Source organism: Strix uralensis, chromosome 4 (assembly GCF_047716275.1).
Source record: "Strix uralensis isolate ZFMK-TIS-50842 chromosome 4, bStrUra1, whole genome shotgun sequence".
In the NCBI taxonomy this organism is placed as follows: domain Eukaryota; kingdom Metazoa; phylum Chordata; class Aves; order Strigiformes; family Strigidae; genus Strix; species Strix uralensis.
Window position 1 is genome coordinate 36257030 of NC_133975.1, and position 285158 is coordinate 36542187.

A 285158-nucleotide genomic window follows, 5' to 3' on the forward strand; every position below is an offset into this window, starting at 1 on the left:
CTTATGAGCTATGAAAGCTCACATAGCTACTCTAGTTGAACAGAGATTGCACTTAACAGTACTCTTGGAACACAAATCCTGATGCCTTAGGAAAACATGCATAAGGTCTTAACCTTTATATACAAATCACATATGGCTATGAATGTAACTTCTGTCTTTATCCCTTCACCTATTTCTGCTACCAGCTGTCACTAATAAAGGTATATAAAATGTAAAACAAAATATAAAAAAAACGGAGAAGAATCCTGAAGACTGTGGCTTCTACATCACTTAAAGTTTTTCATATATCACTTCAGTGAGACATGTATGTTCACCTGTTCATTTACTAACTGTAGCTACTTTGGAAAATAAATGTCTGAAGTAGTAAAAGGATTTACTGTTTAAAATTTAGCTATGTGATTACTGAATGTTGTCCTGATGTTTCTTGGCACTTAAATTAATTTTCAATTAATTTTCAAATTAGTTTTTCAAGGGCAAATTGTGCTTGACAAACCCGATTGCCTTCTATGACAAAGTAACCTGCTAGGTTGATGTGGGGTGAGCGGTGGACGTTGTCTACCTGGGTTTCTCCAGGGCTTTCAGTGCAATTTCTGACAGCTGCCTCCTAAAGGAACTGACGTGTTATGATCTAGACAAGTGGTCTGTGTGATGGGTGAGGAACTGGCTGACAGGCCGCACCCAGAGGGTGGTGGTAAATAGCTCCTTTTCAAACTGGGGTCTCCCAGGGATCGATATTGTGCCCAATGTTGTTTAATATCTTCATAAGTGATCTGGATGATGGGATCAAGTGTACCCTGATGAAGTTTGCTGACGATACCAAACTGAGTGGGGAAGCAGACACTTTGGAAGGAGGACCAACCTTCAGGAAGACCTGGATAGTCTGGAAGAGTGGGCTAACAAGAACCTTATGAATTTCAGCAAAGACAAGTGTAAGGTCCTGCACCTAGGAAAACATAATCCAGGAGTGAAGCACAGGCTGGGATCTATGTGGCTGGAGAGCAGCTCTGTGGAAAGGGGCTGCTGCAGCACAGAAAGCCAATGGGATGCTGGGTTGCATCAACAAGGGCATCACCAGCAGAGATAAAGAAGTCATTATCCCACTCTGCTCAGCTCTTGTCAGGCCACACCTGGAATACTGTGTTTAGTTTTGGTCCCCACTATACAAAAAAAGATGTGGACAGGCTGGAGAGGGTCCAGAGGAGGGCCACAGAGATGATCAGAGGACTGGGAAGCCTGCAACATGAGGAAAGGCTGAGAGAATTGGGTTGGTTCAGCCTTGAGAAGAGAAGGCTTAGGAGAGACCTTATCACCATGTTCCAGTATTTAAAGGGTGGCTACAAAGATGATGCAGACTCCCTTTTTACAAGGAGTCACATGGAAAAGAGGGGTAATGGGTGCAAGTAACTCCTGGGGAGATTATGACTAGACAGTAGAGGAAAATTTTTCACAATGAAAACAATCAGCCATTGGAATGATCTCCCCAGGGAAGTGGTGGATTCCCCAATACTGGATACTTTTAAGATTCAGCTGGATGGGGTGCTGGGCCATCTTGTCTAGACCGTGCTTTTGCCAAGAATGGTAACACCAGCTGATCCTTGAGATCCCTTGTAGCCTGGTATTCTATGATTCTTTGATTCTATGATTTATTTTTATTCAGATCAAATGACTAGAATTTAAGGGAGTTAACTAAAGGTTTTGGAAAACAAAGAGAACCCAAAATTAAAAAAGCCAAAACCAAGCCTGTCTGATTATTTAACAAGGTACCCTTTAAACCTTTGCTGCTTTAAATTTTACTTCAGTAGGAACATTTACTTAAATTAAGGACCTGATAAAAGTGCACAGCTTTGGAGTGATTGTTTTTCCCCTCAAATTTCTAACTGCTGCCTAAATTCTAAATCTGAAAGATGGAAATTTTCAGCTTTATACAATGATCCTCTACCTCCCCCAGGCTCTTGGAAAATGCTTTTCTCATAGGGAAAAAAACCCATCACCTTGCTATCACTTTTAAGATTCTTCTCTGTGCCATGAATCATGCTTTTCATAATCTTTTCCTTTTAATAAAAATTAATTTCAATTAAAAAATTTATTTACCTGCATTTACTTTGTGGATCCCATGATTACAATGAGAACAAAACCGTTAAGTGTGCCTCAGGGTATACCTCATACTTGTTAAAAATAAACTCTATTAGTAATTAGCTGTAAGTGAACTTCTAGAGTAGAAGCATTGAAAATAAATGCTCATGGAATGTGTTTTCATTGCAATCTACAAAAAATATACTGCACAGTGAATGAAACTCAAATTCTTTTCTGTGCTTTCTTAAGACTGATTCACTGCCACTTATTTTCTTGATATCACAGTTCTTAGAAGTGAATTGACAAGAAACAGTGTGTAAACAGGCAACTGAGCTTTGTCTTAATTCAAAGCCTGTGAGTCAGTCCATAGGCAATAACACTTTCATTCTCTTTGAATTTTATTTTCATCCCTCATTCTTCATAGCACTAATTATGAAGTCTCACTTTTCCAATTGTGTATTAGATTATTCTAGTTGGGAAATCTAGATGTTGGGGAAAGTTCAGCTTCTGCCACTATGTGTTTTATTCTGACAAAGCTGTAGCCACTCTGCACCAGCAAGGCTACAGAATGGGTTTTTTTTAAAAGCAGAAGAGTATTTTAGTTTTTCTGAACTGTTATAGCTTGTTTCACATGGTTGTAACTAGTCCTTTTAATCTGCAAATAAATTCTGGATGAACTCAGAGAAATAAGATAAGCTTACATACCTTATGTAGCAGCATTACTGTTCTGTAAATGCACATATATCAGATAATCCAGCCTGGCATGGACCAATTTGATAGAGCAGCATTTACTAAATGGGAAGAAATGAATAAATCTGGGTGCAACATGTACATCCTGAATGCTAGGCTGCATTCTTCAAGAGTGTCTGTGGTCCCCAACCTTTAGGGCCTTCACAGCATAACAGTAAATGATCTAGAACCCTACAGCTGTGGTTCAAGTCCTAAAGCTGTAATATGGCTGACCTACTTGGTAATTACTTGTGCCTTTGCAGTGAAAAAGTGGCAGTGTAACAGTACTGTCATGTGCTTTGTTGCTTCCGTTAAAAGAGGAGTCAGTATTTGGGTTTGTACCCAGCTGCCAAATTCAAGGTGAGCATTAACTGTACACCACCATTCTCCTTCCCCCTTCTGGAATGTTGAAAGTGGGTGGAAAAAATAAGTGGTTTCTGTTTTCTGTGCATGGGAAAAGGACTTGTACAAGTTAGAGGTGGAGAGAGATAATCTGCCCTATGTTTTCCTTCTGTATCCTTGAATTTAGCATCAGAATGCAGTAGTTTGAGGATCTGCACTTTGGAATGGGAACTGGGAGTGCAGCCTACAGTTAACTGTGTAAATGCAAACTGGCTATGTGCTCCTAACTGGGACACCGAGTTCTGTTTCAGTTTGGACTGGTTTACTGAAAAATGCTATAGTTCTATCTTCTCACACATTTTCAAAGCTCTAAGGTCTTGTTTCATTTAGAAGCTTGAATATTTTTTCAGTTTTGACCTTGGCCAATGAAAAAAAACCTTTGGTACTTGCAAAAGTGACAGTGTAGTTGGAGTTTCTCTTTTTTAAAAAATATACCACTGGGAGAAGACGGGAGAGGTAAGTCATCAAGCTTTCTGATAATTCAATAATTAAAAGGGAGGAAAATACTTGGAATTCTCCTCCAGACTAAAATGTAATAAGATTTCTCCTTGCTGTTGCGTATTTTAGTCATGTTGACTATAAAGTCAGGTTTATTGATTGTACATCAGCATTTTCAGGTGGGAAGTTAAAATGCAATGCAAAGAGCTGCCACTGGAAGCAGTGATGGTTTTAGAGACAAGCAACTGGGACTGTTGCTTAAGGTCTTGGCCAAGATGGAGAGGTCTGCTGACTAAAAAAGGTAATAGTGCAAGTCATGTATCTCACCATGTAGACTGATGGAGGGACCTGAGGTTGGTACTGGTGTAATGTCAAATTGCAGGGACACTGGGGAGGTGGACAGAAAAATGGTGAAAGATGCAGGAAGCTGAGATTTCTCAGTGTGTCAGTCATTGACCCATAAGATGATCTGGGGCAAATTGCTCTTCTATACTTGCTTACCTGCCTCAAATGTGGCAGTATTTGTTGTCTTTGAAGTTCTTTTACATTGTGCTAATATTGTTCAAATTTTTTTCAGCTTCAGGTATTTTGAAGTTACTGAAAATCTCTAGCTCTAGGAACCTTGAGCTGTATTAATGCTAGCTAGCTACAAAAACAGGCTGAATGCATGTTAAAATTTAGTCCCAGACACTGATAGCTAGTCTGAAAATGATACCTTTAAGGTATAAATATGTTGTAGATATATTTATACAGCATATATTTTCACATCTAGTGAAACCCTTACATAGGATTGGTAAATTGAGTACTACTAAGTTTAGCTCGGGTCTGGTGAATTGTCACTTAAGAAATGTTATAGCAACCTTGTACCTTCATCCTGATTGTCATCTCTTGCTGTAAAATTTAAAGTCGAGCTTTTCTGTTCATTTTTTGGCACTGAGACATATCTTTCTCTCTGTTCTTAAGTGAAAGATAAACTATTCAGAAAGGCTACCAAGATTTTTCATCTTCCTTGTCCTGTTTTGTGACTGCCCGTGAAAAGGAGATGTAATAAGTTCCTCCTTCAGATACATTGAATAGAAATCGGGTAACTCATTGCCAATTTCATGTTTTTATGGGTGAAGTCACAGCCTCTCACATAACAGTAGCGTATGCTGTGCCATTGTCCTATAGTCAGAGAGGCTTGTTTTTGCCTTTTAACCTTTAATGTTGTTATACTGGAATTAAAAGTAGTTACTCTAATAAGCATGAGTGCTGCAGCTTCCAATACGCAACAAAAATAATGTAGCCAAAGGTGGTCAGTTATAAATTAAGAGTAACATGGGGGTTTTTTTCCAGGTTGCTTGTTGTGGTTATTGAAATTTGCACTTAAAAATGCTTGTGGACTGATTCACAAATATCTTTGAACCTTTGCTGAGAAGAACTAAGAGAAGATGTAGTGTTTACTTTCAGGAATATCATTTTGCAAACTGCTGCTTACTAACTTCAGCAAAAACAGGAGCCAGAGTTCACTGTGCTTTGTGAAGCTTGAACAGTGCAATTATGCAGTGTACTTGGGCAAGAAAGAAAGCTGACAACTCTTATTCACCAGGACTAGTAGTCTGTATAATTATTTTTCTCCTTGTTTTGCTAGCCTAAAGTCTTACTAATGAAAACCATCTTTACTGCTTGGAGGGCCCAAGCTTTTGATTTTTCCCTAGCAAAATACATTTTTAGAAATATAAAACATTTGAGGAAACCAGAAAATTTCCCCAGATCTGCTGCTCTGCCATTAAACTTTTGTGGCATTACTTAAATAATTTCAGGGAATGGAAGTGCCTGGATGGCTGTTGTATGTCCAGGGGATTATCACTCCTCAGCATCAAGAATAGTGGAGGTGTCAGAATTCTCCACTGCAGTCTCTCAGTATTGTTTGGGTACTGAATGTATGTGTAGGTAAAGACGGGTGCTGATAGCATTTAAACTGCTGCAGAACTGCCTAGCATGACTGCAAATTAACTGTTTATGCCCCAAAACAAAATTAAGTCTATACATAATCTTTCTGCAGTACCTTAATTGACTAGAAAACTGCAAAAAACCCCACCTTGTTTTACAGTGATTATAATGTGTGTTCAAAATTATGTAAAGAGAAATCCCACTTAATTTTTTTTTTTATACTGTTTCATGTAAGGATTTTTGTTAGAAAAAGCTGACTTGTCAAATAGGGGTACATGGGCATATAGATTTCTTCCATTCTCATGGTTCTGAGATTAAAATTTAAGTCAATGCTGTTTAGAATTGAATTGCCTCATCCCTGTAAATTCCACTTCCTGGAAAGCCAGTAAGTGGATCTCAGGGGTGGAATTTTTCCTTTCACTTAATGCACAGCAAACTTCTCAAGGGACATACTTAATAACAAACAGTTTTTTTCTTGGAACACATGAGTATCCTGGTAACAAATCAGTTATCAAACAAGATGTATCAGATCTCAGTTTGAGATTTTCAACAACAATAATAATTATAATGTGGTATGACAGTTTTCATCTTTTAAAGGGATATTTCCCGAGACTCTGGCAAGCAAATTCCCAAGTATTTGAGGTACTGTAGTTTTTAAAACTACACAATCTGCTCTCTGTTTTCCAGATATTTTGATGCAGCTGTAAAACTTCCTTTATGCAGTTTTTTTTCAAAATGAAATTTCTTGTCGGAAAAAAAATACATGTCCTGTAGAAACTGAAGACTTTCTGAGGGATTTCAAAACTGAGTTGGAATTTTGTGATGTAGGTGTTCTTTTTAGCTCTTCAACTGCAGAGATGATCATACTATCAAATCACCTATTAGATACTTAAACAGTAGTCTTTGTTGAAGTTTTTTCAGCATTGCAGATATCTAGTGTTACACTATCTAATGTCTTACAATTTACGTAATTTAAATAGACATCTGCTGTGCTGTGTTGTTGAATGTTGCCAAGTTTGATTGTTAGACAAGGCCAGCTTGTCCTTTAATCACTGGTGGTTTCGTGACTATGCTCCAGAGATGTGACAGATAATCAGCTGCCTTGTATAATTCGTAAAAGGTAACCCTGACCTTTCCCACAAATAATTAGTGTCAATTATACTGCCCACCTGCATCCTTTTTCCACCACTGGGGGGGAAAAACATCATCATGTTTTTCATTATTTTGTTCTGTTGACAAAAGTAAAATTAGCAGTCCAGTGCCAGAATTCTGTTCATAATTCGAGTACTGAATTATATCATCTGGGAAACTACTGTTTTTTAGGTATGCTACCTCTTGCATGAATGTTAGGGTACTGATTTCCAAAAGGAAAAGGTACTTGAAAGAAATTCCAGGTGAGGAATGAAATCAACTGAAGTGGTCTTGGGTAGGTGTTGACTTTCCCTGTTGATTATTGGCACAACGCTTGAAAATTACTATTACACCAAACCAAATAATTGAAAATAGTATACAGAACTTATTTCACTTCATTGACATTAACTGTGTAGCTCTGAAGATCCCAAGAGTATTGTTAACACCCTTCTGAAACTTAGCTTCAGACTGATCTTTCCATGATGATTCTTTTTCATGATAATCAAGAGAGTCTTTGTGATCTCATTCTTGAAAAAGTCAGTTGCAAATGGTAGAAGTCTGGCACTTGTGATACGAAGTTCTATTGACGATGTCCCTTGCCATGTGTGCTGATGAAACTGAATGCATACAGCTGTACTAAGTGGCTAAATAACTTGAATTTGGATTTTGCCTCCCAAGTAACTTTTATGCAGTTGAAAACTCTGAAGTTGTACTATGCGTCAGATGTAGCCTGATGTGATGTAGAAATCTACAGTTCATAATGTTCTTCTGCCTTTGGTGCAAAAGACAGTACTTAAATTACAAGCTTATGTTGTTTCATCTCTCGAAATGGTGATAAATGGGCAAGTTGTATACAGGGGTTCAGTTTTTCAGGAGGAACTGGATATTAAAACAGTTGGGGTCATATGGCTATTGCTTACTGTTTACTGTGAAAGAGACTGATTAAGGCCTTGATCTAGCAGAATTGTAGTTTTGTCTTCTCTGTACCAAGCATTTTTCCAATGCTAAATATTATTTCTAGAACTGATACTGCTTTTCTTTGTCTCCCTTAAGCTCAATAAGTATAAATTCTCTCCTTTGCCTGTATTTTTTTATGGAAAAGCCAATTATATCAACTCAGCTGCATGGACAAGGAAGTTATAAAAGGTAAGCACTGCAAACCAATTGGATAATCTGATTCAGCTTAGTGCAATGCATGCTGCTTATCTACCATATCCTGTCTTTCCCTGGGGTCACGTAGGTCGTTTATTCTGACCAAGGAGGGAGATACCATTGGACACCACCTTTGATAGTGAGTGGTGAGTGCACAAGGCACAACTGCATCAACTGGCAGTGTACTGTTCATCTTGGGTTTAACGGGCTAAAGGGTTGTGAGACAGGCTGTCAAGTACCAGGGGTGTTGTACTGTGCTTTTTACTCTTTCACTCTTATTTTGTTAGTAGGGTAGTTTTATTGGATCTTGACTCCTTAACAAGTGATACTTCTTGTGATAAACTGTGTAAGTTCATCAGTCAAAACCTCAGATCATCAGCTGGTAGGCAGTATCTGCTTTTAAGCTGTACATGGTGCTGTCCTTTAAAATCCTCACCCTGTTTTTACCCTGCTTTGAAGTATGTTAGTTACTATGGAAACAACATCAGTGTTATGAGCTTCTAAATCTTGAATACATTTGAGTTGTCTTGTTTTCTTTTCTCTTGTGTGTGAATACAGTTGTTCTTTTCCTCCCACACTATATCTGCAGCTCATTTCAGAAAGTGATGCTGAGCAAATTCTTCACTGCTGCTTCCTTAAAGTTAAATGCTAGGAGATTGTAGTATTTGAACATTCTCATACTGGAGATTCTGATACTGCCTTTTGTGTTTCTGCTGATCGGAGTCTGATTCTATTTGGAGAAATCAAAGGTCTAAGTTTTTGTGCCAGAGAGGAATAAATACCAATATTAATTGAAAAGCAATAACTTGGGCAGTTGGTTTTCATTGTATTGCAGAATGGTTGAGGTTAGAAGGGACCTCTGAAGATAGTCTGGTCAAACCCCCCTGATCAGGCGGGCCATCTAGAGCCAATTGTCCAGGATGATGTCCAGAAGGCTTTTGAATATCTCCTATGACAGACTCCACAACCTCTCCAGGCAACCTGTAGCAGTGCTCAGACACCCTCACATTAAAAAAGTGTTTTCTGATGTTCAGACTCTCCTGGGGTTCACTTTGTGCCCGTTGTCTCTAGTCCTGTCACTGGGCACCACTGGAAGTAACCTGGCTCAGTCTTCTTTATACCCTCCCTTCTGGTACGTGTACACATCGATGAGATTCCCCCTGCCCCTGAGCTTTCACTGGGCTAAACTGTCCAAGCTCTCTCAGCTGTTCCTCGTAGGAGAGAAGCTCTAGTCCCTTGGTCACCTTTGTGCCCCTTCGCTGGACTCTAGTATGTCAGTGCCTCTCTTGTACAGGGAAGCCCGGAACTGGACACAGTACTGCAGCACTGCAGGTGTGGCTTCACCAGCACTGCATAGAGGGGAAGCATCACATCTGTATTTGAATGTTTCAGCTTTCTCCTCCTTAGTGCTAAGTCTAGTTTGTTTCTGTAATAAATAATCTTCTTAAATGTAAGTGGGGTACTTGATGGAAAACTGGCAGCAGACTTTTAAAAATAGTCCTGTTCCATAATTTTATACCTACTACATGAACACTGTTCAACACCAAAAATTAAGACAGAGTCGAAAAACCACTTCAGGAAAAAGGGAAGTGAATGTGGAGTTTAAGAAGTCCAGTCATAGGTTCAGGCTAGAATGCATTTGGAATCTTGTCTTGTCACAAAAAGCTGATTCACTTCCTAGGATAAAGGATATATTTGGCAGGTGATCTGCTTAAGTTCCTAGTGTGTTATGTTACACTCTAAAGAAAATAAGCTACCAAAAAGTACAAACTGTTAACCTTTAAGCTGAGGTAGATGCTGCTGTTTGTTTAAGCAGTTCTGGAATGCTTTGGCATTGTTTCGCTTCCTAGCACAAAAGAAAAAATGACCTCTTCATGAAAAGAATGCTGTGGATAAGCTGGTTGGTACCTTATCAACTTTGCTATTGTAGTTATGCCAGCCAGACATGTTAGTGTGACTTAGACATACTCTGCTATGGTATTTATATTTTGTCAGAGGTGTTTTGAGATTGATTTATGACCTCATCTGGCACAAAGAGGTGCTGCCAAGTTCTCAGAACTGATAAAATGTAAGCCCACTTTACAAGGAGTTTATTTAAAACTTCCTGGCCTCAAAGAACTTTGGAAAATATGATGGTTTACTTGATTTATCATACCTATTTGTTACCGATGCTCTTAGTCACCTGCTCTTCCCAAATCTTGCTGCTTTTAACAAATGATGGTCTGAAGTATCACAGTTGATGGCATTTCTTTGAGATGCTTTTGAGCTTAGGTTTTGAATAGTTATTTTTCCAGGAGGACTCTGCAGGAGAGCATAATCCTGCACACAAGGTGTGTGAATTCTAATCTGGAAGGAAGGGCAAACTTTTAAATGTCCTATGGTTAGCTCTGAGGGGTGTCAGAGGCGGATAGGACTAGCCCAACAAGCTCTTTATCACTAAAGAAGCCAATCTAATCAGGCAAGAACAACCTTTTTGAGTTGAGCGCCACAAATATGGTTGTGTGTTTAGGGAAACATTCTCTATTTTTAGTAAGCTGGTTATCATCTGGCTCTCAGCATCATGCAATGTTGAAAGTATGGGGTAGGGGAGCTGAAAAGCGATCAGTTGGGGCTGATTTTGTTACTTATTTTCTTCTTTGTTTTTCCTATGCCAGATTGAACAAAATTAGATTTGTCAAATAGGCATATTGAGAAACAGACTTAGTTTGTGGGGTGGTATTACATGGGATAGAAAAATACCACATGCAGGTAACTGAAAGAGATTGAAGCTACAGGGGGAAAAAGGAATATAGATATGGACAAATGGAATTAAAAAAAAAAAAAACCCAACAACACAAAACCAAACCAAACAACAACAAAAAACCCCATGCCCTAATTATTAGTAATGACTCAGCTATCTGTATATATTTCAAGTTGCATGGAAATAGAACAGTTTGAATTGATTCTTGTTTATTTGGGCCTTTGTTGCAAGCAGGCCTGAGGTAGGATTGATGAGGAGCTCCAGGTGGGTTGTAAAAGCATTTGTGCCAAGAATTTTGGGCAACAGTTGAAAATCCATGTTTCTGCTCTACTTCCCCATCAGCAAACTCTTCTTATCAATTTTTTCCCATTTCTCACAGTTGATATTCTATAAATGTAGTGATTAGAAGTTAAGAACTGTCTCTCAAATTGGAGAAAAGGAATGCATGTCCCCATTAGCATGAAAGAGTAGTCTATATATCTAGTGGTAATGAGGTGCATGCAAAGAAATTACAAGAAGCAGGCTCTGGAAATAAAGGGACAGCAGTAGATATTGCCAAATAAGGGATATACATGGACCTGAGCCTTTCTGGCAGCTGCTCTCAAAGCAGTGGTTTAAGGAAGAGAAAGTGCTGCAAGTGAGAAGCTGCAGTTTGGCAGAACACTGGCAAGTAGATCAGGGATATGGCTTTATGTTATAGGTAAGGACAAGGTGATGAAAGATAAAAATAGGAGGTGTAAGTTTTGGATTTACATATTATAAATGGAGGAAAGAGGAGGCTGAGTGACAGCTCATCTTCCTAAATATGTAACAGTGATGTCTGAGAAATACGTACTTTCAGCCTAGAGGAGTTGACTGTTGGTGTCTAAGCAGTGGGAAGAACTTTTTATCCTGGGTATCTGTCTATTTGCTTACTCTATAAATTGCAATATGTGAGGAACCTGTTACTGAGAATTTAATAAAATTTTCACTTTAGAATTCTAATTACCCTACTCTTGTAGACAAGATGGGAAAACATTTCCTTTTCATTGTGTAGCTACCAGTCTCTCATTGTGTTTTATACACAAGTGTAGAATATACCATAAGACTTCATAACATATGCTGCCGAGATTGTTTTTTCAATAAATTGGAAAGCAGAAAATTTCTTGTGAAATTCCAAATTTCTTGCTGTAGGTTCTTAAAATTCTGGCACTGTTAGCCCGAGTTCAGGCCTCTGTGCATTTCGACAGAGCATTACTGCCGAGACTGACATTTGATGTTCACAGGAAATCAGGCTTGTAGGGATCTCCAGTTCAGAATGGAGACAAAACTTGGTTTTGTATAAGGTATATAGGTGTTATAATACATGAATGAATCCAGTTGGCAACTGAGCAAATAGAAATAAAATAATGAGTCTGTTTCAGGCTCTCTTTCATCATTACTTAAAATGCAGCTAAAATTAATCTGAAGCTGTATGTACAAACAGCTAAAAAGGAGCTTGATTTAACTTTAGTAATATTTCATATTTGAGATTAGGCAGTGATACCTCCACTACTGCTTTTCATATTGAATTATATCAGAAAGTAAAATACTAAATATGGGATGGGAAATAGTGTGGAAATTGCTCCAGGAATTCAGTAGCATCTCGAACACTGCTGTGAAACATGAGGGAACTAGTCTTATTAGGTTAAGACACTTTCATCTGTAATTATAAAAGGGCTTCAGGGTTTCCTTTTAAAATTTTTAAATATTTGCTTTTAAGAAAATCAGAGTTACTTTTCTCATCTTTTCTATTCCATTTATGGCTGTACTACTTGGGATGAATAACATGTCTCAAAGGGCAACTGCAAAAGAAGGATATACTGCCTGTGATAAAACTTTCCCAAATATACCTTGGAAAATGTTTCTAAAATGCTTTTGTGATTGTTTTATTTAAATGCATGCCACATCTTAAATACTTAAATCAACTCATTACTCTGTACAGTCTAGATAGATTTCTCTGCCAGCATCTTTGGCAAGTACCTGATTGACTCCACAGTACAGAAAATTGATCAGAGTTGTTATTAGTGAGAACCTGAAAACGCAAAACCAATAGCTGGAGTTGTACTTAGTGTTCAGTAGCTGGAGTAGCTACAAACAAGTTTGACCTGGGATAAAATTAACTCTTTATGTTTGAATTTCAGTTCACTTTTCTGCAGGTTGTGTCTCAGGTAGTTAGTGGTAGTGGTGTCTTGGGAATTAGACTTAGGGGTTTTTTCCAGGCTTGTGATCACCTGGAACATTGGAAAAATTATGTTAACTAGCCTATACTTCAGCATACCTATAAATATTCATTCTGTTTACCTACTGCTTTGCATTTAAGCAGGTTGACCAACCAATATGAAAAAAACATTTGGTCTTTTTAAATTGGAGACCTTATAGTGGTTTTTATTGATAGATTACGCTTTGTTTATGATTAGAGCAGTCTAACTTGCCCTCATAAAAGAGCCTTTTTCATTTAAATATACCATCAAGTGATTACAGAAATTGAGGATCAGAAAGATCTGTAATCGATGATATTCAGGATGGCTGAACAGTAGGTGTTTTCCTATTTGGATAGTCAAATATATCTAGGAACAATGCAGGAAAAAAAATGCTGATTTTAATACAGTAATTGCTTCTTAACTAGGATCTCGTCTTTTGACATTTCCTGTCCACAGATGCAAATATCTTTTAATATTTGTTATAGTTCATGCTTTTAAAGCAGTTTTAGAATGCAAATTTATTTTTCAAAAAACAATGGATTTTAATGAAATGTATGCAAATAACAGTTCTTGAGTTGATTGAAGAAGTCATAAGAATGAAATGCTGCTTTAATGGAGGTATATGTTTTATATTCGGTGGAGCTGGTTAGAGACAGCTGGAAACTAGTTTCTGAAGGAAAATAGCAGAAAGGGCTAAATTACAATGGTGAATGATATGTTGATACAGTATCTATCTATAGATAAGGCTGAGAATAATGCTTGTTATTTCTGTTTCAAAACAAGATTGTTAGCAATGTTCTGGTGAAGGATTGGTGAGTACTAGCTTTCTTTCAGCTCTGGTTTTTGATGTGAGCAACTGTCCTCCAGGTACTACAGTGAGATCAGGAAGCTCATTTGAATTAATGTGGGAGTAGGATTTGTGCGAAGATACCAAATGATGTGTTCTGTTTTCAGCTCTCTTCTAACACAGCAGGCAAGTGGTTATCTTTAAGCACTTAAATACTCATTGTAGGGTCAGTATGACTCTATGCCTTGTACTTAAGTTTTTACATAAGGGGAGTAGGCTAGCAGTCACCATTTCAGCTGCCTGATTCTGAGCCTTTTCTAGACATGCAGACATACCACTGTAACTGAGCCTTGGGGGCCTGTCAGAGGTTATTCAGTCTCTGGTAGTTGCACTGTGCGTCCAGTTCACATCCTTGATGATGTGATTTCAGTGGGTTTTGCCAGGAGAAATTTTATGGGTGTGCAGAGCATGCAGCAGAAACTGTTCCTAGGACTTCTGTGGAGCTTTTAGGTAGTCCCAGACAGGTTAGGTTCTCACACTTTGTGCTTTAATTGTTTGCTGAATTGGAACCATAATCTGCACTTGGATTAAACCCCTTCTAACTTCTACCTCATTGCTTATGTCACTGCAGAGAAGGAAAGGTCGCATGTACATGTATATTGTTGAGTCTTATGTGCATACAGCAGGCAAAAGCTCCATCACTCTTAACTGGATGGAAGTGTGCCTGCATTACAAACATAGTTCTAGATCCCTAAAGACTGAATTATGAAGTTGTAGTCTTTAAAAAAAAAATAATAACTTTAAAAATACCATGCCTACACAGTGTGTTAAGATACCTGTATATGTATAGATATCGATGGACAAACATCTTGAAACTTTTCCAAGTTTTAACCTATTGTTTAAAAACTCAGGGCCTCTACTTTTTCAAAAGCCTGTCTGTAGAGAGTATTATGACAGTAACCATAGTAGGTTAGTGTGATAAAGTGATAGAAAACCTGCTTGTGTCTTCACTTACTGAATAAGATTGTTTTGTAGAGTCAGTGATGGTATCAATGCATTAAAAAGCAAGGGGCTGGATGAGCAGTCTGTTCCATGTTGCTTATTAACAAAAAAGTTAGTAAACTAATCATGGTGAAATGGTATTCTTGTAATGCAGACTGTTTTAATACTTACTTTCTGTGTAAATCATTACTTCAGTAGTTTAATGTTTTCCAGCAAAAAGCTTCAGAACCAGGTTGCCAAATGAGCAGACATCATTTTTTGACCAAAAAGTGCTGTTGGACAGTAATCATGGCACAAAGTGTGTGTTTGAGTCATGGGAGCTGGGGTACTTTTGCCTGATGCTAGCACAGTCTCTTAGCCCCAGCTACAGTTTAAGAGATGTAGACATCCATCCATCTTTTTAAAGAAGGCTAAGAGAGGAAGAAAGAAGGCTAAATTAGTGTTACTGTTGAAGCACCTATTGAAATGTACCGGAATGTTTCAGCTCTGACACATCAGAAATCTAAACAGCATTTAGCTACTTGTTTCCTGGTGAGCTGCCCCAGGCCACTTTCCTGTTTTAATACTAACTTTCAGAGAAACTAGTGCTTACGCGAGGGAAGCAGGGTGAAGATGCTGAGGGGAGAAGTGTGTACAATTCACTGCAGTGGACTTAGTTCTCTGCCTGGGACTCCACTGAGACACCATTGTCCTTGGAGCCCAAGAGCAGAAATGCCATTTGGAGTGGTGGAGCAGTGGAGCTTTGTCTGCAAGCTGTACGCAGAGGTGAAAAACCTGCTGTAGCCCTAGGCAGTACGATACTGACCAAGGAAATGCCATGATTTGCTATATGGACTAAGCCAATCCCTGCTAATGACTGGGAAGGGACGGAAAAACCTTCCTCAAACCAACACGCAGAATTTTTATGTATGAAAGGCAGCATGCTCAGTTAGATGCATTTAATGTTTCTAAATGATTTTCAAAGAACTTCAGGTTGAAGAGTGCTGCATGTGCTTTCTAGCTGTTATTCCTGACTCCTTAGGCAGTTGAGCTGTGAGATAATGACAGCTCTTGAAGAGTGGGAATTTTTATAAGCAGTTTTAAATTGTTCACAAATGTCGCCTTTTCTTCCTACACCTGAAATGAAAAACTGTGTTATTCTAAATAGGATAAAATTGGTTTACATGGTGATTGCAATGTACAATCTTTGAAACTAGTCTAATAAACAGCAACCTTTAACCCATTAAGAGCAAGGAATGTGTTTATAAACACTGGGAGTAATTGTGATAACGTTAGGCTTAGCTTTTTGTAAATGCGTTGGGGGTTTGGGCTTCAGTGTTGGAAAACTAGCTGACCGTTGCATAATGGTTATCCCTGTTTTCCTAAATAAAGGATATTTGCCCCGAGTGCTTAGAGTGCGCCCTGTCAAATAATTTCTGCACGTAAGGCATCAAAAGAGCGTTTTCCTGTCCGTGTTCATACGGCAACTTGCAACCTGTGGGCCTGGGCCGCTTGCAGCGGGTGCTCCGGCCGTTCAGCTGCGCTCAGCCCCAGCGGGGAGCCCGGCCCGGGGGGAGCCGAGCCCAGCCCAGATGGCGCTGGGAAGGGGCGAGCGGCGGGGCCGGCCCAGTCGCCGCGGCGGCCAGGCGGCCCGGCTGTTGGCTGTTGCCATGGCTCCGGAAAGCCGGGGGAGCCCAATGAGCGCTCTGCGGCAGTGCTGAAAGGACCAGCCATTTTGCTTATGGGAAACAATGTGACATATTATGCTGTGCTTTACCGGGGAATAAACAAAAAATCTCGCCGGGGGAAACAGAAGAAACGAGCATATTAGTGAGTAACTGCAGTGGCTTAGCGTGCTTCCGAGCTGCCATTTTGACAAGCCGGTGACTGCCGTTCCTGCTCGCTGATCGGAGGAGGTGGAATGCAGGGTGATAATGCTGCCTATCTGCCGCTGTCAGGCAGCGGAGCGGGGTTTTGTCTTGTAAAGGCAAGGTTTCCCTGCAGTGTTATCTCAGCAGCTCGCTAGCAGCTCCCAGTGAAAAGCCTGTGAGCCAGGAGCGGGGTGTTGCCGCTCTCGTGGGGGGCTGGCGGCGGGGACCAGGCGCTGCTGAGAAGGCAGGTGTGCGGCTGGGCTCGGCGGGGCGAGGCTCGGCGGGGCTCGGCTGGGCTGGGCTGGGCTCGGCTCGGCTCGGCTCGGCGGGGCGCGGCGCGGCGCGGCCGGGCCCCTCGGCGGGTTTACGCGCTGCCGCGGCGGCTTAGCGGCCGGGCTTAGGAGCTTCTGCCGCCGGACTCCGCCACAAAGGGAAGCTGCTGTGAGGGCCGGCTTGTGTGAGAGAGGTACGGCTTTGCACGGACTATTCCCATTTCGCGAAACAAGACTGAGCAAAACTTCATGCAGGAAATAAGCTGCTTTAAGGCTCTCTGCGTTTAAAGGTTGACTTCGGTCCGTGGCTTGTTTAGAGCGCTTGCTGAATTAATTGACCTTTTTGCGTTTTCGTTAAACATTTCAGTGCCATGTTCCATATGGTTGCTGATTCAGAAGGATGTTTCCAACAGTTGATCAAACGTTATGCTTGCATTTTCTACCAAGAGCAAAGGGGGTTTTGTTTTGCAGTGTGCTTTTCACTACCACGATAGCATGGGTGAAATAAATCGTTACAGAATTTGTGAACGTATTTGAAAAGCCTTACATCATGGAGTTCATCAGTAGTGCAATTCGTGCATTGTGTTCAGCCTCAATGTAACTAGATTTAAATTGTCCAACTGCTGCTGTGCAGTATGTAGGTCATAATAAAAAGCAGCTTTTTCACCAGCTTTCAATAGACTGCATGCCCCAGTGCTGTGGTTGATTAGTTTGTCGTACTTGTACTGGTAAGCGTAGTGGCATTACAGCCAGCTCACACCTCCTTTTTAAAGATATCGCACGTACCGTGCTAGACAGAGCACAACACACCCATTGTGTCCCTCCGTTTGGCGTTCAATAAAAGGAAGGAAACGAGCACTCCACATGGAGCACAAGCACGTTAATAGCACAAGACGGTTAAACTTTTATTGAACAATCTCAGTGATTCTGAGATAAGCTAGAGAAGGCAGTGAAAATAAAAACATGACAAATGTAAGGGAATAATTGAAATGGGAGAGGTCTTCTAATTGGACTATATGTTAATGCTGTAGATTTTCAGTGCAGAATGAACTGTTCTGAATAGTTACTAATCACGACACATCTGATTTAGAGATGAAAACTATCGTTAGACCTAGGTCAATAGAACCGCAGTCCCTCGGTACAGATAACGTTTGTACTAAAAGTAGCATTTTATGAACTACCAACTGTATTCTCACTGAGTAATACAATTTCTGATTTAGCTAATACTGAAATGCGTTAAAGTATTCTGACAACTGAACCAAATATTCTGATTCACCTTGCATCTATAGAAAATGAAATTATATTTTGGTCTTAGCTCTTATTTAATAATTATGTGGATATAAATCACACTGAGCCATTTGTTTGGACAGTTGAGTGGGCATGAAATCAAGAATTTGGGGTCTGATATCTTTATAGTTAAATTAGTAACCAGTGCTCTGTAATTAGGAGCCAAATTCCAATGTGTTACTTCTGTATATATATATATTCTGCAGAGGTATTTGGACAAGCATGTTAAGCAGCTATCCCCCAAATGAGACGTTGCATTTGGAAACAGCAGTATATAGATGGATTGCTACTATGCATTTTCTCCATTAGAAAAGCTCCATCTTACTTGAATCATTCCAGGATTTTGTTGTTCGGTGAATGCACAGCCCAACTTCTTTTTCTATACCTCTATGTAGGGGTCACATAATAAGTTGCTTAGAGAACTGCTTTCATGTGTGTTCTATAAAGTGGAATGTGCATTTACAGCGTGGTACTACATGAATATTTATGATTGAGTCTGTGTAATTATGATGAAAATTATAAACAAGCAGAGCTGGTATTTCCTTTAAGGTGTTTGTAAGCCTTTAACAAAGAGACAGATAGCTTTTGTTATAAGAAATATGGATATGTCAGTATGCAAAAAGTGAAGGATCTTGTAGTTCAAGGTGGACATAATCTCACCATGAAGAATTTACGGTGTAAGAAAACAACTGAAGACTAGCTATGACTAATCACTAACCTGTGTGCACTCATTAGGTGCTGATAGATGCACCTTATTAGTCTCTATTATTTAAAGCAATATTCTGTACTTTCTATTCTGCTTTTCTCCCTTTGTCTTTTTCTCATATCAATTCCCAGCTTCCTTCTGTTTCCTTATTGTCTCTTTGGCAACATCTGATCCCCTCAGAGCTATTTGTAAATCAAATCAGTGACTGTCATTAATGGCCATGGAGGTGCTGCAATAGAATCTGGTGTGGAGGAAGAATTTAAATGAGTTAGAGGTAAGAAACCACAACTAAGTAGAGTGTATCCAGTATGAACTAATTCCACATAGTGTAAGGTATAAAGGTGTAGAATTGGGTCTCTGATGTAGAAATCAAATGGGCATGAAGGGAGAGTGACATTTTTCAGTTTATGATAAACTGAAGTGTATTTATGAACAGAAGGTTTACAAGAAGACCTCGACAATAATATGACACAAGACAAATTGGGTGGTTTTGGATTGGAAGGTGTGACATCAAGTTCTAATTTGAAGTCTAGAAGTTTTTCAGGTTTCAGTGGAGCCACAGTTTCTATCCAAGAGATTATTATATATGATTTGAAAGTCTAGGTTATGCAAAGTCAGGCTCTCTCTTGGTCAGCAGTGATGTAAATAACATCAGCTGTCTTGCTTTAACACTACAGTCGCTTCAAACATTTTTTTTAGACAGATGACCTTCAAAGGTGACTCTCGGCCTATGTGTTGTGCTCAAACAGGGTACCAACAAAGCAAAAGCAGGCAAATGAATCCTGAAATGCAGTATCATAGTAGCAGGTGCAAATAGTAATAGAAATAAGGGAACAGAATGACCAAAGGTAGAGTCAAGTGGTGTAACAGTGTTTTGGTATGTTGTTTGTTTAAAATAATCAGCTTTGAGCAAACAGTGATAAGCATGAAACAACTATGCCGTCTGTGGAGCACAATAACCTTATGAGAGAGCTAGTGTGGGAATGTGTTATCTACCCTCAGCCTATGGACTAGTCTCTGTATACTTACCTGTATGACCAACCTGTGAGTAACAATACAGATGGCATGTACCCAGGGAACACACTCAGATATCGAATTAGGGTACATTGTATAATGTTACACTGTGGAACGGCTGAATGTCACTTCTGTATCGGGAGGATCAGGTATTGAATGTAATACACCAATGAAGAGGTTGCATCTGGAGCAGGCAAATTGCAGCATATGTGACCTTGGAACAATATTTCTGCTCCAGCAAGGCTGTCTGCACAAACATGGAAATAAAAGTTGACAATTCCTGCTTGTTTGTAAACTAGAATTTTGCAAATGTATGCTTTGGTATTTATTGTGTCCTACTATGATATTGATCCTTTTCCATGTCATCATTTCAGTACTGCATTAAGCATGTTACTCATTGCCAGTTTTTATTATTTCTTTACTGTTGGATGTAGTGTATAGCTTCCTATTTGAGAGATGACTGTACCATAGATATTCTGTCTTTGTTCATTTTTCTTCAAATAGTGTAGTGTCTTTTCATGAAAGTGTTTTAACAAAGGTTGACCTTTCTGAAATTATGAAGCATCTTAACATTCTAGGGCTAAAACAAAACCAAAAAGACTTTCAAAGGCACTGAGGTAATGAAAAACTTCATGTGTTGGAGGGAGAAGGGAGAGAAGTAAATACTTAAAAGAGCAGCATGTACCTTCGCGTAAAGGCATGCTGGATGACCACACTCTAGATCTACTCCTGCTTTCAGTTTTTTTGAAGCATGAAATGTATTTTTCTGTTCAGATGTGTTGTTCCATACCAGTGATACATCATAGCTAATGCTGATGTAAAGCAGGAGATTCCAAAGACGGAGCCTTTTCTTCTGTTATTTCTAACTTCTTTCCCTAAATAGATTGATTTTTTTCATCTTTCTGTACTGAATAAAGATAGTGTTCTGATTCATCCACCCTTAAAAACCTCACCAACCACCACCAGGGGCTTGAATAGCACAGATGTCGTTCTGTGTTCTCAAGTAACCTGAGTAACATAGTACACTTTTTTAAGAGTTGATTCTGAAGATCCCAAGACTCAAATGATGGGGGAAAAGCAACCCTTCATCCTCTCAATCTTTACTATGCTCAAACTATACAGTAAACTTTTTCCTTAGCTTTTTCAGAAAGTAACTGTTAAATAACTCTGAGGCATAGAATAATGAAAGCTTTACTTATTTTTAGGGCACTTGTCTTGCATTTTATACACAGGTATTAAAGCAGTATATAGCTGAACTGTTTGATTGGTGACTAAAGCTATCCCTAATTTAGCAGCAGTTGCTGATTAGCTAAATTTGTCCATGAGCATACTGATTTTACCCTTTTGCTTCTTCAGGACCCAAAAGAAAAGGTAAGGATACTTGAGGAAATCCGAGGGAAATGTAACTACAGTAACTGTAGTTCTCATAGCTGAAAATTGAATTCATCAAGGCTTAAAAACAGTAAAATGCAGGGCTCCAATACGCGTAGTGGTTGCCTCGGAGGACCAAGGGTGACCCCCCCGTCCCCTTCCTCCTTTTTCCCAGCTTTATACTTGAGCAGACGTCATATGGTATGGAATATCCCTTTGGTCAGTTCAGATCAGCTGTCCTGGTTGTGTCCCCTCCCAAGATCTTGCCCACCCCGTCCCACTAGGGGGGAAAAATGTCGGAAAGAGCCTTGGTGCTGTGTAAGCACTACTCAGCAGTAGCCACAACACCAGTGTGTGATATCAACACCCTTCCAGCTCCCAACATAAAACACAGCACCATGAGGGCTGCTACAGGGGAAAACCAATTCTGGCTCAGCCAGACCCAGTACACATCAATAGGTAAGGTCCTAGCTAAACTGCAGCAAGACTGAAAGGTAGTTGTAATGCTTCCTAAGAGGCTTAGGGTCGGATGGTGTAGCCCGTGATGAGAAGGAGTAGGGACTGTGTCAAGAGCAGGACAGCCGTGGTGTTCTTTTTGGCACGTTGCCATATTGTCTGGGGACTCCTTAACTGGAGCCTGAATGTAAAGCTTCATCACCATAGTGGACCTTGAGTGTTACCATGTTTGATAAAGCCACGTATTTCTCAGTGGGATAGACACGAGTGTGTGAACCCACAGAAAGCACAGTGTGCCACCTTACAAAAAGGCATAGATATTACTTAAAGATCATGTCAGTAGTGATGAAGGTGCAGAAGATGTAACAAGTTTTCCTGTGTCAACAAGTTATAAATATTTGTTCCTGATGTAAGAATTTGCAAGACAAATTAGCTAATTCGGAGATCTGATGGGTGTTCTAGATGAAATAGTGAACGGTCTCTAGATTTAGTAATAAGGAATGCCAATAAAAGAATAGAAATAGGGATTTCTGAAATGTAAATTGTAGAAGAGATATTAATGCTTGAGTTTATTATATATAGAAAAGTCAGACTCAGTTATGAAAGCAGAGTGGTCAGACTTGCATTTTCACTATGATTAATGAAATTAAGTGCAAAAGCAGAGTAGCCTAGACCACAAAACCTGTAAAAGTACAAATTTCAGTTCATAACAGTTAGGATTAAGACTGCTTTTGGTCTTTTGGAATAAAATGCAAATATAAATAAAACATCTCATGGTTGTTTACACCTGATCTCATAAACTGTTCTGAATCTGACTAGAACAAGGATATCCAGTAGGACTGACTTCCCAAGAGCTAACACTTTGCCAAAGTTTAGTTTTAGTAAATGAGAGGAGGGCAGCTGTCCATGATTCAGTTATCTGGGTGAATTCCAATGTCTGAAAAATGCATGCAGTAGAAATCACATGTTACTACAGTGGTCTCTGGTTATACGAACAGTATTTTGACTATTTGAAGTGACCACAAGGGAAAAGTAGTGATTCAGGGCAATAGAACAAAGTGTGGGGTAGGCAGTTAAATTGAATGCTTGAATGTTGTTTGTCTTTGTTCATTTTCTCTTAATATTGAAAAATTAGACACAATTATGAAGCCAAAAATAATTCCGTTTTTGTAAGCATACACATAATCTGAAATCAAGATAATATTGGCACCAAGTTTTCAAGCAGGTGCAAAATGACATTTGTAAGGTACTAAATGGCTATTTCTCACTGAATTTCATGTTCATTTGAGAACCTCAGATTCTCTATTCTGTTACACAAACAATGAGAGCTTTTGTAGTTCCTTGAACTATGATAAATAAGGACAAATAAGTAATTGGTATGAGGTGACTATTGATAGGTGGGAATTACAAAGTATTTTAGGAAGGTTATTTAGTAAATCTCTACCACAGAAGTTTTGCTCCCTCCAATGAAACAGCCAGCATGGGCCATCTTAAGTGGTGGGTTAATGGATTAGATGGCCCCACTTTTGGCTTGGTATTTCAGCTGCTGTTTTTAAACATCATGAGACATCTGTGGAAGTTTTGAATATCAAAAAGACACTAACTTTCAAGGCAATCTGAAACTGCAGTGATTGGCCTAGATAAAGTATATAACAAATAATTAGCTTCTGAACATAGAGGTCACACTACTGACTTCTGTGTGTTTTGTGCTTTACACTTTTTAATCTTAAGCAGCTATTGTCTTGATTTAGGCATCAACCCTGTATTTTTTTCCTACTAATAGTAAAGGTTTTAAACAAGCAAGCAGTAGCAACCCAAAGAGGTGCTGGTGCAGAACAGTATGTATCAAAGTCATATACCGATCATGTACATCACACTGCTTCTTCTAGCCAGTTATGCATTTTGCACATTTTAATAACCAAGTTCTGACAGAAGCCAGCAGTTGCCAGCACAATTTTTATTTAATTTAATTTCTAGTGAATTTCTAGTGAACAGGGAACTCTAAGCAGTGACATTCTCCCAGATAATCAAATTCATAGTAATTGCACTGTTTTTCTTCTGACAAAATCTGTATTTTTTTAGGAATCTTGAAGAAATAATAATTTCAGTGTGACTGATGCAATCAAATGGTTTACTTTGAATAAGTAAAATATAAAAGAGGCTAATCAAATCGAGTGCTGCTGTATGAGACCTAAGTGAGATGCTGACAGTTTTGACAGTGGAATAAAGACGAAACCAAAGACTTTGTTTTGACATACGTGCAGATAATCAGGCAAATTCAAGTCTTTTAACAGACCTCTTCTATAAGGGTCACTTTACAGATACAGATCATGTAATTTGAGCCTTGCAGATTATCATTCTACTTTTAAACAAGTACAAGAGAGGTCTTTAATTCCTTATTTGCATAGCTGTAGATTTTCACGTTCACATGCTTTGCCAGTGGCATTTGATTCACAGATGACTGATTTATGGTCTTGAGCAAAGGCCAGATTCAGGACACACTTTGTCAGGACTGCAAACTCTACAAAAATTTTTGGAAGTCTGCACCTGTTCTGGTTAACATACTATAGCGAAGCATTCGGAGGATGCCTTCCAGCTTGAGGCAATAGTTTTCTTATGAGCAAGGCAAAAATAATTGCAGAGATGTTATGCTAAATTAATCCAGGTGTGAATTTGTTTTCTTCTTGTAATATTTATTGGTGTAATTATCTTAAACATAATTCTCTAAAATCAGTCACTGCTTAGCTAAAAACCACAAATGAAAATCAGCATGTCAATATGACTAAGAGCTACAAAAAGTACAACAGCAAATAGATGTTACACTATTTGTATGTAGATGCATTCCACTTTCACTTCTGGCATTCGCTCTCTGTATCATTAGCCATCAGGAGAGGAAGGGCAGATGAATTATTTCCTGAGGAATGGATAAAAAGACTGTCATCTGAGTTGCTATTTGAAAGGAAACTCTTGTGTTTAAGTAATTGTTTCTATCAATATTAAACCATCACCATGCAAAGAAAGGATTGAGGTCAAGTTCTCTTTGCAATAGGTGATGAGCATAAAAGATGGAACGCGCTTGATTGCAAAGGTAAACTGAAGAGCAGGTTTATTAACAGGTGGCTTTGACCACTACCTGACCATGATACCTGACCATGTGGTTTCATGACTTCCTATAGCAGAAATGAAAATTTAAAAGGAATTTGAGGAAAAAGCAAATGGTGGCTTTGTAGATACACTTGGGAAGCGTTCTTATGATAAAAGGCTACTCCTTCTTGTGAATGGGTGAAATGTATGTGGGAAAATCTGACTAGATACTGTCCAAAATTGTGATGAAAGTTTTGGGAGTTGGAAGAGGAGACGGGAGGAGGATTTTGAAGTTCTTGAAAAGGAAGAGGAGAAAGTTATAATTGCTGCAGTGAGAAGACAAGGAGCCAGTAGTATGTGCCCACTGTTCTGGGGCAGGGGTGGGTACGATGGCTTCAAAGCAAAAAACCAGACTGGTCTCATGGGGTGCATTTTGCATAGATCAGAAAGCGTTACCTGAAATGGCGGACCCAGGTACTGTAGTTAAATTGTGTGATGACAGAGACCTAAACAGTAGTGTTCCTGATGAGGGACCAAAAAAACCCAATTTAAGACCAGACTTCAAAAATGCTGTGGAGAAATCAGTCCTCAGGGGAAAAGCTACAACACAGTGTTTAGGAGAGCAAAGGGGAAGCATGTATGGGGAAAAATGAGCCAGGTCCTTGAGGAATTCATATGCTTGAATATCCAAGGTGTTTTGCATTTAAAAAAAGTCATTATATTTGCATTCTAGTCAAATTTCTAACCTATACACAGTGTGCCAGGGCATCCCACATTTTTTAAATCTTCATACGTACACTTAGGAATTCCAATCCCAATTTAGATTTGCAAACAAATTGATCCCCTTCTGTGGTTTTATTCTGTGTGTTGCATTTTATTCTTGGAAAACCCAAATGGTCAAGTCTTGACTGTTCATAAGCACTTTAGATGAAGCATTAGAAGTTTGGCCCACGTTTTCAAATAGATAGTTTTGTGGATATCCATTATGGAAATGGGATTCTCTTCAGCTGTCCTCCACCAGCAATGGAATAATGCGATACTGAGGATAGGGGTCAGGCAGTAGATAGTTTGGAGGCAAGCATAACACTTCATAAAAGAAGATGCTGTGGTGCTCAGTTTGGCTGACTATTGTAAAAGAGGAAAGTTGATTTTCTGATTCTGAAGTCAGTACCCCAAACCATCTATGAAACAGCTATTTACACTCTGAGCTATCTGTTCCTTCTGCTATGTCTGTATATTTGCTGACAATTCTGCACTCCAATTCCTGTCCATTGGTTTTGTACCAAATTATTTTAACAGGGGCAAATTGTGTTGGAATGTTAGTGGGATATCTTTTGTGTTTTGGTTTATATACACCTGTGTATTAGGATTGCAGATTCTTTCTGGAAGGTGTCCTCAGTGACTCAGTGCATGTACTTGGTTTTCAAATTATCAGCTAAGATGGTAGTTTAAAGGTGGCTTGAGTTCAAACATGGCTTAAAATAATGATTATATTGCAAGCTTTCTTGTGTGTTAGTCCTCTTGGAAATCTATAACTCTACTGTCATCTTCAGTATTGTATAAATTTTAGTTATACTTCTATGGATTTTATGTTCCAGTATGTTTAGGAGCAGCTTCTCTATGTTCATTAAAAGTGTGGGTTTTTTTCTGAACCAATTGCAGATAATACTGTTAAATTTCACATTCAATACCTGAAATTTTTAAAAGATTCTGATTATATAGGTATATTAAATCTTCCTAAAAGAAGCCACTCCTTTTGTTATTGAATTTGTTTTCTCTAGTGTTGACATGTGGATAGTTTTTACTGAGGAGCTTTCTAAACAGCTAAAAGGATTTTTAGCTCTTTGGTGCCCAAAAGCAAATAGTTTCGTTAACAAACTTTTTTAGGGATAAGTTTGAAACTATACTCTGAGACCCCTACTCCCTTTCGGTGGGTACAGTATATGACTAAAATTTCTACACTTAGATTTGCAAAATTCTGAAACCTAATTTCTTCTTTCTCATAATCCTAAATTAGTATCTCCTGCTGCAAGTGCTGAAATTAAGAATTGAGTTTAGGCTTGTAAGAATCTAGTCTGAATAAGACTCTTAAAAGCAAAGTCATGACTTCAAGGTAGTTGTTCTTCTGTGATTTACCTCAAACCTGGGTGTATATAATATTCTTTCCAAAGACACATCCTAAACAAGGAACTTAGACTTTATTTAAATGTTTAAGAGGACAGAGATTAGTTTAGCAAAATGAAGCTTTCAGATGAAATTACTATAGACTATGGTATTTTCAGAAGCTCTTGTTGGTCTGTGTTCTCCCTTTGGAGGCAATGATAGAAGTCCTTCATTAAAAATAGTTTTAGGAAATGAGTGCTTTTACAGCACCACTGAAAAGGCCTTAGTATCCAGCTTTTTAGTATTCTAGTTTTAGGTTCAGCCCAAAATGCCTAGTAAATGCCTTTCAGAGAATACTGGAAAGATTTAAATAAAAGATTAAAAAAAAGTGTTGCAGTTGTGTTTATTTCTGTCTCTTGAAATAATGGTTATTTTTTTAATTCACATAGGCATTTAAGTCTTATTAGTAGGATCTGTGCTGAAAAGGTTGGCACCATCTGAATTAATCTGCTGTTTTTATTTATGGTATATTTATTACTGGAAATGCCTTTACATGTGTATATAGACACATATTATATTTTTTTTTTGATGTCTTGGTAGATACGTAATTAGTTCTGCCTCCTAAAACTTGATGAACATCAAGTTACTTTCAAATTATGCTGTGCATTTCAAGCTGGGATCCTATAAATGCTACCCAGACTTGAAAAATGGGGTCAGTGTGGTTTTGGTGTTTTATCATGCTTAACTTCCTGTGCTATGTGTATCATATGCACCTGGAAGTTTAAAATTTCACCATCTGAATCAAGGTAAGGGGTCACCTTCATTTCATGAAGAGGATGAATCAGATATTGTGTTGTCATTACAAAGGCAGTAATGTTTCAATATTGTAGCATAAAAAGATTTCGTATGTTGACTTCTTTAGGTATGGATCACATGACAGCACAGAGTTTTGTTTATATTTTAATGCTATTTCTATTTTTAAAAGTACTATAAAAATGGTTTGAAGTACTCAACTTAAGGACAGTTTAGACTTTGATCTTGACTTACATGTTTCTAGTTCATGCACCAGTCTATTGTAGGGTGATTTTGTTATAAATAACAAAAAGCTGTGCACATATTATGTAAAACTATTAGTGATTTCCCCCACTCTCTTGTTGTACTCTGGTTTCAAACTCTGGTCTTCAGATAACTGTCAATCATATATCATTTCTTTTCACCCTGCTGATCAGAATGCAAAGGCTAAAAAATTAACATTAAATGTTTTTCTAACGTTTTCCTTACGAGCAATTTGTTTAACTGCTGTAAGAATCAAATGTGTGTGAGCTTAAACTGCATGTCAGTAGATTTGTAGCAGAAGGCAATGCAAGGAGCTTAATGTGTTTTGGATACTAAATTTGTAACAATTAAACTTCTGCTAAGATATGTCTAATATGTTTGCGTTTGATGTTTTTATGTACAATACTGTAATTTGACAACATTTTTATCTCTACGTTCTCTTTCAGGAGGTAAGATAGAAAACTGGGATGGTGAACTATCCTGTATAAACTTACTAGAGAAAATTTACCTTTCAACTTCTCAATTTTGCTTTTCCATATATGTAAAACTTTCAAGCCGTTTAGGAAGCAGAGGGTACCAGAAGTCATTGACTTCATCCTTTAGTTTTCTTAAGTGTAAACGTTCATTTGTCCATTGTTGCTTGTAGTGATCTTTGTCTAAGGGTTGGAATTGAGAATTTCTGTTTTGAACTGGACCAAGCTGATAAAAAATTAAAAAGCCTTGAGGTAAAAAAGGGTCTTTTGAGCTTTTATTGTTAATAAGTGGATGGCTTTGAAAAACAGAGGATGTTAAAGTTCTGAGGAAGTAAACAATTTCTAGGAAGGGAAATCCGCCTTTTCATATGTTTATTTTTCAAAGAGAGGAAATTACCTAATAAGTGTAAAACTTCAGGGATGCAGAATGGAATATCTACTTCAAATTATATTACCTTTGACTTCCAGTTCTCACATATCTTAAGATCTGCCTGAACGTGATTGTGATGTTTTCATTTCTGCTTTTCAAGCTGCCTTCTATGTGACTTCAACTGCCATGAATTTAGGTTTATGATATGGACACAGGTGCTGCTTCCTTTATCCAATGTGCAAAATACATAGTCGTATTGTTCCAACTGTCAGCTTGTTGCTGTTTGAGAGTATTTTCGAGGACTTTTCTCTCCACCTTCCTAGTTGGCATTGGCCTTTGTTATATGAATAAGGATCTCTAAAAGGCCTGACTTTCATAAGTGTACACTGCATCTCTTGCAAAGTGTGTGTAGCCCTTCATCATTGTGTCATACTGGCTACCAAAAATGGAGATAGCAAGGAAGTCTTATTTTAGAATTGTGTCTGTAGACTACCTTGTGGAAGAATTTTTCTATGCAGGGAGAAAACCTTTGGTGGAAAACATGACTGCAGTTTTGGATTTGTTATTAATTAATGATGTTCACTGATAAGCAGTGGAAGTGTGTTGATGGAGGAGAATTGGGAAATTGCTAAAAATCCTTTAAGTAATGTCACCCACAATGACTTCTGTCTTGTTGTCACTGCACTTGCCACTGAAAGGGGGCTCTAGTTCTGTTAGCTGGAAAATTATTTCCGGCCTGCAAAGAAGTCAATATAGGGCAATTAAATGGCAGTACAGCTGTAACATCCCGCGTTGCCTTAAACACAGCAAGCATCAAGTGGGCTAGGGTATAGAGAACCCACTGGGGTCTGTTGGTGTTGTGCTATAACTTCACCTTTGGAAACTGAAGCACTTCCTAGAAGCAAAGTCCTCCTTTCCCTCCAAGCTACTAGCGTGAGGAACTGTCAAATCTGTGGGGAAATTATGATCTTCAGGAGTATAGAGATTTGAACAGGAAGGAACCAGTTTTCTGCTTTAGGGACTTCCTGTTAATCATGATACATCATATTGCAGAAGAGGAGATTGCCCGGGTGACTTGCCATGACCAAAGCAAGAAGCATCATTTAGCAGCTTCCTGCTGCTATATAATTCCATTTTTTTACTGTACTTAGGTAACTTACCTGTCCTCAAAGTTACAACAGTCTGTATTTGGATTATCTGGAAAGCAGCAGTTTCAATAATACTGCAATTGGGGTGTTAAGATTTTCAAATCCAACAAATCAGTTGCAAGTTTCTCCAGGGCATAAAACTTTCTTGTACAATTCTGAGCCAAATGTATGCAGTTAACAAGATACTGTAGCTTTGGCCTTTCAAGGCAGTATGAGCATGCTGCTATGTAATAACATCCAGTTGTATACCTCCAGTGACAATACTGCTCTGGCCAGTTGCAGGTGAACTTACATGTTGAGTCCTTATAATTATCTACTGATACATAAGTGGGAAGGAAAACATGAGGCATCTACTGTCTGTATCTGTCTGGAAGTTACCAACACTTTGGTATGTGTTAAGGCTATTTTTGAGGTCATGCTCAATTTCATAAAGCCTTGAGAGCCTTGATGTTTCTAGCTAAGATAAAACATTGATGCTGATCACACTCTGATGCCCTGGGTTTTCCATTCTGGCTCTTGCAGCCCTAGAGCTTTTGAACTTCTCTGCAGGAATCATAGTTTGTGCTGCATATCATTTATCTGTTGTCTTTATTGTGTAGCTCTAACTTTATAAATTAAGTCTGTGTCTGCTAATACTATGAAGCCACAAGCTTGACATGCCAGTTCTAGTTTGTTAGAAGTGAAAGGGTGAGAAGCAGCTTTACTGTGCCCACTGAGCTGATTTATAGAGAGTGGGTCCATGGAACCTTTAAAGAAAGCAGTGATTCAGCTCTACTCTTGGTGATTTCTAAGTTTGTAAAAGATTTTGAACAGAGTTCCAATCTAATGTAGTGTTTTCTTTAAGTCATATTACTTCCTTTAGTGTCATCTTTTGGCTAAGCCTCACTGATACCTGTGACTGCTCTGCAGGCTCTGAAACTTGCTGTGCTGTCTGTGTGCCATGCAGTAAAAAGAAGCTGTAGGCTGGCACTTGGGCGGCTCTGTTCCTGCTTTGACTTGCTGTTTATGTTTGGAATTTGAGCTTGATTTGGTATATCTAAATCACCTGCACTGCTATCTTTCAGTCTTAAATTACACAAAAGGAGATTTTGGTTAGAGCTAGGAAAATAATGCTAAGGATAACTAAGTGCTGGAGTGTCTAAAGAAGTTGGGATATCTTTCTTGATGGATGCCTTCTGTAACAGACTGATCAAATGTTGATTTTGTTGTTATGAAGCAGATGAACAAGATGACCTGGAGAACCCTTCTCTTTGATATGAGGGATCGTAGAAGAACTGACTCACATTCAGTCTGCTGCTTCTGGTATTGCCCAAAGTCAGAATGGTTTGTGAATTCCTACAAGCTGACATGGTTTGGTCTGAAGCCAGATGTCTTTTCACACCCTTCATGAATAACCAGCCTGTCACTGCTATCCCATCAAAAATCCCTTCAGAATCAGTCTATAGAAACAACTTGTGCAAAGGCATAAGAATATGTGGTTTGGTGTTAAAGCATGTGGTCATAAGGAGAGTTCAAGTTGACTTCAAGTTCTGCGAGAAAATGATGCAGGTAAAATCATAGACTAATAGAATGGTTTGAGTTGGAAAGGACCTTTAAAGGTCATCTAGTCCAACCCCCCTTCAATGAGCAGGCACTTCTTCCACTAGATCAGGTTGCTCAAAGCCCCATCCAACCTGACCTTGAATGTTTCCAGGGAGGGGGCATCTACCACCTCTCTGGGCAACCTGTTCCAGTGTTTTACCACCCTCATTGTAAAAAATTTCTTCTTTCTTTCTAATCTAAGTCTACCTTGGTTTAGTTTAAAACCATTACTCCTTGTCCTTTCACAACTGGCACTGCTAAAAAGTTTGTCCCCATATTTCTCATAAGCCCCCTTTAAGTACTGAAAGGCTGCGATATGGTCTCCCTGGAACTTTCTCTTCTCCAGGCTGAACAACCCCAATTCTCTCAGCCTGTCCTCATAAGAACACCTGTTCCATCCCTCTGATCATTTTCATGGCCTTTCTCTGGACCCACTCCAAACAGGTCCATGTCTTTCCTGTGCTGAGGACTCCAGAGCTGGACACAGTACTCCAGGTGGGGTCTCACCAGAGCAGAGGGGGAAAATCACCTCCCTTGACCTGCTGGCCACACTTCTTTTTGTTCAGCCCAGGATATGGTTGACTTTCTGGGCTGCAAGTGCACATTGCTGGCTCCTGTCCAGCTTTTCACCCACCAGTACCCCCAAGCCCTTGGGCAAAAATACACTTTTAAGTCTTGGAGCTGCTGTATTTGCCAAGTAGCTTTGGTGCCCTCGGGCACGGCACACTTGGCCAGCTCTCTTGAGCAGCCCCTAGTGCATGGCAGACTCCACCTCTTGGGAACTGATGGTCAAGCATTCCTTATGATGTGTCAGATGACATGTTTTTCCAGTGATATATTCAGTAATGTCATTGTTGAAGGGGTTTGTGATACCCATGGTCTTGGTTAGGATAGTGGTCTCACGCTGGATCTGCATCAGCACCTTGCACTGATGGACGCAGTAACTCCTTTTCTGCTATTCTTACTGTGCTTGTAGCCCCTCTCAGGTTATCTGAAAAATATCAGACTCTGCCAGTATTAGCTTGTATTCTAAAATGCTGAAGTGTTACCTGCCCGTAGCTGGAAGCCTTCAAAGCTTTGCACAGCTGCTTATGTCTCTAGGTTGTGTTTTCAGTTAAGTGGATTATAGTAGCAAAATGGATAAACTGACAAAAGGAACATTTAAGGGAGGATGGTTCTCTAGGCTGCTTTTACCTGTTGTTTGACTTCTAGTGAGAGGTTTTGTACTCAGTTGAGGTGACAAGCATCATTCCCTTCACCCTGGGGTTCAGTGCCTGAAAGCTTCAGCTGCAGTAGGTTTCTGTCCCCTACCTTCTATGCTATGAGTAGCAGAAAGTGTTAAAATTACTTGATTGGTAAAGCTAACAACTGTGTTTCATATAGGTCCCTTATTTTTTCTTTACTAAATTGACAGCTTAGCAAATTGGCTGAACACCACTGTGTTAATTATTGAGAAGCCTAAATTCCTTTGTGGATTTAGTCATGGTAATTGGAATAGAAACTCAATACAGAGTGTGGAGGTGTAAAGCTGGCCTGGCCATAACCTGGTGGTTTAAGAAAGAACAGGATGGCATTAGGCCTTGTGTACTCTGTAACACAAATCTTTGTGAAGGGAAAGGAGGGAACTGGGATTTGTGTTTCTTCTGTGAATGTCTTTTGCTTTGCATGGACCAGCTAGCTTGAGACTGAGCGCAGCATTTGTGCACAGGAGAATGCATGGCCTCACAGCCTAGTGATGGCAATTCTCCCTTGAGAAGTGGGCAGAGACTTATCCATGACTAACTCTTAGAAGGTGTTAATATTTCAGAGTATATTGTTCCGGTGTTAATATTTCAGAGTAACTGGAGAAGAGGCAGTCACTCAAATTTTCCTTTCTCCCAGGTAAATTCTCTTTATTAAGCTCTTGCTCTGTGAGCCACATGAAGTCTGTCATTACTCTATGAAAGATGGGCCAGTGTCCTCAGAAGACCAGACAGTAGCTTGATGCTTAGTATTCTGTATCAGATAAGTGGGAGGTGTGACTGTAAATCCTTCTGGAAATTGAATCCAGGTTTTCAATATCTGTGGCAGATGTTTTAATGACCATCAGTAGAGTGTTTTTTAAAAAAAATAAAATCTGGTGGGGTACCATCTTCCACAGTTCTTATGAAGAGTGAAAATAACCTGAGAACATCTTATGGATGCTTGTGCCCCAGACACAAGGTTGATAAAACACGAGTTTATACATGACAGCTGTCACCAAAGTGATTTCGTCAATGTGAGACACTGCTTGCTTGGTCCAGCAGGAGAATTTTAGGTAACTGAGAACTTTACTGTTAAAAGGTACATAGATGCCTAGTAGTTTGGGTAAATGTAAAATGGGTATTTTAGAGATCGTCACTTTGGATTTGGGCTCAAAAATCCTTTTGAGCAGCTAGTTAAACACACGCATTTGAGTTGGTAAGTCACAATGAGCATTGCAGGTTTAGAGTCCTAGCTTGTTTACATGTCTGAGGTATTAGGCTGTTAGGGAAACCCTGCTCCCTAATGCCCCCAGCACCCTCCCAAAAAAACCCCACAATCTTACACAGTGGTTGAACACATTCTAGCAGAAAATTAGTCTGAAAGACAAATAACCTTGTACAAAGTTCTTGAAACAATGGACTAGTAGTGTGTATCAAGAGCGAGATAAACAATAAGCTTCTGTTGTCCATTTCCTGAAAAGCCCTTTTCATACTGATTTCCCCATATGTTTTTAGCTGTTTACTCTTGGAATAGACAAAGTTAGTTTTACTAGCAAAATAGTGCTCTTAGAAGGCATATCATTCTCTTGGTCCAGTTTCATAGTGATAGCTGCGGTGACTGTAGTCACTTTTCACATCATTAGGAGGGCAGGTGTATGGTTTGCTGCCAGTTAAATGCAATTTGCGTAAGTATTGGAATTGCTTACAACAGATTACCAAGAGGCTCTACATATTTAGATAATATGCTTTTAATAGTTGGGGGTTTTTATATGCATGTGATTTCACTTCAGGCTTCAGAGTCTCCTTATGTTTTAATGTATTTATCTGGTGCTCAGTTAAAAATATTGTAATTTTTAAAGGTTTCTATATTATATAATCCTGTTATTAAACATATTAAAATATGTTCTTAAACATATTAAGAATTATAACCATTTCAGTGACTGACAAAATATTGGGTTTGAGTCCTCAGATATCAAACTGAACCTGCAGCAATGAAATTCAGTCCAGTTTTGCCAAAGGTGATTGGCAGAAAATCTGGTACTAGCCGTCTTTCCAGCTTCTATTTAGAAAACAGATTAATTTTCCAGAGATGTGTTGTCTTGATAAGGATCTTATGTTGTTTATGTTGGTTTGGGTTTAGTATATTAGATCCCAAAAAAGCATAAAGAAGGTCACAAATTCGTAGATGCTGACTCTATATGAAAGCCTTTTACATCTTCAGAAACACTTAACCATAACGACAGTCAGTGACACTTTGTAGCTTTTGTCAAAGTTCTCAGATATATCAAGATTCCCGAAAAGCAAATTTTAAGTTCTATGGTAAACTCAGTTTACTGTGATGGCAGAGCTGCTTATTTACAAAGCATCTTTCACGACAAATCTGGCTAGGGGTTTCAGTCTTATATAATTATTTTTCTATCACTAGACAAAATTTTATTATAATGGGGGGGCGGAGAGCAGACATATTCCAAAGTCAAAAATGAGAACTGGAATATAGCTAAAGACAGATGGTGTCTTTTAAAGAGAACACAGATCTGCTGTTCTGGAGAACAACAGCAGAGGCAACTCTTCATCAAACATCTGCCATTTTGCACAAACATCAGTTGGTGTTAATGAAGTGAGAGCATGATTCTTCATACTTGATATCTTGATCCATGTCTTTCAAATGTGTGAGTTATCAGTAAAACACTTCTGTAAAATTCAGAAGGCTTCTTGGATACTCTGCTGGATCAGAGATTGCCTGATAACTCTTGGCTGGCTCTAGAGCGCTTTCTGAGGAACACAAGCCAAAAAAAAACAACCCACAATTCCAAGCTTCTTTTTGGTCTTCCTTCCCAGTTTCCATTTTTTTCTAATGAGATCTATAGGGATGAAACATTCTTGCACCAAACCTGGAGAGAAAAGTTTAATAACTTCATTATTACCTAATGATATGAGTGAGGTGGGCCATCTACCATTGTTTGAAGGAAATTATGGAAAAAACCTCTTTAGGCAGGGTGGAGCACTCTGCTTTTTTAATGTGGAGAGCTACTTTGGGGTATACTGAGGTACTGGAGAACAGAATTACTTATGTGGGAAATCAGTGTGCTAATAGAGCAATAAAGAAAAGATAATACCATTGTATGGACTTCAACAAACTTCACTCTCCTTTGAAAGTTTTGTTAAAAATGAGCGTTCCCTAACCAGAGCTTCACTATGGGAATTACAAAGCCACAGATCAGTGTTAAATGCTGTGCGTGTCACTTCTGTACTGTTCACGCAGGGTGCTATTCATTGTCCCTGAGAGATTTAGATAATTTCCCACTTCTTGAAATGTCTCGACCAAAGATTCTGTTGCCATGTGTGCTGGGACAGATGTGTACGTAAAAGCAAGACTGCTTTGTAGCCACTCTGGGAGAATTTTTGAAGTATTTTAACATAATCACTGTGGGTAGTTCATTCAGGTAAGTTATTTTCTTTAGGTTTAGGAAAAAGTGTCAGATGTAACTATCACAGTAACTTGGCTGCCTGCTTTCTTGCAGTGTGGAATCCTATGTTCTGAAAGCTTGAGTCTATTTTTCGATAGATAATCCACCTTTTTCAATGTATAACTCTAATGAAACTGTAGTAGAGACTGAAATTCAGAATTTGTTGTTTATGTGGGTTTTTTAATGTTGAAGGTTTTTTCAGGAGTTCTTTTACATATGATGGTCTAGAAAATTTCCAAAGTACCTTTTTATACATATCCAACTAAGGAAAGCTGCATGTGTATTTGTAGTCATTGTTATATGTGCTGCCATTCTAATACAACAATTCTTAAGCTACTGCCACTACATGAAGCTGAGGCATGCATGGTGACATAGGACATCAAGATGTATTTAGAAGTAACCTGGCTAGAATGCCAGGTTCATTTAATGACAGTGGGGAGGGCAAGAACTCTTAATATAGAAGAAGAAAGCAGTGCTTTCCTACCTGTTAATCCTCAGTCAAGTCTTCATTATTGTACTTAAGTTTATCATGACTTTTGATCAGTGCATAGATTTGCCCTTGTGAGAATTTAGAAGCCTTTATGATTAACAAGGCCCTAGAAATTTTGGAGTAGGAGAAAGGAGCTGACATTTTTTTTTATTCTTGTCTAAAGCAGTTTATATATATAAATTAAGCTCTCATTAGTGGGAAATTTATACCAGGTTTCTTATGGTAGCACATAGTGATTTATCCTAGTATATTAAGTAGGAGAAAAAGTATAAACTGACCATCAGTAAATAACTTCTTAGTAGATTTGTGGTAACTGTAAATATCTTGTGTCAGGTATGAGTGAAACAGAGAAGAAATGTTCTAAGTGAAGTGTTGACTATTTCTATTGAAGAAATGAAGGTCAAACCAATTCTCAAAAAACAGACTGGTCGGGTATGTGTTCTGATCAACCTGTGACCATTGTCACCCTTTCATTCCTGAGCATGTTCATACTGAACATAGGTGAAGGTCGATTACAACTCATCTGATGATGCCAAACCTAAAATACTAACATCTAGCTGAACTTCAGAAATTAAACTAATGTCACTGGAGATTAATCTTCTTCCATCTATTTTCATCCTTTGGCTTTATAGGCATATGAAGCATTTGTCTGAGGACAGACGTTCCTGGCAGTAGGTTCAGTTAATGCATGTGTCCATGTGTTTTTCACATATTTTACCTTATGTAGGAACAACCACAAGTAGTGGTTTATATCAGGGGTTCTCAACCTTTTCTTCACCACGGATCCCCTTTAAATACCTTTTGTGGCCATGGACCACCAAGACAATTCAAGATTTAAAGCACTAGACTGCATCAAATATTTATTTCAGTTTTCTCATGAAGGGTCTTCAGATTTGAAGAGAAAGGGGAAATAAATTAATCTGCTAACACACGCATTCCTATTATAATACCTTTATTGCAATCATTCCATATGAATTTAAAATAATAGCATCAACACTCTTCTTGCTCAAATGGCCCATGTTATGGTATTTGCATGTGCTAATTCCAAATTTGATGCAATTTTTACATTAAAATTTGATGGAAAGTTTTTAGAATTCTCACGTCCCCCTTTGTTTGTCTGTGTTCAGTCACTATATATTTGTGTTTACGGGTCTAGGGCCACCACTAGAAGAAACAGACTTCGGCCCCTTGTGGCCCTAAAGAGGGCCATTGGGTTAAGAAAATGTCTTTAAGAGAAAAACGGCCTGGTTAAAGTGGGTCCCACCAACCATACTAGCACCGAATATACTAGTCTGTCAGGGCAGGTGAGGGGTGGGGGTGGGCAGGGGGGCTTGAGTATGAGAGGAGCATTGAGGGGAGGGGGCTGTAGGAAAAGGAGGTGCAGTTCTTGCCACGGGCCAGACCAAATGCTTCCAGTCTGGACGTTCCCCACCCCTGCTTTAAGCCTTTGCAGACCCTCTGTGACAACATCACGGCCCCCCAGGGGTCCATGGACCACGGGCTGAGAACCACTGGTTTATATGATCTGTGTGTAACTATGTAATCCGTCCTCTCCAGGAGAATGGCCACACTTCTTCATAGCTCCATTGCTTTTCAGCAGTGGAAGCTACTGAAAGCACATGAGACATTGAAAAAAGATTCATTCTTATTTGAAAGATCCTTCAGGATCATATGTGTCTACAACAGTTGCAAGACCAACTGAAGTCCAGGAAAAAGCATGGGATTGATATCTTACCTCCTGTCCTTCTGTAGATTTTTTATTTTTTGTAATCTGGGAAATAAGCATTTTGGAGACTGAAATGGTCAGTTCTATAAATGAACTCTGAGACTTCTGCAAATGCACAGCGCATGCATTGTGCTTACATTGTCTAATGTTAAGTGCATTTAATGTCATCTGTCATAGTTCAGTTCAAATTCAAGAAACATGCTTATTTGGAAAAAAATAAAAAATGAAAAAAAATCTTATCCATACTTGTTTCTTCCTGGAGCAGGTAATGTTTGAATTGCTTAATACCAACTATTGATTAAATTGCACTACAGTGTGCCACTAAAGAAATTATATGCTTGATTTTAGTGTTGCTGATAGCCACAAAATGGGAGATACAATTATCTGTCTCTGAAAAGCCTAAAATGGTAATCTTGGTAGTACTAACATATTTGTTTTACTAATAAACATATAGATATATTCTTTGATACCTAGATGGTATATATAATGTTTATGGCATCTAATGTTTCCTATAGATACAGATCATCTGATTTATATCTGGTAGTTAAAGCACATCTCGTTATATACCGCAACAATGCTTTTGTCATATTTAGTAAATGCTATAAATACTAATAGGTAAATTATTTACACAAAAGCAGTTGCAGAGGGTGTATGAAGAAACAAAATACTAAAATGTGTTAAGCACTGGTGGTAAATCAGCTAATGGTATATCTGCCTTCTGAGAAGATGCTTCAGAAAAGAAATGCTGTGCTGTAAAGCATTGTGTATTGTATTACTTCAGTAGTAAATTGATACTGCTAATAATGGTTTTAACACATTCTTCTGGTTTCCTATTTGTGTAGTATTAGTATTTGGCATTCAGATTTTTGTTGATTTTAGCTTGTAACCACCAGATGAAAGCATTATGGATAGCAAGGTAATGTAGCCTCTAACTCTATGTACATACCGTCTTGTATTTATTTACAAACTATACTGTATGTTCCACCTGACCATTGCAGCTCTCAAGCCAGCTATAATTTACATGTTTCTTGAAATTTAAGCTATTTGAGCCCTTAAATCTCTTTGTTCAATGAATCTCAAGTAAAATATAAACTGAGCTTCTTAACTTCTCTGAACTAGCCTTGTGGTAAAATAATAGTCCTAAACTAGCTGTTTCGAGTGAAGCAGTGATAATGATGAATTTAACAGGTTGATATTTAGAGTTTGTGGGGTTGTAGTGTTTGTTGTAGCTGCTTTTAACTGCAGTAACACTGTAGTTCTGGGATCAAATGGGAAGGATGCTTTTGAGCTAATCCAGAAAGAATTTGCACTATGTTTTCACACTCAGCAGTTTTTTCATTATTGTTATAAGTGTATTATAGCTGATGATTTTTGAGTCATCAGGAACAAATATGCTTTTTGTGTTTGATCTTTAACAATGATCATTGCTTTACTATTTTAATAGTTTACTAAATAGCCTGTGTGTCTGGCATCCTGTTTCATGTGTCAGTGTAGCTTTCAAATAGTTACTGTTCACAAACAAATCAGAAATTAAGGTGACCCATGGTGTATTGAAATACTTTCAAATGACTGTGCTTAAGTAGGCTTGATTGGAAATTTAATAGATATTGAAACATTTTGTAGTTTTACCGCACCAGCCTGTTCTAGATTTTGAGTAGAGAGTAACTTCAAATCTCATAATTTTTCCTTGAACAAAAGTAACAAGTTTTTCAGTGGCAGTGCCTAACAGTGTGGACATGTATGAAAAGTTGTTGTCGTAAAGCAAAGTTGTGTTTGTCAGAATTGCTGAGATATACAGAAGGACATCTTGGAAGCTCCCTCCTGTACCAGAAGAAGCTGCAAAAAGTTAAATAACAATGGTGGTCTTCCACTGATGTAGTCTATCTATTTTCTGAAACTTCAAAGTAGTTAGCTTTTATGGACCCATCAAGATGTTTTTGAGTTTCTTCCTATAGTTGTTAATTTGTACTGATACTTTAAGTTTCCCAGTACTTTTTACATCATAGGAGGGTAAGGTGGCTGATTGGGAATATGGCAGAAGAAGGTAGGGAGATCTTTATCATGTCACAGAAAAGCCCTGTTAGAAAAAATGGAGTGCCAGTGGCTTCAGGACACTAAGCTTCCAAAGTAGCACTGGTGCTGAAACTGGAAACTTAAGATGCAAACTACTGGTTTCAATCTTGGTAAACTGATTTGTCCTGTCCTTGGATGTGTATGCCAGCCAGATACAATGCTCTTAAATGCAAATAGAAGTACTTCCATCTCAGATGAGCCCTTGTGTAAGGAAGGCAAGGCATCTTCATAGATGACCAAACTCAAAACATGTTTTTCACATAGAATATCCATGGTGGTTCATTTCCTGAGCTACAGGTAATAGTCTTCAAGGTCCCAGATTTCCTTTTAACAGTATTATTGTTCATCATCCGCAGTGACTGTTCCTTGCTCTTTCTGTTTCTTTAAATAAAAATTTGGACAATGAACAAAGTTTTTTGCTGTGGATTTCCTGATTTTTTTTTTTTTTTTTTTTTTTTTTTAGCTTGGGTTGGGAGGCTGGTTGTTCTGTATTGCATTTTCATTTTGATTGTAGGCAAGCCCATTGCTGCTGAAAATAGCTCAAATGTTCTTAGAACAAAAACATCAGCCAGCAGCTCAGATTATTTCTCTCTTTCTTTTGCAGGCTCTTGCATGTGAGTTAAATTAATTTCTTGAGAGAAACCTTCATAAAGGGCTAAATAAACAAGATCTACATATACAGACATTTCTTACTTCCTCTGCATTTGAGACACAGCTAAACTCGTCTGGCTGGTAAGTCATAATTTTCTTAAGGATTTGTCTTTCTTCCTGCCCTTATGACTTGCATTTTTGAGTTTCTAATTAGTGTTCAGAGAAAACCAGCTTCTGTTTGCTAGTGGTTCTGCTGCATGCTCTGTATGAAGTATGAAGACTAATCTGCAAATCATTACTGTGCTGCTTTTACAAACTTCGCAATAGTACCTATGATTCTGTTAGGTACTCTGGTGTAAGTGAGGTTTTAATTGTTCATCTAGTAGTTTTAAATGTTTTAAAGCAAAACATTAAATGTTTTAAAGCAAAACTAGTGATTGTTCTCTCTTGAAATTATTTTTCTGTTTGAATGTTCTGGATTTAATGAATTAACTTTAATGAATTTGTATTGCAAAGTATATTCTGTGTCCAGTCAGAGTTTAAAAATAAACTTTCCCAGCAATTCATTCATGTTTCAGTTTGCTGGCTTCATCTTGTGTAGATAAAATAGGTTCATGTTATGGATGCAATGGTATATTTTTCTTGGTGATGTGCCTATTTCATAGGACAGCAGGCATGCTTGTCAGTAGTCTTTAATTTGATAATATAATTCTGTAACAGTACTATTAAAGATATTTGTGGCTTACGGAGTTTATTTGCGTTTTGATTGTGCTGCTTGAAACAATTTTTTTTCTTAGATTATGAAGTGTTAACTGCGTACAACCCAAACAAAAAGAAGTTTTGTCCTTTACCTTCTATTTTTATTCTTTATTGTAATTAAAATGAAGAAAATCTCAGAAGAACAAAAAATTCCTGCTCAGTGCTGTGGCTTTTCTAAGCAATTGGCTAGCATTAAATGGCAGTCTATATATACCTAGTCCATCTGATCACATATGCTGTGTCGCTTTGGCTTACCACAATTACCGTGTACTTACGTACTGCATAGTTCATTTTGCAGGCTTTGTTATAGCCCCAACATTAGTTTATTGCAAAAATATATTGGAAAACCCATGTCCTATTTAAAAGTAGCTGTACGGTTAATGTAAAGCAGTAGTTATGCATTATATTTTCTTAGGAAAAAAGATCAGTGGTTTTATATAAAACCTGTTGGGGACTTTCCAATTCATTTAAGTTTTGGTAAGAGGCTTTCCAGCTTATTTTTGGATAAAAAGAGAAAATCTGAAGTCTATGTATACATTTCAAATATCATACCTTTTTGTTAAAAATACAGAATTTTGTGTAAAAAATCAGGAATTTTCTTTAACAGTTTTTCAGGAAAAGTAAAACGAAGTCTGGTTCCATTGTAATGTTTGCAGTAATGTTTTATTCTGATATTTGAGAATCTGCTTGTTCTCCCTTACAGTAGCAGATATTGATAATGTAATGTAGGTATCCACTTGAAACCGTGGGAATTTCACTACTAGGCATACTTTGTTTCAAATGAGACAGTTTCTATTGGTTTTCCCCTTTCATTTTTAATTAAATTATATTCCTCTTGGTTTAAGATCTTCCCTATTCCTGTCTTACTGGCACATATAAAGCTGCTTCCCTGGTCCTGTAGGTCCGTCACACTGTCCTTGTACTTCCTAAGTTCTTTTGACCACACTCTAGTTAATACTTGTCTTACACTGATTTTCATATAAAAATAATTTGTCACCTGAGACTTACTACAGAAGAAGCCGAAGCTTCTGAAGAAACTTGAGACACTTAAGAGGCAATACTGTAGTTACTGTTTGAGCAATGTAGAAATTTGTGATCCCTTTACATGTCCAAAAGACATAGCTGGAGGAGAAATTACACAAAAATAGGCTGCAAAATAGACAAAATATTTACCAAGTATTTTAAGTTAAAAGCAGTGGTTGAATTGTGTGAAGTAAGGGCCAAGAATGGTCTATTAATGGTCATTTTTTAATTCCTGTAACTCTGAAGTTACTATATAAGACCAAGTTTTTGCTTGGCACTTAATTTTTGACTGAGTAACAGACCTGACTTACAGGAACTTGTATCTGGCATGCTAACACAACCCAAACTTTATCTGAGTGAACTTGGCACTAAATTCAACTAAAGAGAGGAAATCTCAGGAGAGCAGTGGAATTTCTTTCGTTGAGTAAGTATACCTCTGCATTCATGGGGAACAAACGGTAACATTTTGTGCAGATTTCTGCTTTTGACAGTATGTCTTTGTTCACTTCCCAAAGGTGGTATCAAATACATTGAAAAAATAAACTTTCCTATTTGGATTTTTCATTTTACTTTATGGTATGGTCCTGGGGAACCCAATGAGTCTGAAATGGCCTAACACCATTGCTTGTAATTCTTCGTGTGTGAAGGATAAAGGCTTGCTCAGAACAACTTTGGTTACATAATCATGCTCTGTCCTTATTGTCTTTGTGAGCTCAACTAGAGGAGTTGGAGGCGAATGTATCTATAAGCATTTTATGATTGAATTATTTGATCAGAGTGTCTCAGAAAATATTGCCTTCTTGCCAGTAAAAGTGTTTTCCAAACAATGTAGGATATTACCAAACTGTTACTTTGAGAAACCAGAGATTGTGATAGCTTGGATTTCTTGTCAAAACCTTCATGCTGATAAAGATCTTAAATTAATACACTGTTTAGTCAGTGTGTCAATGTTGCTTCCACTATGTGGTCTAAGTTCAATTCACTTATTGGTGGCAACAGGGTTTTATGGTCTGTTCTGTATGGGATTCTGTATGGGATTCTGGTCCACGAGCAGAATTCCAAAGTGACAGGATTACATCAGGAGAACACAGTAATATGTTGAAACTGCATGGGTTTAATATGCTGGAAAAGCAAAAGTTGCTTTGAAAACAGGAGAGCAAGACCTGGTGATATGGGAAATTAATCTGCGTGAAAGACCATCATGCTGGCACCTCTTCCTTGCATTATCCTCAGGTTGGGGATAGACCAAATTGGAGGTGCTGAGAGCATGTGTATTCTTAGGTGAGACCTATGAGTGTTGTCTGCACTGGACTTACCTGACCATGTGCTATTCTCAGATGGCAATAGGTAGCTCTGGAAAAAGTTTGTGATGGGTTTCTGAATGTAACTAGCTGCTTTAGAGGGGTGCAATTTTTATGGCATCCTGGTTAGCTTCTGTCTGCACTAATGAAACATGGCAATGCCTCTTTATTGGCTCTGAGGCTTAGGCTGTGCTTGACCTTTTGGTAGATCTAAATGAGCTAGGAACTGGCAGGATTCCCAGTTTCTCACAATAGCCTCTGCTCATCATCATTAACCAGTGGTTTGGGGGGGAAAGGGTAAAATTAATCACTTTATTAATAATCAGGTATGGCAATGAGATAAACATTTTTCAGATTGTGCAACCTCAAAAGTATTCATTTTCCATCTTTAAAAGAGACAACATAAGTTGACAGTCAAAAGCAGATATTTTATGCATCTGGGACATACAGGAGTAGTTTAATTTTCAATTCTGCCTCGAGCTTTGAGTTACATTTGACTCTAACTTGTGTTAGAGTTTGAAAAATACTTATTTGGTAATAAAGCTGTGTGATATGTAGTAGAGAATTTTCCTGTTTAGCCACCTATGTGCTTGTACTTTTAAGAGAAAAGCATGCTTATGCATCGTCTCTTCCTAAGTAAGCACTTAACCATACATCTAATAAGTATGCTTTAATCTGTTTTCAAGGTGGCTCACGTAAGGCATTACCTGCTTATGTTTGTATGTAAGACTGCATTTGTCTCTGTATATTAGTGGCTTAAGAATTAGTATGTTTCATTAGTGGCTTATGTCCCTAAATGTTTAATGCTGTTTAGAAGGCTGTGTTGTCTTTACTGCTGGAGGCAACTTGAGCACTTAGGCTGCTTCTACACTTGAGGCTGCTAATGACTTGTTCCACAGGAAGGGGTTTTTTTGTTCCCTAGGAAAAAATCATTTAGTCTCAATGCATTTTAAAAGGAACTAACCTAGTGCAAAGGAGACTCTTAACATCATATCTTCCCTAGTCTGTTCAAAAGCAACAGGTGACAAAGGTAGTAGCAGCTCCATCCTTTTGAAGCTAAAAGTGTGAGCGTCAAGTTCCTGTGTGCAAGAAGCCTCTCAACTTTGGAAGTGCTCCATAAGGCACCTCTATACGATTCACTCACTTGTGTGGTTCATCTCAGCAGATCTAAGTGAACTAAGAGGTGAGGTGCAACTGGATGCAGCAAAACTGTACATGTGACCCTGAATCTCTCAGGTGTCTGGATCTTCTGGAAAGCAGCGGATTTCTTCTCCCAGGTCAAAGGAAGTAGAAGTGAGAATGGTGGAGATAAATAGTATGCATCTAATAAGATACTATTCTCTTATTTCCTGGGAGGGAAGGAAGCAGAGGAGGCAAGAATGGGAAGATAAGCAATGCTGCTTATCTGAAGGGACAGTTGATTTGGAGAGCCAGTTCTGCAGTCTTGATAACACTTAGTTGAGTTCTTATCAGTAGAAGGAATTTTTCAGTAGTTTTCATAGCCTTCAATGTATAGAATAGCCAGTTGATCTTTCCACAGTGATGGTTAACCAAGTAAAGGCAGTTGGAACTTGCTGTCAGAGGTCCATTGGATCTCCAAGTGGTGTAAAATTACCCTTTTTCCACCTATTTCCTCTCTGGATCCTGCACAAACCTTTCCAGTGCTGAAAAGGGAAGTTGATGGCTGATTTTTGGAATGTTACAGCTCAGACCCAAAGTAACAGTTTAAAAGTGAGAAGAAAATTGATGTTAAGACATTGTTAAAAATGAGGATATGAAATGTGTGTGTTAAAAAAACCCCAAAACTTAGATGTTATGGCTTAAAGTCTGAGGACATTCTGATGTACTGAAAGGCACAGAAACAGTGATTTAAAATGACCTTAGACTTCTGGAAGCAGAATTAAGCTAATATTGAAAGCTTTTGAAAGATCTTCCTTAAAGTACATTCCAACTGCATCTGCAGGCAGGTTTCCAGAAGCCTACCTACAATGTAAGAACTGAGTGTTTAAAGCTAGATTACCACTTCATACTGATACCTGTTGGAGTAGTTAATAGTAATACATTCACATAAAGCATTTTAAAGTAATGGCTTTGCATGAACTGAAAGATGCTTTATTAAAATTGAGTAGATGTACAGTTTAATCTACTGTTTGAACTGGAATTCAATTTGTCTTAAGGGTGATGCTTCTGAAAAGAGCCATCATCAACTGCCCATTTAAAAAAAAACAGCTTGGAGTTCAAAGGCTCAAAAAATGTAACTAGGCAAGCATGTCTGAAATCCTAAAGGGTGTATAGATGTACTGCAAATGGGCTGTACTGAGTTACTCTGAACTCCTGAATTTGGTGTCCTGTGAAGTATGTATATGCTGGTGGCAAAGGTTGCTGTATGCTGGCCTCCCCATCCCTATCTGGATTTCCCTCCTTTATGTAAATAGGATAAACATAAATCCACTGACTTGGAAATAATTCTGTGGTTTCTTGCTTTGTAGCAGCTGACTGTGTGATGGTTTTCTAGCAAAACACTTAAGTGACAGGTGGCAGGTCAGCATGGTGTTGATCTGTCTTCCTGTGATCTTGGAAGTCTCATCCAAATGACTTAAAATGCCTGGATTTCTGAAGTGAGATGTGCCAAATATTTGCTTGTAAAACCAAATGACTGGTCAAGAAACATTTGTGTCTCTCTCAATATGTATTAAAATATATATAATAGAAATAAGGAATGGGTTGAACAGCTGAAATGAACCAAGTGGTGGATTCTAATCAGGATTTGAACAAAACCTGTCAACTTATTTCAGATTGAAAATTCTGTTACTACGTGACATTGGTAAGGAGCATGCTTTTGTTAAATTTTCTTTGTATTCCTTGGGTCTAGGTAGATGAAAAGCAGTAGTGTCAAAATAAAGCTCCAAATTTTGAACTCTGTTCCACTCTTCGCAATAGTATACACTTGACCAAAACTTTTTATAGAGAGTTGGAGAACTGTTTCCAGTGGAAATCTGGGCTCCTTTGAGGAAGTCCTTTACAGGCAAGCAAACACAACAGTGCAAGTTTGAAAGACCTTTGAGTCAGCTGGTTGAACTACTTATTTCAAAATGTTTATTCACTGAATTTAATAACTTGTCTGTCAATTATCTGGCAAAATAGAGTGACCTGGACAAAGGTTGTTCTTATTCTTAAGGCTTTAAAAGATTCATGTAACATGTCTGGGCCTATTGAACTATCACAAAGAGCTGCTACTATGCACTTGCAGAATACTTGAGTATTCAGTGTTACAAACTCTGTCTACCTATCTGGTCACATTATGACCCAATATTAAGTCTGATCTTTGAGGATGAATAAACACTGATGAAATCAATAGGATATGGACAAAATGATTGTTGGGAAAGAATCACACTGGGTGATAGGTAGTGTGTTTTAAGTTATTTTAATTGTTATTCCCTTGTTTTGTATGAACTCAAAATATACTATAGTTAGACCTTTGCATAAATTGCCACATTTAGATTGAGAAAAAAAGTTTAGACTGATTAAGAAATTCTAAAATTGTTTTTATTTTGAGATTTCAGGATTATTTTTGTTTCTGTAAAGATGCACTTTCCTGGATCACATGTTCCTCATCAAATAGAAATGAGGCAGGTTTTAAAATTAGTACGTCTTTCTGCAAAGAGAACATCTTTCCCATCTGTTATACAACTGTAATGAAATTAGAATGAGCCACTTAGTAAATTTTAAAACCTGGGACCTTCATAAGTAACACCTCTGATTCTGGCACTGAATGATAGTTCATGTTTTGTTGAACTGATGGAGTTCTTATACTCAGTTTTTGTTCATTTCCTCCCACTTTGTTTTGTGCTTGGTGCTCTCATGCATCCATTTGAATTACATGAAAGTTCTATCCAAGTGCATTATCATGCACAGTAGTGGTAGGCTGTGTTCTACAGCTAACAGAAGAGGAAATCTCAGCAATTAAAAATGCAACATCCTGCATGAAGTGCATGCACCTCATCTATTAATTGATTTTTCTGTCAATAATCTTTCTCTGTATAAACCTTCCTGTTTTTCCTTTGCAACTACAGTAACTTAAGCAGATGTGTTTGATGTATAGTTCTTTGTCTGTTACCAAGGTGTATTTTCACAATTGTTGTGAATAACTTTCATGTTCCGTTTTGAGTTACACACTGTAACACCTAACACTTGTAAATTCCTTTCTGAAAATTCACAGCAGTAACTCTCTTCATCAAGTGAGAATAAAAAATGATTGCATGGATTAACTTTTCATTAAATTGTGTAATAAGCGATCGTGATAATATCGCATAAATGCACTTCTAAGTTAATGGAAATGCATTGATTCTGGCATAGTTTTTCAAGTGATACAGAAATTTTCATATCACTTATATGAAACTGACAGAAACTATTCCTGGAAATTTGCAGTAATACACAATTAATAAAAAGTCCATCCTATCTGTCACTGCAGTAAAGGTGATGAACAAAAACTGGTATGCTCTTGTTTGGACGGTACCAAGTGTAATGAATCAGTGATTGTAGCCCTGGCACTGAGAGCTACTAGTGCTGATGATACGAAGATTGCTAGCATAACCAAGCAAGTCACTGTCCTGCTCAGGGCAAGAGGACAAATAAAGAAAGCAAGCTCAAAGTTCAGTGTAAGACCATTCAGTTTAGATCATAGTCAGTGGCTTGGCCCTTCAGATATAACTGTCATACAGCTATACATAGCTTCAGATACAGCTTCTTCCGTCTTACGCTGTTATTGGCTAAGTGTCATTGCCTTTCATGCTGACACTGATAAAAGTCACTATGTGATTATTTTCTGTATAACGTTTGCATGTATAGTAGAATTGTTCTATTCCACATAGAAGCAAGGAATGACAAATCATGTTACTCTGAATTAGAGACTATAGATTGCTGCATTTTATTTAATGGATGTTTTGAATGTGAACAATGTGTGGGGCAGCGATCAGGCCCAAAAATAGATAATAGCATATATAGGCCTAGATTGCTAGTTTCAGTCTAATCCAGGCAAGTAATGATCACACACAGTTTACGATAGTGCAGCAATTTGGTCTATGTGAAGTCAGTTAAATGCTTTGGTCCATTTGACACAGGCACTTCTCTGCTGGAAAAGCAGTATCTCCTGAGATGAGACCTCATGTTGTTCCAGTCTGGCTGTAGCCTCTTATGTGTCTGGAATAAGCAAGGAATTTAAAGTACTCTATTGCTCTGTTCCTACAGGGTCAGCCCAAGGTATATTTATCAAGTGAAGCTAGGATGGTTTTGTTTTTACTATTCATTCCAAATGTTTTATGTGGAATAAATACAGCACTTAATTTTTTTCTAGGCAATGTATGAGGCATAATTTGATTTGAAAATCCAAGTGCATATTTACAAGACACATGTTGGACTAACTGTGATTGAGTAAAGCTTTGCACTGGATTTGTACACCATTGGAAGAGGTGTAGGTACAGTCAGAGTATGGAAATTAAACTGATGTGTCATACCTCAAAATCTATAATGTAAAGGTCTCCTTTTGAACCATGTCTTTGGATTTTTGTGAATAGGCTTATTTATGACCATAATGACCTGCATGAGAATTATCTGATTTCTGAATTGGGGCATAGATTTAGCTATGGATATGGATTTACAGGAAGAGAAGAGAACAACAAGCTACAACAACAACAACAAAAATCTATTTCTCCATAAGGATGGACTTATCTTGACACTTCAGGCAGCTCATCAAATATCTCTTTAGAATAATTGCAACAGCTGCAATAGATATAAAACTGACAAATGCTGGGATTTTTTGTTTTTCTTGCTTTCTGATGGACTCCAGAACTTGATGACCTTTGCTGGAAATAACTTGACTAGCTGGAGCCATAACAAGACAACTATTTGAGGGCATGTGGCGAAGGCTCAGCTGTTTGGACGATGTTTATCATTCCATGGATATGATAGCTAGACAAATAGAGGAAATAGAAAACCAGTCATGAGGGTGAACTATAAAAGCAAAAATATTTTCCCTAGTTCATTATTTTTTCTAACTACTGATGAACTTGAGGAATATTTCCACTATTAAAATATTTTTACTCAAATGCATGCTGCGTTTTCTCATCTATATTGCTGGTGCGTATTGCAATGTTGATACTTTGTGTTCGTGCTGACGGCTGTGAGAGGTCAAGCTAGGTCTCTAGATTTTCCAGGCTAGAGGCAAGTTAGTGCCCTAACTTTAGTGCTTACTTCATCATTTTCTCTCAACATTACCATTATTGGTCAGTGTTCAGTGACAGTTTCAGTCCTTGCATTACAAGTACATTACCTGCTGAGAAAGCCTTCTATAGTTTTTTGCCTGTTAATAACTGGCTTTTTGCAATTCAGCTGCCAGTAAGAACATATTTAGCATTCTTTTGATAATGTAAAGGGTTTCCTTCACTTTAATATTTGCTGTGCCTGCCTACTAAGATTCTAGTGAAAACCAGTATTCTTGTAACCAAGAAAAATATACTGGTCTAATGAAGAATTTTACCAGAGATGTTACTGCTAGCTGCTTTATTTAAAGGTGGTAGAATGCTGCAGAACCAGGTGAGTAGGGAGCTGGATCCCAAATATTTCGTTTGGCAGTGGTATACTTAGCTAATACTTCATTTCTACTAGTGTTGGATTATCACTGGAGAGGTGGTAGGAAGGACAATAAACTCAACCTGTTGTAGGTCAAGTTGTCTAAATATGTGTTATCTCTAATGCTTAAACTGGCTAATGAAGAGATCTGACAATGATACTGCTTATTAACAGATAAGTTTTTAGGAGCTGTCTTTGATCTTTTTGTTCATCTGATACATGGATTTTGTTCTGTTTGAAAGAAAATGCACACGTGCAAAATCTGCTTTTTGCTTAAACATGCTAAAAATTATGCGTACTTATCAAAACAAAGGTGAATTAAGACTCTTGAAATATACATACTTGTAACAAGAGGGTTCTCTTAAGAACTGTTAAATCTTTAGTAAAAATTGAGTCAATCTTGAAAAACTGTGTCCTGTACTTCAGTGCAATTTGACAGACTTGACTGATACCTATGAGGTTATGAAGTAAGATGAATGTTGATCAAGACTGTAAGAATTGTTAGCAGCTCTTGTGGTAGAAGTTGTTTCTCTATTTTAGACAGTCTGAGTTTTTGGGCTAAATCACCTTAAATTTTGGCATAATCCATTGTTTCTGTAATGGAAGTCTGCCCTAGAAAATACTAAACTACAGTGTTGATACCATCAAATATTCTGCTCATTAATTGCCAAGACACAATGTCATTGCCTAAAAGGGTAGAGAGCTTCATCAAGACCCTTGGTGCAGTCATCTATTTTTCTGCGCTGATGTTCTGCCTGTCAGCATGAAAGCTTCAGAGTGGCTTTCCAGAGCTGTGCCTTGGAGAATACCAGGACACTACAAGCTGCTCTGCAGAGGTGAGGAAAGGGCAGCTCCCTCAGCAACAGTGCTGTGGCAGCCACTGGTGTGCCCCAGGATGCAAGTGTATCCTCAACAGTAACCTTGTAGCAATACCAATAGCAAGTCCTACAAAGCCATCCCTAGGTGTAAAGTTTGTTAGGTGTGGCGAAAGCCTAATTAAAGGAAAGGAAGGAAGCAGCAGTTGTTTCAAACTTTTTAACGATGCAAGTATTTCAGTGATTGTCAAATGGACATTTACCTATGTATGTGAACACAAGCCTTTGCACATGCCAAAGATTCTCATAGTATTGATGCAGTGTGATTTTTTTTAATTTTTTTTTTTTTTTATTCCGCCCCCCCCCCCCCCCCCATGGCTGCAGCACAGACAGCCATCATTAATCTTGATTGAATTTACTTTTCTGAAAAAAAAGGGGGTTTTAACCTTGTAGTGGACATGGTATCCCATCTCTGAAGGAATTTGTCAGATGCTTCAGAAATCCTTGGGTGAATAGAGACACAGTTGCAAAGTAGATTGTCAGTTAAAGTTTTCAATTGCTTGATTCTTGCAGGTGCAATATTCCAGTTTTCTGCTATATTGTCTGTGGGTACCCTGATACTCCGTCTAGAAAAACTGACCCTGTATTAGTCAATATTTATTTTTCAACAGTATTCCCTTTCACATTAACAGATACTTAATACTGGGAATTAAAATAGTCTTTGTGGGAAATTTGTTCTGTTTTGACCAGGCAGCATGCTTGAACTCATTCCTTACTGCTAACTCTGCAACTTCAAGTTACCTTTTAAATTGGACCTTATTTCGTAACTTGTTAGGTTCTTGTTACTGTGTTTTAGAATTTGGGTGTAGCTTTAGTGCAGCAATGACGCATGTTCAGTCAACAGCAATGATAAAAATGCTTTTTAAAACTGTTGCTGTTTTGGGCTTTGTACTGCCCTTTTCATACAGAGCACAGCATTTGTAATAAATGGACAGACCATCCTTCTTTGGAAGTGCCAGGTGGATTTTTCTTCTGAGCATGACTGAGTAATGTAGTTTGTCCCTGTTCCTAATTTATTTAAATATTTTCATTCACCTTTGTGCCCCTTTCCCAATCTCCTCCTTTTGCTGTTACAGAGCAGTAGGAATATTACTGAAGTCAGTGTCTAGAACAGCATAAAGGTTGTATAGCTAAGAGCTGAATTTGTCACCTTTCTTTATTACTGTTTGTTTGAAGCTGCAAGCTACAGAGCATTATAGTAGAAAAAATATTATTAGACTTTTCTGTCTGGAGATGGTATCACTTGGAATTTTAAGGAAAACTCTCTTGCAAAATTATTCAGTGCTATATGTCTGTGTGAAGCAACTTCTGTGGCTAATCAGTTGTCCTTCCTAGGCTTCCTTAGCTGCCAGCTCTTTGGAATGATGAAGTTGTCCTGTCCTAGACAAAACTACTATGTTGACAGCTGATACCAAGGTCTCAGATAAGCTCATCTGACTAGTTGCTTGTTTTCAGTGGCGTAATTAAGCACATTAGTCTAGAGATGAAGTAACTCTTAGTCTTTGAAAATGACCAGCTTGCATATGAAGTCCGTATGAACTGGAGGCCAACCAGCCCCATGTTTTTACAATCATTTTAAAGTCAGTATAACACTTATCTAACTGAAAATGTATATCCAAAACCAGGTGTTACGTTTTGGTCTTAGTTGCAGGATTAATTCTCATTTGGACCAGTAGATGAGTCCAACTCACCCCACATCAAGTGTTCAGTAGACCTGACAAGGGAAAGCAGATGTGACAGGGAAAGGAGATACACCTTTCCTGTGGTGAAGGCAGGATCCTAGATTGAGTTGAACCAACTTTAAAACTGGGTAGCTTGTCCTTGGTAGCCTTTGTACAAAATGGGAAAACTACTGTTTTGTTCACAACTTTCAGATTTACTGTACCTTAGTAGTTTCAGGTTAATAGTCTTAACCATGTGTGTTCATTGTAAGAATTCTCAGGGATGTGCAGTTTTAACAGAATCTGCTTCATGAGGAATAAAAATTTGATTCCAGTAGCATTTTTTAAATACTTCATACTGTTGACTTCTGTAGCAGAAAGTAAGGGTGGTATTAACAAATGGTAACACTAGTCTACTTGGGCTGTTCTCAGTGGCTGCTTTAACATGTGAAAGAACAGTGTTGTCAAAGGGCCAGGCAGGTTCTGATGCTTGCCTGTGGTTGCCCTCTGAAGAAAGCTTTGTTGGTCTCTTTCCATAGACAGGGATGAAACTTGGGGGAACTAGCTATCCTCACCAGAAGTTAGCCTGAATTACTTCCCTTCATGCCACTGTGTGGCCCACACAAACCTTTTTTCCCCCTTTACCTTAGAAAGAGTAAATGACTTGAAGATTCAAAAATATCACTGCTATGCAACATATGGTACCATGACCTGTCATGCAGAAAATACCATGTTTGCCTGGGCCCAAGCAACCATGTGAAGTTAAAATATGCAATATGAAACCTCCTTGCACCTATGCGAAATAGTCCTCTTGTATGTTTTACTATCTGGACATCTTTATTACTTGGACATCTTCAATCTGAGCGGCTTTTTCTATGCTGTGGGGCAGGGTACTGCATGAGGTGCTTCATGGTTGTCACATGGATCTGCAGCCGTAGTGGTGGGACCTGACTTGTCCTTCCATTTTCATGTCTGGATGACTTGGGGACTAGGGCATTTCATGGAGAATATGTCCTGTGCTGTAGAGACACATTAACTTGGAGGCTAGGCTCTTCACTTTTCTTGAACTATGGAATCCCTCTCATCTGAAGTCATTACTGACTTCCAATTAGTCCCAGAGTATTGGGCTGGTTTTTTTTAAAGCAGCCTGTTACAAGGTTATTTTATTTTTCTCTCCTGCCAAAGCTGTATCTGAATCTGCCCCTTTCCTCCAAATTTTTCACTCATGTTTCAAAAGTAATTGTTCTTAATGTTGTTAAAGTTTTATCAGTAAAAGCTGGTTTTGCACAGTGTAACTGCTTGTGCAGTACTTTGAATGCAGATCATGTCAGTGATAAATTTATAACCTGATGTCATAAAAAGTTATGTTACACCAGTTAAGAAGGTGATGAACTCTAGCACTCAGATTGGAATGACTGGGAAGGCAGACACCTCTTCAGTAGTTCTGCTGCTAAAGTAAGTCCATTATTTAACTATATCTTTTTTCTTCCAGTGGGAGAATTTTTTTCCTGAAGGACTGTATTTAAGGAAATATACAGTAAGTTGGTTTTTATATAGGATGCATTTATTCTTTGTTCTCTTCAGGTGGGATCAGCTGGGTGCTGATGACCTCTACTGCTTGACCTACACAAATAAAATTGCCAGCACAACCCCTTTCCGTGTTTCAGCACAGGCAGCACAAGAGCAGTGCACAGATAAAAGCAGTCACAAGGTACAGGATTACAGAAAGTCAATAAAAGCACCCTGGAGTAAGTAAAGAAGTCCCCCAGATAAACCACATCTTCCCACAATGTTGAAGTGCCCTGTTTTTTCTGCTGTAATTGTAAATTAAGAGTGGACAAAGTGATTGTGTTTAATATGAAGTGCCTTCTCTATCTGGTCTGGTGAACTAATATGATGGAAGAAAACCTGGTCTAGACAGTCATTTTACATCACTGCACATTAAAAATTAGTAGACATGTGGTAAGCAACGGGATATTCATCCCACTAGGTAGCAGGTAATTGTCAGCTTTCCCAGTCCCCTGAGCAGAGATAAGTACCCATTTATTCTTCTGTCAAGGCAACTGTATACTACTCCATATACTAGGTTAGTTACAAGGCTGCTGTTTAGTCATGTGTGGTCATTCTTATGCTGCTTCCTCAACATCAAAGTTTTAGCTGGCTTTAGTAGCAAATCATAAAATAGTTAAGCGAAAACAGTCTTGAGCTGTATAGCTTCTTGATATATAGCTCACTAATGCAATAGTAGGTTAGCCATTGTTTTCTTAAATTAAAAAAAATCACTACCATGCCTTCTACTGCCCTAAAAAGCAGAATGGTTTAAATATGAAGTAAAAAAACCAGAGATAGCAATACACTTCAAACCCCAAATTACATTTTACTGTGCAGCAAAAACTAAAGAACAAACAGATCCAAATTACTGTTTTGATAATTTTGTACTGGATTTTTAAAAATCAAGAGTGTTCCTAGAATAAAATATGTATACTTTTTGGAATTCCTTACACAAATTGGGTACATCTCAAACTTTACTGTACTGTAGCATGTTCATTGAATATTAAAGTGACTTCTTATATTGACTTCACAAATCATCTTTAAAGTAGTGTCAGATACCGAAAATCAAAACTTTTTAGACTTGTACTAGGCATGCTGAATGACTTATTGATATCAATCATAGTAGTGTTTTCTGCTGCAGACTTCAGTCCTGGTGAGTTTAGAAACTTTGAATGCAATAAGTAGGAAATCTGGCATGTTTCACAGTAGGTGGAGGACTTAACGTGAGCAATGACAGAAGAAAATATATACTGAAAATGTATTAATAATATCAAACATCTGAATCAGCGAAGTGGCAGTTTGGCAGTGTTGACTTTTTTTTGAACCACAATACAGTACTAAAGGTAGAGAAGGGAATTCCTCCAGTGTTGTTCCTGCTTGTTTCTTTAAGTTCTGCACAGGGCAGTATCTATGCTGATTTGTATCTCATCAGGATCTCAGGTGCATCTAGCAAGAGGGGATATGCTAAGAGTTTGCTGTGGAATCAGGCTGTCAGTAGTTGTTGAAGTGTGTGGGTTCTTTTCGTGTAAACTAGTTTTAGTTTTCAATTTTGGGGAACAAAGAAAAAAAAATGCAACTCTGTATAGTGTAGACACTTGTGTTGCAAATATCCTGGGGGAAGGCCTGTTTTCTTACGTGTTCCAGCATATAAACACCTACATTTACACTATTGTCTAAGATATTGTCTCAGCCATTCTCTTAAAAAAAGTCCCATAAAATTACTTACTTTTTTAGATCCTCTGTCTTAAAGGCTAAAAATTAATTACATGCCTCTCTTCCTCATCTTGGCTTTGTAAGTACTAATAATTAGTCATTACTTTTTTTATTTTAATACCCTATTTCATGTGTCAAGTGCAGCAGCTCTACTGATGTTGTAATAGCTTATACATTATAAATTCCTTTTTATTAGAGAATATTTTTTTCAGATTGTTACCACTTATTAGCAAAATACCTTCCCATATGAATTTCAGTGGTTATACTTGTGTTCTGAGCTCTTGTTTCATACCAGAATTCACAGCTCTGAAAGCTGTACCACATCTTGGATGTATAGTCCTACTACAGTTGAGCCGCACATGCACAAAATAATCATATACCCTGTGCACAAGGAGACAAATGCATCTGGATTCTCCTATGCAGTACAAGCTAGCTGAGCATTTACCTGTGTCCAGCATTGCTGTCAGAAGATTACTAACAAAACCAGCAATGCAGTGGATTACTGTCAAAAGCAACAGTGCATCAGGGAAAGTGAAATAGGGAGGTAGATGCTGTTGCTGTGAAATATTTTTTACTGTTAGAAAAGTACAGGTGTTCAGGGAGAACTAAGGACAAGACTTCACATTCTCCTAAGGGAAATCTGGCAGTATATAAGTATTGTAGGAACTTGAAACGTATTATACTAACCCTTCAAAGAAACGTAAACTCTTCAAGATTCAGATTATAATGGTAATATGCATTCAGGCTTGAGGCAGATGCACAGTAGGAATTTCAACAGCATTAAAGCCTATAACTCAAACCATTGCAGTGAGCAGAGATGCTTTGTGAAAAGGGACTGAGAATCCCATGAAGTAATGTTTTTAAAATTGTAGACCTCAAATTCAGTATTTAAGCAAGACTCAGGTTGGATCCACTGAACTTTAAACTCTTCACTAATGTGCCAGAATTGGAATTCCATATGTAGTCAACAGCAGCTCAGAAAGAAATTTGGTCTGGAATGGGCTTAATCACTCCTTGGAAATGCCTATATGCCTTGCTCAAGGAAATAGGAGTTTCTAAGGAAATTGTTCAAGTTTAAGTAAGCGCAATGAATCCAGCCCTTAGTCTGCATTGCCATCTCTTGTCATTTCATGCACAAGTGCCTACTTGTGTTCCTTGAAGTATCACTTCTATATCTCCTGGTATTACCTGAGAATTGCAGCTTTGTTTAGATTTGAAATACGTAGCTGAAGCTTGAAAAGACATTCCAGTTGTCCCCTAATTAGAAGTCAGGTTAGATCCAGGTACAGAAGATACAGTACTTCATTGTAATTTCTTTTTATTTTGAAATACTTAACTGCCTTTGCCTAAATAGCTGATATTAGCAATACTGCTAAAATGTGCTGTTTCTGGAATTGCTAGATGCATGCATTAAAACAAATTAGAACTCCTGCACGTGTCTGATGAAACAATTTAGAATGTTTAGTTTAAATTAGTTTTAAGCACCCATTCTTACCAGTATTACTTTACATAAGTGATTTAGGTTCTTATTTTTATCTGTGGGCTCAGCTTGAGGGAGCAATGTTTGCCTCTGATTTTCTTCCTTGGTTGACTGGAGAAAAATGTGCAAAATACACCCTCTTGGAAGAGTACAGGATTGAGTCCCCAGAATGTTCTCTCAGGCAGCACCAGAAGTTGCAGAAGCATTTGATGCTTCTCCCTTGGCATGATACCACTATGGAGTGTGTCTCAGGGGAAACTCTTTATCTAGGCAAGCATGCAAATAGCTTCTGTGCTGGGGCCACCAATTAGTGCCAATTAAGATGACAATTCTTTTTTTGCTAGCTAGGAAATAAGCTGTGTACAGACAAATCCATTCCACAAATTGAATACTTTAAGTTGGGAATGTATCGGTAATTGTTCCAAATGAAAGGTTCTGAACCTGAGTGGGAGGTGTAAAATAACAGCAAATGAACAGCTGTAAAATTAACTTAATACATGACAGAATACTTTACTTGTTGCAATATATTTGACTTCAGGGTGCCAGAGCCATCCCTGGGAAGTGATCAAAGCAATATGCTAACATTTCTTTTGATAGCAGAGAGAGCTTCAGGCCTTGCAATTTCTTTCCCCACATTCACCTCCAACAAGCAGTGCTGGCCACCCTAAATCCTGTGTGACCGGCTTGGTTGAATGAATTTTCCAGTCTTAGTGGTAACTTTCCTACTGCTAAGGGAAACATGAATTTTCACAAAGCTAGAACAAAGATTTTAATTTTATATTAAAAAAAAAAAAAAAAAGTTATGTGCTCTTTCAAAAGAAAATTCAAAAATTTTATTTATGCAATTAGAAGTCTTTAAAAAGAAAACCTCCCTAATTTCCTGATTAAACAGAACACTGAAAACTGCAGGTGAATGCTAAAATAAACATACAAACTCCAACATTTCTTTCTTAATTAAAAAAATAACCTGGCAAAACAGCTTAAAGCAACAAGCTATCTCTTCAGTTGTAAACATGTAATCAAGTATAGAATATGTTGAGAAATTATTTTATGTATGAATACTTAGATTTCATTTGAAGTGGACTGGGGTGCTGAGTGGCTTTTGGTTATCACTTACAGTTTTTTTGGTGACAGGGATGTATCTAATGCAGTCTTCTGGAAAGCAACATGGTTTGCATAACTAACATTCCCCTTTTAGAATCTCTCGACAAACACTTTTTCCATGCTCATTTATCTTTAAACAGAATTCACACCAGGTTCTCAGAATTTTGCTTTTAAATCAAGTGTTGTGCTAAAAGAAGTCTTGTTTGGTCTGCAGCAGCATCTCAGAAGCAGAGAAAATCGTTAGGTTTAATTAGGATCAAATATTTATTAAGCACTGGTAGATGAATTGAGTGTATTCAGTAATGGAGAAATTGTTTGTGGGTAATTTGCTGTTGTAGTAACACAAGGCATGCATGATTGAATAAATCTGCATGGAGATTTTTTCCATGTGGATTGTTTTTCATCTAGAGTAGAAGTTTTATTTACACAGTACATAATTTTTTCCATCTTTCTTAGATATCTGAATCAAAATTTATTTTGAAGACTATCTTGTTAAATTGGTAGATTAAGGTGTATAAGGGTATTGTATCTCCTCATACATTCTTCAGTATCATTTTTCACCTGTAAATGCAAGTATAGGGAATTTGTTAAGTGAGATAGGTGGGTTTACCCATGAAGAGCTTGTGCACTGCATCTTTAGTGTCCGAGTATAGTAGTCTGTGGTGATGAACCAAACAAGAAGCATCTAAGAACCCAGGTAAGAAAACTAAATATGAATTATAGCCTAGGCTTTTTGTATTATAGCCTATTGGCTAAATTTTGTCTCTCATTGTTGAGACATGTTTGTTGTTGATTTAGTAGCAATCAGTCACTATTGAGAATAAAAATTTGTTCTATAACTTCAAGATGTGATCTTGAATATTTGCAACAAACACTACTGTTCTTACTGAGGGCTGGAACTATCATTCTAGTTCAGAATTGTCTCATTTTCAAGCTATGATGCTTTGTTGTGCCTTTAGTAGAGACAAATAGATAAAATCAAGTGTAAATTCACAAGATAGTGTGGATAAGCTGAATGGAGGAAATGCTTCAGCCAGCAGTGGTCTGGACTTACTCATCAGCTGTATAACGTTCTCTAGAAGGACGCCAAAGCTTTACCTTTGTTGCAAGATTTCAGAAGGAAGATTGCAATCAATTTTTTGTCAGGTCTTAGTTCTAGAATAGTATCTCTAGATTCATAACAGTAAGCAGTGATCATAGGGCAGTCTGACTTCTTTTTAAAAAGAAATTTCAAAATTAAGACTGACCTTTACCAAAAACCAAGAAGCACTGCTCAAAGGGAGTTGGTTTCTGTGCTTAGTCTCCAAACCTCAAAGAAATTATCTTTGCAAACTAATGAAGATAAAATTAAGCATTATAGCCAGTGGCACCCCCTTCAAAGCTTTAAATGTAAATGAAAGGGTTGAAATTAGGTCAACTATTTTCTGGCTATATTTTTCTAATAGTGCTTAGTATACTATTGAAGCTATAGAAAGCAGTGCTTTCTGTCCCTGTAAAATTGTTGAGGAACAGTGGAAGGAGAAAGCTGTTTGAGAGTGGCATGATGGTAGTGGTGCAGCATGTTGATGGCATTTCAGTTTCAATCTCTTAGTCATTGTTAGAAAGGTAATGGGGTGGTTTCTCCCCTGCTAGAAAAGTGAGTAGTTCGAAAACTAGAGGATCCACACATGCGAGACACTGAAGTGCTAGCTGTTAAGATCTCTGGGTAATATCTGTTTGTCAACAACCCACACTGATTAACGCTTGTGATCCCAACAACAGCCCTGTTCAGCATTTAAGTGAGAAGAGACTGCGGTTTTTCAAGTTTAATAAGGGCACTGTATAATGTAAGTGCTATCTTTGGGTAGACCAATACATGCAAACCATTAGGTGTTTTCTCACTGGGTAAATGCTTTGTGTGGTCTGTTTGTGACAGCAGCCTAGCTGTTTGCATTCAGATCCCCCAAACGCATGCGATCTGGTACTGATTTAGCACCAGTACAGGCATATTAGCACAAGGTGATTGTAAGCAAGCCAGAATAAAAGTGCTTGGCAGTGTCATCAGTGAGGATTCTTTGTTAACTTACATGTTCCCAGATGCTCAGGAAACCCCAACCTAAGTTTTAGCGTAGTACTTTTTGTCCTGTTGCATCTGATTCTTGAGTGCTTTCCAGTTAATTGTATTAATTCTCTTAGTGCACCAGACTAGGTGACATTAATACCTCCTCGGAATGAAATCTGGTCACATAAGGTAATTGCTAAAGAAAAAATGGGTGTAGGAAATTTTTTTGTGGCTGTTGAAGGAAAGATGTTTCCAAAAAGTGTTCTGTCACAGGATGCCAATGTTTTTATTGAGTTTTATACAAATATTATTCTACTTGGCAAACTCTACCTGAGATACAGCAGATGCATGCTTTGTAGCTTAGTAGTGGTGCCATTCAAAACGGGGTTTGGGAGTTTGTCTAGGAGACAAACTGAGAGAATGCAGAAGCTGCATGAGTGCTGGTAGTAGGAGTAGAGATTTGTGTGTGGAAGTTTTCATTATATTTGGGGATAGTATTTGGGTGATACAAAGCAGCAGTTACTCAGAAGCTTGCCACCTCTTCCAAGCCTAAGCAAATATTTCATAGTTCCTGGTGTCATACTCAAGATTTACTTTGAATACGTGTGCAGAAACAGGAATTTATTGATAGTCTGTCAATGGTTTAAGTTCAGTCAAAACAGGTCAGTGCAAAGCCTGTTGCTTTTTTACCAGTAATGGCAAGAATTTTACTTACTTGGGTTACTCTGGACCTGGCAAGACAGGCATAGAAATTTGAAGTTTCTTGTGGCTTGTCTACCATCTCCAGCTTTGGGATAAAGGGCCTGTTAGGAGACAACTCAAATCTTAAAATTTCTTGTGTGCACCTGAAAGCTACTCCTATTGGAGTTGCTGGTTGCCTAGTGGTATATACAACCAGATTCCCTTCCCTTTCATGTTTACCAAAATTAATCTAAAGAGATTTTCTATGTCAACCAAATGTTCACAAGAAGGAATTAGGAAATTGGTAACAAACATAAATACAAGGCCTCCAGTTCTCTCAGTGTGTTGGAAACAGTTCATTGAAACTTACTGTCTTTATAGCAAACTTGAGATTGCTGTGATCAGCAAGGTGATCACTATTCAGGACAGTAATTCTGGGAGAAGCTTAGTTACCGTTACTTATACACTTACTTTACAGCATCCTATAAGTCAGCTTTAATTTTATTGACCTATAAAGAGAATTTAAGTGAAAAATCTACAATTTTTACCAAGGAGAAAAAAAAAAATAGAAATACGTCCAGAAAGTACTTTTAAGTAGAATTATGTACAGGTAGATAACACTGACACTCTTTTTATGGTGAAAGTGCCCTTTAGTAGGTAATAAGTATTCTTTCACTGTTTAAAAAAAAACCCAAAACCAACACAAAACAAAAAAACAGACAAAACCCCCCATACTGGAACTGCCCAGTCTGTCAAACAAATATTGTATGCCTGTGTAAAAGAGGAAATTGTCTTGTGAACATACTTTTCTCCTTTGTGGGAGGAGTCTGTATTAAAGTTTCTGACATTGCAGCCTTAGGACCAGAAAAATGTGAGAACTAAGACCCCTGTAAAACTGAAATTGGACATGTCAATTTTTTGTGTGAGAATGTCTTTTCCATTAGAAATATGGACTTAATATCACTGCCCAACAGCTGCTGCTTAAAAGCTCCACAGTGAGGACAGCAGCTGAACCCCTCACTCCGTAGACTAAACTGGAATAAGCATGTCTGATGAGCATCTTGAGTGATAGCTGGAAGGCAAAACTCATGACAGCTGGACCAGTGAATATAAAGACACTCATGTTTAGTGTTCTGCAAAGACCAGCACTTGAGGTCCTGATGAGTAGATAAGGGAGTATAGAAGCCTACAGAGGACGCAGGATGCATCTTCAAACATGGCCTATAATTACATGCACCATTTTGTATATGTGATACTAATTGCATACATAATTTCTGGCATGCTGGTCCTCATATTTACCCAAGTATGGAATTTACATGTGACTTTTCTTTGCGTGTATGCAAATTTTATCACTTACTTTTACACAGTCATCTGAAAAACAGTGAGGGCACAGTGTTGTATGTGCCAGGGTGTACTCATCTATCGGATGATTCAAGGCTGTCCCAAAACCATGCCAGCTCTTACAACCTGGGAAGGGTATGTGTTTTGGTTATGAAATAAATTATTGGACAAAATATTTAGTGTGGTCAAGCCATAGTGTTTTAATTTGTTTTTTTCAGTTCTTGTGTATTCCAGAAAGACTATCTTAGATACCGCATTGATTTAAAGCAGGTTCTTCAACCAGGTATTGGTAATATTCTGTACAACTCAGTGTGGCTAATGAAGCGCTGCATGCTATCTTTGGAGCTATAACTGTGGTGCTTTGACCTTGGCTAAATGCCAGGTACCCACCAAGTCACTCTATCACTTCCCCCCCCTTCCCCTTTTTTTCTCAACAGGGCAAAGAGGGGAAGGAAAATAAGATAGGGAAAAAAACCAACCCTTGTGGGTAAAACAACAGCAGTTTTAATATAAGCAAAGCGAAGCAAAGGTCCATGTGTAGAAGCAAAAAAGAAAGCAGATTTATTGTCTACTTCCCATGAACAGGCGATGTCGGGCCTTCTCAGGAAGCAGGGCTCCGATACGTGTAGTGGTTGCCTCGGAGGACCAAGGGTTACCCCACCCCCTTCCTCCTTTCTCCCAGCTTTATACTGAGCAGACGTCATATGGTCTGGAATATCCCTTTGGTCAGTTCGGGTCAGCTGTCCTGGTTGTGTCCCCTCCCAAGATCTTGCCCACCCCGTCCCCCTGGGCAGGGGCACATGTCGGAAAGAGCCTTGGTGCTGTGTAAGCACTACTCAGCAGTAGCCACAACACCAGTGTGCTATCAACACCCTTCCAGCTCCCAACATAAAACACAGCACCATGAGGGCTGCTACAGGGGAAAACCAATTCTGGCTCAGCCAGACCCGGTACACTTGGCATAAAAATATGACCTTGACATGCTTTGCACTGCACAATGAACTGGTCGATAGGAAATTACTACAGTTTGTAATCCTATATAGTCGGAGACACTATGTTCCCAAACACAAAGACAAATAAAAGCTGAAGAGTAAAGTGACTTACCACTCTTAAAATGTCCAAATAAACTGTACATTTTCATTTGCTACTGTATGAAATACCCTTTGTTGGCAAGTTACATACAAATTTAGACAGTCAGACAATCTTTTGAAGTGATTAATGGAATAGATGCAATCATATGCTATATATTCTAGTAGGACTTGATTCTGACAAGATACAGATCATTGAAATACCTTTTACCTTTGTGGGATAACTACCTGGTCATCTCAAAGGAGGTTGCTTCAAATTTTGGGAAAAAGAGCAACTTTGATATTAAAAATTGAGGCCTGTATATGTCATATAGTTTTGTTCATAATTTACAGGAAACAATGGGAACAACTCTGCAGCAGTACATTAACTTACCATTTCTGTTTTTCATGTGCTGACTCATTGTAAAACTTTAAAACTGTAACAGTCTTCTTACAAGTTTGGTTCTGAGGTACTTTTGCAAATCATATGGATAGTTTTGCAAGAATATATTGATCTTTTAAAGTATGCTTCTGTTCTGGGAATGACAGGGTAATACATTAATTGTGATGGAAATACGTCATCTAAAAAAAATTCTTGACAGCACAGTACAGTTTATAGCTGCATTGACTTTAAATTCTTAGCACTCAAAAGTTATATAGGTCAAGAAAGTAAAGACTATTGACTTTTTAAAAAACTTGCCTCCATTTACATGCCTCCCTTCAGTTTGTGTCAATGATTTTGATTCTTAATCTCCTTTACAAACTAGTAGATCAGTCCAAAAAATCCAGAGGTGAAGTCTTTCTCCATGTGTTTCTTGTCTCCATTTTCAGAATTGAATTTGTATTTTGACCTTAGCTATGTTGTTAGTTGAGATCTTGGGAGTTTGTTATGGTAATGTTTGTGGATTTTGCTGCTGTTTTAAGTGTGTTACTCCTCACTGTCTTCTTGGTAGAAGCTTTAGGTTTGTGCTTTTTCTTGGCAGAATTTGGCTTTAACTCTTCTGCCTAACTGGATCCATTTTGAGGAGCTCTCAGGGATAACTGTTGAGCATGTGTATGTAAACCTCTGTTATTTTCCCAGAGAGTGCTACAACAGCAGAGCTCTACCAAGGTTCTTACTATACTACTGTACTTATACCCCTTTATGTAAAGTTAAATATGCTACTAAATGTTTCCTGGTCTCAGTAGAGTGCAGAGGTAGCCCAAGAATATACAAATCTGCCCAAAATACAGGTCTGGCCTCTTCATCAGCTCTTCCCCAGTTGTCTTTTTGCCTTAGATAAGGCTTGATGTCTGGTTATCCCCCTTTTGTAACAAGCTGGCTTTTCTGATTTGTGATTTCCAATTTGTTATTTTTTAGCAAACTTTTACTTCTCTTCCTCTTTCTAAGACCTCTTTCCTAAAAGAAACAACTGAAAGTATTCTCAGTTACTCTTTTCACCAGTTCGCTAGGTGACCTATTACTTTGACATTTTTCACCACTTCCATCTCAGTTCTTCAGAGGCAGAAGAGGGTTAATCTGGAGTTTAACCATCCCATGAGATTTGATTGCTCTCACCTGAGTGGGAGCCAGCAAGTGTTAGTGATTGTGTGTTGTCCCTGGTCTGGAAGGTATGTGACATGTTAACTCATTCTGTGCTGTAACAGTGTTAAAACCTCAGTTAGGTTCATGATTGTATCCAGAGATTTCCCTATGGTAACTGGAGAGTTTTAGTTTCTTTTCTCCAGCACTATGCTACATGTGGCTTTGTCTTCTGAGTAAAAATACCGTGTACATTGTAGCAGGTAGATCATGACCATGGTCCTGATCTTTCAGGCAAGTCTGATGTTGGTATGCTGTGTATAGATTTATTATACTGCTTATACGCACATTTCGCTCAGAAAATGTTTATAAATGTTAGATATATTTGCAGGGTGCATGTAGGTGCTGTAGTCATATAGTTAACTACACTGTATATTGCATATAGTTGTTAAACACAAACTACGTTCATTTATACCTTTTAAAGAGTCTAAATTAAAAACCCTAAAATGAAATCTCACTGTTGTTAATCCATGGAATCATCCAATAGAGTTTATTTACATTCCCACACATTTTGGTGTTTCTGCTGTATGCAGGGAGATGCATGATTTTCCCTGACTTCAAAAAGTCATGCAGTGCAAGAAGATGGGTGAGCTGTGGATTTTGTTTGTTTTAAAAACACTTGTCCAAACTCATAGCTTTGCCTTTGATTCTGCAGTCTTAGTAAAGAATTTGGCTAGACATTGAACGTCTCCATCTTTAGGCTTAATGAAAAATGTAAATTACAAGAAAAAGGAGCTCCACAGTTTAGTTGTGACGCATTTGCATGCTTTTTCCTCTTAGTCTGCTCTGACTGTTTATGGTACAGAGATGCTCTTCCCTGTATGACATGGGCCAAGCTGCTTCCAGAATGTAATAGAGCCAGGGTCCAAGTCACCGATGCCATAATTTACTCGAGTATAGAAATCCAGCCTGTGCTGTATTCTATAGGGAACCTAGATGGGACAGTGAGCTTGCAATTCCTGAAATTCCTTAAGGCCTATGGAAGAAACGTGTATGTGCAGTGAGGATTCAGACACCTGAACAAGCGGTGTGGAATTGTGCTAGTTCTAGAACTGACAACATGGCACCATACCTGAGCTAGTAAGATCTACTTGGGTAAAATGTTGGAGCTATGCTACTCTGGGGTTAAATTATCTTTTGTGCTGTAGTATGCTTTAGAAACCTGGGAGTTTGGAGTGACAGCAGCTTGAGGTTTCTGTGACATGGCAATTGAATGTTACAAACATACACTTAGAAAGCCGGATACACTAAACGCAGCTGCACAATTATTATATGTCTGGGTTCTTCAGGTGACTTGGAATCCCAGTCTATAGGTTGTATCCCAGTTCTGTTATTTCTCTACTTACATCCTTGGCCTCCCTGGGAATTCTGTGAGAAATTGGATAGCAGGTGGTGGCACTTGCACATACATCTCTTGTTAAAGAGAATTTGCTTGTGTGTGCTCTGTCTCATTAACAGACAGTGCTGTATCTCTTTTATGATTAGTAAAAGTTTAGTCAAATATTTGTCTGTTTACTCTTACTGGCTATTGTGTTCTGAATTTTATTCAGCAAGAGTTTTTCAGTGGTCTATGTATTTGTTCCCCTTCATTTCTCTCACATGCATATCTGATATTCATGACACTGATCAGTTATAGAAAGCAGTACCAAAATAAGATATATAAAAGCTCAAGCCAGCCCCACCCCAACCCCCAAATTTTAAAAGCTGATGGAGAAGAAGTGGTCCAATTCTTAACTTTATAGATAAGTATGTTTTCCTTTTTTAAAATGAACAATCTTCTTTGTTTTGATTTCTTTGTTGAGCAGCTAGGGAAATACTTGTATGTAATACGAAAATACTAAATTGACAGAATCAGCTGTGTTTATGTGCATTGTTCCCACAAATACTATATGCTGCACATGATACCATCATCTTGTACTCTCAAGGGCTTGAGTCATCTATATTTTATAAGTGATGTTACTTAACCCATTGCAGAGGGTAAAGGGGGTGGAGGGTGTCTGTTCTTGCAGCCATCATGTTGCTTGTTCATCTCATGAAAAGTATACTGCTAACATTTTTTTAAAATTTGAAATAGCAGTCAACATACAGTTAAGTGTCTATAGATCATGGCATTTAAATGTATAGTGGGCAATTCCGGTATGTAAGATAGAAAGGAAAAATTAAGAGGCTGGATAAAAGTGAGTGTATCACTGGCATTTGGAATTTATCAAAGGCAGAGAATATTAAATTATAGCAAGCCATCCCTGTTCAGCCCTGAGGTTTTGTCACCTTGTCATTGATGTTGCGAGTGTCCTGGTATTGCAGATACTTTGTGTGTGAAATAAGACGGGGGGAGGGTCTGAAGAAAATTATTTTTTTTGTCAGCTCTTCAAATGAGCCAGGCACCCTCGTCTACATCTGCTGTCATTTTTTCCTATTACCATAAATACAACCTTTAATGTACTTTATAATAAAGACAGAAGTGAGGCAGAACCATGCAAACCAGTAACAAAGGGGTTTGTGTTTGAGAGCCTATTTGGTATAATTTTTCTTTATTTTCTTGTATATGTTAAATGCTTCATTTCTAAAACTACTAGTAGTAGTTTGTTAGCAGAGAGTAGCTATAAACACAGAAATAGCCCACAGTATGCATGATGTCTGGCTTTAGAAACCATTTATTAGGGTGTACCATGTGCCAGATGTTTAATAGCATTAAAAAAAATTACTAACTTCTTAAGGCATAACATTTTTATTACTCTGAGACAAAATGTCATACCCTTCTGCATTCAGAGGTGCATTAGGCTTGGTTTAGGTTTTTTAATTGCTTCTATTTTGCAAAAGATGCAATCAGTTTTTCAATATTAACATAATTTAATCTTTACCATAAGGCATAATCAGTAATGCAGTATCAAATGGTAACTGCCAGCTTTCTAAATTATTATTTTTTTTATTCAACTTGACAGCTAATTTGCAAGCTCCCTTCCCCCACCTCATGTGATGCTACAACTTCTAATATTCTGGTGGCTGAATCTTCTGACTCCAGCTGGAAATGCAAATTTAGTATGGTACGAACAGGATTCTTTTGCATAAGCAACCATGTTCAGTATATTAGGGGTCAAAGATATAAATGAGTTCTCATTTAATGCAAACAGGAAAAAAAAGAAGCAGCAAAGGAAAAATAATTTTGTGTTTTCTACTGGAAATTTGTGTAAGTATGACTAATCAGGTATGTAGGGAAATCTGACTTTATAGGTTCCCACCTAATAGGCCTGCCCCTTTGTAACCACATACCAGACAAGAAAGCTTTGGATGCTTTTACTATATAAAGATATGTTCACGTCAAGGAGTTTGACATTTTTGTAAACTGAAATACTGTTTATTCTTAGAAAAGAAACAACATCTTGTGGCTAGATATGGAAAAAATATTTGGAGTAGATGTTTTTGGAATTCATTAAAGAGAAATAGTGTGTATAAAATGCTTAACAAAGCAGAAGGTATAAAAATATCCCTGAATTTGCTCCATTGGAGAACTGCAGAGTTAAAGCTGCTTTTCCGGTTCCTACACTAGCCAAAAAAATTGTTTAGGCTGTTTTTAAGATAAGCTAACTGTGCTCAGTTAACTGTGTGCAAGAAGAAAAAGTCTGCTTTCTAATATGCAAAATCAGTGCTGGAAATCTGTTTAACAGGAGGTTTCTTCCTTAGGCCTAAATCTAGTAGATTTCTACAGTTGATGCTTACTTTTAGCTTGGGAGTAATCCCATTGTTACACAGAAAAGCACGTACTTATACCTCACAGAAGACCATGGATTGTATGAGCATATATTAAGGACTTTGAATCAGAGTCCTAATATTTTTAAAGGAGAAATCTAAGAGTGGAAACCTGCTTACAGGTCTGGTATTAGCCAGTATTACAACTTCAGATACTTGAATCAGAAAACTGAATTCCTCCACAGTATGCACAGCATCCGTGTCTCTTAAATACACCATAGCAATGTCTGTAACGGGGAATATGTCAACACAGTTGTTAATAGAAAAAAATATTATCTGAAGGCAGTAGTTTTTCTTTGCCTGGATTTCCTTAATTTCTCAACTTCTTGTAGATTGTCTCATGTCAGAAAACTGTTGGGTCATATGGAATAATTATTCTTATTTCACTCTAAACTTTTTAAATCAGGATAAAATTCGTAAGTAGGCAGTTCTTAGGCTGTGGATTCTGTTTACCACTTTGGGAGCAAGGCTCACCCTCAGCCTTATTCTGTGTGCAAACTCCACATATTGTGCCTGAACGATTGGCAGCTGCAGTGGGGACTGCCAGATGCCTAACAGAGGATGTGCAAAGCCCAAGACAGTGCTCTGTTGCTGTTGCTTCAGAACAGATGCATCCTCAGTACTGTGGTGTTACTGTAATGCTGTGGCATCATAATGTGGTATAGCAGCATGACATAGTATTAGTACAAAGCCTTGAAGCTACTGTCCTCATTTGAGAACCTGTGGAAATCAAAGGTTATTTTGGGACCTATCCATCCCTCAGCTATGGCTTATAACATCTGTAACAGCCTCATCTGTCTTAAGACAGCAAAGAAAACTTGCTTCAGGCATTTCTGTCATCCAGCTCTCTAGTACCCTCCTTGCCTACCTATCCTATTAGGGGTGGGTGGATTTTCAGCAAAGATGACTGCAGTCAGAGCACTAAAACAGCTGAGGCTGCTGTGCCTTTGAAAGGAGATAGTCTGCCTAGGTACTGTGCTGCCTGAGCCATGCAGGCTGTAGACAAGGCAGGAGCAGTGTCTTGCTGCCTCTCCCTTCAGCTCACCTCTCTTTGGCCAACGTGTCAGAAAGCATTACCTTGCTTGGCTGATGCTTGCCTATGGAAAATGTCTGGTCAAGTGATTGTATACCATAAAACAGAAAAGTCTGGAAATTGCTACGATAGTTGTAAATGATTCCATTATTTGAGGCAAAGTCGGGTGACACTGGAGTTTAATACCTTTTCTGTGATTCAATATTTGCTCTGGAAAGGAAAGCAAATTATAAAATAATAACCATGTATACCTTAGCATGACTACTAATCTTGCTTCTGGTGCCTTGTGGCCTTCCTCTGCATTGTCTTAATTTCTTCTTTCATGAGAAGGTAAAAATTCAAAACATGCTTCCCTGCTTTTTCTTTTAAGTGTGTACTTTTAAAATTGTGGGGGACTGGGACTTTCTGATATACCTTTCTCGAGTATGATCTGAACATTTCCTCTTGGTACATGCAGGATGAAAAGATTTTAATGAAAGGGTTTAATGAATCTCATGAAACAATTGTTTACATGCAAAAAGCGATTTGCCCATATGCGGGCTGGGGATGTTTCTGAATAGGACCCACAGTCATCTAATTAGACATGCATGGTATTAGTAGGCATTTGTAGTGCTCACAGGACTAGTCCAAGGACAAGGGATCCCTGCTGAAAATTTTCCATTAAAAAGATAATTGCATAGCACAAGGCCTTTCTAAAAAGCCTGCTGAAAAATTTTCTTTTTTTAAATTAGGTGCTGAGATCTAGATCTAAAAAGACTGAAAATAGAAAAAAGGTATTCTTTCCTGGGTACTAGAACTAATCATGCTGGCAGTGACTGTGGAATTGTGAAAAATCAAAGCAGAGGTGCTTTGCTTATAGTTTTATGACATGTTTTATGATCTGATGATCCTGATAGAATTAAATGTTTGGTATATACTGACGAATTATTTCATATTTTGCTTTGCAATATGACAGACCTACATCTAGCCAGATAATAACTAAAGTACTTAGGTGTATGTTACCAATACCAGGAGGTTGCAAACAATATTTTTTCTTAAGATGAGATTTCTGGGAATCTTAATTTTTCTACCCGCACCCTATTGGGCTCAGCAGTGTGAAAACATGACAAAAGTGTGAAAACACTGTCCACTCTGGTATGCCCCTCAACAGGAGCTGATCAGAAAAATGGCTGGTTTGTGTGTTAGGTGGGAAAAGTGTGCTCTGTTTACAGAAAAAACAGCACAGGCAAGGCATCAGTAACTGTGAAAGAATCAGTTAAAGGAATTAAAATGTCATCACTGTGAGTTACTAAAGCTAAATAAATAGTTAAAGAGGAGTTTTCACATTTTCAGTCAGAATTGGAGAGCAACCAAAGGAGTGATTACTGGGGTACTTTTACCGTGAAATTTAGATAGGACCTAAAAGAAGTATACTGAATTTCAGGAAAGTCACAGGAGCTCAGTGTAGGGGGTACTGGCTACATTGAAATAATCTATTACTCTGTCAGCATAATGAAGGAAGATATGTAAAGACTTAGCTGTAGCCTAGTTATGAAAGAAATAAGAGAAAGATAGTGTGCACAGGTGAAAACGTTTTGTTATAAGCCTTACATGATTGTGAGATGGTAATGGCAACACATGATAATACCAGGAAAAGGAGAGAGACTTTGCAAAGAATGGTGTGAAATATGCTTTGGCTCTTTGTATTGCCTTTCTGCTGAGTGTGTAGCATGCTTACTGAAATATAATAGCTTTTATTTTTTGATGGGGAAAAGTACCTCTTGACTGAGGAGGAACAATGGATCTCAAAGTACATTCAGCAGAATTGTAGGATGGAAACTAAACTTGCTTCTCAAGGCCTTAGCAAGGACTGGAAGAGAAAAACAAAATACATGTGGTGGTGTGTGGGTTCTCAGCCAAATAGTTGTGCAAGTTGGACCTAGCAAAGATATGTGGTTCTCTGATCTCTGGCCAGTACAAGAATGACAAGGTACAGTCATAGTACCATTCCCCTTGGGCTGGGGTTGGGAAATCAGAAAGACAGTCTCTGGACTTTGGAAGTCCTGATCCTTGCACAGGGAATGGCTGACAGCTGATGATTCCTGCCACATGCACAGCCCTGCACATATGTCAGTGCACGTGTGTCAAGTATGATTTTGTGCTTGTTAGGGAGACCAATTCAGAAGACAGCCCAAGAACAGAATAAAACTTCGGAGAATTACTGATTGTCTCCTGTGGTATATTTGAGGTTTCATTCATTCTGAAATGGTATAAATACATAGGGACTACTATTTCCAAGATATGTAATTAGCTGAAGATGCAGATAGCCACACAATGGGATGTTCAAAAACTGCCTATCCTTCTAGCTGCCATTCTTGTCAATGTTCATGAGCTTCTGGAAATCCTAGGAAGGTACTTGAGTAACCGTTAAGTCAAAAGAAGCAAATTAATATACATATGTATGATTTTTACATCTTGGAATGTAGTTCCTTGGAATAGGTGGCTCTTCCACCAATTTTTAGATAGCTAGGCATAGATATTAAAATAGACATATCAGGAAGATTTGGTATGGCCTTTTGATGTTAATTGCTCTCTCTTAGGAAAGAGATAACCTTAGTCACAATAGAAGAATGCAAATGTAAAGGCTGAACATATGGCAGCAAATAGGTCCCATGAAAAAAAACAAATTAGGTCAGACATCAGTGAGCAAACTGATCCCAGCTGGTGGGTAGAGGAACTGTGAGTTAAAGCATTTGACAGTTCTACTGAGAAAAAGAAAAAATAAACTACCTATTTCTGTATTTGCTGCTTTCAGATGTGTGTGATAACCTGTGATGTGTTTAGTCTTCCCTTAATCTTAATTGGAGCATTGTTTTAGCAGTCTGAAAAAATGTGATCCCCACCCCCAATTAAAAACAGACTTAATGGTGTCTCTTAAAAATGAGAAAAAATTAGCTTCATAATAAATATGTGCTTTAGATATCCTTACTGAAATGAAGAGAATAACTTCAGGCTTGTGTTTTAGTCATGTTTTGCCTTGACTCAAGCCTCGTATCTGTTTTCAGCTACCAAATTGTGGGTGGGTGAGGGTTTTTTTGCTACTCTTATTAAGAAACTGAGAAAATAGTCACTGTCAAAAATCGACCAAGCTTCTCTCATCACAAATGTCCAGTGAAAGTGATAGTGAAAAGTGAGCTAGGACAGTTGTTATATCCCCAGCCATTTCTCTTTCTCTGTTACTACTTGCACTGTGAGCTGTTTACATGATGTGGTAGCTTTGGCAGGTAATAAATAAGCTATAACTGTAGAATGTGAGTCTCAAAAGCTATTTGCCAGTGTGTAAGCATGGCCAATGTATTTATGTATCTTTACAGGGGAGAATGGGAATCTTTCTGAATTTACTCTGACTGGATATCTCTGTGCAGCCTTTCTGTCAGAAAGGGTGGAATACTAAAATTCCTATAATGCTCAGATTGGTCCAGGTAGGATTGTATATGGTAGCAGAGGCCAGTAATCATTTATCAAAAAGATAAGTCTCTAATCACAGATTTTGAGTCTTTTGCTTCACGATTTTTCATGGACATCTCTGTAGGAACTCTTGTTGGCTAATGCAAAAACACCTCTAAAAAAAAAGTCACCATCTTACCTACAGTAGACTGAAGCTTGTGCTAAAAATGAGCTTGTGCATATTAAAATTTTGTGTTAACACGGTATAAACAGATCCCAGTACAGTTTATTGCAAATGAAACATGCAAGTTACATTCTAAAGCTGAGCTACAGAAAATGCAATTCTCCCTTACCTCTGCCATGTTCATTCTCACTCTACTGATGATACACAATGCAGTTTTTCAGGATGCACTGTAGGGAATGGCTAAACCCATTCTTCTTCTCAAGCTTGTTTATTTCTGACTGCCATTTTCTTGGTGAGATAGGAAAAAGGTCATTTTATGCCACTTCTTCCTCTCCTGCAGTCTCCTTTTTTAACACAAAGCAAAAGAGCCAGCCTTGTTTTTAACACTACATATTTTCTCTTGATATGTGGAGTAGTGCTATTCATACCTGAAGCTCTGGAACTTCCTGACTTCAGATGGGCTGCCTGTCTGTATTTACAAAGCACAAAGGTAGAATGTGCGGAAGACTAAAAATGTGGCTGCAGACCCAACCTGTAACTTTGATTGGTATGTCTTATTGCTGATCTCTCCAAACCCCGTGATTTCAAAAGTCTACTCAGATGTCAGTTAAATTCACTTAATGGCTGGTGAAATCAAAGTTTTTTCTAAAAGTTTTCCTCTGTGGAGAGAGCTGAAGTATAATTGAAACTGACCTATACAATTAGGGTACTTGCTCATATTCTTATAATGTATCTAAAATTGAGGTAAGAATAACAGTGAAAATATTTCACTATTGTACTTTAACAGGTTTCCTGCTGTGTATTTAATAAGGTTAAATTGTTTGGACTCCATGTCTCTAAATAAAAGGTGAAACACTCAACAGTAGTAGCATATTTCACTAGAACCATGAAGAGAATCACATCAATCATAGAATAAATTAGGTCATGTGGTACCTCTAGAGACCATGTAGTTCAATCTCCTGCATAAAGCATGGCTAATCTTGAAGTTAATCATGTTGCACAAGACTTTGTGTGGCTCAGCTTTGTCCCTAAGGATGGAGACTGCATGGCTGGGCCTGTTCCACTGCTTGTCTACTCTTGTGAAGCTCGCTTTTTCAAGTACCCGCTGCTGGTCTACTCTTGTGAAGCTTGCTTTTTCAAGTACAAGATTCATAATCCCCTGTGTTGCAACATGTCTGTTGCACCTTGTCCTTTCACTGGCCTTTCCAAGAAGAAATTTGTGTCTATCTAGCTGCTCTTTAAGTGATTGAAGACAGCAGTCAGATCTCCTGGGCTTTCTCTTTTCCAGGCTGAACATCCAGAGTTCCCTCAGCCTTTCTGCATGTGTTGTGTGCTTTGTGCCCTGAGCCTCTGAGTCTAGGCTCTGCTGGACTCACTCCAGTTTTTCCGTATCCATCTAGTACTGGGGTGGATAAAATTCAACGGAGTATTGCAGGTGTAGCCTCACCAGGACTCACCATGATACGAGGGAAATGACCACTTCCCTTAACCTGCTTGTGATGCTCTTGCTAGTGTAGCTCATACGCACGTAGCCCTCATTGCTCTAAAGGCATGCAACCAGCTTACGTTCACCTTAATGTCCACCATGGTTCACAGATCCTATTTTGCAGAGCAGCTCCCCAGGCTGTATGTGCTGCATGGAGTTACTCCATCCCTGGTGCAGGACTTTGTGTTTCTTGAATTTCATGAGTTTCCTATCAGCCTATTCCTCCAGCATTTGAAGGGTCCCTCCACTGTGACAGCAACTTCCCAGGTCTGGTGACCTCCATGAACTTGAATTTGTTTGGTACTATTGCCAAGGTGCCTAATAACCCATAAAAAAACCAGCTGCACTTAGTTTCAATTAATGTTTTTTTTCTAATAAAGAGCCAAACATAAGACTTGTAACCTGTCTTTTTGCACCAAATGTACGTGAAATTCCAGAAAGTTCAATACAGAATTTCTGGCAAGCATTTTTTCTTGCCAGAATATGTTTTTTTCCTATACTTAACAAAATGACACTTTGTCAGAGCTTATATTGATTCTTTGTTCTCATGTTGAGAAATCAGTCCAGATACCCTGAGGTGCAGTCCAGTACCTAAAACTATATGGTTAATTTACTCTGAGATCCTTTGTAGATGATTTGGTTGAAGGAAGCCTTAGCAGTCTAAATTAATAGAGTGAAAAGTTCATTAACATGTGCTCCACATCGTCCCTCGTGGCTACTGCGAGTTAGTTCATGTTTCAAAATTACCACTCTTTTTCCCTGGGAAGAATTTTCCAGGCTCATTTCAAATGCCTTTTAAAAAGTGTCATCAAAAGCAATGCAGAGAAAAGGACTTAAAAAACCACTGCCTGTTTTCTCTGTTATTAAACACTTCCCATGTCTGTCTGTCTGGAAACAACTACAAGAGCTCCGAAGATGAATCAAACACGCAATAGAGTAGCACTGCTCGGCTAGCAGGATGCTGTGACAGCTCTGACCTCTGAACGACTTGATAACTCTGCATCCAGTGGAAGCTCAAAACAATGAGTGCCTGTCCAGCTACACCCAAATTTGTTTCCTGCTGTGGTACTTCAAGGAAATCTGCTCTCTGTGGGACAGCAGCTTGCAAAATGTTCTACAGCAGCCAAACAGTAGTGGCTGAAAACAGCGTGACTTATCAGTGTTAATGCCCATCCTCTTTGTGTATGAGTCATAAATGCAAAACTTTGTGAAATGGAATAGTTGCTAAACATAGTTAGCTGAGAGACACTGGAGTGTGGCAGTTCGCTATAATTTAGGCTTACATTCACCTAGCCTAGCCTTCTTGGAGGAAGAAGCAAGTGGTTTGATAACCTTCTCGCCACCGTGGGGATGAATTACAAACTCAAAAGTCCTGTGCTGTGTAACTTTTTGTAAGAAAATTTTAAAACTCATTTTGGCAAAGGTAGGACTGCTTTTCTGTGACTCTCTACATCTGAAGTTTCTTAGAGTCCTCTAGCTTGGTAGATGTGAGGTGTTTTGACATAGCAACTTCCTTAAATAGCTTATCAGCTCATATATAGTACAAAAATTGCCACAGATAAGAGATTGAGATCAGTGGGGGGGTGGCTCTTCATCCTCCCATGTCTTGGGACAAGGCTTGGGAAAAAAAAGTGCTTTCTACTTCTGTGTGCGTTGATATTAATGTAACAGGCAACAAGATCAATCTTGGTTACTTCGGTAAAATAATGGTTTTAACAGTGAAGTCCTCAAGACCTAGTTCAGATTTATAGATATGCTGATAATGGGTAGGTCTTAAAAAGAGTGAATTTGTATATTAGAAGTACAGGTAAAGTTCTTAAAATAAGCTTCTGTGGTTAGCTTTTCAGAGCACAGAAGTTGGAGCACAGCAATGCAGGAGCCTTGCTCATTTGTTTCAAGTACCTACTTCTACAACTGTGCTCACTGCATTCAGTTAAAAACTGCATCGTTTGCTCTTTTAGAATATAAATCTTTAATTATGGAATTCTATATTTAGTGGAGAAAAAGGAGTGACAGGTTTTGTTGCTTTGAGATAGCACAAACAAAAATACTTTGCCTCTGAATCAGGCTGCATTCATGTTGTGAAACTGGGAAGCCATTAGATATACTTGGTGGTAAGGAAACAGTACTTCTTTAACAGTAAAAGATTAAACCAGTGTAAGAAATTCCCATTTGATAATCATTGATATGTACAACATATTTTGCTCTTGTAAACTATACAAAAAACTTAATTGATGCATAGAGAAAAAAGGTAACAATTGCTTTCTGATAGTGGATGATAGTTGTAGCATTTTTAACACAGGTCACTTGAATGTCATAATAAGGTGATACTTTCAAGACTTCTGCATAAAAGTGAATATAGAACTTGTATTAAACCACTGAGCATGCTCTGTGTATGAGAATTTAAGACAAATGCTAGTCCCTTGCTATAACTGTACTTACCATAAACCAAAACTGAGAATTATCTGAAATGATAAAACCCAAAAATTATTTTAGAGCCACTAAACAGCTTGCATCTGCTTTGTGGTGCTTCTGCAAGCAAGTCCTCATATGGCAGCATTCAAAATATCACACATATGTCCTGTATCGGTTTTCTGTAGGCAGAAAGGTAGAAGTTCTGTATCGTAATAGTTCTGTCACCTTTCATTTGCTGCATGGTAATACAACAATATATATTATTCTTCATTAATGTTGGCAGACCACTACAAATTGTGATTTACCCAAGAACATTAAGTGTGGCCATGTAGTTCAGTGGGTACTTGTAGGTGACTTATTAATGCGTAGGAGTAGTTTGTATTTCCGTAGTCTCTTCAGGCTTAAATTAAAAAACAAGAAAGCCTGTATTATGTTTGGTGTCATAAGTGGTGAAAGAAATTCTGTATCATGTAATGTCTATTTACAGAGGGCTTTTTTGTCTGAAACATTTTTTAAATAAATGTGTGATGATTAAGGGTTTGGATCCTAAACTAGAGTAAAGGGGCATCATTGACCTCAGTTGAACTGCACTGGTTTGTAACAGCTGAGGAAATAGCAGGAAGTATTTGCATTCTTCACTGTTTCTAAGACTAGAAGATAAAGAGCTGTTACTAGAGGAGAAACAAAAATTTATAGGAGTGTTAAAGTGGTTCATTTTAGTTTGGTGTAGAACTTTTTCTTACTGCTAATATTATCCAAATAGGCATTTATTAACTCTTATGACTCACTTTTTACTCTCAGTTCATTTAAGCATTGATTGGGTAGCATTTAAATGAGGCTGATACACAACTCTTGTGCAAAACTTTTGAGGCCATCAAGTTTAAGCACAGTTTCCTTTTATAGCAGAAAAGCAGAGGACTTGGTGCTGCACAGTTACACTGAGTGCAAGGTTTCTCCTTGGAGAAAGCTAACATGCAGCATTTAGTTCTATGTTTGTGGAAATTAAGAGACTTTATGCATGCATGAGCAGTTTTTGTCCAAGTGCAGGTATTTAGAATAGGTTTGCCTGATGTTCACTAGATATGGGGAACATAGTAGTGACCTTCTATAGTCACTTATTTGTGATGGAGGGTATGGCTGAGGTACATATTTGTGTCTTTCTTGTTCATTAACTAGGTCATAGCTTCATTTGGTATCAGTACTTTTAAAATCTACTGAACTGAAGCAAATCATCCAGTCTCTAAAGATGCAGGATGGAGCGGAAGGATGAATTGTATTTGCCAACCAGTGCTGAGGCCATGTGAGACAATAGGATATTCAATATAAAATAGGAGTGCCAAGGGCACAAGGGAACAGATAATCATTAAGTGAACAGTTCTGGTTCACTTAATATTCAGAAGCATTTGTTGTTTCAGAGTTCATGCACTTCATAAAACTTCAGTAGTTTTTGGATGGCAGAGCCTTAGTTAATAATTCACTGCTGATATATTCGTAAGGCCTTATCTTCCACTCTACTTTTTGTATATCCTGATGCCACTCAGCTGAAGACAGTATGGAACAGTCCTGAACTAGAGCACAGATCCAGCTTTATAGCTTTCCTTAGATATCCACGAAGGGTGTAACCACATCTACTACCATGTCTAGTAATGGTGTGTTCTTGATGGTGACTTTTGAGAATTGCAGGCTTTCTTACTGGGATAATGAGTAATAAATCCAAACATCTTGAACTGGTGCTAAATAAATGCTAGCATTAGGAAGAGGAAGGATTTGTTTACATAAAGACTATTTTCACTAAAACAACTTATGTAAAACTTGATCTTGTGCCTTTCTTTTTTAATTGATTGACTGGTTCACTTTCTGAAAGCTCAGTAAGTTCACTGACCTGATCACTAGAGAGCATTTTATGAAGCAGTCATTCTTGAGAATGCTTGCTTCCCATTATCATAGGTTCGAGGTAGTCTTGGTTGTTGTTGCCTTCATTTACTTATTACAAAGGAGAGAACCCTAAGTTTCTGATTCTCTGCCGCATCTTTTCAAGGGCAATATGTGTATTCAATATGCATGATCCTTTTGCTGAAGCTATGTGAATCAATTCTTCAGTCTATTAAGGGGAATTGTCCTGCAGCTGTATTTTACGTAGGATGAAGAGAAGTTTAAAATGAAAAGACAAAGGTGGAGACCATTGAGAAAGACTTGAGAACTTAGTATGACTTCCACAGTCACTCATTCCCCCACCCCCAATAAAAGCATAAAAACAAATTTATCATCTGTTATCATTGCAGTGCAACCGCTTGCTTCCATCCTAGAATGCTGAAGAGTGAAATGGAAATGCAAACTTTTCCATCCTTTTCAATGAAAGGAAGGTGTAGGACTTAACTCCAAACAAGCATCAATGTATGCAAAACAAGAATTTTGGTGCTTTGGATCAATTCCATCTAATCACATACTGTGTCTGCGACTTTGTCTAGGAACAAATGTTTCAGGTAGGTGTAAGACAGGGTTGAAGAGATCCTTTAACCAGTATTTCCACTGAACCTCCAATTACCAGTAGTTTAGGAGCCTCTTATAGCAGGTTTTGCATCTGGACTGTCATTTTGAATAGCTGCTGATGGTTTAATTTTCAAATGTGTACTTATAGTTTATGTAAATCTGGAACAAATTACTATTCTCTGCTCAGTTTCTACCCACTTTCCATATTTTTATTGATCTGTTGTCCAATTTAGTACACAAAATGTTTGTGTATAATGCAAAAGTTTGGCAATATATTATTTGGTTATACGGTATACTTCTTTACCACCATAATAAGTTTTTGAACAATTGCAAAAGATGGAAGCATTATTCCCTTTATCTGATGCGTATTCTGATGTCTTCAAGAAGATGGAATAAATGTTTTAAAATACCGAGGCTTCACACTGCAGTAAGAATTTTATGCAGCAGTGTTGTTAGCTTTTACAGTATGACTAATGGATCAAATTTGGCAATTGTCAAAGCAAACTAAGAATGCATGTATTCCCCCCTTTTTTTTTTCTTTAGTTCAGAACGACGATGTTTATTTCCAAGGTAGTCACTGTTTTTTGGTATTAGCGTTAGCTTATCATGCAATATAAAAACTTCTAGCAAGAATGATTTACCTGTTGTACTGTCTTTCATTGTAGTAGTTCTGTTGAGACAACGAGTTTTGCATTATTCTGTACAGTAGTGAGCACACATGGCTCTTGAGTAAGAAAAAATAAAATAATTACACTGAAAAAGTGTGACAGACACTTACAAATGAGTTAGAAAATGCATAGAAAGCAGACTTCCCTTCCCCAAGCAACTAATGAGTTAGATTACTGCTATATCAAAAAATACCAAATTCAAAATGATATACCATAGGTGGAAGAAGTGTAGAAGGTCTTTAAAAATGAAGTATGAACATAAAAAACAATCTGAGGCAGCTGGTTTCAAGGAGGTAGACATTACTGCAAATAAAATGTATAGAGCAGAAGTGAGTAGGAGAAAAATGCAAAGCTTATCACATCTGGTGTTTACCTCGTGGTTCCTTCAAGGTAACTAATGCTACGTTAAGAAATGCTTCAAGGCAAGGTACTGTTGCTGTATCAGTACTTAAATTAAGGTGAATCATAGGGCAAAGCTACAGAGCTGAGTGGAGTTGCATGGGAAATTATTACCTTGCTTTACAGGATTTGTTTTGAAATTTCAGGAAGTCTTCCTTACTTCCCAAGCAAATCAAAACCTAAATGTCACCATCAAATTTCTGCAAATGGAAAGACCAGATTAAGATAATTTTTTCAAACACTTAGTTTGTGTTGCTTTTCTGATACAATTTACTGTAAACTAACTTATTTCTAAAGAAAAACTTAGACTAGTCTAAAAATGAAACGCCATTTTGCAAACTAAAAGTCAAAAGAGGACCTCTCAACAATTTTGCAACTTATGCGCAAAACCATTTTCCAGAATTGCTACTGGTTTTTACAATAATTTTTCCATAAAGCAGCATTTTTCTCCAAAACATTGGGTTTGGATGATAATTTTAGTGTCATCAAGCTTACAAGAGAGATACACATATAGTGTTCATTAGCAATAATCTTACAAACAAGAAGCATCCATTCTTTAGCAACAGAAGTGATGCTTGAGAAGGGGATTTTGAGTAAGAGAGGGAGGCTTCCAAGAAGTAGGGCAGAATGGGATGAAATTATAGACAAAATACCAGGAAGTAGAGAAATGTTCACAGCCATACCTTTGAGATGAAAGGACTTTAGGAACTGCTGAATTCATGCTATTGATGGTACTTAGAGCAAGTGGAGATGAGAAAAATTATCAGAGATCATCTTCAGAAATGAGGAGAAGATGTCAGGAAAGTGAGGCAGAGTGGGGTTAAAGGCATTAGTGAAAACTGAGTACGAAAAGGATTATAGCACCAAAAGAAGGGAAGTAGAGAATTTCAGCAGGAGTATAGAATAGGAAGAAGCAACTAGACATGCATCAGTGATAATACAGATCACTTATTCTCTAAAACTGTTAGAGAAGATCAGATCATTTTTAATTATTTGAAAAAGAAATCAAAACATTAATCTCTCTTGGTCAAAAATTTCCTTTCTAAAGCAAATTGATTCCTACATACTATGCTTTGCTTGTGCATGGACTTTCAGAATTGAGCTTGGTTTTTGTTTGGAAGTGCTCTGATTCTATTTTATTTAAATGTGGGAAAGAACATCTTACTATCTCAAATGCTACTGATCTTCAAATGAAGTATTTTTACCACCTAGGACTAATTGTAAGGTGACAGCTTTGTGGAGATATTAAAATAGCTTTTTACATTTAAAAAAATCCTTTTTTTAAGCTTCTGGATTCTTGTGTGCTGTGTTTAGTAAGCAGCACCAGCAACTGCTGTAAGGAATGAAAAAGCAATTGTGTTTTCAGTTCATTAACTTTATTAATTTGACAGCTTTTCACAGATAGCCATTTCATGACCCCAGGAAACTTCAAGACTAGTTAGCACAATTTCTCTACCAGAGGAAAAAGATGTATTTTTAAAATAAGTACAGTATGGTTTTAAACCCTCTTCCCTTTATCTTCAGAAAGTTCAGGTGAAATATCAATAGCTTAAGTCACTCTAAATTCCTTAGATCTGATTTACTGTTGATCCTTTAAATGTTGAGTGATTGGTTTGGTTCTTTAAGAAAGGATATGCTTACTTCTCTGTCCATCTACCATATCGTTCTGTCTTACTGTTTCATGTGAATATCTACACATTTTTAAATGCAAATAAAGTTCAGAAATGTATTGTTGGAATTAAATGATTACTTAGAACTTTGTTGTTTCACGATGTTGATATAAGCCAGACTATTAAATATAAAAATCATAAAAAAGCAGAAGTAGAACTTATTGATGAGTTCCACAGTTACCATATTTTCATGCCTATAGCCCCATGACTTTTAAAAGATGTTTAAAAATTTACTAATCTCCTACATAGGACAACCATTTGCAAGATTGAAAATTTACCAATTACCTCTGCAGATCTTGGCACTTCTCTGTCTACATTTCTGCGTACAGAAAAATCTGAAAATGGTAACTGTAAAGATGCTGTACCCCATTGTGAGGATCGCTGGGCTGCTGCTTCAGATTGAGAGCCTTTGTAATTTATGAGTGCTGAGAAGCACCACAGAAAGCTGCTGTGCAAACCAAGAACTGCCAGAGCACCCCAACACTTCTTCCTGACAAAAATCGCATGGTTTTTCATATGGCTAAGCTGAAAGGAGGAGGTGACAGGCTGCCATGACAGTATTGAAGCAAACACTGTCCCTATCACTGATCAGTATAAGGAAGGTCTGAATCCTCTTTAAAATCACTGATTTTCATACAGTTGGGGGTGAAAGCAACAGAAAGGTAACAATCTAACCCATCTTTCTCAGTCTCTCTAGTTTAATAGTAAGATTTGTTTGCAGTTAAATTTCCATTTTTCAAGCTATTTGAAATAGTTCTTCAAAGGAAAAATTACTGTAACTTGCTATGCCACTTAACCAGTGTATTAATTAAAATCTGTGTGCCACTGTGTTAGCTTGTACACATTCATGGGAAATACATGTGTTGAAGTTGAAGCCTGTCTCCTTGTCAGGTAAGTGTGGGTTGGCATACAGTTGAAATCAGTTGTGCTCTGTGTAGTAGAGGAATTTAATGAGCAAGTAACAGTGGCTTTTAAAATGATGCACTGCAGTGCACTGTATGGTAGGTGTCTAGTTACAAAACTATAATTAAGTGTGTGGGAACTTAGAACATCTGCTAAGGGAATGGCACTTACTGTTATCAATTTTAAAAAATAAATTAAAAAAGCCTAATGCTGTAAAACCAGAATTAAAATATTGCACCAGATTAAGATGAGGACATAATTTTAATAATTATATTAAGTAAACTGAGGAGTAACTCATGAAGGAAAATATTCTGTCATGCTCCATATGTTATTTATCCTTTTGTTATGCGCACTGCACTTGATGAGGTTGAATAGCTGGTATTGCAGCAAGGCATGTAACTGATCTACACATTTTCATGAAACAGATACCATCTCATGTGCTAGCACTCCATGAATTAGCTGAGTGATGCTTACAATGCAGAACAATGAGCCCTGAATAGCACTTGTGGTGGCATTAGAACTGAGGCTGCTGCAGGTACATTTAAACTAATCTGATAACCTTGAAGTAACATTTCATTTGGGACCAGTACTAAACCCACTCAGTCAATTAAGGATTCCTGTTGGCATCAGCACTCCTGGGGATGTACCCTTGGCAAAATTTCACTAGGTGGTATAGAAAGCAAAACAGCCAACATATCATGATACTGATGAAACAAACCTTGTTTTAAAACTTAAAAATATTCAAGCATTTTGTTTAGAACTGCATTATTAACCTCTGTAAACTAGCTGAAGTGGACTGATAATATCTATTACTAATGAAGTCATTCATCATTTCCTGGTTTAAGAACCTGTTTCAAGTTTCTTGTCAAAAGCCAGAGTTCATGATTCCACAATGCGATCATTTTGTTCACATTAAAAATTCTGGTCACCTATAGTTTAGCAAGGTTTGGACTCGGTGGGTAGAATATGGACATAAACTTTAACACAGCTTTGTTAGGAATGTGACTTTTACCTCCCATTACAAAAATTGTGCACCACTGAAATATCTGTTTGCAGTTGCTCAGTAGAGACTTGGCAAAAGCAGACTATTTGAAAATCCATTCCCAGCACACGCAAATGGAAGATTAGAATTGAGTACTTGAATGCTTCTAAGTGCCAGGGGTAGTATAGGGAATGAGTGGGACTATTCATGTAGTTGCTACTGCAATGAATGCTAGAGCAAGCTGAAAATAAGGTGATGGTGTTTGCTGTTCTTTCAGACCCACTATAGACCAATCTTTGCAGGGGAAAAAGCTGCTTGACTTGAAGACTGAGGGAATAAGAGCAGTAGACTGTGACAAATTGCCTCTGGCAGGGGAAGGGGGAGTTTGGTTTGGAGTGTAGTGGCAGGAAAACTGGGATTTAAGTGAGTTGGACAAAAAGGTAAGAGTGGCTAGGAAGGAATCTGGGGCTGAGAGCTGAAAGCTTACTGCAGCTGCCTAACTTCCTTAGCTGGAAAGGTGGAGGTTTATCTAGTGACTCTAGAATTCGGGTGTCCCTGTGGTGCCAAATAATGAGACTCCAAGAGTTCCCCTTCTTTTCAGAAGGAAAGAAAATCTAGAAGGTGACATGAGAAAAAATTTCATTGGCATTGTGAAGGCTGCATGTAGGAAATGCCAGTTAAAGCTACCTTTGCTACTTCAGTTTGTTCCCTCTGTGTGGATGCAGTTATTTCCATAGTTTTATATCCATTTGTTTCTGCAAATCTGTGGCCTCAGCCGGAGCACAAGCTGGATCTCCTCATGGGATGCGGGAGTAGGTTTGGGTAAGGAATGGAGTCAGTAGTAGACTCTTTAGGATCCTTCTTTCATTTGCTGATGCAGTTTGCATTAGTAGTAGGGAATGAAGTAGACTGAACACTCCCCCTGGTTTGTTCCCCTGCCACTTCATTCCTGTGGTAGTGGGTGTTGTGCGTTATGGTGGAAGAGCACGGAAGTCTCCCACCTTTGGCTGGCTGGCAGGCAGCTTGTATAGCACTGTGTAGCCAAGCTTGACAGCGCTGTACAGGCGCCCAGCTACCCCTCAGGTGATTCCTGACTTTGTTCCATGTTGGCTGCATGCCTGGCACAAACCTCTGATCTGTGAAAGCGCTAAGCATGCATGCCCACAGTTGCAACGAAGGGGGAGTTTGATTAGCACTATTAGTATTCAAAGTATTCTGACCAGTTGGACCCAAAGTATCTTCAGTTACCCAATGTTATTAAAATCTTCATCTTCAGTCTATCTATCACTTCGGTGAGGGTACAGTGGCTTTCTGACCCAAAGTTAATTTGTTTGACATGCATAGCTCTTAAACAATCAGTGTTTAAGGCAAATCTTGAAGGAAATTAACAGTTACAAATAAGGTTCAAGGCTGCATGCTGGCTAATGGTCAAACACGGCATAGCTCCTTACAGGAAGAACATCATTCTTTCTGTACACAGGCAAATTGATTGTGAGGATTTTTTAAAACAATCAAAAGTTTTATGTTACACCATTAAGATTTTTTAATTATAGTTTATTAAAAGTTATACATATGTGTAGATTGCAGGTGAAATATACAGGCATGTGGGTATGTGTGTACATGTACAGGCACTTTCAGTGCACTTACAGGCACTTAGAGACAGATCTTTTAATTTTAGAGAATGTGCAATTATGTCATCTTTGAGCTGAATGAGAATTCCATTTGAATGTTCTTGAGATTATTATGAATATATGATATGGCTCACAGAATTACCTATTATTCAACCTATTGTTACTATACAGTCAGAACTGAGAAGAGGCAATCTTGTGTTGATAAAGGATGATCTTGTCTCCGACCTTCACTGTCTGGAATGCTGAACCAATGCATTGAGTGATTTCTTTCCCTTTTAAGAGCAGGAAGAATAACAAGAGTGAGAGTCACAGGGTAATGCTTTATCCCCACACTGGAAAATCAGATACTGGAGTAATATGTTCAGATAGGTGCATATAAAAGCATGAACTGAGCAAGGGGTAATGAAATAGCATGATTACTGATTAACATATTTAACCAGATGATTTAGTATTTTACTCCATCAGTAAGAATATATTATCTGTAATTCCTGGAGAAAACCGAGAGGAGAAATCAGTCCTCTGATTACTAAAGTTAAACCTGGTAATTGTAAATTTGGCTCTTACAGAAATGAATGCTACTTGCAGGCACAAAATACAATCTTTATAAATTCTAATAAATAACAGTTGTATGGTTATTTGGATAACAATTTCTGTAGTAGAAACTATAATGGATGGTTAGATGAATTCTTATCTAAAGAACTGTAATAGTAATGATCTTGGGAAATACTAGTTTTAAAAAATTGTTTATAACAAAGTTTTATTTCAATAATGTTGGCACAGTTTTGTGGTTGTAGAATTCTGCAGTGATTTTATTATCAATTCGTTAATGTCTTTTCTTGGCAGCTGGTAGCTCTTAGCAGCTGCTATTTATCCAGTGATCAAAAGGGTAAGCAGGTACAGTTAATGAAACTTCAGAAATTTCCTTTGTATTTGATCATTTTTTAAACAGTCTTTCTATAATATACTGGTTTTCTTTATTTTCTTGACCATCATTGCAAATATCTGGAACTTTTGTTCTCTGGTTAAACAATCTCTGTTGGTTTGGCTGATCTTTTGACATCTCTTAACATTGTTGGCTATGTTATATTTTTCTGTGCCTTATTATATATGCTATCCCAGTACCTAAGGAACTCTAATCAAGGACCAGCATCCCATTACTCTATAAGGCATACACAGACAGATCTAAAATAGTCTCCTTTCCCAAGACTTTAAAATCTAAAATGAAAAAGCCACAGATGAAGGCAACAACTGAAATAGAAGGAATCAATGTTTATTGGTATTAGTACAAAGCAGCCTTCAGCCGTTGAGGAAGGGCTATATCTTAGCAGAGACTGGGATCCCATCCTGCTATGTCTGTGGAAACAGCTGAGCAGAGATAGTCCCTCTCCAAAAGTGACAGAGGGAGGGTCAGAGAAAGCTGAACTCACAAAGGTGAAATGATCTGTTGAAAATCAATGGCAGAGCCAGGTGTAGAAACCACATGTTAATGCCCTATTACAGGGGATAATCTGCTATACCATATGGCACCTGGCCTAAAGAAGCTTCAGAGCATGTAAGACTGAATGAAAAAAATAGTTCAGTTCTGTCCTTGAAATGTCACTGAAAAGTTAAAATGACAGGGAAATGTTTAGAATTTATAAAAATAAGTAAACCCAATGCTGATTCTTTTAAGTATAGGAGTAGATTTGATTGGCATGTAAAGCCGTGAGAATGCCTGTAAGTTTTATAGCACACGCACTTCATGAAACCCCTTCCACAAACAGATCTTAACTTGCAGCACATGGCAGCATAAATATCCTTTGTTTTTCTGATCTTTTTGCTTAGTGGATCATTGGACAGATCTGAGAAGATGGGACCTTTTCCCATGAGTGGTTTTCAGCAAAAGGATTTGATAACCATTGGTCAAGCACCTGATAGTCTCTCTGCTGCTGTACAGGCAGATACCATTTCCCTTTCAAAGCCTGATATTTTTTTTTCAAGGTCCTCAAGTTTTCCAGGTTTTGTCAGTGACTCCTGCTTCATGATTAGAACCAAGAATGCTAGAACAGTCTACCTTTGGAATTAAAATTGTCAGATAACTATCAGTAATAGAAATGTCTGCCATATATTTTAGTAAAATGCACTGACAATATCATTTCAAAGTGCAACTGCGTGAAAGTCATGTGGAAAAGAACTATTCTATTTTTTTCTTCATGTTCTTAAGTGTGTTCCAGGTTGCTTTGTAGATTCATGTTTGCCTTTGAGTCATTTGTCAGCCACTCAGATATCAAGCAGTATCATTCAGGTTTCTCATGTGCTTACTTGTTCTCTTTCCAGCTGTTTCTGCAAATACTGTCATGTTTTTCCCAATTTAAAAATTACTTGTTTTCTTCCCACATTTCTGTGAAGACTGAGCCTTTTTGTATGCCTTCTCCCCTAATTGTTCCTATGCCACTCTGCTTAACCTTTGTGAGTTTTAATGTTATACTATTTCTGACTTGCTCTAGGATCAGTAAAGGATGAGCTCAGTAGCAGAAATTTGCTGGTGGGCAATTAAGAATTGAGAGGGAGAGAGAAAGATAAGCATCCAATCTTTAAAAATTAACCAAATCTCTAGAACTTTTGAAATTCAGTTAGAAGGTACAGGTAGCTACTATTAACAGTTCTTAACTGAGTTTAACTGTGCTCCCAATTATAATGATTAGTTGTTCTTTCTTTGGCTGTTTGTATTAGGAAGAATTATTGGGGTTTTTTGTTATATATAGCATTGAGCCATGTTGGACTTCATTAAGTATGAAACCAGCTGACAGTATAGTGTTGTAAGCAGAAGAAGTTGCATTATTTTGATGTGTATTATATGGAGAAGGGATGTGAAGCTATTTGAAATGAAAATTGATGATTGTGGGAAAGGGCAAAATATAGCATCAGCAAAACATGCCACTGCAAGCTTGCAAAGGTGATTATTCTGGTTTTCATGTGTTGTACATAAGTTTTCCTTTGTTTTCAGAGCATATGATACTGCTATGGCTAAATATCTTCTTTCCTGTAAACTGTTAAGTCTCTAATGGGACTACAGTTATGCAAAGCAATGCTAAGAGTTAATGAGATAAACAGCATGGTATAAGGCAGGCTTTATAGCAGGGAGGGAAGATAGAAGTTTATAGCATGTGACTTGCTTTGAAGCTTCTAAATGCTGAGTCCTTTAGATATGGAGGCTGAAAGCACACTTCCAAAAGGCAGATGAGTCTTATTGGTTTGTATTTAAGTACAGTGCCACTTAACTGTTACTTGATCTTTCTGTCACTAACGTCTGATATATGTTAGTAAGAAGATTGAAAGGTTACAAGTAGTTCCTTGAATGGAGAACTGAAGAAACCTTATGTCTGTTCAACTCAACAGTGAATAAATCTGCTCTAGCTTTTACTTCACAACTCTGCTCCTTAATCTGCACTAAAATCTTCTGATCGTTCCCCATTTTATTACTTTTTGGTTCATGTCATTGTGGGTTCACAGAGTAGATCTGCATACTCACCAACAAAGCTAAACTGGAAGAGGGACGCAAGGAAGGTGCCTGACATACTTCCTCTGCTGTGAGGCACCTGGGCTGCAGAGCCAGGGTAGAGCTGGTCTGAAGTCAAGCTCCTCTGTAGATGTCAGGATTCAACACCTACTCTTTTGTTGTAGAAAGTCACTCCTACTTGCTAATGTTGACACGCCCTTTGAAATTGAATTATACCAAGGCTCTTCTGTGAGTTCAAACTGTATTGGTCATCCGAGAATCCATGCAGAGCTTGACATGAATGCTTTCATAATGGGGAAAGCTTGGATTCAAGTCTGCACCTTTTTAGACAGCAGAAATCTTTTGGTTTTGCTGATTGCCTGGTGTCTAACAAGGCAAATTAAATTTTGGTGGGGGGAATTTTGGTGGCTGGGATCATGAGGTATGTTCATTTATCCACACACAGCTCCTAACTTTTCCTTCCTGTATGAATTCACTTATATCTAATAACACTAGGGTATATTGCCCATTTGGCATTGACACGATCTGTAATCTCCATGGGAATTCCTCATGGAACTTGTAAGTCTTCAATGTTACTGAGATCTCTGTCAAACTTAGCCAAAATTGGATGAAAGTTTTAAGTATTTAGTAGGGTACTGAAAGTTTCTCTGTATGATCCCATCAAACTTTTATCTTAGAAAAATAATAAGGCTTAAATATTCCAGTGAATGTCTTCTTAGTTAATCTTTTAAGTTACAGGTATTCTTTTTGTCTTTATGAGCATGTTACAAAAAGTTCAAAACCAAATCCTGCTGCTTCAGCACACTTACTAAGAATATATTAAGGAGTCTTACATCACCCCACACATTGGTCTGACTCTGTTAGCTAGATGTAACACTACCTAACTGTAGTTCAGGGAAGCATATTTTTAAATTTAAGACAAAATCAATAGAAGGAAACAGAAAAGGATTTTTCTTTCATGAATGAACCCTGTTTCCACTGATTCTATTGGGAGTGGTATTACCTCGAAAAAAAATACTAGAAGGAATTGTATTTAGGTGGAGATTTATGCATGTTTAGTCTCGAATTGGTACATATTACATACCTAGTAGAAAGGAGCAGGAGTGCTTTGTTTTTCATACTGTATAAACATGGAAAATTTGATAATACTTGAAATATTCCAGTGATCAGGAATTTGCAAAGTCCTGGAAATGAGTGATGAAACTAAAACTTGCTTACATTCCCAATGTCTTTGGTAGTTACTGAAGGCTAATGAACCCAAATTTAACCCTCAAATGATGTATTTTAAACAGGTACTACGTAGTTCTAATGATACTTGTAGTTCATGTCTTGAGAAAGAGAAATAGTTGTATCTTCTGGGAAATAAAATTGTGAAGTAAAATTTCAAAGAATGTCTAAAAGATTGACAGAAAGGTGAATTCTGGGTACCAATGCTAAATATTGTATTTACTAAAAGACAGATACTTTGTCATGGTGAAATGACTGGCACCTCCTAATGGGGCTTCTTTTCTGTCACTAGTTTCTACATTTCCAAAAAAATGGTGTATTGCTACTGCTACGTAGTTCCCTGTTCCACCAGGGAGAAAAATGGGCAGGTTGTGTATACCAGGGTGCTAAGCTAAGGGGCACAATGAACACCACTATCTTCTTGCGTTCCAGATGCTGAAATCTCTTCCTGAGCATCTGTGACTGAGCAGAACTGCCTTGCTACCAATCCTAAAGTGAAGTAATTGGTAAATGAATGCCACAGGCATCCGTCTCCTGTATGGGCTCTGGCTACCTGACAGGGACTCATTTGTGCGCCTCTAACATCTAAGTTTACCTGACAGGGGAACTTGCGTAAGGACTGAAAAGATGCATAATGTGTTTTAGGCACTCTGTCTTGAAGGTGGAGTTTTTTGTAATTATGTCTGTGGACACTAATCTACTGCATATCTACTTCAGTGACATGCTCTCATACATAATCTTAAATCATTTCCAGACTACAGAATGAGTTAACTTAAACAAACACAGTTCCTGTAAAACAACAGCAAAGGAGGAAGCCAAAAGCATGGAACAGAAATAACCACCACTAAAGGCTAGAAATTTACAATTTTATAGTATTAAAAACAGTAGTAGATGCCTGGAGAAAAGGGTAGGAAATGTGAACTGCAGTCATCAATTAATGGGACTTCTTTTTCTTTATATTTAAGCAATAAAAATAATGAAAAAATCACAAACACCACAGGCACGACTGGAATTATTAATAAAATTTCATCTAGTGGGAGAGCTTTTAAGGACATGCAGAATATAAAAACAACAGTTTGTCCTCCTCCTTCCTTTTGCAGCTGTAAAAATAGCCAATAAAATGTACAGAATGTTGTCAGTTTGAACAGCTTTCTTGGTACCCTCTTATACTTGCAGTTACATTCTAAGAAAATGTTCTGATATTGAAGTGTCTGAGAGGTATTTTGAGATGACAGCAAATACCTATTTGGGACTAAGTGCAGAAGTTTGACTTAAGCTTATTTTTCAGTACATAGCCAGTCAGAAGAATACCTATCTAGTAAAAATGTTACAACAGGAGAAATTTTAAGCTTCAGGTTTTTTTCTCTAGAGAGACTTACTTTTAAGATGATACCGATTTAAATAAGAGTGTTTGAACTTTTTTCTACTGATACTGTATGCAATAACAAAGATTGCTGTAAGAAACCTTCAGTTTACAAACATGTAGTATTTGCTTTTCTCTCTGATCAGATATTTATTTTCCTCAGTTTCATGAAGAAACATAGGGAAAGGAGGAGGTAATACCCGTTTCTCTTAATCTTGCATCTATATCATTGTCAGAAAAATGTCATTAGGAAAAGAGTTCAGGGTCTGGAAAGAAGTTCCTGTGTCATCAGATGTATTCCCCTGCCTTCAGACAGCCACCTTTTTCACATATACTTGTCAAGTTCAGGCTCTTTTTGACCACAGCACTCCCGGTGAAAGTGCTCCCAACCTTAATGACTATCAGGAATAGCAACTACCTTATGATTTTCAAATTATAGTTAAGATAAATGAAATGGTTAATAGTAATTCTTGTGTCAACATTGTTCCATAACTTCCTTGAGTTATGTCCAGTCCCTTGATGTCTTGATACAGAATGATCGGCCATAGGCTTCTGCAATGGATTCTCCTGTATCTGATGCTCTTTGAACTCTTGCTTATGGGAACTAGAACTGCTTGTGATTTTTCAAGACAGGACCTTACCACTGCTTTAAATAACAACGTTACTATTGTATTTGCTAGGGGAAATAGGCTTATATGTCTTAAATTAGATATCCACCTAAGTTAGTTTGTTAGTAATACTGTAGGCAGTTGGAATATCTTTAAGATTTTATTCCTAATTACAACTTGGCAAACACAGCAAAAATCATAAATCCAGCTTCCATGTCTGTTCTGCTGCCTTTCCACACTGCTTAGAAATCACCTGTTTTCTACTAGAATATCACTCATAACCAAAATTTCTTGACAGGTGTAGCAAGGTAACTGCCTATCCCCTTCTTACTTCTGAAAGAATCCCTGCAAACTCAGATCTACTCATCCTTGCCGAGTCAGTTAAACCAACTCATGCTCTTTGCAGCACAGGCATGTCTCCTAGTGTACTGTGTCTCCCCAGATGATCCAGTAAACAGAGCTTTTGTGTGTACACATTTCCCTGACCATGCACTTAGTGCTGCTGACTACAATGCAATCTAGCTATTGCATTCCACTGGAAGTTTATAGCCATGTACACATTATTGAGACATCCCAATTGTTTAATGACCTGATCAGTACATGTGTGTGATGACAGTGCACTTAACATCAGGATGTCTTCACAGTCCTGTATGCAAAGTTTTAAAGTTAAAATTACAGAAACTATGATGGCAGTTGCCTGCCTGTGTTTTATTCCTTGATTGTCTATCTGAAAACACTTTAATTAAAACTGGAGTATTCAGCTCCTTATAGGGTGAGGCAATGTGATCTGGGGCAAACAGTATTTATGTTTAACATTAAGCATAGAAATAGGTCTGTGGGGCATATGCCTTGCTGGGTTGGATCTTTGTACAAGCTCCCTGCCATTTTGTTGTCTTGTTGTTGCATGTTAATGAAATTGAAACACGGTGGAACCTTCTTCAGTGCCTTCTCAATTTTTTATTATAAGCACCACCAAAGGTTTTTTCATACAAACAATACATTCACATATACGCCTTCCTTCTGCTTAGGGGCTCAGCAGGACAGACTTCTGTTCTCAAGGAAGCTATGGGACAGTTGTTTCTTTGTCTGAGTTGCTCTTGCCACAGAAAAATGTTGCCACATTTTTCGATCTGTCAGGCTCTCATTGCATTCTCATTGCCATAGCTGTACTGTTACAGCTAAACTTCTGAAACTGTTTTAAAATCAGAGAAATAAAAGTCAGGTTCACTGTTTTCCAGAACTTATGCTTCATACTTATTTTTTCCCTCCTTCGCTGAATGTATGAGTTGGCAGATAAAGTGTATTGACCTGTTGCAGAGATGAGCAGGAATACTCTGCACAGTCTTAATGATTTGGGTTAAAAGAATTTACTACCCCATGCAAATTAGGATAGAGAATCCTGCCTGGTAATAAATGTGTTTGTAGATCACCTGCCATGTTTAAACTGACTGAACAAACAATCCTTGGAGTAAAATCACTGACTGATTTGGCTCCTTAGTTTCGCAGATATTTTCTCAAGTAGATTACTGTCTCTAGCTCAGACTGTGAAACTGGCAAGCAACATTAATGCAAGTCTGACACTCCTTCTCACACAAATCTGGAAAGCTCCTGTCCTCTCCAAATATCTGGGCACTGCAGTCTAAGACAATGAAAATCTATCATTTTCCAGCCAGATCACACACACATCTATCCTGCTCTTGATCCATCTGCACCCTGTATTGTAAGCCAATTGCTCCTCTCACTGAAGGTCCTTGGGGTAGAATTCATTACAAAGGATGATAACTATAAAGAGTACATACTATAATCAGAAAATTAGATTTTAAACCTGCTTTTTATAATATCTTCTGTGAAATGGCAAGGAGTAAATACAAGGTAACTTAGAATCTGTAAAAAAAAGTAATTAGTCCATTAACACTGGTTGATCTGTCATCTTATAAAAGTTGTCTTGAATACTTTGGGGGAAAACATTTAGTTGGTTCCAGTTAATCAAACTCACAATTTACGCTTCAGTACTCAGTGCCAAGAATGCCTGTAATGTAACTGTAGAGGCTGCTGTTAGTGGGAAGGGGGGGGGGGGTGGTGCAATAATAGATGTTTTCTTTTTGACCCTCTTTCATACTCTTCAATATATTAAGTAGAATAGGTCAAAAATAGCAACAGCAATAGAGTCTTTATGCTCTGACTCAATACATACCAGACAAGGTAACTTACCACCTTGTTCCTCAAGAGCCTTTCAAAACCTGTGTAAGCAAGCAGGAAACTAGCATCCTGGAGTTTGCCCCCTAATTAGCTGTGCAGCTAGCAAGCTTGGGATTTCAAAGGGGTCTAGACTCCATGGCTACAGAGCAGGAGGCAGAAAGACCCCAAAAGTTATCCATGAGCTTGAATGCCTTTGATCTGATACTCCAATGTGGCATTTAGGAATTTGCAAATGTATTCAATTATTAATAAAGCTGTAATAGTAATTTTTGGAGTTTGTATATGTGCTTCCAAAAAAAAAAAAATTTCTTTTACCTCACAGTTCTTTCCAGAATTTTACATGGAAAGGATATTCTAACTTCTGATGGTCTCTATCCTGAGATAGTTATGGATTATGGTTATTAACTATGATTAACTTAATTCTGTGAATGAGGTGCAAGCAGGTAATAGAGTGTTACTACTCATTTAGGCTTTGATTCACAAAGACTTGCTTACATTTATTTACTTGATGTTTGGTTGGATGTTAGAGCTCCTACCTTATGGCTGAAGGTGCTCTAACATCTGATCAATAATGGAATGAAACCTCTAACAGTGAGGAAATGTGTCTTGTATTCATGAATAAACTGAGGGCGGGGAAACCTTCCTTGACTTCTCACTAGCCCTTTTTATAGCTCCACATAAATGTGGAACAGAAGGGGTGACAGAATGGCTCCCTGCAGCACCCCACACTTCAGGATTTATCAGGAACAGAAAAAGTGATCACAACTAGCTATCAGGGTCTCTTGGTGAAAATAGAGCAGGTGTTAATGAGATTCCCACAAGTCTCTTCAGTAGCCTCTCTCAATGCAAAGTATTGCTGAGCTGAGGTAATCTTTGTAGTGTTACCAAGAAATATAGGGAGTTATCAAGAAATAACACAGCAATATATATTACATAGTGGAACTGTAGCAATGGGAACTGCAGCTGTATTCAACCTGAGAGACTCATTTTTTGTCCATTGATGCAGTCATTCATTTCCTACTGTGTTACCTGTGCTAGATGAAGCCAACTGTAGAAGAATGCCATGAAGATTAATCTTGGCTCTCCCTCTGCAAAAGTTAAGCATGCTACTGTGGTTAAACTTACTGTTCTTTTACCTTGGCATCTAAGATCAGATGTGAGCTTAGGAAACCTTCATGAACTAGGTAGCTGAACAGTAGTCTCTGATTTTGCAGACTCATGCGTTCTGGTATTGTCTGCGCAGTAATTAACAGCATTCCTTCATTGCAGTGTTAGCTGTCTAAGAGCTGAGTGTCTTAGCTGATCATGGGCATCCTTTTTGGCAGTAAAGAGTGTCTGATGTTTCCAGTGCAACATTCATCTTGCCTCTGTCAGGGGTCTATATTAGAACTACTTACAAACTCATTAACAAAGAACAATTTTCAGGAGGCAATGAAGTAGGAACAAAAGTCCAAAGCAAACAACATCCTTTGCTCTCCCTTCCCCTCCCCCACTTCACCCCCCTCCCACTTTCTTGAAGTAAGGATCTTAAAGACTGCTTGAAACAATGCCGAGTAAAATGCTTTCAGGCATATGGCTGTTAAGTTCATTGCATTCGTTTGGATCCTATTGCCATCATCATTAAGTATTTGAATCTTGTAAGTACTTAGTTCCTTACAAGCAGAGAATTCTGAATAATTTTAGTATTAAATGCAAGGCTTACTGTTTACATGAGTGGGATTTGTGTTGCCTTATTTACATGCATACTTTTCAGGTATGCAAGACTAATTTGTTCTTCAGCAAAATGAGATTAATGTGGAAATGTTAGTGATTTGTATGCAATCCGTTGCTGAGTGTCAGCAATGCAGCCTAAGCTGTTCAGATAGAAAAACTCTTAGGACAAAGCTGTAGCGCTAAAACTGAGTGTTGTCTGTTAAAACTTAAGTAAGAGTTAAGCACGCTTTATGTAAATATGTCAAAGCCACCTGCTGGAAATCATTTTGGCTCTGCAGTGTTCCAAGAGTTCTGTACTTGTTGGGTCTGAAAATAAATACCACATTGTATTTCGTAGCTTGCGTGCCATACCATCAGTGATTCAGCTCCAAGCTAAAAGAAGGCTGAAAATGGGTGTCTCCTCTAGCAGCCTGAAAACACTGTAGGACTTTGAGGCTTTAAGAGTATTCTGTAGCCTGTTACAGATTTCTGTTACAGAAATCCAAAATTCAAAGACAATTTAACAAAAAATTAATAAAATAGAATTTGCCTTAATTTTTAAAAGGCCTTTTAGAAATTCTCAGAGGTAGTTTGCTGATAGCTGCAGCTTAAAAAGTATGTAATAAAACCTTCTTCACTGCCACATTTATTTCCATAGTTCTCAAGAAGTTTAACATGCATATTTTCTGTCACAAAACTGACTAAGACCAGTGGAGTTCAGATAGTTTCTGAAAAACAGTAAGTTTTTCAAGCAGTAGAGAATCTGGCCTCATTATGAATACAAGAGAGTACAGCAATATACACATTACCTCAGAGGTACAGTTCAGGGTTCCTGTTGAGTTTAGCTGGAATTCTAGTTTGATATTTTGTTTACTTGTATTAATTAGTATCTTGAGTCTCTCATTATAAAAAGGGTCCCTCATGCATACTTTCCAACTTGCTCCATCATAGTAGAACAGTCTATATTTTTAATTTATTTTTTGAAGCTGCATTACATTAAAAATTCTGGTTTTCCCTTTGTGTGACCCTGAACTTGATGTGGGAACAGTGCAGAGGGAGAATGACTTTTTTTTAGCCCTCAGTATTTTGGCCTCCAGTGTGTCTGCCCACTTAATAAATTATAGTGGACAGCATATATGTAACGATACAGCTGAACTTGGCCAGTATGCGGAACACCATTGGAAACCTTTTCTGCATTTATCTTTTTATCTCTAAAGGAGCCTGAATAGAAGAGGTATTAAAGCTCCTGATCCTAAGATAAAGCCATGGCATAAACTGGCAGTAGATGGAAAACATGGTCTAATTTGTCCTGTGACATACTATCAGTAGGTTAAAGTCGCCTGTTAATGTAGGATGTTGTGCTTTTTTCTACAGTTGTAGGTTGGTTTTGTGGGGTTTTACTGTTCAATTGTTTGCAAGTGCTGTATAGAATTGGGATGTCTAAATAAAGAGATTAAACCTTTGCTTGCATTTTACGTTGTTTTGATGCAAATTATTACCTTTAAAAAGCACATTGGTGTACAGTGGTGCACTTGATTCCTGACCTATAGACTCTGTTGGGAGTTTTGAAGTGGATTCCTGTGGATGCCAAGACACATGCTCTGATTCTGTGCATAGCCGTACAGTGACCAACATTAAGAGTGTCTGTGTTGTCTGTAGAGGCACATTAAATCACTGGATGAAAACAGCCACATCTCCTGCTTATAAACTGTTGAAAAAGACCTGGTAACTTTGGCTGCTTAAAAAAATACTCAGAGAGACCTACTCTTTGTACCTTTTACACAAAGGAGTGAATGAAGCTTATAAGCAGCCTTTAAAAATATTTCCCTATTACTGTATGGGAATAATTTTTAGTTTATAGTTTCAAGACCAAAAGTCAGTCATTAGTTTTTTATTCCAGAGCAAATGTTTACAACAGAGGTACTAAACACTTGAAAATAGAGTAGCTTATAATGGAAGAGTCAGCTCATCTTTAACTTTGGAAGGACAAGCAGTACCAATTTAATTAAAGCTGTGTTAAAATAGGACTGTCATTTGTATCACAGTGATTCTCCACCCCTCCGAGAAATCCTGCTGCCATTTTGTACCACACATTCTTGTCTTGTGCAAATTAATAGATCATTTTATTTTCTGCAGGAAATCTGAAGACTTTTATAGCAAATCCTCCAGTATCAAAATGAACACAGGTATGCTGCTTCTGTGAGATTTTTCTTTACTCTTATGTGTCATTTAGTAAGCAGAGAAGGTCCCAAATTTATTGAAATCTTTGTGAACAAATCGTACTTTAGTTAGTGCTGAACTCAAATTAAGCAAGATATTTTAATCGTATGTCTGCTTATGTGCATTAGTATTCCATATGTAAAATTTGCATACATGTTTTTCTATGTATGGATATATATGGATATGTGAAATATACATGCATGTTTAGATTTCTATGCTTAAGTTATAAGTGTCAGTTTTGTACGTGTATGTTTTATGTAAAAATACGTAGTATGAGGACAACAGCTATGGAAAAGTGGTGTTAAAGCATTCCATTTTCCTAAGAAAATGCAGATGCTTTAAAAATGGTTTGGTTTCGTTCTCTACTGTCATTACATTAAGGGGCCTATAAATACTACTCTGTATTAGCTACACTTGCATAATCAGATGAGGGGAAACTTCTTTTGTGCTTATAGGGATTTGTATTTTTCTATCAAGTTGCTGTGATAGATGTACTGACCAAATGAAGTACTCTATAGGAAGTTATGTTCATGATCTGTGACAACATACTAATATTTGCTCCTGAATCATTGAAGTCAATAGATAGTGCTGGTGTTTTTGCTGGCAGTGGGAATAGGCCTCTCAAAAGCAGACTGGTGAAATCCTGGCCAGCCCCACTCATGTCAGGTGTAAATTTTCAGTCACAGTCAACTCTTTATACTCCATGGGTGAACTGTCTGGTTTGCAGATTAACTGTGGCACAAGGATAAACATATCTATCCTTTCCAAACCAGTTGGTTTTACCATTGACCGTAGTGCTGCACCATCACAACTGATGTGACAACTTGAAATAAGCAAAATGTGTTATGTGGAACCTGAGGACCTGAACTATGAAGCTGGTTTGGGTGTTTCAGCAGCATGCTCTAAATCAAAGGAGTTAGCTTTTCCATGGAATAGGTTGCCAATATCTCAACCACTGTATTAATCAGGCTTCCTGGCTTCCCATTGTCTTGGACAATGACTGGAACTCAGTAGGACCAGGTTCTTCAACAGACTTTTTTTTTTTAATACAAAGTTAAAACATATTGGCTCACTTGAAACCACTGCATTTGTAAATATAATAAACACAAGAAATGAAATTTCTCAGTTGAGTTTGTGGGGTTTTTTCCCAAAGTTTTGGTTGTTCCTAATTACTTCACAGATGCTAACCAGGGTGGTGTGTTTTTCATTTATGGAAATACTATTTGAAAGTTGTCCTATCCTCCTGTATTTTTACTGAAGACAGCTTTCCTGAACACGTCAGTCTGTATAATTAAGGTAGTACTGAAATACTGCTTGCTTCATAGAACTGGAGTTTCACAACTCGGCTAATGATCATACATTTGACTGTGATTACGTTGTGCATTGCAATCATATGAGTTAAAATCATATGATAGATGTCATTTTATAGCTTCGACTTTGAAAAATGTGGACAGAGTGGTAAATTGCCAGTTTGTGCTACCGTAGCTCTGAAGTATTACTTTATTCTATGTTGTACTAAGATTTTTCACTTAAGCTAGAAATTCTCAAGAGAAATAGACATAAGATTTAAGTAATCTATGTGACTGAATGACTTCTATTGGAAATTGGGAGTCTTCTGATCACCCTTGAAAACAGACTTAAAAGACCTGAATGCACCTGAAATCCTTTCCAGTTACCTAAGGATATAATGATTTTAAACTGAACTTTAATCTACTTTGCGCTTACACATTTTTCATCCCATGTATGCTTGATATTAATGTGCATGTTACCAGCTGCACTAAAAGGAGGTATTGACAAAAAATGTGATATCTCCTATTAGTTCTATTGATGTAGATTATTTCCTCACTGTAAAAAAAAAAAAGGTAAACAATCCAGTGAGTAGGGTGTGAGAGCGAACATCTTGCACTTATCTGTTGATAAAGCATCACTTTACTAAGGGAGAGAGTAACTGAGGTGGAAGATGTTCTGCATGGTGTTCTCGTCTATGTTGCTTCTTTTTCTTTTTTTTTTCTTTCTCTTTTTTTTTCTTTTTATACTTATATATGTTGTTTTTGAACATCAAATGAGTGCTGCAGTTCTTGTTTTACATATATTTCACTCTCAGCTCTCACAGCTTTATAACAGAAATTTGTGTGATGCAGTTGGAGGCTATCAGATAACGATGATTTGCCACTAGTTTGTTTTAAAAATATGCATTTCATTAATTACTCCTGTGGATAAATGAGCACTCTAGTTTGATGCCAGTAACTGCTGAAGTGGCAAAGCTAGTGTATATGCATCTTTGAAAAGAAAAATCTACTGTTTAGAGTGGGCTCCTCTAATCCAGTGTTCCCTGTGGCTGCAGACTTGGCAGTCTGTCTCAGCAAACCCTGCGGAAGATATTTTTGTCTACAGAGAAAATGTTTTGAAGAGCTTTAGTTTTCAATACTCTACCATATATGGGAGGGATTTTTTAGCATTTGATGTTAATTCTGTACCACATGTTAGAAAGGAATATCCAACAGCATAAGGCAATGAAACATGTTTGCAAAAGCAAAGAAACAGACATAAGACATAGGGGAGATTTTTAGAAGTACCAAAGGTACTTAAGCTCATAATTCCTCTTGGTGTTCAAATGCTGTCATAATTTAAAAATAGTAGTCTAATAGAACGTGTGACTTTTTAAACCCAGCGATCATCAACAGGAAACTATATGTAGGGGGTTTCATCAATAAATCTTCAGGTACTTTACAGATTTGATGAACATCATTAACTTGGTGAGGTATCTTGAGAAACTAAGTCACAGAAAACCTGAGCTACCCATGAAGTTCACATCAGATTAAAACATAGGATAAATGTGCTTATTGTTCATACATATGTGCATGCATAGCTGATGTTGGAGAAGATGTAACTGAATTGAGGAATAATGAATAGATACAAGTTAATATGCTAAAACAAATTCTTAGTGTCGGTCCATAAATATTTTGGCTGTTTCATACAGATAATTCTTGATAAATGCATCTGATTTTAAAATTATTAAACAAGTTAGTTGTTTGCATTACATGAATTACATAAAGAGCAGCCAAGAGTGAAAAAGTATGCAGTTCTGGAAGACTGCAAATACTTTGTGTTTGTTAAAATTATTAATGGAAGTCATCCCATGGACTAATCTCTTACATTTTGTCTGGAAGAGAAGAATAGACATTCTTGGGACCCTGCAGGGTTCCTGAAGAGATTGTGAAGCCCCTTTTAGATCACTAAAGCAAATTAGGTGAGCTTGAGTGTTTCAGGCTTTTTACAAAAATTTACTTTTTTAATGATTATCTGCTGTAATTTAGCAGCATCAAAGAACCAAATAATAGTAGGTTCATCTGTGTAGTCAGTGTTAGGTTATGTGATAAAAGCTCATCTGCACACCCACAAAGGAGCTCGGAGTGGCAGGATGGTAAGTGGAAATAATAGCCTGCCCTGCCACGCTACTCCCAGGCCCATCACAGAAGCCATCAAAGGCCCATCTCCACAGGACTAAAGGAGCACAGGGGCACAAGGGCAGGCAGGAACCCAAATGAAAGACTCCGGAGGAATGAAGGGAGGCACAAGGGCCTCCCTTGTCCTGGCCCCTCCCAGGACTGCCCCAAGAGAGCCTCAGCCCTGGGGTCCAGGCATGGAGCATATGGCAGACGCAATGTTTGAGCCCAGTTGCTGGAAGGATCCACCTTGTACATGCGTGCATATATATTCTCACTAGTGGACCTTTGTCCTGTTCAGCCAGAGGGGGGAGGGGAATGAGCCCATTGTGCCGTCTGTGTGAGTGCTGTGAGTGTCTGTGATCTGTGTGGCTAGCCATGTATGTATGTGGTATATACATGTGCTCTTGTGTGTGAGTCTGCTGGGAATACATCTACAGGCTCACTACTGGTTGGACCTGGGGACATGGAGAGGCAGCAGCTTCGTCTGTCTTGGTCTGTTGGATCCAGCAGTATATATTTGCCTCAGAAGGTCAGAATGCAAATGAGGAGTAAGAATCCCTGATCTAAAGACTTCTAAACTTGAATTCACTGTGCAGACAAAGGGGAGAGTGATACCACTCACAAGTGCAGTGGATGGAATAATGATCAGCAAACATTATGTTTGGGTGCCATTTTTCTTTTCTTTGAGTTGTAAGAGCTTATTAAAAATTTCCTGGCCCTGGCTTCTCTCTCTGACCTCTTCACAAGAGGTCACCATCCTTTCATCTTTGCCAGCTTGGTTTATGCCACTGCTTTTACTGATTCTCTGAAGCAGTCTTTTCAAAAAAAACACCCATGTTCCTAAATAAAAGTGGTGTTTTGAATTGACTCCATTCTGCTTTGGAGCAGGAGCTGACCAATAGACTAGTTGTCAAATAGAGATACAGCTCACTTAAGGTGATACTGCCTGTAGTTGTAGCAGTTGTTGGGATTGTAGATTTAGGGGGAAAGGGTTAAAATGCTTTTTTGTGGAGAGACACAGAACTAAGGGAGGGAGAGAGAAAGAACTACGGAAAGGTGAGGAATGGAGAAAGAATGAAGAGAAAAAATGCAGGAGGAGAGTTGGCAAAGGGAGAGGAGCTGAATGGTGAGCTAACAAGACAAAGAGAGCATCCAGAGCCCCACCACAGAGAGCATTAGGATACATGCACAAATACAGACATCCTCCTAGCTGGAGAGCAAGCCACCACCTCGGCTCTCTTTTCCAGTCAGTGGGTGGCTCTTTCTTTTTCTCTCTTTAAAGGTAAGTCTGCAACATTGACCCTAGCAATCAAGAGTTCATCCCTATACGGCCCTTACTCTGCAAGATACTGTCAGAAACATGTCTCACCAGATCCTTACCTCCCCTGTCTCCTTCATTTTCTGCAGTATCTGCTAAGGATGCTTATTTGTCTTTTTCCTTATTTAATGGGAGTATGTAGGGCTTGCAAAATAATATATAGGCACCAACCGTGCTAAGTCCTGATTTGAGCTGGATTTGCATTTTAGGCAGCTGTTTTGATTGTGAATTATTGCCTAACTTCATATTTTATTATTGCCTGCAGACCTTAGCTGATTCAGGTCTGTTAGAACAGTCACTCCTGAAGAATTTGTCTTGTCAAAAGCATAGAGAATTGTGCGTGTGTGTATACATATTTACACACGTTTCATTTTCTATATATGCATACATTTTGTATAGGTTGTTTCACAAATCCTCATTTGTTCCTTGAGTAACAGCTGTGCAATATTAATTGCTTATCGTTTGCAAGTGAAATGAGCAGATGATAATTAATTCAGCCTCCCTTACTGTTTTTGAATTTTCTGTTCTCTAGACTTAGAGCTTTCTGGTGTTATTTGGACTTCAAGAATCTGGGTGAATATAGTTAGCATTTGCTGGAAATTTGATGGAGCTATGAAAAAGGAGTACAGGCTGGAATAAGCCTCTTGAAGTTCAACTGTGTAAGGCCATACAGATAAGGGAAGCAGTTTGAAAACTGCCTCTTTTGAGGCAGTATGCAGATTTTTCTGATCCTCATTCAGACATGATGCCCTTGATTTAATGGGAGCCTGGCCTGAAGAAAGGTGGGAAGATGGAGTCCATCATGCATAAATATGTGCTTGCCCACACACATTCGTATTTTATTAGAAATTTTGCACAACTTAATATGGCGTATTTGTGTGGTTATATCTTGAGTGCTAATTGATTCTCATTATTTTGTACAGGTACTGAGAATGTTATTGCAGGTACCGACTTGCTTATGGGCTTAGATATATATATAGGGTTAAATGTTGTATGCATATATGTATATAGTCAGTTACTACATCTGTTTTAGCTATCTTGTATGAAGCCATGTCAAACACTTTGCTAAATAATGGTTCCACTAAGTATAAAACTCTGACTCAGTTCAGTTACGTTAAAAGTTAATTTGAAGCAGAATTTCTTGAAGTTACAGTGACAAAATATTTGTAGTCAGTTTTCTCGTTGTCTTCCTTTCCTCCCACTTCAGTTTCTCTATCCTGAAATTCGGGAAGGTAGCTCTTGCAAAAATACAAATAAAGCATCGCTTTGTTTGAATAGAAGATGTGACAGTATAACAAAACTGTTTGCCTGTTAGCTTGTATTAATCAAATAAAGTATGCTGTCAAAGTCTGCCAGTATTCAGATAAGAACAGAACCTCAATATCAACACATCATAAAATCTCTTTGGAATTGCTTCTGGTGTATGTTGGGGAAGGGGGGGAATACAAGAATGGAGAAAGTTATTTTAGTTACCATTGCCATTCTATATTTATGTAAGCAAACTAAAACAAATGTGCAGATTTGATAGCCGTTGCCTTTGTTTCACATGCACAATGCCAATAATTAATCTCACATAATGTATTGCTTTCAACTATTGCTGACTGAAATCATTTGGGCCTTTTGCTTTGAGGATTGGAATTCACAATGAGTCTTTGGAACCGCTTACACCTGGGGCAGTGGCTCTGATGTTTGCCAACCTTAACAACTACTTAATGCATATCCTGCAAGACCTGTGGCCAGAGGGCTCTGCTATTTCAGGGGAATATTGGAATGAGCAAAGAAGTACCAGGAGCTCACACCTCTTGCAGATGCAGGTTAAAGATGTCTCTGTGGCTCAAATTACTGCAATCATAGGAAATACTTTCTACTAATAGGTTGCAGGTCTTCCTTAAACAGAATTTTGTAAAACTCCCTGTCTTACGATACAGATATAAAAAGCATTAGAGCCTCTATCGTAGCTGTGGTTCTTCTTGACTTCAGTGGGGGCCTGTATGATATTTCAGTAATATCAAATATGAAAAGTAAAATAATTATTACAGTGAGGAGCAGAAAAATATTCTAGTTAAATATAATCAGGAAGAAAATTTATGTAACTTCTACAACTGTGATAGAGTTGCTAAAAAGCTACATTGTGGGAAAGCTGCCTTCTAATAATAACAAAGTATTTATAAAACGGAATGACAGCGTCAGGTGAGAGAGGAGCAGAGAGTAAGGGATGAAAGAGTCATGCAAGACCCAGAAGAAAGGTTTTGTTCCATTCCTGGTTGTTCAGAGTAATTTTAGATATCTAGTCATTCCCTTGGGATGTTATTGGGTTCCAGACATATATTTTTTTAATCTTCCATTAGATAAAATACAAGGGGGGGAAAGGGAGAACAAGGATGTTCCACCAAAACAACAAAATCGTGCCAGCCTTAGTAAGTTTGTTTCTTGAGCTTAAAGGATCCAAAAGACTGAACAAAAGCACTTTGTCAGCTGATCAAACATAAGCTTAATTTATGAATAGTGTCTTTCTAATGCATACAATGAAATGATTTTACAGTGCAGATTATTGATTAATGTTACTCCGGAATGCTTAATCCTTCATGTTGATTACTTGTTTGTTTTTACTAATTAGCTGTAATTAAGCAGTCTTTCAGGTAACAGAATATATATATTTCCCTAGTGGATTAAGTATTAAATACTTCTTTCTTATTTTCTGTGACGTTTATTGTTGTTCAAAGCTTCTGAAATTTTATGTATTCTGCTAATCTGTGAAACTTGCAAATTTACACGTTCCTGCAGCAGTTCCCTAACTGCACGCTTATTTTCATGTATGTTTGGCATATCTCACACTGTGATATGTTGCATGTGCTTGCTCCCTTTGTCTGGGGCTGCTGTCTGTATTGTTTTGTGCTTCCAGATAGCGGTGGGTGTGCTCGCAAACGTGCTGCAATGTCTGTCACATTAACAGCTGTGAAGAGAGTTCAGAGTTCTCCAAACCTTTTGGCCTCAGGTATAACTGCTAACCAGTGAGATACTACTCTTGAATGGCTTTTCTATAGTGTTATGCATTCCTGCAATATTACTGTGCAAGGAGGAGAAGGTAACCATATTTTCTATTCCACTGACAGGTCTATTACTTCCACAATGCTCTTTAAAAAGTAGACTTAATTTCTCTCTGCCTATGCTTAGTAGCCATTAATGAAAAAAATTAGGAAGACTGAGGAAAAATCAGTTATTTATAAATTTATTTTTACTTTGATGGGTATTTTGGGTCTCAACACAGCGTGAAAAGTAGGTTTTGTTTATTAACAACTTTGTTTATTGCAACTTGCTTGAAAACTCTTCTCAGAGGAAAAGAATCTGAATGTTGTTGTAAAATGATCGTCAGAAGCCAGATTAACTTTTTAAAAAATCATTTATCAAGCATCCTAAACATGTTTAAAACAGTAAAAACATGCAGAATATTTAGTAGACGGGCAGAACTGTTTCTTAGCAATACTCATATCTGGTTTTGCAAAATTAAATCTTAATGTGTATCGGCTGCCCTGTGAATTAAGTAGTTGTAGGTATAAATCAGTAAAGAATCTTGAGTGGTGTAGACTAATTTACACCAGTCTGAATGTGCAGTGTCCACACCAAACAATTATAATACAGGAAGCTGAATAAAGAATGAGCCAGAAAGTAATTTCAAGATAAAGTCGTTGTGTTTTGATCTTTCAAATACAGGACTAATCCCCAGAAATAAGAACTGTTAGAATTTATGAAGCAAATGAAAAATTTAGTTGCTACTCTCTGTAAGGATAGTGGAAGGGTTATTGGGATTACTGCATGTATGTAAATTTAAGAAAACTTATTTCTTATTTCTTAGCAACTCTTCTAACAAATTTTTATCATTTAAGCATGTAATATATTACATGCCTCTTAATGTCTTGCTTTGTTGCACTTAAAATTAGTGATAAGGAATATTCTCAGTACTATAATTATTGTACATTAAAAATATTTTAATTTTTAGAGATGTCATAATTTTAGTTTATTTAGGAGAAGAGACACTAATATATCTACAAATAATACAAAAAACCACCAGAATTTCAAATCTGTTCTGTGCTGGCAGCATGTATGTATCAGTTTCTGTGTTTTGCTTTGAAGTGATGAAGAAAGCATCACACATTCTGGTGTGAAGGGGGAGAGAAAATCCTGACAGAATCTGTAGGCATCTTTCTTGGTTTTGAATTAAACGTTTCCAGCTCATCTTAAAGGGATGATATTTCTTTTGATGTCTAGATTTTAGATGGTAGTATATCACAGTATTTACTGGAAAAAAAACACAGCAAATGTTTGTTTATTATTGACTGTCTGAAATAGCAGTGATTAAATAACAGTAACTCTCAGCACACTATAATCTTCTGTAGAATTTGTGTAATAAACATTGCACAGTTACCTATGGTCTAATATTCTAAGGTGCGCTTAGGTAACAGGAGGGAGTTAGGTAACTGAACAAAAAGACTCCTACATATATTTAAAGTTGTGTCATAATGTTTTTATTTCTAACACAAATTAATATTGGATGTTTCTTTTTCAGGATCTGATTCTCAGTCTCCAGATTCAGGTAAGTAAAACACTGTGTTATTTATGCATCAGTGTAATATGTAAGTGGATTAGTTATATCAATCTTCCATTTATTTGATTTCATTACTCCATACATCCACATTCTTTTAGGAAAGCACCACTGAAATTGTAATAATAATAGCAAGTGGTTAAGACCTCAAATTCAGGTCTCGTTTGAAAGCAGTATTTCCTATAACACAGCATATATTGTCAGAAAATGAATTGTGTGGGAGAATACAGACTGCTAATTTGCCACCGTTAGATTCAGTGGCACTTGCTATTTCATTTTTAGTTCCTTTCTCAGGATTGCAAGTTCTGCCCACCCAACTTAGTGGCATGCTCACATAATGTGTAACTTTTCCCAGCCCCTTAAGATATTTTGTCTTCATATCTGTAACTTGTTGAAGCAAGATAGTATCTCCCTCTATGTTTGGACAATGCCTTGAGAGCTTTTCAGCTCTGAGGATAGAGACAAAACGTGGTCAGTTGGAAAACTGAGGTTTAATTCAGATTTGGAAATAACATGTGTTACTGAAACAACTAATAGTGTGTTGTGGTAAAGTTTGGTGAAACTGCCAGGATAAAACTAACTTTATGTGAGCTGGAACGTTTTTCAAAATCTGATGTGTCTGTGAAGTTCCTGAAGAACCTAATCTGTGAAAGTACTTCAGCCTGCTTTATAACAGGCTGAAGCACCAACATCTCAAAAGTACTCCCAAGGTTAAAACCCATAGTCTGTACGAATGTTGTGGGGAGACATCAAACTGCTACCAGCAGTATTGTCAATGGCTGAGTTTTCTAAATTTTAAAGATAAATATTTTGTAAAGTGGCAGCTTTAGCCCTGTTCTTACAACTTCCATGGTTATAACATCAGCAATGTCAGTTGCGTAGCAGCTAAACTTTTCCACAGTTTGTTTAATAGCTGGGTTGCTATGATGATAGCAATACAGAGATCTACTAATCACCAAAAAAAATGGTTTGATTCTTTTTTCATCACAAAAGCTTGGAGATCTTACAATGATGGAAGTAGAGAGACACTGAATGGAGATGCTAGCAGTTCATCTCTTACAGCAAAAGGTTTTAGGAGCGTGCGGCCAAATCTACAGGATAAAAAATCACCTACTCAGGTAAAACTAAACACACCAAGTTTCATGCTTTGACATTTGTGTGTGGGTTATTCTTGGGGGTTAGATGGGATAACTCTATGGAACATTGTCCTGATGTCTTCTAGATAGTGTTTATCACCTGTTCATATGGGTCATTAAAAACTGTTTTACTGCATAGATAAATTATACTCCACACAGGATGAATGCCTTCAGGTTAATTACCAGAAATTGCTTTCAGTGAACAAGACAGTCAGCTAAGTAAAAGTAGGTCAAACACAAATAAAAGCTTTCTAGGAATGTTCCCAGACTTCAAAGAGTATTTATTAATATTTTACACTTGGAGAAATGCATCAGTCATGAAAATAATATCTGAGGGTAAAGGTTTATTAATTATAAGGTAGACAATGTTTCTGCCTGTTTTGCAGAACAATATAATTAGAGCACACTAAAAAAAAGCCACTTAACTTGAAAACTTACTTATCTGTCCGAAAAAGATTAACATACCAACGCAATACTGTCTCTGTTACTGTTTTAATTCAAGGATTTAAGAGGCTCTGTGTGTTTTATATATGTGTTTTAGCTTTGGAAATTAGTTACATATCTGAACAATTTCACAGTAATAATTCTTATTCAGTGTAATAATTGATTTTTTTAAAAGAAAATGGACTACTTTGGGCTCGCTTCTGATCCCAGTTTACTCTAAGCAAATGGAACATCTGCTTTCTAAACACAAGCTGTACAACCCTGCACAGCAGAAGGTGGTGGGAACCTGACCAACTCAATTGTCCATTGAATTGAGCAATGTTGGGATGAAGCCCCTTAAGTTGCTAGTTCCTTTATTTAAAGATAAAAGTCAAACTGAGTTGTATCTCCTGCTAACATTTACTTTCTTTCTGTTTCTTCTTCAATGTTATTTTGCTGTGTGTGGATGCTTTTGGCAAATAAGGCACCTCTGCCACCCCCTAGAAAAGAAAGTTTACAGAAAGCAAGAGTAACTAATCACGAGAACGAAATTAATCTCCAGGCAGTAACAACCGGTCCAGCTAAACACCTTCCCACAGATACTGCCTATTACACTAACGAGGAGTCTGTCCAGGAGACAATGTCTTCTCAAACATCTAACACAAGTGTGTCCTATGCACAAAAAATTGTTAAACCACTGACCTCAATCTGCAGTGCAGGCACAAGCGCAGTAGCTGGTATTAGTACTACTCTCCATCAAGGCCAAAGGCAGCAGTCTCAAAAACGTAGGGTATCTACCCTGAAATTAACCCGGACACATGACCCAGCGAGTAGCATTCATTGTAATATCCAGCAACAGCTCAAGCCCATTGAAGTGCCCGTATTTCCGCAAAGGCCTGTCTCACCTGCCTGTAACCCTGTGCCTGAGATACACACAGCATCTCTTTCCGTTCAGATAGCTCCCATCCCTGACAATAAAGCAGAGCCTGAAATCCAAGAACATCCACCTAGTATTTCTCCAGACACTTCAAAGATGGCTTCAAAGGATTTGGGACAAAAGTCTACAGTTCTTCCTTCTTCACAGGCTGCAGAATGCCATGTGGTATATTTAATTTTTCCATCTTTTATTTTAGATCATTCATGAATCACTTAATAACCGTCTGTTTAGTTATACTTACATTATCAAAGTTAGACCTTGTGTTTCCTGGGTAAAACTACCTGTGACATGGATCAAAACAGAAGTGAACAAAACATGAAGTTTTTGGAAGGGTATTGTAAAAAAAAAAAAAAAAACAAAAAAAAAACAAACAAAAAAAAAAAACCCCACACACAAAACAAAACAACTTAACCCAGCTGAGCTGGAAGGTAGACTTCTTTGTTCCTTTGTGAACACTCTATGGAGTGTAAATACACAATAGGAAATTAGTGAATTGTAGGTGATGCATCTGCTTAAGTGGCTCTTTCTAGAGAGGGTTGCATAAAAGCATTATGCTGCCATAGGTGCTGGAAGGATCAAGTATGGATAGAAAAGAGTTGGGTTGGGGGTGTTTTTACAGATGCAGCTCTGCCGGTTTCCTAGGGCCACCAAAAAATGTATTTTGTCGGTTGGTGCTTTCTGCAAGGCTAGTCACTGCTGTCTCCTATGTGTCCTGTGCAATAGCTCTTTTTAAAGAAAATGGGTTGACAAAATCTTTTGTCAACCATCCAGAAGCATCACAAAGCACTGAACTTTTAAGGCCCTCTGTTTCTCCTATACCCTATGCCTACTGAGATTAAAGTTCTTTAACTATACTGGTTTCATGTAGGAGAAATGGGAGTGTCAAGCACACAGTATAGGACCACAGGAGTCTGAGCACAGTTTATTGCCATTCAAAAAGTTACTGAGTCAAATAAAATAAACCTGGGAGCAATAAAGCAGCAGCAAATATGTACTAGGCAGAAAGAGAGCTCTGAATAAACTTTGCCATTTCTATTCTGCTTTGACTAGTCACATTAAGATTTTTCTATTTAAAAAGTTAATTATTCTAGTATATCTACCAATATACCATCTTATCTGAGTTTGAAAGCCCTTTGGTTGGAGGTAGGGATTGATATAGGTCTAGGCATATCTGCCTCAAAGCTTTGTCTGAGTGAGGATCCCATCATGGCATATTTGTGTTCATCTAGTTCTGCTGAAATCAGTGGGGCTACTCTGAAGTAAATAGGCACAATCTTGCAAACTTAGTCTCTTGACAGCCCTGTTGTCAGTAACACATCTGCTCTCTCAGACTGTGGTTCTTTCAGAGGATCACATTCAACCAGGTCTTTACTCTGGAAGCCACAAGTATCTGCAGTAGCTACAGGGTAGGTTTACAAGTTGTAATATGTCAATTCCCCCCTCCAACTTCCAAGTAAAAATTTTGATCAGAACAAAGCTCTCTGAAATTATATGGCAAGAATTTGCAATGCTCCTTTTGAATTCATTCCATTAGCAAATGGGAGCACGGAAGAATTAATCACATTTGTCATTCTCAAGATTAGAGATAAAACTATGATCTTAAACCTTTTTTTTAGGCTATATAAAATTTAAAACATTTTGAGAAAAGCAAGTTGCTTTACCCTCAAAAAGAACCAGTTTGCTACTTAGTGATTTTTGTCAAGTAGGATGTCAGTTCAAGCAAGAGCCACAGTAAAGAAATCAGGTCATAACCAGTAACGAAGGCTGAGTAAGGCTTGCAATCCTTTTAAATATGGACATCAAGGTCAGACAGTAGAACAGGTGTAAATGTGGCCAATACAACTTATGCATCTGTGTTTTCTTTTCACTTAGCAGTTGTTCAGCCTGTTAGCAATATGATGCATTATATATGTATGCTCAGATAGATCAAAGTGTCTCTCAAACAGAAAGTGGTTTTATGACAGCTAACGAGACTTAGGGGAAATAGCTTTTTTATGATCCAGAATAATACTCAAACTTTAATCTGAATGACTAAAAAGAATTTATCGTCTAGCTACTTTTTTTTTTTAGAATTTTAAAAGTCAAAACACAATTTGCAATTTCTTTTTATTTTAGAGACTGTTTTAGTTTCAGTATGCGCTGACAGAAGTCAGAAAAGTAGATGTGACTTGTTTGGCAATTCTACACTCATTTTACTGCCTTCTCCTTGGTTTCAGAGTGTGGGAAGAATGATCTGAAATTTGGCAACTGGGTTTCTCTGAATAAAATGCTAAAATTTTCAGTTGATCACAGGAATCATTAAGGAATATAGCCAGCTTTTCAAACTGCATCCCTTTATTGATCTCTTGCCTGCAAATTTCAGGTGACATCCTTCTTGATGTTCAACTTTGAAATAAATTCTAAACATTAGCGTGAAGAGGTGTATCTGGCATCACCATCGAGTCATGGAGCCAGTGGGTTTTGCTAGCTCTGTTCAAATACATACCTAAGACAAATCAGCATGTGAGGTGGTGTAAAATTTTGCATCATGTGAGGTCCAAAGCCAAGATGCCATGGGCTACAGTTAGAAATAAAGGCCACAGCTATATGTCTAAGAAGATTTGTTTTCTGACTCAGATCTCTGGTTGAAATCTTGAACTGTTCTAACTAATGCCAAAAATTATGATCTCCTTTAGAGCTAAATCTCATGGTATTTGCAAAGTTCACAATTTCTCTCACATAGACAAATTAACTTTCAGTATACTATGCATAATATTACTTTCATTTTTAAAATTGTTTTAGATTTGCAAGCTCTACAGGGCTTTGTACACCAGTTGAAATACTTTGTATATGCAGATCATAGGTTCTTGTGTTAAGCTATATATGCTCTCAGACTGTAGATTAGGCCCACCAGCAATGTTCAAAGCTGCCACAGAAACTCTCAAAAACCAAACACATTTAGAAAGGCGCTGTAAAAACAAACAATTCTCCCTCTGCATATGGGTTTATGTATGTGGAGGAGAATGATGTAAGATTGGCTAATCATCACTTCTTAAGAGGTGGTGAATGAGAAATACTGTACATGTGTGATTATCTATGTGTGTAGGGAACATGTACAACTATATTATGTCACAAAGCATGGAAAAATACAGCCGAGAGAGCTTGTATGGTCCAAGTTCATGCACAACAATTTTGCAGTATTTTTTAATGTATCTTGTTATGTTTGTGTGCCTATTTGCACTTCATTTCAGAGCTTATCTGCTGAAACCTTAGGAGCAAGCAGAAGTGTCGTATGGCTCACCAAATGACATTCTGTAAACACTCCTACTCAGACAAAGGTTAAACCCCTTAAAAGTATATATGAAAAGAAAAGCATTCAGGTTGCTCAATATTAGCGGTTTTTTTATATTATTACAGTCTTGAGAGATGCTGTTGCTCTGAACCATACTGCAGATGAGGGGGAAATAACCTAATCTATTTCAACAGATGAAATAGTGTTTGTTAGTATGAGACCGATGGAGGTAAATTCTGTTGTCCAAGTTTCTTACAAGAAAAAGTTCTGAATTGATGAAGAATTTTGAGCTGCATCTTCTTAAATAAACACCTGGTATTTTTTGTGTTCCTTTTGTTCCTGGGTTCATAAGCATCCTCTTGTTATAGATACTGCTCTCTAAAACCGAGGATGCAAAACAGTTGTCCTGTTTATTTGAATTCCACAGATGAGTGAACACTTGATTTAGTCCTAGTGTTCACTCTACTAGATGTTCATGAAAGTGTTTCTTTTGCCAGCCTTATAGCTGTAGACACGTGAATCAAGGAAAGTAAGCTGGAATTAAAAAAAAATGTTTCTGAATCAGTTTATCTAATACATTATTGTTTCTTAGATAATGACAATACATTGAGTGATGTAGAAGGGAGAGAAGACAGGTTTCAACATTTTGAGGACAGATGGCAAGCAAAGAAAATCGAGCATATAATTTTCATTTTAAGTTTTGTATCACTAGTATGCATTTGCACAAGGGCTGAACTCCACCTCCTTATGCTGAGCTCAGAATAAGAGGTCTAGGTGGTAAAAATGGGTATAGGACTATAACTTGCAGCATCAGTTTGGAGATTTTGACATTAGCTTTTAACAATTAAAAATAGAGGTATTTTTACCCATTTGTGCAAGCGTATGGGTGTAATTTGATTGTTGACTACTAAACTCTGCTATGTATTAACAAAATGAGTTTGTTCACTCTGAATCTCCTTTTCTGTGTCTTGACTGTTGAAGCAAGGCCAGCACTTTGGTGTCATCAGTAATCTCACACCACTCCCCACAGATCTTGCATTAAAATGATAGATGACTGGTTTTGAAACCCATACTGGAATCACATGTCTACTTCATGTGAATTGAGTAGCATCTGTATTGTTCAGGCCTGACATTCTACTGTTTGATGGAAGGTGAACATTTCTAAGGACCAGCAGAAAGCTGCACTTGAGACCTTCAATTGACTTCAAGACTGTGATGACATTTATCTCTCTCTCAAGTGTTGCTCCACAACCCAGGATAATTATGTAGTCTAACTAGTTTTTCATCATTCTAATTGATTACGTACGTGTTTGGCATTTAATCTGCCTGACTTCCGCTAGCGTTTCTTTGTTATTGCTATAACAATAACAAACCTAATCTGAAGCACACTGAATGGAACTGGTATTAAAAGTTTTCTGGAACGCATTCAGCCTTGTCCTTCTCATATTTTTCACAGTGATGAAAAATGTGGATTAGTAGTAGCCAAATGTATCTGTTCAGAGTTTACCAACACTCCATGTTTTTAAATGGTATAATCAGTTTTTGAAAATAATGCTGTTTTAAATCACTATTTCAGCCACTCTCCCAGAGTGATGGTTGTACCTATGACAGAATTCTAGAAGCAGGCAGATTATTCAAGTTTTACTCTACAAAGCTGAGAAACTTCATGTTGGGAGTTAGTAACTAGAATTGCTGTATTCCTTCTACCCACACTGTTTATATTCTTTTTAAGAATTTGGCTTGATGAACTCAGCTATTATTTGCCAAACACAATGAATTCAATTCCTTAAGAACTCAATTTCACTAGCTCTCTGGATGCACCCTGAATATCTGTTCTTGTGTTGTCCATCCCTTCTTTTCTCAAGCATGCAAGCAGTCTTCTCAGTTTGAAGCCAGAAGAGTCACTAGGTTTCTCAGGTTTCCAAAATTTCCTGTTATTTTAACAATTTAGAGATCAATTTACATATTTTGGATCAGTCATACATAACTTTTCTTCTGGCAATGCTGAGAGAATATCTGGTCTCAAGAACTTCAGCACTTCATATTGGCTCTGCCTCATAATTGCATTATGATCTCCTGGTTCATGTCTCTTGGATTGTGACATGGATGATGAAATTCATCATGAATGACAGTTCTGTCTTCCCTTTATGTATCTGTGAGGTGAATTTGCTGTTTCTTTTATGTGTACATCAATGCACACATCTTAAACCCCTGATATACTATGCTGTATAACCAGCTGTTTCACATCTGCATATGATTGCTTTTTATTAAATTATTTTAATAGTATTCCATTGTTCTTTGAAGTTTCCATTGACAAATTAGTTATCTCTAAAAATCATATCATCTTTTACAGTCGTACACACAATTACTGATTTTCTGATTAAGAAGTAATCTGTTCAGATTTACTCTATGGAAAGATTTTTTTTATTTTTTTTTTTTTTGTTGTTGCAGATTTGAAACATTGCTGTGAATAAGGCTTGGATTTTAAGTTGTTTGAGTAAGTTTTGTCACTGTTTTAACTGCAGCTTCTGGCTATTTTTGTGTACCCCAGAGATCCAGTAATGCCAAAGAGTTCTTTCTAACCATTTGGAACAAGTAATGGATATCTGTTCACATGCTTAAGATTCTTTTCTGAAATGCTTATTCATGGGGATGGTCCCATTGTCCTCAGTAAGGTTATTTGTGTAAATTCTAGTTGATCTCATTAAGAATTATGGAACTGGATCCCCAGTGACCTCTCATAAGTAGCACAATCTGGGTTGTGTTCCAAGTCTTCCATAAAGGCTTTAGAAGATATTTTCAGATTTTGGATTAAAATGCTAAAATGGCATTTTAATCTGATGGTTTGAGACATTTTTTGAATTATTAGATTTAAGGACATCTGCCTATTCTGAGCATAGGAAATAACCATAATATTATTGGTAGCAATGTGATATCTATGAGTAAATGTTGCTTTAAGTAGTAATTACTGCATATGGTATCTTACTGTCCTCTATTTTATATAAATTAAAAATCCAAAATGCTCTTTCCCTGCAGCTATTCCAGAGTTCCTCAGCCCTATCAAAAGTGAAACCATTAGTGCTGAAGTAGGCAGTATTTTGACATACTTCAGGAATTGATTGAAAGCTTGTGGCTAATAGGCAGTATAGAAGGATTTGTGCAGCTGTTTAATGAAGATTGGATGCCAGCATGCTTTTCATGTATCTTTAATTCAAAAAGAAGTTGCAGATGCAAAAAGCCAGTTTCACTACTAGTTTAAACACAATGTCCTGTGACTGATTTGAAATAACAGAACATAAAGCTCATACATTGTGTGGCAGTTTTCAGAGGCACTCTCATGAGGACGTTGCCCTATACCTTTAAGGAATTACACCAAGGTCAAACAACTAGTCTGTTTTGTTTCAGTACAAAGTCATCCTTGTCCTGTTCTTGTGCTCCCAATCTTTGTTGTTCCTCAGATTTATACCTAACAATCCTTGTGTCCTCTAATGTTGAAAAGGCTCCTGTGCATACGCTTTATCCAGTAGGCTGACAGGGTGCTTCCAGGGTGCTTGGAAATTCTAACATCATTGAAATGTTTTTATCAGAGAGGCAGTGGAGAAGATGTAGTCAGTCACAAGAGGCAAAAAAGTCCACAACCTATTGCTTGCAGATCATATAAACATTCAATATTAGTGTTTCCATTTAGGTTGCAGTCCTGCCCCTCTGTACATTACAGTTAATTTCAAAATGATACTTGTCCTTTGACAAAAAAGAGAGCAACATTTACAGAGATCAGACTTGCAGATACTTTTTTTCTTTTACAAACAAAATGAACATGACAGTCTCTACCCTCATATTTATGTGAAGTATAAAATAGCATGAACCTTCTCAATGCATAACTGAGATCATTAATATATGTAGTATATTATGAATATTCATCCCCAGCACACTATGGTTTCTGGCATTGCTTCCACTAGTATTTGATGCATTTATTTCTTTCATGTTTTCCTACTTTAATATAGAGCGTGGTTGATTTATTTCCTAATCCATGTGAATGTGAACTTCCTTGGGCTGCTGAAGAACTTACGCTTTTGTAAGTCTCCCTCACACAGCAAGAGGCAAAGGGAAAAGTTTTTTATTCATTTGGTAATCTGTTTCTTTTCTTATTTTTTTTTCCTCAAATCTCAGCTTGGAAACCAGAAAGTAACTGCCCCTGTGATGGAGGTAAATGCTTCACAGACACACAGACAAACAGCAACAGAAGCTTCTCCACTGCCTCTTCCTCCTCCTGTGGTACCAGTTAACAGAGCCTCTTTCTCACCAGACAGTGGCACCCATCTAGTATCATATTCTTTGCCAACGCTTGATGATTTTTTGCCTTCACACTTTTATAAAACCCCGGCCCTTTCACAATTTTCATATAAATGCCCATACCTAGCTTCTGAAAGTATTATCCACAGGAACGAAACAGCCTCTGTAAGCACAGATTCTGCCATGAGTGAGTGCTCCTCCCGCACAGTGAGTGAGTCCTCCACAGCCATTCTAGATGAGCTGCAGACTTGTAGCTATGATACTACTGACTGCTCTGAAACACCTTCCCCAACCTTGAGCCAGATGTCTGCTGTGTCAGATGGCACCACCTTAACCAACACTGCTGCCACTTCTCATGTAATTATGCTTCCTTTTTTCCTCCTCCATTTTGTTCAAACAGGTTGTCAAAGGGGAAAAGCATTCAGACTTGTCTGTTATCCCGTACACAGACAAGTATTCCATTAGTAGTTTTCTGTGTTCACAGTCTGACAGTATGCTTTGCAACAGTTGTTTTTAAAAAATCATTGGCATAGCAGATTTGGTAATAGGAAAATGATACTAAGTTGTTGCACAGTTTTATGGTCAGCTAAGGTGTATCAAACACTTTGCTTAAAATAAATGAAAATAAATTCAATAAGTATCTCTTCTAAATGTATTAAAAGCAAGCGGTCTGTAGAGTTTGAAGAGATTTGTTTAAAATACTGTTAGCAATGTACAGGTTTGTGGAGTTTGTAGCCTCTGGGCTGCTGCCATTTTTGGTTTATACTGAGGTACAGATTTCAGTAATATAACCTGTAAATTCACAATAAATGTTGGCAATATTTAACACAGTTTTTTCCCCAGCCATGACCACTGACTGCACAAAACTTTTTTCTCTCCTCTAACTAACCTTTTCCTCTCCTAAGCACAGTTTCTCACAGGAGTGAACTTCATAAATAATCTTGTAGTACTCAAAGGTCCTATTACTTTTCTCTTGGTTAAGTCAAGGAAAAAAACAGCATGCAATTAGACATTTTATATGTACATTCACTTTTCTGTACCTTAGTACACTCTTATATGGGTAGAAAGAAGGTATGGAATTTGGGTAAAATCCAGATCACTTCTTATTTCTTTTGGGATTATCTGCATGATTAAAATGAGTCAGAACAAAGCCTTCATTTAGATTGAGCAATTTGTTGCTGAATTACAAAACAGAGATGTTCCGAGACCAAAGTTTTATTGGTCATAACAGTGTTGAAACTTTGTACAAATACTTCAGCATGCTATCATTTTCAAGTCTGAAAAGAACAGTGCATGTATTTTTAAAGTTTCATGTATATTTTATAAAAAGCATTTTGAGCCCAAACTTGCACATAGTCACCTGGAAAGTCAACAATCTGTTATCAGTGCTCTGGATGCTGTTAAAAAAAATAATAACAGGCATGTAAAAGCTGTCATTCCTAACTCTTGTAACACAGCTCTGAAACGTTTTGGGTTTTTTTAAAGAATCAGTACTGTGAATCTGCATACAGGCCAGTAGTTGTAATTAAAGATACCATAATCAATATAGACTGGTATGTCTAAATAAGGCTATCACTACATGACCATTTACTACCTATGGGAAGTATGGAACATTTATATTTTCTTCTAACCTACTTCTAAAATAATCATCTAACAGTATTTGTTTTATTTGAGCACCATTTTTGTAAGCTAAAGTCCTTCCTTCTTTCCTTTTTTGAGTAGTCTCCCTGTAGAGGGATATGTTATGGTCAGATATGACGACCACTTTCTCTCTTAGACGTAGCAGGGATGAAACATAACAGTTGTTCACCATTAATGGACAAAAAGAAAGGATGCATCTCCCACGAAAGGACAAAAATCCCGAAACAGTCCTAAGAGCCCCACAGAAATCAAACTGCTGGCAAGACCCACTTCTGCAGTGTAGAAAAATCTTTGTCTCAATCCTCTATGGAGGAGGGCCGTATGCCTATAAATGTATCCGTTAAATGAGAAGCTGGTGGCACACACAGGTGTGCTGCTTAGTGGCTCTACTCCTGTAATAATCCTCATTCTCAAAGGAGAATCCTGTTGGTTTTGTAGATGAAAACCACTGAGAGAACAACAAAAATAATGGAGGATTATGCCATCCAGCACTGTGCCTGCGTAAGATGGAACCACACTTTCAAAGACATTATGTCCACAGTGGGGATGTTTGTTTATTCTTGAGGTCGTTAATGAGAGCTTAGGCAAAAAGGTTTTACAGTGGATCTTCTGAGAAGAAGAAACAACATCAGGAAGATCTGAATCAACAAAATTGTAAAATATTCCAGGCAATGGAATTAAACTGCGGTTAATTGGCTATACTTTAGTCACAGATTACAGCTTCTTTGAAAACCTGAAGTATGAGAATTGTAATTCTTATTTGGGCTTATGCTTAGAATTGGAGTTAAAATCTGAGAACAGCTGGTTTTGGAAACTATTTTTTCTGATTCTATTTCAGTTATGAACATTACCCTTATAAAGTAATTTTCATGGGTTCTTTTTGTTTATGTAGTTTAAAATTGTGGAATCTAATGGAAACTTGGAAATGGAATACACATTAGCTTTTTGCCTTTTCCCAAGTTCTGGGACTGTCTCGAGCTTCAAGAACTGATCCTGAGTATTTTAGCCTAGTTCAGTGTCTTGAGCCCAGGGGTGTGTTGTGGAGAATTGTTGCACAAAACTGTTCAGACATCTGTAATGGCACCTCTTTCCCTTTGCTGCCTGCCTCAGCAGAGAGAAAGTTAGCAGCTCCAGTCCCAAATAGATGCTTTTCTCTGCTCTGATTCAGAATTCCAGAGAGATGCTCTTTCTGATGCTCAGGCAAATGATAGGAAGTTTAAACCTGGTACCTAGGAGGAATCTTTACAAGAGTTTGATTACCTAGCAGTAGAAGTAGGTGGTTCTGCTAGCAGTGGAGCACAGGTAAAGTATACTGGATGAAAAATAAATGGAGGAGCCTAGGGAAAATGAACAGCATGAAAGAGATGAGGATTATCTTCCCAGCAAGCTGGAAAATAGGTGCATTTTGGTGAAATAGTTATTTTCTGTATCATCTTATTTTCCCACAAAGGAGATTACCTAGGAAAATAAACGATCTGATTCACAAATAGGCATCTTAAAGATTTCATTTTCTTGTAAAATCTGGGAACAAACTCTGTCGCCTGGAACTAAAGCATCACATTCTCAGATTGAAATGTCAATAGCTCCCAAATGGTTCCAAGGGCAGGAAAGGCCCTTGGAACTTGAAACTTCTTAAAACTATCTTTTATAGCTAACTCTCTTACCAGTGCAGAATGCATGAGATAAACAAATGCAATAGCCACCTTCACAGAAACTTTCCTCCAAGAGGAAGTCATTAGGAGCTAAGAAATTATAGCTGAGCTGATATCCTCTCTAAAACTTTTAGAAGCAAACCCAAAAATGTCAAATATGGGCATGCCACATGTACATTTATGACTGATGTCCATCAGCTACTTGTGTGGATCCTGTTTTTGTAATATTGTGTGCTATGTAGTGTAAGAGTCCTACTGTCTAACCCAGATATCTGGAAAAGTCCATCAGAAGAATATCTTAATTTTCTATTACAGAAGTTCAAAGGAGTAGCTTTCCAGTCTATAAGGAACTTATGCTAGTTGTGCTCCTCTCTTCAGAGAAACAAAAGCTACAGTAAGAAGGTGTAAGGTTCTGGACATAGTTGCACCCTGCCTTCCCGAGAAACAAGCTTTCCCAAATATACAGTATGCAGAAAAAGAGAATGGGTGAACCCCTGAAGTAGGCTGGCCTCATCTAGGAACCTCATCTGAAAACATGGCTTCATACCTCTTGAAATGCTAACTTTGAGCTCATGTAGCTTTTGTATTCTTACAGCTTCAAGTTCTCTTGGAGGGGAGGATGGTGTGAGAAAAGCCAATTTAGTTTACATTTTGGTTAAGAGAGGAAACTTTTAAACACAAAAGTTTTAATGGAGACGTCACCACAACACAAACTTTTCAGCTTAGTTCTGAAAACAGGCATCCTTATGCTGAAGGATTGCATTCCGCTGAATGCATCTAGGAGTTCACATGATGTCTGCATAGGAGCCAGAATTTTATTTTGCTTTTTTAGCTGTTGGAGGCCGAGACATTAAAATTTCCAAATCAAATCAGTAATCTCCAAAATACAAATGCATACAAGAGGTTACGAACCATTTCATTTTTCAATGTAGAAATAGTATGCCTTTTAATATGTTTTTTACTTATGCTTTGCTGCTTCATATAGTCTCATGTTTTACAGCATGTTTTAGTTCTTCTCTTTTGTTATATAAAATTGAGCAAAGTTTGTAGCACTAAAGAAGAGTTCTGCATTAAAAGAGATGTTTTAGAGAATTTCCCTCTCTTTTCTGCTGAAATATTCACTACCCTCTCATTTCATTCAGTGCTTTCTCAATCTCTGTTTTGATCATCACAATATTCCCCATTAAAGTGCTACAGCCCAGCTGTGGCAATTCTAAACCTGGGGGCAAGAAGCAGATTGTTTCAGAAGTACCTCTTGTGTACTAAAATGCCTAAATTGCTTGTGATGCTGCTATACTGCCAGTTTGCTTAGCTTTCCCATTTTATTTATTTGATTTTGTTCTGCTTTTTATGGTTGTGGCATGGTTTTTTTTATTGGTGTTATTTATTTTTCTTGTGATAGATTACGTATCAGCATCCCATAGTCACTCCAGCTGGCTTCCATTTTTTAAAGAAGCTTTGGCTCACTCTCTTTAGCTAGTCTTAATGAGACTTTTCCCTTTGGTCTGCACTGAAGTTCCCATTAATATCAATAGGGCTTGAGCATGTGCATTAAGGGAATATGTCTCTTGGAGTGAGTGATCTGTGGCAGGCAGCCTTTGTCACACAATGAGGAACTTCTACTGCTATCTTCATTTTATGTTGCTGTCAGACCTCTGCAGACCTTGTTTGTGCCATCTTCATGGTCTTGACCATGGTCTTTCTGTCACCTTCCCATGACTTCATCATGCTTCACAGACAGCACATACAAGGAGAGAAGAGGGGAGGAGGTACAAGGTATATAAGGAACACATTCTGCTCCCCTTGCGATGAGTTTTGTATTTCAGCAAAGGCAGATGCCATTATGACTAGGTACCTGACAACTGGTAATTGTTGTGTGGATGACAGTTTTGCATCACTCGCTGTTTGGAATAGCAGTCGGAGGGCTTTGTGTGTAGTTTAATGGGATATTGTTTTGTTTCTCTCAGGCTCAGATCACAGTGAATGGGAACTCTGGCACTGCTGCCAGCCCAGTGAGTCACTTTCAAAGGCCTTTTTCCCCTTCTTCAGCTTACCCTCCACCAGCTTCACTCAATTCCAACATTGTTATCATGCAGCATGGCAGGATGATGGGTAAGCCTCACACAGAATATTTGCTTTATACATTACACAACATATTCCAATTCATGTGGCAAAGACTGCAAACAATTGCAGAGTGCTTCACATCTATAATGAAGGTATTGTCTATTCATCTACCTTGGGAAATAAATGCAAAAAAAAATCACATTTATTGTTGGATACAGTAGTGATCCTGAACTGGAGTTACTGTTAAGTTTTGTTACCTATGTGTGTAAGAGTGACCTCTTGCCACCTTTCTACTAGCTTTACCAAGGAAAGAGCATGTATTGAAATAGCTCAATCTGTGCAGCCCCTTCAGATTTTGCCTTCTTTAAGAAACCAAGGGCCAACTTTGTACATTGGTTCTTCCCACAACTTCCATAATCTTCAGTAGAAATACTGCCAACAAAAGGGAGGGGCTTTGGGCTTTTAAACACCTAAAGCCATGTCAATCTATAATTTGTTTATGTATTTTTTTGTAGGGCATTGTTAATTTTTTTTTTTTTTAAATAGTTGATCAGCCTTAGAATGGCGCTTTACCGGTATAATCCGGTTTTGCCAGAACAGTCATTTGCTTGCTGCTTTTTCTACCAGTGTTTTGCATACTCAGATAAGACTATACATGCAAAATAATTTGAATGTGATCCTGGCATTTACTTTTTTGTTGTGCATGCGGGAAAATTAGGTGACAGTTCTTGCTCTGAGACTTATGGTTTAGACAAATACTGCTATCCCTATCATAGTGATAAGTACAAAAACTGTATAACACGGTTTCTCCACATCCCAGAATTCTAGATTCTTTGATTGCTTCCAGTTTGCTGATCTAAAGGCCTATCAATTCTGGTTTCGATATACCTGAAATAAGTAGTGTTTTTCATGACTTTTACTCTTGTATGATGCTGAAGTTCTGTGTTCCACATTAACAGCCTGACTTAATTCTCCTTGCTCATGTAAAAATCCCACTGATGGCCTCGGTTTGAGGCCTATGAAGAATGAGGGATCAAATCCAAAATGTTTTCTAAATTTAACATCATGCATTTTGGGAAAAAGGCCCAAATACTCAGACATTTGCCACACAGAGTTGCCCCTCACCATATATGTGTAGCATGGGATTATTTACACAGTTTCGAACTTGAGTAAACAGCTGAAACAGCCATGCCAAAGCCAGCTCTCTGCAGTAGGAGTGAGCAGAAATACTCGAATTAAAATTAGAGCTTTCAGTCACCAGAGCTCCTTTTGCTGATTTATATTACAATTCAAGTATTTTGCTTCATAAGAATCAACAGAAGTTAATGTCATGCAAAAGGCAATTGTAATTTTCACCAGTAATGTTACAGTACTTATTTTTACTTCCTACATTAATTTATCCTGCAGTGGACATGTCTCACAAGTACTGTACCTGCTCTTGCAAAAAAAGATGCTCTGTCATAGCAGCCCACTGATTTACTGAAACATGCAGCCTGAAGGAGTAGGGCTCTTTTTGCTGCGTACAGGAAGGAAGTACATCATCTGCAGCAGTACAAATTTTCACATGACACATCCCAGCAGTGAAATGTTTTTTGTTAAATAAATGACTGAATTTTAGAGGGAAGTGGTAATAGTGACGTATTAATTTCATTAGTTATAAAGGAAGATTTGGGGGAGAGGGGTAGAAATATTGCAAGTCACAACAAACCAGTAGCAGCCTGCACAGTTCACCTAAAGTACTGTAGGTAAATCATCAGATTGCTCTACCGATGCCAGGTTACTGAGGTCCGTTTTTATAGATTAAATGTAGGGGCACTTAAACATACCAGCATAACTTTAAGGGCCAAAAACTGTACGTCAGAATTTGTTTTTTAAAAATACTCATGCATCAGAATTTAATCTTTCTAAACACATATTACATAAGTCTTTGTGGGGGGCTGTTTGGAATCTGTTTCTGTGCTTACAGAACAGCAATTTTCTATAGTTTGATAGACTTGGGGTGGGGGGGCAAGCTTTGAAATTATATCATTAGTTTCAAGGAGTGAAACTTTCAAGGAAAGGTGCAAGAGTTTGATTTATAGGAAAAAGGCTGCTGTCACTATTTCTCAACAGATTTTGCTGGGTTTGTGGGGTTTTTTCTTGGTTTGTGAGGAAAATGCTGTGAAAAAGTACTTCTAATCTAAGAAGATCTGAGTTGAATAGCCTGTCTGGTCCTTAAATAAGTTTATGATTGTGTTAATGTAGCATTAAGTAGGGCAAAGCCCCAGCTAAGATGATTTTTTTAAGTGTTGTATATGTATGTGGTTAAGATTGTTGTCAGTCTTTGTACAGCATACTGAAATGGGGAAGCGTGTTATAGCTGCCAAGTATGATTATTGTATCATTATACAATATTCTGTCATGTTATCTTTACAGAGTCCACAGAGACATACTCACAGCATGTTCAGACTGTTGGCAGCACCACCAACACCAGTACAATACCAATCTGTAGATCCTCAGAAGAAGAAAAAAAAATTACAGTCATTAAAGCTCCACATTATGCAGGGATTGGCCCGGTAGATGAATCTGGAATCCCTACAGCAATTAGAACGGTAGGAAATTCTGGGGAATCTGTGTATGAACTCATACAATGAATTGATTGTTGGTAATGGGTTTTTCACATTCTTCTAGTCTTACATAATGTGGAATACAGTGTGTGTAATCAACGAGCTCATGAATATAATATTGTGTGTTGACGGAAAAGGAGAACGCTGATGGGAGCATAATTGGGCAACTTCATGTTTCTAGTTTTAATTAGAAGTAGGCAAAATTTTGCGTCTTTTTCTTGCTTCTCTCATAGTTCTTGCCGTTTGGAGATACGCAGTAATTGCATTTGTTTTGTTATTTCTAAAATAAAGTTTATGCATACTATACATATGCATGCATGCAAGTATACATGTGTGTCTATATATAAAAATCTCACGCTTCTGCATTTTTGGGGGCATGTCATCAGGGTAGTGTAGAAGTGAATACTTTTGTTCTGATAATAACCTAAGCGACTAGCATTTTTGTGGAAGTGCGATATATAATCATTGTGCCCTTGAGTGGCATGTAAACGAATAGCGTGGAAGCTCTTTCATTGTGACTAGCCCAGTTTTGATCATCTGCCACTAGTCACTGCTTGAGTGGTTCCAGGATGTCGAACTGAAGAGTTTTGTTTTCACTCTGCTGAAGCATTCTTTCCACTCTGCTGTCAGGGCAGCCTCTTCTGGCTGGTCCAGAGAGCACAGTGGCAGCTGCACTAGGTCTGTAAAGGAAGTGCTTACTGGCCTTCCCAGCCAGAGAGGTGCTGTGCTAGACGGAGAAGGAGTAAGAAGAGTGGGAGCCAGGATGAAAGCAGCAGAGCCCTTGCAGGTGAAGTCTTTGTGAGGTGCAGGGTTGTAGCAGCTGTTGGATGTATCCTCTCTGCCAGTACTGACATATGGGGCTGTTGTATTGCTAAGAACTGCTTCAAAGGATTGAAAAATTAGGGGGAAAATCAGGAATTGATGGAGAAAGCAATAGGAAAAAATCAGAATAAGTGGTAAGACGGGGACAATTTTGATAAGAAGGGGGGGGAGATTCTGGCATTTCTTGCTTTATTTTTTATATAAAATGTAATACGATCAGAATCTTTTAAAAATGAAGAAATTTCTTTGTGACAATGCTCTAGCTTCCTACCCCCTTTTTAAGTAAATAGTCCCTGTACTTTATATAGGATAAAGTAATTATTTTTGTTCTTTTGTTTTTAATAGCAGATTGATCTAATAGGGTGCATCTCAGTTATGTAAGATTATACCAGAAATCCCCCTCAAGTGTGCTTAACAGAGTTGGCAATCTGCCAACCTATATTTAACTTTCTGATTGCATGGTCTGAGTCTCTCAGATTTTGTCCTAAAATCATAATGTAATTTGAATTAGGACACTTTTCAGCTGGATTTCCTCTGGTTTTTGTTATGTTTCAATTTCAAAATATCTTACAGCTTGTAAACAGCATTATAGAAGTGATTCTCACAATGAGATAGGAGTTAAAAGCACATGTGTGTGAGTGTGTCTCATGTGCCACTTTGTGTCCATATTCTGCTCTGTTAGGACTTAGCTGGAAGTGAGATTGTTTTCAAGATACTGATTTGAGATTACATTTTAAATGCACACAAGTATATGTGAGCCCCATGTACCCCAGTCGTGTCAGAACAGAGGTGATATAGTTGTCAGCAAAAGACTCAAATATGCTGCACCTTCACACCTTTTAGAAGTGCAGTACTGTGCAGAAACGTGCAAAATTGCTACAGCTGTGTTTCCCATGAACAGTAGAAGGTAGTACATATTACTTGCTCTTTATCCAAGGTCAGTGAGCAATCCAAATAGGAATCTTCTTCAAGAAAGTTCAGCCTCACTCCATCTGGAGAGAGAAAGAAGTTTTCAAATTATTTGAGTTTATCATTGCATGCAAAGTTTAAGTTTCTTATTCTTCCATCTTTATGAAAATGGCAACATTCTATCAAAAAAGCAGTAAATGCAGATTTATGGGTGATAGGTAACATACACACTGTGTTCTGAAACACTATGCTACTCACAGGTAAACTTGTAAATAAGAATTTGGGAGTATCTGTATTCCAGATTTGGAGTGCTTTTCAGGAGTAGTGAGATTTTTCAAGCTGTGGTTTTCTCCTCTGAGTCTGCGTTCACTCTCAGAACACGGTCTGTGACAGCTGTTTAGCCAAGGAAAGCAGAGTGATGTTCTCTTTCTATTCCTGCAAACCCTCTCTATCCAAAGCAGCTGAGAGTGGAAGGATTCCTATAAAGCCTTCCCTTCTCTCAGAACCTCTATCCCAAGTTAGCATGTTCCCTCCATATGACTTTAGTTCCTGCCAGCTCTGGGAAGTGCAAGTCTGAAGCCTGAAAATTCATATCATTGTTAAGTTCTGCCAGTGTGCCAAGCCCTGCGCCAAAGATTATGAGATTCCAAGGCATTAAAAATGAGGTCTTTGGAAAAGAGAGGGTAAAATGCTGTTCGCTCAGAAAAGCATTCAGTCAAATGGCACCACCAGAGTTTACCACTGACAGGGTCTAGGAAAGGTAAAAACAGATTCACAGAAATCAGTATGACCGCACTGTTTTAGGGTATCCAAAATGATTGCTTCATGTCTAACTATCAAAATTAATCTGTAGACTAAAAAGGCCTCTATTTACTAATGAAAAAAAAATCAAGTCCCACCAGATTTCTTTTCCATACTTAGCAATGTAATATTTCAGCTTGAAAAAAAAACCCACAGAAGGTCCACTGAAAGTCATAAATGACTCCTTTAATTACATATTATCTGATGGATTATTAGAATACCGCAATGATTATGGACTCTCCTGAGTACCAACCGCAGGTACTTCTTATGTCCTTTTCATGCTATTTAGCTGATTGTGCATTCGCATATGATGATACCGTGTTCCTATATTTAATTGCAACAGCTATAATGTATGCAAAGCAGGATGGCATCTGAATGGCTTGCTGCATTGTGAATGCTGCTAATTCCTCAAACAAATGTTGGTATGTGGGATTAGTGAATATAAATTGAGAAAATGTATTTTAAAATTAATTTATTCTATTCCATAACTAATCCTATCTGGCTTATAGTGTAAAGCCAAATTATTGGCTGCGACTTTAAACCCCAAGGTGAGGGCTGGGGGGAGATAATGAGAGAAAAATGTTCGAACGTCCAGAAAGATGTTGGGAGACCTTCTCTGGTCACACGGGAGTTTCTCCATACTTGATCTCTATGTGGAAGCTGCCTGTGGATTTGTGGAGGATCTAACTGATAAGGAGGATCCAGCAAAGAGATGTCTATGCATCTTTGTCCTTTGACAAACAGTAGGGTCATAGCAGTAATATTTATGCAGTGTTTCCAGTCTGTTCACCTATTGCTGATTCAAACTCTACTGGAAGACTCTTCTTGGACCAATACAATCAGAAAGGCAGTTGCAGTGTCATGGGACCATTGCAGGTTTCTACTGCTGTATGAGGAGTAAATGAGGAGTACCATGGAGGTTATGCCCATAAATGTGAATTCCTTCAGACCTTTTGGACTTCCTTGTAAACTTTTGAACATATATGACATTGAAGCACCAAACAGTATACTTGTTTCAAATCCAGCTAAATTATTCTTTTCAGAGTTCTGCTAGTAAAGATGTTTAATACCTTTAAGGAAACAATGTTAAAATGGTCCAAATCTGTTTCCGAATATCTTCTCTTTGGCAGAAGTCAGGAATGTTGGTAGGTGAGGGAAGGGACCTGATCTTGACACAAAGCTGTATCTCCTTCATCTCTGTCTTGCAAGCAGGTCTGGTTAAAAAGCATGACCGTCTGCTTAAAATTCTTTCTTCCCCAGCAGATCCTGGAGTTCTTCAGTTCACTGTCAGCTCTTCTTTTAAGCAATTTCATTTTTAAATGTCATTTAGTAGCAATTTTATGAGAACTAATATTGATTCCTCAAAATACAGGAGCATTTTCTGCCTGGTCCCTTATAGTAAGAGTTCACCATTGTTAACAACACAGATTAATTTTGTACAGCAACTGTACCAAGTATTTAGGGCAAAAGTGTGATTCACTAAAATGGCATGGAGCCAGGTGAACACACTGAGATCTGTCGCTTATTTTGTAAGAAGAATTTGTGGATTTTCACTTTTCATGGTAAAGAGAAGCGGGCAGGGTGATTGCAGATTTAGTATTAGCTCATGCAAGATAATGCACATCAAAAGGGGTCTTTTGAATTATCCCTGTGCAACATGAGGTTTGAAGATAATTTTGTACATCTGCATTAAAACTTTTGCTTTTCTGACTACTGTGGAATGAGTAAAATTTTAGGACCTAAGAAGAACAATATTGAAAATGTGTTTGCCTTTGTTTTATCTCCTGTTCTGAAATACTATCATCCTAGCTCAAAGTAAGTTGCAGCGAAAGATAAAGTGCAGAAGGGTAAGAGATAAAAATAATTAGAAGCATGAGCAAATGTTGCTATGAGGAGATTTTGCAAACTTTGGGATTGCTTAGTTTACAAAAGTAAGGATAAGTATTTTTTGAGTGGTTATTGAAAGGTATATTGTATTCACTTTTCTCAAAACAGAAAAATAAGTTAAAATTAAGCTGTCTGGAAAGGAAATTTAAAAGTGATAAAAGGAAATACTGTTTGTTTACAATCCAGCCATTAACTCTTAAATGTAGCGTTGTATTAATTCTTTTCTTGGTAATATTCCAAAGTTTTTCTGCATTATTTAACAATTACATTTTGAAGATATTTAAGTTGGAAAATGCCAGGAGTTCAAAAGAAGCTTTTCTTACACACTTGTAAGTATAACTGCTGAGGTGTTCGTGTTTTTCTGTGAAGTATCTGGCATTCATAGTTGTCAATTATAGGGCACTAAGAAGATAAACTCTTGATCTGGCACTAATTCCTATGTTCCTAACCACTGTGTCCTTGAAGATCAGAGTCCAAAACTGACTTAGTGTTCAGTGTCTTCCAGAACTTGTTACAGGAATTCCTAGATGAAAAGCTTAAATACATCATTTGAAATTAGATGGTATGAAAATGATTATATTAAATAGGGGACAAAACATAATAGACTTTGTGTCCAGAATAACATTAAATGTCTGATCAGATCTGTACACACAGGGTTGTTTGGGGGGTTTTTTGTTAATTGTTAAAAACTGTATTTTATTTAGACCGTTGACAGGCCGAAGGATTGGTACAAGACAATGTTCAAGCAAATCCATATGGTTCATAAACCTGGTAAGTATGGTTTTGCCTTGGCTGGGTTGTTCTCAGTGGTATTAAAAAATGCACTTTTCTGCATTTTGATTGTCTATGTGAAAATACAAGTGTTCATCAAGTGTCAGATAATGAATCAAATCAAATGGGTAAATTCGATGATACATTTTACTGCAGAGAGAGTATTTTTCTCTGCTAAATGCTGAAAATTTCTCATGGATTTATTTTGTTACTAAAACTAAACAAAAATTAAAGTCATTAGATACGTATGCAACCACTATGATTCCATGTCACTGGGGATCTCTGTGAAGTGATCCTCATCTCCAGTTTGAGGGATGAGAAATTGGCCACTGTAAATCTCCTGCCATACCAGCTTTCTTTTGGAGAGCTCATGTGTTAGAACAGCATGGGCTAGTAAACAGGCTGTTTTGAGGATACATTTTCTGTCTGAACTGCATTTTCTTTGCAGACTGTCTTATTTGGTTTTGCTGAAATGGAGCTTTGGTGACATTACTAGCTTTAGAGTTAACATCCTTTATCATGATTGTCACCAAGGATGTCAAGAAACTGTATAAATGGCAATTATGCTCATTACACCTCTGGAAGGAAGGAGACTTTATTGGTCTGAGTTAGAGCTTGCATTCAGTATGGTCACACAGAATGTTAGTGGGAGAATAAAGAATGTAAGCAGGAGAATTTTGGCTTACAAAATCTATTTTGAACACTAGTCACATAGTAGATATTTGAGGTTGCTTTTTGTGATTGGAACAACTTAATAGTCTCTAGTACAGGAGAGATGACAAGAGGAAGAAATTGAGTTTGGGGAAGGGAGAAGAACAGACAAAAAGCTGTAATGTGCAATTTGCTGCTAACCAGTAAGCACGTAATATGGGTGACATGACCAGAAGATACCATTTTACCAATAAAATGGTAAAAATAGCCTATCGTAAGTATAATGGGAAGAGAGAGTCTTCAGAAAACACCTATGAGATGAAGAAAAGAAATACAGTGCTTAATTGCCTGCCAATCTTCTGTTTGTATTTGTAAAACCAAAGCTGCATTGCTGTGATAAACTGGCATGTATTGCACTACTATAACTGTGGTTTTCTTTTTGTAGATGATGACACAGACATGTATAATACTGCCTATGCATACAGTACTGGTAGGAATTATTCCCTCACTTCAAAATGAGTCTTTTGTTAATGTCAGCAAGTAACAGGGGTAGTTAACTACACATGCTTGCTTATATAAACACTTCTTATCGTATTGTTTGATCTCAGTTGGTGTTTTTTCATGCCTTTTTTCCCAAATGAAACAAAATTTAATTTTGGTTTCATTCTTACCACAGAAATGAATTGCAGCTGTGGGCCTCTTACTGCAGATGAGATACACTGTAATACTGTAGTTTCTTGATTACATTGCATTTATTTTCACTAGTGATTGTGAGTAATGCAGTCTTTCCTTATCAAAAAAAAAAGGGAACTACTGTGTGAAAGTACAAATGCTAATTACTGACATGGGAAGACAAAAGAATTGTACTGAAAACACCTTTTAAAATATGCAGTAAGACTGCCTAATAAAGATGATTCTGTTTTATGATCTTGTTCATTTTTGCTGTAGGCACAGGTGTTGATGTTATTTAGCTGCAAGACAGACATATTAAACTAAGACATATAACTGTTGTATCTTTCAGAAGTTTATAACCATGTGGTAAAATTATTTACAAAAACAAAAATGAAAGTGTGAGTAGACTGTATGTGTGAAAAAAAACCATAGTGCCTGGTACAAAATTGCCATTCAAAATTCTTCCATTTCAGTGTTTGTTGAATTTGATATGGTCTCATACTGCCTTTCTCTGTACTGTTGAGAGCATTTTTGTGGGTCAGTTGTCTGAGATCTCTTTGGATTCTTGTGATCCTCTTCAAGATACGCTATTGCCTAGTTGTCCCACGCTAACAGGAATTATTAAAACAATGGGAAAAAGTGTGTATTTCCTGCCTTTTCTCTTACATCTGAACATAGAACAACTGAGAGGCAGGATGAGCCTGGGGATTAATTATAGGCTGTCATTAACAGCTTTGATGGATATATACAGCCATTAACTTCTTCCCCCCTCAAATTAATCATTAATTTATTTTAACTATACTGCACTTTATCTGTGTGTTTGTAGTTTTATATAGAAATATATAAAAAAAATTCTAATGAGCTACACAGTATACAGCATGTACTTTTAAAAATGCATTTACACATTTTTGTAACCTTGTATCTTTGTTGAGTAACTGTGGGTTCTTGTAGTGTTCCGTGTTGTGTTTTATTAAAATAAAACTCATTTATCATGCTGTGACTATTTCTGGTTTTGTTTTATATTAGGTAGCTACAGTCCATCCTTCTCTGCTCAGGCACACCCAGCTGCAAAGACTCAGACGTACAGACCATTGTCTAAAAGTGCTTCTGACAGTAGCTCTGATGCCTTTAAGGTCTCATCCCCTTTACCACCTCCACATGTGCCACCTCCAGTACCACCACATCGTCTGAGGGAAAGGTCTATACCAGAAAAGTAAGTTAGCATATTTTCAAAAAGTGTTCTTGGTATCTGCAGTAATCCAATTACAGGATATCACAAAGGATAAAGTAGCAGCTATAGAATAATGTGACTTCAAGGGCTTTCTTTATTCAAGGGACAGTCAGGTGATGAGGGGTAATCTTCATCAGTAGTGTGGGCATTGTGTGTGGTGCTGCCATTTCTTCAAACATGCTAAATAAGTGCTTTTTCTTACAAGTTATACCACCATGAGCATTTAAAGTTTTCATTCTCATTAGTGGGATTGTCCTACTTGTTTGTGTTTCAGAACAATCCGTGCTCTAGCAGCTGTCTTGAATAGTTAGTCTCTGAGTAGGAAAGGCTATTTATGGTATCCAGTAGCAAAGAGAAAAGATCTAAAAGATGTTGTAAATTGAAATTCAAGGAAGAGCAAAACTGTAAGAGTATAGCAGTCAACCCACGTTTTTCCAGAGGTCAGAAGTGCTTTATATCCCCACTTTTTCAATCTCCATCTCCGTTTTGGTAGACCAAGAAGGTGTTTACAGATTAAAGGGGTATTTCAGATTTCTCATGGTTTTCCAGCTTCAAACTTGCTGCCCAAAACCAGGTCTCAGTGGTTAGAGTTCTGTTTGGAAAAGGTTAATACTTAATAACTCATGAAAGAAATGCTTGTCCTTCTGATAAAACCCTGCACACAAACTCTATAGATTCTTCAGCATATCTGCAGCTACAACCTCAAGTACAAAGCATTTTCTTTAGTGTTTACATTCATGAATACTACATACTAATATAATATTCTTTTATTATACATTTATGTGTGTGTGTATATATTTTATATATGAAAAGGGTCATTTTTTGTTCCATTTGTGGCTACAAACCCACCTCTCTTGCTTACACTCAAGTAACAAAACAAAATTTGCCCATTTTTGTCAGCTTGGACATTGTAAACATTTTTATATGTAGAAAATATTAAATAGTTTCAAATAATTTGCAGTTTGAATAAAATAAAAGACCATGCTAAGTGTTTAAGACTGTGACTATGGCTTTTTGAAAAATTTGTAGGTAGTGGCAATCTAAAAGTTAATCCAGCAGATACATATACTGCAGAGAAAAATTAGATTGCTCGATGATTACTGATTTTGGCTACTCCTGCTTCTGAGGGCAGGTTGTCAAGAGGAAATGCTAGGGGTTAGAGTTGGGCTACCTCCCAGAGGCACTGAGGTTTGAGTTTTGCTAGCAAGTCATACAAAAGTGTAGATTTTGTTAGCAAGGACCAAAATGTGGATTCTGCTTAGCTTTGATCTCTGAAGTTATGTGAGTCATCATCCTGTGCTAGGCCAAATGCCTTGGTCACAGAAACTGAGGCCTGTTGCAGTTGCTTTTATCATGCAGTTGCTTGAAAATAACTGTTTCAGCACTGAATTTAGATGTTTAGCCTCTCCTTTTAATATCCTGCATGATAAGACAGGCAGTGGAAATCTGTGTTGTCCAGACCAGGGGATGGCAAACCCGTTAGTTATGCTTTGTCTGCTGCTGACACCTATAGCTCGTCAATCTTTCCCTGCCATTGGGAGATTCTTTTTTTAATTGCCTATAAAGCCTGAGTATTTAAAATCTCACATAAGAGGCTTAGGTTTACTTGCATCACAGTTTCATAGCTGGGAGGCAAGATATGGTTTGCATTAACAGTTGGGCTCAAAAATATAGTCCATAAGGGATTACAGGCTAAACACTGTAAATTAGGTGAACTGAGCGTGAATCAGAATTTCAGTAGCATCCTTTTTCCTTCAGTGGCTTGCAGTATAATGCAACTTGATCAGAACATTCCCGTTTTCCTGTTCATTCTCAAAAAATACAACCTTTTCTGCTCTGAAATGAATTTTTTTGTCAGTGAAAATAAACAATAGAGCCATGTAGAACTACTTCCTTTGAAATGTAGGGCATTTTATAAATAGAGGTGTCTGTGTCCCAGAAATTGCACTCACAAACATACTGTAAACAAAAGCTACCCCATAGATTATTTTAAGGCACATGACACATGCCTTATTATGTCAGGTCATATCAAACCAAGTCACATCAGAAAGGCTGATAGAACTAATAGAATTTAATCAGTGTGTGATCTTTCTTATTGTAAATGCAGACAGTAGCTGATAGGATTTCCACTTTCCCCCATTCTTTGAGTTACTAGTAGGTCATTTTACACAGAGCTAAATAAAAAGATGTGTGAGCTACAGTTTTCCAAATGCAATGTAGGCAGTGACTACAAAAGCTGCGATGAAAATGTAGCTCTCACTGTGATAGTAACTAGCTAACTATCGCCCAAAAATATATAGGTAGCTATTAATGTAACATGGTAAATTACTGAAAAAATATAGTAGTAGGGGTTACTTTTTATTCTTTGCATAGCACTATTAAATTGAAAGCAAATTTATAGTTATACAGAAAATGGATACATTTCTGTCCCAAAGCCCGCTGCCAAATTCTTGTTCTTGTTTATTCAAATTTCCAAGGAAACGGTATACCACTTGCAAGCGTATTCAGGAGCAGTTCCACTACAGATCAGGATAAAGAGCATCTACTAGATTTTCACACTGTCTTTTAAAACAATTCCTCATTTTTTGTCTCAGAAAATTTTGTAACTTTTTCAATATGGACTTACTATCATACAGTGTGATGACAAAAATATCTATTACTTGCCTGTATTAGTATAGTGCATAAAACAAGTATAGTAAATTTGCAATTTGAGAAGGCATGTCATGCTATTTTGACACAGTATGTCAGGGAAGTTTTTTAACTGGTCTACTAGTTGTAACAAAAGTATGAGTGATCACAGAGGCTGGACACCTCTAGCATTTTTCCTGCTGTACTGAGTATACCTGCTGTACTGAGTATACCTGCTGTAAACAGGTTAAGACGATACAGTGCTTAAAACATTGGGATGCTAGACCAGACATTTCACAACTGAAATCTAGAAAGAGAAACCATGCTGAAATTCATTTGGTTTTGCATGTTTCTCTTGCACAGAGTTGTAAAGCAGATGGTGATGACAGTAAATTAACTCAGTTGCTCATATTTGCTATTTAGAAATGACTGGGATCCCCCTGACAGAAAGGTAGATACCCGCAAGTTCCGTTCTGAGCCAAGAAGTATTTTTGAATATGAGCCGGGAAAGTCATCCATCCTTGAACATGAAAGACCGGTAAGACACATAAGTGAAATAAGTAATACAGTAAGAGGTTTGGTGAGAGGTCATCTTTTTATTATTTACTACTAATTATAACTACTTAGATGAATGCTGAAGGTCCTTTTTCAAATGTGATTTTGCAGCAATTTGTCTTTGTTCTTTCCTGATGGTTGTGTTGAAAATGTGAGTTTGGCTTATTCACTAATCTCAGATCTTCTGGTATTTCCAAGAAATCAAACCACCGCTGTGAAAACCTAATGGATGATGAAACTGCTTTTTCTAATTGGCATGCATCTTCAGGAGTCATTTTCAGTAGTATTAAGCGCACATATGATATCTGATTGATTAATGCATAAAAATAAACTGTTTTCATTTTCAGGATGTGCCTAATCATACACATAAGGAGATTTTGGTCAAATACTGGTCAAGGATGCCCAGAAAGGCTGTGGAATCTCCATTTCTGGAGGTGTTCAGGACTCACCTGGACACAGCCCTGAGCAACCTGATCTGATTAGACCTGCTTTTAGCAGGAGGTTGGACTAGATGACCTCTGGAGGGGGCCCTTCCAGCCTCAATTACTATGTGATTACTGATGTACACTAACACGTCATTAGAAGTCCTTATTCCTGCTTTCTGAATAATGATTGCAATTGTGGAATTTTTTGCAAACATGTCTGATAAAGCTACGCTTAATGCATGCAAGATGACCATCAATGGGAGTTTTTGTTCGCTGAAAGACACCTTCACCCAGCCTTTCTAATCTATCTTTGTGCCATCTCAACACTTTCTTGTTTTAGGAAAAATTTTGGCAATATTTTCTCTTCTTGGTCTTTTACTTTGAGGTTGGAATGGTTGAGGGAGTCCAGTGTTAAAGAAGGGGTTTGTGTAATCAATACTGGATTATTATTTGCTTCTGTATTACTGTATTACATGCTTGTTCACAGAATTTATTTTACTAATTTAAAATAAATTAAACAAATAATTGAATTCCAGAATACGTAGTATGTCAACAGTGTGAAAAACCTGTACTAAGCACCTTTCCCTTGTGTGTTTGTGGTCTTTTCAGGAATATAATTTTTGTTACCTAGAATACACTAAGCTGTGTTTCTGTGAAATTAAGTTCTTGCAGAACTGATGCATTTTTCAAAGAGGAAATTGGCATTTCGATAGGAACTGCTAGTTAATCAATATAATTAAAGGGAATTTAGTATTTATTGTGAAGATTAACTTGAATTTTATTCAAAAGGTGATGGCATTTGTTCTGAGTACTTTTTTGATTGCTGTGGCTGCATTATACACACTGAGGTCATTTACCAGCCTTCTCAGTGCCAAAGAATAACAGCAGATTCAAGTTAAAAATAAGAAAATTACAGTGATGTTTCAAGAATGGCCTCACTTTTCTGATGAATTATATTTTCTACTAATGTAATGTGAAAAAGTAATTCATATAGGAATTGCAGTGTTGATGAATATGATCATAGATACAATTTTTCAATTTTAACAAACTAATGAAATCACAAAAAAGTGAGCTTTGCTGACTATTCCTGAATCCTTTCTTTTAACTTGTTTATACGTTTCATTTTTGATGTTATCAATCAACAGGTTGGATTTTGAGCTTTGTTTGGTCCTTAAAATATTTTCCTGCAGAGAAGCCTTAGTCGTGTTGTACTTACTGAGCAGCATCAGTCAAGGGCAAGATCACGCTTTATCATCTGAAGCTTAGACTAGAAGTGTAGACTTAGCTGATGTAAATACAAAGAAACATCTCTTTGTAGAATAAATTTTAAAAGCTGAGGAAATAATATTCATTGACAGAATGAAGAGATTTTTTGCTTATGTATGATTCAGAGCTGTAAAGGATTGGAAAACGGGAATTAATGTAGAATACAAGAGATGAAAGTTGTGCTGACACTAGTGTAATGTTATTAACTGATAAAAATAGTTGAAGCGAGTATCACAGTTTTATCAGTCTGGAATTTCTGCTGCTGGTAACAATGATGTTCAGCTTTATGTATTTAGATAGTTCCTTTGGACTGGGTTACAAAAAGAAAAATACTTGGTTTCACTGAAACATTTGCCTTCATTGTGTTCACTGGAAGCAAAACTCACGACTGCTTAAATGATGATCAGCAGAGTAGGTCGAAAGATTTTCTCTGTGTGTAGGAAAAGCTGACATCTGAAAACCGTGCAGTAGTTTTAAATTCAGATGAAAACTCAAAATTCTCAACTGTGTCAGTATTGCATGAGTTAAGTCTTTCATCATGATAATCTCAAAAGATTTTATTTTTAATGTCTGAAAAATGATTCTGATAATACTGAAATAAAATATTAATCAAAATATGGAGTATAAAAATAAAGGTAGTTAATATTGTAAAAGATGGACATTTATAGCTTCTGAACTAGAAAACTTTATTAGTTTTGCCAAAAACAAAAAAAGGAAAAGGGATTTTTTCCAGCACTCCAAATCTTAAAATTTTTTGCTGAAATTTAATCATTTCCATGTCTACAGGACTGCAGTTTTGATAGCAAAATGATCTGGGAAAAAAATTATTTACAGCTACCTTATATGATAGATAAACAGGGCAGATGAGGTTTGAAAGCTCAGCATCCCCTTTACTGACATAGGCACTACATTGGAACCAGCTATGATTAATGTGGAGATTAGAAACATGGCAAGAATATAATAAAATGAGATTCAATGTAAAACTAACTTTTAGTGGGAAATATTCAGCAGATCCTCATTCAGTAGGTCAAAAGAGTGTGAGAAATAACCACCTTAAAAAAAAATGACCTAGTAATAAACATCAAATGGATAGATTGGTTAGGGATAGATAATTATCTTTGTTATGGATATAAAAAGATGAGTGTAATTTCAAGCTGCAGTATCATGCAGCAGCCTTCACTCATGAAACAGGAAAATAATGTTTCTTTTGTAATTTGAACTTGTAAGAGTATAAACATCAACAATAGGGAGAGGCTTGAGATTGGTCCTTTTAGATAACATCTAAAAGTAAGCGACATTAAGCTGTCTTCCAAGCAGTGATGTGGTAGCGCCTTTTTTTCTATTTCAATAAACCCATAAAATATTACCATTTCTTCTAATAACAGCACTGATAAGGTGGTACGTAAGTTGTTCTGATGTTTCCATCTCCAATGTCTGCAGTTCAATAAAGTGCTCTTATTTTTGTCTAATATCATCTGAACCACAGATTTGTTTCCTAAAATGGATGTTAACTTTCAGTGAATAAATTCCAGTGTAGTAATTTAATCTTACTCATATGAATATGAAGTTAAATTTTTATTCTTTACTAGTTTCAACCTTGCATATGTGAAGTAGTTCATACATGTACATTTCTCTGTTTCTGCAGTAAAACAAGTAAGGAAAACTCTTAGTGTTTCTGTAAAGGAAGATTTTGTAAAATTGGTACAAGCAATAGATGCCTTTTTTTTCATTAGGTGTTTTAGTCTAAGCATGAAAGTACACATGTGCTAGTCAGAGAAAACTGCCAGGTTAAATTTTAGGTTTAGATTTTTTTATATATGTTCAGTATACAAATTTTCTACTGAGATTATATGCAAGAGGATTTAATGATCAAAATAAATTAAAAAACATTACTGTTTTGTCAAATACCAGAAATAGACTGGGCTTGCACCATGATGTACATCTGTTGGTTTGGGGGAGTTTTTTTACTGTAGTGAAAAATTTGAAATTTTCTTTAGAATATGCAAGTTTGGTTGCCTGTGAAATCTCAAGCTGGTTATCAGAATATTCTGCTCAGTGTTAGCTGAGTTACTTGAGTAACACTTTGCCAACTGAAAAAATTTTCACAGCATGTCTTAAAAAGAAATCAGAAATTCTACATATAGGCATGTTTTTATATGACATTAAAATAAATATGTCTTCTCATAAAGACACTGAGAGACTAAGTCAATATGGTAATGCACTTGGAGCTGCAACAGCTATTTAAAAGTAGTCCAAAAAAAAGAAAAAAGGAAAAGCAAAAGCAAACTCTTTAGAGCTAATAAAATAAAATACCAAAGCCAAATTTACAACAGACATCTGAGTCCATGGTTCCAAAGCGGCTTCAGTATGGTGTCTGAACTTGAAAATGTCAAATCAAGCACAGGCAAAGCTGCATGCAACACTACAGATGTATTTTTTTTAAATTACGGTGTTCTTCTATACTTGAGTATGTTGTTGCAGTGCTGTGTTGACCATCTGATGCAAATGGCTAAAAGAGTGAAGTTTCCTACTGGTCTTCAGTAGATATTTTCAACAAGTAATGAAAATGTTACTAAAGGACTAGATGAGGGATAGAGTACAGGAACATGACTTGGTTTGACTGACAAGTCATAAAAAGGGAATTTAACTTTATTGCTTTTATCTTCTCTTCAAACAGTTTGGGAGAATCTTTGTGAGACCAAGCCAAGTTCAGTATTTCAAGTCAAAATTATCTGTTCATTTCAAATCTCGTGGAAGGGGAGATATTAGAAAAAGGTCCATCAGCAAAACTGAATCCAAAAGCCAAGCGAAGTCAATTGCTTGTGTATTGATCTTGGTAGCACAGGGAATGCAGAGTCCTTGCTAGAACTGCGAGGCAACAGTGGACTTGCAGACAGTAGTGCTCAGTTTCTTTTTGTTTGCTGCCCTCTGCGGTTCAATCCCTGAATAAAAGTAGGACTTGTATGCGTGGAGTTAGCTTTACACACTTTCTTAGGCTCTCATTTTATTTGCACACTACTACATGAGGAGAACTCAAAAACTTAGAAACTGCATAAAATACACTATTTCTAGCTTTTTATTTACAAGCAGAATTGCGGAGGTTTTTAAACTTTCAGCTAATTACAAGAGTATTTGAAGATAAAAGGGGAGCCAACTCCCATTCTCATTTTTATCTCCTTGGGTAGCTGGGTGGAAGCCCAGCTGGTCTGACAGTGTGTTATGGCTTCCTGTAAGAAGGGACACTGGTCAGTGTGTAGGTGTGGGGCTGCTGCTATTCAGGGGACCTTGAGGTTCAAGGCTGATGCTTACTACCCAAGCAAGTAATGCCAGTAGGCCTGGGTTTGTAGTGCTAACAGCCCCACAGTTTCAACGCCATATGCATTTCAAGGGATTGATTTATTTATGTAGATGCACCCAATTGTTGATACTAACATTTCTGTGAAAATTAATTCATTGCGATAATATAAAGATGAAAGCATGCTATAAAGATTTCAGGATACTGTAACTTAGTTTGAAGAAATTATGAAAAAGCAATTGTTTAGTACTCTCTTCTCAAATTATCCAAATCTAAATTGTGGATTTTTTTTTTAAGATAAGCAAAAAACTCTGAATATGCCAAGCATTCTTTGTAATGGGAATCAAGTTGATATATAACGAAGTTATCTTCTTCATTGTGAATCATTTTTTGCCCTCATGCCTTCATCTCTCTGTAGAAGAGCATCACATGTTTTTTCTTAAATTGGTTGTAGTTTCTAGTAAGGTCACAAGTCTTGACTGGTCAGTTCATGAAACTAATTTCAGTGGTGCTTTTCTACTAAAGACTTGGGTATGTATAGTTGAGTTGAAGCAGTTGTCATTAGTAGTGCTGGATTATGGCTGTGGATGGTGGAAATGCAAGGGCAAAACTCCAGAGCAGCTTCGCTTCCTAACCCTGCTGTGGAGCACAGCAAGTTGTTCATCACTGGCATTCACTTTTCACTCTGTTCACAGGAATAATACTTCCCTTACTTGAAAGGGACATTGTGAAGATAAATCTATAAAGCAACAGTTGGTGTCCAGATACTGCATGAACAGCTCATAGATATGTGAACACCAAGGTAGTTCAAAAGGGGTTTTGACCTTCAATAGAGCAAAGTTGACAGTCTGTTCCAGTAACATCAAAGGCAGCAAGAAAAGTGCTGTAAGATGTTTAATTACCTGAAATGGTAAAGAGCACAGTGTTATCTCTTGCAGAAAACAGAAATAGCTGTATGTGATTGCTCTGGTGTATTGGTGACAGCTTGACTCAGGAGGAAAAAAAAGTGTTACATACTTAATCACCAGTATCATTCTTTATGCAGGACCCTGTCATCTTCTAGGTCACACACATTAGTGTTTAAGTTCTGATAATTACAGTTGTGGAGAAACAAATTTTAAATTCAGAAATATCTTTAACAAGAGGCTTTCTCTGTTTCAGAGATCTTTAAACCAACAGTTCACTGTAATTCTGCACTGCATGACAGCTTACATCAGATCCTGCAAAGGAACTGGAGCTATTTAGAAAATAATGCAGCCAAGTTTACAGTTGATTAGATACCCCATTGGGAGCTCTACTGTTTTGCACTGTCTGTTTTCAAGCTACTTGAATAAACCTGTCAATTATTCTTCTGTTCATTGAAGAATTTCTTAATGCTATCTTCTACTGCTACTGTGAGAATTTTCAGACGAAAATAATGTATTTCGCTGTGGAAAAAAAATGCTCCATTATGTCAACAAGGCTGTGGGAGATAAAGCATTACAAAATACTGCTAAAATGAATATTATGGAATGTATAATTTTTTGTTCCCTATTTTTTGACCATAGGATTTAAAATATACCAGTACCATTTCATATGCTGAAGTGGCTTTCTAATAGAGTCATGCCTGCATGATGCAGATCCAGAATTAACATGCTTTGTGAGAAGACAAGGAGTGACCAAAAGCAATACTGATAACATTATGTCTTTATTGCTGACGAGATGGGCAATTTCTTGCCTATGCTGAAGATGACAATCATTTAAACCGTCTTCTTAACAAGGAATCTTTAATAGCAGTAAATGTACTTCAGTAATGCAGTGATGTTTACAAAAGTGGTCAAAGAGCCCTCTTAGCTTTAAAAGAGTAATTTTAAAATGTTTAACATCTTCCAGTCATTGGAAGAACAGTAACAAAAAGAAAAGTATTAAAGTACTAGTCAATGACAGCTCTTGAACAAGAATATCCTGTCTTAAAATACCATCTTCACTCTGATTTTATTCCATTCCTTTCCCCATATTTGTTTTGTGTTTGCGTGTGTTTCTTGTTAAAGTGACATGGCATTTCTAGCACTTTGCTCAGCGTGTGCCTTTTCCTTCCCTTTTCCTTCACAACTGCTCCAGACTGACCGCATAAACCCAGATGACATAGATTTAGAAAACGAACCCTGGTATAAATTCTTTTCAGAACTGGAGTTTGGATGTCCGGTAAGTGAGGACAGAATATTAATATTAAAACGTTAGGGAAAATATTTTTATAATGAGGAATTTACAAATTACCAAATTCAGCAAACATATGCCAGTAAAGTTAATTTTTTTTTTTTTTTTTGGAGAAAGGTCAATAAAGTCATCTCATGCCTATAACTATTATTTTTCAAGTGGACCCTTAAATTGCCTGAGTAGTGGCTTTAATAGCTTTAATACGGACTACGTATTAGACAAATAGTAGTATGTAAATATTTAAGAACAAGACAAATTGAATGTTAAGTAGGTATGTTTACTAGTCTCTTTAAATCTTTTGCATTTGGCTGGATTATTTTTGAACAATCTTTCAGAACAGAAGAATATGTCAGTTTGCATTAGGGATGCTAAGTTACAAGTCATGTATTTTACTTGAAGGAACGTATCTAAATTTAAATGCACGCAGCCATATACAAATTGCTTATGGCAGTAAATACTATTATTTTTTTCCTTTTTTTTCCTCTCTTATATGCATACATGCAGAATACGTATTTTGTACCTGAACACAGAGATACATGTTTGCTCTGTTTTCAAGCTGGACACCTGCTTGAATGGACAGACTTCAGTTCTGCTCTGATTTTCACAAATAGCCAGGTCCAGAAAAAGGGTGCTACCTTAGTCCTACTGCAAGCATTTACACTTAAAATTAAAAACCTGAAAAGCTATATTTGGTCGAAACACCTAAACATCAAAGATATCTGTTTTTCACCTTTGGTTGCCTAGGCACTCACAATTCTTCTGCAAATACCACAGTCTTAATTGCATTTAAGCACCAAAAACTGTTTGTATATTTTATACAAGGATAAAACAGTAACATTGTCCTTGAAGCAAGACTGAGAACTAGGTCTCATTTCCTCCCTGCACAGTGCCTTAACAGCTAGGTTGGACATGCACCTGCTCTTGCTTTTGCACACACCCTCTCTGTCTCCATGGAGCTCAAATTCTTCCCTGTACACTCTAACATCTTTAAGAAAAAGGATAACACGCATCTTCATCCCAGAAGAATGTTAACACGGTGGTTAGAGTACTTTCCAGACAGGGGGAAGATGGGAGTTCAGATCCCCTCAGAAAAAGGAAGGAAGTAAACCCAAGCATTCCCTCAGTCCAGTTAAGTATTCTCATAGCTCCCCAGGATCCTGAGCACCTTGAGGGAAAAAAAAGCAAAAGCACCTGCCCACAGGCAGGAAATCCCAAATAGACATGGCATTTGAACTTGAGAGTATCAGGGTTTAAAACATCCCCATTCTTATCTTTCCCTGTTAGCTAGCAATTCTCTGGAGCCCCCTGCAGCGTGCTAATTACTGATATGCTGGGCTAGATGAGGAGCCTGAGCACTTGCCACAGGGCGGCCCTGGAGGGCACTCTGGGAACCAGGTACCTTAGTCCCTTTTTGTAGCTAGCCATAAGCCAAAATCAGAACTCCCAACGACTTTAGTGAGAGCAGAAGAGAAAGCAAACCACATACATTCTTTTAAAACTAATTTTTTCAATCACAACATTTCAAAAAATTACCCACTCAATACCACTTGAAAATTAAAAAAAAAAAAAAAAAGTTAAATATATCTGGGTTTAATTTGTTGTCCAGTGGTCTATAACATGTCACATTTTCACTGATTACCTTTTATCTCCTTTTATCTACCCATTCAAGCTGTTTTGTCATTCCTCCCTCTAGGTGGGCAGAAACAGTCCAGATACATTCTTCTGATGAACAATATGTCAACAATATTTTACTGATAATGATAGCCTGAGAATAGTGTCTCCTGTAAGATAAAATATATTGAGATTTCCCTAGCAGAATATAACTGTGATGCTTTACATTCTTCTGTCTCATCAGTATTAAAAACTATTAGTAATGATTCAACCATTTCAGTTGTAAATTTTACCACCTAAAGTTACTAACATTTTATTAAGATGCTTATAATTTAAAAAATATTGTAACACATTCTTCCTTCCATTCTACCCCTATGTGTCACTCTGTACCTGACATTGTCAACACTTAGTTTCTAACTGTGTCACCTTCTCCACATGTTTCATTCCTTGCTGCCATTGATTCTACTCCATTTCATCTCTACACTTCTGCTTTTATGATGCAGCCACCTAAAAAGCTTTTGGACTATGTTCAAGACAGTTCTTCTGGTGTTTCCAATGAGGTAAATGAATGATTCTTGTTCAGATGATTCTCTTGGGAAGAAGGGTTGGAGTGCTCGCCATTTATGTCTTAAGTTTGTTAAAAATTAGTGGTTTCCTTCTGATAGCTATGAGACATTTCTAATTCACAATCATTGTATCTTTGTCTTCATATCTTTCCAGATCACTAGTGCATTTGGATGTTGATCTTATTATCCTAGGAACTGTGAGTCCTTATCCCCAAAACTTCTCAGAGATTAACAAACAGAATTACACAACAGCCCATACATCTCTCTTTGACAAATTCCCACTTCTTCAGAGTTGGGCAAGTACATTGCTTTCAGACACAATTAATACATCATCACAATAGTATTTTTTAATTAGAATATCCAACTGCAAATTCTATATCTCAAGTAAAGAAAGAAAGCCTTTGTGGCTAAGCTATCATTTGTCCAGTTAAGTATTTATGACTAAGGTTGCTAATCAGGTAAATCAGCAATTAATAATCCTGTTGTAAATTTATAACTGCAGGATTGACAGTCACTGTCATCACTCCAAATAAAATGCATCAAGATCAGGTAGTGGGCTGTTGTTGCCCTACTCTGAGTGGGAGAGATTCAGGCTTTCATTCCTTCCTCCCCTCCCTCACATTTTTAGAGTGTTAGGGCAAAAGTCAGTGAATCCTCTAATGGTGGCTTTACTTCATTCATATTTGGGATTCACTCTCATCTTCTGTAGTCTCTCCAAAAATTAAATGTAAATTGTGGCCTTAAATTGTTTATTGTTTGCAAGTTACTCTGGTTTGGTTTTAAGCTCTAAAAATCTGGAAGAACCTCATGGTTGTGAAATTTGCACCTAGTTCTCCAAGGCAATAAGCTTCTAGGCCTTCACTAATATTTGATAGTATTTTATATATTGAGGAAGACAATTTAAAAGCCCTAGCATGATTATTTGAAGTATTATCATGTTCAGTAGGTCTGGGTAAAACAATTATTAAGTAATACTGGTTTTCTCTTTGTTTAATTTACAGAGACATTTATGTTTTATTTTGAAACTTCTAAAATCTTTAATTATGATAAATCATTTTCACAGACTATAACAAATTAAGTATTGGGGGGGTAGAATATTCAAAATAACTTACTAAAGTATTAGAACCATTATGCAAATAAGCCTGATTTACAACTTTTGCCCACTTTTCCTAACTTCATTTTCATTTACCGTTAAAGCCTTGATGCATGCAAACAGCTAAAAACATTGTCTTAATTGTAAATATATATATGGTTTTTTGAGTAGAACTGAATCAAAGTATTCAACAAGTTCTGTGTTTGGTGGTTTGGGTGGTTGTCTCCAATATTGAATTATTTTTGTCAGACAGCCTTTATCCATATAGGGCAGTGTTGAATATTCTGGAAGAAGCCTAATTAGCTTTGGAGATGGGGGACTGGGGGAGCTGTGTTCTGCTGGGCCATCTGGAAGTGGCTTGAAGGGATCATGGGTCAATAAATGCCCACCAGCTGGTAGGACAGCTACAGACAGCGGTACCGACTCTTGGCTGTAAAAAACAACCATATCCACTGTTTGCTTTCACCTTTCCCCTATGTGCCACATCAGTGCAGCTCTACCTGTGGGTAGAAGGTATAAACTCCACACAGTCTACATATAATAACATATACCTGTGGTAAAAATTAGTATTGTAGAACGTGCAACATAGAGTATCTTTCATATAGAAAAAACTTCAAAGGTGGCATCAAAGAAAAGGCAAAAGGGCAAGTTACATTCAAGGTGATAAGAGTATCTTAAAGGATGGAAAGCAACAGCCATATAGTAAACCAGCAGTCAGTTTTGGCAAGGCACGCGCTTCTTGCAGTCTTTGGCTGATCACTGACACACTATTTATGGCCTGGGGAATGCTGTGGATAAAGAAGTTCTCTGGTTTGGTTTCAATTGTGTGATTTGCCCATTGCCTTCCATAGGAGGCAGTGGTGATCTGCACCACCCTTGGGATTTACATCATAGTCTGTATAGCCCTGGAGCCATTACAAGTGGTGGAAAGTAATCAGTGCCTCATGGCTGTTCGGCCAGTATCATGTGACAGATGGTCTCCGCCCAGCCTCTAATGGAAGGGGTTGGCACCTGCACAAGAAACCCTGCAATGACAATCTGCAATGTTCATATCACCTCATGCAGCAGTTCCAACAGATCACCTATGAGCCCAAGTTTCCATCCTCTGCTGGTACCAGACCGTGGCGGTGACTGGTTAACAAAGATGAGGTTGATAGTTGTGGCCAGTTTTGAAATAAGACTGACATTTTCCAGAACAGGCTCAGTGTGTGTTTTGTGGGTAGTGTAGAGAACCACATGGACCTGAGGCCTTTGCTTCTCTGTTGTGTAGAAATGTGAGGAGAACTGTGATTATACTAGCTGCTGGTGTGAGCAACTCTGCTGCTGGCTTCTATGGTTTTATTTCAGACAGACCTCATAATATTAGATATTTATCTTAAAATCATTGAGGTTGGATAGTGGTAGGAGAATTGTCATAAAGTAGTTTTCAGCTTTCAGAGGACATAAAGAAAATCTTGAAAATATGCACTGTATGAACAGGAAAGACTCAGGAATAAGTACCACCTTCAGAATATATTTTTTAAAAACAAATACCATGATATTTTGTTTAGACAGAATAGGTGAACAGTAATGCACTCATCATGACCCCCATACACATTCAAATATTGAGAAATAAAAACCAGATCATTTCCTAAGTGCTAATAGCAGGTTTATTGTTTGTCTGAGAATATCTGATGATCATCAGCACACCTCCATAACAACTGGCTCCAAAACACAGGCTTCTATCTAATCTGCCTGTAGAAAGGAGATTTGATTCTTTACTCCTTTCCTAGAGCAGATGGTATGGTTTTGTTTCATGGTACCCCTTCTCTCTAATGTTTAATAAGTCCATTAACTTTATGAGCTAGGTTACAGTACTTAAAATACTTCGGTCAGAAATTATCTGTTTCTGTTCTTCACATTCAAATCCACAAATCAATTTTTATTTTAAAGTGTCAAACATAGTTTGTTTATCACTAAAAATAATGCAATGGCAGATGATTTTAAAAAACCCCAAACCTTAAAACCTGTGTTTTGCTAGCAAAATGAAACTTATAAGAAATAAATTCACATTTGTTTGCAGCAAAACATGTTGGTTTTAGCAAATCTAGCAAATAAAAATCAGATGCTGTGATAAAACTGGATTGTATTCCACAGTCTTCTGTACTCTCCCATCATGGAAAAAAGCGTATGTGGAGCCCCACTGCACAGAAAGCCACCTGGGAAAGGGATGCATCATTGTATGAGTGAGGCAAACATTCACTGGTGGGAACACTTAACATGGAAGACACTGGGCACATGATCAGTTAATGTTGGTAGTCATCTTCCAACAGGCTGTTGCTACAGCAGACCTGCCCCACTGAGAGTGCCATCCTCCCGACATCACTGATGCACGCATCCCTGTTCCTTGGGAACACGGGCTACCTCCCGCTACCTCACCTTGCTCCTATTGGTAACAGCTTAATTCCCAGATTGTGTGAAGATCTCTCATACACAGGCTGGAAATTGCAGATGAATGTTACAGGAGGACATGTTAATTTACAGAGAATAAACACTCTAGTAATTCATAGCAGGTGGACGTATTGCCATTGATACTTTCCTTATGCCACTTTCTCCCTCCTACTGTAGTGCACACGCTGTGGGTTGCATGCATGTCATTCTCTACTGTAAATGAGATGCAGATGAATAGAGGAGATCATGTCTCCTCTAATGTGTTTGAAGATTGTACTGGATGAGCTGAAAATGACTGCATGACAAGTAGCCCTTTTTTTAGCATAGCACTAAGGTAATTTTTGGAGCTTTTATTTCTAGATCCCCTCTATCATCCATAGCATAAGTCACTGAAGCAGAGTTTTATGTTGCCAGAACTTGAGCATCAGTTTCAACAACCTGAAAGTCCATGATACAGTGCAGCAATGGAAGGATAAGGGTGAGAAAAAGAACAAATCTATTCTTTTGGTTTCCCATTATTATAAAACAAAATATTTGTCATACAGAACAGTGTAGCACATTACAAAATCACACAGCAGTTTCAGAGGTTTGGGACTAATTGAGTTCTGGCAGGAACAATTTAGCAGTATCCATCAGGTAAGAATTGCAGCAGCAGCAGAGAAACTGCCTCAGCTTTGCCTCTAATGTGGTGACAGAATATTAAAAAAGTGACTTTAAAATCTTGCAAAGATGCATCACTTTTACAGCACATAACTCTTAGAGTGTTATCCAAGTCTTGCATTGCTTCCATTCTGAACAGATGCAAAGACTAGCAAGTTTAAATGCACAAGTGACTACAACAGTGAAGTAGAACAATCGTCGTGGTTTCATGATTTAGTCCAGTAGTCTATTTCCTTTCAAAATAAATTGGAAGAAAACAGAGAAGTAGTTGCAACCAAAACCTTGAGTTTACTTCTTTCCTAGACATGTGCTTACTTTGAGATTTCCCCCAAAATGAAAGGCCTATCAGAGTTTGTGGGATGAAACTATGCCATGTTGAACTGTCCAAGATCACCAGAAAGCCTTGAAATAGGCCAGAAACTAAATTACTTTAATTACAGGCCAGTTCCTATGGTCTCTTGGTGAAACAGCAGAGTTGCCTCAACCCTGTTTGACAACATTACAACCAAATGTTGTTTTCAACAGTTGTTGCCTTCAAAATTTCTGTTGAAATCAAGAGGAATAAGAACTGCACACAAACACTACTAATAGGATACAACTCATAATGCTTAGTCCCACCACAGTGCTTTACAAGTTAAGCCAAGTATGACTTCAGAGAAGTATCAGGAACCCAGTTCTGTCGTTTCTAGTGGTCAGATTTATGTTACTGGTTTTTACAGTGAGCATATTCTTTCTAGATCACTTATCCTAGATTTGTAATCTCACTTAAGGAGAGATTCTACCTTTGTGTTTATACAGCATGTTATTCAGATCCAAACTGGAGCTTATGAATATAACAGTATTTAACAGTGAGAATAATAGTAGTAATAAGTAGTAACTCAGAAGAAATACTTCAATATTTGTCCACATAGCAAAGAACTTTCTTTTTAGAAAAAATAAATGTTTTGAAACCCTATGCAGAGATCACCTTAAATAAGTTATAGAGGTCTTATTTGCTCTGGAAAGTAACTTTAGTCTTTTAATTATTAACATCTTTTAATGTTTACATCTCAGCTGTCATTCTTACCAAAAGCTGGAAGGTTTTTTACCTGATTTTGAATGCAATTTAAATTAAACTACAGTTAAAAATTACTGAGAAAATCAGAATGATCTTAGCTCAAGTTTTAGATGACATTTGTTCCATATTGTATTATGTTTGTGTGGTTCTCCCTACCTCACACTATAATAAATTTCAGTATAATCCAGAAATCAAAGCTTCAGTTATTGTCTGTCCTGGTTTTGACCAGGATGGAGTTATCTTTCCCTGGGTTGAGAGGGAGCCCAGCGAGAGGGCCGGTGCCGATCAGTCATTGGGGTATTTCATCCCATGTGATGTCATGCCCAGGGATACAGGTGGGCGCGGGCTCTCTCTGGCGCGCGCTGTGTCCGGTCCGGTCGCGTGTTGCTGTGGGGGCGGTCACCGCGCTCGGTAAGCCACTGCTGCATTTTACCCGTTTGTTTTTGGACTCACTATTGTTACTGTTGTTCTCTTGTTATATTTAGTAAATTCTTTATTCAACCCACGAATTCTCTTTTTGTCCCTCCCCTATTTCACCGGGGAGGGGGGAGGTGAACGGCTGGCCACGTGGCGTCTGGCTGCCGGCTGAGTTCAAACCTCAACAGTTTTTGGTGCCCAGTGTGGGGCACTGAGGGTTTTTTTTTGAGATAACAACAAAATGGGTAAAATGTGGATTGCTTGGCTCCTTAAGATCTTATCACCTCATTTGCAATATGTGTTTCCCATGCTCACCTTCCGTGAGAGTTGGGTTAAGGTTTTGTTTCTGTTGTACTATGTGATGCTCATCTATGATAGCGTGCAGTCATCAGCCCTGGGGCTATTTACAGTTGTGTTTGGGAAATTTGGGGAGTTCAAGTATCTTTGGAATGTTCACATAAACATGGTTGCCATGCTGTTAGGAGCTAGTGTGTTCCTGAATGTGGTTCTGGTTTTGTTCAGGGTTAAGCAACTATTTAAGAGTATCACCTGGAAACCTACCCCCAGGTTGGAGAATTATGAGTGGCTGGGGGTGTGGAGTAGCATGGGCAAGTACCTACAACGTGGGCACCTCCAGTGTATTGGAACTTCACTCCTGCACAGGTGCAGAATCCTGAAGAACTAGTGAAATATTTGGAAAAAGTATGTTGTCACCCGGGTAATTCCAGAGAGGCACAGCTCACTGCAACATGCTGGGGCATAGCCCACGCTTACCGAGTGCTATTAAACACTGTTCAGCACCCTCAAGAGGCAGAGAAGGGCTCTGGTAACCAAGTAACAGAAACTGCAGCCACTAAAAGCCCGAGGACAGGCGCTGCAGCTGAACCAGAGAACCAACCCATGATGGTGTCAGTTGCTCCCATACAGAAGAAGAAATACACAAGAAAATCCCCTCATGGCGTACAGGGTGACAATGAACCAGGCCCATCACAAGAACAGGAGGAGGAGGCAGAGCCAGTGATAGTCAACCAATCCTTATACCTGAGTTGCGAGACATAAGAAAAGATTTCAGCCACCATCCAGATGAACAACTCGTTACCTGGCTGCTCCGGTGCTGGGATAGCGGGGCCAGTGTCATGGAACTAGAGGGCAGGAAGGCGAGGCAGCTGGGATCCCTGTCTAGGCAAGGGGGCATTGACAAAGCCATTGGAAAGGAGACACAAAATCTCAGTCTCTGGAGGCGACTTCTGTCAAGTGTGAGGGAGAGGTATCCCTTCAAGGAAGACTTTGCATGTCGACCAAGTAAGGGGACCACTATGGGGAGAGGCATTCAATACTTGAGGGAGCTAGCCGTGCAGGAGGCAGTTTACTATGACCCAGATAATGCACAGCTACCCACAAATCCAGATGAGGTCCAATGCACCCGGCCCATGTGGAGGAAGTTTGTATGGAGCACACCATCATCATGTGCCAGTGCATTAGCACTAAGGGACTGGAAAGACGAAGAGGGACCAACAGTGAATGAACTGGCTCACCGACTACGACAATATGAAGAAAGTGTCTCTTCCCCCATCATCGTGGCTGTGAACAAATTATCTCAAGATGTCCAGCAATTTAAAGAGAACATGTCCTACTCCCCACCTGCACAGACTAGAATCTCGGCTATTAGGAGCAGTCGTTTCTCTACTCGAGGGAACTGGTACACACCACGGGGGAAGCTGTGGCATTGCCTGCGTGACTGTGGAGAAGACATGAAGAAATGGGATGGAAAACCTGCCTACCTCCTAGAAGAGCGGGTATGTGAGCTGGAAGGAAGAACAAGTACAAAATACAGTTCTTTTGGGAGAAATCCTGCTCTGGTTTCCAGTAATCAAGTGCCCAAACAGAGCAGAAAGTTTGACTTTGCTCATGATCCTATGAGAAGAACTTCTGACTTGTATTCACGAGAAGCGAGTGATCAAGATGAGGCTGAAACCCATGCACACCACACTAACCCATTTGTCGTTAGCAGGTATTATGACCAACATTGGAGGGATCCTGCCTCCAGCCAGGCAGAGGACAGGGACAACTGAGTTTACTGGACCGTGTGGATTCGATGGCCTGGCACATCTGACCCCCAGCAGTATAAGGCTGTAGTGGACACTGGTGCTCAGTGCACCCTAATGCCATCAAATTTTAAAGGAGCAGAACCCGTTTGTATTTCAGGAGTGACAGGGGGATCTCAACAGTTGACTGTATTGGAGGCTGAGGTGAGCCTAAGTGGAAAAGAGTGTGAAAAACACCCCATTGTGACTGGCCCGGACACTCCATGTATTCTTGGCATAGATTATCTCAGAAGATGGTATTTTAAGGACCTGAAAGGGTATCAGTGGGCTTTTGGTATAGCTGCCTTAGAAACAGAAGGAATTAAACAGCTGTCTCTGTAACCTGGTCTATCAGAGGATCCTTCTGTTGTGGGATTGCTGAGGGTTGAAGGACAACGGGTGCCAACTGCCACTACAACCATGCACCGATGGCAGTATCGCACCAACTGAGACTCTGTAATCCCTATCCATAAACTGATTCATCAACTGGAGAGCCAAGGAGTCATCAGCAAGACGCGCTCCCCTTTTAACAGCCCCATGTGGCCAGTGTGAAAGTGTAATGCAGAGTGGAGATTGACAGTAGATTACCATGGCCTGAATGAAGTCACGCCACCGCTGAGTGCTGCCGTGCCAGACATGTTAGAACTTCAGTATGAACTAGAGTTGAAGGCAGCCAAGTGGTACGCCACAATTGATATTGCCAACGCATTTTTCTCCATCCCTCTGGCAGCAGAGTGCAGGCCACAGTTTGCTTTTACCTGGAGGGGTGTCCAATACACCTGGAATTGACTACCCCAGGGGTGGAAACACAGCCCCACCATTTGCCAGGGACTGATCCAGACTGCACTGGAACAGGGTAAAGCCCCAGAACACTTACAGTACATTGATGACATCATTATATGGGGTAATACAGCAGAAGAAGTTTTTGAGAAAGGGGAGAAAATAATCCAAATCCTTCTGAGAGCCAGTTTTGCCATAAATCATAGTAAAGTCAAGAGACCTGCACAAGAGATCCAGTTTTTAGGAGTAAAATGGCAAGATGGACGTCGGCAGATTCCAATGGAGGTGATTAATAAAATAACAGCTACGTCCCCACCAACTAACAGAAAGGAAACGCAAGCTTTCTTGGGTGTTGTGGGTTTCTGGAAACTGCACATTCCAAATTACAGTCAGATTGTCAGCCATCTCTATCAAGTGACTCAGAAAGAGAATGATTTTGTATGGGGCCCAGAGCAGCAACAGGCTTTTGAACAAATTAAGCAGGAAATAGTTCATGCAGTAGCTCTCAGGCCAGTTTGGACAGGGCAAGATGTTAAAAATGTGCTCTACACTGAAGCCGGGAAGAATGGCCCTACCTGGAGTCTCTGGCAGAGAGCACCAGAGGAGACTCAGGGTTGACCCCTGGGATTTTGGAGTCGGGGATACAGATGATCAGAAGACTGCTATACTCCAACCAAAAAGGAGATACTGGCAGCATACGAAGGGGTCCGAGCTGCTTCAGAGGTGATTGGGACTGAAGCACAGCTCCTCCTGGCTCCCCGACTGCCAGTGCTGGGCTGGATGTTCAAAGGGAGTGTCCCCTCCACACACCATGCAACTGATGCCATGTGGAGTAAATGGGTCGCATTAATCACACAACGGGCTCGAACAGGGAGCCCCAGCCATCCAGGAATATTGGAAGTGATTACAAATTGGCCAGAAGGCAAAGATTTTGGAATGGTGCCAGAGGAAGAGGTAGCACGTGCTCAAGAGGCCCCGCCATATAATAAACTACTGGATAACAAGAAGCGATACGCCCTGTTTACTGACGGGTCCCGTCGCATTGTGGGGAAACATCAAAGGTGGAAAGCAGCTGTATGGAGCCCCACACGACGGGTTGCTGAAGCTGCTGAAGGAGAAGGTGAATCGAGTCAGTTCGCAGAGGTGAAAGCCATCCAGCTGGCCTTGGATATCGCTGAGCGAGAAAAGTGGCCGGTGCTCTACCTCTATACTGACTCATGGATGGTGGTAAATGCGCTGTGGGGGTGGTTACAGCAGTGGAAATGGAGCAACTGGCAGCGCAGAGGCAAACCTGTCTGGGCTGCTGAATTATGGCAAGATATTGCTTCTCGAGTAGAGAATCTGGTTGTGAAAGTACGCCATGTAGACGCTCATGTACCCAAGAGCCGGGCCACTGAAGAAAATCAGAACAACCAACAGACAGATCAGGCTGCCAAGATCAAGGTGGCTTAAGTAGATCTGGACTGGCAACATAAGGGTGAACATTTTCTGGCTCGCTGGGCCCATGAGTCCTCAGGCCATCAGGGAAGAGATGCAACATATAGATGGGCTCGTGACCGAGGGGTGGACTTAACCATGGATGTTATTGCACAGGTAATCCATGAATGTGAGACATGTGCTACGATCAAGCAAGCCAAACGGTTAAAGCCCATTTGGTATGGAGGACGATGGTCAAAATATAAATATGGAGAGGCCTGGCAGATTGATTATATTACGCTCCCACAATCTCAGCATGGCAAACACTATGTGCTTACAATGGTGGAAGCAGCCACTGGTTGGTTGGAAACTTATGCCGTGTCCCATGTCACTGCCCGGAACACCATTTTAGGCCTTGAGGAGAAAGTCTTATGGTGGCATGGCATGCCAGAAAGAATTGAGTCAGATAATGGGACACATTTCTGAAACAACCTCATAGATGCCTGGGCCAAAGAACCAGTTGAGTGGATATATCACATTCCCTACCATGCACCAGCCTCTGGGAAAACTGAGCGATACGATGGATTGCTGAAAACTACACTGAGAGCAATGGGTGGTGGAACTTTCAAACACTGGGACGTGCATTTAGCAAAAGCCACAATACCAGAGGATCTGCCAAGCAAGCTGGCCCTGCTTAGTCAAACCTCCTACATACCGTGGATGGGGATAAAGCCCCCGTAGTGCGCATTAGGAATATGTTGGGGAAGACCGTCCGGGTTACTCCTGCATTGGGTAAAGGTAAACTCATGCATGGGATTACTTTTGCCCAAGGACCTGAGTGCACTTGGTAGGTAATGCAGAAGGATGGAGAAGTCCAATGTGTGCCTCAGGGAGATTTGATTTTAGGTGAGAATAGCCAATGAACTGAACTGTCAAATAACCCTGTTATTGCACTTGGTGCCTTGCAACATTCCCATGCCACATCCAAAGCCTCCTGCTCAACCAACTGAGCCAACTCCACCTCATTCCTCCAGCCTTATAGACTGTCATAACAGATGGAACCCGAAGTTATGGACTAAATGAACTCAGCAGACATTGTGGTAGGATGGCTCATAGACTAAGGGAATGATATCTGTGAGACCTGGGAAAAAAGGGGTGGTGATTCCTTAGGATGCATTTGGAACCTGAGCACAACGTCAATGGTATGGAATAAGGGGTGGAAACTGTCCTGATTTCGACCAGGATGGAGTTATCTTTCCCTGGGTTGAGAGGGAGCACAGCTAGAGGGCCAGTGCCGATCAGTCATTGGGGTATTTCATCCCATGTGATGTCATGCCCAGGGATACAGGTGGGCGTGGGCTCTCTCTGGCACGTGCCATTTCCGGTCTGGTTGCATGTTGCTGTAGGGGCGGTCGACACACTCGGTAGCCACTGCTGCATTTTACCCATTTGTTTTTGGACTCACTATTGTTACTGTTGTTCTCTTGTTATATTTAGTAAATTCTTTCTTTTTATTCAGCCTACAAATTTTCTTCTTTTTGTCCCTCCCCTATTTCACCAGGGAGGGGGGAGGTGAATGGCCGGCCATGTGGCGTCTGGCTGCCGGCTGAGTTCAAACCTCAACATTGTCCTGATGGGATCACTTGGTGTATGCAGGTCTTAAATAACGAAACCTGTTGACAAATGAGCTTGTAACTGAACAATCATACTGACTTTATAGTGCCTCACCTGTAAAAGTAGTTTAAACAGTTACTCTAGAATGTCATTTAAACTATACAGTCCTCTGAAATCTGTTCTCAAATATTCTTAGATTATGGGTGACTTCTAGAAGTATACGTAAGTGTCAGTTAACAAATCTGGGTGAAGTCCTATTCATGAACTTGCAATTCAAATCACTGGAAAAAATAATATCTAACAAAAAAAGCACTTACACAGTCCATGAGTGCTCTTACTTCTGCAGACCTTCTGTACAGCGAAAAGCCTATAAGATTTTTCCATACAGAGAAAAAGTCTAAAAGACTTCTGTAGAGAGAAAAATAGTTCCTGCAGCTTACAAATCTGTATGATACTTCTATTTCCAGTCCATTGGGTTAGCTCTGAAGTGACATGCCAGGAACTCAAAACAAGTTTAACTTTTGAACCACGCTGCTTTGTACCCATGAAGAAATAGCCCAGGGACCATGGAGTTCGTTCCAGATTCATACCTCGTTACCAGAATTGGAGTATTACTTAATTCTGACTGCAGGCTTGAAATGTATTAAATGGTTAATTTAAAATTAGTAGTCATTTAAGGTTGGCTTTGTATTAAAATTATGGAGCACTACTCCATTCCATCTTCCAGGGTGCAGTACAGTGCAGTAGCTACTTCTGTAACTCCATAAGCAATCAGTAAAGTTCTGTGCTAAGAACTGTTCTTACCAGGAATATAAGGTGGTCAGCAACTAGCCGCCAACATCAAGAGTTTCTGGCTGTAATTGATTGTGGGATTTTGGTGGGTAACTGGAGGGGAGGAGAAGATCTTCAGACCTCACTTGCACATGAAGGAATTATTTTCAGATTTTTATGTTTTTATAGTAAAAGTTCATTTCAGCTGTTCTGTATCTATTTTTTAAAAGGGTATAGAGAAGCATGACTTCGGATCATTAGTTAGCAGTGCTTTAAAAGAAAAAACATTACTTGAACTAGAATATGAAATCAAATCTAGTTATGCTTTTTAGAAACTGCATAAGTATTCTCATGAAATATTGCAGCAGTATCTATGCTGGAGTGCCCAGGATGTTAATCATGATAGTCTGTTTTTATAGGATTTGTTACAGAGTAACAAAGCATAATCAAACATGATAACCAGAAATTTTTGTCACCCTTTTTTCAAATACATGCATATAACAGATTCATATATTTGTTTTCACAGACTTCTTTGTATCATCACTATTCAACAGACAAAGGCCTGGACAGGCCCTCTAGGTAAGACATACAGTATATGATTTCAGTAGACAGAGATTATATAGCCTGAGGGTTTTCTTTGTGACCTAAAACCATCAGAATTTGTGAAGAGTCAGATTTTAACATTCACCTTGTGAGCTACTGACAAAATAGAGATACATGGAGAGGGTGTTTGTATTGTGATATTGAATTTTACTTTTGTTTTACAAGGACTTACTGTTTACATTCAAAATAAGCCATGCTGCATTCTGGGTCTTTCCACTAACATCCCTGAAATTGTCTCAACTGCAGCGATCCATCATTTAACCTTACTGCTGCACTTTCAGTGCTTGTTTCCATAAGCTTGCTGCCTCATCTCTTCTCAGTCTCTTTTTCCTGTCTTTGTGCTGAATTTCTAGTACCAAAAAGTAGTCTAGAAAAACTTGATGCTTTTATTTCAAAGCCTTTTCTATGAAGATGACATAGCGATTTTGTATAAAACTTTAAAACGCTCAGGTGAAGAAGAAATTCGGCTTTTCTCTGTGAAATATGTTGTGATATGTCTGAGACCGGTGCTTCTCCCCTTTACATGTTTTTGATGTATTTGTTCTGGCCTTGTTTAATCTATAAACGAATAAATATAATTATGACCTTACTTTTTAAATTCCTGGATTCTGATCTCAGAATTAGACTGCTGCTAATACTGTTTATTTCTGTAGTTCTGCAAGTACTGCAAGTGACTACAGAAAAAGAAGGAAGTCAGAACCTGCTGTAAGTCATCAGAGGGTGCACAGTGATCAGAACGCAAACAGGCCCAGCCCAGGCCGTACAGATATGCAAGGCCCATATACCACCCTTAGAAAGCCTTTAACTAGCTCATCGCCTTCTTCTCCATCAAGAGCAAAAGGTAAGAGGAGATCACATTTGTTATAGCGGCAAACTACTGATGATGTGTTGTACAATACGTTGGTAGTAAATGACTGTCTGCTGTTGCTCAGTGCACTTCATTGGGAGATTTACTATATGAAGCAACAGCTTTGGGCCCTTCGTGACAGGCTAACTTGTTTATTCTTACATGTGTAATTTTAAGCTGAAAAGCTGGATTTGTAACAAGGCTTTTCCAGTTTCAACTGCTTATTCTAACAAAAAAAAAATGACTAAATGAAGACTGTGATTTGTACCACAATTTATAAACCCATAAAGTTTTATTAACTCCACTACTCTCTTATTAGATAATTGTGATTTTAAAACTGTTTTCAGCATATACAGAAAATAAATCAAGACAAATAGCATATAAGATTAAAGACATGTTTCCAGGATAGTAGACCTTTCAAATCTATAGCTGATGTCTTAGACATTGTCAGTTATCAGGACTTAATTTAATCAAACAAACATCCATAGTCTGATTTTTGATTTTATAAATCCTTGAAGTATTTAGTACAGCATATACAATCTAATTAGCTATTTTTCCAAGTAACTCACCATTCTATTACTGTTCTCCATGTCTCTCCAGAAAAGAGATAATTGAATCAGACGCTGGTTTGGGGTTTTGGGTGGGGTTTTTTTAGCAAGACAAAAGGTTTCCAGTAAAACATATGATAGAAGGTAACATACAGAGTAATATTATATACAATATGTATCCTTCTGTTTAAGTTATTATTATTCATTTAATTGCTGTATTTTCTAGCTATACTTATCAGCCTGTAGCTGTATTAGGGACTGTATAAACCTTTGTAAAAGTAAATTCCCACTGAAAAGAACACGATATTCAGGCTGCAACAGAATGCATCAAAGAAAAGCAGTGAAGAATATTAAGAGTGAAGTGATGGAAAAGCAAACGTATTTTAAACCTAGTGTTATAGCAGTAATTTTAAAAGTGGGTAAACTCATCCATTTGGTGTACCAGGCCAGGCAGTGAAAAGTTGGTAAATTCCAGTTACCTGCATTTACCTTTGACTACACCACTGATAATGAGCACTTACAATAACTTAAACATTTCCTGTGTTTGAAAATCCTTCCCTTAAGAACATCTACCACAGCTAATTAACTTTGAGAAGGTGACCTAGCTGTGTCACTCTGTTCTCTCCCAGCATTATGAAACTTACCATAATGTTAATTTTTCTTGGAAAAAATTTTTCTTGTTAAAGAAGCAGCACATTATAAACTGTTTGATCAGTATGGATTTTGAACTCAAGTGTTCCAGTTTCTGATCCAGATTCAAGTTGTTCTAGAAAGCAGATTGAGCTGTTTGAAGCATGTCCTGAACTGAATGTTGTCACTTGAGACCATTTTTGGAAGTTCAGTGCAAGTATGAGAGACCACAGTTCCAAATTTGTCTCATAGTGACTTCTAGATGTAGCATGCGCATAAAAATATGTCTCAAAACTTGCTCGAAAACTCAAGCTTTGTTGTGGAAGTCAATCTGAGGGCTGTTGTTTCTTCTACGTGCTGGTTAGGCTCAGTAAACTGATACATATTCCTTTACACCCATATAGCACTTCCTCAGCCGCTTTGTTCTGCCCTCCGTAAACTGTAGAAGGCACCCCTCCCTTCAGTGCTATCACACGGAGAAAAAGCAGGCTACTTATGCTACTTATGAACAACTGGAAGAAATTTCCTATTTGATTTTTATATAAAGATTTATCTTTATCTTAATTATCTTAGAATATGCAGTTGCTGTGAGCTCTGAGCATTATTCAGCTCAAAAATTCTGAACAGCCTCATTCAGAATGCACAGGTGGAAAAGTCAATATTTGACTGAGGTCTAGATTTGTTGTTTGGCTTCATCTTTAAATCCTTTGCAGCTTTTATTGTCTGTTGACCTGCTTCAAAATCAGTATTAATGCTTGTTTCTTATGTTGCTTTGGCGGGGGGGGGGGAGGGTAAAATCTCCATAATTCATGAGGAATTCTTTTTGATGTTCAAATTATCATAAGTACATTTTTACAGCTGGAAAATAACTTAATTATTAGCTCTGCTGCCCCAGGCTGTAGCAACCTATGTACTGACCTAAATTGATAGATGCATTAATTGCTGTCTCTTTTCTAGTCTTTCCTAATACTTACTGATGTTAATTCCAACTTTCTGAATCTTTTAATTTCTGGCAATGTCTCTTTTTTACCATGCTGCTCTATGGATTATAAAGGTGGGGATATTAGCAAAGTATATCCATCCCTTTTAAGTTATTCAGTGCACAACCACAACACCTCAAATGAATTAGATTACTGTAGCACTTACAGACAACATTTAGCTGTTCCAAATGATTCAAGAAGGGCAATCAGCTACAAGAATGGCTGGCAAATGACTCGTCAAAATGCAGAAGTCTGGAGCAGCACAGAAGAAACTGCTTCTCCAAAGAGAAAATCTCGTAGCTGCGATGATCTGTTAACAGATGATCGTGATAGCTTTCCTGATGCACAGGCCAAGTCTGAAAGCATGGGCTCTCTGTTATGTGAGGAGGACTCCAAAGAAGTTTGCTCAATTAACTGGGCCTCACCATATGTTGAGGGTCGTGGTAGTAGTAGGTCAAGAGTTCGTCACAGATCTGCACATGATGCCCCGGGTTTCCTAAAAATGTACAAAAAGATGCACCGCATCAATCGCAAGGACTTGATGAATTCTGAGGTGATTTGTTCTGTGAAGTCCAGAATACTGCAGTATGAAAAAGAACAGCACAAAGGTATTCTTCAAGGCTGGAGAGAATCTTCTACCGAAGAGGTGCCCAGAGACATGGTGCCAACCAGAATATCTGAATTTGAAAAATTAATTCAGAAGTCAAAATCAATGCCGAACCTAGGTGATGATATGTTGTCAACTGTTACATTAGAGCCTCCTAAAAATGGCTTATGTCCAAAGAGGCGATTTTCTATCGAATCTTTGCTGGAAGAAGAAAATCAAGGCAGACATCCCTCTCAGGTACAACGGAGCTACAAGTCTAAAACCCTCGTGCCAATTCATATTGAAGTGACCAGTGATGAGCCACAACGATCGCATATGGATTTTTCAGACAGCGATCAAGATGGAGTGGTTTCTGACCTCAGTGACTTTATTCAGATAGAGGGTTCATCCTTTTGTAGTGAAAGTGACTTTGACCACTTTTCCTTCACATCATCTGAAAGCTTTTATGGATCAGGCCATCACCACCACCACCACCACCACCACCACCGCCATCTCATCAGCTCCTGCAAAGGACGATGTCCAGCATCCTACACCCGCTTCACCACCATGCTAAAACATGAAAGGGCTAAACAAGAAACCACTGAAGATCCAAGGAGACAGGAAACAGAATCTGGCCTCTCTAAGATAGCATTCCTAGTCAGTCCAGTGCCTTTCCGGAGGAAAAAAAGTGCAGCTCCTAAAAAACAAACTGAAAAGAAAAAATGCAAGTCATCTGTATTTGAAGCACTTGATTCTGCACTTAAAGACATCTGTGACCAAATTAAAGCTGAAAAAAGAAGGGGAAGCTTGCCCGACAACAGTATATTACACAGACTTATTACAGAGCTGCTTCCAGACATTCCAGAAAGGAATTCATCTCTTAAAGCTCTGAAAAAGAGTCCCATGCATCAGCCTTTTCATCCACTGCCTCCAGATGGTGCTATCCATTGCCCACTGTACCAGAATGATTGTGGAAGATTACCTCTTAGTGCCTCTTTTCCAGACATGGACGCAACTAACAACAATGATAGTGCACTGTGTTTCCAAGGTGGATTAACTTTCTTCCTCTATCCTTGTGATTTACTTATCCAGCCTGACTCCCTGTATTTCCCACCCTTTCTCATTCCATTTTTATTTGTGTTGTCTATAAGAAACTTTCATCCCACAAAATTCTTAATGAAGGATGTCATTTTTACGTAAGTGATGAGGATAGATAAATTTGCTGTCTATTCACAAAATACAGTAATCTGGACAACTGGAGTAACAATGTATTTCAACTAATAGATTATTAGTGCTAAAAATTACAATGGTGTTATTAAATTAAGCAATGCGGGGTTTTTTCCTCAAGAAAAAGACCTTACAAAAAGTAAATGCATGCATCATAAGATGCTGGTGAAAACAATATACAGATAGCCCTTCCTTTATTATTTAAAAAAATAAGAAATCTGCATCTAAAACATGTTGTACTGTATAGTTTTGGTGCATGTAAGTGATAAAAATGCTGTTAATTCTGCCAGTATCATAGAAAGTTGATTCTGTTTTCTCATGAAAATACATGAATTCCACTGCTTTATATTACTTTTTGTGAATAGACCTTAAGGTCATTTTAGGAAGCTTCCATTTCCACTGTTCAAATAATACAATTTCCAATTTCTGTGGCAGCAAAACTAATTCTTCTCATATAGAATTTTAAAATATCTATGAAGTTTAGAGAAAATTCCTATCCTCTTAGAAGGGGAATTTTCAATAAAACTTGAATGTCATTGTCAGGGTGAGTATAGCTTTTTTAAAAAGTCTGTCTTGACAGTGATCTGGTTTTAAAGTTAATGCTTTGAATTGTTCATTGCTCCGCTCTCTTTTTCTCAAAAAATTGCTTGAGCTTAAAACGTTTTTAAAGTTTAACCTTGCAATATTAAAAGAAGCAAACTAGATTCGGATGATTTAGATTAACACCTTTGGCAAGTCTGTAATTTATTGCTCTTTTTAAATGGTAGCATTTCTGTGTTAAAGAATTCTGCTTCTGGACATACAGTCCTCTGTGACAGAGCATCTTTGAGAATTTGATGACATTACAAAACTATTCTTGAAATCACAAATGGATGTAAGAGAGAATGCCTTCAATTATGTAATATTTGATCACATCCATCTTACCTTTACCTTACATCTTTTTCTGTAACTTTTACAAGTACCACACTAGTAAATATGTATTTCAAGAGGAATCAGAATTGAAGCTGTTACCATCTCTTCTTAGCTAGTTAAGATAGACATATTGAGAACAGAGAGTTTGGTAAAAAACAGCTATAAAATGCAGTTCAGAATTGAATTAGTGATACTTGAGGCCTGATCATGATTAACCCTGGCAGGCAGTACTACACGATGAGACTGAAGTTGTTGGAAATTGCACTGGTCACATATCACAGTTGCTAAATGAGAATTGTCCAGTCCTTGGAAATAAAGAAATCCACAGGGCAGAGCAAACAGGGATTCCTAATAACTTCTGCATCTATGAAGGAGCCTGGCATGAAGAAAGTGGTACTCTCTGTCAACATTAATATCTCTAAAGTAGCATGGAGAATGAATATAGCAGAATATTCCATTGACTTCCATCAGCACCAGTCATGGCTGAGCTCTACTTGTAATGAAGTTTCATGTTTTGCTGGATCTGTGTGTGTCTCTTACAGCCACCATCCACATGGAGACCCCAAGGTCATAGCACAAACTACTGAAAAACTACCAATATTGACTGCATAAGGAGCTGCATAGAAATAAAGGAAATAGTTCTTCCTAAAGCTTCTGCATTTTCACTCCTTCCCTCCCATGTCCTTTTCTTTATTCTAGAGCTTAAAGAAAAAAATAGATGTGTTTGGAGGCATTATATCTTTAGTTTTATGCAGTGAGCATAGAACCTCATTCACAGGCACATGCCATATCAGCAAAGGTGTCCAGAATTGGGACTGTGATATACTTGTTGGTGATGACATGTTTGCCACCAATGACATAAATAATACAATTATCTCATTTTTTGCCTCCACTGTATTTATCATAGCCTCAAATTTTTGTGGCTTAGGAAATAGCCCACTGGAGACCATTTATATCTTTCTTCTGTAAGACACCAACATAATGGATGAGATGCTTTAAATTGTTTTTCTTCCACTTGTACTTCTTTAGAAATGTATGGGCTTGATAAGAACAGATTGTGTGAATGAAGTCAAAGGAAGACAAACATCAGTCATGTCTCCACTAGCAAGTATCACTGTGGCAGTAGGAGACTGAAATAGTAAATCTCAGAAGTCAAGAGGTAGTTCATTTCATCCTCTGATCTGAAATAATTCTGTTATATTTTCATTTCACATTGGCAACTTGCAGAGCTATAAAAAGTGTAAGATTTTGATTTTATTTGTATTAAAACATGAAAAGATGTATTCACCGTCCTGTAATATACCATCCTGCAATAAACATTAGTAAACTGTGCTTTAGAGAAAATCTGCCACATAGATTGGTGAGTAATGATTTGTACTCCATCTCTTAAAACAGAGTTGTTTTTATGAAATAACATCCTTTTAAATTTCCTTGTGCTGCCTAACACGTGCCCCTGGTAAAGTAGAAATACATCTTAGATTACTTAGGAGGAAACCATTTTTCTTCACTATTTCTCATTAAAGCATGCTTTAAACATATTTTGTGCATGTAATTATGTGTTTATATTGTTGGCATTCCAAAAAATAGTTTCATGCAACCTGGTGAAGTCCTGGTACTGTTGTCATGTCTTCCATTTGGTCCAGTAGGGATGCATCCCCTCATACAGTGAGGCGTAATTGTGCTCTCTTGATCCTTTATCATATATTCTTCTGCTGGGGATCAGAGGACAGCCTTTGCCTTTGCTTGAGAGCTAGTATCTTTTTTTTCTTTAAAGGTGTACTTTAGCCATCATATCATGTGCTTTTTTTTCTATCAAAGGTAAAAGATTTCAATATCTCTTCACCCCCCTAAATGAAACCAAGAAGCATCACAGATATGAATGGCTTGTTTAATTTACCATAGTTTCACATAATTTCTGTTTTCAGTAGACCAGGAGTCTCCTGGAAGCTATTCTTCTGCTTTCACTGATGTGGGACGATGTACTCCAAGGGAGAGAAGAGGAACTGCAGATAAAGAGGTAGTGAAACAACAATAAATAATGCAGCAATATGCATATGGAAAATTGGTAGCTTACCCGAGACAAGATTTGTTTTGGTTTTAAGACACTGTAATGTTACAGACTAGATGGGACAGGATCCTTCTTTTTCATTAAGGAGATTGATACTTCAAGAAATTAAATGAATATCAAGCTTTGTAAAATAAGCTGTGTCTTCTATTTCTGTTTAGATGTGGACATAAGTTTACTAGTCATTGATAGGCTTTGTCAGAGTTGATCGGAGTGGGTGTTTGGGACAGAGAAAAATAGCGGGTGTGACCAGGGAAAGGCTTTTTCGAGAACCAGAGCATTAAACAAAGAACTGCCTCAGTAGTTTCAAAACTGATAAGAAAGAACATCGGTATTTCACCATTATTTTTGTTTAGAAAAAGCAAAACCTCTGCTGTTTGTGTGTTAGACAAAACCACTTATCCTAAGAGCGACCTCTAATTTCTGTAACAGTTGGTGATTGTAATTATATACTGACTGCTTGTATTAATGCTTTGGACGAGGAAATGGAAGCAGGCATACAACCTTTAAAGTAACATAAAGTATCGCTGAAAAGTATACACAGAAAAATGGAGTATATCATTCAGTATCTTAAGAATATTTCTAGAGCTAGAAATACAAATGCTCTCCAAACAGGCTTCAAGGGATTTTATTCAATCTTAAGGTAAGTGCATTTATATTAACCAACATCTGCAGACCATAGGTTGTTAACATTTTTCATTGATTTTTGTTAAAATATTGCACAAAATAATGGCAGCATAAGAGAGTACTGTATTTTAATTGCTGATATTTAAGTTTTCGCTCTAGGCCATCTACCTTGTTAAATGGTGGTACAGGTTAGAACTGGTTACAGGATCTGACTTCAGACCCACTTACATGCCTTATGGTTACATTGCTGCAATTCGATTAAGAGCCTGATTTTAAAAAAAAGACTGCTCATTACAAAATAAAGGTTTAAAAAGTCCCAGGAGCCATATTGTGTGCTCCTTTTAAAGAATTTTGTGACATTGAAAGTCATCTTTCAGTTTGAAAATACATAAAATACTTACACTAGAAGCCATTCTTAATATCGCTGTAATTTAAAAAGATGAAAGAAGAAAGGCTTCTTTATTTCCAGTATGTTTTGTACATTTCCAGGTATTTCATATTTAATCAGCTCCACTGATCTTTTAATATTATCCCCCTTCTTCCATTATTTACTTTACTAGTTGTTGCAGAACCAGCTGTACCAAAATTGGGAAAGAGTGAAAAGGGCTTAGCTACAGTTCATGATATGAATATCCCCTCCCATCTAAAAGACTGATTTTAACAACAGCAGTGAACAGAAAAATGCTTTTAAATTTAGGCTATGTTATTTGAAGGAGACCTATAATGGAAAATTGTATTAGTATTACAAAATGCAGGTTGACAGGATCCCTGTAATAACTTTGGGGGCTTTTTTATTATAGCAAAGATAATGCTCTAGATATGCTAAATTTGCTAGCCTTTAGACGATAAGAAGGGAGGGAACCCAGTCAAGAAGATCTGGCCTGGGAGAAAGGTAAAATGCAAAACTTACAAGTGTCCCTTTTTGTTCCTCTCATATAAGGATGTGCACCCTTACATCATTACAAATAGCATCTCTCAGAAATAGCGTAATCGGCTCATTCTTGTCACTAGTATATCCTAGAGAGAGATTTTTTTAAACGTAGCAATCTCATCTGTGCAAGTACTTGCAGAGAAAGACTAAATCACTTTAACTAAATAACCTCACATGAGACTGCTAATCACTTCTTGCAGCTTCCTCTGAAGTATCTAGTGCTGATTACCCACGAGAGGCAGACACTAGATGAGTGAGGCTCTTGGGTCAGATCACAGTTTGTGTTTTCAGCACAGCTTTGAAAACAGTGAAAGTGTGTCAACCTCACAGGGGAGGAGAGTCAGGGTTGTTAACAGGTTTTTTTGAAACAATATTGAGCTTACAGCTACTTGGTGATAGAACTTGATAAATATATGAAAGGAATGATATGATGTGATTGCCTGTGATAGATAGCTGCACAGGTGACTCAGGAGATCCCTTCCAGTCCTGTGTTGCTCAGACTTTCTTAAAAATGTGATTATAAAAATTTAAAATATTCCCAACCTTTTCCAGCTGTCAGAGTAATTTTTCCTTTTTATATGTATATATAAAATGTGATGCAGTATTTGCAGTTGAAATTAGCCTAAAGATAACAAGTTTAATGGAAGAAGCAGCTAAAGTATTACAGAATATTAAGCATATGAATTTCCATTGTACCTAAAGATCTAGTTACCTACAAGTCACACTGGCATTTATTTAACTTTTTTTTTTACTTTTGTAGTTCTCTTAAACATAAAATTGCAAAGCAGTCTATATTAAAATTTAGCTGCTATTTCTATTTTTTACAATAATAAGTCCCAAACACCTAACTGCCTTAAAAAAAGGAAGCTGTGTATTTAATTGCCTATTACTGCAAGAACCACTGTAAGGCACACGTTCTTTTCTTTTTGGATCTTGGTCACCTTTTTAAAAGCTGAAACATGTTTTCCTTATAGTCATACTACCTGACTGTATTAATCACTTTGCCTACTTTTCAGAAACTGCCAGCTAGAGCTGTATATGACTTTAAAGCTCAGACTTCTAAGTAAGTACCAGACTTTTGTTCATTTAAGAATTCATAATTCAAGAACACTCTTTCTAGCACTTGTGGCAGCTAACTGCTGTTCTGGACAGTTTCAACAGCAAATGCCATGGAAGCAGAGGGCCCTGCTTGCTGTCACAGTAGTCTGTGCATTAGCAAACTGTGTGAGAAGTTGTTTTGTAAAAAAATGTCTTAAATTATTATATTCTCCATTGTATTTGTTTGAACACATGAATGGCTGTGCATCTTCAGCCATCTAGAGCATGGGTCCTGAGGGTCACCCACTGAATGCTCTTGGTTGTGAATTGTATTTAGGTTACACAAATATTGTCATAGATTGCATGCTTATCAAAATTCTGTATAGTGCTTCAGCATCTTCCTGTCTGTCTTGATACACAGGCTCTCTGCAGGACATGACATGTCCCATACCAAGACAAACCACAATGGTCCATAAGAAAAACAAAATCAGGAAACCCTGGTTTAGGCTATGAAAGAATCAAAGTAGAGTGTCTATATTTCATTCCTGCTGTTGTTCTGATGATCCAGGGCATTTAAATGATCTTTAGATAGGCCAGACATTGACACTAGAATTATACTAGCTCTGTCTGGTAGAAAACTCACAACTTGAATTATCAGAAAAGCAGATCAGCTGTTGAAAAACCAAATGGATGATACAGCAAAGAACTCCCAGGCCAGGGCCTGAAAATATTCTTAATGATTTGGATATTTCCCTTTTTTGGTATCCAACATTAAGCATATCATAGGCCCCAAGTATCAGAAATAGTGAGAACATAATCCTGAGTTCTTCGTGCTTCTGAACAGTTGTCTTGAAAGAAAAATGCAGAGAGCAGAGGCACACCAAGCTGTGCTGCTGCAAAAAAGGCAGTAATAGGCCATAGAGACATGGGATATATTCCACAGTTTTCCCTACTGCTTTTATAAAGAACTGACCAAATACCCCTCAGATGCCTGTCATAAAAGCAGCATCTAAACAGGTGATCCAAAAGACATCATACTTGCATGCAGACCCTATACTATGTGTTCTGGTAGTAACTAGCAATACCTCCATGGAATCACAGTGTAAAGCAGGCCTATATAACTTACAGATAGAACCTGGGATTCATAGATGTGAATCATTTCATTTTATATGGTATGATCAAGTGGTGAATTTACTACAGCTGTGACACTTTCTTCAAATGTTTAGTTGCTACATTCTTTTTCAGTTCCAAACTGTAAAGGTCTCAGAAACTATGCAGGTGGAAGAGTTAAATATAAAGCTGTAAACATCTGATTTAAATAAATTTGTTACAGAGAGCTGTCCTTTAAGAAAGGAGATACTGTCTATATCCTCAGGAAAATTGATCAAAACTGGTATGAGGGTGAGCACCATGGAAGAGTTGGAATATTCCCAATTTCCTATGTCGAGGTTTGTTCTCTGTTTTAATTTCTTGAATTAGTTTGGGTAATGGGTTCACAAACTGCCTGGGAATGATGAAAATTTGTGGTTTTTCTTTTTCCCTTAGAAACTTTTTCTCCCAGAAAAAGCACAGCCTGTCAGGCCACCTCCCCCTGCACAGATTGGAGAGATTGGAGAAGCCGTTGCCAAATATAATTTCAGTGCAGACACAAATGTGGAGTTATCACTTAGGAAGGTACAGTTTAGAACTTCTCTATCAAAATACCATTATAGTATCTACTGCTACACAGAATTAAGATATAGGTAAATACTGTGCACTGGTGCACTCTGCATTCAATATTTGCTATGCACAAAGCAATGTAATGGTAGGAAACTACTGACATACTAACACAGTATCTTATTGGCTTGCAGTCTTTCACAGCCACGTGCAAATAGTTTAAATATGTTGTGCGTGTAAACTGGATTGTGGTAGATTAGCACATGCAAACGTCTGTTAACTGCCCACCTGAATTTCCAGTTTTCATTTCAATTATCCATTCCTTTTTTTAATAATTAGTTCTTGGTGTTACACCTATCATGGTAAAGTTTTTAATATAGAATAGAAAAATACAGAAAAGATAAAATAGAGGAAAAAAAGACTCAGATATTTTTGTGAATGTACCAGTTCTTGCAAATATTTAATTTAATAACACTCTCCTTTGTATAATATTCTCTTATCTTTTCTGTGCACATCCTGGTGGTTATACTTTATTGCACATGAGCAAAATAGTGTTTAATTTCTGAGGTTTGAGAGACACTGGAATGTTACCACTGTAGAGAAACTTTATTATTGCAGATATTACATACTTAGTTGCAAGTAGTATATACTTTTTATCCACTGGAAAGTTCTGCCTCTTTTTTTTTAAGAATTAGAATTCATAGAAGTTATTCAGTGGTTTGTTTTTCTTTTCAAATAAGAGTTAAGGATACAGTTTTATGATGCTGACCTAGAGCATAATCCAGCATCACTGAAGATAATGGGTGTTTTTCCACTCATTTGAGATTGGTAAACATCAAAGGGGTCTAGAAACAAATCAGGAATAGGAACTTAAGAAAAGTAGGGGTTGGGGGTAGTTTGATGATTTATTCATTTTTTAAATTCTCTTTTGTGCTTATTGTGGTGGTTGTAATCTTGACAGCCCAGTTTTGGATTGTTTTTAAAAGTTAACTTGCACTGGTTTTCTTTCGTTCCATCCCACTAAAGATAATTTTGGGGTACTCCACAAATGAACCACAGAAACAAAATTACAGAAACCCAAAGAGAACACAAAACTAAGAGGGAAGGATTTGTTACAAAAAGACACATGGTAAAAAGCTCATCATGTAAAACAAAGAAGGAGGTAGCCCACAAAGTTTCACTACAGAGAAAAGTTTGAATAGGAAGTTGATATTTTCCATTTCAGTTGCTAAGCTCTCTAAAAACAGCAAGTGACCCACCACCCATCTTTTTTACACAGGAAAAGCACTTCTTTCTCTCATCTTTCCCATGAACTCACTTTTTAACTTTCTACTTCCACTTATTCCAGTTCTACTGATAACAAAGCACTTTCACGGATTTCATTGTTTAACTTTTATCACTTTTAAGGAAAAATGGGCATAGCAGTCACTATTGCATATTACAGTTACGCTGTTAGCTAGTAGTTTGGCCAACAGTTAAACCGGGTTACGTTCCAGAGAAAAGTTTAAATGTTAGTCCCCCAACCAAGAATAGGAGACTACCTGAGATTCCCCTCTGATAAAAAAATAGCATTTGCAGTCCATGACTAGCCCCCTGTTTTGCTGGAATGGTAGTTGTATACATGGTTATTATAAACGGGAGGAGAAATGTGAAAATGGAGACGATTCTCAAGACTGATGGGAAACAGCACTGCAGGGAGAATAATACTATGTGTTCAATAATATCTGCTATTCAAAAAATGAACTTACAGTGTATCTGCTGATAACTTATTTTCATAATGTATTTCAGGGAGACAGAGTAATTCTTCTTAAGCGAGTTGATCAAAACTGGTATGAAGGTAAAATACCAGGAACCAACAGACAAGGCATCTTCCCAGTATCCTATGTAGAAGTCATCAAAAAGAATGCATCAAAAAGTGTTGATGACTACTCTGATCCTCCAATACCCCAAAGCTATTCTAGTGACAGAATACACCATTTAAGCTCAACTAAGGTAAGGATTTTTTTTTCTTTGCTATCACCCCTAGAGTGGGTTTAGAAGGACTTGTAATTTTTTTTGTTAACATAAGATAATACGTAATTTATGCATTAAGTACACTACATTTTCTTTCCTGCATAGGTAGAATTGCATTGCTGACTTGTTACTAAAGTATTTTAGTGGCTGAGTGTGTGTCTTGTATTCTTCCAGGGTTTTTGCTCTTTTTTTCCATTAGCCTTTACATTATTGAGAGTAGGGCCAGGCAGAATTTGGGCAGAAAAATCAAGCCAACAGAACAAAATTTATTTGGGAACCTTAGACAGAATTTGAACATTAAAGATATGTCTAGCAGACTTTTCATATTGCAATATGAAGACATTCCCATAACACAGCTGACCTAAAAGGCTGCAGTCCCATGAGCATGCAGAGGGCAAGCAGTTTGTGTGGGGACGCAGCTTGCCAAGACCAGTTCTGTGCCTTTCAAAGTAGAGAACAGCTAATGATTCTGTACCATAACCCTCCTCCTTTTCCCATTCACACTTGAGAAAGAGGCTGTTGGTACAACAGAGGTTCTTTGGAGCGGTACGACAACAGTGACAGTATTGTTTCATTTAGTGGTGAGGCAAATGTCATCACATTGTCAATGAACTTGGATTCAGACTTTTATAGTTGTAATTTTTCACACCAAATGTCTGCCATAGGTTCTGAATTCTTTTCTTTTCTAGTCTGTATAACAACCACAAATACAGGATGTTGCAAAAAGATTCCTGTGTTGTGATTTATCATTCATTTGCGAGATTTCAGTCACCTGTGCAGGGAACATAACCTCTTCGGCAGTGATAGAAACTAAGAAATTTTCTGCATACAAACGGTGATGAGCATTAATGTATTATCAATGATTTTGAACGCTCAGGATGGAAGTTTTTCTGAATCTTTCTCTTTACCTTTGTTGTTTATCCTTCAGCATGGGCAGTGGGGTTTGTGCATAATTATAAACTTCTTATCCTGCTATTAATCTCTATTTGTTTCATTTGGTTTTGTCCCCTTTTCTACTTTCATATACTTGCATATTGGTGCTCGTTTATGTGCTTCAGCTTTGAGATAAGTTCTACATTTATTTGCGGCTTTGGGGACAGCTACCAAAGTATGTCATTTATAGACAACAGTGGCCTCTGAAAATACTGCTTACAACTAAACAATATTAGCTGGTTTTGGATAGTTGCTAGAACAGGTCTTGTCTGGTTTTCCAGAATGTGTCACAACAGAGAACTAGCTCCTCTCTCCTCCATTCCAACAAAACTGTTGAATAGAAGTAGCATCAAATTCTGTAGCTACAGACTGAGGGATTCCTAAGCTAGGGCCTCTTATTATTTCAGGGATCCAGAGGTTCCTGAAGGCAAGTCAACAGTATGAGGCAACTTAGGTGCTCCATATTAGAGCTCTGTCTCTGTATTTGGAGATGCCTCCCTCCCCATTTTCTGTGGAGCAGGCTTGTCTCTTAAGGCATCCTGCAGCTAAAGCTGGTGTTTGTGTAACCCCTATAACCCTTGTTGAGCACAGGTGATTCTTCAGAACATTTACATTCAGGGGAAGAAGGTGGAAGAAGCCTTATTTGTAACACAGGAAATTTTTGCAATCATCTGGTTCTAGCATGAGTAAAAAAAAAAAGCCATTGCTGACACTTTTAAACAGACATCTTGTTTCTGAATTCAACTGTATTTAGAAGTGGCAATACACTGTAAGAAGACATCTTGTTCCTGACTACCTAGAAGGACTTTAGCAGTCCTGAAGGTGTTTTGGAGTTTACCACAATTACTGGTATCATTTTCCCATTCCTTTGGAGTTTTTTAGCACGTATCACTCCCTATTGCTAGAGAATTGCACTAAACTTCTTTGGCCTAATGTCAATAAAAATAAATAAGCAATACAAGTCAGAAGCAAGCTTTGCTCTCCTTAACTTGGCCTAGACCATCTATGTCTTTAGCTCTAGTGCAGCCTATAACCACGGGAAACTAAAGATGGCAATGTCTCCTTGGCAGTATTATTGACCTTAAAACCACAGGTTAGAGGCCCTTGTTCAAGAGGAAAGATGAGGGAAAGAGATTGAGTATTGCTTGTAACAGCCTAGCTCTGTTCTAGCAGACTGCATTGTATCAGTCTGTACTGCTTACTTTGGTACAGAAGACTCTGTAACAAAGGTTTGTCTAACTATAAAATAAAGCTATTTGCCTCAAGAAAACTCAAACCAGAAGGTAAGTAAGTTAACCTTCCTATTCTGCGACGTTAATTTAGCCTTTTGAAATTATTTTCCTATTCTAGAGTAATACTTAAAGTCTAAAGCAGTTCAGATAACTTAGAGATGTACATCTAATTATTCTGGATAATTCTAACAATGAGATCAAAATATTTTTCACTTAATTTTAATTTTGAGGATTAATAGTAACAAAAATGCATTTTCAGTATTTACTGAAGCAATGGATATCTACTGATGCTGTGTACGTATGACTCACCAGTCTCTCATTCTTACAAAAGGATGTTTCTTTTACCAGAAGGATACTTCAATCAATATTATGTAACGGTACTCAAAATACACTGCTGTGTACTGTGCTGCCACTATTTTAAAAGCATTGTTGACTGCCTACATTCAATTAGGATTGAATGTACCTTTCACAAATGTTGATGTCATTTTGAACTAATAGGGTTATTTTTGAAAAAAAATGCATTCTGTAGCTGCTTATGCCTTAATAAAAGTATGCTATGTATTAAAGATGTTTCTTAAACATTTACTGAGAAGTACTAAGAAAAAGTAGGAGTGTTAACATTAGGATAATTAGAAATCATGTCAGTTGTTACAGTTTAAAAGAAACACTTCATGACATCTGAAGTATACTTCTGAAAATGCTATTCTCAAAATAATAGTAATGGTTCAAGGAAAATTAATATTAATTGTATGATTTAATAACCTGTGACAGGCTCACTAACAGAGCACCATAAGTAACATAACTTTAGCAGATCAAATGCAGGTCGCCTTCATAATGTAATGATTCAGATCTGTCTTAATGTTTGACATTTAAGCCCCAAGCCAAAACCTGATAGAGTTTCATTTTTCAAATGTCTGTCCTGCTGTTCTGATTCATGTAGTAATGATTTCAGACACCTGTGCTCACTGAAATGACACCCTATAATCCAGATGATGGCACAGACATTTTTCCAGTCTACTCATATCCTAATTCTCTGTCATGCTTATTTATTTATTTAAATTCCCATGTTTTTCTTATTTTTGAAGTTGCCTTCCCAAGCCCTGTCCCCACTTTCCAGACACCTTTCCTCCTCTTGGTCACGCACTGATCAAAAGATTCTCCAGGCTGCCACCAGTGACTGGTCTTCAAGGACTGCTGGTTTTTCACCTTCAAGTGTGTGCATTTTACCGCCTCCGCTATTTCCAGACAGTTTTCTTTGTGACTTAGAAGAACTCAGTTCCTTGGCATTAACAACATCCCAATCTGTAGCAATCTCCCCAGGTAATAGCACTCACCAAGTTAAGGATGATCTCTTTATTCCAAATACAGAGGTCTCTCTCAGGTCTCCTACAGCTCTTCCTCTGTCCTTTCTTGTATCTACGTCTGTCTCATCTTCAACTAGCTCTTCTCATGAAATAGCATGTAAGCATACCAGCAACAATACCAAACCAGGAAAAAATAAAGACTTGAGAGGTATACTTCACTCTTCAGTTAGTGAAGTACCTAGAGACTTGTCAGATACTACAAGAGAAGGTGAACATGTTGGCGCTATCTGTAACATCCCTTTGCCACATGAAGGTGGTTCTGTCTCCAGAGTGCTAGCTGCAGCTGCTGAAAACGAAGAGGAAATCTGTGCTCCAGATCTGTCAGTTAATATAGGGGATCAGTCAAAGCCTCAAGAATCAGATTTCTACAGAGGAGCACAAGATGCAACAGGCGAACTGACAAGACTCTATATAGAGGAGGATCCGGGACATGACAATTTAGAATTCCCAATAGCAAGTGGAGGAGACTCCATGGTGTGTTATGAAGGATACACTTCAACTAATATTGATAAGGTATTTTAATTTCTTAAAATCCTGGCTTCTGTGTTCAGATAGCATACTCAATATAATTATTCTCTGCCTTTTCTTGTATTTACATGTTTGAATTGTGCACAGGCACAGTTTTACATTACTGCATTTGATAAAAATTGTCAGTGTTAGGGGATAGTCCCTTCTCAGAAGCAGGCGTATACACCATTGTAAGTTCTATGGTGTATCAATTCTGTTGGTCCTTTCCCTTCGGTCCTTGTTAGCTGCCATCAAACTTCTGATGCAAGAAGCCAGTGAACCATTTTCCTCACTGGCCCATTACTTGCCACTGCTTTTGAGCCAGAGGCCCCAGCAAGCAAATGCTATCAACAGCCTTCAGAGGGAGGGACATGCCTCCTGCAGAGACTCAGCAGTTTGTACTTCACATGTGTCACTTCATCAGCTGATATATTTATAGTAGGCTCTGTTACGAGAATGTGACTAATAACAGATCAGATTATGTTTGGCAGTTAAACAAATGCTTCCCCCTAAATCCCTCCCCAGTTCTTCTTTGGGACAGTACAACACTGGACTATCCCAAATGTGTGCTAGCCATTAAATGCCACAATATCACTACACAGTTTGTGTGGTTTCTAGGCAAAGTTTTAGAACAGATTTTTTCTGTCCAGCACTTATTTCAACAGACTGTTCAGGCAGTTGCTTTGGCTGGCACATGCAAACATGCAAATCAGATACTTTGGACAGTATGTCATAGGCCAAATGTAAAATTAGTTAATTAGAAAGATTTTGCAGGCTGCCTCCACTCTTACTTGACCTGAAAAACACAGGGGAAAACTTGTTTTGATTTCTGAGGGAAGAATTTTCTTCCAGAAAAGTAGACTAATAATAAAATTAGCATCACATTTCTGACAGTTCAGGTTAGTTACATGACTCCTTACTGAGCATTTTATGTCCCTCACAGCTGGTTTTATAGCACAATTACTTCTCATTTTTCTTAAACATTTAAGCCAGCTCTGCTTTCCGTGGGAACATCAGGAGACTCTGATCCTCCTTTGCACCTTTCTTCTAATCTTCCATTTCACTCTGCCAAGGCACCAGCTTCTCACTCTGTTCCTACAACATCCCGGTCTACTGCTTCCCTCTCACCTCCTCTCCTTTCTAAACCCTTACATCAGCAGGAGAAAGACCCACCAAAGTTAAAGGTAACTGCACCTCTTGAGTATGGATTGTTGCAAATCTTTATGTATATTAAATAACTGCAAGGCTAACACTGAGTTTGCTCTTTTCAGATGTATTGTTTCCTTTACTAATATTAAGTAACATAGCACATGGAGTATTAATATAGGCCTTCAAATGAAACACAAGGTAAAACTATAGCCATTATGATACAATGAAATAGCTTAAGGAGGAACCAGTGACAGGAAAGCAGAAAGCCTTCAACTCAATTTCAAGTCCATACCAGGACATCAGTAACTCTTCTTTAATTGAAAAAAACAAAATCATATTCAAGTATGCAGAAACTAAGTAACATTTGTAGTTTAAAAGCATTTTCAATTTCAATCCAAAGCCTGGGAGAATAGTCATAAATTTCACAGTAAAGCACCACTGCAGAGGGTCATGTTCTAAATACCAATTCTATTAGTCAAGGACTGGACAAAGATTATTCCCTCTTCAGGACTACCATTTGTCTCAGCATTGCAGCTCTGTGGCAGAAAAATGAAATCTGGAAAGTTGCTTTGGACAGACAAAGTCAATTTCCAGTGCTGACTTCCAGAGAGTCCATTTACTCATGAAAAGGAGAAAAAAGTCACGTAAAAAGTTTGGGAAACTATCCTAGAAAAAGTGATCATTACATCTATGGAAAAAAAAAAAACACCTTTAAAAAAAAAGTCTACCACATCTTACAATGTATGTTCACAGAAAACCCATACATAATGGACTTAAAGAAGTCTTAATGTCCACCAGATCTGTTGGGTTTTTTTCCTGAAGTAGGGAAGAGACATAAAGGTTCTTTACAGGGCATGAATCTATCATGGACTTAGGTATGTTTCACCTCAAAGAAGGGGCAAAACACAGTATTGCATTTTTTTCTGCAACTCGGAATAATTTATCAGTTGTGCAGTGCTTTTGATGGGTACTTTTCGCTTAAACTAACCAACAAAATTCAGAAAATTCCTTATCTACACTGAAATTCTTTTTAGGTGACCCTGATATTCCTTGCCTTTGTTTGAGCAAGGCATGTTAACCCCAGCTGAAAATAAATAGAAGGAATATATCTTCTCAGAATTAAAAGATCTGCTCCTGGGAACCTCCCGGACAGTGTACTGCTCTTCATTGGGCAAGGCAGGAAGCAAGGCACTAAGTAAGGGAGATGACTCCATCTTGCAGACACAAGAGTCTAAGTCCTGAGAAGGACTAGAGGTTGGGAAGTTGTTACAGAGTTCTAGCTCTTAATTATTGTTTTCAAACCATTTCAAATCTGGATTATTTTTTAAGTCTAGGGAACAGATTCCTTTATAAACTTAATCAGTATAGACCTATCTATTTGAAAATTGTTGAAATTATTAGGTACACTCCTAGTGACAACATATTTTTTGTACAGTATTTCCAAAATGAGATGAGGAGTTCTTTCTTCCCAAGGGTAAGCAAACTTTTTTCAGCAGTCAACACTGACTACATTGGAGGATAGAGAGTTGGATTAAAATAAGTGTAGCCAGGTTTGGCTGTCATCATTTCTTGCTACTTAGCCTACAGACTGGACTTGAGAAGGAAGGACAGTTCCTATCCTCTTCTCGTTATGCATGTTGTCCATACTTAAAGTCTGTTCTCAACTGCTACAGCAGAAAGAACACGAGACGTTTCCAGGACTCATATATCACAAGTGAAGGGAGGTTCTTCAGAGAGTTCTTGAAACTGTGTACTGATACTTTGGTAATTTTTGTTCATGTAAAAATACATGCATATGTGTATGTGTAAATATATTTGGAATGTGGCTCAAATCTAAAGCATGACCAGGGATTGGGAGCAATAGAATACAAGGAGCTATGGGTGGGAAGTGTCAACTTGCTCCATGGTGATGGGAGGGATACGTCCTCCAAAGAACGCTGAAGACACTTCCCAAGGAGAAATGCTGATGCTTTCCTGCCTCATGAACTCCCTTAGTATCTTTTTTTTTTTTTTTTTTTTTTGTTATTCAATATCTCAGCTCCTAAGAGGGGGCTGTTCTTCTGCGTTGACACATTTTACTGGCAAACAGTCAGAAATACCAAAGAAAGGTTTCCAATATCAGCACTCCACTCCTCACACATTCCCCCTGACTCACCCCTGCCCCTAAGAATTCACATTTGCTGCACAGCCCCCCTTAGGAGCTGAATTCTGACAAATATATAGCTAATTTATAGTGATATTAAGAAAGCAAAGATTTTTCCTTTAAGTACTTTCCATCAAGTATTTACTTGCTTTGTAAATGCAAATTTAAGGTCCGTGTTCTGTTTAACACCAACATTTGTTACTGGTATTTCTAAGATAGCATTTTTGTTCTGTTCAATTGAGCTTTTCTGTATTATTAACTGAGCTACTTCAGTGGGTACACTTGCAATAACTGTTCTTACTCCAACTGCATACACTGTGCATGATTAATCTTTTAACTGTAATGTGTAAGGGCATGTGCCAGAGCAGCAAACCCTTGGAAGAAAGATACTGTGAGAACAATGAATACACCATATATCAATAGTACCGTTATTTGCACACTTGCTTTTTGTTATCAAGAAAAGCATGTCCAGTTTGCATGTATGAATGAAGCAGCAAAAATCCCATGATGCTTCATTCTTAAACTCTCACTTGACACAGTTTTTGTGGTTTTTCTAGGCTAATTTAAAGAGAGAGATATTTCTTATGGGTAAACCTCCTCGTAGCCCAGTGATGACTAAGAGATCCTGCAGCTCACCTGTCAGAGGTCACAGCTATTCACACAGGGTATGGTACTGGATGCCCAGTGTGCAATAACAGTATTTCCATAGAAAAAGAGCTCAGTGTCCAGTCTTTCAGTATTTTGCTTTGCCCAAGTGTCTCAATACTATTGGTATGCTGTGTTTTCTTCCTGTTGTGCTTCTGTGCGATGTCTGAGTAAAGCCAACAGGTCTGCGTGCCAAAATTTATTTTATAAATCCATTAGTATATTGTATCTCTGCAGTACTACACAGTATTTCCAGTGCTACAAGATGTAAGAGATCAAAGTTCTTTAAATTTAGCCTGTTTTTTCCTAAATTACTCCTCTGCTTCAAAGTGTTTCTAATTTCTTAAAACTAGAGCTTCTAAGAGTCAAAACTGTATACTTCATTGCATGTATACAGGCTGAATTCTTGTTTTTGAATCCATGTCCTTTTCAAAATGTTTTGTTGCTGCTATATTCACTCAATACTATCCTCTTTATCCAAGCACTGTTACTCTAGACTGTCATACTCTCTAGCCTCTCCCTTCATATCTGTAGTATAACAGTAACATAACTCTAACAGTTCTACCTAGTCAGAAAGTCAGATTGTTTATGCATGTGTTTCACTCCAAAAGATGATCTAAATTATGAAAAAATACCCAAACTATATGAGAATAAGAATTCATGAGTTATGTTTTACTTTCAGTTTAGGACTAAATTATTCTTTGCATTGGTTTCTTAACATTTGGCTCTTAAAACTGATAAGGGGATGAACTGTTTTCCATGCTGTTGCTGCTGATTTTAGGTTATTGTCTTTATGGTGGTTCCCTTTTTAAAATCTGAATTTTAATTCAAGATGTGTAGGTTTGTGTAACTTTTCAAAGTCTTTGCTTTTTGGCAGGACTCTGTTTGCTACCAGGTATGAGGGGACAGTACTTTCTTTGTTACTGAAGGGAGACAATTCAGTCATAGGAAGGCCAGAATTATTGTAGTAGAGGATCAACACCATCCCAAAGTCCAACTGGGAGTAAGATATATAAAAAAGGGATTAAGCCCTATTTTAATTTTGCGTGTTACTCCAAATGAATGGCATGTAATCAATACATTGAGAGGACTGTATTGGTCAATGTTGAGTGCATTTATGTCTTTAATTTCAAAACTACAAGACTACAAATTGTACACCTAATTTGAATGTTCAGAACTATACAGAATGCAAGCACTTATCAATCATGCATGAAAATCAGGTGTACAACTGGGATGACTGACGTGACTACACACTTTTTAATGTTTTTGGGGTTAGGCCCTACGATTTTTCCCAGGAAACAGGGTAGTGTAGTGAACTGAGATGTAGTTGGAAACTATAAATCCTCTGCACTGAGAGCTACTCCTAGGGTGATGCATTTCGTGACATCTGTTGAGCACAATTAGCCAGGCCTTGCAACAGTCCCCATTCTAGCCAGTGCCACTGTATATGGGAATGAGAGCTTAGGAAAAGAAAACGAGGAGAAAGCTTCTTGATGTCAGCTGGGGCACTACTGAGGAATGCATTCGGATAGAGAGAGCGCTCCAAGGGCCCCCTGTTCAGACATAACACAAGAGCACTTCACCCTAGTTTTCCCAGATTTTAAGAAGATAACACTGACGTACTTAATTTCTTCCTGGCTTGTTATATGTTCAAAGCATTAAATAAATAATTAGTAGTATTGCTAGTATTGCTTAGGACATTGACTGTTATTGTTTGCAAGAAAAATTCTTACCTCAGTTGAGTTCTCTTGCATCTCTGACTATCTTTGGCATTCAGCTCAGTTATGGACCTGAGGAAAGATTAGCAGAGAATAAGGTCAGATTCCAATCCAAATACCAAGCAATCTGCCCAGTGGAATATTCTTATCTTACTCGGCAAGTCAACTGTTGAAGAGGGTTTACTGAGAACTGAAATGTTTAATTTGCAATCTTTATTGTTGGATTCTTCAGTAAAAGTTATCCATCTTTCTTGTACACCAGCAGAGGAAGATTAAATGAGGGAGAGAAGAGAGTCAAAGAGCATAAATAAATTTTTTTGGACTTTAAAAACCTCTTTCCCACCTAGTTGTCATTACTATGGATAAAAGTTCTGTAATCTACCTGCCTGCATCTTTAGGCACCTTTTTAAAATTATACTCTACAGACTGTAAAAATGGAGTGGAGAATGTTCACAATATTTTCTGTACTGTACACATACAAACACAATGAAAAGAAATGTAACTACTTCAATTTCATTTGGACATGTTGGGAGGGGAAGGAGGAAAAAGAAAAAAAGAAAAAAAAAAAAAGGAAAACCACAGCGCTTTTTAACACTCAAATTGATATCATCAGGCTGTGGGTTGTTTACCAGGGCCCTCTGTCATGGAAGACTGCATCGTCTTCAAGAGTAAACTGAAGCAAGATGAACTGAAATAGTCAAACCTGGGAAAGGGAGAACCATGGAGCGATAAGACAAATCCCACGGCTTCAAGATCAGGTTGCCGTTTACTCAATTCATGAAAGAAAGTGCTATGAGCTGTGTTTTGATATCCACACTCCCAAAACAGATACTGTTCCCAGACTTGTATCAGGCTGTCAGTCTGTACAGAACAACCATAGGGCATCCTCAGTCAACAGAGAACATGATCAGTGCTCACATCAAGAGCTCTCCAAGCAGCTGCTCCTGCGCTGTTTCTGGCCTCAGCCAGATTCTAATCGGTATAAGTCAATGTCTTCCTAAGCAGGATATGGTTTCTGTAGGAGGTTAATTTTTTCATTTCCACTGCATCCAGATTTTTTGGATATTAGTGGTGGGTAGTGCTCCATTAAGAAGGAAAGTAGTTCCTTTCTTAAAGCTTTGCACTGGAAATACAAACTACTTTTTCCTCAGAAGTAAAAGTGTTAATTGTTATTTTCACACAATACATGCATTCTTTCAAAAGTTCTTTCTGCTCTTTGTCTCCCAAGAGCCTGCATGGCTTTGTGTTCCCCCTCGAGATGAAACAGAACTAAAGCATAGCATGTTTTGCCTGCCAAGTTAGTACTCTGTGTGTGTGTAATGTAAATTGGTATGTTGTTTGTCTATGAATATTCTGAATTCTGCCATTACATACAGGAGATTTTATTTCTGCTTATCTAAAAATATACTTCGCCCAAGGAATGTATAATGTTCACCAGTTGCATCTGATTTTTCTAATGCTATTTCTGTTTCACAGTGAAGAGGCAGCAGGATTCTATTCCAACTTTCTACTATACTATAAATAGAATGGACTGTTGATGAAGTTCACAGTTTTGTTTTAGTTTCTATTATGTTCTCCAAAAATCAGATCTTTAAACCTGCCAAGATTCTGTTGCTTGCCATGTCTCTTAAGAATTTGTTGTGAGTTGGAAGGAGGGGGCAGGGGCAGGGGCATGTGTTGTTTTACACAATGTAGAATATGAACTCTCAAGTGACTGTGTATCATGCCCCTATCCAACTATTTGGACCTTAGACTATAAATCTTTATTACATTGCAAATCATTTCATTTCAGCCACAGCGCCCTGTGCTTGCTCATGAAAACATACACAGTGGGGGGGAACCGTAAGTATACTTCTTGTCTACTAAACCAAAACCTAACATTGAAGCAATAGCGAGCACATCGTCAAATAATTTGTTAACCTGCCAAGTACAATTATGAAGATATTTCAGAAATTTACAGATAACCACATGATACAGGAAGATATCCAAGAAGGTCCCAGAGGGCAAAGCCTTAGTTGTTTAATTTACATCCAGCTCGGACAGACATGCCAACTTACAGTTCTCAATCGTTTATGCTTAAAAGGGATAATAATTTTGTAAAAATAAACTTTCACTTGTTTTATTCTCTCCATTTTTACATCTCAGCAGAATGCCAATTAAAGATTTAACACTGATTCATCTCATCTGCTTTACTGACTTGACACAAATTATTCAGAAACAGTTCTGGATGTGAATAGAGAGAAAAAAAAAAATGTTGATCACGGGAACACAGGCTCACACTTTTTGGTGTAATTTACATATGTAATTTAAAAATTAGGTACAAGAAAGCTTTTCTGAAAACTGGAGAAGACCCTAGATCTCAAGTCTTATTTTCACAAACGATGTAAGCACTTCGGCTAGTTCAGTGCTGACTGTTAAGATGCAAGTTCAGTGCAAGATTCCACCCCCCCTCCCCACCCTAGCCTTGCACTCAGGCCCTGCTTCAGTGATCATTGAAACCTGTAGCCATTCTTCCTCTAGCATCAGAGCACTTTGGAGCATGCCTAATAGATGAACTCTCCTAAATGTAACTAAGGCTTAGCATCTAAAAGTATTTAAAAGTTTACCTGTTAGTCACTTGAAGAAATGGCAAGAGAGAAGAGAGGGGCAAAAAGTTACCAACTATACCACAGATAATATATAATGAAAACTGGACGTTTTGGTTTCAGTTTCACTAAAACGACAAGCTCCTGTTGGTATTGTTGAGCATACTGAAGCACCTAACTCTGTTTTGTAAGTGATAATTATCTAATTAATTTTGTTCAATATAGTTTAAGTAGTTCATGACTAAAGTTACTTATTTCTAAAATTAAGATAGAAATATATTTAAATTTCCAACCAACCATTCTTTGTCTTGAATATGTATTCTCTTAGTTTTGTAAATGGTAGCAGAGTTTTCGTATTTAAAAAAATTCGTAGATTAGCAAAGAGAGAGTGAAATTACTACTAAGGGGTTATTAAAATGGATTATCTAGAAATTACTAAGATTAGATTTCTAAAAGACAAAGAGTGCTAATTTGGAAGTTCTTGTTGCTGTATTTGAGTAAGTTATTGGCTTGAATCCTGTTCATGACACATCACATCTGCAACTCCTGTACTTTTGGAAGCTGCATTTAGTGTTTTTAGTGTATCATCATAGCTGTGCGTTCCTAGAATACTGATAAGCATGACAGAAAATGTTATTGCCATTTAATTTTTTGCACAGATTGTTCTTACTCCTGCTACACAAATTACCAGAGGTAATTGCTTAAATAACCAGCCCTGATCCATTTTGTTAGAGTGATTAAAATATAAAATTAGAGTTTTCAGATTTGGAGACATAACTGCCAGTCATGGGAAATTAACTTAAAATCATTTTTTTCTCCAAACCAGCAATGTGAGTAATAAGTGTAGTTTATTCAAGACCATCATCATTACACTAAGCCTAGCACCAGTCTGTATATAAGATTTTCAAATGGGACTTTCAGGAGCAGGAATTTTTTTACTGAGATAAACATCTCATTTAAGCCATGGAAACTCTGCCTGAATGATACAGAACTAATGGAAGTATTCAGTACCAACACATTAAAGGGGGAGGTGGGTTTTTTTAATTGGGGGAAGTGTAATGGCATTAAGGTTTTAAAGTTAGTAAACTGTTGTTAAGAGGGAAAAGTGGACATGATTATGTTTTGTTTCAATATTTTGTAATGAAAACTATTGCAATTGTACAATTTCTGCAGTTATACCCTGCTCCTTTACATGCAGTCAGTCATAGCTGGGGCACAGAAAAAGAGGCAGATTCTGGCTCTGCAGGACTCACAGGCTTTTGCAGCGATCTTCCCTTGGGCTGCCAGCCCAAGCACTTTCAGTTCCCCCTATCAAAAGTCTATGGCCATTCTTTCAATTCCAAGAAATTCAATTAAAAGCTGACAAGGAGTGAAAGATAATAAATTTAGTAATTTCATACCTCTTTCCATTTATCCACTTTACGTCCTTCAATCTGTAGCCCCTGGCTGGGGTGGAGGTACAGGTCGGTGTCTGAATACTGTTTGAGTTTCCATTCTTATGTCCCCCCATTTGATTCAAGCCTCTCCCTCACAGTCAGAGAGATATTTGTTTAAACGTAGATATATATAGCAGGGGCAGTTTCGACCAGGGAAGGGCTTATGGCTGTTGTATGTTTCCAATAGCAATTACTCTCCACCTTCCCCACAGAGGAAGGCACCTCGTTTCCATGCAAAGCTCCTGGAGTGCCAAGTTTTGCCTCAGCAGTTGTAACTAGGGAGCCCAGGGAGGTCCCCCAATCACAGAGGTAGTGTGGGTGAGCCGCTCTCCCAGGCATCCTCCTCCACCCATGACAAAAGGTAACCAGGCACCTTGCTTAGGCTGTGTGGCCCTTTGCTGGGGCAGAGACGGCATTCTCTCTCCCAAGTGGCGTTCAGCTCTCCGGAACTTAAAGGCAGAGCTACAGTTTTAGGTACTGATCATGGGGGTTAAGGGGCATCTACAGACTCCCCTCTAGAAGTCTTCTGTTTCGGTGACTCAACTATAAAATAATGCCAAAAAGAACCCCCTAGAATCCTGTGTTCAAAGAAACTGGTTGAGGAGCCATCAGGCTTGCCTTGAGTCCCAGTCTTTAGTGTCTGATGAGTTACCTTTCTGATAAGGTTTTATTTATTTACTATAATAAGTACCTAGCCCTGAAGGCTACCAGGCAAAATAAACCCTTTTCCCCTATATTTGCAAGAAGCGTTACTTACTAGTTAATGTTTAAACCAGCTCCTTTACTTCAGCAAAGGTGCAAAGAACTCTTACTTCTTTTTAAAATACATCATTTGTCCTATTTAAGGTTTCAGGCTCTATATAACTATACTCCTAGGAACGAAGATGAATTGGAGCTCAGAGAGGGAGATGTCATTGATGTGATGGAAAAATGTGATGATGGATGGTTTGTGGGTATGTTTTAATTCAATTGTTTTTTCTTTTTTTTTTTTTTTCCCCGACCTTTGTTGCCCTCTTTGCTTGATGTCTTTTAAACAAATTAATTTTTGGTATTCAGTGTGATTAATAAACCTGAACCTGGCTTTATCAGGAGAAATTCCAACCAAAATCCACTGAAATTAGCATGTGATTTTTCACTTGTTTCTTTTGGAATTGATGGACACAAATTGACATGTGCCTCCAGTTTGCTGTATAGCACTGTTGTCATTCTCATATGACACAAAATGGACTATGTATTACTGCTTTCTTCATAAAGACCAGGTAACATAAAACTTACTCACATGAATACATCTGCAGAACTGACTACTTGTGAGAATCAAGTACTACTGAACAAACAGAGATTTCATATCTAAGCCTAGGTAGGGTGGCTTAATCATTCCATAAAACCTCATGCATACAGTGGCTAACTTAATCATCTAACTAGTTCTCAGTATTTCAAAAATTCACGTTATTTAAAGAGACTTGATGTCATTGAAATTAAATTATTTCTATGTACCAAGTCAAAATTTTAGCACAGCTTTTAATCAGGCCTAACAATTTAATCAAATATGCCTCTTTATTTGCTTTTTCCTTCCTGCACTTATAATTTGTTAAAACTCACAACTCACTAATGAAATTCAAAATAACTTTTTGAAGTTATAAAGAACTGTAGATATTTCTGTTTGTGCAATATTAAACATAAAAATTTGAAGGCCATGATTACATAGTGATTTCCTGTTGTTATTCCCATCTTTCATCTATTGCTTCTAATTTCAGGAACCTCAAGAAGAACCAAATTCTTTGGTACTTTCCCTGGAAACTATGTCAAGAGGCTGTGAATTTTGTTTTTCTACTTATTTATGTTGCATCTCTGCAACACATCTGCATAAAGCTGCTAGAAAACATGCTACGCTGGCCTTCTGTTTTCTTGCTTGCAGTCTCAAATAGAGGCATCTAGTTCATCCTCATCCCATCCCACCCGCCAAACCGTTCCAGCAGTATTACAGCAACGACCACGGTGTGAATAACTAAGCTTTTCTGAAACAAGAGGAATCGTTTCAACATTTAAATACTCCTGCCTTAAAATCTTTTCATTTGAAACACAATAGGAAAGGCCTGATGACAGGTACACAGATGAATTGCCATGGGGGGTGGGGGTGGGAAGGGGGAGAAACTGTTCTTGGTTTGGACATTTGTGGTACTAGCATGCATGTAATAGAGGGGGAAGTTGCTGTTTACTGTTTTTTAAAAAACTGTTTGAGTTTCCACATTCTTACTAGCTTGGCAGCATTTGTTGCTTTCACTTTGCCGTATCACAGGTTTGCCAGTTGTACTGTTTACAATGTATGACAAATTATAATATAGATTTTTTGCCTGCACTTGTATGTTGTAACATATGCACAGTGGTTGTAAAATCTCAAGCAAGCGTAGTGAAAAATGGAAGAACTGCAAGTGTTCTGAACGGGTGCAATGGTATCAGCTAAACATTTTTTCTTCCCTAATAAAGCTGTAGTGTTTTCTGTTAAAAGGTAAGAAGTGCAAGAGGCATAAAACCTTGGGAAAGAGGATTTAGTGAAGAGACAGACAATGATATAAGCATAGATAATAATAACCTGCTACTGATGTCTGACATTAAATGGTTGTAATAGAAAGCAACATGAAATTTGAGAGGTTAGGAATTTTAAGCAGCAGGAAGTAAACAGTGTTAGTGCAAAGGTTTGTTGGTTTGGGGTTTTTTTCCTAACATAGCCACCTGAAAAATATTCACAAGTATCATATACTGATTTACTTCACTATATATATATATATATATGTATGTTAACAAAACCTGAGTTACACATTCTTTTTAGGAATTTAGTACAGAAAAAAAAAAAGTCACAAGTATTAAAACTGATACATTTTAGAGGTGGGTTTTTCTTTTTTTCCTGAATGAAAAAAGTATTTGTAACATACATTTTCCATACGCAGCAAATGAAATTAAGGCACAGGATGATAATGACTATGGCTTTATAAAAATTCAGATTTGGTTTCTTCAGCACCTTATAGATGGCAAAAGCTTCTACTGCATTTCTCATGGGTAAAGGATTGAGATTATCAAAATGTACGTAGTCTCTGTAGCATTTGTACATATGTTTGCTTTTTTGTACAGAGCCATTTGGTTGTTGATTTAAAAGAAATTAATTTCCTTATTTGATCTTTGCCCTCTTCACATGCAGAACATTTCAATGCATTTTTCTTTTCTTGCTCTATTTACCATAAGCACATCTGGATAGTGCAATTCTGTAAGATAGCATTTAGATAGCATTTTATGCAAGATTTTATTAATTAAAATATGGTTTACCAGCCAAATCTAAATGTACATATGTCTTTATTACTGAGAAATGTCATTAAGACAAAGGTAAAGAAACATCTTTGTGCAGCATACCTTTATTATTGCAGATTTCATGGCAAAAGCTTTATATTTAAAGGCTTTCAATTTTAAACTAGATCTGCATGCAGCTTTGCTGTGAGATTAATACCTATCTTTGATGCCATTTATGATTGAAGACTTAAATATCTGTTGCCTGTGATATTTAAAAAGTACTGTTTCTACTCTGTATCTGATTTTAGAAAAATACAGGTTTTTCATACCTGGCTTTCAGGTAACTGACTTTGAATTCCTACAAGCAAAAGGTCTCTGTGGTTTTTTTCTTGAATAGACTTCTAATAAATTTTGCTTGGAGTACACAACTGTTTCCCCCATCATTTCTCACAGAATCACAGAATTGTCTAGGTTGGAAAAGGCCTTGAAGATCATCCAGTCCAACCATCAACCCAACATTAACAGTTCCCAACTACACCATATCCCTCAGCGCTATGTCAACCCAACTCTTCAACACCTCCAGGGATGGGGACTCCACCACCTCCCTGGGCAGCCCATTCCAACGCCTAACTACCCGTTCTGTAAAGAAATGCTTCCTAATATCCAGTCTAAACCTTCCCTGGTGCAACTTGAGGCCATTCCCTCTTGTCCTATCGCTCATTACTTGGTTAAAGAGGCTCATCCCCAGCTCTCTGCAACCTCCTTTCAGGTAGTTGTAGAGGGCGATGAGGTCTCCCCTCAGCCTCCTCTTCTCCAGACTAAACAACCCCAGTTCCCTCAGCCGCTCCTCGTACGACATGTGCTCCAGACCCTTCACCAGCTTCATTGCCCTTCTCTGGGCACGCTCGAGTAATTCAATGTCCTTTTTGTAGTGAGGGGCCCAAAACTGAACACAGTAATTGAGGTGCGGCCTCACCTCTGCCGAGTACAGGGGCAAGATCACTTCCCTGTCCCTGCTGGCCACGCTATTTCTGATACAAGTCAGGATGCCATTGGCCTTCTTGGCCACCTGGGCACACTGCTGGCTCATGTTCAGCCAGCTGTCAGTCAACACCCCCAGGTCCCTCTCTGACTGGCAGCTCTCCAGCCACTCCTCCCCAAGCCTGTAGCGCTGCTGGGGGTTGTTGTGGCCCAAGTGCAGCACCCGGCATTTGGCCTTATTGAAACTCCTACAGTTGGCCTTAGCCCATCGCTCCAGCCTGTCCAGATCTCTCTGCAGAGCCTCCCTACCCTCGAGCAGATCAACACTCCCACCCAACTTGGTGTCATCTGCAAACTTACTGAGGGTGCACTCAATCCCCTCGTCTAGATCATCAATAAAGATGTTAAACAGGAGTGGCCCCAAAACCGAGCCCTGGGGGACACCACTCGTGACCGGCCACCAACTGGATCTAACTCCATTCACCACAACTCTTTGGGCCCGGCCATCCAGCCAGTTCTTTACCCAGCGAAGCGTGTGCCCACCCAAGCCGCGAGCAGCCAGTTTTGCCAGGAGAATGCTGTGGGAAACGGTGTCAAAGGCCCTACTAATGTCAAAGTAAACAACATCCACAGCCTTTCCTTCATCCAATAAGCAGGTCACGCTGTCGTAGAAGGAGATCAGGTTTGTCAAGCAGGACCTTCAAGTTTATATGCAAATAGTTTTGCCTTGTACAGAGATCTTTTCCTACCACCAAGCACACACCAGTTATATACATGGGCAACTAGCATTGCCCACACAGCTCTCAGTTGGTCCACTTCAGTGTCATCTTGAAAACACCTGAATCCAAAAGCAACGCTGTGGACTTTCTGCATTGACTGTGCTAATCTGAGATAATTTTTCTGTTGCCAGAGCCACCCTTCACTCCAGAAGCACAAAGGTAAAACACACAGTGGTAAACCCCCTATACCTGGCAAAAGTTCCCAGACCCTACTCCTTCAACAAAAGCAAAACAAGAACTCCCCTGTAAAGTGACAGCATAGAAGCAAGACTGAAGGAAAATACAGATTTTTGGGGAGTATTTTACACTTGGGACTCTGCCTGCAAAACTGAATTATCCCATACTAATGTCTCTGTCTGGCAAGGTACAACCATTCAAACAAAGCCAAAACCCGCAACAAGAACAAAAGTAAGGAAACAGTGGCTTTTTTTTCCCCCCACCACCCCCGACTGGTAACACAGTTACTGATAGTGCCTCAGAGTACCACTTCAGTCCCGCTCCTCCCAGCTGTGCTGGCCACCACAGCCAAGCTGCCTCCTCCCAAACACTGCCCGTGTGCTACTTCTACCACTGAAGAACGCAACACAACAGCAACCTGCAGTTGGACAGGAATAACCTATTTCCTCAAGTCTGATTCATGCTCAGTTTTGTATTTACAATAGCTAGGCTGGAAAATGCAAAACCACTGACACCTCTAAATAAATACACGAGTATGTAGCTTAAAATGTTAACTTTGTCTATAGGAAGGTTAAGACCAGGGGACTGCTGTTAAAACTCCAGCAGATAAATGCCTTTGTCAGTATAAACATTGTTGGTGCTGGCAGTGCTTTCAATTTGGACCAGGCCTAATTTAGTCAATACTATTATCACTGGGGTAAATGTGCCCTTCCAATGCTAGGTTAGCTTAAACCCACCACATGCACATCTTCTTACAGCCCTGTAACCAAATTCTGGAATATACAATCAAACATTGTGTGGTTTGTCCTTTCTGTTTGCTCAGTGACCCAGTGTGAGATCTAGGACAGCACTGAAGCACTGCTTTGTGCCATATACCTGTAAGAACCATGAGTAGGAGTTGCCTTCTATAAAAGCTAGCATACGAACACCGACTGGGTGGTGGAGTCTTGCTAATACAAATTCTGGATAGTTAAGGGTCTGAGTCGTTAAGGGGTAAAATAGCATCCTCTTTTCTAATTGCAAAAGGGATGAAAAAAGTGAAAAGATAGACCACTGTAATAAGAATAGCAAGTCATTGAAACTGTGGTGTTAAAGTTTTGGTCAAAAAGTAGAAAAATATTAAGGTTATATCCAGGTAAACCAAATATACTCAAATCATTTAAGTCTGCTGAAATCCCACCTACATTATATAAGGACCAGACTGAAGGATTTTTTGGGCTCATTGTATACTTCCCTATAAATTCATTAAGGACATCCCACAGGACTAGGTGGTGCTTTGTCCTTAAGGCCAGAGGAAAAGAGACCTGGGGAATTAGAGGCCAGCCAGTTTAAGATCTAGGAAGAGACCAGAATAAATCAATTAAAAGCCTCAGATATTCACAGATTTTTCTAGAAAATGATGTAGCAAACCAATTTCCCTTTATCTTGTCAGGATATGTAGCATGCATCTTTATTTCCATTAGAATTTTCTTTAATGCTATGACACAGCAGCCATGTTAGCAGACTAAGAAAAGTCTGTGTCAGTCTGCATGAACTCAAGTTTGTTGCAGAGTTATGCTACATTACAGATAAATAGGTAAGTTTTAACCAGAGCATCCCTAAAACAAACAGTAGACTCCACTGCCTACCCTTGCAGCAAGCTGTGCGTTTGCTGTTGAGGCAAAGGCCTCTTAAAACAAGAAAAGTCACAAGACACCAACAAGCAAGGAAGACGGATGCATGAGCAGTGCAGGGTAATGATCTATATTCCCAAACTAAGTGAAGGGTCACCCTGGCAGGTTTAACATTCTGTCACCCGCGCCAAAGCAAAGCATGTCGTCATTCTGCGATGCCTGGTATTTACTAGCTGCCTTTTAACTTCTGATGTACAGAACCGGGACAGGAGCACGAGGTGCTTCCTGTGCATTTGAAAAAGCAGTGCCCAAGCCAAGGGGAAGCTAGAAACATGAAGTCAGTAGCTCTAGAAGGACCTTAGGTCACTGTTAAGTATATTCCCTTACAGCATTTATAGTTGCATGGTGAAACCCTGCCTTTGCTCCAGTTAACAGCAAACGCCATTGAAGTCAACAGATCTCACAGTATTGGTAATACAGTTTCTGTGTTAGCTTGAAAAGAAAATTGCACAAGAGAAGAGCACTAGAGCAACTGCATGTCCAGTTTGGGTTGGGTTTATTATATTGAAAAGTATGAGCACAGGCAGAGACCAGAAACTGCTTCTTTAACTGCTCCCACTATGCAGCACAGCAGATAGTTCCCTTCCCTAGTACCTTAACTGGCAAGTTAACTTCAAGTCAAATCATATGTGGCTCTAAAGTTGTGAAAGCATATTGAAAGGGCCAATAATTCAATTTTTAAACATGTTTATACAGCAGAACCCCTTGTTACATCCAGCAAATATCAATCAGACCAAGACCTGAACCATTTTACAGAGCAAGGGAACTTGCCAGACCAACATGTAGAAATTGCTGCCCTATTCATACACAACAAGCAGGGAAGATGAATTTATAAGGCTTTCTTCTGCAACTCTACAAGTAATCAGTCAACATCATGCTATTTATTTGACTGGATGCAAAACATGCCATTTTACTTTTATCCTTCCCCCAATGGACAGATAGTTAAGTTCCTAAGTCCTATCTAAAAATTGCCCAATAGAATCTATTATTCTCATCAATACAGTGGCCACATTCCTTTGAAAATGAAAAATATTTTTACATGTATCTGTGCAGAATATTACAGAAATCCATTGAAAGTGAAACAAGAATGAACTAATTCCTGCTTGCACTACCCTGAGTCAGATACTATTTAGGCCAAAGAAAATGATACTGGCGACATACAGGCTCTCATTCAATTATTCTGTGTCATCTCTGAAACATAAAAAGTTTCTAGGCTAATATGCAGTTACGAAACCAGGGAAGAGCCCGAACAATCCTGCAGGTACATTTTTTAGTGTAATCCTGCTGGTTGGTTACACTGTGCACCTGCACCCAAAACCCCCAGCTCCTGTTTCACTTTCATCAATGTGAATCCCATACATAAAGCATTACAGAATTAAACCTTCTACTATTTATCTTTTGTTTCTTCAAGAGTCATAGAGAAGGAGCAAAGTTCTGTGTTAACAACTATTTAATATTACCAGAAACTAGAAAGCATTCTTACTAAAATAGCTCTGATGTCTGCAATAACTATCCCACAGCAATTTTTTGAGCAGCCTTTGTGTAGTGATGTCACATCCGATTACAGACTGTGTGCACAGAGGGTTCTGTTCCAGCAGAATGGAATTACATCACAAGTGACGCGGGGGGGGGGGGGGGGGAAGAAAGAGGAGAAAAAAAGGGAAGGGGAAAAAAATGAGAAAAAAAGAAAAAAAAGGTAAAAAAAAAAAGAAGTGTTGACTGACAACCAGAAATGTGGTTGCTAGGTTTATCCTCAGTACAGATACTCACATCTCAACAATTTATGTTTCTTGCTGCCAACACAAATAACAAACTTGGAAACCATTATTTCATCACCCACATACACGCATAGCAAAGTAATCCTCCTACAATTTCCATCCATCAGAGAAATCAGTAAACCACTTTAAAAAATACCCCAAGAATAATGTAATTATTTATTTCTACCAGTGAAGAATTACCAGACAGTTACACACAGTGATCTTGATACTTCAAAAAGGAGGGAGTACACTTCTCTGTTGCAAGCCACTGTTTGCCTTTGCAAGAGAGGGTCCTGTATTCACATGGGTCCACCTCGGGTGCCTAGCTCTAGCTCCAACTGATTTGAACAGTAGTTTGCTATTTAAGTATCTTAAAGGATCTGGTCCTTTAAGACTTTTTTGGCCGTCTTACTTTAAAATAAAATGGAGGCATTTTATTTCAAGACTGTCTACAAGTGCCACTTAAGAACCAAGAAAATGGACTGTCGTATTAAAATAATAATCAAACCTTCAGTCATTTGCATCAAGACTTTTTTTCTCAACACAGAGTTCAGCATACAACTGAAACCCGCACTGCAGGCAGGGAACACCAAAGAGACTGAACATGTCGTTCTAAGTGGGTCATCACACTGCTTCTGTCGCTGTGATTTGCTAGATAAACCCTGGGCACACAGTGACCCAACTCAAGCTTCCCCGGGTTAACACTCCAAACTGTAATGTGAAACATGTACAAGTACTGGCTGGCTTAAGACCCACTAAATGTTTTTCTCACACTACCGCAGATTCATGTTATAGATAGGGGTTTTTTCACATGTAACTGGAAATATGTGAACAGGTGAGACTCAACCCCTCCTCCTCCTTAAACCATAAAAGAGGACAAATGAATGTGTCCAGTACGTCTGAGGTAGTAGAGGGCAATACTTAGATGCCACAGAAGAGTTCTAGAAACTATTTATAGATTCACGTCATCTGCTCCTGCAGCCAGCTCTGAGGTACAAGGCACCAAGCAGCACTACACACTATCTGAAGCAGAAAGTATGAAAGCATTATGCCATCAAAACCACAGGAAAACATCTAAGACACACAAAAAACCCCCTCTGTTAGCCACCAATCCACATATATGTCCTGAATCAAGCAGACGGTTATAGAGGGGTGCAAAACTTTTGTACCCACCATTTAAGTCAAAAGGAGCTCTAAAAAAGAGTTGTCAGAGGAAGAAATTTGCCCAAACCTATATCAGCATCAGATAATAATTTCTGATCATCACAGTTTTACTCACAAAACTTTTGGGTTTTAAGCTATTACAGAAAACTGAATTTTCACTGATAAATGATCCTGAAACTACTGCTTACTATCCAAACCCCCTTCATTTTTTGCACTCTTCCTTTGTTTATCTATTTCATTGTGTGGTCATAAACAGTGCAGGCTTCGAGACAAGAATCAGCTTTCTGCAGCTTATTTGTACAGCATTCATGCTAAGAGGTCCTTGGTCCTTCAAGGTCTTAACCATTTCTTTAATGGGGGGGGATCACTAGATTAAAATAAATTGTGTCACTGAGAGACATATTCACAGGCACATCCTGTACCTCAGATACAGAAACAGCAAATGTTTCATGCCTGTTAAGTTAGACTTCAAAACACACACACATGCACCCCACACCCCCTCAAAAAAAATAAAAATTAAAAAAAAAACAGTAAAAAGAAAAAAAGAGAGGCAGGGTGATTACTGGTGGAGAAACAGCAGTCCTTTTAGGACATCAGAGGCAGACAAGACCAGGGGATCTGTTTCAGGCCCAGGAAACAGGATACTTGGCCTATTTCATGGAGCCAGCCTTGTCAGCCTTCTTCCTTCACCACACACCCACTGTGCTTCTATGAATGATACCTCCTCAGAAAAGCCTTAGAAAGGCAACTGTTAAAGTCAGACCAGGCTAGGAAGAGAAAAGAGCAAGATCAATGGGGGAAGATACAAACTGCTATAGCAAGTTCAGCAGAAGTCAAGCCATTTCTGAAATTCTCCAGGCTCTATGGGTCTCTTACTGCCCACCCTGAAGGGCAGCCTGTCCTAATTTTCTCTCCTGTTCTACCACTCCTTCCCTTCCTGTCAGCCTCAAAGCAAGAGGACACTGAAGGAAAGGCAGCCCGCCATGGAAGTATGAAACATTGTACAACTGAAAAATGCTGCAATTATGTTTTATCCCATTCAATGTCTTGTTCTCTGGCTCTTGTCTTAACACTATCCAGAGGTCTACCAAAACCATTACCTGCAGCATCTTGGTCATCATTACTGAAAATCCAGAACTTCCAAAGACGGAAGAGGTCTCCTGCATCAGGCCATAAAACGTATGCTGGCTGACAGCTGCCACAGCACATGACCAGAGTTGGTCCTGACCAGAAGGTCCTGACTTTAAACATCCCGACATTCCCTCACCCAAGGAGACCTTGGAGTCTTTTAAACTCTAGGAAGTGCAAAACAAATTACTAAAATGCAATGGACAGGCAAGAGAAAAACTTAAACCTTCAGGGAGGCTTCTTTCGCATTTCTGAATGTTGTTTTGTTTTCAGGAGTTTTGGTGGGGGTTTTTTTGGGGTGGGGGGGGTAAGAATTGTAAGCAACACAGTTTCCAGATCTTTAGTTCCAGAGAGGTTTGTGTTAAGAGAGGTTTACTCACATTTCAAAGCACTAGCTGCGTATACCATGATTTACCTGTCTTCACATTGTAGAGGAAGGATTATCCTTTGGAAAGCTGTGGAGGGATTACATGCAAATTCTGGCCTGGATTTCTACAGTACTATAAAACTTCAAGGGCAAAAGTTCCCAGCTATGGTATGAATTATATTAACTCCCCACATGCTGGAATATAGCAATAGTGGATGTGCCGAATACCAGTTTTAAGACTGTTTGTCTATATGCATATCTGACAGTTTTCACATTGACCATTTCAGATCCAGTAATTACATGTCAATAAACCCAAGAAGTTCATCCTAGCTAAATTTCTGCTGGTTTTGTCCCTGCTGTGGTTGTATTCTTTCTCACAATACAGCCAACTTTTGCAGATGTTTTCTCAAACCTGTGCACTTACTCTCATATTCACTGAGCAAAAGCAAGCAAAAAGTCCAACCAGGGCAAGGTCTGAAATGCATAATTATTTACTTCCATTCAGTATCTTACGAGGAAAATACTTAAAGCATAAGCTAAATTTAAGCATTATGCCTGAGTAACTACAGTGTGCGTCAGGACCCTAGGATTCAGCTTTGTGGCTAGCTACATTCTGAAGCTGCTGATCTCTGGCTCAGGGCCCACCTTATACTTAAAACAGAATACCATATTTGTCTTTCAGCTGTTGCCATTTGTCATGACCCAATAAACAGGGCTAACTCTTCCATAGCAACTGCGGTTAAAACGCTAAGCCCAAGACACAGGGTGAAAGAAAAATAGATGTTGAATCCAGTACTTTATGGAACATAAGGTGATGATTGTATATTGAAAGAAATTCTGATGCCTGTTTCTTAGAGAAAAATACTCAGAAGCTTTGACACTTGGACTATAAGTGACTGTGGCCTTACCTGTGATCTCATCATTTGTTTGTGTATGAAGTCTCATCTCTTGGGAGACCACAAAATAGATCAAGGTATTGATGTAAAAGTTTGACACATGCTTTGCAGAAATCATGGACTGATCTGTGCTTAGAAAAATCCATGTGTTCTTTCAGGTTTAAGGCAGAATAAGCTGCTTTTTTTTTTTTTTTTCTTCTTTCTAAGCTTCCCAGATAGATTTTTTGGGATCAAAACAATTTACAAAGCAATTGTAAATACCTATTACTAGAGGTGTCTTTCTCTCATACACACAAATGCGCAAAAATACACAGAGAGCACTCAATGGAAAAACCTGTCAGCTTCAGTGGTACAGAATAAGCCACCATGGACCATTCTCCAAGTCTTTATGGTGCCCTATGGCCTACGTGCAACCAAAACCCTGCAGCAAGCCCAAGGGAAACACCAGGGACACGCTCTCAGTGCCATTCACACTGTTGGAGTATAGCTGCATGTAAACACTTTGCTCTGCTAAATCTGAAGAGCCCTATCAAAGAGCACTATTTTACAGCTGAGGATAAAGACATGTACTAAGAACTGCTTAGAATGAAAACAGGGAGAAACTTCAGAATAAGCCCCAGACAGGATGGGCAGCTTTGCCTCCTACCTTACTTCTGCCTTCCATAAAGGTACTTTGGAGATAGTCGTAGCATTCCCAGACTTTTATTATTTGTTATTTACAATGGAAGGTATTCGCAGTAAGTCAAAAGTAGGATAATAATTTTAAAATTATAGACAGGAAAAGAAAAACAAATTGCTTTAAAGATCATCTAGAGGGAGGCTAAAGCTTAAACCAGCAATGAAGTACAAATCAACCATACAAGCATGAGTGTTTTCTTCTTTACCAAGAAATCACCGTTCTTTTCTTGATACTTCAATTCAGATCTTTTTCCAGATATAAACTTTCACTGACAAAAATAAACTAGAAGGGAGAAAACATACACACACACGCAAGCGTTTCCATGGGGAGAGACATACTTACACTACACACAGGATCTTGAGCTGTCAGTTTCACTACTCCAAGAACAAGCTGCTTCTTATCATGCAGTAATGACTAGAAGTGTTAATCTCTCAAAAAAGCAGTTTTTCCTAAAGTAACAATGCTACTACCTCCTGCCTGACATGTTGCTCAAGTCACACAAATTTTACCATGGATCTGTTCTTAAAGTCTGGAACTTTGCAAAATTCTCTGAAATTTTTGTCGCATAAAATCAACCTCTTCTCCAGTAGCAGAATAGGTAATCACCACACATTGTGTTTCCTGTAATTTACCTTTTATCTTGATTAGTTAAGGAGTGGAAGGTGGCTAGTTCTGAAGGGCTTGTAGTCACTCCACACTGATCACACTTTTACAATTAGAGCATATATCGCTATAAACTAACATAGCAGGGACATACCACAGTGTTCTATACCAGTTTTAGTCTCTCACTAGTGTGGATACAGTAATTCACATCCTATGACTGACACTTGGATAGCAATGACAAAATGCATGTCTAAAAAGAAAGGATGCAATGTCTAAGAAGCTGGGTCTGGGACTGGGTCACATCTGAAACACAGTCAACCAAGAGCTTTAAGGATCTAAAATTACTGCTATTTCCTGAATTACAAGTTAACATACCCCCTCAGAAGAGCTGATGTTACCTCCATCACTTCCACTACCTGTTTCCCTCATCATCTTACTTTCTCTAGGACTGTCGGATATCCTCTTCTCTTCTGTGCATTGCCAATACTTGACTTGTATCATGTAACCCAGCACAAGAAAAGATGCATGGTTAACTACCACTGGCATACTAAAAGCACTCGTACATTTATTTTGGCCTACACAGACACAGGCATCCCTTGCATTTTCAGCCCAAGCACCCAGAAAAAGCACAACAATAGTTGATGCTCTACAGTCTCTGTCCTCCCAAGATATCTGGGGTAGAGAAACTACCCCAGCTACTGCAAAGTGTCGCACGGAAACAGTAATAAAGCCACCAAAAGCACTCCCATCCACTTCTACCAGGGCCCACAGGCAAGGCAGCAACATTTGCTTGTTAGTGGTATATGGGGCAGCAAGCTGACAGAACACATATTCATGCCTGTTTATAGCACTACAAGAGAAAAGTTCATTTGTAAGAATCCTCACAAGCCATTGAGAATAATCTAGTGGTAACATTCACATTTTACCCCTATGGTTTGGAAAGAACAGGAGATCAGTCTCTTGATCCCACTTGATCTCTTCACCATTCCTTTAATAATCCCTTTTCTCTGGAAAAGACAAGGAGGTTAAAGTTGCCATGTAGTAAAAAAAGATTAAATGATAGCTAAATGCATACTATCACAGATTAAATCAACAAATAGGACTAATTATTGTAGAAATGCAAAATGAGACTTTGCTTTTATTAGAGGCAATGCTGGGTGTCCGAAGAGTTATGTTATGGTTTTTGTAGGTACATGTTATTACACACCTAATGAAGTATTTTAATTTTCTTGAATGCTGTTCTATAATATGTATCATGAAAGAAATTTCATAAATCTAACAATTTCGATGCATTATTTGTTCAGGTAATGTTAAATAGCAAACATCAGAGAGTTGTTTAACAGCTACCTTATTTTGTTTAAAAGATTCTGTGTCAGCACGTCGATTTATGAAGCATACTGGACTTATCTGCTGGCACAGAGCCTTGCTAATTTCATTCCATCTTTACTCTTTTGGAATGAGATTATTCAGTTTCCACTGCCAAAATGGGCTTTAGCTTTAAACCAAATAAGGCATCAGCTTGCCAGATTTGGAGGAGTTTGACTTGCAGCTATTAAAGGGAACAGAACCACTGATGAGTGAATGAGCTGAAAAGAAAAACAACTCCTTCCTCACAGTCAGTTTTAAAATTCTCCATCAGAACTTCTACAGGCTGTCAGAACAGAAGGACAAACCCTTTTCCATACACAACAGGAAAACACATGCTCTCAGAAAACGTTCAACTCTCATAAAAGCAATTAAGCATGAAATTTGAAAAGTGCAGCAATTAAGCACAAAACTTGAGAAGTGCTTTGCAACTTACTTTTTGGCTAGGAATCATAATTCTAATAGGAGCTGACATTACATCAGGCTCACAAAGAAACCAATGAAGGACAACAAATTTCTTCCCTAGTCACAATAATATCTAATCCCTGTAAAATAGGCAAAGGCACAGTAGAAATACTATGACAGAAGCAACACCTCAGGTAACCAATGCACTGATCAGAATCTTAGCAACACAGATGGAATGTTAATACATGCGTATGTCAGTTTGCAAACAAGTTATAGACATGAGTTTTCAAAATGAAGGTGAAGAGTGCTTCAATGCCTTAATGCGACTTGAGCATCTCATTCCATTCAATATGCTCTTTAGATATTTTTGAAACACTAGTCATTATTTTTATACATGCCCACAACTCCTCCTTTACAGTTTTTGAAAATTAAATGGAAAACAAGAAAATCAGTGCACAAATTTCAGATAAGATGAAAACTCTAATGGGAAAAAAACCACATCTGTAATTAAATAAGGGGTTTTTTTAAATAGAATATTTCAATTTCTATTTTCAACTTTCTTAGAAGTTTATGAAACACTGAAATACCATTTCAGTAAAAAGTTTACTTTCCACTCATTTGCTTGTTAATTTAGATCAGATTCTTAACATAGGCTTTAAAAGGCTCTAAGACACTGATTCCACTTGCTAAGTAGGAAGCTTCTTGGAGAAGGTGAGAAGGTTTAAGCCTTCAGTTTCTGCAGTACTCTCAGAACAAATTTATCATCCTTGAAAGATTAATGGGGGGGGGAAGACATTCCTGGCTTCCTGAGCCTGCAGACAGAAAATTTAAGAAGATGCTTATCAGTTGCATTTGCTACTCAGAACCTAAACAGCAGGGAAAAGTATCAGAGCTATGTGAAAATTATAACCAGAAGTTTAAAATGAGAGGACAGTTGATCCAAATCACTGTTTCAAAACAACTACGAAGCTGGAGCAGGTGGGGGAAAGTTGTAGGAATATCCTTTTCCACCTCATATGTATTTCCAGGCTGGAAATTTCTAACACCTGGGAGAGCAGTACAGTACCAGAGCCCCTCTCCTCCTCTCTTTACCAGATGCACAAGAAGAATACCAGAGCTGCTTGTCATACCACCTAGGAAGAGGAAAGAGAGTTTTTCCTGGCAAAGCAGAAATCAAGGGTACTTCTAATTTATCAGACATCCACTAAGCAAAAGCTGATATGAAAAGTGCACCAGGATCCAAGTTATTAACCTTTCCTGCTCCCTGACTGTGCAATTAGGAAAAACTTCAAACTGTACATAAACAGTCATATCTTAATGCTTTGGGTAATTGTTTTAAAATAAGTAACATTTATTATAAGAAGATTTCCCATATACTCCCGTGTTGTGAAATAGAAAACAGGCTGTGCAGTAGGGAATACTCTGGCCTTTCACCTCTGGAGAGCCAGTTTAAGTACATGCTGTACCACATGTGCAAGTGATTTTCCAGCTCCATTTAGTATCCTAGGTTGCTGCTGTCAAAACTTCACAAACAGTGGCCTAAACCAGTACAGTGTATCATGACAGAGACTAAATTCTGAAATAGGAGAGGAGGTTTATGGCTTAAAATGCACACTCTGAAGAGCTTTTGGGTTTGTTTCTGCCTCTACCAGGGTTTATTCTAGTTCTGCAGCCTGCAACAGAGCGCTCCATGAGTTTACAGAAGGATGAATTGGTTTTAAACATTTGTTACCTATAAGTTATTTTTCAACTCTCGGTCTGCCAAATTGTCAGGAAATTAACATTTCCTTGCATCAAAGCAGGGACATACTAGGAGAGAAAATAGAAAACTGTCATCCAAAAATGTTCTAATGTGAGTTAGGAAGCGTGCCTTTCACTAATGCCAGGGAAAAAATGATGCCATGTCATGGGCACAGGAGTTTGATTGTCCAAAGCTAGTGAGGTGGCATAGTATGCAATGACAAATTTGTGCATCATGCTACTACTCTAATGCCTAATTAGTGCCCCCACCCCCAAATCTCAAAAATTTGAGTGATATGAAGAAAGTTGACATAGCTTTCCCCCGGTCCCTGATTCAGTAAAAAAAAAAAAAAAAAAAAAAAAAAGAGTGGTTGTACTCTTTCAGATTGCATTGGATAGAAAGATAACATTTGGCACAAAACTCAAACGAAATACCAATCTAGAGAGCAAGAGCCTGCTTCAAACATTATGGTTAGTCACACTACAAATCAAAAGACTATATTATGATTCTGAGGAGGCTACTTTATACATAAATTCATAGCACAGCCATTAAATTCAGAGGATGTATATTTGCAGGTGAGAAAAGTTGTAACATTAATGATTTTATAGTACAATGGAACAAAATCTATTAAAAGTAATTGTTCCCTTATATGGAAGCTTCAATGGCACAAGAAAAAAAAAAAAAGAAAACTTAAAATGTCACATTGCTACATATTTACAAAAATCCATTTTCATAGCTAGAACTATTATGAAAGCCAAAACGATGAGCAGAGAAAGCTATAGCTAGGTATGCAGTTTGAAATCTGTACTATCGTTATCTTAGAGGACTCATCTTACTCAGTTTCATATTGTTTCATCACAATGAATCTTTGATTTCAAGATTTGCTTATTTAGAAGCTGCTCAGTGCATCTAGTAAAGCCTATCCCAGGACAGTATTCTTATATGTAAGATGCCTTAAAACCTGACAGAAGAAAATAGCTTTTACTTCACTGACAGGAATATACCTTTATTAAATGGATAAAAGGCTCTAGTTTCAATCCAGCTCAGCTGGTCATTTTGGTCTAGTATGTAAAAACAGAAGTGCTTTAGGGAGATAAAACAAAAAATTTACAACATACTCTGTAAATGGGTGAAGGACTTTCTCAAAAGAAGCCACTGAAAAGAAACTAGGACACAGCCTTACATCACAAGTATCAATTAAGTATTGCCTTTCAAATATGGGGTTTTTTTGAGAATTTTAAAAAAAGAGTGCATAAATTTAAAGGTCAATCCATGATACATCAATAAAACAGGATCTAGCAATTGCTGTCTGAAACAGCAGCACCTTGGAGAGCAAGTCACCCTTCCAGTAAACCAGGCAGAACAAAAAAATCTTTGAAAAAGAAAATGCAAATTGAACATGAAAGAACTCTTTAAATTAATACATCTAATATGCTATGCATTCCCAGCTACAAAAATCAAAAGACATTACAGGATTCACTAGGAAAATAGCTGTAAAAAAGGGTACCAAAACAGGTATCAGAGAAGAAGAGAATAGGTAAAAAACCAAAGTACTACTTTGTGTGTTCAAGGTCAGAATTTATCACTATGTAATCTAGCAGGAGGAACTGCATAGAGCATCAATATATTGAAGGCATATACTGAATCAACCTCAAAACATGTCAGAACATATCAGAGTATATACACTACTCACAAACAATGGGAGGATTTTTCTTCCTCAGCTTCAAAACATACAACATATCTGAGCTACCAAGATTGAGATACCTCTGACCTAGACACCTGCCTCGCCTTATTTCTTTAAATGTGCCTATCTTCCTTCACATCCCTAATGTAAGTTGTTCCTCCATAAGATCATGACAACTGTCACACTGCAAGCTCTTTACGATACGGATATGTTTTCTGATAGTTTACTTGAAAGAGTTACTACTATTTATTTTATTCCAATCAGGGTGTGAAATACACTCTAATGACAGAGAAGGTCTTTGAAATATTCTGGATAAGAACACAAATACAAAAACCCACGATGAACACTATTATCTACTAGCAAGCCACAAGTAAAGGACAAACAAGAAAAAATATTCTGATGCTAACCTTCATAGCACTAAAAAAAAACCCTAACACAACAAAAACCAACCAAACACCACCAAAACACAGAATATCTTACTAAGAAGGACTTTATATAGACAGTAGCAGCAGACACAGATAAGGACGTTCAGTGTCAGAGTAAGAGGTGGAAGCCCATTTTATATTGAAATCTACAGATAAACAAATTACCCATATCAGAAATTATATGAATGGTATGAACCTGCATTTTATTCTTCCATCTCGCTTACTGCTCTTTTTTTGTCCATCAGAGACTCTAAGCAGGCTACAGCTAGTAAGAAAGGAAAGCGCACGGAGTGAACAGAAGTGGGTAAATCCTCTGCCACAAGGAACAAAACCAAAACTAACAAAAGAAAAAAAAAAAGCACACAAAATGCAACCAGCAAAACCACAAAATACATAAAAATACCAACCAGAAACTTTCCTCAAAAGTAGAAAAGTTATGTCTACTGTTATTACACTAAAATATATATCGTTATCAGTTTTTATTCTTTCCAAGCTCTCACTGACTTGCTGTTGAGTCATTTAGGGGGAGGAGGAAAAAAAACACCAAACCACACAGCTCACTGTCTGATGAGAGCTGTAGATACTGTCCTAGAACAGGCCAAACTTTGGGCAAAGACATGCTTAAAGAACATTACCCATGCACATATTATCTTTGCTAATATCACATATAAAAAGAAATCTGTAACACCATGAAAAGAAAGTGTTTGAACATGTACACGATCACTGCAAAATTCCCCATCTCTTTTTGAACAAAATATAAGAGATATGGAATTCAGAAGGAAGCTGATCAAGCTGATTCAAGAAAGCCAGAAGGAATGTAAAGTATTTATTCAGGAACACCAAAACCCAACAGAAGGTATCTGCAACTACCTTAAAAAAAAAGCTAAGATTTCTACAAAGAGAATAGACATCATCAGCTAATACTGCATTTCTCTTCTTCAGTATGAGAAATATGCATGACATCAGTCCAGATTTTTCAAGCCATTAGAGCTGATGCATGACATGGTCTCAAGCAACTGTAACCAAAAAACTCAGCTGAGGGGCTGGAAGGACTTTTTAGTGCAATAAACTATTACATTACAAATAAGACAAGATGTAAAACAGGAGCTTGAGGGGAAAATCTCCTTATCAGTATTTCTGTTTATGTGAAACAGAATCGCGTACAAAGACAGAGCACTGCATTGCATAGTTGAAACAAGCACCAGCAATGCAATCAGCATGATATCAAATGAGCAACAGGGTTGCTTTAAGAAATCAGAAGGACACTGCATCCTGAAGCTTACTGATTGTTGGGCTGAGGGGACGCTGAAGCAGCAGATACAGCTGAAGTATTTGTTGTAAACTTTCCAGCATTCAGTCTTTATTTGTCCAAGTTTGATACTCCCCTCTGTGGGTGGAGAAGCCGAGGGACTGGCTGACGTCACCCAAAGAGTGGGGATAAAGCACAGTGCCCGCAGCTGTGGGACGAGTTAAACTTCCTAAGACGTATATAAGGTCGGCTGCCCTGTTCAGCAGGTGCTCTACTGACAGCACCCTTCCTCCTACAGCTTGGCTCCACACGCAGACCTAAGGAACAAAGAACAATAACCAACAAAAAACTATCCACAATGCCACAAAACATTATTCTCCAAGGACCAGCACCCTGGGGATTCAGGCTCTCAGGAGGAATAGATTTTAATCAACCCTTAATCATAACCAGGGTATGTATTCTTTCCATTTTTTTTTCTATTTATTAGTTGTTGAAGATTTTTGCCTGTTACTTTTCTGGAGTTCAGAGATGCAGACAAAGCTGTGAGTAGATTATCAAGTAGCTGCTAGTTCTGCGGAGAGACAGCTGAATGCTAACAGTTTGTACAAAGTTTTGTGAGACATTTCTGGGATTGCTTTATTGGTCTAAGAGACTTTAACTGCATTTCTACTTTTATGCCTCAAAGACTTAATTCAAGTGCTTTGGTGGCATGATTTCCCCAGGCATTCAGATGAGAAAATTAGTTTTGAGCCTACTAAAGACAAGACCCCACTTTTATCATTTTCACAACTAGCCTCCATGATCACTGGGGAGAAGACAGCTTGGCAGCAGCTCCTCATGTCTGGAAGTTTGTGCTTTGCAAACTCCTTGCCAACTTTACAAGATTAATCTGACTCATTTAATTAAATCAAGTTCTGATTATTGCCAGCAAACGCAACAGCACCTGTTTTTACATATGCAAAGGTTTTCACTTTCATCGGTGTTAAATCAGTGAATTATTATAAAGTTAGCCAGTCCAGAATATGAAGGAGATGGGGGGTTTCTGCCATATTTAGAAACACACAATTTACTTTACCTCCTTAAAGGGCAAGAATCCAAGCCTTAATTTTTTCATGGATTTTGAGCCATTAATTACAATTCATTTAAGAAAACAGTTACTTGATGAATGGAGCATATAAAAGACTGTCAGCTGCCCTGAATCTACAGGCAGATCTAATCAAAAGACATGATATGTATTTTGATAACTGGTATATTTTGAAAATTGTATTCAATGCACATCAGACTAGAATTAGTTCTCCCTATATTTTTACTGCTTTTCAGAACCTCAGACACACCAAGTGTGTGTTCCATGAACCTTCAAATCACCAATGCTTTTTTTTTTTTAAAGCCCTGCACTATGACTCAATATATACACTATGCGTGGCATTAAATAAACATCGAGAGCCTTGAAGGATGGATACCATTGGTGATGCCTTGCAGTAAATACGCTTCTAGACAAGAGTCTGTAAAAAGCTGAAGGACCAACCTTCCATGTATTGTACTAGTAAAAAATAATCACTTATTCCCAATTTATCTAAGCATAAAAGATTTTACTTATTTTAAACAGAAGTAAACCAGAATGCTATTATTTGACTGTGTGTAGCTTCATAACAAATACTCACAGGACACAGCAAAGCCTTTGGAGAAACAGGAGATAAAAACATTGGATAAAAAAGAAAAATATCTCTGTATGTTTGGGGGCCTTCATTGCCTTTTATGGGCCTCCAAAAGAAAAATAGTTTCCATTATCTCTAATGAAAAATATTTTAGCAGTGTCTGGTTTGTATTTTCTTTGTGTTTAGATTAAGTGCAATGAAGTTTAAAACTGTAATAACAAAGCATGTTACTATAAATGTAACTTTCTAAAGAATAAATTATTTTGTGATCAACTCATACCTACCAAATGGTTCAAAAGACATAAGCCATTGATTTCTAGCATATTACAGAAATACTCAAAATCACATTTCAAGTAAAACTATGAAATAACATATATATATAGGGAAAAATTATATGTTTAAGTTTGCTTAGCTCAAATTCAAGAATATTAATGGTAGATTTGTTTAATATTTTTGTTGCTGCAGCATACATTTAGAAGAGTCCCTAAATAAGTATTCATGCAGTACCCCTTAAGAAGTAGTAAATATTTCACAAGATCCATATGCCTTGCTCTTTGGGGCCTAGGTGTTCCTTTTGTAAAAGGTATCACCGGCAGCCCATTCACATTTGGTTTAACTGACAAGAAAAAAAATATTAGCCATTAAAACAATAAAAATATTTTTAAACACACTTTGAATAAAACAATTGGACAGGTGTTAAGTTTGGTTGGCTATAGTCCTTGTTCAACAAGAGAAAGCCTTTACTAGGACTTGTCAAGACAGACAGACAACATAAGAGATCATCATCCACCTGTCTAAAGAACAGATGTCATCTCAAAAACCCATCTGCGATTTGTTCTGTTGTTTTGACTGTTTCAAGCAAATGCAAAAACCACAGATCATGATCACTGGGAGAGTAGGAAGAACAGGAGGGGACTAAAAATAGACATTCAGATTCTATTAGGGTCAGAAACAATGAATTAACTAGAAATAATGAAAACATTTCTTGAAATCTTGGAACTTTACATAGATGCAAAGAAATTACATCCATGAAACTAATCAAAACCCTAGTCTTAATGAAACTCAATAATTTCAGTTTATTCTGACTAGAAGATAGTATTTTGTGTTAAGTATTTAGAGGAATGCTATCCTAGAATTTAAGTCATATTGAATAAAGCATTACGGGAACAATTGAAACTGTAGAGGTTGGAGGGAATGGCAAAATTTCCAGATTTAAATTCTATTTTAATATAAACCTTTACAGATCACAATGCAAGTATTTATATTAACTCAGTTTTATATTTGGCCACTCTGTCTGCAGACATTCATACTTCTGTAAGAAAACCCAGAGCCTGAAATATTTATGAAGGTGTGCCATGATAAGCTTCACAAGTCTATTAATAGATACAAAGAGGTTTTCTTCAAAGTTTCAGAGAAGACATTAGTTATCTAGCCTCTGATATCATATGAATGCTCAATACATATCCTTGTATTTATCCAAATGTGAGATACCTAGGACACAGGAGCAACAGGCGTGCTATAGAGACATGTCCTGAATAGCAAGGCAAAAATTTTCCAAAAGCACCAGTAGAATCTACCTCATGAAGACAGCGTGAGCAAGCAACAAACACCACAGTCATAATACGATTCTAAGTATTCATAATACACATTTAATGCATCACTAATAAGCTCCTTAAGAAACAGTACCACATTATTGAGGTACCCACAATATCAATATTATACCCATGATATGGTGTAATCTTGCAACACACAACCTGGTCCCTTTCTATAAAATGTAAGCTGCAGTACTTTTATCTGCCCCCCTTCCCCATAAGAAACAGTTTAAGTTTTCCCCCCTGAAATATTGAGAAAAGAGAAGAGCTGGCAGCTGGCTATATTCATCCGACCCCATCCTCGCAGCAGATCTCCTTCCATCAAACCCAGCAAGAGCACATGAGGAAAAGGATTATACGTCGGCAGGTAGTTCTGCACCCCAGAAGGCCTGTGCAAGTAGAGCTCAGCACCCCCATCAAGGTGTTAAGGCCCAACAGACACATCCCAGAAGGCTGGCAATAATTGATTCAGCTAAGGAATAGCAAGTACAGACTCCTGACCCTTTCCCTCCTTGCTCCCACATAACAATGGTAACCCCATTCAAGTGGTATCACTGCAGCTGGTGACAATATGCTAAGAAAACCAAGGGATTGTGCATTATTACCAGCAACACAGAGTGTGTTAGGTCCTACTAGCAACACAGCTGCAAGGGAAGGTACCATGCTAGGCAGATATGCTACTTTATAAGGCAGGATCATGATCTCAGTACATCGCTGCAGTATACCACAGATACAGGAGATGATTTGTTGTGACACACAAAAAGCATAATCCACCAAGTAACCTATATAAGGATTATTTAAACAGGCTCTTGAGAAGGAACCAAGAATGGCTTTTTTTTTCCCGTTTTGGTTATTAGAGCATTAACAGTCACACTCGAACAGTAGGAATTCTGCTGCAGTTTGTCATTTCATGCATGTCCACAACATGGAGTCAGTAGCCATTCCAGGCTAAAGGAAGAAGCATGATCACACCTGTACCCTGTCCTATTACAATAATGTAAGTGGTCTCAGTGTAGTTCATTTACACTTACAGCTGTTGAAGTCTGAGAAACAGTTTTGGAGATTTCAGACTTAGAATTTATGAGCAACTTTCTCAATTCATACTCAGATTATTCAAGGCACCTTAACACCTTGTTAAACACACAATACATGAGCCTACACTTTTGGAGGGCAAGGGGTTTAAAGCCTCCAGCTGGCCACAAGTACCCATTTGGAAAGTTTGCCTGACTTCATAATAGCACATGCATTGCAGTTTGTTATAGCAAAATCAAAAATAAGTTTACATGCTGAAATGCAGGAAAAAAAAGCCCACAAAACAAACTCTAAGTTCTTTGAGCATTCAGACCCACCTAACAGAGATGGACACCTGGAAAGAGGAGAGAATGACCCTATTTGGCTAATTTTTGCCATTGTTTCAATACTAACACAGTGCAACACATATCAAAAAGAGTATTTCTGTTTGGCTTTTATGCTGACAGTGCTGTTACCTTCAGAGGTAACAAGTCTGCCAGGTTCACTGTAACTGGGGTTCAGAACATACTGGAGGTATACTGGGCAGCTTACTCTCTTCCTCTGCTGGGAAACACCAAAATTGAAAAACATCTCCATAGCATGTTTTCCAGTCCTCCATAACACTTAATTACCTTTAATAATAGAGACAGCTCTTGGTTTGGCTGTAGCAGAAGCCATGGTGAGAAAAAAATCTCTCCAATAGCTTTTTTTTACTTCATACTTGGCACGGATCAGAGAACTGCTCTTGTAAGTAAGACTATATTGATGTTTTTGTCCTTCACATTGGGATTTATTTACTTCAGATAAGCAGCGTTAGTCTAGATGAATCAACCTGTCCCCTTTGTTCTGCTGTTCCAAAAGACCTGAATCCCAGAAGTTTATGTGCTACATCCATCAATTTCATGTTGCTGTCTTGATTATCAAAGGTCACCTAAAATGACAATACACACCTAAGGGACCTAAATCTCACTTAGTGACCAAAGACCTGTTCAAATGGTATGGTGGTATGAGAAGTCATCTGTTTGCAAATAAAGGCCTGCAATTCTAGAACAAGCTAGGAAAAAAAAAGCAAGCATAGAAAGATGAACTTAGGGCTATTTCTATGAACATCACTGACAGTGGTACATTTCCATGAGGTATGAATTGCACCACAGAGATCACCTTGAAGGATCAGGGCCACTATTATTCAAATTCAATGGGACTTAAAGCTAAGCACTTTAAGGAGTTCAGGGTCTGGATTGGACATGAATAAAGAGAAAAATGCCATTTCAGGATTATTAGCATATTTCTGATTACTTAGCAATACAGCATGAGAGGCCAGGCTAGCAGAAAACACACTAACTGTTGTGTTTGTCCTTAAATGTGGTAAGACCACAAGTGGCATTCTATATTATACAGTCATCATCCACATGAACATTAAGTATCACAATTTCTTAACAGTTCTATTTTTCTGATATTGCCTGGAGTTGTAAGGGAAAAACTTAACTGTTTTTTTTTCAAGCAAACGACACAATGGCAGTTGAGATATAAGATTCAAAGACAAGTTACAGTAACTACAGAAATCAGAATGGAAACTCTTTAATGCAGAATTGTGAAGATAATTTCCATCTAATTTGATGCTATGATGAATAAAGCATTTATATGGTGATCTGACAATAGAACTACAAACGGTCTGGCAGAATTAAGTACTCACTTTTTTTTTGTAAACAATCACATAGTTGTTTACAGGCCCACTCCCCAACCCAACAGGAAATACGGAAGCATGGTGAAGTTTATTCTCTCTATCAGTTTTCAGGTATGCATGGTGCTTAAGCAGTTAAATTTTCATTTTTCAGATTACACCTGGAAGTAAGGCTTCAGCTGCCAACCTGTGCCCTGGTGATGTTATTATAGCTATTGATGGTCTAAGCACAGAGAACATGACACATAACGATGCCCAGGAGAGAGTTAAAGCAGCTACACATCAGCTTTCTTTGAAAATAGAGAGGTACGTGTACATGTCTGCTTGCTTCTGAAAGAAGAAACTACCCAATCAACTGATTACACAGTACAACTATTATATAGTGTAACTATTTTCAATAGTTTTAAGAATTTCACAAAACCTTTAAAATTACAAGCACCCAGATTTATCTCACCAACTCCAGATCAGGCAAGACTCCCCAGAACATGTCTTCATGGACACAAGAATAACAGCCTCCCTCAGGCTACCCACCACATTTATTGAGATGTGAACCATACAATCTACTGCCTCAGCTGACTCCACAAGTCCTATGTTTGCTGTTAGTAAACAAACAGTTTTCATATTTTTGGGAAATAATAAAACTCTCAGCTAGCTATCACTTGTTCAGTTATCTCTCTGCTCTAACACTCCCTCAACCACAGGTGCTTATCATTGCCTCCTGCTCCCAATCACAGACAAAGCTGCTAATATATCCTCCTAGTGAAAGAAAGCAACATCGTGTCAGATTTTCCTAAGGGGTGACAAAGAAGGCAGGTTACAGTCAACCTCTTTGGTCACAATGTATTAAGCCAAATACAGGATTCTCAAAGCAAAACAAAACAAAACTTAAAAACCTTCTTTTACCTAAACTGCAGGAGTCCAGAAACATTTTGTGCTCATTTTCCTCAACTAAAGCAAGCAAAAAAACCAACCTGCATCTTCGCATCTCCTAACTGAGTTTGCTCAGCCTTTAATCAGGATCACCAGCGCACTCTCTCAGCTGTCTCCAAGAATCAGAGCTCTGATTGATCCAAGGCCCTCAAGGAGGCATAGCACTTTATTACAGCTGACCACAATATTTCTTTCTAAATACAGAAGGTGGGGGGTTTTTTTAAAGGAGCATTGTCTACTTACTAGAGCACACACCACAGTTAATTCCAGGTTCTGTTACAGATTGATATATGCCATTTAGCAACTAGGAAGCAATTTTCAAAATATGATAAGTGTAACTGTGCCTATGAAATATGTGCATATTTTTAAAACGTTAAATATTTGTATTTAGATAACAAACAGTACTAGATTAATATTTAACACTAATATTACACTATTTTAAAATTAGCTCCCAATTTTTACTCTGTCAATGAAAACAGAATTGTAACAGATATTTGCATATTTGCATGCCTAATGACTGAAAGAATCATCTCTGCAACTTCTATTTACAATTGCACATATACTTTGCATACCTAGATTGCACTTCTCCGACATTGAAAAGCAGGCTTTGCATGGATATTGTGGTCATAAAAAGAGAAATTGATGTTGTTCTGGTTTAGGATTATTACTAATATTTTCACTTAATTGTGCAAAATATTCTGAGGACCCAACATGCATTCTATCAACCATTAAAAAAACAACACTGTGAAAAAGTTTAGTCAGCTCAGGTCAGAAGGGCACTAATTTCCATTTCCCTTTGCATTTAGTAACTACTAACAAATTATTTCCCATTGTTCATGGTATACATAATTTTTATAAAAGTAAATACACTTTTTATATAGTTTACATATAGTACATATTATATAATGTTGAAGTATTTTTCCATAAAAACATTAAAAAAACATAGAACAAACAAAAGCAAATTTTCAAGCTGCGTTATATTTTACATGGACACATACAACTCTGCAAGAATTCAAGTTACTTAAATTCAGCCTTTCTTTCTTTCTAGGGCAGGAACTAAATTATGGTCCCCACAAGTTTCAGAAGATGGCAAAGCACATCCCTTCAAGATAAATTTGGAAGCTGAACCACAGGTATGAATTGTTAAAAGTTACCTAACCATTTTCATGCACCTTTTTACACTCTAAATGATCTCCCTTGTGGTCATTAAAATTCTTTGAATAGCACTTCATCCATTATCTGCCAGTTTAAGCTGGACATCACAATTATGATATCTATCAACATCATTTTATCTGAATGGATGTTTTTGATTATTCAGCTATAACTGAAACAAAACACTAACAAGTTACTACACATCCTCCTTTTTCTTTAAAACTGTAGATATCACCACCGTTTTATTATGGAAAGAAAGTATCTCCATTCTGATATGGTTTAAGCTGCTTTAACTCTTTTAGAGGTTCTTCATAATATGAGGAGGTTCTTCAATCAGGAATAAATGTCAAGTAACAAGCAATGCACTCATCACATCACAAAAGTCATTTTGATGTAACAGTCAGACAGATCCATTAATGCTGGATCTCTTTACTTCCATACATTTTTACAGTACAGCACAGAACTGAAAGTTACAAATCTGTACAAAACCCATGCACTGATCAATAAGCAAACCATTCACTAATTCTGACCAGCAAAGTCTTGATCCTTGTATACCAAAGTAAATCCAATCAATTGAAATCCTCCTCTGTCTTCAAACTCACACCCAGTCCCTTGTGCAAAGCTATGAGCCAAAGCTTCGGTATTGTTAATAGTTAATCAGCTAGCTACTATCTACAATTAGTGCTTTATTCCTTTATCATTCCTCTTTAACCTACATGAACATTTGCTGTTCTCTCAAGACAGGGGAGGTAAAAGCATTCTGTTGATCCTGGAAGGCCAGGATCAAAGCAACTATGTCAAAGTATTTATTCTGTGCTATCCTAGAAAAAATGTAAATGTAGATTCCATTTCAATAAACCCTACACAATAAATACTTCCACCAATTCTGTTTTCATGGAGACACTCCCAAACACGAATATGGCGTTTCAGTGTTCCAGTTCTCTCTCTTCTTTCCAATCTAGAAACTTACATTAAGTGATACAGCAAAATTCATCAGAAATAACATAGCCTCTTCAGTGGTAGGAGATAGTATAGTGAAGAAACAAAACTATTTTAAATGCATATTTTTGTGGAATAGCTAGCATACACATAAAATAAATGGCAATGGAACAAATTCACTAAAAAAGCTGTAGAGAAAACCATGTAGGCATGTACGACGGGAGTAATCCCTTTGCATGAAAGTTACATTCCTAAAAAGGATAGTTACTTAAAAATAAATCACAAGATTTCACTAAGTGCTATTTGGCAGACTATTGAAAAGCAGTGTCCTTTGGGCAATCAGGAAAACTGTTTCTCCTAGATTAAATAGTCAGCCTCTTCATTTTAGTATATCCCTCTCTTTCCTTCCTAGGAAAATCAAGAGTACCAAGTATATTCAATAAATAGTAGGCCCCAGAAAGTAGCAATGCTTGTAAACTAATATGCTTAAACCATTCTAGGGATGATTTACATTTTAGATTAAATTCTTCCATCCAAGAACATCACTCTGATCCCCCTATGGAAAAAATATAGCCTTTTTTTCTACAAGTGCTGAAATTTTAAATTAAATTTTACTGCATATTTAGTCACAACACAGGAGACCCACCACTAGTGAAAACAGTACAACATCAAAGTTTCTTTAACCTCATGAATTTTTGGCCATGAAAGACATTATACATTCCTGGGAGATATAAATATACTATACACATAGATAAGCATAAAAATCTAAAAAAGCCCCAGCCCGCTCTTCTAAAAAGTAAGTTTATAGTCTATTACCACTTCCAATCAAGTTTTGAAACAATATAATTGTGCTAGTCTAGTTTTGAGGACCTACCCCCTCTTTCACAACAGCATTCAGAGATAATTTCAGTCACATGATACCTCCACAATGTAAACATCTGTGTACTGTCATAGCAATTATCCCCAAGGAATGCTATCATATGGTCTGTGTTGGATGCATTTCTGCAGACTTTAGGGGCTACATTCTTTCTATTCCTGATACCTATATCAGTGCAAAATGTAGTTAGCCCTGCAAAAAAGACATCAGTCAGCTAGAAAAAAAATAAGAAATTAAATACTGTAATTCTTGTATATTTCTCTGTAATTCTTGTATATTCCTGATTAGGAATTTCAACAATCTCCAGTTCTCATTTAGCTTTTGAACTAAAAGAGGACTTTTCACAGATTCAATGAGATCAAATAAACACAAGAGCTGGACTATTTTTACTGCTGTATGTTCTGCCACTGACATTTTATATGAATAGATGAGTTAAAAAGAAAACAGAATTTAACTAACTGCAAATACTTGTTTCACAACTGTTACATTGTAAAGATGCTATTATGGTGCCATGTGTCTTCTGTGATGTCTATTTGTCAACAAGAAATAAAAAAGGGGATGAAATCACAATGTTCACAGTTGTTTTTGTTTGTTTTGTATCATACATGGATTTAAATCGATTTTAAATACTTTGACATTAATATCTTTCATTAAGTAGACATGAACCTCATGATCCTAAACACTAGATTATTTCCATTTACTAATACATTTTGTTAACTGCAACCCAGTTCTATTAGACAGAAACAAGGAATTGCAAGTAAAATCTTTGTGCTCATTTATCTGATTGCTGCTTTCAGTAGCCTCTTACAGTGCGATGCTGCTAAACATTTTCATTTAATAAAACTGCTTTTTACTGTTTGCATTTTCTGGTTGCACATTCTATATATCCATGACTTTTCTTTAGGTCTGTTCCTAAATATATTTCTGAATCTGTTGTTTTAAAATAAAACAAAGGGCCAATTCACATTCAGGTTTTCATAATTTTTATAAATTATTCACTGAAACTTTGAACAGAGACTTGATGCTGTCTGAGAAAGGAAATAATGCTCTGAGGAATGAATAAAAATCTACAGATGTCAAAAATGTGTCCATGCTTACCTAATCTGCTCTTATTATCTTGATTTATTCTGTGGATTTGAGTATTCAAATATCTGTTTTGGTGTTTGGTAATAGATTGTATTTTTTCTAAGCGGAAATTTTTCTAGCATTCTTAAAGACTAAGGTAATCTAAAAAAGGCATTTCTGCATCAAAAAAACACTTTGTTTAGAGTTTTATTTAGCAGAACTAGGAGACTAGTTTGTACAGCTTGCAAGACATAAGTGAAAGACCGCAATTACACCTGAATCATTTTAAAGCTGGAGATATTGGGTGTGTCACCATTAAAAATATGTGATAGCAAATACCAAACAGTGTAAACTGTACACAGTGATTAAGCCAAAAGCTCCCGTACCTTAGATACAAGCCTCAACAGTTTGAAATAAATCTCATAGAGCAGTATCAGAACTTAGACTGTCTATAAGGTGGGATAGCAACATAAATACAGATATGGTCTATGGTACTGTAGGTGTATTTCTAGTACACCAATCACACTCAAAAACAAAGCCAAGCCAGAGAACTGGCAAAGATCTATGAAAATTTCCAAATTACCCATTTCTGGGTTTTACTTATTTATGATGATTTCACATTATCTTTCAATTATACAGCATCACAATTTTTGACGCACAGGTATGCTTCCAAGTATGGAAAAGTTCAGAAGAATGTCCTCAATCTGATGTACGTTCAAGACTATTTCAGTTAAAGTGAGCGTTAAAAATTTTGTGTTTTCTAGGCAAGACATTTACAATAAAATCTTCATACTTTAGGAGTCACTCCATCAGTATATGACAGAAATGGAGAAGGCAGATATTATCACTTAAGCAAAGCAATTAAGCTAACTATACATGAAATATTTCTAAAAGAAGAACGTAAACTGTTCAAAATCCAGAGAACAATACAACAGATCACTATAATATTCATCTCTCTCATTTCTTCTTAAAGTTGTACACTATTCACAAACATGGAATGCCTTCTGCTTGCCCTGAGGCAGGAAAATAATAGTCTCTGAATGTGTATGGCTTAAGTAGCATATAGAAAGTTCATGGAAAAATATAGTATGCTTGCACCAGTTAAAAAATAACAAAGTCGCAAAAGTAAAAAATGCAGTGATTAACAATACTGATGTTGTCAGTTTTACTCATTACTAGCTTTGGTGTGCATTGTAGCTTTGTGTATTTTGTCTGCCTATCATGTACAGGAATTCAAGCCTATTGGTACAGCTCACAACAGAAGGGCCCAGCCTTTTGTTGCAGCAGCAAATATTGATGACAAAAGACAGGTAGTGAGCTCCTCCTATAATTCTCCAATTGGGCTGTATTCATCTGGCAATATTCAAGACGCGCTTCATGGACAACTGAGGGGTCTCATTCCTAACTCATCGCAAAAGTGAGTACTGGTATTTACTTATAATACATGATCATTTGTGGTATATCACTATCTGTTCTGTTTTCAATTAAAAAGTCCAGCTCTTGCTGTTTTTTCTGATAATCAGGAGTTTATTGATTATCCAAAAAAAAAATGGTGATAAGTGAAGCAATTTTTTTCAACATAGAAAACTATCCATTCAGCTCTGTAGTAGCAACGCTGCAGGTAGCTAAAATTTGCCCTCTATGTTGGGCTGCAACACTACCTACCATCCTTCTCTCTTATAACTGCACTTTACTCTGAATGTTTCTGAACACTAAAGTGATCGTATTTTGAGTACCAGGAATGTACAACCTAAACACAGTTACTTCATGGTTAGAATTTTAAAACTTTGTTAGCTACTTTTTAGCTAGAAATAAGTATTTGTAGACCAAAGAAAGTTATTTTAACCCTCTTTTCTTTACAGGATATGAACTACTTTGAACACAAGCATAATATTCGGCCCAAACCTTTCATAGTCTCAGGCCGAAGCAGGTTATAAACTCTGAGTGCTGTGCTGGATTTGGATGCATGGTGTTATTTTTTTAATGGATACTCACGATTCATATTAATAAAGCATACTGATGCATTTGAAATTTACTTATAGTAGCATATAGCTTAACACTGAAATAAAAATTTAAAAAAAATAAAAAATGGTTGACTTGCAGAGATCAGGCTTGAAATTCAAATTTCTATTTCCAAAAGAAAGCAGGTCCACACTCCCATCTCAGTTATAAGAGTCTGAAGCAACTGTATTCATGAACCTGATTCAGTTTACAGCGTAGCACCAGGTATTGTATACTTACAAATCTATGGCACTCTGAAAGTCTTCTGTCCAAATGCAAATACATGTAATTTGCTAACTTGCTAAATTAACGATAGCTAGTTTTATAAGTTACATCTAGGCCATTCAGAGATTTTAAGTTTGTTTTTCAGCAGACCTCTATTCAGAAGGCAAGCTAATGCAGAGCTAAAATAGAACTATGTGATGCCACAGACATGTAAAGCTCTAAAATGCAGAAAAGCTTATATATTTACATCCACCATTTTAGTGTAATATTCCTCTATCACAACTGGGGATGAAATGCCTCACTTACTGTTATTTACATTATTAAATACATAGGGGAAAAAAATGCAAACTCTGTGGCTAAAAATGCAAGGAAGCTCAAAAGCACCTGAATGATGCAATACATTGTGATGCTACCCTTATCTTTTCTAGCAGTAGCAGTTTTTACCAGTCGACTTACTTGGTGTTCTGAAAGTTTAAAATGCCTGCATTTCAATTATACTAATTTAAGTCTGACAAACTAGACCAGAACAGGATGGTAATTGATTCCTGTGTACAAAGGACATTCTCATATGGATTATCAGTTTTGTGAGATGCGTTAAATTTTTCAACTACCTGAATGATAAAGAGGAGACTGTAGAAGATGGATAGAGTCCCATCCTTCTGTGAACAAGAACTACCGATGTAGAACACCACCACAGTGGAGGAAAGGTGCCCATCTCTCCTTGCAGTCTGATGCTGATCCAGGATAAAAGACAAAACAGTCCTTAGCAGACATGCATGGCCTTTAATTGTGGGCAGCACTTACATACGGCACCTACACTAACCTTTGGACCACCAGGTACCATTTACAGGTACCTAATCGTATTCATGGAGATTCAAATGAGTATATCAAGAGCCTAATCTCCTAATTCAGAAACCTCTATTACACAGTATTTTCCATTAAAATATTGAAGTAAATGGCCATTTTTCAGCATGTCAGATGGGGAAAAAACCTGCAAAAATTAACCTGACAGTGACACAACAAGTTTCAGAACTTTAGTTGGGCAAGGTCTGTCAGGTGTTCTAGCACTAGAGAAATCTGTATTTACAAACTGCAGAATCTCTGACGCAGGGTGTTACATCTACAAAACTGTGATTGTCACACTGTTTGTCTGCTACTTTGTCATCAGTTTGGCTCAATATACATCCTCTGTTAAACACATCAAAAACCAAACCACCACCTTGACTGTAAATACCCCTTTGGGACAGACAGCTGACACTATATAGGACTTTTACTAGAAGAGGAGCTGATTCCAAACTGTGGGTTTGAGCTACCAGATTGGACATTAGCCACACTTTTGGACTTTACTCTGGCAAAACTAACTGGAAATTATATTAAATATATAATTATATTTTATTTACACTTAGAATTTATTCTGCTTTAACATTACTTTGGCTGTTCATAGAAAAGCTGTGCTTTTTCTAGCCTTTTCCTGCTACTTTCCATTTACTAACACTATCAGAACTGACAAAACTAATTCTACTGTAGGATCTAAAGGTGGTCTTGATTATTCCAGAAGAAAAGACTGTAAATTTATAAGTTGTCCCTGTGTGAATTTTTTGGCTGGTTCCTGCTAGGCAATGATGCAGAACTGTACTTTTGCCTTAAGGCTTGATTACTGTTTCTGGAATTTGATATGTCTTTGATGGTAGAATATATATTTCCCTTTACATTTTTGAGAAAGTGGTCCTACACAAATTCCACTCTGAATCAAAGGGAGAATTCTGAGTCATCTTCTCCACCCAAAATTAGCTACTGGGCAGAGCACTGTACTATCAAATTGAGTATTCTCCCAGGTTTACATAGAAACATTCAGTTTAGAAGGAACTAACCACAACCCTGATATGCAGGTTGAAGGAAACATATTAAGTAATTATCATCTCATAGCTCCAAATATCACATCAATGGTAACCAATGACTGTGGAAAGCCTGGGTTATGTGCTGTTACACAGCAACTGCAAAGAAATATCCCATAACAAAGAAAGCCTCTGAGGGGCTATGGAGAAAAGACTGAAGTCAAACTGGTGTCCAGTAACTTTACTTCAGTAATGTCAAGCAACATGAATATTTCTAAAAAACTGTACATCTTTTTGCTTATATAAAAATTATATGTAAAATCTAAAACAGCAGTAAAATTCTCTGTATACATATCCATTGTTCTTGTGAAGGACCACTTTATGTTCTACTGGAAACACTGTAATTTAGAAATGCAAAAGTATGCCTGGCTGTTTTAGTATCTTTTCTTCTTTAAAATGTTCAACAGATATTTTAAAAAATATATATATTGTTAAACTAATTTTAAAAGATTAATAAATATCTTACTGTAGAATTTAAGAAAATCCAGGAAATGTCACATTCATTATTTTACACTACTTTATAGTAGTCTCTTCAACTGTGGACTGAGATGGTTGTGAGGTACAGGACTGGAATGATGTGCAGTTGTTTATTCTGTCACTGACATGGACAACTCACATAACCTTTGTATGTTACCCTTTTGTAGACATTAAGAATTACAGACAATTTTAGGGAGGCTTAAATAATCCTCAATAAAATCTAGTATTAAAAATGTAAAGTAATATTATGTTCTAAACTATTCAATCCATCAAAGAAATTTTACTATCTTTAAAGAAAATGCATGCCAGAATGTTAAAGACTGCTTTATAACTGGCATTGATATTTTCTACAGGAAAATACTTTTCAATGAATGCCCATACTTTTGCTTTTCTCTACTTTCTATACTTTTGCTTTTCTGTATCTGTTCTATTTACGCTTTTCAGCCCTGTTAACATCACCGTATTCCTGTACTTTTGTCTTTATTCTCTATAATCCAATATGCATTGCACACTCTTCTGTAATCTGGCTATTAACACAGCGGATGCAGCACTCCTTCGGGGATTGACTGTGGCAGTGGACGTAGTACCCCCTCTTCAATTAGCACGGTTAGCTCTATCTGCCCTACCGAGCTGAAAGCAGTGTCTAAGATGGCCCCTAACATTCCCTTGGAAATGGAGCTTCCTGGTGTCAAGATTGTACACGCTCAATTTAACACACCTATGCAGTTGTACTCAGATGACAATATCATGGAAACACTGCAAGGACAAGTTTCTACAGCTCTGGGGGAAACACCCGTAATAAGGTAATTAGAGCAGTATCTTTAATATTTATGAATATACAAATTGAGAGTATACCAAAAATCATGAGCTTTATTAATATCACAGTTTCTATGAAAATGGGTAAAAGGGTTAGAGAGAACCTAAGTCATTTAATGCCATTCAATATTTTCATTAAAATATTAGTAATTTATTATTTTAACCCAAAATATTAAAGGAGTCCTTCAGAACTTACAAATAAATATTTCATAGGAAATAATCTTCTATTTGTAGATAATAAATAAAAACTGATGATGCTACCTGGACTATTAGCTGACTGACCACTCCAAATCAAGATTATAATTCCCTCCAAAATTCAGAACTATTTATTACCATAATTATTTAATAACCATTTAATAACTTATTCTTACTAATAATTTATAAATTATAAAATGTTATTAATACTATTATTAACTCAAATTTATTTCAACTGTTGAAATTCAGGTTATGAAGCTCAGGAAATCTTGTAGATGTTCATAATGTTCTAGATATTTAACTCCAATTCAGGACAACTCATTCAGTATGACTAGCTCTTTTCCAAAAGGAGCCAGATGTGACTTTGTAGGCCTACAAATCCATCTCTGACTTATGAATTTTATCCATTGCAATGACTAAAATTCAGGTAGGAATCTTATGTATCTGGATAACAATGATGATTATACAATTAAAAGTTTTAAAGCATTTTTTTCAAGGGACAGTTTGTCATTCACATTGCTTTATCTTTTGCATAATATTCACTTGTTTTTCTGTTTTACAACAGTACTTAATAAATAATATGTATGGTGTAAACTAAAGCTAATTACTAATATTTTAAATAAGTAATAATCACTGGCACCAATGAGCCTTCTTCAGCACCTTGCAGACTTGGGCTGTTACTAACCATAAAAATCACATTTATATAGAAGTATTAAGTTCACCCTATCTGATGAAACCAAAACCATAGTTCATTAAGTATTTGCAGAGTGATGTTACTCTACTGCATGAATATTTATCCTTAATCACAACAATTGGAGACTAATAAAAGAAAAATTTGCTTTTTGTTTATTCTGAAATCATGGATTAAGCCCAGAGTAATCAGATTTCACAAATGCCTGTGGCATTCCCAGTTTGAGAACTGACTCTCTACACAGGTTTGAAATGTCTCTTTTGTTGTGGGATTGGTTTTCACTATGTATGCATTTAGAAACATTATCTCACACCTTTCTGTCTGTTTTTTTGCCTTCTGTATGTAATTGTATTATCACTTGTTTGATGTTTAGAAATATTTTAGTAAAAAGGAGAGAATCAAGGGTTTAATTAGCCATTGGTGAGAATTGTAAAAACCCAGCTCCTTCTATTCATTAAAAAGCTTGTGACAAGAGAAGAAAGTGGTAGTTTCTTCACCAGCTTAAAGATGGCTCAGAGAAATCTGAAGATGCAAACAATTAACATAAGCAAGAGGAGTCACTGCCCAACTGCTGCTGCTCTCACTCTGCCATTTGACAGCTTAGATGCTACCATGGGGAAAAAAAAACCAAAACCAAACCAAAAACAAACCATATGAAGCAAAACCCAGTCTAATTCCTTGTGGAATTAGTTGCTTATTTCCAGTGGAAATTTACCTAAGGTTTAACAGACAGTAGGAGGCCAGTTGTAACAGGAAATATGAACTGGGCATTTATGTATATATCAGTGAGATAACAGACTTTATCAAAGTAAATTTGAACCTTTCTAATTAGTCCCAGTAGTGGTTTCAAAAGTACAGATGCCACACATTCAGCCTAATTCCTTGCCAGTGCATATAGTCATCTACTCTTCCTCTCAACTACTTAGGATGTTAGTTATCACGATCAATTTAAAACATTCAGCACAGAAATATTCTCAGCAAAATCTTCAGCTCACGTGTCATTGGAAATTCAATCATCAACTGTTGTTTGGACAATAATTTACTTTACATTTTTATCATAAAATTGGCGTTACGGAAAGTAAACCGTATCTCGTTCTAATTAAATTAAGAAATGGAATTTCCATTCATTAGTATTCACTTTACAATGCTTCTTACCATGCAATACCTACTTCACTCTTTTTTGTCCTCTCCTTAGGTTAGATAAGTAACAATTATCTTAGCCAAATAATCACTATACTAACCAATGATTGAGCCAACCTAGAAAAGGAAGAACACCTTCACATCACGATACTCTCCCAAAAGATTTGTTTGCTTAGTTTTTGGCTGATCTTATGTACAGATGTGAGCTGTGATTTTAACAACATTCTTCAGGCCAGCTGCTGTGAAAACAGAACTTCTGGATACCATACCAAAGAACACCTGGTAAGACAGCAGTTGATTACAGGAATGCAACTGCTTTGAGGTTAAACACAGGTACTGGCCTATTTCCAAATGCCATTAGAGACAGAACACTAATTATGGAAATACTTTCATGAGTTTGCAGATTTATTTTTGTAACGATTACACCGATTATTTTTTTCAGCACTTTTTAGATCAAGAAGAGGCTCTATAAAGCAATGCTACCTGGAAGACTCTTTCAGTAGTTGTAGAAACACACTGTCTTTATGTTTGTTTCCTGTATCATATTCTATGCCTGGTAGAGCTATTGTTTTGAAGTTTGTTAAACTGCTTTATCTGCTCTTCTCCCCTGTGATACAGTGACCCACCTCCCAATGCAGTGCCTCAGTCTGATGTGTACAAGATGCTGCATGCCAACCAGGAGGAGCCCAGTCAACCTCGCCAGTCTGGCTCCTTTAAGGTGCTCCAGAATTTAGTCTCCGAGGAAGGTGGTTAATAATATTCTACCTGTTCAAAGCATTTTTAAATGTTTGTGGGAAGGGGGAATCTGAGAAGAAAATATGATATATCAGAACTATAAGAATTTCTGAAAGCCCAAGTCATTCTAAATCTTATAGATAGCACACCAGCCTCCTAACATTTTCCCCCTTGCTTTTATACCTAGCAATCTCCTGTTTGCATAAAATGGGGATGTTAATCACATTTTTCAGAATCTCTCCTCAGATTTTAAGATTGTTAATGTACAAAGTTGGCTTAACTGAATGATAAAAAGTTTTATGCAAGAGAACTTTTGGGACAAGCTGCACATACTCATGACACCAAGAAAGAAAACACTCTCTTCCACATCCAGGAAAACAGAAATGTAAACCAATTTCTAAAATAAGTTTCACCCAACCCCTCTTCATTCTAAATAAAAATTAAAGAGGACAATATAATTTACAGTCATACTTCCTTCAAATGAAGAAGTTCTGAAAATAACATTATAAAGGATGCAAGTTTGTTATATTTACAGTATGTGTAAAGAATAAAATACAACAAAAATTAACCCAAAGGTAAATATTAAAAAATTTTAATTTTTATCTCTCAATATTTACCAGAGAAGGGATAAATACATCTGACTGTCAATATATATCATTGTGGGATTTTTCTTGGCATTTTCCTATATTTTTCTGTAATTCTCTATTCATATCATGTTATTAATCTTTCTGAATTTGTCATATGGTTAGTTATATAAATAAGAAGCTTTCTAACAATAGGTCTTGACTGTGTTATGTTGCTTTGTTAAAGTCAACTCCGCTCTCTCCTGCTTTACCCAAGACCTAATATCAGAGAATTAAATGATGTCTATGAGACAGAGAGCACTATATATATAATCACTTTTGTACTTACTTTTTGGCTACAACTACACAATATTTTTCCCGATTTCAAAAAGGTAGAATCTGGCCCACTAAACTTGTATAGAGAAACTTTATTGTTTGTTGATGTGAGGGAAAGCCTGTAAATACATCCAGAAGTGTATTTACAGGAAAAGTATGGATGGATGGACGGTCCCAAAGAGTGGTGGTCAGTGGGGTTAAATCCAGCTGGAGGCTGGTCACAAGTGGTGTTCCTCAGGGCTCGGTGTTGGGACCATTTCTGTTTAGCATCTTTATGATGATCTTGATAAGGACATAGAGTGTATCATCAGTAAATTCGCAGATGACACCAAGTTAAGTGGGAGTGTCGATCTGCATGAAGATAGGGAGGCTCTACAGAGAGACTTGGAGAGATTGGATCGGTGGGCCAACGTTAACGGGATGAGCTTCAACCAGGCCAAGTGCCAGGTCCTGCACTTGGGCCACAACAACCCCATGCATCGCTACAGGCTTGGGGAGGTGTGGCTGGAGAGCTGTCTGGAAGAGAAGGATCTGGGGGTTCTAATTGACAAGCAGCTGAACATGAGCCAGCAGTGTGCCCAGGTGGCCAAGAAAGCCAACGGCATCCTGGCTTGTATTAGAAATAGTGTGACCAGCAGAAGTAGGGAGGTGATAGTCCCCCTGTACTCTGCACTGGTGAGGCCACACCTGGAGTATTGTGTCCAGTTTTGGGCACCTCAATACGAGAGAGATATCGAGGTGCTGGAGCGAGTGCAGAGGAGGGCAACGAAGCTGGTGAAGGGCCTGGAGAACAAATCCTGTGAGGAGCAATTGAAGGAGCTGGGACTGTTTAGTTTGAGGAGGAGAAGGCTGAGGGGAGACCTCACCACTCTCTACAACTACCTGAAAGGACATTGTAGAGAGGTTGGTGCTGGTCTCTTCTCACAGGTAATTAGTGACAGAACAAGAGGGAATGGCTTTAAACTGCAACAGGAGAGGTTTAGACTGGACATTAGGAAAAAATTTTTCACAGAAAGAGTGGTCAGACAGTGGAATAGGCTGCCCAGGGAGGTGGTGGAGTCACCATCCCTGGATGTGTTTAAGGGTCGTTTGGATGAGATGTTGGGGGATATGGTGTAGGGGAGAACTTTGTCGAGTAGGGCTGATGGTTGGACTCGATGATCCCAAGGGTCTTTTCCAACCTGAATGATTCTGTGATTTTGTATTTAACTGCATCAGATGCTTTTATATTACCCTGTACATAACAGGATTGTTTTGATTCTCAGATGGACGCCCCATGGGTACAAGAAGTGTGAAAGCACCTGTAACAAAGATACCTACTGCCGTGCCTGGTGTCCAGAAAGTGCCACTGTGTGACAAGTGTGGGAATGGGATTATGTAAGTTGTTTCTTCTTGGTTTTAAAAATCTCTAGTTCAAGCACATGTCCTCAAACACCACTGCAGACTACAGGAATGCTTTCCAAATGATGGTCTTGGTTTCCATCTGCACTAGTAGAGAAATGCTTCTAGAGAACAAAGATGTAAAAATATATTGTTCTAAACCCCGTCAAGGCTTTCATTAAGATTTCTTAGGACCATCTGCAAGTCAATCATTAACACATACATAATGAAACCAGCAGTTATCTGTGCTGCATTGTCTCAGGCTGTGAATTCTCAAGTTTCTTGGTAGTTTAAAGCATCCTTCTCCCAACCCAGTGGGAGTATCCAGAAAGCTCTCTGGACCTGTTTTAAAACTACAAGATTTCTATGTGAATGACATCACTAACTTCAGCAAAGAACACAGATAATGATAAGCTCGGAGCACACAGTCACTGAGGAAAACAAATGGGGTTTTTAAACTCATTTTGTCACCATTTTGATAGGTTAGACTGTACTTTCTGTGTTGTAAGCAAACTAACATGTTTCTTCAAACTCTACTTTTCCAATGAACTGTTGAACTATGTGATCGACTCTACGACATTTTATGCTACTTAGTCAAACTCAGCTTCCAACCTTAAGTTATATAAAGTAGCTGGCAAACAAACCAGATTAACAACCTGAAAGCCTTAAGATCTAGAATTTGTTTTGTGTCATATTGTAGTATCTTCTCACTTTAAATTCATATGAATTAATCGGGTTTTTCTTTTCATTTTTTTCCATATAGAGGAACAGTGGTGAAGGCACGTGATAAATACCGGCACCCAGAATGTTTTGTGTGCTCTGACTGCAATCTCAACCTGAAACAAAAAGGCTACTTCTTTGTGGAGGGCCAACTATACTGTGAAGCTCATGCACGAGCTCGCATGAGGCCACCAGAGGGATATGAAGCAGTTACCGTTTACCCAAAATGTTAGTCTTACATTAACACACAAATATATGCATGCACACAAAAAGCCATTAACAGCTTAGAACTGCAGTACAAGTGTCAGGACTTCTGCCTGATCCCAAAGTAGCAGCTTTTAAACCTTTTCTTGTGGGATTCTGGGAGGTGGAAGTCCCTATTAGCCAGCAGTAGCATATTATACCAGTAAAATTCTGCTAAAATATTATCTTTGAAGATGCCAACATAACTCAATGAAGTATAAACTAAAACAGCTGTACTGGAATAAAAAAAGTGAAACAGCCAAGGTATTACATGATTACTACAGCATATACATAAGTGCTGTAATCAAGACATTATTTTTAACATAAATTAAGTATCTATGCAAACACCAAAGCCATCAAAGTGATACAGGCTGGGCCCTAACAAATGGAGAAACTTGACGGATCATTAGAAAAGCAGCTATTTTACATGGATAGTACAAAATAAGCAGTTGTTCATGTCTGCTTCTACCATCTATTATTCAACTACCATTAATGTATGCCAAAACTAGATTTTGCTTATTTTGCTTTGAATTTGGGGTTACATTGACTTAATTTTCTGAGGCAGCAATGTGATAAGGGATAAATTTCAATTCATACAATAAAATGGCTAGTGTAATAAAGACTTTAGTAAGAAGTAAAACAGAAGTTCTACATTGTTTTAGTGATTTGCAGTGACATCAGCTTTCACATCACTTAGCAGAAAATTGTTCTGAGGCATGCACACATATACATTGTTTTTGGGGGGGAAAAAAAAAAACAAAACCAAAAAAAAACCCAACCAAACACACTCTAATAGGAACTCACTGCAAATTTAGAATGAAAGTAAATTTAAAAACCTTTCTGCAGAAAATGGTACTGGTTTTTGCATCACCATCTTTCAATTTCCATAATAGAAACAATAGGGAAATATCATCATAATGTCTTTATTGGTGGTAAATTAAAACTTGGACAACTTTAAAAATAAATGTTAATTAAAATAAGCAAAGGAAAGATCTTTTATAAAAAGCCTGGTGAAGTCCTAAGGAAAGAAAAAAAAAAAAAAAAAAGGCTGAAAGAATAAAGTTTTAAAACAATTTCTGAAACTTTTTAAGAGCTACATTGCTTTCAGGTAGGTGCCAGCTACATATATACACCTGACTGACAAACTGAACCTTAGCATTTTCGAAAAATATCAGCACAAATCACAAATGATTTATTGGGGTATTTTGAATCCACTTTAAAGTAGAAAAATCTACAAAATTTTATATCAAGTTTAAAAGACTAGTAGGAATTAACAACTCAGTAGCAAAGTATCTTATATACTTCCCCATTCTACAATATAAGAAGCTTAAAATGTAAGAATATGGAATCAAAGTAAGAAGCTGTACATACTTTAAATTTATTTTAAAAATTCAGATGCATCCCAAAGCTTGAAATACAATGTCCACATATTCAAAGACTTTTCAAAATGTCTTGAAGTATTATTTCAGAATTTAAATGTTTTAAAAATGTGTGTGTCACTGCATTTATAATTTATGTATGCATATCAAAAGCAGACATTAAAAAAGTGTTGCACCCTTTTAAAGGTTAGTTCCTGAATTATTTTGGGGCACAAAATGTAATTCTGCTCCTCATGGAGGCTATCTGTAGCATTTGTAATTTTCCACTGATAAAGCCCATAAAATCCTTTTGAAAATGAGAGTGCACATAATGTCTATTTTTACAAACCTAAAATGTCATCTGTGTTTTAAAATATTTGCTTAATGTTCATTTATTTGTGGGGTAACTGAAGGTAAAAATAAATCTACTACATATGATAATGATTTTGTATTTCTTTTCAACTGGTATGAAAAACGAGAAAGTGTGAGTGTCAAGTGACTTGACAATAATAGAAGTTTGGCATTTTCAGCCTGACAGAGGAGCATGCTTTGGATTTATCAAACTACTGGCAAGAACGAAACACAATTTTTGTATTAGGCGTTTTGAGTACTTTTTGAGTACTTTTAGTTAAGCAAAATTAGCTTTCTAAAACTAAATGAGATCATGTGCTTTCAAAACTGAAGACCCAAAACTGCTCTCTCTTTAACAGGCCAAACTTACCAATTGTAAATGTGGGGAAACTCTCGGAAATGTAGTTACAAGAAGTGTTAGGTTAAAAGAAAGTCATAGAACATGACCTGATGCTAAAACTCTGGGGAAAATTCAGTGGTATTGCATCATCACATGAGACGTTTTGAGACATTTGAGGTTGGACATGATTTTGATAGAATTAGAAGGTAGGCCTATCTAATTGCAAGTACTGACCTATGTGAAAACATTTACACCAATATAACATAAAGGAAACAAGGATTTTCAGTTAATGCAGATTCTAAAATCCTTGATCCTGATAGAGGAGAAAAATAGGAAATCTCATCCTACAGTCACTTTAGTCTTGGGGAATTGAATATAGAGATTTAAATGTGAGAGAAAGGTATAGAAATTCTCTCTATCGCATGCTCAAGGCTGAATTCTTTGTGTCAGTAGGGTGTCAGTGGTCCCTGGCACAAATCCTTTGCAAAGTGTCCAGCTAAAGAACTATCCACTTTATCTCTGGCTTAAGAATGGCATAGCCAGTAAATCACAATAGCTTAATGTTACTATGCCTCTCAGCTGTGACCAGACTTTTATATATATATATTATAAGCTGAAGAGAGTCATGGCATTTATTTTTAGATGGAGAGAACGATAGGAAGTGTGACTTCACATGCTTGTTATCTTGAGTCTTCAGATGTTGATCAACAGGTGTGAAAAGGTTTCCTCAGCTGTGCTACTGCTGCACAAACAGCAGGGCTGTTCTGGGAGATGTTAAAAAACTTTTATGAAACTGTAATTCTCCAAATGAGTAAGCCAAGAATTGCATCTGAAAATACACAGATTAATTTATATGGTGCTTTTGTATCAGTTGTTCCAAGACAAATGCTTTAGGTCTTTCAGGTAATGCTGAAGTGTTGCCAACAATTTGAAATCTAAAAAGTTCTCTAAAGCAGTTCAAAGAAACTACGTTGTTTCCATCAACTCAATAACTTTTTTCAGTTTTCCAACCATATTTCATCACTTCAAAAATTAGACTCACTTTTGTCCAGATCAGAAATATGCCATTGAAAGTAAACCCACCACCACTCCTACTTCCTTCATTTTGTTCTACATCACACAACAGCTTCCGAGTGCACAAAGTGGTTTCCTTTACAATGAAATTCAACTAGAAGATGATCTCTGGGAGCACTGCTAATGCACACCAACCACTAATGGGAATTCAGTCCATTAAATCAAACAAGAGCTAAATAGCCCCTCCCTGAATCACATATTAGGTAGATGCCAGGTCCTCAATACCGACTGATCTGCTCCTACTGCACCATGCTGCCTGCTAACGCACACGTAGCTTGAAGCATTTCTTGCAACTTTCATAGAGAAAAAGTTTCTTAACAGAAATTAAATGACAGACTGTTTAAAACTAGAGATATATCTAGTCTCAGAATTTGGAACCAGACTTCAGATGTTCCAAAGCTCAGAGGTGTTTGATCAAGAATTTTGGTTCAGATTTCTATAAACCATATAAAAGGGAACAACTGTGCAGTTGGGTATAGATATGACTTCAATGTAAAATGAATACATTTGATTTAAACTCTATTTTATGGCACCTTTTCACGAGGACAATATTATTATTATTTACCTGGTGGGTTCATACATTTATAAATAAGATGGTGGGAAATAAAAGACATGTTTTGGCATATATCCAGCAAATTTTATCTCTAAAGGCAACTATACTCTGCAGATTTGCCCTTTTGTGTTTCTTTTTTTTTCTCCTCTCATCCAAGCAAGCTACTCAGATAGTTTTTTCAAAATTGTTAACAAGAAACTTTCACAGATTATTTTTTCTTAATATATGACATTTTAAAACAAAATGCATACAAGTCTTCAGCATATGCTCAGCACCATCAAGTAAAATCTTCATCTCCACAGCATATGCTTCATAAGTAATATTATCTACACAATGTTCACAAAGGATTTTGTTTCTATATATGGTAAAGCACATTTGTTTTAGCATACTGAGTGTTTTTAGTTACACTCAGTCTACTTAATCCTCCTCCCATACCAGGGCATAATCCAAAGACCAGTAAAGCTTTTAGAGAGTCTTGTAAGATTGTATATTATAGTACTCTGAAATAAATGCTCTCCTTGGCACAAGTTGTTCCTACAGAAACCATAGAGTAGTTAAAGGTGATTATTTATTACTCAGAAAACAAAATATTTCGTAAATACCAAGAGGAGTCTGAGCAAGAGGAAACACCTCTTGCGAGCTTTTCAGTCTTTCTTTTCCAAACACTGTTCAAAAACAGAGTTTTATAGATGTCTCATTCTCTGTATAATGATTTTTTTTTAAAATCTTTTTAGTATATTCTTAATTTAAGAGGTTTTTAATTATCCTGCTATACCAGCAGCCTATAAAAAATTAAATATTAATTAGACCAGATACACTAAAGAGATATGACTGGAACAACATGTGAAATGGCAAAAAAAAAAAGAAAAAAAAGTAATACATGCAGCCAAATTGTCTCAGCACATTCAGGCCAAAACCAAGTTTCCATATTACAGGAGCAGTGTTGTTTATGATTTTATGCAAAACCTGTAGGGTGTCAGTAGCAACACCTTACACTCCTGCCACAAGGCACAGAAATATTCAGCCATTTGCATATAGAAAGGAATCTAAGTTTCCCAGCACCAGTTTTGCAGCCAGTTCAATTACAAGGTGTTTGCAAGTTGTGCAGATACACAAAGAACAGGCAGAGGTAGTTTTCTTTGAGCAAGAGTAAATCCCAAAGAGAATCTATGATTGCACAAATTACAATCAGTCTTCTGGTCTACTTAAAGGTCTGCTTACAGATAAAATATCCTTTTCACACATTGACTATTTAGTTTGTGTACAGAACTCATTCAACCTCTTAATTATAAATGAATGCTATCTATTTAGTAATCATATTTCTGACTGAAATTTCTCTAATTGGCAGTGTCACAAAAAAATCTCACTACTGCTATACTTTGTGGAGATTGAACTTGTAACATTTTTACTTCTGCAGTTTGCACATTTAAGAAAATTAGGAGTGGGTTAAAACTGTCAAATGAGAGACACTTAATTAAGACACTTTTATTTTGGTTTTCTAATATTTTCCAAGAATTGCATCCCTTTCTGCTGTTTTACTCTTGTAAATTCCCTCAATTTCATTTTACTTCCACTGCAAGAAGACCCCTACCTTCCAAACCACTGTCACTTTTACAGAGAGCTCCTGTTTGCTGCCCTAGATCTCTTGCACCTCTTTGAGCAAGCCAGTTCAAAACTATATGCAAGTAAGATGTATGAGGTGAAAAGTATAATTGTTTCAAAGTGAGATTCTTCCACTGTCTACCTTATCTCATTTTATTACTTATAGCAAATAAAATAAAGCAAATATTACAGGAACACTCAGAAGCCCAACCATATCAGCCACTGTATAGAGAACAAGAAATAATTGATTGCCCCCAGTTTAAAATTCAGACTAAGCAGATAAGGCAGTTACAATATGGAAAGGAAAAGACACAATATGAAGGATAAATGACATGATAATTTAGAAACATTTTGTTCATTTGCTTTTTTTCACAAAAAAAAGTTGACTGAGCTGGTGGACTGAGGTTGAAATAAAGAAGCTCTAAGAGTTACAAAGGGAGAGAAAAAAAGCACAAAAACCCGTTCAGCAGAAAGAAAAAACACAGAGTAAAATGTGTAAAAACTGGTCATATACCAAGACACCAGCAAGACCTTTTATTAGCTGATCCAGTTCCTGGCTGGCTCATAACAATTTCTCTCTTCCCTAAACTCAAATGAATTGGAAAAATGAGAGACCAGGTAAGGATCCTGCACTGCGTCAACAGGACTAGTTGTTTACACTTCTGTTCAAGTATAAATTAAGTTATGACTACACAATCTCAGGGATTTCAGGAGATTCTCTGATCCTAATACAGGATTATACATCTAAAAGTGTTCACTTATTTCTTCTCTGACTCATAATTCATCTACCCTTTTCTATTCTCACTGCAACTTGTTATGAGATTCTTCTCTATGAATACATACACTGCACAACTCTGTTAATTCCCTTTCCTACATACTTCCTATTCACTGCTTACTAACAACCAGCTTCCTGAACCAAGAGCTACTCTCACCGTTGATGAAGTATGAAAGTGTAGCATTTCAAAAATGATGCACTGAGATACGTGCTGTCTTTCCTTACAAGTCCACAAAAACACTAACGAGGTAAGTCCCTTTATTAAGTGTCTTCTAATGACTCTGTGACATAAAGGATGTTCTTTGAAAGTCACAGATAAACACAGATGTAGCTTTTGATGTCTGTTAGCAAAAATTTTATCAGTTATTGCACTGCTCTAGGCAGAAGTAAGGACTGAGTAAAATATGTTTTACAGTGGTAGCATCTGGGCAAATAACGAGCTATCAAATTCATGGTTCTGCTGTGGCATGTAAGGAAAAAGGCAGAACCTTTGAGGCATTCAGACTGCAGTGTTGAACTGGATCTCATTGCTGTTTGCCAAAAGGCTTTCCACGGTAATTAAATTTCCTGAAAACAACCCCTCCTTCTGGATGCTGAAAGGGCTCAAACTCATGTTGTCACCATGATACAAGATAATATAGTAATCTGAAAGTAGGACAATCTCTTTTTCCCCAAATTACAAAGTCAGACAAAAATGTTAAGTGTCTAACCTTATAACTTATGTACCAATAATAGAGGATACTGGATACATGGTAAAAATTAATTAGTAGAGTAGAACAATATAATGGTTACATTCATAGAGATTCCTACACATAAAAGTGGGCAAGTTTGCCATAGTGGTGATAAAAGAATTCCCTTTTGAATTTATATCTTAAATGATTCTGCCCTTGATACTTCAGACCTCCCTGAAAGATGTCAGTTTATGTAAACTGACAGTAGCTCTGACTTATACATTGCCTCTCAAGTTAGAGAACCAGACTGACATCTCCAAATATTTAATGTATTCTGTCTCTATGATCACCCTGTCAGATCACAATGCCTCACATACTTGTATACTTACTGCTATCATGTCTTAATAAACTTGTCTAGGTTGCACCTGTTCAAAGGTTCATGGAGCATGTCCACTCATCATCTCACAATAATCAAGAGGTGACAGCTGTCCCTGTAGCAGATTCTAACATTTCTATCATATTCAGGGACATGGACAAATTTAATTAGCTGCTCATATTTAGCCCACATTTCCCTAAGAAGATTCATGGGGCTATAAAGACCTGAGCCATGAAGTCTCAAGACAGGTTGACATCTGATAATGCAAGTTATGAGAACTGTTTCCAGATATGTCTCTCTCCTTTTTTTTCTTTTTTAAATTTTTTTTAATAAAACAGTGAATACTGTTGCTGGCTCTTTCTGCAAAAGTTTTCTTTAAGGAAGAGACAATCAGTGTCAAATACCGATTAAGGAAAATACTAGTAATTCTTGGCACTTCTTGCACCCTATTATTAAAATAGTAGTGCCTGCCATTTTTGTGAAGTTTTGCATTAGCTGATGTTGAAGTGTTCTGTAAAATAAATCAGTATTTTTACAATCTTTTTAAGGGTGGGGAATGTATTCAGCATCAGTTTTTAAAAAGATACTAGTTCTGATTTTATTCAAATTATTAGCCTCTGATCATACCTGCTTATTGGAATCATCAAAAAAAAAAAAAAAAAAGAACGAACGAAACGCAGAATTCTCCTCCAATCTTCCAAATCTACCTTCATCTTCAGAGACTGTCTCTTCCATCTTAAAATGACTGCCTCTAAGAGGTAAGAGAAAGACTTATATCATAAGATGAAATGCTGCTTCACATCACTGGCTATTAGCAATCTCTTCCAAAGGTCTCTTTTTCCTGCTTAGCTCAGCAACTCAAGCCAAGGGCCAAGCAAGCACAGGGTTTTTCCCAGGCAAAACATTCACTCAAAATATATCACTTGCCCTTCCCCCAAAGAAGAATGTTTTCATCCAATAAGATACACATTTTTCTAAGCATCAAAGAGGTTTAGATGTTCACAGATAATGACCATAGCTGGAAGAGGCAAGAAGTTGGTATGTAAAGGATGCTTCCTTTCCACTCCTTTGAAATGAGACCTAAAGACTTCTCCCATCCCTTCTCTCTATCTGCTCTTGTCCAGTAAACCCACCAAGGGAATAACTTCATGACAAACAACTGACTACTTTGTACATATATTTATCCCAAAAAGACATTTTTAATTGATCTTCCTCATTTATTGGAACTTGTTCTACAGTTCATATACTCTTCCTGAGGTGTAGGTACTCTTTGTCAAAAAATAGTTATTTACTTTCTCTTTGTCATTTCACCTTCACATACAATTCACCTATCCACAAAGCAGAAATTATTTTCTGGTGAGGTGACCAAGCAATTAGAGACTTTCACCCCACAACCCCATTTTTTTTTTTCCACCAAACCCTTTAATGTGACATTAGGTTAAAAGGGATCATCTTAAAAGGGATCCAGTCAGCAGCCCTCAGCTCTTAAGGCAAACGGTGGGGAATGAGGTGAGTTGGCCACCCTAAGTACCACACAAGAACAATGGCATCCACACAGTCCCATTCAGAAACTAATGCCAAAACCATCCTTCAGGGCACAAAGGAGATCTCTACCCATGGGGTGGAGAACATGGTACATGGAGAACAGGACTGTGCAACGTCTCCATGGTACATGGAGAATGGGACTGTGCAACAAGGGTTCTGCTGAGAGATTTCTCCCCTGTTCCTGCCTTGGTAGCCACAGAAGTCCTGGTCCAGCAAGCTCTCCAAAGAACCTCTGCGTCCCAAGTCATGGAAGAACATGGGCAACTGGGAGGTCTTGTAAGTTACCCTGGAAATACTTCTCATCGCACAAGGTGCCATACATTGTTTCCTCATAGGTTTGTACTGTCCCTGTTTGCTGCCTTTGTTAAGATGGTTTATGCTCTTGTACATACCAACTTGTCACTGCATTTCTTTATTTACTTCCATTAAGTGCATGCCTAGTCTTCCCTACAATGTAACTGCTTGCATCATAATATCTCCTCCTTATAATTTTGACCTTTGCCCCTGCATATTTCAGCAGGTTTTCTTTTCTGTCCCAAGATTGCAATCTGACAAATTACTGATAAATTTATGAATCCTACAAAACTCAAAAATATCATCTTTAAAGTGAACTTTAGGCTTCTTCTACCAGAGTTTACCCCATTTTTTACTCTCTGATCACCATTAAAATTTGAGGCTGAATTCTGGATTTATCTGCAATTCCAAGCTAGCTCAACAGCCTGAAAACTGTTAAGAATGCTTCATAAATTTCTTCATATTTTAAATGTCATATAAAATTGATAACCTTTGGAAGTTGGTTTTTTCCCTCAAACACTACATTATTCCTCAAACTTTGTAATACAATCTCATAAGTAATTGCCTTGTCCTTACTCAGGTAACTACATGCTGCTAAACAAATCCTGTATCTCAGAATCCTGGTACTCCTTTCCTCATTTGACTTGTCACTGCTTCCTGAATTCCATCCACTCATTGCTATGTTTCTGGTGATTTTCAGATGCACTGAATTTTAGCCCCTGCTCTATTTTATCTACTCCTGTCTTTGGTTTTCAGTTTCTTCTCCCTCTACATCTCTAGGGAAAATTTTTCAGTGGTTTTTAATAAGAAGCCTGCTGCACTGGAGCTGCAATTTAGAGAATTCTTTATCTTAACGACAGGAAACAAATATTTTATGGAAAACAGCTCATGAGAGAAGGAAGGACATTCTACATATATCTCCACTGACTGCTAACACAGAACTAACTCAAACTGGCTAAACAAATTCTTCATTTGCAGTCAACTGCCTAACGGCCCACTGTTGTCTTCTGTAGTTTCATGCAGTGTTTAACTTCCTGGCACTTCTTTCTGCATTGGAAAATTTTCCTGTACCTTGCATAAGAAATCCAAAAAGAACATTCTGTTATTTTCACTGTTCATCTTGCTGGAGAAATACAGAGGACCCCTCATGGGTCAATTTCTGGACATGTGTTTATATAAAGTGCACAATACACTTTATTTCTAAACAAAACAAGGTACTGGTCTTGTTTCAGATAAACATGTACATCAAAATTTTACAAAGATCATAATGTTTTCAGGTGAAGACTTCTGTATGTTTTCAGGTCAAGACTTCCATACCCATTCTCCATTTGTCTCAAATTCGGAACTAGTCATTTCTCTATTTAGGAAGTTTTCAAATAGCTGATCTTGTTTATTTAACTGCAAATAGGAGCTGACAACTCCAGAAGCCTTTGTTGTTGTCCTCATTGTTCTTACAGGCTTTTCAGGAGTCCAGGAAGATCACAATGCAGATATACCAAGAACAGTCTCTATACCACACACACCCTCTGACAGCACAAACAGGCAGCAGAATACCATGAAGAAACTTCCAAGTAAATGTTCTTTTTCAGGGTAGGTTTATAGTTTTGTTATTTAGAACTCTTCTTTGGTCTTTACTCAGGATTCACTCTCTCCCTGACTGAGATTCACACACAGACTCCTAGTAATGCTAACTTGATGTGTTGTGCATGTCAATTCCTACACATATCAGTGGCAGAACTCACTGGTCTTAATGGTTCTATTTTCACTGACAAAGAAGATGCAATATTCTGAGAAATTTCCACAATTTGCATGGCTTATACCATAATCATGGAGGAGCTGTGTAGGAGTCTGGGCCACGCTGGGAGAAAGTTAGTGCAGACAGAAGAATGCAAGGACGAAGACAAGGCCAGCAAAATAAGGCTGGCAAAAACACACAAGATAGCAGATAAGTGAGAAACACCTGTGGTCAGCAAAAGCACACAAGTCTGAGCAAAACAGGGTATGAGATAAGGGAGTTTTGGCAAGTTTTGGGCTTTACGTGCTAATTGCAATTAACCAATGCAAATGCTTGTAGAGGCGCGTGAACAGCGCGTGTAGATGACCTGTAGCCTATTAGAAGATAGATGAGTGCGTGTACGGAACTTAGTAGAATATAAATGTAACCAGAAAAGGAAAAATAAAAAAAAAGATGGACGACCTGATCATCACATTGGTGTTGCGTCGTTTCTGTTCCTGCATGGAGAAATAAGGACCCCGGCTAATGGTGACCCCGACAGAGCTGAGCTTGAAAATTATTTTTACATTTATTGAAATGGTGAATTGTTCTTGCATCACAAGTTCATTCTTCTTCCTCTTGAACTGCTTGGCAGCAAAGCCGCCTGCTGTCTTCCAGATCTTTCATAATACAATATGGTCTTTAACAGCTTACGAACATTTTGCAAGTTATCTTTGACAAAACAGCCCAATATAAAACAAGTCATACTTGATTTGTCAGCATAGCTTAAGGACAAGCTGAAATGCCTGATTCAAAAATCAAAAACATTAACTGTTACAAAGAATCATTCCCAAAACTTTAAGGGCAAATTTCTCCATCAGTGACTCCCAGTAAAATGTTCTGATTCTAATTCACAGAAGAGTACTGAAGAAATATCTCTGGAGGCAACATTGTCACTAATGTTAGAAAAGGGTAAAAAAAAACTCAAAAATTGTAAGCAGGGGACAGATTACAGTGACAGATTTTATGTTCTATTAATTATGGATTGTAAATATAAGCCAAAACTTGTTTTTCCCCTTATCATGCCACAAAAATGAAAAGAACCTATTTCTGGGCTGGAAAGTAAGTAGCTAAATATAAAATTTATGTTTGTTGGTGTTGTGCAATACTGCTGGACTAATTCCAGCCACTAAACTCTTCAGCTGTCCCTCAACAGGTGTAAAGGGGTTTCACTAACTTTGTACTTCTGCAAAAACACGTTAGAACTATTTGGAGACCCTGAAAACCTTGAACATTACAGCTATGCCATTCTTGAGGACTGAGAGTCATGATCCCAACTTAACTCTTTATCTACATAATTTCAAACTGTCCTTCCAAAAAGATGTACCATTATCAATGTCTTTGTCAGTCTGTGGAACTATAATCTTCCAATGGTATAAGCATGTGTAAACTTTTAGCATAAGCACTGAATGGCCAGTCCCATGACTGAATATTAAAAAACTCAAATTTCTTCAACATCTCCCACCACTAAACTAGTTAACCAATTATATCATAGATTTCATCCACTTTCTATTTAAAAAAAAATAAATTAAATAACTACACACAATTTGAATGTGAAATAAAAACAGAGGTTGAATTTGTTCTTTCATCGACACATCCCACCAGATGTTTAGCTTTCATGCAATATTGGGTTTAAAATATTCCACCAATTGTCATACGAGCTTTAACTTAAAACCCTGACACAGATCAAAATTAAAATAAAATTTAAAAAAATCACTTTACCTTTGGTAGTACGGCTTTCCAAAATAATGTCAATGACATATGTTAGCAGCTTCTTTCGCAACGAAAGGTTTCCCATGTACATCAGCCTTACAGGTGCTTTACAAGACACAGTCAGGCTTAACAACCTGTGTCTAATATTACAGACTTTATTTACCTGAGCCCCCTGTTCCTTGAGGAGTCTTTCAGTGAGTCTACTCACACAAATACAAGTAATTTATAGTGAATGCCTGTTTTTATACTTCAAGCACAGAAAACACTAACAATGAATATCGTTCATATACTTTATAGGAGCTTCAAATATTTTGGTAGAAAAACTTTTTTCTCTTTCTTTTTTTTCCTGGCAGGATGAAACTACACTCATACAATCTGTTTAAAGTTAAACAATGTATGGCAGAATATTACTTTCAAAATGTAAATGACAAAAACAGGTATCACAGATGCGAGTCCGCTATAGAGCAAGCTCGCCCAGAGTGACAACATATGGAGTTGTGTGAAATAAAAAGTTTTTAAAAAAAAAAAAAAAAAAAACCACAAAAAAAACCCAAAACCAAACAAACAAAAAAAACCCAAAACAACAACAACAAAACAAAAACCACCACAACGGGAAGTAGGAGGCACTTGCCGCGCAGGCACGCTCCCCTCACGTTGCCCAGGGACGATTCTGACTGAGCAGGCCGCTGGACCCGGACCCTCAGCGACGGCCGCCACGCCGAAGGGACTGCCGCCGCCACGGGGGTGGCGGGTCAAGGGTTGCCCCGCCGGGGCAGGGGGAGCCTCCCGGGTCAAGGGGAGCCCCGCCGGGGCAGGGGGAGCCCCGCCGGGCCGCCCGTTCCCCCGCCGCCCTCGGCCCGCCCGCGGGGAGCTGAGGCCCGGCCGGGCCGGGGCCGGCGGCGCGCGCTGCCGGCGGGCAGAAGGGTGTCGGGCAGCGCCCCCGCGTGGGGACGGCGGGCCGCGAGGGGCGGCTCGAGCGGGTGCCCTCCGCGCGGGTGGCGTCACCGCCAGCCGTGACGTCATTGTGACGGCAAGGAGGCAGCAGGCCCCGCCGCGCCCGGCGGGCGCTGGGCTGTACCGTCCATGGCGTGGCCAAAGTGGCCTCCGGCGGAGCTGCCGGCCGGCGGGGCGGTGCCAGAAGCCCCTAGAGGTACATGTTTTGCCACGGTTGCTTCGCTTCTTCCGAAGAGACACCCGCTCTTGGCGGAAGCCCGGGTGCTTCCTCAGAGACCTTCCGGGCACCAGTGCTGCTGCAGATGATCCCGTCCAGCGCCAGGAACTGCAACAGGGCTCGGGCAATCCAGAGCGGGAGAAATAAGCAATTATGTCCTCCCTCAGGCTGAACAGCAAGGCTGAATTCTCTGTTTTCTCTTGTTAGAGCCGAAATCGCTCTTGCTGTGAACTTCAAGCTCTGCTAATTGTAGAGGTGTCATTTTTATTTGCAGATAATCCCACAGTAGGAGCAGAAGACCCAACTGACCTGCGAACAGTGGAAGTAAGCTGATTTGATTCTGACTGCAGATGGCAGCAGGATGACTGGGCATAAAGAGTCCTAGCTAGCAAAATTTCCATATGGCGTATTATTTAAGTATATGGAAGTTCCTGGTGCCAAAACACCTCCAGCTGACAAACTGACCTGCACCAGACTTCACCAGAGCAGCTCAGGCTAGCTGCTGATCACAGGTGCCTTACTTCAGGAGCTGCTCAGGTCAAGTGTTAGTTCTCGGTATTCACAGACTTCTCTAATTCAAATCCAGTCTCAACAAATGTGAAGGGATTAATAGGAACATAAATACAGTGATTGACTGATTGTTTCAGTATACCTCTGTGTGCAGGGCTATGACTCTACAACAGAAGCTGTCCCACTGTCCCTCTTTAACTGATGGTTTTCAGTAAGAAATCAGATTTGCTGAAGTATTCTGAAATTGACAGCATTACTTGCAAACTACACTTTCCACTTGAATAATGACTAGCAAAGAGTGTTTGGGTTTTGGTTTTAGTATCAGTATAGTTGAGTAACTCAGGTATACGATGTACAGTACTCTGCCTTTTATATTTTGGGGAATTTTCTTCCAAAGCAGAACACATGGAAAGCTAGACAAATTTTACATTCTGCATATGTTCATTCCTTTAGCTGAGATTTTCATGAACTTCTGAATTCCTGTGACCTAAAAATGATTCATTCAGAGAAAAATCCTTTGATCTATGTAAAGCATTTGCACAATTTTAAAGCACTTCTAAGTCATTAGAGCTTAGCCAATATTACTTCTGTTAATGCAGAATACTAGGGTTTCCCTTTACTAATCCCAGAGACGGTCCAACTTTCTTATATTGTCCAACCAATACACCACGGTCTAAACCAGAAAGATGATTTTTGGAACTAGAGTATGAATTCTAACAGAAGCACATTTGGTCTCACTGCAAAGACTAAGATCTGAAGTAATGCCAGATGTGACAGTGCTTTCTGTAATGAGAGCAACTGCCTGTGAAAAATGATGCTGAGTATACTACAAATAAGTTTCTAAATGGCTACTGAATGGTGAAAGAAGCATTTGATAAACTCCCGTTGACTCAGGCTGAGTGAAAACAATCTTGTGACTGGAAAAGAAACATAATTTCAACTGAGAAAATATCCTAACTCATCTCTATATTTAAAACAAACAACAAAAAAAACCCTATTTACCAATTTTCTGATATTTGTGTTATACATTTTAGGTTCTTCAGCAACAGCTGGAATCCTTTCAGACATTTCAGCAACAGACTCTAGAGAATATTAAAGTAAAAGTAGAACACAAATGCTCTTAAAATACAAAAGCCTCCTGCTGCATTTTTAGATACTGCCATAGCTGTTTTAAGTAAGATCTATTCTTAGACTATTGTGTACATTAAGTATCCATCTTAAAAAAGTTGATAAAATAATCTCACTTCTAGGTTCTTGCTCTTAGTCACAGTATTATTTGGGGCCTTATAAAACCTATTTTAAAACCTAAAAAAACGGAATAAAAACAAAACTGAGTTAGGAAAAAAAAAAAAAAAAGGAAGGACTAGATCCTTCTCTCATTTATATCACTGTAAACTCAAGGAAGCTCTGTTGTTTTCAAATAAGTTAATTCTGCCTTATGTCACTGTTAGTAGAACCTGTTCTGTTGGTACAAACCACCATGTTTCACAAAATGCTAAGCCACCTTTTCAGGAGCATTTTTCTGCCATCGTTTTAGCTGGTTCTTTATATAAAACCTAAATAGCTGATGCTGGAAGGACATTTAGCTTTACACTTTGTTGGTTATAAACAATTCCATATGCCTCCATGCCACTTCCATCTGGTCTGGCCTTCCTAAAAGAGAACTTGAGTAATAGGATATGTCTGGAAAATTAAATATTTCTACATTTCAGTTTTCTGTAAACAATCTCAATCTTTTTCAGGCACAGTCTGAAATCCATGAGATGCTAAATAAAAATATATTCGAAAGGAAAACTCCACTGCATAGTTCAGCCAAGATTCCGATGACTTGCACACTAAGTGATGAATCTCTGGTATGTTTAACAATTTTTACCTCCAAACAATTTATTATTTAGCTGGACCTTGGGTTTTGAGTGTGACATGTTTTTTTGAAAATATCCCAAAGGCTATTCTGGATTAAAAAAAAAAAACAAAACAAAACAGTATTATCTTCCTGAGATTTTTCTGGGTAGCAGAACCTTAGCCATAATTACATATACTATTCCCTCCCACCCATTATGATTAAAACTCAACTTTCTCTTCTGCACAGGTAAAACTGTAACCTGTCTTTGCCAAATTAATTTGGATTATCTTCAGTGGGCATGGAATGCAATGCAAAGCATATAGGGAGACAAGGCAGAGAGTCAAGGAGAGAAGAGAGAGAAATGAGGACAGGAAATAAATTTTGTCCCTCTCCTATGAGATGCTGCAAACCCCCTACTTTTTCTGTCTGTAGTGTGACTTCTAGTTTGCCCTTATTTCATAGCGACTGGCATGACAAAAACAAAGACAAACTACAGGCTCCTTAAGTTCATCTCTCCCTTGCTGGAAATATAATCAGTTTAAGACACTTGGTATTTTGTGCGTGCTCCAAAGCCCAGTACTAAATGAAATGGGGCCTATGATAATTGTTTATGTTCTTTTAATGGGTAAATGGCATTAGCAGAGGTAAACTGTACAAGTCTTGATTGATAAGTGGCTTTGGTAACAATGTAGTTGACTTGTGCTTCCAGTACTGCAATGTTTCACAGTTTTTCCAGCATGACAGTTTTTTGTACATTTGTTTTTAATTTTGTGGGGTAGCTTATGGAAAATCCTGAATCACTGCCTTCTAAGAGAAAAGTTCATCATGATCAACAACGCTATTCAGATGAGCATATGGAAGCAAATTCCAATACTGGAAATATCATCAGTGATATAAAAATTCCACACAGGATTTCACTTAAAACCATAGCAACTGAAAAGGTTAAAAATTCAGAAGATCTGTTTGGAAACAACAGGATACTTGCAATCAAAAATGAACATAAATGTGAACATTTGCTATCTGGCACTGAGCTGGAGACAGAACAGTTGAATGTTGCCCATGAGAAGGTCATTTTGAGTGAATATAAACATCATATACCTTTTCCCAAATTTGGGAAAGAATTTCGTAAAATAGACAATACTAACTATCCTACCAAGTTGCTGAAACAAGAATTTCAGAAGTCAGTCTCTAATGATTTGGATTTGTTAGCAGATAATACAGAAAAATCTGGATTTTTATCCAGAGAAAAATTAAATAACTTAAAATTAAGTGCAGAAATTGTGACCTCTTTACATGAATCACATATTGGTTTAATTCCAGTTAAAGAAAATGGCCTACATTTTGATCAAGAATTTTCTAAAGACTCCAGATGTGGCAGTGTAGGGGGTGGTTCTCCTATAACAGTATACAGTGTATACAAAAGCAGAATCTCAAAGCAAAAACGTACATAAAGAATTTAGAATCAATTACAGTGAAGGTGACAGATTCCAATTTTCCAAGGTCGTGAAAAATAAGCTAGTAATACTTGATAACAAAGAGCAACTAAAGAACAAAAAAGAACAGCAACAGACTAAATCAAACATTGCTGAGGCCAGGAAGTTGGAAGTTCAGCAAAATCAAAGTAACTGTTGAATGTGATGGCAAAATTGACACATTGCAAAAGTCCCTGACAAATTCTAAGCATTTGCAAAAAAATAGTACATGATCTTCCGAATGAAAATTTAGCTCTCAAGAACAAAGTGGAACCTCTTACTCTTACCATGCAGTCTTTGAGAGAAAAAATATCAAAATGTCAGATGCAAATTAAGGATTTAGCTGAAGAAAAGCATACAAATCCAGTTGGTTGAATCACAAGAAGATAACAAGGAATGTATTAAGGAAGCAAAGAACTCAAGAAAATGCGAAGAACTCCAAAACCAGAAAAACATCCTTGAGGAAGAGAGGAATCAACTCCATAGTGGAAACCAACATTCAATGCAGACTCAACATGATTTTCAAATTAGGAACCAGAAAGTAGAAGAAAAGATGACTGCTGTTACCTGTGAAAGTGCAAATGAAGAATGCAAGAGGTTATCAAGAGAGGTAACAAACGGCAGAGGAAATTCAGGAATAAATTCAAAACATTTCCAAATATGAAAGTGACATTAGAAAACTGACTAAAAAATGCTCACTATTAGAAAATCAACTGTTGACTACTGAAAATGAGATGTATTGCAGTTTACCACTTGCATAGGGATGGTATTTCTCTCTGACACCAAGCTACAGCACTAGTCTGTGGGCAAAGGAAACTTGGTTACAGTTCTGCTACCATGCAATATAACTGTTACTAGGAATATTCCACTACAATTTGTACAGAAATTTCTGTTCTAAGTATAAAGCCTTGGAATACAATTCACAGGGTATGAGCTTTACTCTGCAATATCTTATTAGCTGATTTTATTTTCCAGGCAATTCCTCATAATCTGCAACAACCTGTTGCTTCAAATAAATTGTAATATACCATTTTGTAAAACATTTGCAACTCTGATGTCTAGTCATTTCCATGGTTTTTGTATGTTCTAAAAAGAACTGCTTGTTTTTTTGATACTTGGCTGAATTTCACAGATTCACAAAAGCAGATCCTTACACAATTTAAATAGTATAAAGAAATTTAATGAAACTGTGACAGTTTACAGGAGATAGAATTCCGTCCCTAGGATTTCAGAGTCAAAATGGAATCTTAACAACCTTTTAGCTGTACAGCTGAGGACATGCCACAACATTTCACTGCTTATCTCTGCAAGTCCTAAAATTACGTTTAATCTACATTTACATATGTTTTAGATAACACTGAATTCTGGTCTATGTTTAATCAACACAAGGTACCCTTTATCTCTTTATACTAGATACTGACTTAGAAAGTTTATTAGTTAAAACAGGAATTTTAACATTTTCGGAGTAAACATATTCAAAGAACATGGTCATAGCTATGAAAGGTGCAAAAATTATCCTCTTGGATATAATCACTGCACAAATACTCCTGTTTCCTCAGATAAGGGAAGAAGAATTTCTCAAAAATACTGCATGTAATATTCTATGAAGTTGAAGCTGCCTGTATGCAGTGTCTCCATAACACTATTAGGACTATTTTTTTACGAACAACTTTTGTTACTCTTTAATAACTAAATCCATGAAAGTAAAACCATGTTTTTAGTTATTTGTGTTTCCAGATTTAGAGGTAATTATTTATCTTAACTTTCTTATTAGTACAACACTAGGTGTACAAGCTCCTGGCCGATAAAGGGCATGATCTCTTCAGAGACATAAAAATAATTCATTTCTTCCTATTTCTCAAAAAATTCATAAAGACTGATTGCAGCAAATTAACATTTATTTATCTGGTTTGTAATACAAGACTGTAAACATAATAGAGCCTGTTTTTGTATCATGACTGATAAACATAGTAGGATGACTAAAAACTACATTAAAGATCTAAGTCTAGTTTTTAACGCTTTTTTCTATTAAAAATGCTTACAAGATACAAAAGGGTTTGTTGCAGTTTTTTACTGAAGATAGACAAAAGTATTACGCCACAATTTTGCATTGCACACCCAGAATCAATAAGGACATTAAAATGGTAAATACTTGGGCTATTGAGTAGATGGTCAGGTGTTTAACACTTGCATAAGCATGAAGTTGCTTCAGATTGTAACTATTAAATTCTGGTCAGAATCAGTTATAAACATGACCGGCTATATCTATACCATAAAGATGTAGGGAAGCTGTTATTATGAAAACAATGTGAGTGATGTCTAATGTCCTCCTTACCTTAGATAACTGGGTAATGAAATTCAAGAAAGTTCTAAATTCCACCATCACAGTGAAAGGTACTGCCAAGAAGTCAAGGGACACAATTATCACTTGTATTAAAACAGCATACTGAGGCCCTAGCTAGAACTGGGTGTCAGCTCCTTGGGACCACACATTTTCTGGTGGGGACTTATCAGTTGAAGATACTGGCTTCCACATGATGACCGCACGAGGCTAGTCCACATACACTAACATCACCAAGCCAGATTGATTTTTTTTTAATTAAGCTCCATACATTTTAATCAGCTTTCAGTATTTCCATCTTCTTAGTAAATGAAAAGATTATTGAAATACAGAATAAAATAGAAGAGGAAGACTTGGAAAAAGAGACAGAAGGACATAAAGAAAAACTTCAGAGCAGTCTTCATCAGCTGTACTGCATCAGAACAGCAGTTAGGAAGAAGTACAGTGCAGTTCAATCTACCTAGGAGTGCTGTGTCTGCAGACTTCGGAAGTGAACACCTGGCAAATTCTCCTGATACTCTCTACAAAGATGACGTTAAGGTAGCTAAGGTCAGCAGCAGTACCATTATCTAATAGAATGTATAAACAAAGAAAGAAGGTCTTTGGATAGAGAAAACATCAAAATTTGTGTATAAATTAATATTTTAAAATATTGTTGGGTCCTGTTGATCTCAAGGTAAGGGATTTTATGCTTGGGTTTAGTTTTCTTTTCACTGATGCCAGGAAATGTGAGATCCAGTCTGGAATTTCTTTAAAAAACTATTATCCTGTGAACAGCAGTAAGGATACCATTTCATGAATATTCTACAGTGGTATGATAAATCTTTAACAAAAATTAATAAAATTTGTCTTCATGTAATAATTCAGATAAATAAATGCTGAGGGTTTTTTAAATTTTTGTAGTAAATTAGCTTTGATTTACACGAATTTCTTGGACCACATCTAAAAACCTGACAAAAATTATTATGATGGAGGTAAGATGTACATTTAGGATCACAGTTCCACCTGAGAAGAAGCTAGTTTGAAAGACGGATCAGATTTGTTCGGAATCTTCCATGTACACAAAGTGAATTTAAGCTGCTCTTGCAGAATATGGCAGCATTTATGGTTGTCAGGAAATTGAGGAAGAACAGTAGATAGATGCTGGTAAATAGAGACAACTCCTCCCTTCATAACAGCCTGCTTGTGGTCTGGTTTTTAACAATGGTTGATCATTTTGAGAAGGTCATCAAAACTAAAAATTACCTATTTTTAAGACAGTTCATACACAAATTATAATTGAAATAAAGTGCGAGTTGTAATTCTACTAAAGGGAAACAATGACCTTAGTTTCACTGTGGGCCACGTGACTAACTTGGTTAATACATACACTGATACTCACTTTAAAATATATGCACTTTCTTCCACTGCAATATATAGTCTATTTGCAACCTAATTTATTCATGTTTCCTAAAAGTACCTTTCAAAAGTCCAGTTAAACAGTAAGATGAAAATTTATATAAACATACACCCTTGGGCTTGATAAATTATCTTGAAATATTTATTATAGCTTTATATTTAGAAGCAAAAGCTTTCATTCTCAATAATTAAGCAGATTGGATTGCCCTATATACTCAAATTCCACTTTTCACATTTTTATTTGCTTTGTTAACAGTTTACAGAGTCTAAAATGTGTACCCTTCATTTCACCTTTTGTACCTAATAAGATGTCAGCTGTGCAGTCTTGTAGTTCTTTACATTTAATGATCTGAAATGTAAATGAAGAGAAACTTACTAGATTTTTGTAGAATATCACTGTACAAATTGCAAGAGTTTCTGTAAAATGAAAAACTGTGGTATACCCAGTCCAGTAATTAGATTTAATGACTTGAATCCTCATAAAGTCAAATTTATTTAAATAGAATCCTGCATGACAGCAAGAATCTAACTAGCAAATCCAATTATAGGATTATGGTCCAAATATCAGAAGATAAGATTTCCATTGGAAAGTACATAAAGAATCATAATTCAGTGGGGAAGCAGATGATTTGAAAAATGTCTTACCACATTTCTTAAAAATCTACGAGCTATAAGCGTCATACTTCTAATAAATTCAGTTCACAATTCTCATTCTATTAAACCTGGGAATAATGAACCCAAAATAAATACATTCTTTGAAATTCTTAGGAGAGAAATAGTAGTGTAGAACTTGAAATACTAGTTTTAATTTCTCTCTGCGGAATTTCTGTTGGATATGTGAAAATTTTACAAATATTTTTAATGAATCCACCATAACTGTTTCTGTGAGAGTAGTGATACTTCACAATCAGTCCCCCCCTTTCAATTTTGAATCCTACTTCACATACAGTTAGGGTTTTTTTCCCATAAAAACATTTCATTTGGGAACATGAATTTTTATTCTGTTGATAAAACAATAATACAATTACACTGATAAGAAGGCTACTCAGACCAATATACCATTATTTTTCCCTTTTACTAGTTTAAAAACACCAATGCATGCATGAAAGGTTGTACTTTCTTACATCAGTGTTGGTAGTTGCCACACTTTTTGGTGTACCAAAAAGTTATTTTCAATTCTTTCTTACTTTCCATTAGTAATGAAAAGCAATGTGGAGTAAGTAATATGTAGCTTCTGGTTCTGCCTTGTCAGTGTAAATAAAAACTTCAAACTATCCCTCTAATTTAAAAAATTATTATGCAAATGCCAATACGTGGTGAAATAGAACAGCAATGGGTGAATACGGGAGGTGTATTTTTTAAGACTTCACGTATGATACGTAAAAGACAAATTACAAAGGTGAAGCAGATTCCTCTAAGACAGTTTTTCAAATTTTTATCAAGTCTTTCCAAAATATTTCATGGAGTATGCAAAATCATATGCTTAACTGTTCTCCATGCAGTCTTAGAAGTCTGCATTTGCAAGTGATTTCTCTAAAATAACTCTGAAGAACACAGTCTTGATTTTCTGCTTGAATTACAACAGAGCCAAAACCAGAAAATAAATTTGTTTAAATATAAAGGTTATAGCTTAGTAAGATTTAAAAAAAAAATGAATTATGTGCTTATCTACCCGTATACATATACTGTGTACTATAAATCTCCTCTAGCATTGCACAGTGACACGTTTGTAGTTAGGAACCCAATTTGAGTGCTGTTGTTTCAAAAGCTTCACGGGCTTTGATTCCCTAATATGTTTGCCAGCAGAGGGAGCCAATTTTATTCTATAAACATAAGGGAAAACAAAGCCAGATTTTGTTTTTAACAGAAACATTCCTGGTCTTTTTACATTTATCAAGTCAGAAAGGAATAAGAAATAATAATTTTTCAGTGACATCTGTATAGCATGATTTTGAAGGTCTCTGTGATCTGTATAGCCTTATAAAGTAACCTGAATTTACAGAAAAGAATAGGAATACATTTTGAAAGCCAAGTTCCTTATACATTTCTTATCCTTTTGTTAATGATTCATTCCTTCATTTATTCAATTAGTTTAGACTAATAAGCAGCTGTGCTAATGACTTCGGGTAGACAGCATACATGAAACATCAACACAAAGTAAAGGAGCTTACCTTGTGACATTTAGAGTTATTATGCTTCTAACAGGTCTGCTTTTTGGTCCAGCAGGAGGACGAAAAATCTGTCGTCCTTTATTAGTTGTGACAGCATCAGATTTTTTAATTTCATAAGGGTCAGTGGAATGGCTTGGGTAAGGATCAAATGTGCCTCCTTTCATGCCCCCTGACTGAAAAAAAAGAACTTTTCGAAGTGCCAGTTTACAATATAACTGAGTTAAAATATTTTTCATGCAAAAGCAAGTAAGAATACTGAATAGCAGATTGCATCATATTGTATAAAAAAACACAAAACAAATATTCCTTAAATTTGCAGTGGAAACTTTAAGAAAAAATTTAGTCATTATTTTGATGAATTCTTAGTTTTAAATGTTCTTTTGTAAGTCCAGATTTTGAGGAAAGGATCTTAAAAATGTGACAGAAAAATTAAAAACATAACTCACTAAAATGAGCTATGTTGTGACAAAAACAAAGGAATTCCTATGTCACTATTAGTTTACCAGTACACCTCCACATTGTACTGGTGTAGGGATTGTTACGTACAGCAGGCCTTAGGCATTATTATCAATATGCTTTCTGACATACAGGATTAAATATAGCACTGGCTTTTCCTGAAATGTTATGTCCACTAGTACTACAAGAGTGGCAAATTTTAGTTAAAAAATATCCAGAGACCTGATTAATTCTTTGCAATCCTCTAGTACAGCTAAACCCCACAGTCTGCTGAGGCTGCATTCCTGAAAAGTGCAGCAGTAAGCAAGTCAATCAACAATAAAGCAATTTTTCCCCATAAGAATTTATAAAGCAGAGAGGGAAAGTGTACAGTAGCTTGGGAAGTACACATAATTTAAATACAAGGAAAGCATATATGTATGAAGGATGGGGAGCCTGGAGCAGGATCACCAGCACTGTCAGTCAGACAAGGTACTGACTTTCTAGCAGCTAACTTTTCTGAACATATTTCCATTATGAAATATCTCAGCTGCCTCATCTAATGAGGCCAAACAGCCCACACAATTATTCCTTAGCTTTTTGCTGTCTCTTTCTGAACAGTTATATTTTCCTTGCTATCGTCATCTTCCTCAGATGAATCAACGTCAATCAAATAAGTCAAGGGTGAAGGACATAAGAATAGGAAAACAGTGATTAGCAGAGCACAGTATTAAATGACTGACAATGGAACTCCAAAATGAAGAGCTGAAAAGGGACAGATTAAGGGATGTTACTGTATTAGGTATCTTGAGTCATTTAAGAGAGATATATTTATGCATCTTAAACCCATTTCAAAGTGAAATTAAGGTTTAGCCTAAGGTGGATGGCATAAATTTAGTATCTCATCTCAAAAAAAATATATCATGATGGAATGCAGAAATATCCATTTAGATTTTAAGAAATAATGGCAGTAAGCCACTGTAACTAATGAACTATGTTCCTATATATTCTTCATGCTAACTCCAGGCTTTATTTCTTATACTGTCTAAGCCCTCCCACGTATATTTATTCCCATCCTTTTCCTTCTTCTAACTACTGAAGAATTGGAAAATTCTAAAGCAGATTCCAAATTTGTGTCTGCTGATAGACAAGCAACAGGTAACTCCTGAGTTTGTTCTGCAGCCTTTCCCTGAGCAGAGGAACTAACCTGAGTATTTCTGCTCCTTCCAGCTATCCACTCCCATTCTAGAAATTATCTTTTAGATGTTTGTCTATATAGGCTAGGAGTAATTAGCAGGTTCAAAAATATATGAGTGACTGACAGAGTCCAAAATAGGAGCACGTTTCATTTTGCTACAGTAATCTAGTCTTACTGTCATTTATTGTATAACCTTCTGCTTTGTGCCTTTTTGTGGTGTATGCAGTCATTAACTGTATGTTAACAGCATTTTGCAGATTTTAAAGAGAAACACTTTTTAGGTTACTTGAAACTGGTTAGCAATTGTTGGGTCAAACAAGATGTCATTGCTTTGTAAATTGAAAACAAAGTAAATGGAATAATATCTTTTGTAAGTAAAATAAGAAATGAATAGCAAAACCAAATATTTATTTCTATCTTATGTACTATAAGCAAAGCTTTTAACAGGAAATACCTGAATATTTATCTTCTGTCTCCAGTAGCTATAAGACAAACTAACCTTTTTAGCAGGAGAACTTGGTTTGAAAGGTGGTACAAGTGGCTTCTCTGGAGGTGGTTTCTTCACAGGTGGCAAAGGTTTGTCATTAATATAGGGATTCATGTCAAAATACTCCTGGGGATATAGATTTAGCTTGAAAGGCCCTCCTTTAACCAACCGTTTATGTTCCTCTTGCACTTTCTGTAAAACAAATACTTGGAGAGAAACAATCTTGAGGATTTTTATGGTATGTTAGTCTAAGAGAAAAATGGAAAGCATTTAAATTTAGTCTTGGAGAATGTTCACTCTAACTTGTTTTGCACTGGATGCTTACTTCTGACTCTGAATTTGTCTCACCTGCAGGTAAGTGAATTGTTTCTTCTAATCTTGTTCTTACCCTAGACCAAAAAATGTCCTCCTGCTGCCATTTTTCACTACATATGATGAAAATATACAGGATAACTAAAATCAGTGCAAGCAAATTTATGAGTTTTCTTAGATTTATGAACTTACATGACAAAAGGAACAGAGTTTTTTTATATACCATCTATATACCATTCTTCTGGCAACAACACAGAAGTATTATTGTTCTTGCTATTGACATTGTTTGGCCATTATTGCATTGTAGCTTAAGGTCTCCAACTAAAAAAACAAGGTCAAATACTGCCAGATGTCATAAAGAAAAAAATAATAAATGAACAATACCTAAATCTTTTTTATACAGGATGGTCATTTATTTGTTTTCCTTCCTCCACTTTGTAAATAAACATTTGTGATTTCAAGCTAAAGAAAACACCACAGGGAACAAAAAGCTCATGTAAATTGTAATAAATAATCATAACACTAATACATAATAAAACCAAATATTTTTACCTTTGCATTTATTCTTTCTACTTCATACCCATCAGCTTCATGCAAATATTGTTCACCTATGGTAAGGTTTGCATAACTGTAATTAACAAAATTAATTACTTAGGTGTTCAAAACTTAAGAAACATTTAATAAAATACTCTGCAAGAAGCAATATTGTAGAGTTACCCATATCCAGTTCCTTTCTTTCCTGGATTAGTACAAAAATTCTTTCCAGGAGGAATGTATCTTCCTCTGGCTTTCAGTTGTGGACTGAAGTATGCATACGAACCTCCTATGGTTCCATAATAGCTGCCACGTCCACATCTGAAAATAGCAAAGGAACACATTAATTAATGTTTTGCAAATATTTCAGGCTTTTCAGATTTAGTGTGCCAAAATGACAGTAAATAGAAAACCCAAACAATATCTACATCTCAAGAGTTAAATATAAAACCAGATCAGATCCACCATCCGTGGATCTACTACTACAGCAATTCCATGCACAGCGTTATGGACAAAAAAGAAAGAAGATGGTGGCAGAGATGGAGTTTTAAGGTATCTTAATAATATAAATATCCTTAATAGAGGTGGTTTTAATTTTACTCCAACAAGGTGAAGTAATGCTGGTAGAGACAGATTCCAGAGACCCAGAATAGGTTAAACAGATTTGATGCTTGATGACAAGAGGACAGTCTTTCCCACAAGTTTACAGAGAGCAGTAAGTTAGTGTTGGTAGGGTACCTGTCTGAAAGGGGTTTTTTTTGGGAGCTGTTAGGACTAGTTAACTTTCTATCTTGTCACAGGAGGAAAGTAAAAGGAGGCACAGTTCATTTAGGAAAAAAACCTCTGTCTACAAAGCTGTGGGAATTCACAAAAACGTTTTTTTAAAGACCAACTTGAAAATCAATATTTGCTGACAAGTGTATGACATGCTCTTCAAGTACATGATCATACAGCTGCTAAAGGAGAAAAGGACTGAAACAAATTAAATAGCTGAATGGCAATTTGGTCCACTAAACTGCAGCTACAGTGGTCCAAAAAAGCCCTAGACAACCAACCCTCTATCCCCATGCCTCAAAACCCCAAAACAGAACAGAAAAAAATAAACAGGGGCTACCGTATGAGATCTGTCAACTACTCCAAATAGCCGAGGTAATCTGCTTTGCCTGTACTGCCTGCAATTATTGTGGGGAGAGAGGAAAGTGTCTCAGTGAGGTCCCACTTAAAAGGGCCGCTGATGAATACTGACAGCATTAGGATGCCAAGATAACATTTGTCATCTTTGCACAGAACTCTAATCTGCCTGTTCATTACCCTCCCTTTATTTAGGGACTTCATAAACCCATATAGAGAAAAAAATGGGCAAACTGACAATGCACAGATAACCTTTATCTTGGTGTTCCCTAGCTCTTAAGCGCTTTATTTCATATTCTTTAAAGGTCACTTGGGTGTGTAGGCTTTTTATATGCCAGTAATAAAATAACAGAGAACAGACTTGAAGAATAGAAAAGAAAGGCCCAGGATTCAGTCACATCTTCAGAATATGACATCTTTGCAACCTTTCCATTTGCAGCCAACAACAAATGTGGCTGCAACATAAAGGAAAGATTCCCAAGAGCCACTAATCATTCAGGCAGTCAAGAACTGTCGACGCGGAAGTCTCGGACACAACTTAACCAACCAATTTGATCAAGTTGATGTCACTTTATTAAAGGTTACACAGCAATTTATACTCTATCACAAGCCTCACACGCCGCTCTCTTATTGCTAATAGGCCAAAGCTACTTGTTCACGCGCCCTTTTGCCCCCTATGATTGGTCCCAGTGTGGTGTCCACGCGCTGCTCTCCCGCCAGGTAGACCCCCTGTTTTCGACATTCCAACATCTTTATCTCTTGGGCAGGAATGTAGTTTCTCAGGCCGTCTCGGCCTTGTTTATGTCCTTGAACACAGCTGCAGCTTGCTGTTACAGTGAAGCCCCTCGGTCTGGATCACTCATATGTCCGTTATTTTTCAACCATTCCACAAAGAACAACTCAATGAACAGCAACAGAGCTTTGTGCTAGTTCCTTAGTTAAAATGGGAGTCAGTTTTCGATATAAGAAATGTATAATCACTCTCCATAACTGCTTCAGGATTCCGTTAAAAGACAACCTACCCACTTATCCAGCCTCTGCTTCAGACTACTCTGTCAGTACAGATTTAGGGGAGGATAAAGACAATAAAGAACCTGTCCTAAAGTTCATGTCTAGAAGAATTCAAAGGTCTTACAACAAGAGTGAGAGCACGAGCTGCAGCACCCACAGCCAGCAAATGCATTTGTGGAGGCAGTACATGGAAGAAAGCACATGAGTAGTCTTCATTGTAAGCGAGACCCCTCCACTGTTGGACGCAGAACCCAGAAAGTAAGTGAACAGGGCTCTCATTGACTGTCACAGATTTGAAATCAGTGCCTAGGTGTTTCTAACAGTTAAACCATTATAAATAATCTGGCTGCTATAAATTTAATATAAATATATTAATTTATAATGCTATAAATATCCTTTCAAGTTGTACTTGAAAGAATGTTTTGAACATAGGGCTCACGCATTGTCTGTCCCATCAGAAACAGCACACATATATCCAACAGAAGGCCTACACACCATGTCTTCATTCCTATTAAAAGCTAAGATGTTCCCGTAACATACAAGAGAACATAGCTAATCCCTGCATCCTAAAGTATAATTATATAAAATAAACAAAAGGCTACTCTCCAAACTTTCCAAAAGCAAAGCTGCAGAAAGATATGACTAAATATAACCATGAGACTGTAAGAACTAGGCCCTGTACACAAATTGAATCCTCCCATGTCTTATTGCAGAAACAAGAACAAAATAAGATTGTATAGTTATAATTGAGTAACCAGGCTCTGTTTTTTACGTGTGAATAATAATAGTTATATGACACCAGCTGCATTGGTATCCTTTTGTCATGCAAATAATGTTGTGCAACTAGCAAAGATACATTTATTTTAATATTCTGCATATATTCCTCAGCTCTTTCATGTTCTGGTCATCTTGTAGGATAATTGGTATTATTTCTAGCAAAAAGATGATGGATATGGGTTCACTGAAAGGAAAACATTGCACCTGGTTAGTGGCCCCTTTTTCTACTGTTTATGCAATATATATGCCATCTCTGTTTTGGGAGGCTCAGAAATGGGAGGGAGAAGATATTGTATCTGACAAATTCCAACAGATTTCATCCTAAATTAAAATGAAATACTCATTTGTTAATTATCCACACCCTTTTCCCATAGCCATCTTCATTTTCACAGAAAATAAAAAGCTAAGAGGTAAGAAAACTGTTTACAGTAAAATACTGTAGTTAAGAGCAAGCATCAGGACCTGATTTCTACCTGGGTTCAGCCTTCCCTGTGTTGCTGCTCAAAATTCTTTGCTCATTACTGACTAACACTACATTGTATAAACAACAATATCATATTCTCATTACAGGTTTTATAAGAAATAATCTGTGAAAATTATCTTTAGCATACAGAGAAGAAAAAGTGTCAATTTAAAACATTTTTACAACACTTACGGCAATTTGTCTCCATTACTGGGAAGAAAAGCTTTGCCCAAATTTTTCTTTGATTCTGCCAATCTATAGCGTCTCCTTAGCTGAACAGGGTTTGAGTAGGCTTCACCACTGAAAATCCTCACAAACTGAGGCTCAAAATAACCTGCCTGCAGAGCTGACAGTGTTTTGGTCCCCCCAGGTAACATCTGTCTGTTCTTGCTCGCAGCTTCGTTAAAAGGGCCTTTAAAAAAGTAAGCACTGTAAATAACGGTTCGATGTTAGTGCTTCTCTTAGCCTACACTAAAAAACTAAGGTATGGATCTGGGTGGCTCAAAGAATGTAATACAGAGCATTTAACTTACAAATCATGCAAGTAAATGGTTGTGTCTGAAAGACAATGCTATGAAAAGGTATTCACAGTACCTAGTTTTAGTTTTCTAACCCCTGCACTTGCTTTACCAGCAATGGAGAGAGATTTGTTACTCCAAACTACGATTCAGAGCCAGAGCTGAAGCCTATTTACGTACTATGAGTAATACTTCAGAGGAGCATCTCTCTCTCCCACTGATTACAGACCAGGTAGAACAGCTTAAGTGCCTCCAGTTGGGTTTTGAATCCCCAGCAGCTCAGTGTTGTAGAAGTATATCATCTGGGGTTCTGGTGGACATGTTCATCACTGACACAATGACACAGCAGAAATGTCTGTGTTGAGAAGCCAGGATTATTTTGCATTATCACTTCGAAGCAGCTACTGAGGGTTAACCTCTGTAACCTTACTAGTTACAAAAATTACCTTTATCAATGAGTATTCCCATTAAACAACAAAAAAAAAAGAATATTCTTTAAAAAGACAGGATGGGGAATCTCACACATGTGAGTCAGATCAGAACAGAAAAAAAATTGCAACACATTTAAAAATAACGACAGTGTAATTGTCAATAACAGAAAACCTGCTGAAGAAGCACACAAAAAACACCACTGTTTTTCACAAAAGCAGGAAAACACTGGTAACCTGCAGATAATTAATATTAAAAAGAAATGTATACACTAAAAGATTTTATCAGTCTACTATGCATACATGTTTTTCAGTTTTACTGGATTTCTCCTTTCTTTGATATATGTATTCCAACATATCAAGCCTCTCTCTTAACAATACAGACCTGAGCAAAGAATATGCATGAAAAAGCAGTTCCCTCTAACAAAAAAAAAAATATTAGAAAATAGTGATTCTGAAAGCAGATGGATACTACAGGTGGCCCCTATCACTAAATAGTAATTAAAATTAAATGTACTTACGCATATGATGTGATACATATTTATCTCCAATGGTAACATAACCTATTTCACTGAAGAGGCCAATCCTCTCCATGTCACTTTTCCCTTCCGCAGGCATGGCTGGATCTGTATGACAGTGCACTGCACTAAAAGGGTTGAAGTATCCTTGTTTATCTGTTCTACTGCAAAAGTCTATAAGCAGTCCACACCTGTAAACAAAAAGCTTAAGTAAAATGCAAGAAGTTTTGGTTAAAAATATATTAATCTGAAGAATCTGAAAAAATTGGAAATCTGAAAAATCTGAAAAACAAATTAATCTGAAGAAAGTAATCTAGAATATGATTGACAGCTTTGGTGCTTACGGGACAAATGGCCTATGTGGGATTTAGACACCATTATTCCTCCTCTGTTAAACAAATTCAAAACATGAGCAGAGAGAGAAAATCAAATGCATTCGTCATACAAATGGTGCAACTCTTACTGAATTTACAGTGTTTGGTCAAAATTTTTGACAGGTGTCTTCAGAGTACTAAGACGAGAGGTTTCAGTGGCATTAACAGCTAGTATAAAAACACGCCGAGCAGCCTCCTCCTTCATCTTGTGGGTTATGTCTAGCAATGGTATAGAACGTCAGTATATGGACAAATCTGGGGTAGAACATAAAAGTGGAATTTTGGAACCCCTCTAACTAATCCAAGACCGGGTCATGGTAAGCATCTCCAACTTCTTGCTTTTAAAGCAAATGATTTCCAGTAAATGTTAGTTTTTCCTCATCATCACCTTCACTGGAGCCTGACAGAACTAACGAAAATACCTAGTCAACAAGTGAAAGGAACTCAAGGGCTTGAAAAGAGAGCAGATTTAGCACTAGGATTACCAGGGATCTGATTTCCAGAGTGAAAACTAGCAGAGATGGGAATCAGAATCAGCTAGAGGAAGAACTGCCTTGAGGAGGAAAATAACAATATATGGTAAGTTCACCAGGAATGGAAATTAAGTAGAAGAAATTGGTTACTATGTTAGGAAAGCTATTTCTTGAAAGTCATGAAGAAATGTCAAAAAAAATCAAGGATATGCAAATAAATAGCTGAAGTATTTTGTGTTCACACAGCTCAGAAGATGGCAGGGAAGTTAAGATATTAAGTTGGAATACAGATTAAAGACAATGTAGATCAGGTCCCATGTTGGTATCAACTACAGGGGCAAAGGCAAGATGGAAGATAGGAATGAAAATAGGCAGAACTCTTGAGAATATTATCACGCATTAACTGTATCCGGCATGTGAGTGCAGAGCAACAGCACAGCTGTGGAAATCTATATAATAATTTTATATATTTTATTATAAAAAATAATATGCTGGAACACAGTGTACGATGGAAGGGCTAGCCACACATAGCTTACGCTCAGCACACAGGATGGACGGCATGCAGAAGTTTTAAGAAGTTTGAAGCAATTTTTTTTTGCAACCTGTGGAAGTTCATGCAATGTAAAATGATCATGGCTTCATCAGGTAAACTCAGCACTGTTGATTATTGGTAGATCTAGACATTGGGCAAGGAACCAAAGGGCAAGCAACAACAAACAGCACTGAAAGAAGATGGCAGTAAACTGACCCTTGGAAACAAAGTTAAGGGTTTGCGGTTATGAAGCTAGTTGACATTATTGATCAGGAGGATAGGAATGATTTATCGAAAATAGACCTGGAATTACATTCTACAGTGTAAAGCAAAAATCAAGGGATTAATGGGAAGGATCTCTGGACCTCAACAGTTTGCTGCGACTGAGGAGATGTAATGAGGTGGACGCGCCTGGCCTTGAAGCAGCAGGACTGGGAGGCAGCAGGCGTGCAAGCACGGTTCTGGAGCGTCCCCCAAGGAATTTGTAGGAAAGGTGAGGAAATACCAGTATTTTGCCACAGAGCGCCGATACCACATAAACTGAATTAAGCACAGCTCCGCCTGGCCGCCCAAGCTAAAGCAAGCTCAACTCTACGCACCGCACCGCCCTGCGCCGGCCCACGGGTACGTGCGGCAGCACCGCAGGGGATGGAGGGCCGCTGAACCCGGAGGCAGCCGAGCGGCACCTCCTTACCGGAGCCGGTGCCTCACTCGCATGAGGCCGCCACCGGCAGGAGCGAGAAGCGGCACAGCGAGCGCCCGGAGCCGCCGCCCGCCCTCTGTTGCTGCCGGTTGCCCAGGAGGCGGGAAAGTTCAACGCGCAGAGCGGGCAAGTCGCGCCTACCCCCGCACTCCCCCCTGCCGGCGTTGGTACGGCCCAAGGCGATGGCGGCGGCAGGGGCGGGGCAGGAGGGGCACGGGCCGTCACGTGGCTCGCGCGCACCACTTCTGCCGGCGGGAGGGGACCAACCGTGGCCCTCCCTCTCCGGCTCGTGGGCGGGAGCGCGCGTGCGCGCGGGGGATGTGGCCGGGCTCGCCCCCGCTGCGGCGCTGACGGACGTGGTGAGTCCGCCCCTCCCCCGGGGCCCGCGCGTGGGGGCAGCGCGGCGGAGCCTGACGACGCCGGAGGGGAGAGGGGCTGGGTGGGGGGTCCGCCCTCAGCGGGGAGGGGACGGCAGGGCTCCTGCCTGGGCTGGGCTACCAGCGGGGCCGGGAGCTTGCCCCAGAGGACACACACCACCCCCCCCCCCCCACCCCCCCCCCCCGAAAGGGCTGCGGGGGAGCGCTCTGCGGCGCCGTCCCGCCCTGTGGCGAGCGGGGCGGGCTGGGGGCTGGTGTCCGCCCGCCAGCTCCCGCGTGGGTGCTCCGCGGCGGCGGTTGGGCCTCCAGCCCCGAGGGGCACCTCGGGAGGAGGTCTCGAGGCCCCTGGGGCAGCGCAGGGTGCGAGGCGCTTTCTGCAGGGCCGGGGCAGTGGCTCCTCCCGCGCTGCCCCCGTCGCTCCTCGCTGCAGCCTTTCCCCGTCGCCCCCGGGGAGGTACCTTGGGGGTCTGGGCCGGTGCGGCTTTTGCCGGGGACTTCTCAGACGTCATCATCCACGATAAGCTACTATCAAAAGGCCAAATCCTTCCTCCTTTCACAGAGCTCTGCTTTTTTTTCATGCACGTTATTCTTATGTTGTAAATGCAAATAAAAAAACATCTTTCACATTAACCCAGGCAATATTTTTTTTCACGTGGTGACACCTGTGGATCCCACACTCCAAAACCTTTTTAAGGTAGATACCTGTGTTATCTCAAATAGTTCAGGATTATGCTTCAGAAACCGAAACAAAATATTAGACATTGCAATCTTGCCTTTTTTGTTTCTTGGAGTAAACTTTGGCACTCCAGAATCGTGGAAACCTGAAAATCCTTTGCCCAGAACTAAAAGTGTAGATGCTTATATTTTCATCAGGGATACATATCTTTTTGTATATTTCTGCTTAGAATGCTTTTAATGGGAAGAAAATTAGTCCTATGTTTTGATTCCTTTATTTCATGAATAATGATAGCGTTACACCTGGAACTTTCCCATACTTTATAAGCAAACATTTACACGATAAGCCTTTCCAAAGGGTCTTAGTGTAATTATTATTACAGGTGTTTGGTGGGTTTTTTAGAGCAATTATGGCCATGAAGCATTTCTTTTTGTGGATTGTTACGATTGAGCAATACGCTCACTCTTCTGGGTCATCACCTTGTAGCGGTGTGTTGAACTTGTCTGGGAACTGATCTGGCTGAAAAAGTCTTCTCACTGTAAAAGGGTGGTTTTCCATCTGGATGAGGTTTCTGATGAAGTTCACATTAAAATGTCTGCAACAAGCAGTTGTGGGGGGACACAGCAGGGACTTTGGAAGGGGAAAGAAACAGCTGGATGGTCTCTGTGCTGGCAGCTTTTCTGTCGAATGTGAAACTCAGCCTGGCTTCTGAGGGGGGTGGTGGGGTGGGGTGGTGTGCGTGTGTCCCTGCCTTTTTTTTTCTTTCCCTGAGTATAGAATTTCTTGTTTAAATAGGAAATGTGTTTTAAGGGCTGTGTTTATAGCAATACCCATGTAATTGAGGTACTGGCTCTGGAAACTATATGCTGCTGTGCCACCCTGTTTGTTCACTGGCATTTCGTACCCTGAGCAGCTGCAGTAATTACCGGTGTGCTTGCGCACTGTGGTATAATAACAGTCAATTGTAGTTTGAGAGAAAGCATGTTGAAAGCGATTCATTTTCATTGCTTCTTTTTTCTCCTTAGGTAATTCTAGAAGCTATGGACGTACTCTTTAGAATAAGAGGAGGCTTGGATCTTGCATTTCAGCTAGCAACTACTGATGGTGTGTCTATAAGACTATAATAGATTTCTTAACATTTATATAAATAACCTGTTATTAACTAATAATTTGTGATGTTTATTTTCGTGGCATTTCACCAGATGTTAATTGCTTCTTCCCAAACCCATAAAGATTAAGTACATAAAATGTTATTCTTTATCGCCATTAATTTTCTGAGTGTCTTTTTCCATTGTATGTTTTTTATTTTAATTTGAAGTAAAGTTTAAATTGCCATGTTTAGGTCATCTTATTTACATATTTTTCCTACATAAGGCTATGGAATTGGGATCCCTTTTCAGTTTGAATCCAAAGTTGGCCCTGAAATTCTAAGCAAAAAGAGAATAACTTAATGACAATTAATTTGTTTATAACAGGGTTATATTAATAATACAGTTTTGAGATTGTGGTCCAGTCTTTCTAGAAAAATAGAGACAAACAAGCTAACTAGTTACTCTACAGAATTTTGGCCCAATTGGCTACTGCAGTTCCATGTGATAACAAGGAACTAGACCATATGGTGTTAAGAGGCTCCTCTAGTCCCACATTCTTACAGTCACGTAACATTCACTTCAGAAAGTCTGCTCAAGTCTGTCAGTGCCCATTGAGCTATCATGGGGTGCAGTGCAGAAGGAGGATGTCTTTAGCTCAACTGTAGCTCATTCTGCATTTTAAAGGACATGTCTTTACTAGAAACTCTGGATTCAGTGCTAGCGAATCTTGAAAAGGAAATTGGGCTCATTTCAGATCATGGTGTTGAATAGGTTGGCCTAACGCATAGCAACTTTTTGCGAGTTGCATCCTCAGAAAAAAGCTATTTATTTGGCTTTGTTAAGAGTGTAGTGAATTTTAACCACAGTGAAGCAGAGTGATATGCAGATTGTCCAAGTGCATGGTGTTCACACCTGTTAGTGTGTAAATATGGCAGACCACTCCTCTTGAAGGCAGTGAGGTTTTCTTTTTGGAGGAGTTTTGTTTGATTTTTCTAATACTGTAGTATTTACAGACTTCTAGTGCAAAAGTCAACTAATAGTGTCCAAGTCTTAATGCATTAAAGAAATACAATTCAGCATAGCCTTTGATAGCTTGTTAGGCTTTGTGTAACTTGTTGCATTCTAAGTAATAGTTTTTAATCTCCTCAGTGAGGAAAACAATGCTGGTAACATGCAAAAGTTGTTCTGTCATATCCAATATCAATGCAGGTTGTAAGGAGTGGGTGAAACTTAAAAAGTCAGGTCTGCCTCTAAAAGACAGCTGTCTATACTGGTAATATAGATTCAGGCTGACCAGGGTGTGGCTTAGAATTGCAGGTTTATGCTGGCCAAAATTTGGTCTGCAGCTGGAGTGTAGGCCCTGCTTTTCCAAAAATTTAGTATGTTTTTGGTTTGAATAATGATATGAAGTTTGAATAATGATATGATAATGAAGTCAGAAACACATGACTCGGATTGAATCTTTCCAGGATTTAGTCAAAAGACTAAATATAACCATATGTAGAAGTTTGTCTGTACGTAGAAGTTTGTTTGCAACTGTAGGCACGGTTAAGGGTTATTGATGTGAGAATCAGCTACAGTGTAGGTTATTCTTCTGTAGTTCATTCAGTTCTTCATATCTGACAGCATCTGTGAGAAACAGTACGCTTTTCAGGCAGGTATGAATGTGAATGTTTGAGACAGACCTGCTAAGTGAAATCTTATCTCAGTTTCCGTTTACATAACCATTTTTCTAATCGTAACAGCACTTTTATTCCAAGCCAAAACATCAGGTTTTTTAAAATGTATGTCCAGCAGCTATAACACAAGTGAGGGAATTTTCTAAGCTAATTGTGTCCTGATTGTGTTTCAGAGGCATCAACAAAAAAGGCATTAGGATATGTTTTCAGTGATCTTGCAAACAAACTATCCTCAGATGTTCTTGTATTAAGAATTTGCCACAGTTCAGTCTACGTGTGGCCGAACAATGGTATGAACACTGTTCCAGAGCTGACTGATGATTCTGCTTGTAAGGAGATAAGACGATTTATACAGTGAGTATATTTCATTTTATTTTTTTTAATAGATTAATTTCATATTATAGAAATTTCTCTTTCTGTTGATGCTTCAGATTTGACCAAGATGATGAGACCAAACGAAAGCTTGGCAAAAAAAAGGATAAAAAGTTGCAAGATACGGTATGTGTCTCACATCACTAATAAATTATATCAGACAACCTATCATTTAAACATTTTTAGATCTGCACTCCCTAGGCTTTTCTGTACGCAAATAGACATTGATATGACTTAAAAGAATTCTTTTAAAGTCATTTTGAGACTCAGCATGAATGCAGAGACACGTCTACAGTAGATCAGCACATAGAAGTTTGTCTTTAATGTTACTAGATTTTTTTATTTTTTATCCCAAGTATTTCATTGCTGAGTTTGTTACCAAGTATCTAAGATCTTATTTCGCCTTCTTGGTGCATGTGTTGTTGGAGATGTACTACTGGTGTCTTTATTCTCTGCAGCAGCAGATAGTCAATATAGACCTCATGTTGGAAATGACGTCTTCATTAGCTGCTTTGGCTCCAGTCCTTGAAAGGGAAAATAAGGAACACCACTACATAAATGTGACATTACCAGTTGATGTTGTTGTATCTGTTTCTCCAGAAGAAACGTGGGGAAAGTAAGTGTTATCCTGAACTTGTAATTTTTCAGCTTCATTTCTGCTTTTTCTTGAAATAATGAAGTAAAGCTATACGATTAATCAGTTTAATGAAGTAGCATATAGTATTTTTGTAATGGAATTTAACTGTGTAAATAATAGCAGCTGTCTTGAGACACAATCCTTTTGCTATTTACAAAAAAATCAGCTATCAATGTCTGCTAGATTTGATAACTCGTAACAGTTGCTTAGCAAGGAATTGAGAAAGTCAGGAAAATGTTCTAAAAACTCTTGTAAGTATGTGAGTGTGTATAAAAGTGAGAGTTGGAGTGTATTTGATGAGTCTTTGTAATCTCAATACTATGTTAGGGGCTGCAGCTGAGTAGGTGAAGGTGGAACATGTTAGAGTCTTTCTCTGTACTTTCTCCTTGCATTCTTTCCGTAGGATTTGTCTCTGAAGGATGCTAAATGGGGTGGATAAAATGCAGAAAAACCCAAGTATAGTCGTATATGTACCTTTTGTTTCAGCAAGTGCTTATACTGGTTGTGTTTCTGATAAAAGACCAGGGTACCTGCACTTTGGAGGGTTGAATCACTAGGGAGTAGTTTCTACGTGCAGACGTGCTTCGAGTAAATCACAGTGAGGTTCTGTCTTTCTCTATGGGAGCAGAAGCATGGAAGTAATAAGTTCATCAGACCAGGTGCAAATATGCATATACATATTGTGTAACTGTCAGAGCTATGAGAGGAAATGATCCACCATCGCTGTTCTGCTTTTTAAATATTCTTTTGCAGGGTACAAAATCTCCTGGTGAAAGCAATTCACAGGCAATTAAGTGACATGGAAAGATGTATCATGAAATATATGAAGGGAACATCGATTGTGGTGCCAGAACAATTTCATTTCATGTTACCAGGAAAAAATCACCTTGTAACAATCTCGTATCCTACAGGTATTTCAGAAGATCAACTGGAAAGTTACAGAAAGGTAAAGCCAACAAATACTAACAGAACCTAATTGTTTTAAAACTTTTTTAAAAAGTTGTAACTGAAGCAGTGGTAAGGTTTTCATTTAGCCAATGTAGAATAAATACTAACAGATGCTGCAATTTTTTTTTATTTTTATTATAACTGAAGCAGTATACTGAATGTGGAAGCTCGATTTATTAGAAATTATTTTATAAAATGTGCCAGATCTCATTTTTGTAAGGGGACAATAGCAACTTCAAAACTACATAGGATTTGGTTTTGGTAAAACCTATCTAAATTATACTTTTGGTACTGTATTCTTTGAATTTCTCTACTTCCAGGGTAGAATATCAGATTACTTGGTAGCATGTTATTACTTTTAGGCTTTAGCACCTGTACTGAAAGGGTTAGGGTTGGGGTTTTTTTGTTTGTTTTGGTTTCTTTGTTGAGGTTATGTGTTGTTGGGTTCTTTCTTTGGTTGGGGAGGAGGCTGCTTTTTGTGGCTCACAGCTGACCAGCCTTAGCTAGCTTTTGTTTGTTTTTTGCCTTCTGGGTTGGCACATCTAGAAAAAGGAATATGGATGAAGTGGAAAAATGTTCTGATGTGGCAGCCCTTTCAGATGGAGACATGTGCCTGACAGATACCACTTCAGGTCACACATTTACACATACTGAGAGTGGGGAAAGAATTTTCTGCTACCTTAGAGGCGTAGAAGCCATGGAGGTTTTTAATTTTCTTCTTCTATGTGAAGCGTTACTGGGTATATGAAATCTAATCTATTCCTTGCATTTGCAGAGGCCTCAGGCACTGGTGGCACATCAAGTCTTTCCTGCTCTCTGTCTTCTGTTCTCTCTTATCCACTGATTACTAAGTGTTACTGTAGCTAATGTAGTGTTGGGTTGGGTTCAGTGTTGGGTCATCTGCGTAAAATGTATTACCTGTGTTACACACATTATCCTAGATGATCTCCTCATTCCTTTCACTCAAGCTCTGTGCAATAAGACAGTATATCTCTTTAAATGTGGCTGCTGTGTTGTAAACAGTGCTTAAGAGATTTAAAAATAGACTGAATCTGCTTAAACCATAAGCTCAGTATCTTTACTTTGTCTCAGTATGTGGTATTTGTATGTCTTCAGTATTAGTTAAGATGTAATTCAGAGTGTGTGTATTTATACTGCTACATAGATAAAACTGTAATCCTTTACTATTATGGTGTATCTTATACTTTCATAAGACACTTGTCACTCATGGTATCTTCCATGGGGCTCCAGCGGCAGGCGTTATGTAACAGGACTGCATAAAATAGTGGGCCCTTTAGATAGGAGGTAAGCCTGCATGAGCTTCCTTTCAGAGGTGAGATCTAGTAGTAAATGTACATGCTGAATATTTAATTAAGCAGATTTTAATTTGGTGAACTATGCTGCTAAAACTTTTTATGTCTTTATGGTTACTGACAATGTGATTCTTTTAATCCAAAATTTGAATTGTGCTCTTTATTTTTATTCGAACTTGCATGTAGGAATTGCACGGGTTATTCAATCTGCCTTGTGACAGACCATATTTCAAGAGAGCAAATGCTTATCATTTTCCAGATGAACCATATAAAGATGGGTATCTCAGAAATCCACATTTACATCTTAATTCACCTGGTACAGAGTCTGGTATGGTAAGTTTAAATTGAAACATTTGCAAGAAAGTACTTTTTTTTTTACATGAGATTTGTTATTGAAAGAAGTAATTTAGATAGTCAAAATTGTATAGATGAGAAAGTGAAATAACTTATATGGCCTTTTAAGCAAAAGGGCTTCTCTGCACAAAATGGCATTGCTCTAGCTATATTTGTCCCAAAGAAATTGCATTTTATTGGAAAAGGATGTACCCATTTTTAGCATGTATTTTTAAAGTTTCTCAGAACCAAGACAAGAAACTAAACCTATGAATAGAGATGTTTAGGAAACAAAAACAGGAGGAGTAATCATGTGTGAATAACAACCCTTCAATTCTTTCAAATATTTGCAATCCCCAGCTGAAAGCTTTTACAGTTCTAGTGACAAGTCGTATGACTTCTCTGAAAATTGATACAAGTGTGATCAGATTGATTTGTGTCATCCGTTTCTGTGCAGGTTTATTTAGTACATGGTGTATATAGTTATCACCACTATATGCAGGATCGGATTGATGACAGTGGTTGGGGCTGTGCCTATCGGTCTCTGCAGACGATCTGTTCTTGGTTCAAGCACCAAGGTTACATTGATACACCTATACCAACACACAAGGAAATTCAACAGGTACAGAACACTTCAGCAGATTCATTGTTTTATGCATATTTGTCTAGAAAAGTTTGTATAGATTATTTTTAAAATATCGAATTCATATATTTTAGACTTCAGATTTGTGTGATATTTTAAATTTATCTATTAAATTGAACTATAGTAGTTCTGAATTATTATTTTTAACAAGTTATATTATAGGAGATCTGTCTCCAAATGTTTATTAGTGTCGGGTGACATTATCTGTACAAATAAGACTCGTTAAAATAGTCTTCTAAGTATTTGCTTGGATTCATGTTCTATTAGAAGCTCAGATTATGACATTTTCACCATTTTTGCCAAACAAAAGAAAACAAAGAAGCCGATGTATCATACTAAAATCAGTTTTAAAACTGACTTTCATATTCAGTGACAGCTGGATGCTATGCCTTGATTTACTGCCTTCCTTTGCAACTTTGCCTTTGAGAGTAGTGGGCTTTTGCTGTTTTTTGAACTCTCCTTCACTTCTTTTTCTATTGTGAATTCAAATGCATACGTGAATATGTTTGTTTCTGTTAACCTCACTGAAGAAAAACTGTAGGCTTGGGTAGCTAATATTGTATGTCTAGCAAGAAATACTGCAATTATCTTCAGTCTTCTAAAAACAGTTCTTTGTGTTATATTTCTTTACTGAGCATTTTTAGCAAAGTTTGATTCAGTCAACTTTCACCATACCTAACAGGGATATGAGCACTATGGTTAAAACTGCATTTCCTGAACATTTCTCATTCCACACCTAAAAGCAACTGAAGTCCATGCAGTCCTGTAGTATCTTTAGACATCTAGAAGAGGGCAGTAGCCTTCAGGAGACTTTGTGGGCTTTGTGTCCTGAGCAGAAAAGGCCCCTCTCATGTGCCGCATGTAACGTATAAGCATCAGAATGGAGAATAGTTTAAAATAAATCACCTCCTTTGGTGTATTTCAGTGGCCTCTTCCTCAGAGCACTGTTTTCTGGATCCTTTTCTGAGATGCTTTGAATGGGAATCCAGGTATTTCAGTCTGTGAAGTGGCTTCTGCAGTACAAATGATGCACTCCATTATCAGACAGCTCAGTGCTCACCATCCCAGCTTGAAGTCTGCCTGTGGAACTGGGATGTTACAGTCTGTGCTTGGAGGCACTGTTCTGTATTAGTGTTCAAGTGACATTTCCAGAAGTAGAACTGCAGTGAATGAATTCAACATCCATTTGTCTGCTTTTGACTGGCTAGGTTCAAAACACATTCTCATATATATAAACCAACTTTGTTCACAAAAAGTGGTGGAATTGCCTACTATATGTTGTTGACACTTGTTTTCCTTCTTCATCGTGATGTTGCAAAGGCACTGGTTGATGCTGGAGACAAGCCTGCAGCATTTGTTGGGTCACGGCAATGGATTGGTTCAATTGAGGTACAGCTTGTTTTGAATCAGCTTTTTGGAATAACATCCAAAATATTATTTGTCAGGTAAGAATCAATACCTGTTTAATATCCCAGGAATTATGAAAAAGCCTAAATGCCTTAAAATGCAAATTACCATTATGATACATGGGAGAATAGAGATAATAAGAGATAAATCTTTTAAGGGTTTCTTGTTCATAAACCCTGTATTCCTGCCTTTGTTTGTGCTAAGTGCTTACAAATTAAGATGTTGCTAAATTTTGGGGGGGCTTGGAGTTTGTTTGCAGTTGCTATATAACTTGCTTAATGATATGCAAACTGATGTGGAATTCAGTCTATTCCTTTGCACCACAAAGGTAATTTTTGAAGCAGGCACACAGTCTGGTGATCATAATGAACCGAAGGCATGCTGATGGTAAATTATTACTTTGTCCACAGAGCTAACCCATCATCAGTTCAGGATTGAGGCAAGCTTCTGAGCAGCCTCAAAATAGTGTTCTCTTTTCTGAGTTTGTGTGACAGATAAAACAAGGGATTTGTTTCCATTCTGACAATCTGACACTCCCATACACCCTACAAATATATTTGTGAGAAAAAGAATAATGTTCAGCATTTATCAGAAGTAAAATTACTGGGTTTTTGTCATTTAGGCAGCACTAAACAGACTAACAAATCCCTCAACATTTTGTGATAAATACAATAATGAAATAAAGAATATATACTAACTTAGCATGTATGAAAATTCTAGTCAAACAAAATATTGCTCGTGAGTTATGTTTATTTAGAGCAAATTCTACTACAGATATTCTAAAAGAGCATGTGACCATGGTGATTCTTAACGGTTCAGTTCTTCAGTATTTTGTAAAGCTTTATGCAGCCAATTTTAATCTTTTTTTTGTTCCAGAGCTTATATTTGCAGATGATCCACCTATTATTTATAGCAACTGTGACAGACACTGCCACTATGAAGGCTGTCATTCCTGCACATAAGAACATAGAATAGATTCTTTTGTGAACTGGTTAGAATTGCTCATAGTGCTGCTACAAGGGAGCACCAATGTTTTTCAGGATTATGAAAAGCCAGCATCACTTCCATGCTGAGAAGAAGAAATGTCGTGCATCTTTTTCAGCTGGTCACTGGCAGTTGATAGCACTTTTGTCTTGGGCTTATTTCCAGCTAGCACCTCTAACTCTTTATGAAAATAAGACTTCACAGCTGCACCAGCAACACTAGTACCAAATCCATGATTGTAAATGCACCATTTCCCAGAGTTCCAGTGTTGTATTCTGTCTGCATTTAATCCATCTCTCCAGGAACTTGAGAAGCAGGCACACAGGCTTTCTTTGGGTTTTCGAAAGGTTAACCACTATATGAAGAAATAGAAAGACAAGATACTAAAAGTATCTGTACTGATTTCCTTGCCTAGCTTCTGTCACCACTTTTGGGAGTACTGTCAGTCTTCTAAGGAGAAACATGAGTCTCTGACAGACATATGGCTTCAGCTCCAAATCCTGGAGTGTGTGCATGTGTCGCCTGTGTGCCTTTCTCTTCCATGTAGACTTACTTTGTCTGTGACTGGTCCCCATAGTTGAAAAGGGAAGCAGGAAGATTATAACAAAGCTAAATTCAGTGTTGCTTTGAACACATTACTAATATTATTTGAGATTTGATTTTTTAAAGCCAACTTGAGTATGAGTACTGGAATTGCTTGTGCGCTTACAGTGGAAACCTGTCTTAAAAGTCGTTATAAACACCTTTATCAATGCCTTATTTTTGTTGTTTCCGAGGAAGTTCTGTTACTTCAGACTTCCCCTTGCTGACAGATGTAGCCAGTCTGTTTTTCAGCCACTTGGAGGAACCCATTGGGGTTTACCAGCTGTCCCTACTGCAGGAGACAAGCAGCAGACACTTTATAGAAGCTGGGTGACTCCAGGTGCTCCAGTGGCAACTAGACTTACAGCAGATTCATTGGTCCAATTAGGATCTGTAAATTGCATTAAAAAAACCTTTTTTTCAAATTGCCCCAGGATGTTTACACAGGAAAACTCTTAAGCCACTTTCTAATCAGTTACCTATGCATTTAAGGAATATAATGGATAATTAGAGAATTAAGCCTAATGAGGATGACAAATCTGTTGTTTTTCTTACCTAGCCAGGGTTCTGAACTAGCATTGCAGGGAAGAGAGCTTGCTAATCATTTCAAGGCTGAAGGAACTCCAGTTATGATTGGTAAGTGCTCAAGTATTGAAGAATGCCAATGAAAGCGCGTGGCCTCCCTATGCTGAATTTCATTTCAGTTAGAACTCACTCAGTTTACTGTACGAGAGTTAATCAAAACTCTAGATGAATTAAAAATTACACTTTTTCCAAGACAGTTTAGAAAATGATACAATTTAGTCTGGCTGGTATCTTTTCATTCAGTATTCTCCCAAGCTCTGTATTAAACCTGGTAACAAAAGTCAATCTGAATGGTGTTCTTAAAAACTGCTGTTAAAGTCAGAACTCAGGAGCTGACTTCTCCTCTCTAGAGGAGCAGAATTTTATACAGTTCCTCAAAACTTCCCATCACAGAAGAGTAGTGTTTGTCTGGCTTTGAAGAGAAGGGTATTATCCAAATTCTTTTTAAGACTAGTTTTAATAATCTGAAATGTTGGTAACATAAGAATGCCATTCATAAAAACACTGTAACTTTAATTGAACTATTTCCAAGACACCTGTGGTTTAGAAAATGAAAAATACTGAAAATATCATGTTCAGCTTTATAAAATTTTGCTTTTAGCAATTTTTGCAATCTGTATTTGGCACTCCATAGTGTTACTCTCTCAAACTAGAGGTGCCAGAAGTCCAGATTTTGGTATGAAATATTCTTGGCCTTTCAGCAGCCTTTTTGTCTGAATTTCAAGAATTTAGAATCCTATATTGAAAAATCTTTGTCTGTAACTTCTCCTTCCCTGTAATGCTCTCTTGTAGATTGGTTTAACTTTTGTTGTTGTTGGAGGGGGGGAGATTGGCTTTTTGGGGTTGGTTGGGTTTTGGGTTTGTTTTTTTTTTGCTTGTGTACTTTTGTGGTTTTTGCAATTCCTATGTGTTTTGTGGAGTCATTACTACAGTATTCCAAGGATGTAAACTCCTCATGCTGTCTGAAAGAAACATGCAAGAGTCAACCTGTGGCCACTTCATCAAAACATCCCCTCTCCCTGTTTGCAGACTAGAGAAGGGGGAGTCAGAAATTACTACTCTGCCACTAATATCTATTGATGGAACTTAGTAGAAAACAGCAGATAACCCTTACCCAGAAATTCTGATTTCTGTTCTAATTTTAGTCCTTTTACAACCAGGAAGTTTTCCAGATTCCTTTTCTACAGTTAACTTTCTTTAAAGAAAAAGTAATCAAAACAGATGGTTGAAATATTCTTGACTTCATCTGGTGGAATTGTTGAGGATTTAACCCGCCTTGCTGACATGGAAGAACTTTGGAAAGTAAATTCTCTAGTTGTAGTAAGTAAAGTGAAATAAGTAATCTTCCCTAGTTGTAGTAAAGATATGTTGCTTAATAATGTGAATATTCTTATGTAGGACAGCTTCAGAATAATTTTGATAACCAAGCTAATCTGTTAATAGAAAGTGTTGACGTACTTTTATTTTAAGCTTACACATTTAGCCAGTCTCAGTGAAAAATTTTTAGCAATTTTTGTTCCTCTATTTTAGGTGGAGGTGTTTTGGCTCACACAATATTAGGAGTGGCTTGGAATGAGATTACAGGGCACATAAAATACTTGATTCTAGACCCACATTACACGGGAGGAGAAGATCTGCATGTTATTTTGGAAAAGGTGAGGCTTGATGCACATGCACATACATATAAATATATACACACACATATGTATGTATATACATGTATTTTAGCATAAAACAAATGACGTACAGCCAAATACAAATTGGTCTTTCTATGGCTTCTCCATTCCTTGTGGAGGAAGTGCTGACCCCAGTTAACCTGCATATATGCTGCTTATTGTTAGTTTCTGAAACTTAGTGTCTCTGGAGAAGATATGTTGGGTCAGCAACTACATAAAGTTACTATAGTACAAATAAATGTTCTTTACTTTCTCTGAATTAAACCATCTCCCCTTTTAGCCAGTAGTATATACAGAAAATGTGTTTGTTATTTTGAACAGAACATAAAAATCTGTTCAGCCTGTAAAATGCTGTTCCTGAAGCAGAGAAGATAACCATTTATTTAAAATTTTTAAAAATGTTTAAAAAATCCAATACTAGGAATTCTCGGATTAGGCCTTGAACCAATTTTAAAGGGCAGGTACTGAGCTGTTCTGAAAATCTGGGAAAACTCTAAAGAACTAAAGGGTATATAATGTTATTTCCATATTTAAAGCTACTAAAAGGGATGACACAGCACATCACATTTCTAAGTTTTCTGTTTGTAAACTGTGAAAGTGGCCAAGTCATCCTGTAGGTGTTAGTAATCAATTTATTTTCTGTTCTTCACATTAAGTTGCAAACGGCAACTTTTATTTCGTATCTTTATTTGATACCCTTGGGTTGAAGAAACATTTTGCTAGCCCTATAAGGATCAAAGCTTGAAATGAATACAGAAACAAACAATTTCCAAAGGACAGATAGAACCAAAGGCTGTTATAGAACAAGGTGTTAAGGAATGGTCCAGGACAAAATACCTGCAGAACCCACTTTCCTCATCAACAGTGTCAGGGAAGGAACTGAGGTGGACTGTAAGTTTGTAGCCCTTTTCTTCAAAAACACTTCATGTAAATTATGTGGTACTCTGCAAACTTAAGAGCTTTGTTACTGTTTTTCTGCTAAATCTTGATCAACAGCACACCTGATATTAAATGCTCTGTTTGGCTCTAAAATATCAACTGTTACCAAAGAAGGCAAAGGTTCATGACAAGAGAAATGGAAACTGAGAATGGTAGTGTTTCAGAGTAACATTAGTCTCTCTGTAGCAGCAGAAGGTACTGGGAAGGGGCAGGGGAGGGGCGGGGGGAAGATGATACTTTTTAGGAAGGGAGATGGGGTGCGGAGGAAGGAAGGGGGAAGAGAGAAACTCTATAAAGTGTTTTCCATTAATGTGTTTCCAGGCATGTAGAGAACTTTCTGAAAATTGTGTCACTGCATTCTATAGATAGGTGAAAAGAATTCTTACAGCTTAGATTAAAATTAGTAAAATAAAATATATCCAATAGTAGTAGGTGGGAAAAACAGAATTTGTAGCAGATTTAAATGGCATCTTGCTTTTTCTTGGACAGGGCTGGTGTGGATGGAAGGGCCCAGAGTTTTGGAACAAGGACGCCTATTATAATCTGTGCCTACCTCAACGACCAAAAACTTTTTAAATTCCACTCTTAAACTGGAACATGCTAAACCAGAATACTAGCTGATCTAGATAGAACTGTCTTGTTATTTATCAAAATATTGCTTTAGTCAATCAAAACCCAGTTGGAATAGAAATGTTGCTTAATTAAATTATTATTTTTTTTTTTTAAATGAAATCTCCTAACATAAGAGTTGTCTGCTGTGAACTGTATTTCTTACAAATACATTCATTAGGTTACTAATACTCTCTTCTTTTGGCTAGGACAACTTTGTTTATATAACTTTTGTTATGCTAAAATCCTTACAGATTAAATGCCCTGTCCTTTTATTTTATGGATTTCTTTCTTGCCAAAAAGAACCTTTCAGGTTTCATACAGCCAGCTGTCCTGTGCACTATGAATCTGTTCAAAGCCAGTATTTGCTGCTGATACCGTTGATAACAGCATTTTAGAAGAGCAGTGGGAGAAAAATGGCTATATGTACTGAATTTTATGAACTTTGTACTCATTTACACAGAAAAAATGTGAATTATTCTATACTCATTTATTTATAGCTGTATGAATACAACTACTCTAGAAAAAAAACAACCTACAACACAGTAGTCTTCTGTAAGAAGTAAAAATAAATGAGCTTTCCTCCTTCTCAGAAGGAGACAGTGTACCAGCATACACATCTGGCTGCTCAATGCATAGTCCAGTCCTGTTTCTTCAGACTTCGGATCCCCTTGATTTCATTTTGGGATTACAAGCTGGGTCTTTTGTCAGCTAGGAGACGAGAGCTGTCATATGAACAAACACGAATAAGTCTGTATCTACTCTGTCAGTACATTAGTAAAAGTACCCATGATTTTTATTTCCACCCCCCCCATGTTAAAGTAGCCTTTTCAGTCACATTCCCCATGCATGATCCATTTTCGATAATAACCTTAACTACCTATGCAAGTTGATCCTTACTAGCAGGCTTCTAAATCCAGTTATGTATCTAACACCAAATGTATTTACTTAAATGTTAAAACCATTAAAAAAAATTCTGAATTGTAGTAAACAAACAGTATTACACACCATCTGATCGTCTCCTCTTCCTGCTTATGGATCTGCTGGTTTCACTTCCGTGTTTCTGTGCAGCTGGATCCTCTCTCAGCAAGCCATGTTTGTCACTTAGTGAGTAGCCAGGCTGTCCTCTCAGTTTCATTGTCTGAGTGTGCTGAATTGTTGTGAGGAACTTGGCACATTCCAGAAAGCCATAAGCCAGTGCGAGGTCTGCTGCTGTTTGTCCGCTGTTGTTGCACAAGCTGAAACACAGAATTAACCATTCAATTAAATTGGAATATATATTATAAACAAGCACAGATCAAGATGAATGAAGTGGTAACTTCAGACAGTGGTATAAAATAAGTACAGAGAATCGGTACCAATAAGGTTTGAGAAGGGTAGTGTGGGGCTCTACTCATAGAGAGGGCTGGTATTAAGTGCAACAAGGAATAATTATTTTAAAATAAATTTGTCATCAGACTATGACTGGCTTAGCATATCAGAAAGGCAAGCAGAAAGTGACCACAGCATTAGTCAGAATGGAAAACTAACAAAGAGAACTCCTGCTCAGAAATATTCTCTTAGTTACTGTAGAAGTCTTTAACATGGAACTAAACAACAGCAATATGTATGGTCTATGCTACTTTGGTGTTTATGGCAGTTTTTAATACTGCTCTTATGACTACAGTCATGTTGTATTTACAGTCTTCACACACTCTGAACAAAAGTACTGTGTAAAATATATGTATCCTTTGACACTGTTACTGAAATGAGTAAATGTAGCTCAACTTACTCAATTTTGGCATCACCAGCAACAAGGAGAGCAAGACATTCCAAACTGCCAGCTTTTGCTGCTTTATGAATCGGGGCTTCTCCAAGGCAATCCTAAAAACACAATTTATATATAGCAGTCATTTGAAGGGAGGGGAATAAGGTGAAGCTATCTTGTTCTCCAAGGTGACTTTATGGCGTGTTACTCTTGTGTAGCAGTCTCTTGCAAGGTGGGAGAGATTAAAGGAATGTAGCTAGTAAAGTGTACTCAGTAATTGCCATTAAATGTTTAGTGTATTCATCACAGCAAAATAGAAATAATGTCCCATGCAATACTCATTGTTTAACCTTTTTCTTCTAAAAGATTATTTCCACGGAACACACTCTGTACGCTGATTAACAGCATCTTTCAGCACCATTGAGGGATCGCTGTGCCCAACAGCATGCTGCTACCAGCTCAGAGGTATAAGCAAATTAAACTTTGCAGCTAGAGGAAGAATCCTTATGTTTACTGGAAGAAGGGGAAAAATTTCAGAGGAGAAAGGAATACTCATTTGTGTAAAAGAATTAAGTTCTTTTGACATCTTCATGCAGCACAGGAAGAGTGAAAATTGCATTATACACAGCAAATGAAATTGCTAACACAATATAGACAGCATTTCTGGTTCGTGCTAGAATAAAGTTACTCTAAAATAAGCAAGCCCAGATACCTCATGCCATACAGCTGTGTATATATAAATTGGATTTACTGACATGCCAGATTAGAAGTGGGAGAAACAAAACTTCTGTATTTTTACCTGTTGGTTCAAATTCGCTCCTGTCTGCAGTTGCCAAAGTAGGAAAAAGGCTTCACCGCCACAAGCAGCCAAGTGAGCTGGAGACTGACCAAAGGCATCTGCAGGTGCGTTCACACCGGTTCCTGCCTCAAACAGATTGCTGAAACTATCGGCCTAAAATAAACAAGATACCGGGGTAAAAAAAAATAAAAAGCGCACAGTGTTATTGCCAGTCTAAGCCGCGGCAAGTCTAAGAACGCTGCATCGTAGCAGAAAACCCCCCTCGCAAAAGCATCGGACCTTTACGTCCCTTGAGACTGCCTTTAAAAAAAAAAGGGGGGCGGGGAGCAATCCAAAAGCATGGCTTTTTTGGCTTTTAATCTCTTAACCAGAAACCCCGGTGGACACCGGCAGTGCCCCAACACACCCAGCTGCAGCTCCGGGCAACCTCCACTCCGCACGGTTCCGCAGCTGGGCTGCCGGCTCGGCGGGCCCGGCAGAGCGACCTTCCCCACGCCTCACCTCTGCACCGCCGCCCAGCACCAGCATCGCCTCCCCTGCGCTGCGCACGCCGGACTCCGGTGGCTCCGCGGCGGCCGGGAAAGCGCCTGATCCCTGCCCGCCGCGCCGCGCCAAGCTACAGCGACCGGGGAGCCCGGAGTAGGACCCCCGCCCCGCCGGCGGCGCACGTAGGCAACGCGGCGCCCATGGGCGGGGGCCGCCCGGCGGGCCCTCATTGGCCTCCCCGGGGCCACCGCCCCGCCCCGCCCCGCCCCGCCCGGCCCCGGCGGCGCGAGGCCGGCGGCCATGGCACGCGGGGCGGCCCGGCACGTCCCTCACACAGCGGCGCGGCAGCCCCGAGGGGAGGGGAGGGCGGGAAAGGCGGGGGTATCTCACACCCCCCCCCGCACCCCCGCCCCGGAGAGCGCTGCCCCGGCCGCCGCCCCCGGGCACCCGGCAGTGGCGGGGAGCGAGGGCCCGGCCCTGGGAAGGCGCCGCTGGAAGCGCCTCCGGTCGCCGTCATGGCGGGACGCCGAGTTTCAGCCGAGACCCAAGCCCTGCGGGTGACCGTGCTGCCTGGCTCGCTGCTGCCAAGTGCCGCTTCCCAAGGGGCTCTGCCAACGTGCCTTGACGTCGGTTCGGCAAGGCTACCTCGAGGCAGGCTTGGATCTCGGTGAGAAAAAAAATAGAGGATTGACTTAGAATTTTTGCCCCGAAAAGCTTAAATCAGCAGGAAGAAATCCCGGCTGTCTTCCTGCCCGAGCTCTGCCACCGGCTGAAGGAGGCTGAGCAGGCACGTCAGACGCTGTCTGTGAAACCTGAGGCTCCCCCTTACAGCGTATAGTTACAGCAAATCCATCACCACGCTGAGCTGGGCTAGGACTGAGGGTTGTGGAGGTCGGGACAGCCAGCTACTACATCTCCCCCCAAAGCACATTTGCAAAAACTGAATTTTCATTTTCACTGCTTTGAGCACTCAATATCCCAGAGAGGGTCAGACCATACGGGCCAAGGTCACAATGTTCCACCTATAGGCCTGCCTGTGCTGGAAACCAGAACCAGCCACACTCAAAGGCAGTTACCATCAAAAAGAATTGGTTGACATCTATTTTGAACACGGTGACAGTAACGTTTCATGGTGAAACCTGCTTTCCCACCGCAGAGCTTCCAGACTCGGTGTCCGTGCTTGCTGGGGAAGGCAGGGCTGGAAGAGCTGAATGCCCACGTGCACAGAAACCACCGTCCCCGTCACTGACTGCTTGTGGTTTTCAAAAACAACTGCGTAACTTTGTTTTGCACGGACAGCCTTTGCTCAGATTACGTTTTAAAACAACTGCCCGTCCTTTCCATGCTCTAAAATCCAATTTGACAGAGGATTCAATAACCACTAATCATGCTTCACAATTAAAAGCCTGAAGAGCATCTTACCCCCGTGTCCAAGGCATATAATTCTGTTTCATTAGCACTATAGTATTTTCTTCTGTGTCAGGTGCCTATGTTACTGATTGCCACTGATTTGTTATTGAGTTGATGATTTTTGGTGATTTTGATAAGGAATGATTAGGACTAATCAATTAAATGGAAGCTCACAGAAATACCATTTTTTTATGAAAGATAGTGGTGTAATGTTTTAAGTAGTCATAGAGATGATGTTTAAAGTAACCATACAACCAGTTACACTGCTGGACAAGGTATCATTGTTAGACTGTTTGGTAAGGATGATTTATTGCCCTGTAGACCAGGTGTTTAAAAGCTGCATTGTGAAAGGGCCTCGAAGCATGTTAAAATTGTAATGTGAGCCAAAGTCCTTGAGTCAAGGATGTTGGGGGGGTCTTTCTTTTGAGTCAGTAGTCTGTGGTGGTCGCAAAAGCAGCCCCCCGACTCATTTCAGGACTCAAGTGTGCATGACCAGAAAGAGGTGGAATATGAAAATGAGTTACAGGAATTAGCATGTTTATGTATGAGAACTTGATTAACATGTATTACTGTATCCAATATAATCAGCATGTTACATGAGTTAGGTGTGCGTTGTTGGTGAGACAACTCCCCTGCGCACCCGGACGTTAATACAGGAGTGTCTGCTTATCTACATCACATTGGCGGCGATAAGTTCTTTATACCTTTTTAGTAACACCTACATGTTTGTTATGGAAGTTACTCGTAATCACTACCATCATTTAAAAAAAAAAAATAAATCAAAAGCCATGCGTTTAAAAAAAATAAAATTGCATAGTTTTGGTAAACAGAGTTGATGGAAAAGAAGCCTAACTGTTCCTTTAGGGTGTATATATAGTTCTGAAATAAATGCGCAAACATTATGACAATTACCTCCTGCTTCTACTTTGGGAAAGCAAATGCAAATTATTTAAGTAGTGGAATATGAATATACACAGTATCGTTTCTAAAGGTGCAGAAACCAGATAAATAGGAAGTGTAGCAATTCAACAGTTATTTCCGTAAGTGGCAGTTTTCACCTCTCCTTTCATATGGAAAGAAATACACCTGTGTAATTACCAAATGGGTTTTTTCCTGAACAGCTAGCCAAGCAAATTAGTTAATAAACAAATAAAACCCCTACACTTCTACCTATGCATTGTTAGGGATGAAATACCTCTGCACAGATGCCAAAAATCCACAGTCGTTGTTTATGCAACTATAAAGACTCTTCTGAAAACACACATATCCAGAAGTAGCTTAAGACTAAACAGTCTTGAATCACCCAAGAGGGCTTTTTAAAGACCTTCTCTCCCCTACATTACCTCAGCAATTCGTAGGTTTCAAGCTGCACTGAGGAATCCCATCTTTCCAGCCTAACCACCTCCACAAACTCTTGCATCCTGCCAGTCACAACTCTCTTCAAAGTCTTGCTATTAATTAGTTCTTGAGCTTCGGGTCACATTTTGCTCACCTCATTAGTGCCCGCAAAACCCTTCTGCTTCTGAATAACTGATACTTGTATTATTCATAAACACAGATGCAACAATTTTGATCTATTTTGTACGGCCCAGCCCAAGTGCCACTTAAGGACGAGGGTTCCTAGCTATGGCCTTTCTGGAACATGACTTGCTAAAAATTCCTCTGCGCTTCATAACTCAGACCGCACATCCTGCATAGGTATCAAGAAGATGAAATTGGAAAAACTGGTCCTAACAGATGTGTGTAAGCAATGGGATCAAACCAAGGCGTGCTGCCGCGCAGCCCAGTGTTAATTGCCTTTGCTGAAGGGTATTGTTGCTGTCGCAGGCTATTCTTTCACTGTGCCTGTTGCATCAAATAATTAATTGATGCTTTAGAAAAAGTTTGTTTTCCTGTAGACTTCTTAGGCTGTATCATCTACGCAAAATGAATCAGGATGAGTTTTAGGAGTTTTGTGGCACTTAGTTGGGACTGTTGGAAAACATCATGCAGAGCCCA

At 37.9% G+C, this 285158-nt stretch overlaps 5 protein-coding genes across 27 annotated transcripts; 3 read left to right on the plus strand and 2 right to left on the minus strand.

Annotated features, from left to right (window-relative positions):
* The first annotated feature begins 16120 nt into the window (after positions 1-16120).
* SORBS2 (sorbin and SH3 domain containing 2) lies at positions 16121-191677 on the plus strand. 13 transcript variants are annotated; one of them, XM_074866354.1, is made up of 29 exons: positions 16121-16417; positions 40963-41090; positions 83567-83935; positions 99514-99563; positions 107267-107359; positions 108929-108955; positions 109958-110082; positions 111008-111625; positions 118902-119381; positions 124285-124429; positions 126797-126972; positions 132111-132177; positions 133274-133318; positions 134527-134713; positions 137783-137897; positions 145001-145084; positions 147211-147267; positions 160122-160174; positions 160852-161039; positions 167854-167945; positions 170568-170614; positions 171923-172037; positions 172135-172263; positions 174034-174237; positions 177509-178300; positions 179284-179478; positions 185742-185791; positions 188817-188923; positions 189725-191677. In XM_074866354.1, the coding sequence occupies exons 4-29, from the start codon at positions 99554-99556 to the stop codon at positions 189784-189786; spliced, it is 4263 nt and encodes a 1420-aa protein (XP_074722455.1). In that variant the 5' UTR covers positions 16121-16417; positions 40963-41090; positions 83567-83935; positions 99514-99553; the 3' UTR covers positions 189787-191677. The 13 variants fall into 13 exon arrangements, with proteins under 13 accessions (XP_074722455.1, XP_074722459.1, XP_074722456.1 ...); XM_074866358.1 differs by lacking the exons at positions 99514-99563; positions 107267-107359; XM_074866355.1 differs by lacking the exons at positions 83567-83935; positions 107267-107359.
* A 16876-nt stretch (positions 191678-208553) lies between these two features.
* On the plus strand, positions 208554-232440 carry PDLIM3 (PDZ and LIM domain 3). 3 transcript variants are annotated; one of them, XM_074866368.1, is made up of 8 exons: positions 208554-208773; positions 214416-214567; positions 216240-216324; positions 221087-221154; positions 224362-224625; positions 227283-227410; positions 229564-229675; positions 230442-232440. In XM_074866368.1, the coding sequence occupies exons 1-8, from the start codon at positions 208681-208683 to the stop codon at positions 230629-230631; spliced, it is 1092 nt and encodes a 363-aa protein (XP_074722469.1). In that variant the 5' UTR covers positions 208554-208680; the 3' UTR covers positions 230632-232440. The 3 variants fall into 3 exon arrangements, with proteins under 3 accessions (XP_074722469.1, XP_074722470.1, XP_074722471.1); XM_074866369.1 differs by lacking the exons at positions 221087-221154; positions 224362-224625 and adding an exon at positions 220454-220641; XM_074866370.1 differs by lacking the exon at positions 224362-224625.
* Positions 232441-233395: 955 nt separating this feature from the next.
* On the minus strand, positions 233396-264024 carry CFAP96 (cilia and flagella associated protein 96). 7 transcript variants are annotated; one of them, XM_074866373.1, is made up of 9 exons: positions 263859-264024; positions 261789-261976; positions 260514-260733; positions 257123-257260; positions 256958-257033; positions 256106-256285; positions 253974-254146; positions 252094-252151; positions 247870-248630 (listed from the first exon to the last, which is right to left on the minus strand). In XM_074866373.1, the coding sequence occupies exons 1-8, from the start codon at positions 263879-263881 to the stop codon at positions 252103-252105; spliced, it is 1047 nt and encodes a 348-aa protein (XP_074722474.1). In that variant the 5' UTR covers positions 263882-264024; the 3' UTR covers positions 247870-248630; positions 252094-252102. The 7 variants fall into 7 exon arrangements, with proteins under 7 accessions (XP_074722477.1, XP_074722472.1, XP_074722478.1 ...); XM_074866376.1 differs by lacking the exons at positions 247870-248630; positions 252094-252151 and adding an exon at positions 233396-233519 and having other exon boundaries at positions 256106-256219; XM_074866371.1 differs by lacking the exons at positions 247870-248630; positions 252094-252151 and adding an exon at positions 233396-233519.
* Positions 264025-264141: 117 nt separating this feature from the next.
* On the plus strand, positions 264142-279728 carry UFSP2 (UFM1 specific peptidase 2). Of its 3 annotated transcripts, none has more exons than XM_074866380.1 (12): positions 264142-264226; positions 265946-266024; positions 267864-268044; positions 268122-268188; positions 268524-268678; positions 269453-269645; positions 271147-271293; positions 271751-271915; positions 273257-273381; positions 275469-275545; positions 277025-277149; positions 278599-279728. In XM_074866380.1, exons 2-12 carry the CDS (start codon positions 265961-265963, stop codon positions 278683-278685), a joined length of 1386 nt encoding a protein of 461 aa, XP_074722481.1. In that variant the 5' UTR covers positions 264142-264226; positions 265946-265960; the 3' UTR covers positions 278686-279728. The 3 variants fall into 3 exon arrangements, with proteins under 3 accessions (XP_074722481.1, XP_074722479.1, XP_074722480.1); XM_074866378.1 differs by having other exon boundaries at positions 264143-264226; positions 268521-268678; XM_074866379.1 differs by having other exon boundaries at positions 264203-264223; positions 268521-268678.
* Positions 279190-281954, minus strand: ANKRD37 (ankyrin repeat domain 37). The gene is made up of 5 exons (XM_074866381.1): positions 281766-281954; positions 281265-281417; positions 280490-280581; positions 279727-279956; positions 279190-279443 (listed from the first exon to the last, which is right to left on the minus strand). Exons 1-5 carry the CDS (start codon positions 281790-281792, stop codon positions 279430-279432), a joined length of 516 nt encoding a protein of 171 aa, XP_074722482.1. The 5' UTR covers positions 281793-281954; the 3' UTR covers positions 279190-279429.
* Positions 281955-285158: the final 3204 nt, after the last annotated feature.

What these genes read in the sequence shown, in the direction of transcription:
- ANKRD37 (XM_074866381.1), bottom strand. Translation starts at nt 281,792, where the DNA reads ATGCTGGTGCTGGGCGGCGGTGCAGAG. An exon ending in GAGCGAATTTGAACCAACAG is followed by an intron (nt 280,582 to 281,264) that starts GTAAAAATACAG and finishes TTGTGTTTTTAG; the next exon opens with GATTGCCTTGGAGAAGCCCC. An exon ending in GCTGGTGATGCCAAAATTGA is followed by an intron (nt 279,957 to 280,489) that starts GTAAGTTGAGCT and finishes TCTGTGTTTCAG; the next exon opens with CTTGTGCAACAACAGCGGAC.
- PDLIM3 (XM_074866368.1), top strand. Translation starts at nt 208,681, where the DNA reads ATGCCACAAAACATTATTCTCCAAGGACCAGCACCCTGGGGATTCAGG. An exon ending in GGGGAAACACCCGTAATAAG is followed by an intron (nt 224,626 to 227,282) that starts GTAATTAGAGCA and finishes CCTGTGATACAG; the next exon opens with TGACCCACCTCCCAATGCAG. An exon ending in GAATTTAGTCTCCGAGGAAG is followed by an intron (nt 227,411 to 229,563) that starts GTGGTTAATAAT and finishes TTTGATTCTCAG; the next exon opens with ATGGACGCCCCATGGGTACA.
- UFSP2 (XM_074866378.1), top strand. Translation starts at nt 265,961, where the DNA reads ATGGACGTACTCTTTAGAATAAGAGGAGGCTTGGATCTTGCATTTCAG. An exon ending in AACTGGAAAGTTACAGAAAG is followed by an intron (nt 269,646 to 271,146) that starts GTAAAGCCAACA and finishes ACTTGCATGTAG; the next exon opens with GAATTGCACGGGTTATTCAA. An exon ending in TGCATGTTATTTTGGAAAAG is followed by an intron (nt 277,150 to 278,598) that starts GTGAGGCTTGAT and finishes TTTCTTGGACAG; the next exon opens with GGCTGGTGTGGATGGAAGGG.
- SORBS2 (XM_074866354.1), top strand. An exon ending in GAAAGGTCTATACCAGAAAA is followed by an intron (nt 134,714 to 137,782) that starts GTAAGTTAGCAT and finishes TTTGCTATTTAG; the next exon opens with AAATGACTGGGATCCCCCTG. An exon ending in GAGGAACTGCAGATAAAGAG is followed by an intron (nt 167,946 to 170,567) that starts GTAGTGAAACAA and finishes CCTACTTTTCAG; the next exon opens with AAACTGCCAGCTAGAGCTGT.
- CFAP96 (XM_074866371.1), bottom strand. Translation starts at nt 263,881, where the DNA reads ATGCGAGTGAGGCACCGGCTCCG. An exon ending in AGTAATGGAGACAAATTGCC is followed by an intron (nt 257,261 to 260,513) that starts GTAAGTGTTGTA and finishes TGCTATTTTCAG; the next exon opens with ATGTGGACGTGGCAGCTATT. An exon ending in AAGAAAGGAACTGGATATGG is followed by an intron (nt 257,034 to 257,122) that starts GTAACTCTACAA and finishes TGTTAATTACAG; the next exon opens with TTATGCAAACCTTACCATAG.